The sequence below is a fragment of the Leopardus geoffroyi genome, chromosome B1, assembly GCF_018350155.1.
Source record: "Leopardus geoffroyi isolate Oge1 chromosome B1, O.geoffroyi_Oge1_pat1.0, whole genome shotgun sequence".
Taxonomy (NCBI): domain Eukaryota; kingdom Metazoa; phylum Chordata; class Mammalia; order Carnivora; family Felidae; genus Leopardus; species Leopardus geoffroyi.
Window position 1 is genome coordinate 15,102,562 of NC_059327.1, and position 241,437 is coordinate 15,343,998.

At 41.7% G+C, this 241,437-nt stretch overlaps 4 protein-coding genes and 3 long non-coding RNA genes across 21 annotated transcripts; 5 read left to right on the forward strand and 2 right to left on the reverse strand.

Moving 5' to 3' along the window:
* The first annotated feature begins 58,203 nt into the window (after positions 1-58,203).
* Positions 58,204-114,658, forward strand: LOC123585220. Its single transcript, XR_006705986.1, has 3 exons — positions 58,204-58,307; positions 97,274-97,400; positions 114,554-114,658. It is a non-coding gene; the product is annotated as an uncharacterized LOC123585220 (long non-coding RNA).
* On the reverse strand, positions 109,540-134,392 carry CASP3 (caspase 3). Of its 4 annotated transcripts, none has more exons than XM_045453121.1 (8): positions 134,263-134,349; positions 121,407-121,482; positions 120,480-120,544; positions 117,769-117,893; positions 114,609-114,737; positions 114,092-114,267; positions 112,968-113,088; positions 109,540-111,335 (listed from the first exon to the last, which is right to left on the reverse strand). In XM_045453121.1, the coding sequence occupies exons 2-8, from the start codon at positions 121,467-121,469 to the stop codon at positions 111,106-111,108; spliced, it is 909 nt and encodes a 302-aa protein (XP_045309077.1). In that variant the 5' UTR covers positions 121,470-121,482; positions 134,263-134,349; the 3' UTR covers positions 109,540-111,105. The 4 variants fall into 4 exon arrangements, with proteins under 4 accessions (XP_045309077.1, XP_045309073.1, XP_045309100.1 ...); XM_045453117.1 differs by having other exon boundaries at positions 117,769-117,896; XM_045453144.1 differs by lacking the exon at positions 121,407-121,482 and having other exon boundaries at positions 134,263-134,392.
* Positions 116,841-127,802, forward strand: LOC123585229. Its single transcript, XR_006705996.1, has 3 exons — positions 116,841-116,951; positions 119,702-119,705; positions 127,792-127,802. It is a non-coding gene; the product is annotated as an uncharacterized LOC123585229 (long non-coding RNA).
* Positions 134,393-134,495: 103 nt separating the features above from the next.
* Positions 134,496-192,226, forward strand: PRIMPOL (primase and DNA directed polymerase). 11 transcript variants are annotated; one of them, XM_045453089.1, is made up of 16 exons: positions 134,528-134,782; positions 134,928-135,031; positions 135,589-135,665; positions 138,800-138,940; positions 140,465-140,677; positions 146,930-147,027; positions 147,945-148,074; positions 156,481-156,628; positions 162,361-162,645; positions 179,267-179,429; positions 181,079-181,167; positions 183,901-183,987; positions 184,065-184,173; positions 188,906-188,988; positions 189,069-189,115; positions 191,867-192,226. In XM_045453089.1, the coding sequence occupies exons 5-16, from the start codon at positions 140,498-140,500 to the stop codon at positions 192,113-192,115; spliced, it is 1,668 nt and encodes a 555-aa protein (XP_045309045.1). In that variant the 5' UTR covers positions 134,528-134,782; positions 134,928-135,031; positions 135,589-135,665; positions 138,800-138,940; positions 140,465-140,497; the 3' UTR covers positions 192,116-192,226. The 11 variants fall into 11 exon arrangements, with proteins under 11 accessions (XP_045309062.1, XP_045309054.1, XP_045309045.1 ...); XM_045453058.1 differs by having other exon boundaries at positions 134,531-134,782; positions 134,896-135,031; positions 140,439-140,677; positions 183,898-183,987; XM_045453051.1 differs by having other exon boundaries at positions 134,531-134,782; positions 140,439-140,677; positions 183,898-183,987.
* LOC123585218 (protein kish-A-like) lies at positions 157,349-187,215 on the forward strand. The gene is made up of 5 exons (XM_045453159.1): positions 157,349-157,360; positions 162,928-162,933; positions 177,853-177,858; positions 178,432-178,443; positions 186,889-187,215. The coding sequence occupies exon 5, from the start codon at positions 186,917-186,919 to the stop codon at positions 187,103-187,105; it is 189 nt and encodes a 62-aa protein (XP_045309115.1). The 5' UTR covers positions 157,349-157,360; positions 162,928-162,933; positions 177,853-177,858; positions 178,432-178,443; positions 186,889-186,916; the 3' UTR covers positions 187,106-187,215.
* Positions 192,227-198,505: 6,279 nt separating the features above from the next.
* Positions 198,506-240,175, reverse strand: CENPU (centromere protein U). 2 transcript variants are annotated; one of them, XM_045453225.1, is made up of 13 exons: positions 239,865-240,161; positions 236,819-236,867; positions 235,364-235,481; positions 231,535-231,640; positions 223,263-223,323; positions 222,573-222,815; positions 216,022-216,088; positions 214,848-214,956; positions 203,740-203,818; positions 203,474-203,521; positions 202,041-202,102; positions 199,984-200,140; positions 198,506-198,722 (listed from the first exon to the last, which is right to left on the reverse strand). In XM_045453225.1, exons 1-13 carry the CDS (start codon positions 239,903-239,905, stop codon positions 198,609-198,611), a joined length of 1,254 nt encoding a protein of 417 aa, XP_045309181.1. In that variant the 5' UTR covers positions 239,906-240,161; the 3' UTR covers positions 198,506-198,608. The 2 variants fall into 2 exon arrangements, with proteins under 2 accessions (XP_045309181.1, XP_045309192.1); XM_045453236.1 differs by lacking the exon at positions 198,506-198,722 and having other exon boundaries at positions 200,023-201,011; positions 239,865-240,175.
* LOC123585285 lies at positions 238,273-239,944 on the forward strand. The gene is made up of 2 exons (XR_006706036.1): positions 238,273-238,377; positions 239,712-239,944. It is a non-coding gene; the product is annotated as an uncharacterized LOC123585285 (long non-coding RNA).
* Positions 240,176-241,437: the final 1,262 nt, after the last annotated feature.

Here is a 241,437-nt window from a genome sequence, read left to right on the forward strand (position 1 = left end):
TAACCACCCCAAAGATACCTTTATTAAATAAGACCAAACAGAACCACATCGAAACATTAACAGTGGTTGTCTCTGAGTGATGGAACTATGGCTAATTTTTTTCCTGTGGAAAAATTAACATTTTTAAGAATAGATTTTACTTTTCTTAAAGTAAAATTTTAAATAATATTTAATAGGCAATTTCAGAGAATTATTTCTTGATATATGATCTTTATATAAATAACTTGTAAGTTTTAGCTAGCATAGTACTTCAAAAAAGAAAGCACTGATTAATAGACCTTATATTTTACACTGCAGTCTTTTAAGAATTTTTAAACTATGTCTCTTTAAGTTACACGGAAGATGATTCTTCCTACAAATGTTATGTAGTTTCTCCTAATCTTTTATTTCATCAAAACATTCATTTTTAAAAACACATCTGTGTGGCCAACAGGCACATGAAAAGATGCTCAACGTCGCTCCTCATCAGGGAAATACAAATCAAAACCACACTCAGATATCACCTCACGCCAGTCAGGGTGGCCAAAATGAACAAATCAGGAGACTATAGATGCTGGCGAGGATGTGGAGAAACAGGAACCCTCTTGCACTGCTGGTGGGAATGCAAACTGGTGCAGCCGCTCTGGAAAACAGTGTGGAGGTTCCTCAAAAAATTAAAAATAGACCTACCCTGTGACCCAGCAATAGCACTGCTAGGAATTTACCCAAGGGATACAGGAGTGCTGATGCATAGGGGCACTTGTACCCCAATGTTTATAGCAGCACTCTCAACAATAGCCAACTTATGGAAAGAGCCTAAATGTCCATCAACTGATGAATGGATAAAGAAATTGTGGTTTATATACACAATGGAATACTACGTGGCAATGAGAAAGAATGAAATATGGCCTTTTGTAGCAACATAGATGGAACTGGAGAGTGTGATGCTAAGTGAAATAAGCCATACAGAGAAAGACAGATACCATATGGTTTCCCTCTTATGTGGATCCTAAGAAACTTAACAGAAACCCATAGGGGAAGGGAAGGAAAAAAAAAAAAAAGAGGTTAGAGTGGGAGAGAGCCAAAACATAAGAGACTGTTAAAAACTGAGAACAAACTGAGGGTTGATGGGTAGTGGGGGGGGGGGGGGGAGGGTGGGTGATGGGTATTGAGGAGGGCACCTTTTGGGATGAGCACTGGGTGTTGTATGGAAACCAATTTGACAATAAATTTCATATTTAAAAAAAAAAGAAATCTAAAAACACATCTGTGTTTTTATCTTAGTTCAAACATTGACTCTCTGAATGAACATGTAAAAACAAACTTATAAATCACTGTGTGTCCAGATCAATAGCTATTCATAAGTAATACATCTCATGATCATTAATATTTAAATAAACTTTGGCTTTGATTCACATTATGTTTTAAATATGCTATTTGAGAAAGAAAACGAATTAAGAGAAATCTATAACTAAAGTATCTTTTCTATAAGTTTTTATTTCACTTATATGCAGATTTCAGTTAGTATATTGTTAGCAATCAAATTCAAATTCTTAGATCTCAAATATGAATGGGGACTCTAAGAAAAATATCCAACTTTTATGTTAAATTTGTTCTTTTTGCATTTCGTCTTTCTGGCACTTTCGTATTTAGTCATCCTATTTCCTATTCTGCTTGCTCAGTTTCCACATACGACCAGATCAGCAGAAGGGGAGAGAAAACATCTCATTTGAGGGCAGTGAAGGAAAGAATCGCTGTTCCTTTTTCTTTCCCTCCCCCTGCCCACCACACACACACACACACACACACACACGCACACGCACACACAGTAGAGAAGGGTTCTCTGCATACAGATGCTCATTTGGAATTCAGAAATATTTTACCACAGAAAAAATAAGAAACTATAACAATGTAAGTATATCGTTTACCTTCATTCTGGGTTAAAATAAGAATTTGTGGGCTGGCCTGGGAATCCAGTCTTGTAACATCATACACATGGGAAATTTTCGTTCTGAAATCTAAATAGCTGTTTTCCAAGGAAATTGTTAGAGCACATTGGACTGGGTAGGTCTAGGACCACCTGCCCTCTGCAGGGCTGCGCTCTGCAATTTGGAAGAGACCAGGAGGAAAGAGGCGTGGTTCCTGATCTCAAGGCCTGTGCTGGCTACACTGGGAGACAGGGCCCACAATGAAACGATTATTTCAAGACAGAAATGCTATGTGGCTCTGCTCCCAGGTAACATTTTAATACATTTATTTACCTGTTTGTTCGGCAAACAGGTTCAGCGTGCCTCTTGACTCTAATTATCTCTCTCGTTTTTATATTTTACATGCTGTTTTCTAATATAAGTATTACATGATTATAGTAGAATATTTGAGCAATACAGACCTATCTGTGGTGACAAAACTGGAAAGGGCTTGACTATCGGTAACTAAATGATTGAATAGACCATAGTTGATCCATTCTATGGGATGTTATGCACAAATAAAAAAGAACACATTAAAACTTTCTGCAGACTGGAATGTGTTTTAAAGAATGAAAACCAGGGGCGCCTGGGTGGCGCAGTCGGTTAAGCGTCCGACTTCAGCCAGGTCACGATCTCGCGGTCCGTGAGTTCAAGCCCCGCATCGGGCTCTGGGCTGATGGCTGAGAGCCTGGAGCCTGCTTCCCATTCTGTGTCTCCCTCTCTCTCTCTGCCCCTGCCCCGTTCATGCTCTGTCTCTCTCTGTCCCAAAAATAAATAAACGTTGGAAAAAAAAAATTAAAAAAAAAAAAAAAGAATGAAAACCAGGATGCAAAGCAGTGTTCCTATTAGGATCTCAGTTTTGCAAAGACAACAGTGACCCTCTCGTCCCCCCCAAAAAATGTTTGAATTCAAAAGGATAAAGGTATATATACAAAGCTGTTGATACTGGTCACCTTGAGGACAAGAGGGTTACTAATTTTTTCTTAATCTTTGTATGGAGAAAAAAATGGTAATTTTAAAATGAAAATCTGGAAATACAGAGCAGTTTAAAGAGAAAAATTTAAATCACTTTGATTTCGGATTTCTATTTTGTTAAGGTAGCGTGTGTGTGTGTGTGTGTGTGTGTGTGTGAACTACCCTGGATAATTAATTATAAATAGATTTTCTCTTGACTGTCACTCCAAGGGCCTTCTGCCAAAAGGGCTTTAATCCAAAGCCACCAATAGACCCACACTGGAGACACTTTTAAGCAGGCAGTCACATCAGTTCCCTTTGGGATCTGCCTACTCTCCCTGTGGGAATGGCCCATCTTAGCCCTTTCTGTATGTCTCTCCTCCCTAAATGGAAAGGAAGCTACGTAAAAATGTGGGAATAAAGGGTGTTGTCCTCACTCCAGCATGAGCCCTACTCTCATTAAGGGTTCTCCGCTTTATACTGATGAACCCTCCAACATCATCTTAAAGAACCAGCATGGCTTCCCACCAGGCCGGCTGGAGGTACTCACAGGAAGGAAGCAAGCAAGTAATGGAGTCTGGCCCACTAAATACATTTTAAGAAAATGCTGTATTCGTTTCTGCTCAATACTACTTGTAAGTCCATGATACTAATTCAGTAGCCTCAGAAAAAGTGAATCGCTTAGTCCAGTTTTCTCTGTACTTCTGAAGGATTATTCACCAGGAGATAGGTGTCCATTGTATCAACATGATACTTTCATCAGCCCAAAAATGAACAATTCCAGATAGTAGACAACAAAGCATAGCCAAGACTACCAAAGGAAAGGCTCAAGACTTCCAGAGGTAGTAGGATTTGAGCTGTACCTTAAAGAATAGATTAAAAATAGAGTGATTAAAAGTATATTTGTGTGTGTGTGTGTGTGTGTGTGTGTGTGTGTGGTTAATAGCTGGCTTTAAAAAGCCTTGACAGAAGCTTTCAGACTTTAAAATGTCCTCTCATCCCACACCCATCTAACAAACTCATCTGGTCCTATAGTCCAAGCTAGCTTTGTGTTTAAACCAAAGGGATTGTATTGTATTACACATTAAATGTATTGGTAGAGTTAGGAAATTAGCCTTTTCCATCAAAAATTAGAGATGGGGGTGGGGAGGAAGACTCCTAGATCCAACATGTGGAAGAAACATGTGTGTTTACTAAGATCTCTAAGTCAGATCTTCAGCCTCTAAAACTGTAGATGGAAAACTGTTTTCTTGTGATACTTGAACTGATTCCTTAGAAATGAAAGAGAAAAGTTAAAGTCACTGATCAGTGCCCGGAGACGTGAATTTCTTGGATCCTCTTAGGGCACGCAGCAGGAGGGAGGCTGATACGATGATGGAGGTGAACCTATTCATCGTCATGTTCAGGACGTAGAGAAGAGTCCCCTCAACCTATTTGTCAACTCAGCATGCCACTCACAAGTCACTTTGATTATAAGTCTGTGTCTTCCGTGATACCAAACAGCTGGTAGAAACCAAAGAAGAAAATAGCTAATGTCCAGATGTTTAGCCTGTGCTCATGCAGGCAAACACCTGTGCACCAACCTAGTATTTCTATCCAGATGTGTGATGCTGTGTGCTCTGATCCTCCCACTATACGCTTCATTTCTTCCCATTAGCCAACATGAAGCCCAAATTAGATTAAAATTCAATTTACCTCCAAGTTTAGGCTTTAATTAAACAAAATAAAGGAATTCTAGGAATCCATAATATGGTGAGTCATGTTTTCTGTGATAAAAATGTGAAAGACTCCTAAGTTTAGAAGAGTAGAGTAAGGACATACCCACCCAACCACCTTCTGTCAAAATCCACCAAGAAATTTCAGGGAGAATAGGTAACAGAAATGTATATCCATCACTAGGAAACTAAGTGGTATCCATACCCACAACATATAAACAGATTTTGGAAAGAGAAGTAACAAAGAGCAAGGAGCAAAGTCCAAGCAAAGAGAAGGAACATTAGACCTTAACGCCTGCAAAGAGAGTTGGAGGGATCTCTATGGGAAGTGAGCTCATTTTCCATACAGAACCCAGAAAAGATACCGGAACAGGAAAAAACTGGGCAGGGGCAGCAGGATTAAATTAAAAGTCCAAATAAGGAGCAGTTAGATCCCTACAGTTATCCACCCTTATGTCACCAAACAGTGACATATAGACAGCCTCAGCAGAAAACCAACTGTTCCCCCGACAGTTTGCCTCAGTGAAGACCACCAGTGTATTAGCTCATGCCCAAAGAACTCCTGGTGGGGTCAGCGTTTTGGTACCTTAATCTTTTTTTTCAACATTTATTTTTGGGACAGAGAGAGACAGAGCATGAACGGGGGAGGGGCAGAGAGAGAGGGAGACACAGAATCCGAAACAGGCTCCAGGCTCTGAGCCATCAGCCCAGAGCCTGACGCGGGGCTCGAACTCACGGACCGCGAGATCGTGACCTGGCTGAAGTCGGACGCTTAACCGACTGTGCCACCCAGGCGCCCCATTGGTACCTTAATCTTAAGAGTGAACACTTTAGGGCGCCTGGGTGGCTCAGTGGGTCAAGCGTCTGACTTCAGCTCAGGTCATGATCTCACGGTTTGTGAGTTCGAGCCCCACGTCGGGCTCTGTGCTGACAGCTCGGAGCCTGGAGCTTGCTTCTCCTCTCTCTGCCCCTCCCCAACTTGTGCTCTGTCTCTCTATGTCTCTCAAAAACTAAATAAATGTAAAAAAAAAATTTTTTTTAATTAATAAAAGAGTGAACACTTTAACATAACCACAGTGAAAACAAACAGAATAATGAATTCCTGCAGCAAAGATGATGCAGGAAAGGAAACTTAAAAAAAAAAAAAAAAAACTTGCATTAACATCATTAAGGATATGAGAAAAGATATTGTCTGTATAAACTAGGAGCAATGATATGAAAAGGAACCATTAAAGAACCAGAAAATGTTCCCAGGAATTGAAAATAAGACAGAATTTTAAAAATTTTATAGAATAACTGGAAGATAAAGTCAAACAGATGTCACATAAAGTGTAATAAAATAAGAGAGAAATGGAAAATAGGAGAAAAAAACGAAAAATGGGTGTTCAATCAAAGAGATCCAATATCTAGTAGAAATTCCAGAAAATGAAAATTAAGATAACAGTGGACAGAAAATTAGTAAAAGCATAAGAATATCCCTCAGGACATTTTAAGGAACATGATTTTCCCAATTTAAAAAGCACCCCCACTGTCTAGCACAATATGTGAAGGAAGATATGTGCAGATCTGTATCAAGTTTATCATCACAATAAAGAACTAAAAAGACAGTTTGGTAATGAAAAAGTAACAAGGACTATACTTGACTTCCTACAGCCAGCAACCAGAAACCTGGACAAAACATGAAAAACAACTGTTTTCAGGCATTGAGGGTTACACAGGACTAGAACCCTTAAGGAAAAGGAAACAAAAAAGTGAGCACTGTGCTGTCTGTTGGAGGCAATTTCCACACCGCAGTTGCAGTGATGTAGGGGGTGGTGGGGGGGGGGGGGGGGGGGAGGAAGCAGGGAGTGGGGCAAACAGAACAGAACCAGGAAAAGGAGTAAGGAAACAAATAGGAGAGGTCAGAGAGGCTGAGGGGCTGGGAGTTGTGAGGCAGAGTTCTCAAAAAAGAGCTAGTTATATAGAAAAATGGTCCAGAAATTTGTATGGTCCCCTTTAGTGTTTGCCGAGTACTGAACCAAGCATGTGGAAACCAGTACTCCAAAATGCTAGACAAAGAATGACTGGCAAACTAAATATTCGCAGAGCTCACACAGACCTTGGCATTGACCAAATCTCCAACGGGCAGAACAGAGAAGTCTTACTGATCATCCAAGGCATTTATGCCTTTTAGGTAAGGCTAAACAATCCCTAGAGTAAAGGCTATTTTCTGTATGTCTTAGCAAAGCTTAAAAACAAGTCTTAAAGGGATAAAGCTGATATGCAAGTAAAACTGCTTGCTCAAGCAAAGCCAAAAACTTATTAAGGTAAGACAAAAAGCAAAATCCAGACATTCAACAACACAAAATACACAATGTCTACAATCTAATTAAAAATTACTAAACACGTCAAGATGTAAGAAAATATGACCCGTAATCAAAGGGAGAAAAAAACTAAGCAATAAGAACAGACACAAATAAAAGCCACAGATGATGGAACCAGCAGATAAGGATTTTTTGAAGCTGTTATAATTGTGAACACATACTTAAAGGAAAATATGAACCTAAAGAGGAAATACACGGGAGATATCAAGAAGAATCAAACGAAATTTCTAGGATAAAAAGAAAGTTCACCTAGATGAACCCAGACCCAGATCTTGGCATCCAAATCCATTCTCCAATAGAAGAAACCAGGGCTCCTTGTAAAAATGACAGGGTCTAGGGCTGAGGCAGGGAATATACAAGATGAGCCTGGTGCCAGAAGGTAAGGATGTCCTCAAAAAATAAAATGATGGAGATATGTCAAAGGGACACAGGAGCCAAATGAAAGCCCTATATCTGAACAATTTTAACAAAACAAAACAAAAAACGAAGAAATACTGGATTATAACAAAAGTATAAAATAAATATGAGTCCACACAGACACAAATCAATGATACATAAATTAATGCAAATAACTCATATAGAAGAATTTCAAATAATTTTATGTAGTTACTTCTCCCTCAGAGACGTAGGGGATAGCTCTTACCCCTTAAGCGTCTTCCTTCCAATGAGTACAGGATGGAAATAAGGGGGGAAAATAACTTTATAGTGGAAAAACCAGAAAAACACTACCTCAGTCAGGTGATCAAAATTACCATCAAGGGTGGTAAGTCATGTTGATAGCATATACTCTTAATACGATGCGATGAGAATGGCACTTTACCTCTGTGGTCTTCCTCTCCAAAACCCATAACTCCAATGTGGCAGGCAAAATAATGGCCCCCAAAATGTTCACCTTTCAAAGCCCAGAACCTGTGACTATATTACCTATGACTTTACAGATGAGATTAAGGATACAGACTTTAGATGGAGAGATTAGGGGCACCTAGGTGGCTCAGTCGGTTAAGCGGCCGACTTCAGCTCAGGTCATGATCTCGCGGTCTGTGAGTTCGAGCCCCGCGTCGGGCTCTGTGCTGACAGCTCAGAGCCTGGAGCCTGTTTCAGATTCTGTGTCTCCCTCTCTCTGACCCTCCCCCATTCATGCTCTGTCTCTCTCTGTCTCAAAAATAAATAAACGTTAAAAAAAAAATTTTAGACGGAGAGATTATCCTGGATTACCTGGCTATACCCAATCTAATTGTAGGAGTCCTTAAAAGTGGAGACCCTCTCCTGGCTCTGTAGTCAGGAGACAAAGAGAAAGATGTGACAGTGGAAAAAGAGTCAGAGGTATGGAAGGGTCAGAGAGCTGCTAGGTTTGTAGACGGAGGAAGAAACCACCAGCCAAGAAATTGTAGACGGCCTCCAGAAGCTGCAAAAGACAAGGACACAGAGTCTCCGAAGAGCTGCCAGGGAGGGTCACAGCCATGCTGACATCTTGATTTGGGTCCAGGGAGACCCATGTCAGACTTCTGACATCCAGAATTGTCAAGAAATACATTTGTGCTATTCGAACCACTAAATCTGGAGTAATCTGTTACCACCGCATTAAAGAACACATACATTAAGTCTAACCATGAGAAAAAAACATCAGACAATCCCAAACTGAGCAGCATTCCACAAAATACCTCATCAAAACTGTCGAGATCATCAAAAACAAAGAAAGTCTGAGAAACTATCACAGCCTAGATGAGGTTAGGGAGACATGATACATGTGATGATTTAACGTAATAGGACCTGTAATGTAGTATCCTAGATGGGAAAAAGGACACTGGATAAAAACTAAGGAAATGTGAATGAAGCATGGACTTCAGTTAATAGTAATGCATCAATGTTGGTTCACTATGTAACAAATGTACCACAGTAATAGAAAAGGATATTAACAAGAAGGGAAACTGCATAAGGAGTGTACAGGAACACTCTGTACTATCTTTGCAAATTTTTTGTAAATCCAAAAATCTTCTAAAATAAAAGTTCTTTTTAAAAATATTCACCGGGTAGGATTAGCAGCAGCAGTTTAGATACAGAAGACAAGGCAATATGAAATCATAGCAATAAAACCTATCCAAAATTAAGCACAGAGATTTAGAAAAATACAGAAAGAAGAAATAAACAGGGACCGAGTGATCCTTGGGAAAATGCAAAGCAATCTGACACATACACAACTGAAGCCGCAGAAAGAGGAGAAGGGAGGCCAGAAAAAAACTTTTGAAGAAATAATGACCCCCAACTTTCTAAGTTTGATGAAATCCACAGATGTAAGAGACTCAGCAAACCCTAAGGAAAACAAACAAACAAAAAAACACAGTAAAGCATATTATAATCAAGTTCTGAAAACACATGATAAAGAGAAAAATCTTAAGATTCATATTACATAGAAGAAAAATGTTATGTAGAGAAGAACAAAAATAAAGAAGAAAGCAGACTTCTCATTGGAATTTTGCAAGCCCAGAAGGCAACGGTACCAGTTAGTAATCAGATTGATGAATTCAATATAAAAAGCAGCAAAAGCATAATTAAACAATTGGAACTACAACTAAAAAGCTTCTGCACAGCAGGAAACCATCCAGAAAATGAAAAGGCAACCTACTGAATGGGAGAAAATAATCACAAATCATATCTGGTCAGAAGCTAATATCCAAACTATATAAAGAATTCCCATAACTCAATAGAAAAATAAAATCAAGCCCATTTAAAAATGGGCAGAAGATCTGAACATTTTCTTCCAAAGAAAATACACATATGGACAACAGACACATGAAAAAATGCTCTACATCAGTAATCATCAGGGAAATGCAAATCAAAACCACAATGAGATATCACCTCACACTCGTTAGGATGGCTAGTATTAAAAAGACAAGAGCTAATAAGTGTTGGCAAGGATGCGTAGAAAAGGGAACCCTGGTGCACTGCTGGTGGGAATACAAACTGGTGCAGCTGCTCTGGACAACAGTTCAGTGGTTCCTCAAAAAATTAAAAATACATGAGCACTGGGTGTCATACATAGGGGATGAATCACTGGAAACTACTTCCGAAGCCATTATAGCACTATATGCTAACTTGGATGTAAAATAAATACATACATACATACATACATACATACATAAAAATTAAAAAAACAAACATCCAAAAAAAATTAAAAATACAGGGGCATCTGGGTGGCTCAGTCCATTGGGCATCCAACTTTCGATTTCAGCTCAGGTCATGATCTCATGGTTCCTGGGTTCAGGCCCCACATCTGGCTCTGTGCTGACAGTGCGAAGCCTGCTTGGGATTTTCTCCCTCTCCCTCTCTGTCTGCCCCTCCCGTGTTCTCTCTCTCACTCTCGCTCTCAAAATAAATAAATAAATAAATAAATAAATAAATAAATAAATAAATAAAACTTATTTGAAAAATTCAAAATAGAACTACCATATGATCCAGGAATTCCACATCTGGGAATTTATCTGAAGAAAATTAAAACAAACTCAGAAAGATATGTAAACCCTCATGTTCATTGCAGCATTATTTACAATAGTCAAGATATGGAAACAACTTAAGTGTCTGTCAGTGAATGAATAGATGAGGAAATTATGGTATGTATACAATGGAATACTATTTATCCACTAAAGAGAATGAAATCCTGCCATTTGCAACTACACGGATGCACCTCGAGAGCATTATCGTAAGTGAAATAAGTCAGACAGAGAAGGAAAAATACTATATGATCTGTCTTATATGTGGAGTCTAAAATAAAACAAAAAGCAAGCTCATAGATACAGAGAACAAACTGGTGATTGACAGAGTATGGGAGTTGGAAGACATAGGTGAACTGTTCTTTGTTTGTTTGTTTGTTTGTTTGTTTAAATAAATAAAGTGACATTTTAAAAACCAGAAAATGGAAATCAAAAATTTTTAAATGATATTGTAAAACAATAAGAAGAAAATATCTTGGAATGGGTAAAATCAAAATCCTGGAAATCATCAAATAAAAAATTAATAAATTTAACTACATATAAGTATTTTTAAGTTCAACAGGAAAAAATATGAACAAAATAATAAGACAAATAGCAAACTGAAAACAAATATTTGCAACATATAAAACAAGGTCTTTATGAAATAGAAAATAAGTAAGATTTCTTCCAGTCTACTTAGAAAAAGATAAAAACTCCAATAGAAAATTGGCATATGCATAAACAGATATTTCAGAGAAAAAATGGGTACTTGATATGTAAAAACAGCTGCAGCTGCAGCTATAATTAAATAAATGATCATTAAAATAAGAATTTTTGATGAATGATCTTGGCAAAGATCAAAAGACCTGATAGGAAATAATTTTTTGCAAGTTCAAGGTAAACAGATGCTCCTACACACTGGTTGTAGGACAGAAAATTGGTTGCAACCCCTTTGGAGGGTGACTTGATGATGTATACCTTAACGTAAACTTCATGTACCCTTTAATCCAGCATCTCTGGATATGGATATTCATTGTATTACTATCTCGGTAGATATAAACTAGGGCATGTGGTACTCAAGGCAGTATTGTCATTAATATAAAAACACTAAACAATCTAAAACTTAAAAAATAAAAGCATGAACACAAAACTGGGGTGAACACAAAACTTAGAACTCAGTTAAAAAGACAGGATTTACTTACTAGAATCAATTAAGAAATAAGTCTAGGGCAATGTATCAACCTGCACGTTGCATGGAGGCCAATTATACTGCCGATCCCTTACAGTAACCTTTTGAAAGAGACAGAGTCCACTGTCATAATGGGTTAAATAGCGGCCCCCAAAAAGGCATGGTCATGTCCTAACACTCCAAACCTGTGACTATGATCTTATTAGAACCTGGGCCTTTGCAGACATGGTTAAGTTAAGGATCTTGAAATGAGATCACTTGGGATTACCCCGGTGGGCCTACATCCAAAGACAAGTGTCGTAATGGAAGACAGAAGAGGAGAAGACCCACGGACAGAGCAAAAAGTATTGTGAAGACAAAGACAGAGACTGCACCACTTGTGGTACAAAAGCCAAAGAATGCTGGGGGCACCAGAAACGGAAAGAGGCAAGAAGGGATTCTCCTGCAGGGCCTTTGGAGGCCAAGAACTATGGTCATTTTTATGCTTCCACCATATATATAATGTGACTAACCATGGATTAACCACCTCTGCCTTTCAAGGTACGCAAAATCAAAGAGATGTAGGAGCTTTCACCCTCAACTGTCTACATTATCTCGTTTAATACCCAGATTCTGGGTTGGTTAGAGTGTTATCGTGCTTCATCCCAACTTTATGGGCCTCCGTGGTCCCGTGTGGGGTTCTGGGTGATTTGTCCCCTTTCCAAGTTGACAAATTGTCAAATCAGACAAATTTCTGACTCTTTGGCATTTTTCATATCTTTATTTCTATTCAATGCCAGGAAAGATCAAGAGATTGGGAGAAAATGGAATGGCACACACAGATTAGTTTTTGCTTTGTTTTTTCTCTCTATGCCTACAGACAGTTTTTTAAATGTTTTTGATATATGAATACTTTTTGTTTTAATTTTTTTTTTTAACGTTTATTTATTTTTGAGACAGAGAGAGACAGAGCATGAACAGGGGAGGGTCAGAGAGAGGGAGACACAGAATCCGAAGCAGGCTCCAGGCTCTGAGCTGTCAGCACAGAGCCCGATGCGGGGCTCGAACTCACGGACCGTGAGATCATGACCCGAGCCAAAGTCGGACGCTTAACCAACCGAGCCACCCAGGCGCCCCTGATATATGAATACTTTTAATGAGGACAACTAAATAGATGACATGTGTTTTCAGGGCAACAATAAGGCCATCGATCTTGAGACCTTAATCAGCAAAAACATTTTAGCTGTTTCACGTGGCTCAACAAAAATATGAATACACACACGCCAACCACCCCCGTACCTACATATCCTATCACTGAGTCCTTAACAAAACATAAACGTTCACTTTCATGATATGATCAGATCGATTTTTCATAGAATGACCCATTTTTATGAGAGACTTAGGCCAAACCAATATTCCCAGCTTTTTGACCACCCAAGAAGGAAGGAAGTGTACCGAACTAGAATTTACTGAGTAAATACTACGTACCAGGCCCCTCTGCTAGATGCTGAAACACCCTATCATCCTGATAGGTCATTCCCTTTGAGGTTGAGGATCGAATTCCGTTTTGGTATTTTACCATCTCTGCCTGGTCTGCTGGAGAAGGTGCCTTCCTGTTATCTCTGCTTCTCCTTTGGTTTCCTGACAGTCCATTCTGGACTCAGATGCACCCGAGTGTTATTAAAATAGATCCTGTCACTTTCCTGCCTAATCCCCTCCAGGCATTTCCCATAGCAATTAGAATAAAATCCACCCTCCCTTCAATGGCCTACAAAACCTCTGCATGAGGTCTGGCCCCTCACCTACTTAGCTCTCTCTCACTTCATCTGGGACTACCCTCTCTCCCACTCACTCACTCACTGTGCCTTAGCGCAGGGGGTGGCAAACTTCCACTGGCAAACAGCTGACCACCTGCTTTTGTACATCCCCTGAGCTAAATACGGTTTTTACACATTTACAAGGTTGGGAAGAAATCAAAAGAAGAACAATGTTTGGTGACACGTGAAAATGATATGCAATTCCAATATCAGGGTCCATAAGTAAGGTTTTCTTGGAACAGAGCCATGCCTATTCGTGTATGTCTTATTCAGGGCGGCTTTCAAGCTACAAAGGGCTGAGTAGCTGTAATTAAGACTGAACAACTGGGGGTGCCTGGGTGGCTCAGTTCGCTAAACGTCTGACTGGCCTCAGGTCATGATCTCCTGGTTTGTGAGTTTGAGCCCCGCTTGGGGCTCTCTGCTGCCAGCACAGAATTCTCTTCGGATCCTCTGTCCCCCTCTCTCCCTGTCCCTCCCCCGCTGGTGCTTACTCTATCAAAATAAATAAACAAAAAGACTGAACAGCTCACCTATTATTTATGTACTAGGTGGTCCTTTGCAAGAAAAGTTTGCTGAACCCTGCTTTAGTCACACCTTTCTCTTTCTAAGACTTGCCCTGTTCATTCTTTCCTCAGGGCTTTCTATTTCCTGTTCCCTCCCCCTGGAATGTTCTCCAGCTCCTACATGGTTGGTTTGTTCTCATAAGTTCTCATTATCATGGACAAAACCCGCAGAAAGTCACGTACCATTAGATTGTATCTCTCACCTGGGAAAGGGCCAGTCTCCGATCCCTGGATAGAGAGCCTGGATTTCAGTTTTGTTGTTTGGTTTTTTTCCTATCTGGAAGCAGCAAGGAAACAGAATAAGCAGCTTTCTGGGGGCTCTGAGCTCCATCGACATGGTGATTCCCTCTGCAGTCAGTGTGAATGATGGCCTTCATCTGTCGCAGCCAGGATTCTAAGTAGCTGGGGGAGACCGTGTGTCCCATCTTCCAGCCTCGAGGGCCACACCTCCCTCCCAATATAGCGAGCAAAGCAGGTGCACAACCCAGAATTCTTGGTGTAATTTGTAGACGTGGAAATGCAAAGAAGGAGTTAAAATAATATCTTCACTAGGTTGCAAAGATATTACGGCACGCTGGTACACAGGAGACAGCAGCCCCCTGGATGACAGGTAAGTAACTTTAGTATGCGGTGTAGTCAAAGCGCACGGATCTTAGATCAAGGGACCCCCCCTCTCTTCGTATCAGTTGCAGGACAGGACAAGTCGTTGGCCCGCTCTGAGCCAGCTTCCCCTTCTGTAAAATATCAACTTGCCTAATCTTCCTTCAGGTTCGTAAGGATCAAAGGAGAAAACGTTTGTCACACTGCTTCGCCAACTAAATCTTACCGAATAGCAAGTATTTCACGAGCCCTCTCTGAACACCCTAGAACAAGACAGCATCTTCTGCCTCATAAATCCCACGGGGACAGCTCTCACCGTCTCGTGCGTATTTTAAGCCTTTTTAGTTAAATTGATATGTCCTTAAGTGTATCATGTTGTGCTTAAAATAGATAAAGCAAAGATACATAGGAGACTTGAGGACGAGTCGGGGCTGAAAGTGCAAATACGCTGTGTGAGATTCAGGGGGCAGTCTGCCTGAGGTGGAGATAAGGAAGGGAGATTCTGAAAAGGAAAGCCACAGAGATAACAGATCAAGGTCAAGTGGGGAGAGAAACGCACGATACCTTCTCTCACATTTATGTGGCAGTTTTAATTTAAACACAATATATTTCTCAAAGCACTTCGGCGAAGGGGGCGTGCCTCGGGAACCGTTTCAGTGTAACTGAGTTACCGAATGCCACGGGGAGCCTTCCCACGGAACCAAGGGAACCTTCGAATTGGCATTTAGAGGAAAATGCAATAAATCCATACACGGGGCGGGGGGCGGGGGGCAGTGCTGGGCCAAGAGCTGGTTTTAACACAAGCCCGTATGTCTGCCACAGCCTGTGTGAGGGCCCCGTCCCTGGAGTCGGGAGACGTGGGTCCGAGTGGACACTCCGGCCGTGTGAAGCTGCCCTCTGGGAGCCAGCTTTCTCAGCTGTGAAACTGGGACAACACATTCTATGGCTCAGGGTTGTGGGGAGGAGACAGAAGCACGTAAAGCTGTCGCTCCTTTCCAACGGGCCGGGTCGGTGTCTGTACAGATGTACGCCTCGTTAAAATCATACCTTCGCTAGGTTGCAAAGACACCAGCGTCAAAGCATAGCCAGGTACCAGAAGCCGACGAATCCCGTCTGAGGTCCTGGAGATTATTCGCGAGAGGAGCACTGCAAGAATAGACAGAATGGGGGCGCCTGGGTGGCGCAGTCGGTTAAGCGTCCGACTTCAGCCAGGTCACGATCTCGCGGTCTGTGAGTTCGAGCCCCGCGTCGGGCTCTGGGCTGATGGCTCAGAGCCTGGAGCCTGTTTCCGATTCTGTGTCTCCCTCTCTCTCTGCCCCTCCCCCGTTCATGCTCTGTCTCTCTCTGTCCCAAAAATAAATAAACATTGAAAAAAAAAATTTAAAAAAAAAGAATAGAATGATCTGCTTCTTCAGGTGCCAAGGGCGCAGTGGGGACCTTCGCTCGCCTGAGGAGCGAAGGGTCTGGAGTCTGCCTGAGACAATCCGCACGAAGGCCAGTGCCCCAGGAATTGTTCAGCACGGGGCCCCAGGCCTAGGGAAAGAGCCCCGATTGTGGTCAAGAAGGGAAGCCAAAGCCCGAGCTGAAAAAGCTGAGCCGAGCACCGGGCTGGAAAGGTAAGAGCAGGCCACCACCCAGGAGAGGCCTGAGCAGGTACACACAGAGATGGCCGAGGAGGGAGGGCAGCGCCAGGGTTCGGAAGGGGCCCGCCCTTCCACTGCCACTACAGACCCAGCCGACGGAGCAAGGTCAGTAACCCTTATCGCCCACCTGCACCCACACCCGCCCACACCTTCCCGGACGGACCCTTGCTCAGCTGTCTGTCACACCCCAGCGGCGTCCACAGCCCTGCTCTTTTCCTCACCTGGAAGGAACAAGAGAACAAAGTAGCGGCAGAGGTTGGGGCAGGTGAGAGGCTGCTCACCCTGCCGGCAGTGGTAAGTGAGCAAGGAAAAACTCCAGGCCCCCGGCAGCCCGGAAGGTCCGCCTGGTAGAGACGGAAGGGGCAAGTTCGTGCATCCAAAGCCAATCCTCTCACCCAGCTTCAAACCCCACTCCCTCGGCCCACATCTCTACAACTCACCAGGCATCTTTAAAGGCTTGGAGGTGGTGACAGACCAACTCCACAGACCTGGGGCCCAGCTCGGGCACCCGCAACCCCCCACCTCACCTTCCCCTCCTGAGCACCAGCACCAACCGGCAGATAAGATTAGCACGTGGCAGCTCGATATTACCAGCCGATGGAGAGAAGACAATTTTGGATTCCCAACAATGCATAAAACAATGGGGGGTGTAAATACTAGACATTTTTCAAGACGTTGTGTAATCTTTCATACAGACGTACTTTGCGAATTTCCAAGAAAATACAGCACGTGGCATTTCTCGAGCTTTCTTGTGCTAATCCAGAATGTCATCAGCTGAATCATGGCCCCTTCCAAAGGCATATGTTGAAGCCTGAACCTCTGGCACCTCAGAATGTAACTGTATTTGGAGATAGGGCCTTTATTTATTTATTTTTTTAAGTTTCCTTACCTATTTCGAGAGAGAAGGAGAAAGAGCATGAATTGGGGCAGGGGCAGAGAGAGGGAGAGAGAGATGATCCCAAGCAGGCTCCACACTGCCAGCACAGAGCCTGACATGGGGCTCGAACCCATGAATCCTGAGATCATGACCGGAGCCGAAATCAAGAGTCAGAGGCTTAACCAACTGAGCTACCTGGCACCCCTCGAGACAGGGCCTTTAAAGAGGCAATTAAGTTAAAGTGACTGATGTCTTTATAAAAAAAAGAGGGCATTAGAACACAGACAGAGAAAGATAACAGGTCCATGCACAGAGATGACCATCTGAACACAAAGCGAGAAGATAGTTAGTACAAGCCCAGGACGGAGGCCTCAGAAGACACCAACCTTGCCAACAGCTGGATCTCAGACTAAGCTGAGACTATAGCTAAGCTGGAACTAAGTTTCTCGGAGGAGGTTTGCAACCCCGGGAAGGCGGAAGTGACATGGCGGCCATGGTTGTGGCAGAAGGTCCGCGTAAGGTCCGCACTGGGGCAGCTCACACACAACAACGTGTGCATCTGCACGTTCGCCGCTTCTCCAGCTTCTCTGAATCCTGGTTAGGTTGTGAATAACTCCCTGACGACGTGCACCAGCTCTTCTGCAGGTGGGCTTCATCATGGAAGTTGACGGGAGCCATGAGAGACCAGGGTGGGACATATAGGTCCCCTCGATCTGTGCAGGCTCCGGTTGTACCTGCCCCCCCCCACCCCCGCCAGCCCCACTTCGCCTCCTTCTTCCGCTGGTGAAGCTTGCCCGTCCCGCTGACTTCAGACCCAAGTCTTGGACGCGGGGACCACAGATTGCAGACTGCTTAACCAGCTCCCATAATCATGTACATTCTGATCCCGACAATAAACTCCTTGTTTCGCTCAAAGTGGTTTTGCTTCTCCAATCAAACCTTAATTGATACAGATTTTGGAACCAGAGTGGGTGCTGCTGTAATAAAAGCCTAAAACATGTGCACTGGCTTTGGGACTGGCCTTGAAAAGTCTGTCAGCAAAGACTTAAATAAACATGAGGAAAGTATTATTGGAATCTGGAAGGAAGGAGACATTTTTATGTAGTGGTGTAGGGAAGTTTAGCCACATGGACACCCATGGTAACCTGGAAAATAGAAAATGGACCCATGAGCCGTGAGATCTGGCTGAGGAAATTTCCAGGCACAGGGTTGAAAGTGGCACCTGACCTCTTCAGCTGCCTGCGATAAACTGAGAGTTACAAAGATAAGCTAAAGAATAAACAGTTAAATACAAAGGTGACAGGACGTGGCTGAGTTTGAAAACAAAATGGCTCCTCATTCCCCGATGGCAAACCTAAAATTAAGAAATGGCTTCTGGGGGCGCCTGGGTGGCTCAGTTGGGTAAGCTTCCGAGTCTTGGTTTCAGCTCAGGTCATGATCTCATGGTTCCTGAGATCGAGCCCAGTGTGCTATCAGCAGAGAATTTTCTCCTTGGGATTCTCTCTCCCTCTCTCTCTGCCCCTCACCTGCTTTTTTTTTTTTTTTTAAATAGCTGGATTCATTCAAATTTATTAGTAAGGTTAATGAATTAATTATTACAAAGTCAATGCATAAAACCAACTTTCTATTGCAAACTTACAAATTAAAATGAACAAATACAATTTTTCCCGCCACAAACATTGTAACAAATGAATTTTCCCACAACATTCAACTCGGGCTTACAACCCAGTCCTTGAATTATTACAATAAAGTTTTCAACTATGTAGGAAATCTCTGGAAACAGACATAAATTCAACAAAACAAATTTGATTTAACTTCAGCATCATGGTAAATACTATGGAAGTGTTCACTTTTTAATGTGTTGTCAATGGAAACAAAATGTAATGCTTAATTGTGACCTTTAAATTGTCAAAAGTTCTCATGTTCATTGTTTTCTCCAGGTTCCTAGTACTGCAGATAATAGCCTCCAATCTCAACTTAATTTTTACTATTTTTATTAAATATTTAATAGATAGAAAGAAATAATTATACAACATTTGTAAAGCATAAAGAGGAACAACAGAGGAACTCATTTGTGTCCATGCATTCATCACGTTATTTAAGAAATAAAACACTTCTGGGGCACCGGGGTGGCTCAGTCCATTAAGCGTGCGACTCTTGGTTTCAGCTTAGATCATGATCTCACAGTTTGTGGGATCGAGCCCCGCATAAGGCTCTGTGCTAACAGCGTCATTCTCTCTCTCCTCTCTCTGCTCCTCCCCCGCTCATACATTCTCTCTCTCTCTCTTTCTCAAAATAAATAAACATTAAACAATAAACAACAAACATTAAAAAAAATAAAGTTGGGGTGCCTGGGTGGCTCTATCAATTTAGCGTCCATGCATCAGATGGGCACCAAGAGTCATTCACTGCTTATATTACTCACAGATAACTATTTGTTGATTTCTCCTCAGAATTTCTTATCTTAAATATATAAATAAGGAAATAAAATGTATTAACATTTTATTTAGCATCAGGAGACTCTAGAATAGCTTATATTAACAGCTGGTTATTTTTTAATATTCTCCCTTTCTTCCACAAGTTTCATGAGGAATGACCATGACTTTTCCATTACTGTATCCCAAAATGCCCGGCTCAGTGTCTGCCATATGAAGATGCTCATTAAATATTTGCTGACTAATGACAAATAAGGTAATCGGTTCAAGACATAGCTCCCAAGGGGCAATATACTTGATTTTTTTTTTTTTGCTTATTTTTTTTTATTATATGAAATTTATTGTCAAATTGGTTTCCATACAACACCCAGTGCTCATCCCAAAAGGTGCCCTCCTCAATACCCATCACCCACCCTCTCCTCCCTCCCACCCCCCATCAACCCTCAGTTTGTTCTCAGTTTTTAACAGTCTCTTAAGCTTTGGCTCTCTCCCACTCTAACCTCTTTTTTTTCTTTTTTCCTCCCCCTCCCCCATGGGTTCCTGCCAAGTTTCTCAGGATCCACATAAGAGTGAAACCATATGGTATCTGTCTTTCTCTGTACGGCTTATTTCACTTAGCATCACACTCTCCAGTTCCATCCACGTTGCTACAAAAGGCCATATTTCATTTTTTCTCATTGCCACGTAGTATTCCATTGTGTATATAAACCACAATTTCTTTATCCATTCATCAGTTGATGGACATTTAGGCTCTTTCCATAATTTGGCTATTGTTGAGAGTGCTGCTATGAACATTGGGGTACAAGTGCCCCTATGCATCAGTACTCCTGTATCCCTTGGATAAATTCCTAGCAGTGCTATTGCTGGGTCATAGGGTAGGTCTATTTTTAATTTTCTGAGGAACCTCCACACTGCTTTCCAGAGTGGCTGCACCAATTTGCATTCCCACCAACAGTGCAAGAGGGTTCCCGTTTCTCCACATCCTCTCCAGCATCTATAGTCTCCTGATTTGTTCATTTTGGCCACTCTGACTGGCGTGAGGTGATATCTGCGTGTGGTTTTGATTTGTATTTCCCTGATAAGGAGCGACGCTGAACATCTTTTCATGTGTCTGTTGGCCATCCGGATGTCTTCTTTAGAGAAGTGTCTATTCATGTTTTCTGCCCATTTCTTCACTGGGTTATTTGTTTTTCGGGTGTGGAGTTTGGTGAGCTCTTTATAGATTTTGGATACTAGCCCTTTGTCCGATATGTCATTTGCAAATATCTTTTCCCATTCCGTTGGTTGCCTTTTAGTTTTGTTGGTTGTTTCCTCTGCTGTGCAGAAGCTTTTTATCTTCATAAGGTCCCAGTAATTCACTTTTGCTTTTAATTCCCTTGCCTTTGGGGATGTGTCGAGTAAGAGATTGCTACGGCTGAGGTCAGAGAGGTCTTTTCCTGCTTTCTCCTCTAAGGTTTTGATGGTTTCCTGTCTCACATTCAGGTCCTTTATCCATTTCGAGTTTATTTTTGTGAATGGTGTGAGGAAGTGGTCTAGTTTCAACCTTCTGCATGTTGCTGTCCAGTTCTCCCAGCACCATTTGTTAAAGAGGCTGTCTTTTTTCCATTGGATGTTCTTTCCTGCTTTGTCAAAGATGAGTTGGCCATACGTTTGTGGGTCTAGTTCTGGGGTTTCTATTCTATTCCATTGGTCTATGTGTCTGTTTTTGTGCCATGCCCCTCACCTGCTTGAGCACATGCATGCTCTCTCTCTCAAAATAAATAAATAAATAAATAAATAAACTTTAAAAAAAAGAAGGAGAAGAAAAAGAAAAAAATGGTTTCTGGGTCTGGTTCCAGTAAAGATAGATTTAGCAGATTCCATAGTCTCCCTCCCACTGGTTACATCTAAAAACCCTAAACAGAATACATAAAGCAACTAAGGAGGACCCTGAAGGGAAATCACAGCAGGGGTGTCGGGGAGGGAAATAAACAACCCCAAGAAAGACCAACAGCCTGGTGTGTGTTTCCTTCCACATCTCGGGACAACCTGCAACTCAGAACAGCTTAAGTTGCACAGACAGAAAAAGATCCAAGAGACACCCTTTCTTTCTGATCAAAAGAATAGGGAGGGGAATCCCTGCATGAAAGAGAAGAGAGAGTCAGGAGGGAAAACCTCAGATTTTGTTTCCTTCCAACCTGTCCTGCTTCCATAAGGCACTGGGTTTGGGGGAGGGATGAGTGTATTTTGCTTGTGGGAGAAGTGTGGGTCATTGTGGCCAGCGCACAAACTGTGGCAGACCATATCACCAAAAGATGACCATAACAGTATTTCCCATCCCACCCGCTATTTTGACAGTGTGATCTTATCATCTCCCACTAAGAAGTGGGATCCATATCTCTTCTCCTTAAATCAAGCCCTATAATTGTGCGAGATAACTACTTTTTGTTGTTTTATGCCACTAAAGTTGGGGTGGTTTGTTACACGGCACTAGGTAACTGGAAGAGGGACCATAAAGCAACTGTCCGGGTTTCTTGTTCATCAGCTCTTGGACTTTCTTCAAGTCTATTGTCCTCTCTCCCACTTGGAACAACCAACCTGGCATACTGATGGGCAAATCTTTCCCACCCTGTTGTTTTCGCACCGGGGTTTACACTTATCATCTTGATCTTTAGTAGTTTAAACCTTCCTCATCGACTGGGACACTGACCTTAGGAATTGCCTCCAAGATCCACCCTCCAACTTCACCCTTCAGATGTGGGACCGGCAAAGCAGGAAGGAGGGTCTGTCATGACTTGGGGATACGAAGGCTAGACTGGTCAGAAGCTTAGCAGCCCCTTGTGAAAGTGCAAAAGAGTAATGAGCATAATCATTGCAATTATCACACTACAGAAATCTAAAGAAATGTTGTGGAAAATACAGAATAAACAATAAATGGAAGAAAGTCAGAAAAAGAGGGGCACCTGGGTGGCTCAGTCAGTTGAGCGTCCGACTTCAGCTCAGGTCATGATCTCGTGGTTCATGGGTTCGAGCTCCATGTCAGGCTCTGTGCTGACAGCTCAGAGCCTGGAGCCTGCTTCAGATTCTGTGTCTCCCTCTCTTTCTGCCCCTCCCCTGCTCATGCTCTGTCTCTCTCTGTCTCAAAAATAAATATAAACATTAAAAAGAAAGCCAGAAAAAGAGAAAGGAGGAAATAAAAGGGACATGCCAAGAGCATAGGAAAAATAGACCCAGGGTCAGAGAAATAGGGGGGGAAGAGATAAGGATCACGAGGTGAGAGATAGAAAATGAGGATGGAGACCAAGCACAACGTCTGATGCTTGACAGGTATGCTGAAAAGACCCGCTGAAGGCGTACAGACGTGTGCGGAGCCCCGAGACAGCCATGGTGTTGTGCAAAAAAATGTACTAGCACTTCACAGCGTGTAATCCTTACTTCCCCGAAAAAGTGAACAAAAGGAAAAAAAAAAAGTCCCAGCTGGACTAATGTCTACTGATCTTACATCTTTACTCTCAGAACAGTAACATTCAAGTAGGTTATTTTCTATCCAGAATACAAAACTATGAGCTTTGGGGAGGGGACGTAAAATCTTAAGCGTATTAGAGGGAGAGACTTTATAAGGATGACTCTGTTTTCTTTTTTTTATTTATTTTTTATTTTTTTATTTTACTTTTTATTTTTTTTTTTAATTTTTTTTTTCAACGTTTATTTATTTTTGGGACAGAGAGAGACAGAGCATGAACGGGGGAGGGGCAGAGAGAGAGGGAGACACAGAATCGGAAACAGGCTCCAGGCTCTGAGCCATCAGCCCAGAGCCCGACGCGGGGCTCAAACTCACGGACCGCGAGATCGTGACCTGGCTGAAGTCGGACGCTTAACCGACTGCGCCACCCAGGCGCCCCAGGATGACTCTGTTTTCAACGGCACAGACAAGATTGGTAGAACCTACTGAATGATGGAAGTTGGCTTCCTGACCTCTGTTAGGATGTTGATCATTTAAGGAATAAAGCATACCATACCATTAAATAAATCATGCTGAAAGAAGATGGAAGTCATAATAGAGGTAGCAAAAAATAACAAAGTAAGCAATATGGTAGAAACCAAAAGTCTATAGAATGAGGCCCCAATTTACAAAAAAGACACCAAACCAAAGACGCATGTTCTTTCCTCTCTATACCCCTTGAATGAGAGGGAATTATTCTGCTACTCTCAGATGGATCCCAAGAGAAGATAACATAATCTTGCTTTATTTCTGGTAGCCCCCTGGTTTGAGAGGGCTTTGGACCGAACATTCCCACCAGGGTGCTTGGGCAAATGGGTCACAGGTGAGCCGAAATATTGAGTCCCAGATCTCTTGGGGTGGCCAAGTGCAGCCCTATGCATTTATCCCAGCATGCAATATACAAATCTTTTCTATCATTATTTTCTATATGTGTCCAGTGAGGTGAAGAAAGTTGAGAGACAGGGTTGTAGTTGAGTCCATTATTTTATTGGTAAGGCCTTCTTGTAGGTAACTAGTATATGCATAATCTACCCCGATTCCAACCTAGTTAAGGAGAAGGGAAATCCTCCCAGTTAAGGAGAAGTAAATTCAAACTACTTTACTGTCCACTTGGAACCCTCCCTCCAGCCTGGGCTTTAGTCCCAAATTCACGTGGGGAGGAGCAGACTAAGGTCCGGGGGAAGGGTAATAGAGTAAAGGCCCATTGGTCACTGACCGGCTAAGTGACCTTGGGCAAATTACAAATATCATCTAATGAAATCCCTTCGCTGCATCATTGAGGAGACCTCGACTGGGGTTAAACAGCTCAAAATATCAAAGCTATGGCTAGTGCTAACACTGAGACTAGAACCCCCATTCTCTCCAATGCCCGTATGCGGCTGCTATTGCCCTTGAATCAGACTACTGCCCTACATACCACAAGTAAATCACCCATTCGAATGAAAGAAAAGAACACCATGCCCTCTGTCACTAAGAGGAATCAGCAGGGCTGCGGTCCAGGAAGACTGGCTGGCCACCAGGCGGGATGGGCAAAGTGGGCAAAGGGCCTTGGCACGCTCTTCACATTTAAAGATCAGAGTTCTGCTTTGCTGATTCAGAACCCCCAGAGGTGTTTGCATCATGGGAGGACAGACTCACACCAGCTATCCCCCACGGCCCGAAATATAAACCAGAACACCAACTTATTACTTTATAAGGAGGAATACGTCTTCCCAAAGACTATTTACTCCCCCTTCAGCAGCCCCTTCCAATCATCCAGGTCCTTTGGGGCTACCCAGTGAGCGTGAAATCAGAGCACCCCAGACTGAGTGCAACCTGAAGCATCCTGCCCACAATAGGGGATCTGTGACTGCCACTCCCTCTCTCCCCTCATCCCCACTGCCAGATTCCCCTGTCTAGCTCCTTGCTTGAGAGGGTGTCTTTCAGCCGGCTCTCTCCTATCGACACTCGTCCTTCCCCAGATGGAGCAAACACTAGTCTGACTTCACCCCCTATCTTTTGATACTTCCTCGCTTAGTCCCAGCGGTTAACTTTAATCCCCAAGTTGCGTCTTATTGTTGTCACCCCCATGTACCGGCTGCAGGATCTACTAAGAGCAATGCCTAGCACCCGGTTTGGGTGCCACCCAAAGAATTCTCATGGACCGTATTTTGGGAAATCACGAAGGTTAACACACGTTATAGTTGCTCGTGTGATATTTTCAGCCCTATGGCACAATGGGCCGATTTTGCTGCACTGAAACACTTTAGCATCATCTCCCCACTTGTTCTCCCCCCCCCTCCCTTAGTCCACTTTCCTTTTTTCTTCTTCTTCTTCTTTTTTATTCTTTTGGCCACTTTTCTCCTCCATATTTATCCATGGCACTCACGCACAACTATTAGCTATGCTGACAAGTGGCCTCCATTCCTTGTGGAGAGCAGCAGAAGAAATCCTTGCTTTTGCTGCAGAGCTCCATTGCCGGTTCTTGGCCATGAGACTTCTTGGAGCCTCAGTTTCCTCACCTGCAAAATGGTGACAGTCACTTTTGTCACCTGTCTTCTTCACAAGGTTGCTGTGAAATTCAAACAAGATAATATAGCTAAAAATACTGTGAAAGCCTTGGCAAGCCGCACAAACGGTAAGGAAAACAGGCAGTAATTTGCAACACAAATAATTAGGCATTCATGTTCATTCATGTAAATGTGGCTTTGTTCCCTTGTATCTAATTAAATCCAGAGAAATGTCAGGTGTAAAATTCTTAGGGGCCAGGATTATAGTTTTGCAGGGCCAGAGAAGTATGCCCTCAAATGCCTTGGAAATACAATTAATTTGGTTGCCTATGCTTTAGGATTAAAGCTTTATCTGGAATTCTTACGGCTTTTAATCTTTCCAACCATTTTGATGCTAATGGAGGAAAGTTCAGCAGGGATGAATATTCTAAATATATATTACTTTGTTTAATGAGTATCTTCATTAATAGTTATGGCTCGTCACGTGACCGGCTTTTTCGAAAGCAAGAGTAGGCGGATGGCAAGCAAACCCTGGTGCTTGCTTGGAGAAGAAAATTTGGAGACCCAAATAAGTACATTTAATTAGAGATTTCACATGGAATGATGGCGGGATGCAGGCAAATTTCACCCTGCCACAGCGGGGTGTGTGTGTGTGTGTGTGTGTGTGTGTGTGTGTGTGAGGGTTTTGTCCTGGGGTGTAACATTTCCAAGGCCCTCCTCGTTCACCGGAGCCCGTTTCGCCCCACTGCATAGATGCTTTTGCAGCTGCTGTAAGGTGTAGAGATTTCATTTTCAACACAGAATATTCTAGAGCTCCTCTAATAACCTGCAGCTGTTCGACCACTCGGGGCAAGAGGTTGAATGTTGTGCATTGTCCCTGGAGCTACTTCAAAACCAAAGCAAAATATTTTCCACTTCCAAGAATCAGTGAAGGGCCACAGATCAGTGGAATTTTAAATATTTCTCCAATGAAGCCCCAGACCTATAGGGTCAGTTCTGAAGGTGGGAAGGAAGGGACCACAAGTTAGTAGAATTACGCTTTAAAAAAAAAAAAAGCTGTTCTTGAGATGACAAAGCTCTCCGTTTAGAACAGCCTTCAGCCCTCTCTCTGAATCAGGAAACACCTGCGAGCAGGGGAGTACAAAGCCCCCATTCCCTCCAGGCAAAGTGAGGGGGAAAGGTTTGTGGATTTTTCTGTGCTGTTATCCAACCGTCAACATCTGGAAGCGAATGACTGCTGCTGAACGAGTGGCACACGTAGAGGACAGACGGTGAATTCTTAGCTGAATGAATGAATTGGTGAACACCATACATTTAATGACATTGTAACTTTAAGGAGGATTTCCTTTATAAAACTCCATCTGTCTGAGTGTGAGTTTTTCCTTCAAATCCTAAAAATACATGGGTGCAAGGTTGTCACATGTCTCAGGGAGGGGCCTCCATAGATGGGGGGGAGGGAGAGAGGGTGTACCTGCTTGGCAAGCCAGATTGGTTGAACCAAACATGACTTGACAAGCTAGATTAGTGGAACCAATGGGATGAGAGAGGTCCCACCAGATATCCCTGGTATCCTCTGTCCTTTTCTATCCACGCATTTTAGGAACAGCCATTAGACCCTGGATTACTGCTAGGCTAACATTTTTTTTTCTTTTCCAGTTGTTCAGGATTGACCACACTAGCGTTGGTTACATTCCAAATACATGCACCAGATACCTATAACACTAAGTGTAAAACAATGGTATTTAGTTATGTTCTGGAGGAATACTGGGGTGTGCTTGCTTCGGCAGCACATACCCTGAAATAGGAATATTGGGGTCATGGTTATAGATTCTAGAATTAGGAAAAGAAATAACGGGTATGGTTGCCATTGTCTTCTGGTATCTAGTCAACCCCTCTGTCTTGCTTTTGTTTCTGTCATAAAAATAGAATAGAAACAAAATACCAAGGTCTTGTTTTTGCCCCTGGAGAGTCGTATTTATCCATTTAATTTTTCTCCTCCCAGGTGAGACCCAGGTGGCAAGGGGCAACTTTCAGAAAAATACTTACTTTCCACGGAACCAAGATGTCCTTGACCGAGGTGACCCTTGGGGCCTCGGACGCCAGGTTACAAGAGAATATTTGGTGCACAGAAATGCTACAGCTGACTCCGCCTCTCTCCTCGTCCCAAAACCTCAGGCCCTTATTCAGAAGAAGAGACCCTGGGGTTTGTCATGTTGTAATGTTCACAGGAAACCAGATGTGGGTCTGATAAAGCCAACCTTGCTGGATTTTCTCAGCAAGAAAGTGAGTGCGGTGAGTGCTAGCTAGTGTATCTGTGTTCCCTCAGTGCCACCCAGCCTGCAGACACGGTGGCGGGAGAGCCTGCTGTGTCTCCCAGAGCTGGATACCGGGGTCCCGAGAGCAAATGTCTTATCTCAGAGCTGTGACGCAGAGGCAGGTGTAGAGGGTCTTCGTCTTGCTGCATTTGCCCAAGAGCTGAAGAGCCTTTTACGGTAGAGTCCTTCAACCATAAGAGGAGTGACAGTTGGGGATCCTTGCGAGGCACATTAAGTGGATACAGAAAAGAAGGGCAATGGAGCAGGGAAAAGGGCACATTCTTCCATCTACTCCCCTGCTCTGTACCTAACCTCATAGCCTCACCCAGATCACAGGCCACCACACTCCTTGATCTCCTGCTTAACGATCCCTTTGTTACGCTGAACGGTTGATCCAACCTGGAACTGCTTGCCTTTTCTTCTCTCTGCACCTCTGACGCCTCTGAGCTGCTTTCTCGTGTGATCACTATGGAACAGATGGAACCCAACCACGTTGCGGTGCCTCTCTTTTCAGCTTCTTTTCATTACAGACTTTTTCCTCCTAACACATTTGAGGGTGCGGTGCACAAACGTACATGTGAAATTCTTGTTGGTCGGAATCGAGAAGGAGGAAGCATCAAAAGATGTCCCAGTTTTGAATATGCGGCCATCAGCAGAGCCTGCAGGGGGCCTCGACCAGAAAAAGTGAGCCTCTGTGCCTTCCAGCCTGTGCATTCCATCACCTTCGTAGTCCCTTCTTCCGGTCACTCCTGTGAGCTCAGACTGATGACCAGTCCTTAAAGACCATCCTTGAGTGAAACTGAGATACTAAGGTATAGTTTTTAAGTGTGGACTTTCCTATTCAGGACCTCCCAAGTCATTCCTCTCCCACCCCACTCGGGGGAGTGCGGATAGATGCGCTTACTAAAACGGTGAGGCAAGTGCCCACAGCTGGCCGAGCTGAGCTGTTTCTGAAGCTCAGAGCAGCTATGACTCACACCTCCTACAGTCCGTTAACTTCTCACTCTGACTCCTACAAACCCACTTATTTTCAAATTTGCTCAATAACTGTGACATTCAAAGGCAACCTGCTCCATGCACAAGATACTGAGAAAACACACAGTGAGAGCTGAAGGTCCACAGGAGAAATGATGACCACGGAACGAGGACTGTTTTCTTGGACTGTGGGTGGTGCGATATAGCAGCTAATAAGATACAGCAGCAAGTTTTAGGACATGCGCCGTCCTGCCCAATTAAGGGAATGCAATCATCCTAACTGGTGATTTTCAGGAAGTCACTCCAGATTTTAATTGAATTTGCAGGCTCCTGCACGATGAGGAACGTAATACTCTGGTGTCCAAGGCAGACTGAGCGGGTAAGAATGAGCGAAAATGGTTTTGGGCCACAAAACAGTGACGTTCAAACATATTCTCCCTGTGACACTTCCAGGACCTGTTGCCAAAGTCACAAAAGGAAAGTTAAAAAAAAAAAATTCAGAGAAGGTTCTAGTCTTTCTGGCATGGCTCCAACTGCCAGGGCAATAAAAAATACAACGAATGCATAAAGCAGATTTGCAGCTGCCCCAAAGAGACGCTTTGGGGAAGAAATGACAAAAAGAAATCACCAGTTTCGTGCACAGTCACCAAGTAGTCACCGAGCTGCTTCAACTCCTCCCGTCCTTCCAGGTGATACCATGAATTTAAAGGGGTCTTAGTTATACATCCATTTCTGAGTTGCAACCTACACCTGCCTGTATGTAATCGGAGTCCAGGGACTGCAAAAACCTCTAATACTTTGCAAAAAGGAAATATTTAACAGATTCATTCAACAAGTATCTGTTGAGTGCCTACCATGTTTCAGCACAAAGACGGAAGGAGTTATGCTAACAATAGTTGGTGTGGGTACCAGCCCCATAGAATTAACCATTGAACGATTCGTGGGAACCCCAAAGATACATATTCAACACGAACCCACATTAAAATTGTAACTCATTGTCTACGTTGTGGATTTTTTTTTTATTTATGTCTTTGCATTAGAAGTTAGATCGACACGGACCACAGCCTTTCACTTCACGCTGAGGTCTGGGTGCCGACATGCAACTCTCACCAGAAGGAGCACGGGATGTCTGTCAGAGCAACTCCTTCACCTCATATTTAAACCTGACCTCATTGTCTTCCCTCCAAATCCGTATGGCAGCTGGTGGCAGTCCATCACCCAAATCCAAACCTGTGAATCACTCTTCACTCCCTCTGCTCCCTCACTTCCAAGCCCTGATCAGTTATTACATCACATTACTTCAACCTTTTAAGCAAGACTCAAAAGCCATACTTGATCTCTTCTGTAGACATCATACCAGGTATTCGTGGATGGGCACCATTATTACCACCCCGATTTATAGATGAACAAACAGAACTGAAGACGTTAAATAAGTTGTCCAAGGTCGCACCATAGTGCACGGCAAAGCCAATATTCAAGCTCAAGTCTCTCCCGTTCCGAAGACCAGGAGTCATAAGCCCCGTGTCTCTAATTTAGCAATCGCTGCCCTGGTTTCAGCTTCATCTCTTCTTCTGTCCTCTTTCTGTCTCTCTGCCTTCACTCTCTTCTTTCCCCAGTTCCTTTTTTACCTTCATTATATATTTTTTAATGTTTATTTATTTTTGACAGAGAGAGAGACAGAGACAGAGACAGAGACAGAGCATGAGTGGGGGGAGGGGCAGAGAGAAGGAGACACAGAATCTGAAGCAGGCGCCAGGCTCTGAGCCATCAGCACAGAGCCTGATGTGGGGCCCGAACTCACGGACCATGAGATCATGACCTGAGCCAAAGTCGGAAGCTTAACTGACTGAGCCACCCAGGCACCCCACCTTTATTATATTTTTTAACAGTCAAGTGTATAAAGGTATAATATGCAAAAATAAAATCAATCTACCCCTCTTCAGTACAGTGTTAACAATAAACCCAATTTCTTTAATAATAGAAGACTGTTCAGGTTATCTGTTTCTTCTTGAGTGAGCTTTAATAGTTTGTGGGTTTTTTTTTCCAATATATGCTTCCATTATATCTAGCTATCAGAGTTATTGGCATAAAGTTGAAGACAATACTTTTTTTTTTTTTTTAATTTTTTTTTTTAATGTTTATTTATTTTTGGGACAGAGAGAGACAGAGCATGAACGGGGGAGGGGCAGAGAGAGAGGGAGACACAGAATCGGAAGCAGGCTCCAGGCTCTGAGCCATCAGCCCAGAGCCTGACGCGGGGCTCGAACTCACGGACTGTGAGATTGTGACCTGGCTGAAGTCGGACGCTCAACCGACTGAGCCACTCAGGCGCCCCTCTTTTTTATCCTTTATCTGTAGTGATTTCCCCTTTCATTCCTAACATTGCTCCTTTGTATGTTTGTTGTATTTCTTCTTCTTCATCAGTCCAGCTAGAGGTTTTATCAATTTTATGGATTTTTTCAAAGAAACAGTTTTTTGTTTTATCTATTTTCTCTATTCCCCTCCCCCACCCTGTTTTCTAGTACATTGATTTTTGCTCTTATTTTTGTTGTTTCTTTTCTTCTGCTTGGTTTGGACATAATTTGTTCTTGTCTTTTAGGTTTTATCTTAGGGTGAAAGCTTAGGTTAATAATTTGAGAACTTCCTTCCCAAAATAAGCTTTTAGTGCCGTAAATTTCCCTGTAAGCCCTGCTTTCCCTGCATCATAGAAATTTGATATGTATGTCATATAAATCCATTCATATTATCATTTTGTTATGATTTTAATTGATTGACTGATTAAATTCCAATTTTTCCTCCTTTCCCTTGTGATTTCTTCTTTAACATAGGTTATTTAGACAGGTGTTGATTAATATTCTTTCTGTTATTGATTCATAGCTTAATTTTAGGTGATAAGAAAACTTACCTTGTAAGCATTTCTGCATTCCATGCTTTTCTCCTCAAAAGGACACTCTAGGGCGCCTGGGTGGCTCAGTCGGTTAAGTGTCTGACTTCGGCTCAGGTCATGATCTTATGGTTTGTGAGTTCGAGCCCTGAGTCGGGTTCTGTGTTGACAGCTCAGAGCCTAGAGCTGCTTTGGATTCTGTGTCTCCCTCTTTCTCTGCCCCTCCCCCAGTTACAATCAGTCTGTCTGTCTGTCTCTCTCAAAAATAAACATAAAAAAAAAGTACACTCTAAATGAAGAATATCTCTCCACGTTGCTGTGGAGTGATCCCCAGAATACAGTGTGAAAAAAAGCAAGGTAGAAATACAACTTTCTTTTTATCTTAATACCTTTATTTTACCTTAATACCTTTTACCTTAATACCTTTAAAAAAAAAAAAAAAAACATATACATCAGAGTGAGACACAGAATCTGAAAGCAGGCTCCAGGCTCCAAGTTGTCAGCACAGAGCCCAAAGTGGGGCTCAAACTCATGAACCGTGAGATCATGATCTCAGCCAAAGCCAGACGCTTAACTGACTGAGCCACCCAGCCATCCCCAACTTGTATATGTTTTTAAGTGGAAGGATAAACCACAAAATTAATAAACAAAATGATTCCCTATAGAATGGATTGAGGGAACCACTTAGACGTGAAGGGTAGAAATTAGAGTTCTTCAAATACGACTTGTTTTGTAGATTTTACTTTAGAAGCATGATTATAAAACAAGATTGAATTAGAGTAAGAGGAAAAAAAGAAAATTCTTAAAATAAAAAATAATATGATCACAAAATCATACGGACCTGCAAAATGGTTTTTCCACAATGCTTTGTATTTGCTTATAAAAAGAAACAAGGGCTCCCTTTAAACCTTCTTAAAAGAAGTATTGTGCCTCAACCTGATCAACTAGTTTTTGTCTAGGAGCCGGAGTATAAAAAGGGAAATATAAACCCTAAATCTTATATATATCTTGTGAATGTTTGTTTATATTTTTGAGAGAGAGAGAGAAAGAGAGAGAGAGCAAGTTGGGAGAAGGCAGAGAGACAGGGAGACACAGAATCCAAAGCAGGCTCCAGGCTCTGAGCTGTCAGCACAGAGCCCGACGCGGGCTTGAACTCACGAGCCGAAGTGTGAGATCATGACCTGAGCCAAAGTCAGATGCTCAACTGACTGAGCTACCCAGGTGCCCCTAAACCCTAAATCTTAAAGAAGACATTTTGTAATGAGAAATATCTATTCGCTTATCCTTCTCGAGTAAAAATTGTAAATTTTTATTTTTTGTAAAGAAAGGAAGTCTAACTATATCATTTCTCTACTAAGAACCCTCAAGGACTCCCCGCTGCTGACTTCAATAAGTGTGATACACATGCCCTTGGTGGTATATGAGATGACTAAGTCATCCGTGGATAAATATTTTCTAAATTTTTACCATGTATTGTAAAGTGTCCTAGAAAAATAAAACTAGCATGGCAAAACTGATTTCAGGGACATTACACTAAGCAAGATAAGGAAAAAGTGAGCTGATGTTAATAGTTAATAAATACTGTTACAGAGACAACATGGCTAAAAATTTGAAAAGGTTGGGGGAAAAAAGAAGACGTTTTGGAAATGGTGGTTAACAAGATGAAATTCAAGTTTTTCCACGTGGCACACGGGTGCTTATCTCCAACCTCATTTCTTGCCAGTTCTTGCCCAGCATTTTATGCCTCAGTAACAAACACCAAATATCAGTGGTTTTCCACTCCCCAAACTGTGTCTGGCCTTCCCATGCCTCCCCTTTTCTTCTCACCCGCCCTCCCAGATTAGCCTTTCAAACAGCTTTCAGGCAGATTGTACATCTATACTTCTGTTATAACTGCACCTACCCGCAGTGTGCGGTAATGAGGTCTTTGTATGTTTTTAACCCACAGGATTATGAGCTCCTGAGGGCAAGGATTGTTTTATTCACCTTTGTGTCCCCAGTGCCAGCACAGTGATTGTTAACTCAAAATTGTCTTGCATAAAACCTAGAGTCAGCGTGGAATATGCTTAGTCATAAAATGGCAGCGCTTTTATTGAATTTCTCCTACATGGAAGGCAGGGTAACAGACCATTGGGATCAAAGTAGAACAAAAATAAACCCCTTTAGGTGGCTTATAATGATCTCATTTAATCTTCACAATGCTTTTATGAGTCAGGAATTATTCTCTATCTTACAGATGGGAAATTTGAGGCTCAGAGTAGCAGCAATATAGCATGAAGGTTAGAAGAATAGGGTCCAAGGGGCACCTGGGGGGGCTCAGTTGGTTAACAATGACCTTTAAAAAGCCTACATACAGGGGCGCCTGGGTGGCGCAGTCGGTTAAGCGTCCGACTTCAGCCAGGTCACGATCTCGCGGTCCGTGAGTTCGAGCCCCGCGTCGGGCTCTGGGCTGATGGCTCGGAGCCTGGAGCCTGTTTCCGATTCTGTGTCTCCCTCTCTCTCTGCCCCTCCCCCGTTCATGCTTTGTCTCTCTCTGTCCCAAAAATAAATAAAAACGTTGAAAAAAAAAAATTTAAAAAGCCTACATACAGATCCATTCAATAGCTCTGAATGGGTTAGTCAGCCTCTCTAAACCTGGGTTTCCTCTACTGTGAAATGGAATAATAATAACAATATCTACCTCTCAGGGTTGTTTTCAGGGTTAAGTGAGATGGTGTTGATAAGGCAGCTTGCACAGTGTATATACACATATATTAAACTTATGTATATATATATATATATATATATATATATATATATATCACATTTCAAAATGTGTATCTATCTCTATATATCATAATAATTATGCCATAATATAAAAAAGACGTGTGGCTTGATGGTCTGCCTCAATAATAGAAGATGTAAATAAATTACATCCACAAATAATTTAAAAGCAACTTAAAATCTTTGTGTCACCTTTGAAAATGCCATAGAGGATTTCATCCATAGCACATAATAAAATGTCTGTAATATCCTCCACATCTAGCATGAATCTGCCCCAAACCCTACTGATCAAAGTGTGTAACTACCTCCAATCTTTGTCTCCCTACGTCTTAACCTTTCCCCCCTCCACCAGCCCCCCCCCCGCCAAAGAAAACAAAACAAAACTCTCTCTTCAAACACAGCCTGTGCTGGCTCTTTTTCTTCCCATCTCTCTCATTTCCCCTGCCAAATCCATTCTTCCCCCCAAGTAACTTGCTGCCCTTTCCACTGTAAATCAGTTTTGCTGTGAACCTAAAACGGTTCTAAAAAAAATCAAGTCTATATTTTTACAAAGTCCTCAGAACTTTCTCAGTTCTGAGTGGTCTGGCGTGGTCTGGGCAAAACTGGCTGTGTGGTTCAGTAGAGGAAGAAAATAATAACGGCTAGCCTTTTTTGGACCTCCCCCACCCCTTAATTTTACCCTGATCTGTCAGGTAGGGTCCAGTTACCAAGATGGCAAGGACAGGCTTTACCCTCATTGGGCAGGAGAGGAGACCCTATAAATATGTTACCTTTTCTTTCCATGTGTCATTAAGTTACCCTCCCCAAATCACATGCTTAGTAATGGAGGAGGTAGCGTTTCTCTGGGACTCCAAAGCCCACGGTCTTTGCAAACCCCACGAGGATAAGATACTAGATTATTAAAAGCAGAGTTGTCTCAAACAACAGCAATGGAGCACAGGCCAGTGGCTGAAATTTTGTTCAGTATCTTGATTGTGATAGTGGTTACATAAATGTATATGTGCTAAAATTCATTGAACGTATTCCCCCCAAAAAGTCCATTTCACTCTGAGATGATTGAAGAAGAGGAGGAGGAGGAGGAGGAGGAGGAGGAGAAGGACGGGGAGGAGGGGGAGGGGGAGGAGACAAGACAAAGTTGTTTCAACACTTAGATAATTTCTCCCAACCAACGTGAATAAAATTGAAACCCACCCCAAAATCAGAAAGTGAAAAGTCTAGGCTGTCTCTCCTCTCGAGGAGAGTCATTCGGAGGATCAAGTTGTGACAAACAAAGGCTCCTGTTACCTTCCACTGCCCTACTGAGATCTGCGCCCCTTGCCTGATCCTCCCCTGCAAGCCTGGGTGCAAGGCGCCCATGGGCTCACGCTGCCCTCCTCCCAAGCGCACAGGACCTGCTATGGGCAATGTCCAGACCCACCGCCTTGCGATTCCTGCCCTGGGCAGCTGTGCCCATTCTACAACTAGAGCCCCGATCCATTTATCAAAACTCATTTCCTGGACGTGAGGTTTTGCCTACAGCTCACTGCCATAGCAGGAAGATCTGCCGTACTCACCAAACGGACCCAAGAATGATGCGATGAGATAGAAGTTATCCGTCAGGGGTAGACGGATAATGGGGAGATTTGGGGCAGGGAGGCTTTCACAACATTCCACTCATGCCTTGTAGGTCCTGCCCATTCTGGCCTCAGAATATAAACAAGCCACCACAGAAAGATGTTGTTCCTTTTCTTAAAAGTCTTCAGAATAGTGAGGGAGGCTGTATGTGGGGGGCGTGTGTGTGTGGGGGGGGGGGGGAAGGTCTATGAGAACTCTCTGTATCTTCTGCTCAATTTTGCTGTGAACATGAAAATGCTCTAAAAAATAAAGCCTATAGGGGCACCTGGGTGGCTCAGTCGGTTAAGCGTCCGACTTCAGCTCAGGTCATGATCTCACGGTTCGTGGGTTCGAGCCCCACATCGGGCTCTGTGCTGACAGCTCGGAGCCCGCAGCCTGTTTCGGATTCTGTCCCCGGCTCTCTCTGCCCCTCCCCTGCCTGTGCTCTGTCTCTCTGTCTCTAAAATAAATAAACATGAAAAAAATAAATAAATAAAGCCTATAAAAAAAGAAGTCTTTAGAGCCTTCTCAGTATCTATGCTGTGTCGCAATTCTTCAGCCAGCCTGGGGAAAACTGACTTTATTATTCAGTAGAGTAATAATAAAACGGTAACAGCTAGGATTTTCAGAACTTTTATCGTATGACAAGCTCTGAGTGTTTCACATGTATTTTCTTGTTTGATTCTCTAACAATCCTAAGAGGTAGATACTATTTTTGTTAAACATCTATTCATGTTAAGAATGAATTTTGAGAGACAGAGAGAGACAGAGCATGGGTAGGGGAGGGGCAGAGAGAGAGAGGGAGACACAGAATCCGAAGCAGGCTCCAGGCTCCCAGCGGTCAGCATAGAGCCGGATGCAGGGCTTGAACCCACAGACCGTCAGAAGCCACGTGCTGTGGCAGATATGGAAATGTGCCACCCAGGCGCCTGGTGGTGTGGCTCACCCGTCGGGGGGGGGGGGGGGTTGGCGGGGAGAGCAGAGTAGTCAGCCTTCTGCTGTCACAGATGTAGGTCGGCCTGGCCATTTCAGCTCAGCGAAGGACACCGACAGTCCAGAGTTCCCTGCAGGGGTGGTGACCGGGGCTGCGTCAGACCCGCGTCCCATTCCTACCCCTTCCTCCACCCAGGCCTGCTTCTGCCGAGCTTTCATAAGTGCTGATCCTCAGTAAACATCCGTCGTTTCAAGAGGACTCAACTTACAACAGTGGCCAGAGGTCACGCGGCAGTTAAGTGACGCCGTGAGTCAAACCCTGACAGTCTGATGCTCTTAAGCACTGTGATGCGCTGCTTCTGAATGTGAAAACAAACAGAACGTCGATAGCAATGGTTGAAACCCTTACCTGGAATATCAGAAGCTTTGTTTTTAATTCTTTATAATGGCTTTATTGAGATATAATGCACATAACATACAATTCACCTTTTTCTAGTATACACAAAGTATTTTTAGTATATTCACAAAGCTGTGCAACCATTACCACCATCTAATTCCAAACATTTCATCACCCCAAAAAGAAACCCTGTACCCACGAGCAATCTCTCCCCATTTTCTTTATTTGGTTCCCCTAAACAAGAATTTATGTAGTTAACCTGTTTTTGTGGGTTGGATATCTGTTTACTATCATCAAAGGTACATACTTTCCTAATGTGACTCTCTCTTAAAGTATCAAAGCCATAAACGTGTTAAAATTTTGTTCTATAGTCTCACTCCTGGGAATTTATTATTTTAAAAAATTATAAAAGATGAGGGAGGGGAATCAAATGTTTTGCTGCAGTGTAGTTTATACAACAACAACAACAACAACAACAACAACAAACTGGAAACAACTTTGTCCATCATGGAGATTGGTGAACTAAATCGCGGCACTTTTAACAAAATGGAATATTATGTATCCACTGAAGACCGAACAGCAACAAGGAAAATGTCTAGTATAATACTAACCATAGAGGCAGAATGCAAAATTATTATCTACAACTATGTAAAATATGTACATATGGATAAAGATCAAAAGGAAATGGGGGAAAATGAAACAGTTGCTACAACAGGATGTTGGCACTGTGAATTATTTTTATTCTTCTGAGTTCCTTTATTATGTCAACATGTGGCCCCTACAATAAATTAGAGTTGGAGGGAAATATGCATGCATCCACTCTTGCCAGTGAAACTGTTCAGAGAGGGGGAGGTGGCTTAACATACAATTCTCATTAAGAGCAAAGACTTTGGAGTTGCACGACTTGGATTTTAATCCTGGCTCTGATACTTCTGAGATGTGACTTGAGACCCTGACCTAAGCTCCGCAAGCCTCATTGTCCACAACTGTTAACAGGGGCTAATACTATCTACTTCATAAGGCCATTGTGAGGTATCGGTGACTACTACTTAATAAATGGAAGATACTGCTAGTTTTTGCTCCATTAGTAATGGTGGGGAGACTGATGGTTGTGGGGCTGGCAAGGGAACAGGGAGTAGGGGGTAGAGGTTTTAGTTCACGAAAATACTACTAACACTGCAAACCTCGAATGGCAATATAACTCTACCCTGAATACATAGGCAGAGGACCTTCCATCATCCCTATCAGTTGATTACTCCAGACTAAGCTAAGTGAACGTGGCTTGAAGGGAGAGCTGGGGTTGCAGGCATCATTCTTTCTTAGCTGGGGACACCTAGAAATCTGTACCTATAAGATACTCATCAGTGTGCTGGTTGAAAACTTCATCAAAGAAAGTCAAGTACTGCTGAATTTGTGGGACTCATTTAACAATGACTACAAAGACCTCCCAACTATTCTCATTGTTGTATTTGTTGACATAAGCATCATCAATAACAAAGAGCCACTGTGGCATGTTAAGCAAGTCCTATCCTATCCGTCTTTGTCTGGTACGGAGGCCTGTGCCTCCCTTGTACACAGGACACAAGCCCAGCCTCTCCTGCCCACTCAAGGACTCAGTTCCTCTTTTTTATGCTTTCATGTGTCCTCTCCTCTCATCCACATATAAACCTGCTGTAGCATATCCCACCTTAATAAAAAACAAAAATCCAGGGCACCTGGGTGGCTCAGTGGGTTAAGCATCTGACTCTTGATTTCAGCTCAGGCCATGATCTCATGGTTCATGAGATCGAGCCCCAAATCGGGCTCTGTGCTGACAGTGTGGAGCTTGCTTGGGATTCCCTCTCCTCTCTCCCTCTCCTGCCTCTCCCCTGTTCTCCTTCTCAAAATGAAAAATAAAAATAAAATAAAAAAATAAAAACCCTCACTTTATCCCATAATCCCTTCTAGATAAGGCCCATTTCTCTGCTTCTCTTTACAGCAAAACTCCTAGAAAGAGAACAGAGGAATTCCTAAAATTACTAAAGCTGAGTGACAGGAATATGGTATGTTATTCTTGCCACTTTTTTTAACTAAAAAAGTGTGTTGAGCTACAATTGAAACACAGCAAATTGTATATTTATCATATGTACAGTTTAACAATGTGCAATTATTTCATAGTATACAACCATTATGCATTTATATGTGCAATTTAATAATAATATACGCGTTTACATGGATTGTTCATTGTTGTTATATACAAACAAAATTATTTTTTTATATATTGGTCTTGTAGCCTACAACCTTTAGAAATTTTTTGTAGATTCCAAGGGATTTTCTACATAGACCAAAGGTTGGGAAAGAATGGCCCCTGGGCCAAATGTGGTCTGATGCTTGATTTTTAGGTAAAGTTTTTCTGGAACACAGACACATTCATCGGCTATATATTGTCTATGGCTGGTTTTGCATTACAATGGCAAGGTTGAATGGTTACAACAAAGACCGGATAGATAAGCATATCATTTGCAAATAAAGACAGTTTTGTTTGTATACCTAACTTTTAGCACAGTGCTGAACAAAAGTGATGAAAACATTCTTGTCCTGTTCTCGATCTTAGAGGAAAAGCCTTTATTGTATCACTAGTAAGTATGATGTTAATATAGATTTTTTGTAAAGGTTCCTCTACTACTAGTTTCCTGAGAGTTTTTTTAACATGAATGGATGTGGGATTTTGTCAAATGCTTTTTCTATTTCTATTAAGACTGTCACAGTTTTAAAAAGTTGTTGGGTTTTGTTTTTTTTTAAATATAGTGAATTACCTCAATGAATTTCAAATGCTAAACCAATCTGGCATTCCTAATAAACCCCAGTTGGTCACGACGTCTTATTGTTTTGGATGCAATTTGCTGAAGTTTGAATTGGAATTTTTTCATTTACATTCACAAGGGATATTGATCTGGAGTTTTCTTTACCTATAATGTCTTTAGTTTGGGTGTCAGGGTAATGCTGGCTGAAAAACAATTCCACCTTTCCAACGTTCAGAAAGCATTTGTGTAGAGTAGTATTACCTCTTTCTTAAATGTTTGGTAAAACTCACTGATGAAGTCATGTGGACTCGAAGTTTTCTTCATGAAAAGGTTTCAGTCACAAATTAAATTCTTTAGTACAAAAAGAGCAATTAGGATATCTCTTTCTGATTGGGCTTTTGTAATTTGTTGTGTCTTTCAAAGAAGTGTCCCTTTCATCTAACTTGTTGGATTTACTGGCATAAAATGATGTTCCTCATCATACTTTTAATATCAGTAGAAAATGTAACGATGCTACCACTCTGTTCCTGATGTTGATAATTCACGTCATCTATTTTTTTTCCTGATCTTTCTAGCTAAAAATACATCAATTTTATTGGTGTTTTCATTGATTTCCTCTTTCTTTTTTTTCTATTTTATTGATTTGTGCTATAATTTTTTTTAAAATTTTTTTTTTTTTTTTCAACGTTTATTTATTTTTGGGACAGAGAGAGACAGAGCATGAACGGGGGAGGGGCAGAGAGAGAGGGAGACACAGAATCGGAAACAGGCTCCAGGCTCTGAGCCATCAGCCCAGAGCCCGACGCGGGGCTCGAACTCACGGACCGCGAGATCGTGACCTGGCTGAAGTCGGACGCCTAACCGACTGCGCCACCCAGGCGCCCCAGATTTGTGCTATAATTTTTTTTTAATTCAACTTACTTTGGTTTTAATTTGCTCTTCTTTTTCTAGTGTCTTAAAGTGGAAGCTGAGGTTAATAACTTAAGATCTTCCTTCTTTTCTTATATAAGTCATTTAATTCAATAAATTTCTTTTTACATATTATTTCAGGGTAATCCAATGCATTTTATATGATGCCTTTTTAGTTTTATTTCTTTAATTTTTAAAAAAAATTTTTTTTAAACGTTCATTCATTTTTGAGAGAGAGAGAGAGAGACGCAGACAGAATCCCAAGCAGGCTCCAGGCTTCAAGCTGTCAGCACAGAGCCCGACGTGGGGCTCGAACCCACAAGCCGTTAGAGCATGACCTGACCCAAAGTTGAACACTTAACAGACTGAGCCACCAAGCGCCCCTAGTTTTATTTCTTTTAAAATACTTTTTCACTTTCCTTTTGATTTATTCTTTAGCCATTTGTTATTTAGATTACAAATATTTGAGGATTTTCCAGTGATCTTTCTGTCATTGATTTCTAACTTAATTTTATGGTAGTCAGAGAACTACTTTGTATGAACTGAATCTTTTAGAATTTATTTGGAATTATTTAATGGACAAGAATATTGCCCATGTTGGTATATGTTCCATGTACATTTTAGAAGTATGTGTATTGTATCATATTTAGGTTAAATATTTTATGACTGTCAAGTAGGTTAATTTGATTGAGAGTGTTCAAATCACATATTATCTTAGTGCTTTGTCTTGATGAATGCCTTCCTGACAAATTATAAATTTATCATTATGGAATTACATTTTTATCTATGGTAACATCCTTTGCTCTGAAGTTTACTTTATCTGATATTAATATAGCCATGCTTTCTTTTGATTAGGATTAACATGGTAAATATTTTTTCATTATTTTATTGTTAATCCTTTTATATCTTTGCATTTGAAGTGTGATTCTTGTAGGTAGCATATAATTGAGTCCAAATTAGCATGCCCCCAAACAAATTCTACCTCATCCATTCTGAAAATCTCTATGTTAAATTTAGACCATTTACATTTAATTTGATTACTGATATGGTTATGTTCATATTTATCATTTTTCTGCGTTTTCAATTTGTCCCATCAGTTTTTCCCCTTTTTCTTTTATTTCAGCCTTCTTTTAATTTTATTATTTTCTATGATTTAATTTGATCTGCTTTGTTAGTTTATTAGATATAACTGTTTTATTATTTTTGTGGTTGCTTTAGACATCTGAACTTACCACAGTCTGTCTTCAAGTGATATTATACCATCTTATATATAAGAATCTAAAAATAACACACTTCCGGGCACCTGGGTGGCTAGTCAGTTAGGCAGCCAACTTCAACTCAGGTCATGATCTCATGGTCTGTGGGTTCGAGCCCTGTGTCCAGCTCTGTGTTGACAGCTCAGAGCCTGGAGCCTGCTTCTGATTCTGTGTCTCCCTCTCCCTCTGCCCCTTCCCTGCTTGCTCTCTGTCTCTTTCTCAAATAATCAACATTTAAAAAAATTTTTTTTAAATAACATACTTCCATTTCTCCCCTCCTAACCTTTCTGCTATAATTATCACATAGTTTAGTTTTATACATGTTGTAGCCCTATATTACAGTTATTTTTGTTAACAGTCAGCTATTTTTTAACAAGGTTTAAATACTTTTAAAAATCTTACATATTTACCCATGTAGTTCCCTTGTCTGGTGCTTTTCCTGGCTTTGCTTACATCCACCTTTCCAACTGGTATCATTCATCTTCCTTCTCTTCGAAGGGCTACCCCTACTATTTCTTGTGATGTGAGTCTGCTGGTGATGATTCTTTCAGCTTTTGTACATCCGAAAAAAACCTTTGTCACACTTTCATATTTCAAAGATAGATTTGCCAGGTACAGAATTCCAGGCAATCTTAAAAAAATTTTTTTTGCGGGGTTGGGGGGGGCACCTGGGTGGCTCAGTCGGTTAAGCATCTGACTTCACCTCAGGTCATGATCTTGCAGTTCGTGGGTTCAAGCCCCACGGCGGGCTCCGTGCTGACAGCTCGGAGCCCGGAGCCTGCTTCGGATTCTGTGTCTCCCTTTCTCTCTGCTCCTCCCCGCCCTCTCTCCCTCTCTCAAAAATCAATAAACATTAAAAAAAAATTTAATAAATAAATAAATAAAATTTTTTATTACCTTAAAAATGCTGCCCCACTGTTTTATTACTTGCATTATTTCTGGCAAGAAATATGCTGTCATCCTCATCTTTGTTCTACTGTGTGTAATATGTATATATTAGGGTTTTTAAGGGTCTGGGGAGAGTAGGGAGTGACTGCTAAGAGGTCTCTTTTGGGGGTCATGAAATGCTCTGAAGTGGTGACGTCTGCACAATCCTGTGAATATATTATATGAAAACAATGGAATTGTACACTTTTTAAAGGGTAAATTTTACAGTATATGAAATATATTGCAACAACAACAAAATAAAATATAAGCCACGTCTTGTTACTCTCTTGCACGAAACCCTACAATGATTTCCCATCACACTTAAAATAAAATGCAAAGTCTTAGCCAGCAAGACCCTGTGCGATCTGGCCCTTGGTTTCCTCTGCAATGTCTTTGCCCATTACTAGCATCATCTCTCATGTGTGCTAGCCACTCTGTCCAAACTGCTATTCCCTGGCCCTCCCTGCCCCAGGGCCTTTGGACTTACTATTTCCTTGTTTGAAATGTTCTTCTCCAAGAAGTGAATATGGCTCCCTTCCTCACTTTATTCTGGAACCTACTCACTATCTCTAAAAGACCTTCCCTTGCCATCCTGTCTAAACGAATAGTACTATCATTTCCTAGCTCTTTATCTGAGATTATTTTTCTTCCCAGAACCTACCATTGTCTGTCATTATATAATTTGTCTATTTGTTTCCTGTCTGTTTCTCACTCGTTACTAGAATGTGAACTGTATGAGGGAAGGGACTGTCTCGTTTTTCTTTGTTATATTCCCATACCTATTTTTGGTGTCTGGGACCTAACAGGTGTGCAGAATTTATTTAGTTAAAGTTATATTTATTTATAAATATATTTATTTATGTTTATATTTATTTACTTACATTTATTTATAAAGTTAAACAATGAAGAGAATAACGTGCATGGGGGGGTGAAGAATATTTGAAATAAAAAAATGACTTTAACTGCTTCTTCTTTCTATGGGAGCATGACATAATTTATATTAGTTAGAAAATAAGGCTCACATTCACTTAAAATAGAAAGGGAAGAAAAGACTCAAAATTTCAAAACCTTTGTCAGCGCTAAGGGGTGGATGACCTAATATAAGACCCTTGATTAGCAGGTCATATTAATACGATTTTGGATATGCAAAGGTGAAGTCCAAGGCTGAGATGGGAGTATAGAGCTAAATTGTTCTGTATGATAAAGAATAAAGGGGCTCCTGGGTGGCTCAGGCAGGTAAGTGTCCGACTCTTGATTTTGGGCCAGGTCATGATCTCACGGTTCATGGGTTCAAGCCCCGTGTGGAGCTCTCGTTGACAGTGTGGATCCTGCTTCGGATTCTCTCTCTCTCTCTCTCTCTCTCTCTCTCTCTCTCTCTCCCCCCCCCCCCCCTTCTTATACACACGCACACACATGCTTTTTCTCTCTCAAAATTAAAAAAAGAAAAAAAAGATTAAAAATGTCATTTCCTCGGAGAGTTCAAAGGAAAAGAGGCTCAAGAAATAAAAACTTAGGCTCCACACACTTGGAAAAGATAGGGGAGACATGTTACCTGGGAGCTGGAGAATAAGATGTCTGATAAGAATCTGGCAACATAAAGCACAGCGTCCCCCCACGGAGGCTGAGAGAGCAAGTTAGATGAGAACAAGAACTCCAAGCCAGGGTGTCCTTGGCAAGTGGCAGGAACCTTAGGAACTAGATCCCAATTTGACTCAAAAAGTGACTACAGCTGTCCTATCTCAAGAATGAAAAGAGCAATGTATAAATACAACCTCAATTATCTTCCTTTCCACCTTTTAAGAAACTGATGGAAACAAATAATCAAGGTCTCCTCTTTGGAAAAAAACACAATTTGGTGTGCATCATGCCCCCTGGGGTTGTGCAGTGAAGAGTGCGAGGTTGTGCAATAATGTTAAATAAATAATAGAAGATGAGGCTTCCAACTCTGCTAAGGGCTTTATTAGAGAGGATGCAGATTTGAGCATCTCACCACTAAAACAAAGTCAAGTGTTGGAGTCTTACTCACTCTTACCCTAGGCTATTCCTATTAGGAAAGGATTTATTAAGATATTCTATTGTTTTGGATAGGACATCAATTAGTCTTAATTTGACATTGAATTAAATTGACATTCAGTTACCCTTAATTTAAAAATAATACATTTAAAAGTACTGTTTTAATTCTTTTTCTAATTCCTAACTACTTAGGAACATGTATAAAACAAAATACACAGGAGAGCAAAGAGTAATTCTATTTAAATCCGTTTTTTTCCCCCACTTTGGAAACAGAGCACAGAACAGCGATCCTTTTATGACCCACCCCTAACATTTAGATACAAAATTATCTTGTAATCTTGAAGAAAGGTCGAGGTGACCACGCTGACCCACCTAAGTCCAGCCATCCTGAGTTGGATGACACTCCAGAAGCAATACTCCAAGTTTTACAGTCCTATCTACGTGAAGAAATAAATGGCCTTGGGCCAAAACAAGATTTGCTGAAAGCACCGATCATTCTGAAACATGGCTCGCTCTCCCATTGATTTCTTACAACAACAGAGCAAAGCAGAAATCAAGCAGCAAAAACAGCTCAAATACTGCAGCCAACTATTTTTTCACAATCTGCCCACCCCTGAAATAAACATGACACATTTAACTAGCTGCAGTCAGGTACTACAGGAAACAGCAAGGCCAAAAGAAAAACCTCAAACATCCGGCCTTCATCTTTCTTCTACGTGAAATCTACTTTGTTTCATGGCTATAATTGTTGCCTTACAAGAAGTTAAAAGCAGACATGATGTCATAGAATGACCAGGTCCACACTATCTTTTTCAAAATTAGTATTTCTCTGAAAAGCACACAACTCACAGACTGAAAAAAATTATGTTTTATCAGAGGAGACCAAAACTAAAAATTCCGTATCACTACGTAGGCAACAAGACATGTACAGGGTTCAAGATGAGCGTATATTCCTTTGGATGTTTTTTAAATGCCTGCTAGCTATGTGAGGTAATAATTATACAGGAGCTGGGGTAGGGTATTTATAATGCTTCTCTGGAACCTAACATCTCTTTTGTTGTCCAAAGCAACAAGCTCAGGAGAAAAGAAAACAATCCTGGCGAGCACAGCATCAGCAGCAAAGAGTGCACATTTTCTCTCATGTATCAGTAGAAAGCGAATGAATGGGGCCTCTGACCTGGAACCCACTAGCCCTGCACTTAAAGTGGCACCTTGGGGCAAACTGAAGGGTTTGGGGTAAGCTGTTTTCTGGGTTGCACAGGCTGAAAGATTTTCATTTTGTTTCGCAGCTACGTAAAAAGATCCTGAAACAAGCTCGCTGGGAAGTCTGCGTTCGTGTATTAACATCCATTCTGAGTTTAGCATCCCCGCCTCACAAGACTTATCTTTTCAATTCCAAGAATTTAACTTTTAGTCTAGGTCAATGATTCTTATTAATGTCCGCACTTTGGTACTGAATAAGGGCGATAGTGACAACAGCTACCTCTTAAGAAATGCTCACTACCTCCCAGGCCCTATGCTGAACCTATTCTATGCATCCACTTTTCGTGATTGGAACAACTCTGTGAACGAGGTATTATTATTCTCAGTTTACAGATGAAGAAATTGAGGCTCGGAGAGAGTAGAGAACCTGTCCAAAGCCACATAGCTAAGGAAGGCGGACATGGAATGCACACCCTCCTTCCAAGCTGTTTCTTTCACTATTTCCACCTGCTTACGTATCAAACTGAAATTCCTCCCTTCTTCCCTACAATCTGCTATCCTTCCACCCTCCCTGGCTCCTACTGAGACTGTTCAGGAATACCCCAGGTTGACGTATTCATTGTTCATTCCACAAATATTCACTGGGTGCTCATCTTAACACTTCATTCAGTCATTCACAGGTATTGAGAGGCTACTGCGTGCCGGGCACTGTTCTAGGTGCTGGGGATACATCTGTGAACCACAGACAAAAATCCCTGCCTTGTGGAGCTTACATTCCAGAAGGGGCAGAAAGACAATAAACAAGGGCAAGCCGAGAACCACCTGTGTGCCGGGCCTGCCTACAGCGAGGTGCAAAGAACCATCATCTCCTGGTTCAGAAAAGCAAAGTCTGTGCACACCATAAAACCAGACGCCCTTTTTGTGATAGAAAAAATAACGATAATAGTCAGCTACTTCCACAAGCCCCTCCCACCTTAAACTTTTCCCAGACTGGCCGAGCCACTGTTACCCGGGAAACGCCCGGGCAGGAAGTAGGGCTGCGCGGGTGGCGTCACGATGCATCCTGGGAGTTGTGGTCCACTCTCGGAATGCGCAGGCGCAGGAGTGGAGGCGGGGCACCTGGGAGCAGAGCCTCGCGGGGATTGCAGTTTTTCAGGAATTAACACGATTTAAGGGCTTAGGCAAATCAGGGGGGTTCCTTTGGAAAGCTTCTCACTTTGGGAGGCAAAGCTGCCCTCCGTGAACGCCTGTGGGACAGGGAGACTTGGTTTGGGAACGGTGTGTGTCGTCCTCCGGTCAGCTGTAGGTCTGAGATGGATTGCGATAGCCCCCAAGTGGAGAGTGTGGGGCGAAGGACAAGCCACATAATCTATTTGCACACAGGAGTATGCATCCAGCAGAAAATGCTGTAGAATCAAGGAAAGGAAGCCGGTCCAAAGACTCAAGGAACAGACCTCCGTATTCACTTCATGAATCCGAAGAACGTTTTCCAGAAATTTTGGCCTCTTCAAAAAGGATACAAAAAGTTGTGCATATGACATGCAGGCAAATGCAAGTATGGCACAGTCTGGAAAAATAAGCAGCAAAATGTTAAGATTATTTTTCTTTGGATGAGGGGTTACCTTTTTTTGACACTTTTATGTGTTCTCTGAGTTGTTTACAAGGGCTAGGTATTCCTTTCTGGTATAAGATACTTCGAGGATGAAAAAAAAGTATACAGAGCAATTTTTTAAACACCCTAGTATCCTTCCTTCCTCCTTCCCTTCTTTCCTCCTTCTTTCCTTCATTCTAAGAGAAAAAAGTCACAAGGAAAAAAAAAAAAACGTGCTGACAGCTCAGAGCCTGGAGCCTGCTTTGGATTCTCAATCTCTCTCTCTCTCTCTCTCTCTCTCTCTCTCTCTCTCTCCCCCTCCCCTGCTCATACTCGGTCTCTCTCTCAAAAATAAAACATCAAAAATTTTTTTAAAAGAGAATTTTTTCTCCTTTCTGCAAGAAACACATATTATTTATATGGTAGAATAACTTATTTTAGATTTAGATGGCACTTTGATAATGGTGTCTTTTTCTCTACATTCTAGAGATACATACTATTTTATGTTACCTGTATATTTTCATTACTTTAATTTTATTATGCTACTTCTCGATATCTTTCTTTATGTATGCCAAGGACTAAGTGACCTTTCCTTGATCATGTAGGAAACACTATTATTTCTAATGAGTTCTTCCTAAGGCTGCCTTAAGGTTTTAGCTGTTATGGCAACAAACAGTATTGTATATTCTGTATTCTGTACTCATAGTATGTGTACGTATTGAACCTGTAGGCCACAGAAAGCCCCCAGTCCTTCTCCTGAAAGGCTTCTCACCAGAAACTAGCTTTTCCTCTTTTTGTTTACTTTCAGCATTTCTAATGATTTAGCCTAGATCTTTGGGCTTTGCCCATTTACATCTAAAGCAGCTCATTCTTCCTTTTATTTTGTTTTTCAGGCATTGGCTCTGTATCTTGCTGTCTTACATAACATTTTTAGGAATCAGATGTATTCGGATAAAATTTGCAGATAGTAAAAGTCATCCTTTTTAGCATACTGTTCCGTAAGTTTTGACAAGCACAGGTAGTGATGTATCCACCACCGTACTCAAGATAAAGAACAGAGCCATCCTGCCCGAAATACTCTCCCATGCTCCTTTGTAAACAACTGATCCAACCTGAAGCCTTGGCAACCACTTATCAGTTTTCTGTTCCTATGGTTTCGCTTTTTTGAGGCTGTGACTATGTTAGTCTGCTCTGGTTGCTCTTAACAAATTATCATGAACTGGGTGGTTTAAACATTAGACATTTCTTTCTCATAGTTCTGAGGCTGGGAAGTCCAGAATCAAGGTGCCAGCAGATTTTGTTCCTGGCAAGAGCCTGCTCCCTGGCTTGCAGATGTCCACCTTCTCACTGTGTCCTCACGGGAAGGAGAGAGCGTTCTGGTCCCTCTTCCTTTTCTTGTAAAGACGCTAATCTCATCATGGGGACCCCACCTTTATGACCTCACTTAAACTGAATTCCTCTCAAAGGCCCCACCTCCAAATACCATTGCTTCTGGGGTTAGGGCTTCAACATACGAATCCGGGGGTGGGAGACACATTCAGTACAGCAGTGATATAAGTAAAATCATGTATTTTGTAGCCTTTTGAGACTCCGTAAAATGCATAGAAGATTCAACCATGTTGTTGTGTCAGTACATTTTTTTTTTTTTATTGCCAACTCGTATACCAGTATATAGATGTATGGCAACTCGTTCATGGATCCATCAGTTAAAGGAGATTTGAGTTGTTTCCAGTTTGGGGCAAATATAAATAAAGCTGCTATAACCATTTGCCTACAGGTTTTTGGGTGAAGGTTAGCTTTCATTTCTCTTAGGGAAATACAGAGTAGTGGGTCTGGTATGTCATATTTAAAAGTGTCTAACTTTATCAGAAATTGCCAAACTGTTTCCAAAGGGGTTGTACCACTCTGTATTCCCACTGTTGTGTTTGACAGCACTTGGTGGTGTCTTTTTTTCCCCACTCTAAGTGTTCCTTATCCTTTTAGTTGGCATTGCCCAGTGACTAAAGATGGCAAGCATTTTTTTCATGTGTTTATTTGCCATTCATAACCCTTCTTCAGTGAGGTGTCTCTTCAAATGTTTTGCCCATTTCTATGGATATCTATATCATGGAGTTATTTGGCTCCTTATTATTGAGTTTTGAGAGTTCTTTATAAATTCAATATAAGTCCTTTATCAGATAAGTGTTTTGCAAATAATCTCACAGCCTGTGTATCTCTTTTCATTTTCTTTAGAGTGTCTTTCAATTTTCTAAAAAATGCCTATTTATTTTTGAGTGACAGAAAGAGACAGAGCACGAGCAGGAAAAGGGCAGAGAGAGAGGGAGACCCAGAATCCGAAGCAGGCTCCAGGCTCTGAGCTGTCAGCACAGAGCCTGACGCAGGGCTCGAACTCACAGACCGTGAGATCATGACCCGAGCTGAAGTTGGACGCTTAACCAACTAAGCTACCCAAGCACCCACTTTAGAGTGCCTTTCAAGATGCAGAACTTTAAATTTTTGATAAAGTTCTATTTATTAATTTTTATTTCATGGACTAGTCTGTTAGTGTCCTATCTAAGAAATCGAATCAAGATCACAAGGCTTTTCTCATATCTCTTCTTCTGAAAGTTTTAGAGTTTTAAGTTTTACATTGAGGTCTGTGATCAATTTTGAGGATTATTTTTGTGTGCAGTATGGAGTACGGATCAAGGATTTCAGTTTTGTTTTTGTTTTTGCATATTGATATCCAAATGTTCCAGCACCATTTGTTAAAAAATCTATACTTTATCCACTGAATTGCCTTTGTTGATAGTCAACTGCCCATTTATGTTTGGGTCTATTCATGAACTTTGTTTTGTTCTATTGATCTACTTATCTATCTTTATGCCAATACCACCCAGTCATGATTAATGTAGCTCTATAATAAATCTTGAAATCAGACAGCGTAAGTTCTCCCGTGTTCTCCTCTTTTTCAAAATTGCTTTGACAATTCTTGCTCTTACACTTTCTATAAAAATTTTAGAAAATGTTGGTTTCTACAAAAAAATATTTTGCTGGGATTTTGATTGGGAATGTGTTGAATCTATAGATCAGTGTAGGACAATCGACTCTTAATGTTGGGTCTTCGAATTAACAAAAAAAGAAATTCTGCATATGGACAAGAGCTTTGGTCCACCATACCTTTTATTCTTTTTATTTACATACAAGTTAGTTAACAAGTTAGTGTAATGATGGTTTCAGGAATAGAATTTAGTGATTCATCGCTTACATACAACACTCAGTGCTCGTCCCAACAAGTGCCCTCCTCCATGCCCACCACCCATTTAGCCCAGCCCTCCTCCCCTGCCCTGCCTTTTAGTCCCAACCTGTGATCTTCCACCTTGACTGTCATCCCCCTGGGGTTGGCACTTGCTTAGCCAGCCCTCACGATTGCATAAACCGAATCTTTGTAATTCCTCTCTCTCCTCCTCCCTCTTTTCCTTCCTTATCCCTCTCCCTCTCCTTGAAATTATATATCTCACCATTTATTTAGGTTTTCTTTGCTTCATTCGTATGTTTTATAGTTTTCAGTATATGAATCTTACATGTTTTGTTAGATTCATACTTAAATATCTCATGTTTTGGTACTATTGTAAATGGCACTTAAAGAACTTTAATATTTAACTGTTTGTTGCGTGTATACAAAAATGTTACTGGTTTTGTGTGTTAACATTGCATCCTGTGAGTTTGGTTAACTCATTTATTATTTCCCGTAGATTTTTAAAAACTAAAAAAATTTTTTTACATGGAAAACCATGTCATCGGCTAATAGAAACAGTTTTATTTCTTATTTTCCAGCATATGTGCTTTACTCGTTTTTCTTGCCTTTTTGCAATAGCTGTATTGTTCAGTATAGTATATTGTTCAATAGAAGTGTCAGAGTGGATGTCCTTGGTCTGTTGCTATATTAGGGGAAAGCATTCAGTCTTTTACCATTAAATATAATGTTAACTATAGATTTTTTATAGATGCCCTTTATCAACTTGAGGATTTTCCTGTCTATGCATTTTCTCATAGTTTTTATCATAAACGAGAGTTGAATTTTGTCAAATGCTGTTTTGCATCTATTGAAACAGTCGTGTGGTTTTTCTTCTTCAGTTCTTGACATGGCGAATTACGTTGCCTGATTTTCAGATGCCAAACTGGCCTTGCATTCCCAGGATAAACTCTATTTGGTCACGATGTATTATCCCTTTTATTAATTGCTGGATTTGACTTGCTAATATTCTGTACAAGATAATTATGTCTGTATTTATGAGGGATATTGGTCTGTAGTTTTCTTTTTTGGTAAAGCCTTGTTCTATTTTTGGCATCAGAGTAATGTTATTCTTATAAAATGAGTTAGGTTGTCTTCTCTTCTACCTTCTTAAAGAAACTTTGTGTAGAATTAGCATTATTTTTCACCACTGAAGCCATCTCTTATGGTTAATTTTACGTATCTGATGATGGTACCCAGATACCTGGCCAAAGATTTTTCTAGATGTTTCTGCAAAGGTATTTTTTCAGATGAGAGTAACATTTAAATCAGTAGACTTTGAATAAAACAGATTACCCTCCATAATTTGTATGGGCCTTGTCTAATAAGTTGAAAGCCTTCATGGAAAAAAGACCAACCTCTCTAAAGAAAGAGGAAAATTCTGCCAACAGGTTACTTCTGGACCTGAGCTGCAACTCTTCCCTGGATCTCTAGCCTCCTGGCCCATCCTGCAGGTTTAGGGCTAGCCAGATTCTAAATGTACATTATTATAAATTGTTTCATCAATCGCTCACGAAAATAAGATAACCAATCATAACATGCATCCCCAAAAAACAAAAGCTGTTCTCAGTTTTATAACCTTTGGAAAACAAAGAAGAGAAGAAAATGTATTTGGTGCCACCATTTATACCTTAAGATAAAAATATTAGTTTTGCCTTTCATAAGCTGGTATGGTTTCTTACAAAAACATGTTTTGTGACTCCAGACAATTCTCTTTAGTTTAGAAGTTGAAGAGCACATTGCAGATGTGAACATCTTAATAAGTTTTGACAAGAAGGTCTTCATCTCTTGACATTAAATAGAAGGCTATCACAAGAGAGACGGCTTACTACTTAGATGACACAGTTAATTTAATCTTATTGGGACTGCGCTTTAACCTAATTAATAAGCTCCTGCCAGGGGGAGGGGAGGAATGGCTTCTGGTAAGATGACCATCTGGAAATTTGAACCTACAATCAAAGAATATACAGTTGGAGCTAAAGAATAAGGTTGTTAATCAGCGAAATTGGATAAAACCTAGGAAATTCAGAAGAGAAAGTTGGAATTTTTTTTGAAACTTAGATATAAACAAACAAGGACAGAGTCCCATGTAGAGCCTTCAATTATTTAATAATCATTAGTGGTATTGATGTTGTCTTTATAATTTGAATTAGTTGCATTATTATATGCGTTAGGAAAATGTGACATGGTAAATAGCTACTAAATACATAATACAGAGTTAACTCTCAATAGTCTGTATTAAGGAAGGGAAAGGCTGGGTTCAAATCACTGAGAACTATTTTTTTTTTCAATATTTATTTATTTTTGAGGGAGAAAGAGTGAGAGAGCATGAACAGGAGAGAGAGAGTCAGAGAGAGAGGGAGGCAGGGAATCTCAAGCAGGCTCCGCGCTGTCAGCCTAGAGTCCACTGCAGGGCTTGAACCCACGAACTGTAAGATCATGAGCTGAGCCAAAATCAAGAGTCAGATGCTCAACCGACTGAGCTATCTAGGTGCCCTAAATCATTGAGACCTATTAATCCCACCAGCTGGGCAGAAGCTGTGGTCATGTTTTCCAGACAGATTTTTAGAATAGAATATCCCATATGGATTAGAATGTGGAGAAATGGGTCCTCTTCTACACTGTCTGTAGAAAAGTATATTGGTATTGTTTTCAAGGAAAGTTGCATGATATTAAAATTTTAAATATTCTTCAACTCAGAAATTTTGCTTCTTGTTATTCATCTTAGAGAAACACTTGGACATTTGCACAAAGGGGCATGTATAAGGATTTTCATTGCTTCTTGGTTATAATCCTGAATGATTGAAAACAACCTAAAAATCGGCATTAGGAAAATAGTTAATTTATGGCACATCTATAGAGTAAAAATATATCGCAGCAATCAAACAGAACAAGTGAAATCTGAGAAATTCTCAAGAACAGAGGGGAGAAGTAAGCTGGGGGATAAAATACATAGCATGCTATGGTTTATGTTTACAAAAAAACCTGTATCACTCATATGAACAAAAAATGTATGCATAAAAATACTTTTTTAAAAGGTTTGGAAGAATCCACATAAGACTGATGACAGCGTCTGCCTCCAGAGAGGGGACTGGGATCTTGGGGGTGGCAGGCAAGACAGATTTTGCTTAATCTTATTGTGCGATTTTTACAACTGGGATGCTATCTTCAGGTATTATTATTCATACATTTTTTTTAATGTTCACGTATTTATTTTTGGAGTGGGGGGAAGGGGCAGGGAGAAAAAGAGAATCCCAAGCAGGCTCCAGGCTTTCAGCACAGAGCCCGACACTGAGCTCGATCTCATGAATGATGAGACCGTGACCGTGACCGTGAGCTAAAATCAAGAGTTGGGTGCTTCACCGACTGAGGTGGAACACACAGGTGCCCCTTACTTGTTCATCTTTAAAATTTATCAAATCAAAAGCATGAGGATCAGAGGACAAAGCATTCAAACAGGTCAGGCCCAAAAAGAGACATACAGATGACAAAAAAAGTTCCCAAAGTATTTTGAAAATGTATGAAGAATTAATGATAGGTCTTCTTGGAATGACTTCTTTTTAACTTCTCTTTCCACTCTTCTGTATTTTTCAATGTTTTTTAATAATGGAAATACATACAAGAATTTTTTTTTAATTTTTTAACATTTATTTATTTTTGAGACAGAGAGAGACAGAGCATGAACAGGGGAGGGTCAGAGAAAGGGAGACACAGAATCCACAACAGGCTCCAGGCTCCGAGCTGTCAGCACAGAGCCCGACGCGGGGCTCGAACTCACGGAGCGCGAGATCACCACCTGAGCCAAAGTCGGACGCTCAATGGGCTGAGCCACCCAGGCGCCCCCATACAAGAAATTTTTAAAGGGCTAATAAATGGCTGGCAAATCTCACCTAGCACGCTTCCAACTTTAATTCTTACTCTGTCAGGGAGGTGTAGTCTGTTTGGAGTATGAGGAAATTTTTGACGAAAACTCCCATGGAAAAGTGATATTTGAGGCCAGTGGCCCTCTCTTGATGCCATGTGACACGCTGATATGCTGGAAACCAACTCAAAAAAACCAAAAAACAAAAAGCCCTAATTTGTAGCATTGTCTGATTTCCATGGTGTTATGGGTTGAATTGCATCCCCCCCAAAATACATGTTTAAGTCCTAACCCTCAGTACTTCCCGATGTGACCTTATTTGGAAAATAGAGTCATTGTAGATGTCATTTGTTAAGATTAGGTCATACTAGAGTAGGGTGGAGGCTTCACCCAATATTACCGATGGCCTGATAAGAAGAGAAGAGACACAGAGAGACATACAGGGAGAATGCCAGGGCCCGCACAGGTGGAGACTGGAGGGATGTATCTGCAGGACTAGGAATTCCAAGGATCGATGGCCACTACCAGAAGCTACGAAGAGGCAAGGAAGATTCCATCCAGAATCTTAGGGGAAGCATGGCCCTGTTGGCACCTTGACTTCTGGCCTCCAGAACTGTAAGAGAACACGGAACATGTATATCACTGATACTATCTTTATGCTATCAATTACTTACAGCATTACAGTGGTTAAGAAAATAATGCTATAGGGGCGCCTGTGGCTCAGTTGGTTAAAGCATCCAACATCAGCTCAGGTCATGATCTCATGGTTCGTGAGTTCCAGCCCTGTGTCAGGCTTTGTGCTGACAGCTCAGAGCCTGGAGCCTGCTTCAGATTCTGTGTCTCCCTCTCTCTCTCTGCCCCTCCCCTGCTCACACTCTGTCTGTCTGTGTGTGTGTCTCTCTCTCTCAAAAAATAAACATCAAAAAAAAGAAAAAAGAAAAGAATGCTACATAATAACTAATAAACATATGACATAGTAATAGGTAACTCTCAATTTTGGTACTTTGTGGTACTTTGTTAAGGAAACCCTAGGAAACTAACACACACAGATAAATACCTCTGTCCTGGCCATTTGATAGGACTTCAGTGAATGTAGAGTTCCCAAGGGGTATACACAGCTCATTCTCATAAGCCAGTCTAAGCCAGTTCAACACACCCCTGAACAGCAGACTTCATGCTCCTCTGAGCCATAGAGAGTTCTAAGTTTGTTCAGAGAAGAATTTGACATAGACTTGACCAAGAACTTTCAATGCAGAAGTATCATCCATGGACATTGTCTTATTTTGTATGTACTCGACCTTTTTATTTTTTTATTTATTTTTTCAACGTTTATTTATTTTTTGGGGGACAGAGAGAGACAGAGCATGAACGGGGGAGGGGCAGAGAGAGAGGGAGACACAGAATTGGAAACAGGCTCCAGGCTCTGAGCCATCAGCCCAGAGCCCGATGCGGGGCTCGAACTCACGGACCGTGAGATCGTGACCTGGCTGAAGTCGGACGCTTAACCGACTGCGCCACCCAGGCGCCCCTGTACTCGACCTTTTTAAATCACCACGTTGGGTTCAAGAAGTACATTAACCTATTTCAGTTCTAGAGAAGCAAGTGCAATCACGATGTCAAAGTAGCTGATTATCATTCAAGTATCGATGGCGACATAAGGCAATGTAGGTCAAGTTACTGGGTTGAGACTCATTGCTATGTATATTCTGACTGGTTCAGTTAGGAGTTTTAAAACCATCAGCACTGATCTATCCTGGATCAAGAGAGACAAACACACTGATACTGGACACATATAGGAGTGTCAGGACCCTGGAGTCTTCCTGCAGAACCTCTCTTCTTGCTCCCATCCCTCCAGTGAGGACGTGGGGCTTTGGAGTCAGACCTGAGTTCAAATCCTAGTTCTGCCACTTACAGCCTATGTGACTTGGGAGAAACTTTAACTTCTACAAGCTTCGGTTTCCTTACCTCAAGTGGTGGTAATATTATAACTTAGTTCAAAGGTGACACTAGAACTTAATGCACAGGTGGATTATGAGGATTAACATTTATTGTAACACCTGGCATAGAAGAATAATAAGCAGTGAATAAATAATAATTAAATTATTGCTAGAGTTGCTAGAGTCCGGCCACAGAGGCTTGTTATCAGGTCTGATTGCAGCGTAGGAGGGAGTGAGGTGCCTGTACCCCACATGCTGTGCTGTGGGGTGCCTTCAACTGGGGGGACACCTGCCACCTCTTGGTTCCGTTCGAACCCCGTTTCATCCCAGGGATTTTGAGGCCTGAATCCACCCATGGCTTAGTCACTCCTGACCAAAGCAACTGTGTGATGTTGAGAGGAAGCAACAAACTTGAGATCAAGACAGAAAACAAGAGAGCATCTCTGTCTTGACAGGCTCTGGAAGCCAGGCTTTGCCGAGGTCGGGGCAAGCACAGAAGTCCCCCCTGTTCTATCGGGGCTACATTCTAAGACCTGGAGTGACTGCCTGAAACCATGCATAGTGCCGAACCTTACATACACTGTTTTTTCCTGTACGCACATACCTGTAATAAAGCTTAACTTATAAAATAGGCACAGCAGATTAACAACAATTAATAATAAAACACAACTATTACAACGATAGGCTACAATAAAAGCCATATGGGGGCGCCTGCGTGGTTCAGTCGGTTAAGCGCCCCACTTGGGCTCAGATCATGATCTTGCTCTTCGTGGGTTCGAGCCCGGAGTTGGGCTCTGTGCTGACAGCTCGGAGCCTGGAGCTGTTTCGGATTCTGGGTCTCCCTGTCTCTCTGCCCCTCCCCCACTCACAAATAAGCAAACATTTTAAAATAAATAAACAAATAAAATAAAACCTATATGACTTCAGTCTCTCTCTGTCTCAAAATACTCCTACTATTCCTCGTCCTTCTTGCGGTGACGTGAGCTAATAAAACGTCCACGGAGACGCGGCGAGGTGAGTGCGCATGCGTGTGACCTGCAGCCCATCCCGCGAGCTTGACCTTCTGGCGCCCCGACGCAGGAGGAGCTTCTGCCTTCCGGAAGGCTCTGCCAAGTCGGCGGGGACCTCCACGGAGCCCGTTCGCTTCTGGAGGAAAGAGCCAGACTTCTCAAAGGTCAGTCTGTTCGACAGGTGGGACCCCAGGGCCTTGTGCATGTTCAGCAAAGAGAGCTGCCCAAAACGTGACTGCATCCCCGTTCTGGGTTGTGATCCTCCCACACTTGTGACATTGTGGGCCTGAGCCACACGGGTAATGGGGCTACCTGCTTGACACATTGTGAGGGAACCCACACAAAAGCTGAGGTCCCTTGATCGTGAATGAATTCCATAATAAAGGCCTTTTTTCCACTGGCGTTCAATGTGGAAGGGTGCGAGGGCGCCTCCTCGTAGGGCTTCAGTGAGGACAGGCGTCTTGTCTTAGTGAATGTGACAGACGGGAAAATGACTTTCACTTAGGGACATTATGTGTGACAGAATTAAATGGCCACGAAGAAAATGAAACCCACGTGCCAGTAACTTAAGGTATTGCTGTCAATTTTAAAGAGGCGAGATTTACAGAGCCTCCATCTGAGATGCAGGCCGGGAGGAGGAGCTGCGCACTGCACAAGGTTTTCGGGGTAACGTCCACTCCTTTGAAAGGAGTGCCAGGCCCTGAACAACCAAGATCCAGCGCACGCATTTAGTCTCCCATCTGTAACCTCTCATCTCTTGTTTCCTGTCCTTCTCCCTCCAGCCCTGTGGAGTGCTATGCCATCCAGAAGGCAGTCTAATCCTTCACCTCTCTCATTGGTCCGGGCTGTTCCCCCTCTGTGGCCTGCTGTCCCTCCCCCATCCATTACTTACTCTCTGAGTCAGACTGAAGGCCCTGTCTCTTCGGCCAGGACTTCCTGACCCCCTCAGGAGGACCTTCTTCCCTATTCACCTTATACTTGGTCATTACTACCATTGTAACGTGAATCAATTTTTGTTATAATCATTTCTATTTCTCCCCTCCCAGAGAGATAAGCCTCTTAAACACAGAGGTGATTTTGATTTCCTTTTTTGTCTCCCCAGTGCTTGTAACATAGATGTTTAAATACTGTTTGGTGAAAAACAATTTATAAAGTGCTTGGCAGTTTACAAGGCTTTTTCAAGTGCATTATTTCTACTGATTCTGGAAGTGATTCCGTTTTCTTGTTGGCAATTATCATCATCCCACTGATTTTGCCCGTGAGGAAGTGTGGGTTCACAGAGGGTCAGGAACTTGGCTGGAGCTGTTCAGCTGGGAGGTGGTCAAGCTGGGGCTTCACAGTTTGGGTCTACTGACCAGGAAGCAGTGAGGCAGAGGGGCAGCAGAAGAATGGAAGCCTCAACAGACTTCACGTTCATCAGATCTTCTGACTTATAGCCCTGACCAGAGAGCCAGGAGGCTGAGTGTTTAGGGCCCACCACAGATATCAGATTTGAACCGTGTTCTCATGTGTAAAACAACAGGGTTATACTACATAAGGACTTCTCAGTTATCTTGTATTTTGTGGCCACTGATCTTTCTAATCCAGAGATTCCCAAATTTCCCTGATTCCTGCAGCCCTGCGGCCAAAAAAAAACAAAACAAAACAAAACAAAAAAAGAAAACATAACAAAACACCTTACAATTGTCTTTATTCACTACTTAGGTCTAAACGACATAGTTCATGTGGTGTCCAACTGACACCTGTGTCCCCAACACCTTAATAGCCCACAGTGCCTCTGGAGTTTGCCGTGTCATCCCGGGGGTGCTTTGGTTCACAATTTGGGAATCACATATCTTTTTTTTTAAATTGTTTTTTTAATGTTTGTTTATTTTTGAGAGACAGAGCGTGAGTGGGGGAGGGGCAGACAGAGAGGGAGACACAGAATCCCAAGGAGGCTCCAGGCTCTGAGCTGGCAACACAGAGCCCGACGTGGGGCTCGAACCCATGAACTAACTGCAAGATCATGACCTGAGTTGAAGTCGGAAGCTCAACCGACTAAACCACCCAGACGCCCCTGGGAATCACATTTCTAATCAAAGAAGGGCTCTATTCTGGTAGAAATTTAAACTTTACTTTGTAGAGAAAAATGTTTACATCATCATTATTTATACAAACTTCAAAGACCTGGACGCTATAATAGTTTATTGAGGGTATATTTTAATGCCATGGTTTTAAAACAGATAATTTTGTTAATAATCTGAAACATTGAAAAATACTGCTGAGAAGACAGTTTCCTGGCATCATTATAGAAATGGCACAAAATAAATTCTAATATTATCAGACCTGTAGCTCTTACATTTAAAAATAAAACTCATTCTGTTAGAAAGTAAATTATAGTGATACTATCAACAACCACTTTTATAATAATCATTATAAATTCAAAAATTAAAAAAAAAATCATCACCAGAAAACATTTAACAATTAGTGAACCTTGCTGTTGAGAAGGCTGCAGTTTCATTTTACTGAGTAACATCTCTGTTCTTGGGATAAAGTTTAAAACAGCAACTAGACGAGCAGCTTTAAGTAAAAAGTGATTTTATTTTCAGGGTATCGTCATATGAAAGCTATTCTCGCATAGCTAAACTGCTGGAAATAGTTCTGTGAAAGTTTTTCGTTAAGGGTTTCATGTTGTCCATGCTCACAACCCAAACACTTGCAAACTCTGCATGAACTGTTGTAATGCTGGTTCAGCACATAAATTAATAAAATCCCGTTTCTTTGAAATCCCCAGCCACAAAACGTTTGTTGCAATGCCACTGCGAATAAATGGATATGGACGGGCCACCCCAAGGCTCTCCTGTTCCGGGATCATCTGCAAAGAGCAAACGTCTATTGAATTGTGTTTCTTGCTTATCCGGGTCAGTAGTTAGCAATACCCACATGTCCAACTGCATAGAGATTGAGCCTAGAGCAGCAGGAGGTGGTGAATGAAAACACAGAGACCAGAGGACAGTGGGGGAGGGGCAGAGCAACACTTAATAACCGGCAGGTGTGGTCTGCGGGACGTAGGATGTAGCTGGTGGGCTAGAGGAGGAGAATTAGAAGAAATGATGCTCATCCAAGGTGATTTTGATGAGCCAGCCAAAAGGCCACAGATGGCTGCTCACAGTCAGTGGAATGACCAGAAGGAGCAGAAATTGTACACGTGGCACGTGGCTATGGGGACTGATGAATGAATTGTAGGTTTTAATTTTGATTTAGTTTTCATGAACTTTTCCTTTAATTTTTTAAAGCTTGTAAGTTTTCAGAGTCTTTGAGCTTTTCATCATGGTGAAACATAAATAACACGTGCCACTTTAACCATTCTTGAGTATACAGTTCGGGGGCATGAAGTACATTCACACACTGCCGTATAACCCACCGCCGTCATCCACCTCCGGAATTTTTTCGTCTTCCCGAACTGAAACTCTGTCCTTTCAGTTCCTTTGTGTGTATACTTAGCAGTGAAATTGCTGACTCATACAGTAATTCTGTTTCTTTCTTTCCTTTCTTCTTTCGAGGAACTGCCATGCCATTTTCCACAGCGGCTACGCCACTTCACGTGTCTCCCAGCCATGTGGTAGGTGCTCCAATGTCACCGCATCCTCTCCAATACTTGTTACATCGTTGTTTTTTATAACAGCCATCCTGATGGCTGTGAAGTCGTGTCTCATTATGGTTTTGATTCGCATTTCCCTAGTAGCTAGTGATGTTAAGCATCTCTTCATGTGCTTCTTGGCCATTTGCAGATCTTCTTTGGAGAAATACCTATTCAATCCTTTGCCCATTTGTAGTTGGTTTTTCGGTTGTCGTTGTTGAGTTGTACGAGTTCTTTATATATTCTGGATATTAATCCCTTATCAGATTGATGATTCGCAAATAATTTCTCAGATTCCATGGGTTTTCTTTTTCACTCTGTTGATAATGTCCTCTGATGCACAGAAGTTTTTTCTCTCTTTTTCTTTTATTGCCTGTGCTTTGGGTGTCAGAAAACTTTCAGTTTTTGATTTAAAAACATCATGCCTCAAGTTCCTGGGTAGCTCTATCGGTTAAGCGTCCAACTTCAGCTCAGGTCTTGATTTTGGGCTCTGTGCTGACAACTCAGAGCCTGGAGCCTGCTTCAGATTCGGTGTCTCCCTCTCTCTCTGCTCCTCCCCTGTTCGCACTGTGTCTCTCTTTCTCTCAAAAATAAACATTAAGAAAAGATTTTTAATGTGAACTTTAAGATGCTGTAGGCTCATTTTAGACTATTGGACACTTTGATCTCTGGATCACAACTGCCTTTATACCCCACTCTTCTAAGAAATTCATACCTATATTAAAGTTAGTTTCCCCTCTACCCACCCTCTGCTGATGAGGGCAAGTTGCTCTAGGTGTGAAAGTTTAAGGCAGAAGCTCACACCTTCCTACCATCCCCTCAGGAGATTTGACAGAAGTCTTACCCTGTGAGAGTCCCCGTCTAGAGAAAGGCCTCCTCTTTAGGCTGAATCAGCTGAATTTCCTCCTGGTCATATTCTTTGCCTTCCTTAAGACTTCAGCTCTGGATAGACAGCCAAAGACACGTCTCCCTTTAGGGTCTGCTTCCTTCATTCCTTATCTTCCAGGCATTTCTACTAAGAGCAAACTACCCCATCCCTGTGCTGCCTCTCGAGAATTAAAAGCTACTCCCAAGGTACATAGACCTTCTACTGCCTCACAAGCGCACCGCTTCACCTGGATAGGATGTGGCAGGAAAGTCAATAGTGATTATTGCTTGCCTCTGAAGGTCTCTCGATGGCTTGCAGCTCTCCCAGGCAGATGAGAAATATTTCCACTGAGGACAAGATAACCAGCCTGATGTGACCTACTTGCTAGTTAAGTCGCCAGCCTGATCAACAAGGCACTTCTGTTCAGACTCTCCCCCTGCTCGTCGGTAGGGCACAGACTTATGTCCGCTCAAGAAAGCCGGGAACCAGGAGAGAAGTGACTTCACCAGCGTGAGATGCCACGCTCTGTGTGATTATTAGACAGCAGTGATCCTGCCACATAAGCAGAAGTGGTGGCAATAGGAAACCTGGGGCAAGGAGGATGTGGGACCCTTGATCTGAAAGGTGTTCGTTGTGGTGTTTAGTGATACCAGGGAAGACTTATGATGGGAATTTACTAAAATAGATCTGTTATAGAACATCTATGATTTGTAGATTTATTTTATTCCGGCAAAGCTTCTATGTAGTTAGCATGATGGTGACTAGGGGAGTTGGCGCCTATGAGGTTGGGAAATTTTCCTGTACCCTACGAGGTTCTTCTGACTGGTCTAAGAAATTAAATTGACGGAGACAGATGAACGGGAGAAAATCAAATCTGATTATGTGTGTATGAGGAGTCCACGTAAACGTGAGAGATCCAAAGACAGTCAGGCAAAACAAGGCACATATATCATTCTGAACTAAGGAGAAGAGGGTAGGGGCCTGGGGCTTCAGGGGGAAGAGACGTCATTCACGGAAAGAATGGAAAGAGTAAATGTTTAGGAAGCATGTTTGTGGGGCCATCCAGAAACAATGGGACATAGAAAGGACTTTGATCAAATAGGCCTTGCTAGGTTCCTCCCAGTCTACCATACTTTCTTCATATTATACTGTAGTTGTCTGTGGTAGTGCCTGCCTTCCTGGAGCCAGCCAGCCCTCTATCTAAAAAAAGTTTTAGGTAGTTAGGGGGAAGGTCAAAGTTTCTTCTTGACTTTTTTGTTCTTAAAAATAATCAGCTTAGGGGAGCCTGGGTGGCTCAGTCAGTTAAGTGTCTGACTTCAGCTCAGGTCATGATCTTGCAGTCTGTGAGTTCAAGGCCCATGTCAGGCTCCATGCTGACAACTCAGAGCCTGGAGCCTGCTTTGGATTCTCTGTCTCCTTCTCTCTCTCACTTGTGCTCTGTCTCTCCCTCTCTCTCTCTCAAAAATAAATGAACAAAAAAATTTTTTTTAAATAATAATAATCAGATTAGGGGTGCCTGGGTGGCTCAGTTGGTTAAGCGTCCATTTCTTGGTTTCGGCTAAGTTCACGATCCCAGGGTCATGGATCTGTGTCCATGGATCCCTGTGTCGGGCTCTGTGCTGGGCATGGAGCCTTGTTGGGATTCTCTCTGTCTGTCTGTCTGTCTCTGCCCCTCTCCCCTGCTCACACACTCTCTCTAAAATAAAATAAAAAAATATTTAGCTTAAAATAATCCACATGCAAAGAGACACATTTTGGGCTGGCAGATTTTGCTTCTTTACATGCCAGCCTAGTGAACCATCCATATTTCTGGTTGGAAGTTGCAGCCAAAATTCCGTAAGTTAGCCATGCACATCTTTTATAAAGTATTACCTGCAAAATCTCTGCCCTCCTGTCTTTCCCCTGACTCTTACATCACCGTACCGTGTCTCTTCTGCCTGTGTCTTTCTTGCAGTTTGTCCAGGAACTCTATGAAAATTCAGTTCATGTCCCTTTTCACTTTAATGAGAGTCAAGTCCCCTGGAGGGAAGGCAGTAAGAAAAGCAGCCATTAGAAGTGTGGCACAGTGTGACGGTTAGCCTTGTGGTTACAACAAAGCAAAACAATAACAAATAAAAGAATTAATAATATTACATGCAAGTGAATCCACCAAGAGCTTTTGCTGCTTTTTACAGTATTTTTATTTTTTGTATTATTATTTTTTCCAACAGTTCGGCAAAGATCGTGTTATTATATCCGCTTTGCAGGTGGGGCTCAGAGAGGATAAATAAGATGATTCCACCGAACCTCTCCTGAACCCTCCCTTCCTTCCCACTCTCCACTGTTACCACCTGCCATGCGTGGTCACTGCTTCTGTGTTTTACATTTTATGTATTTACTTTTACTGAGGTGTTATTTACATGCAGTAAAACAATAAATCCTAAGTGTGCAGCGCAACATGTGTTTACATTTGTGTACACCTGGGTAACTGCCCCTCTGATGGAGATAAGAGAACAAATCCATCAGCACGGGAAGCTCCCCTCCATCTGTCTTCTGGTCTCCCACTGAACGTCACTTCTCCTCTGACTTTGGTTTCTGTGGGTTAGTTTCGCCTCTTCTAGGATGTGGGGAGACTGGGAGGACACACTGTGTACTTTCTTTGCATCTGGCTTCTTTTGTTCAACATCATGTTTTTGAAATTCATCATGTCTCTGCCTGAGTAGAATTCCGCTGTATGGGTGTACCACAATTATTTTCTTTCTTTCTTTCTTTCTTTCTTTCTTTCTTTCTTTCTTTCTTTCTTTCTCTCTCTCTTTCATAGCTTATTTTATTTTTTTAAATTTAATTTATTTTTTAAATTTACATCCATGTTAGCATCCAAGTGCAACAATGATTTCGGGAGTAGATTCCTTAATGCCCCTTACCCATTTAGCCCATCCCCCCCTCCCACACCCCTTCCAGTAACCCTCTGTTTGCTCTCCATATTTAAGAGTCTCTTCTGTTTTGTCCCCCTCCCTGTTTTTATATTATTTTTGCTTCCCTTCCTTTATGTTCATCTGTTTTGTATCTTGAAGTCCTTATATGAGTGAAGTCATGTGGTATTTGTCTTTCTCTGACTAATTTTGCTTAGCATAATACCCTGTAGTTCCATCCATGTAGTTGCAAATGGCCAGATTTCATTCTTTTTGATTGCCAAGTAATACTCCATTGTATATATATACACCACATCTTCTTCATCCATTCATCCATCAATGGACATTTGGGCTCTTTCCATACTTTGGAAAGCTATTGTCGATAGTGCTGCTATAAACATTGGGGTGCACGTGCCCCTTCGAAACAGCACACCTGTATCCCTTGGATAAATACCTAGTAGTGCAATTGCTGGGTCGTAGGGTAGTTCTATTTTTAATGTTTTGAGGAACCTCCATACTGTTTTCCAGAGTGGCTGCACCAGCTTGCATTCCCACCAACAATGCAAAAGAGATCCTCTTTCCCTGGATCCTCGCCAACATCTGTTGTTGCCTGAGTTGTTAACGTTAGCCATTCTGACAGGTGTGAGGTGGTATGTTATTGTGGTTTTGATTTGTATTTCCCTGATGATGAATGATGTTGAGCATTTTTTCATGTGTTGGTTGGCCATTTGGATGTCTTCTTTGGAGAAGTGTCTATTCATGTCTTTTGCCCATTTCTTCACTGGATTATTTGTTTCTTTGGGTTCTGAGTTTCATAATTTCTTTATAGATTTTGGATACTAATCCTTCATGTGATATGTCATTTACAAATATCTTCTCCCATTCCATTGGTTGCCTTTTAGTTTTGCTGATTGTTTCCTTTGCCGTGCAGAAGCTTTTTACTTTGATGAAGTCCCAAAAGTTCATTTTTGCTTTTTGTTTCCTGGATTCTCTATTCTGTTCCATTGATCTGAGTGTCTTGTTCTTGTACCAGTACATACTGTCTTGATGATTACAGCTTTGGCATACAGGTTGAAGTCCGGGATTGTGATGCCTCCTGCTTTGGTTTTCTTTTTCAAGATTTCTTTGGCTATTCGGGGTCTTTTCTGGTTCCATACAAATTTTACGATTGCTCTAGCTCTGTGAAGAATGCTGGTGTTATTTTGATAGGGACTGCAGTGAATATGTAGATTGTTTTGGATAGTATTGACATTTTAACAATATTTATTCTTCCTATCCAGCAACATGGAATATTTTTCCATTTTTTTGTGTCTTCTTCAATTTCTTTCATAAGCTTTCTATAGTTTTCAATGTAGAGATTTTTCACCTCTTTGGTTAGATTTATTCCTAGGTATTTTATGGGTTTTGGTGTAATTGTAAATGGGATTGATTCCTTGATTTCTCTTTCTGTTGCTCCATTGTTGGTGTATAGGAATGCAACCAATTTCTGTGCACTGATTTTATATCCTGTGACTTTGCTAAATTCATGGATCAGTTCTAGCAGTTTTTTGGTGGAAACTTTTGGGCTTTCCATATAGAGTATCACGTCATCTGTGAAGAGTGACCTCCTCCTGGCTGATTTGGATACCTTTTGTTTCTTTGTGTTGTCTGATTGCAGAGGCTAAGACTTCCAATACTATGTTGAATAACAGTGGCGAGAGTGGACATCCCTGTCTTGTTCCTGACCTTAGGGAGAAAGCTCATTTTTTTCCCCATTGAGGATGATATTAGTGTTGGGTCGTTTGTGTATGCCTTTTATGATCTTGAGGTATGCTCCTTCTATCCCTACTTTCTTGAGGGTTTTTTTTTTATCAAGAAAGGATGCTGTATTTTGTCAATGCTTTCTCTGCATCTATTGAGAGGATCATGTGGTTCGTGTCCTTTCTTTTATTGACGTGATGAATCACATTGATTGTTTTGCGGATATTGAACCAGCCCTGCATCCCAGGTATAAATCCCACTTGCTTGTGGTGAATAATTTTTTTTAATGTATTGTTAGATCTGGTTGGCTAATATCTTATTGAGGATTTTTATATCTATGTTCGTCAGGGAAATTGGTCTATAGTTCTCCTTTTTAGTGGGGTCTTTGTCTGGTTTTGGAATCAAGGTAATGCTGGCTTCGTAGAAAGAGTTTGGAAGTTTTCCTTCCATTTCTATTTTTTGGAACAACTTCAAGAGAATAGGTGTTAACTCTTCCCTAAATGTTTGGTAGAATTCCCCTGGAAAGCCATCTGGCCCTGGACTCTGTTTTTTGGTAGATTTTTGATTACTAATTTGATTTCTTTACTGCTTATGGGTCTGTTCACATTTTCTATTTCTTCCTGTTTCAGTTTTAGTAATTTGTATGTTTCTAGGAATTTGTCCATTTCTTCCAGATTGCCCATTTTATTGGTGTATAATTGCATAATTTTCTCGTATTATTGTTTTCATTTCTGCTGTGTTGGTTGTGATCTCTCCTCTTTCATTCTCGATTTTATTTATTTGGGTCCTTTCCTTTTTCTTTTTGATCAAACTGGCTGGTGGTTTTTCAATTTTGTTAATTCTTTCAAAGAACCAGCACCTGGTTTCATCAGTCTGTTCTACTGTTTGTTTGTTTGTTTTTGGTTTCCATAGCATTGATTTCTGCTCTAATCTTTATTATTTCCTGTCTTCTGCCGGTTTTGGGTTTTATTTGCTGTTATGTTTCCAGCTCTTTAAGGCGTAAGGTGAGGTTGTGTGTCTGAGACCTTTCTTCCTTCTTTAGGAAGGCCTGGATTGCTATATACTTCCCTCATATGACCACTTTGCTGTATCCCAGAGGTTTTGGGCTGTGGTGTTACCATTTTCATTGGCTTCCATGTACTTTTAAATTTCCCCTTTAACTTGTTGGTTAGCACATTCATGTTTTAGTAGAATTTTCTTTAGTCTCCAAGTACTTGTTACCTTTCCAAATTTTTCTCGTGGTTGATTTCGAGTTTCATAGCATTGTGGTCTGAAAATATGCAGGCGTGTATGCTCATGTGTGGGAGGGGTGAAAATGGCGTCACCCAGCTACCCAGTCTCTAGTATTGGAACTCTGTTCTCCCTGATCAGCAGTCACGCACCCACCCTTCATCTCCGGCTTCCATTCACTCCCTGGTTTTGCACTGCCCATGAACTACCTATCAGGTTGCCAGGCGGCACCTCCCTCCTGAGTTTTATCTCAGATGCGGCTGTGTTTCCTGACCCCTCACTTCTGAGGGACTGCGGCTGTGACCCGCTCGGATCCTCTGGGGGAGGGTCTCGCTGAGCAATGGCTGGCTGCCGGCTGCACCCAGGAATGGTCGCAGGATCGTGCTGGTGCCGATGCCCAAGACTGAGGCTGGGTGCCAGCTTGCCCCAGAAAAAGCTCACACAGTCGTGTAGCAGCAGCGTTTTGGGAATTATGGAAAATCGCAACACACATCTGGCACCAGGCTTCACCCTTAATGGCCTTGTTCCAGCACCTGAAAATCTGATTGTTCTCTGAAAGGGTCCGCTGGCACATTTGCCTGTGGGGTGGCCGCACAGCCTCTACTGAACGTCCTCCCAGCAGGGGAACCACCTCTCCCCATGTGACCTGAGGACCCCCCAGACTTCACCCTGCTCCTGGGGATTCGCCTTTCCCACCAGAGCACTGCCACATATGGAGCTGCGGAGTTTCAGGCTCTGCGGTCACCCTGTTTATAGAGTCTTAATGGAATTTAAACCCTCTCCATTCTCCTTTCTCCCTTTTTAGTTCAGTCCCTGCGGCTATTTCCGCTTTTCCACTTTCTCTCCGGCTGTTTGGGGAGGGGGGGGGGAATGGTGGTGCTTTTCCCGTACTCCTCCCCACTCCCATCTCTGTCCTCTCTCCCCACACAAAGCTCCCTGCCCTCTGTGACTTCTCTCTCCCCCAGTTCACCTCTCTGCGCTGTGTACCTGCTGAATTCTGTGTTTCAGGTTGTGCAGAGTGTTGTCTTAATCCTCCAATCAGTTTTCTAGGTGTGCAGGATGGTTTAGTGTGGGTCTGACCGTATTTCATGGACGCAAGACACACAAAAAAACTTCCATGCTGTTCCACCATCTTGGCTCCTCCTGCTTTTTACAGTATTTTTAGGAAAAGAAAACAAAATAAGTATGGTGCTATATGTATGTGTGTGTATATATATATATATATATGTGTGTGTGTGTGTGTGTGTGTATGTGTGTGTGTGTGTGTGTGTATATATATATATATATATATATATATATATATATATATATACACATACATATTTTTCCCCCCAAAGTCACACTCTTAAAAGCTAACTAAGCAGTTTGATCTTAGATATTTTTTGGAAGACTGTAGAGTAACAAAGAACAAAGTAACAAAGAAACTCTTCATAGAAGCAGTCTGCTGACTCCCAGATTCCATGCCCCTGAGTATACGATTACTTTTATAGATGCCTCAGTCTTCAAGTTAACATGTTGATACGGCTGGAGTTTGAACACACTGATTGCTGTGCCATGCTGTCTGCAGGTTTATGACCTACACATCTTTGAGAATTTTCTTTATTCAAGTCACTTGGTTTTCTTGAAACATTGTTTTGCTGCCTAATAGTAGATTAGCATCATCTTTTTTTTTCTTTTTTTCCTTCAAAAAATAGCAGAGGAAATGAAATTAGTATTTTAAGGTTGGTTTTATTTGCCCATACGTAAGCATATATGTTGTTTGATCAAAAAATGCATTACTTAAGGGACGCCTGGGTGGCTCAGTCAGTTAAGCGTCTGACTTCGGCTCAGGTCATGATCTCATGATTTGTGAGTTCAAGCCCTGCCTAGGGCTCTGTGCTGACAGCTCAGAGCCTGGAGCCTGCTTCAGATTCTGTGTCTCCCTCTCTCTCTGCCCGTCCTGTGCTCGCACTCTCTCTCTCTCTCAAAAATGAATAAACATTAAAAAATGAATTATTTAAGTAAAAACTATAGAGATCTGCTTCATCTTGTCTAGTTTTAAATTCAGAAGTAGCAACTCCATAGCAATTCAATTTATTTCTATTTTATGATACCATACTAGGTTAGTCTTTTTTTTTTTTTTTTTTTTTTTGGTAAAATTGACAATATCTGGGAGTTGCTTTAAAATTACATATCAGGTTAATCTTTTTTTTTAATATTTATTTATTTTGAGAGCAAGAGAAACAGAGCATGAGCAGGGGAGGGGCAGAGAGAGAGGGAGGCACAGAATCTGAAACAGGTTCCAGGCTCTGAGGTGTCAGCACAGAGCCCGACACGGGGCTTGAACTGGGAACAGCGAGATCATGACCTGAGCCAAAGTCAGACACATAACCAACAGAGCCACCCAGGCGTCCCACAGAGCAGGTTAATCTTAAAGAACCCAACAGCTTTCATTCAGTTTAGACCAGAATATCACAAATCTCTATGTAGTATAATGCCTGCTATTCAAATAAAAGCCAGTTGTTGTAATGTAATGACACCTACAAATACTAAAGGCATACCCATGGATGTTAAGTTGAAGTATAGAGACCAGTATTCCTACTTATTATTTTAGGGCAGAAATATCCCAGTTACATTGATTGCAAAATAAAATAAGGAACTTCATGGTGGAGTGGGATTTGGGAATCACACAGATTATAATTCCAGCCTTTAACCTATAAACTGCATGACTTTGGCTAGATTATGTATTCTCCCAGAGTTTGAATTTCCTTGTCTGTAAAATAGAGATTAACATCTATATATTATGGTTGATGTGGCGATCAAAGAGAATAAACACGAATGCCATGGGCAGTCCCTGGTCCTTACAGCAGGTGGCATTTAACAAATGTTAGGCCCCTTCCTGCCTTTCTGCCTTCCCTTTGCTTGCACTACACAATTGGAAATATGCAGCTATCAAGAGTAGTCTTGTGGGAATGCAAGCTGGTGCAGCCACTCTGGAAAACAGTGTGGAGGTTCCTCAAAAACTAAAAATAGAACTACCCTACGACCCAGCAATTGCACTACTAGGCATTTATCCAAGGGATACAGGTGTGCTGTTTCGAAGGGGCACATGCACCCCCATGTTTAGGGCAGCACTATCAACAATAGCCAAAGTATGGAAAGAGCCCAAATGTCCGTCGATGGATGAATGGATGAAGAAGATGTGGTCTATATATACAATGGAGTATTACTTGGCCATCAAAAAGAATGAAATCTTGCCATTTGCAACTACGTGGATGGAACTAGAGGGAATTATGCTAAGTGAAATTAGTCAGAGAAAGACAAAAATCATGACTTCACTCATATGAGGACTTTAAGAAACAAAACAGATGAACATAAGGGAAGGGAAACAAAAATAATATAAAAACAAGGGGACAAAACAGAAGAGACTCTTAAATATGGAGAACAAACTGAAGATTCCTGGAGGGGTTGTGGGAGGGGGGATGGGCTAAATGGGGAAGGGGCACTAAGGAATCTACTCCTGAAATCATTGTTGCACTATATGCCAACTAATTTGGATGTAAATTAAAAAAATAAATAAATAATTAAATTAAAAAAAAAAAAGAGTAGTCTTGGAAGAGACTGAATTGGAAACTTTTGTAAACAAGGAGATGGGAAGAATGCCTGGCTGGCTCAGTTGGTTAAGCATCTGACTTCGGCTCAGGTCGTGATCTCATGATTTGTGAGTTCAAGCCCCATGTTGGGCTCTGTGCGGACAGCTCAGAGCCTAGAATCTGCTTCAGATTCTGTGTCTTCCCCTCTCTCTGTCCTCCTCTGCTCGCACTCTGTCTCTCTTAAAAAAAAAAAAAGTAATAATAATAAAGGAGATGGGAAAGGTGTCAGTTTTGCATCATGAGGATTTATTGGCATATACTTGGGGTTTTATGCCCATGAGATATTTTTAGAACTTTAATAGCTTTAAGAGAACAGTTCAGATGCTATCTTATTCCTCTAGTATAGAACTTTATTTTCTTTTCTGAGATTTGTGAATGGTACCTTTTATAAAAATAATGGAATTTTTTCCCTAGAGTCTGGACTGTTCTAATAGTTACAAAATAATATTTGACCAACATGAGGATTATACACTGAACATTTTTCTGGGTTTATGTAATGGGCTTTTTTTTTTTTTTTTTTTTTTTTAGGAAGAGGGAGGAAGTACTTTAATATTCTATAAAATAGAATAGAAAATGGCGATTACTCACTGCGTATGCCTATCACATTATAATATATTTATATACATATCTGTTTCCTATTTTAGAGTGTAAGTTACTCAAGAACAGAGACTGTGTCGTATGTTCCCTGTATCCTTGGTGCCTAGCTAAGCAGAGAGCACACAGTAGGTGCTTAATAAATTATCTTTAAAAATGTACAAGAGTAAATCTTGCTAGATATAAAAATGTGTACGTGTACAATCTATTGATTGACAAGGCCAGGACCTCAAAATTCAGTCTCCAAATGTCAAAACCTTACCCATCTTTCAAGGCCTAGCCCAGGAGCAAAGTGACTTCTTCCTGGTAATGCCTTAATCCTTCCACAACCCAGAGAGATAAGCCTACTCACATTTGCATTCTGGTAGCACTTTGTAGCTCTTCTCTTTGAACATTTATCACTTTCTGCCTCATGTTATAAGCTGTTCAGTGATTTAGGGATGAATTAACTCCTGCCTATTCATGGTTGTATCATCCTTGAGTGTCTCACAGTGCTAACAACACACTTAGTGGGTCCTCATCAAATGCTGGTTGAATTCGTCCCTTATTTAACAGCTGAACTCTGAAATGTTTTTTAAATGGCTTCAAAACCCTTGTGGAAACAGGTATATTTGTAACAGAATGAACGTAGAAAAATACTGAATTTCATATAATAGAAGGAAACTACCTGCATTTGCATCCGCTCTGTTGATTATTTGCTGCTGCGCCATCGTCCAGTTACTTAGACTCTTTGTGCCTCCACTCCTTGATCTATAAAAAGGGGATAATAATACTACCTAACACTTACGGTTGGAGATAATATTTGTAAAGGTGTTTGAAGAAAGCTTATCACATAGTGAGCACTTGATAATTATCCACTCTAATAATAGTAGTAATAATAATATTAATAATGACAGACTGAAAGATTGCTACTTCATATCCAGCTTTTCAAAAGAATACCAGACATTGGAGATGTGAAAGGACATTGATACGATATTTAAAAGAAAATTCTGGGGGCGCCTGGGTGGCTCAGTCAGTTGGGCGGCCGACTTCGGCTGGGGTCATGATCTCGCGGTCCGTGAGTTCGAGCCCCGCGTCGGGCTCTGAGCTGATGGCTCAGAGCCTGGAGCCTGTTTCCGATTCTGTGTCTCCCTCTCTCTGACCCTCCCCCGTTCATGCTCTGTCTCTCTCTGTCTCAAAAATAAATAAACGTTGAAAAAAATTTAAAAAAAAATAAAAGAAAATTCTGTTATGGTAAGAACACTTAATGTGAGATCTACCCTCCTAACAGATTTTTTTTAAAGTTTTTATTTAGGGGCGCCTGGGTGGCGCAGTCGGTTAAGCGTCCGACGTCAGCCAGGTCGCGATCTCGCGGTCTGGGAGTTCGAGCCCCGCGTCGGGCTCTGGGCTGATGGCTCAGAGCCTGGAGCCTGTTTCCGATTCTGTGTCTCCCTCTCTCTCTGACCCTCCCCCGTTCATGCTCTGTCTCTCTCTGTCCCAAAAATAAATAAACGTTGAAAAAAAAAATTAAAAAAAAAAAGTTTTTATTTATATATTTTGACAGAGAGAGAGAGAGAGAGAGAGAGAGCGAGAGAGAGAGCATGTGAGCGGAGCAGGGACAGACAGAGAGGGAGACAGAGAATCCCAAGTAGGCTCCATGCTGTCAGCACAGAGCCCCATGCAGGGCTTGATCTCATGAACTGTGAGATCATGACCTAAGCCTAAATCAAGAGTCAGACACCTAACCAACAGCCACCCAGGTGCCCCTACCCTCCTAACAGATTTTTAAGTGTATTTTACAGTATTGCTATCTGTAGGCACAATGTTGTACAGCAGACCCCTAGAATTTGTTCACCGTGCATAAAAAACTTGATGCCTATTGATTAACAACTCCTCATTTTCCCCTCCCTCTAGGCCCTGGAAATCACCATTCTACTCTCCGCTTCTATGAGTTTGACTGATTTAAATACAGGTACTTCATGTAAGTGGAATCATGCAATATTTATCTTTTCGTGACTGGTTTATTTCACTTAGCATAACGTCTTCAAGGTTCATCCATGCTGTCACGTATTTTTTTTTCAAGATTTCCTTCTTTTTAAAGGCAGAATAATACTTCATTGTATGGATATGCAACATTTTCTTTATCCATTTATTTGTATTGAGTATTTAGGTTGTTTCCACATCTGGGCTATTGGGAATAGGAACACGGGAGTGCTAATATCTCTTTAAGATCCTGATTTTAATTCTTTGGGTAAGTTCCCAGGAGTGGGATTGCTGTGTCATATGGTAGTTTTATTTTTAATTTTTAAAGGAAACTTTATACTCTTTTCCGTAGCAGCTTCACCATTTTGTATTCCCACCAACAGTATACAAATGTTTCAATTTCTCAACATTCCCAGTGACACTTGCTATCTTTTCTTCTTTTTTCTTATAATCACTTCATCGTAGGTGTGAGATTGTATCTCATTGTGATTTTGAGTTGTATTGATGATTAGTGAAATTGAGCATCTTTTCATACACCTGTTGGCCATTTGTGTGTCTTTTTTGGAAGAATGTCTATTCAAGTCTTTAGCCCATTTAAAATTGGGTTCTTTGGGGGCACCTGGGTGGCTCCGTCGGTTAAGTGTCTGACTTCGGCTCAAGTCATGAGCTCATGGTTCAGGAATTTGAGCCCCGCATTGGGCTCTGTGCTGACAGCTCAGAGCCTGGAGCCTGCTTCGGATTCTGTGTTTCCTTCTCTCTCTGCCCCTACCCGACTCAGGCTGTCTCTCTCTCTCTCTCAAAAATAAATAAACATTAAAAAAAATAATAATAAAAATAAAATAGTGTTGTTTGGAGTTTTTTTGCTATTGAGCTGTATGAGTCCCTTTACTATTTTGGAAATTAACCCCTTCTCTGACACGTGGTTTGCAAATATTTTATCCCATTCTGTAGGCGGGCTTTTCACTCAGTTACTGTCTTCCTTGCCGTGCAGAAACTTTTTAGTTTGGTAGTTCCTGTTTGTCTATGTTTGCTTTTGTTGCCTATGCTTTGGAGTTGACATATCCAAAAAAATTATTGCCAAGATCAACGTCACGAAGATTTTCCCTTATGTTTTCTTCTGGGAGTTTTACACCTTCAGGTCTTACATTCACATTTTATCTATTCTGAGTTTATTTTTGTATATGGTGTAAGATACGGATCCAATTTCTGATATGTATTTTCACATTTCTCAGTTGGTTCTTTCTCTTTGCCACTCAGTTTCTGCCGTCCCCACTTCAACCACACAATCCACCTTTTTTTTTCTTCTAAAATTTCATCTTGCAAGATTCACCTTTGCCTAAAACAGAGCCCGTTTCTCTCCAGTTTGCTTCCCACATCCCTTACTGTTCCAGATACGCATCAGTCCCGGTGCTCTCCTGCCCCACCTGCAGCCAGCACTGAGTCAACAGGAAAAATTTCATATGTAATATTCTGAGAGTCAGCCCTCAGGTAATAATTCCCCTGCTTTTAGTCATTCATATCCTTAATTCACAGAAATGTTGAGTCTAGTGCCTTCTAGTTGCTGACCTAAATAAGATCCCCAGTTTTGTAAAGATAATATAAAGTTTATTTTAGTAACAACCATGAGTCATTACAGAAGCTAATGAACTTGGGAATTCTATGAAATCATCCAAGCATATAAAGCCTATTTTCCAAGGATCCTTTTTCTTAGTTCAAGGCCACAAAAATTGGAACGTGATGGAACTTGACTTCCAACCCACATTTGCCTTATGTCTAGATAATTATGAGTTAGAAATCAAGAAAACAAATTGTTAAATGAAACACACTCTATTCTCTAACATAACAAATATGCCACGGTAATGACCTATGAGGCCAAGGTTGAATTCATAATTTTCAGACTCCTTGGTGTTCTGTACAGGGCAGTGGTGACTGAGGGAAAGCTAGCCCCAGCCCTGGGCCAATCCCCTTTCATTTTACCCCAGCCCTGTTCCCCACATAGGGGGCCTTGCATCCCCTTGTGTGGACTCCCTAAGCCCCATTCAAGCTCCATCCACACATCCTCACTCTCTTCAGACAGCAGTACCTTGGGCATTCTTTGGACACGCAGTCTGTCTTTTGAAGATGGACCCAGGGAAGAGGCCCTGAAGGCTCAGGGCCATTTAGACAGGGTCCTAATTACCTAATGGTCTAGAACAGAGGGTACAAGCTCCAGGTAGGAAGGAGTGCAGTCAGGGGAAGACCAAAGAGGCACCTTCTAAAGCATGAGTCCAGGCAGGGGCCTTGTTACCTAAGTCAACTGCTCAACCCAACGCTGTGCCCTGCCCTCTCAGCCACTTCTCATTTCAGTCTCAGCTGCCCTGGACAGTTCCACGGAAACATAACTTTCCTTGTGCTGCCCGCATCCTACTTCAAGCTCGAGCTCAACTTTCTGCCCCATGGCCATCTCCAACACTGTAGGAGTTTGCCTTATACAAATGCAAACCAGACACATCGCTGAGTTAAGGGTCTTGGAGGAAGCCTCGACTAATACAGGACAGGAGCAGGTGGGCAAGGGCTTAAGCCTCCTGTTTCTTCAGGCAGACAAATCTGGACAGCTTTCCCGGCGCTACTTTTGAGATCCTGGTAGAAACGAGCCCACTGCTCACAGCAGCCACCTCAACAACACACCTTTATCTTGGCTTTTCCTTCTTCCCTGCCTCATTCACCTTGCTCTCTCACTCTTGGTTCCTGGAATCACTTCCCAGATAAATCCCCACACTCACATCCTTGCCTCAGGCTCTGCTGTTAGGGATTCTCAACAGAATAAGGAGACAAATCTAAGAAAAAAAGGGGACCAGCCCCTTCCAAGTACAACCAACCACATTACCAGCCCAATCTCACTGAGGTCCCTCACCAACAATTGTTTAAAAACTTGTCTGAAGGTAAAAAGTATTGTCCAACACGTTTATATTAGAACCTAAATTCCTATTAAAGAGGTTTTTGTTGTTTTTTTTTCCTTTTTTTTTTTTTTTTAATTTTTTTTTTTTTCAACGTTTATTTATTTTTGGGACAGAGAGAGACAGCATGAACGGGGGAGGGGCAGAGAGAGAGGGAGACACAGAATCGGAAACAGGCTCCAGGCTCTGAGCCGTCAGCCCAGAGCCCGACGCGGGGCTCGAACTCACGGACCGCGAGATCGTGACCTGGCTGAAGTCGGACGCTTAACCGACTGCGCCACCCAGGCACCCCTGTTTTTTTCCTTTGAGGGATGGTCCGGTCTTCCCTCTATTCAGATGTCTCAATTATGAACCCTCACTTCCACGGCTAGAATCTCCCAAATCGACCATAGCCTATTGGGAGGCAGGATGGAGGGAGTTGCTTATGGAAAATGAAGAAGGAACGGAAGCAGAAAGCTGTTCGTAATTTTGACGTCAAAGATTACAATGAACAAGATGAAGTGCAAATAGCCCCTTCATACAGTTGACCACTGAGCTGAGGATCGCATATGCCAGAATTTCCCGGACAGTCCCCACTTCAGATTTTTGACATGAGATTCAGAAACACATTCCTCTGGTCAGACTGTTGTCCAGATTTAAGATTCAGAAAATAGGGCCACAGGCCATCCAAAGCCATAGTCAGGCCAGGGACCACTGTCTGTTGCCTGGGTGCCTTGTCTAGAGCCAGAGCCTTACGACTGGCTTCCTACAGGGTACATAGTGCCCAACTCCTGGAAGGAGCTTTTTGACGAGACCAACAAACACGACTTCGTGCACAGCCTGCCCTGTATAGGGCACCCTGCTGCAGAAAGCTGGCCTCTGGAACTTCTTTGCTCTGCATCCGTTTTTACTACCAGACTCCAAGTAGAGACCGTGGTGCCCAGACTTTGGCCCCTGTGGAAAGGAGCCACTCATGACCTAAAGGTGAACCTGGCCATCTACTGTTTACCTCCCCAACTTAAAAACCCAAAGTGGGATGCATGGCAGAGAGAAGATCAACCATGGAAACCATCAATCTTAGAGCTGGAAGGACTAACCCCTCACTTAACAGATGAGACTCTGCCATAGGATTACAGCCTAAGGTAATATATTGGATTTTCTACAGATTTGGGAAAAATTAATCCTAAAACCTAAAATGATTGCATCTTGCAACCATTTGCTATTTAATAATGTTTTCAAGGGCTTATTTTATACTATAAACTGGTGTGGAGGGATCCTGCACTGTGTAAACTGATAGAGTTGATTTCACTATCTGTGCTGTCCCCCAGTGGTGGAGGTAAGAAGGCACACCCAGGAATGGGCACTGGTGTTAGTACGTCCAAGGAAACAGACATTTACAGATCTAAGAATAGACAGTTACCTGTCCTTATAATCAGTGCAACAATAACCTCGTAGATTTGGTCCTCCTCTTCAGAAATGAAAATGTCATTGCTATGGACACCTTTTATGTACAAGCACTGGAAAATCAAGATTTTGACCTCCAGATACAAAGCCATAGAAAAATGTTTTAAATATTCCAGGTATCATTAAGCAAACAGTTATTGAAATGAACCATGGGGCAAGCACTGTTCTAGGCCTTGGGATAGAAATATCAATAACACTGGGCCTTTGTCTACAGGAACTCACAGTTCTTTCCCTGGAATGAACAATCAACAAATCATTACATTCAGTGTGACATGTCCTATTGTAGACAGTATAATGATCTTTTATTTTTCATATTTTCCCCCTAGATGACAGTGGTTCAACAAAATGTAAATGGAGGAGGAGGAATATAGAGGTATTCTCTTCCCTCCCCAGACATCTAAAACAAACCTTTTGGGGCGCCTGGGTGGCGCAGTCGGTTAAGCGTCCGACTTCAGCCAGGTCACGATCTCGCGGTCTGTGAGTTCGAGCCCTGCGTCGGGCTCTGGGCTGATGGCTCAGAGCCTGGAGCCTGTTTCCGATTCTGTGTCTCCCTCTCTCTCTGCCCCTCCCCCGTTCATGCTCTGTCTCTCTCTGTACCAAAAATAAAACAAACCTTTTATAGCTGCCTCTCCAGTCTCCTGTTAAAAAAAAGTGTGTGTGTGTATATATATATATACACACACACACATATGTATGTATATATGTATGTATATATGTATGTATGTATATATGTACGTATGTATATATATATGTATATATATGTATGTATATATATATAGATAGATATAGTTATATATATCTATAAAATTATATATCTATAATTTTTTTGAGAGAGAGAGCAGGGGAGGGGCAGAGAGAGTGAGAGAGAGAGAATCCCAAGCAGGCTCCACACTGTCCATCCATACACATGTATGTATATATGTATGTATATATATATGTATGTATATATGTATGTATGTATGTATATGTATGTATATATGTATGTATATATATGTGTGTATATATATGTATATATATGTATGTATATATATAGATATAGTTATATATATCTATAAAATTATATATCTATACTTTTTTTTTTGAGAGAGAGCAGGGGAGGGGCAGAGAGAGTGAGAGAGAGAGAATCCCAAGCAGGCTCCACACTGTCAGCACAGAGCCCGACGCATGACAAACTCACGAACCGTGAGATGACCTGAGCCAAAATCAAGAGTCAGACACTTAACTGACTGAGCCCCTCTCCAGGCTTCTGTTTTAAAGATGCAAACACCCCAAGTAGGAAGATGTCTTTATCAGATCCACTGCCCATTACCTGAGGTCAGCCTGTGGTCATAGGATATAGCTTTCACCAGACAATTTGTCTCATCTTCCATAAACCTTTAAATCTAGTCTGGGAAAGTCCAAAACAAACAAACCACCACAACAAAACACTTTCCTACTATGCACATTAAAAAAAAAAAAAACACCTGTTAACTTCATCACTTTATGATTTTTGCAATATCAATGTAGAAGCAACCAACTGGCTTTTTATGCTAATATTATTAAGAGCATCAAACACCAGAGTTTTCAGGAAAGAGGGATAAAATAAATTGGTAACTATAGGGTTTTCATGATAAAACAACAGGGTAAACTTTTAAAATATGCCAAATTACAAATTAAAAAAGTAGTTGGAAGCATGGTAATGAAGGAAACAGCAAAAATCTTAGCAGGCGGTATCGGGAAAAGAAAATAAATACAGTGACCTGAGCTTTGGATGTCTTTGTCATGCAAGATACAAGATGGAAAAGAGGCAATATGCATTGATCTGAACATAGGAACAAATTTCAGTAAAAAGTAGACTGAAATATATCCATCCTTAACAGATGAACACAAGGAATAATGTTTAAGATTTGGGCAACCTTGGTTGACAGGATGGAAGCAATTTTGAGCCATTTAAAATGAAAGTAACTGAAATTATATTAGGCCAAATTTTAGGATTAATTTAACTAGGACTTAATTACATTTAATTAGTAATCTAGGGGTAAATGTTACCTGAATAAATGACAACGAAGGAATGATAGACACATTCTGAAGTATCAAAAATTAACAGTGTCTTGCTTTGGACACATATCACTGAGAAAGGACCAAAAATGGAAGTTTCTACTTTTTAAGAAAATGTTAGACTTTTGGGTAAAGACAATGGAATGCAGTTGGATCACAAGATCTACCTCCCTCAGTACCAAATGATATAAACTACCCAAAGGGCATGAGCAGAGTTGCCCTGGAGTAACAAAACATGATGTAATGTCAGGCTATAACCTTTAGAAGGAGATGCTAGCTAATGAAAGAGAAAGAAACTTTGGCAAGGCTCTGCCAGGTGTCAAGACCATTCTCAGGAACAAAATAAGTCCAGAGCTACTGGGCAGTGCAGGTGCAGAGTCTAGGACCACAAAACCACAACGACATCCGAGAATATTTGCTATTGTCTCAAAATGAAAAAAAATAATAATAATAAAAATTTCCATGCCATTTTATTTAAAAATTTTTAAATTTTTTTTTTTCAACGTTTATTTATTTTTGGGACAGAGAGAGACAGAGCATGAACGGGGGAGGGGCAGAGAGAGAGGGAGACACAGAATCGGAAACAGGCTCCAGGCTCTGAGCCATCAGCCCAGAGCCTGACGCGGGGCTCGAACTCACGGACCGCGAGATCGTGGCCTGGCTGAAGTCGGACGCTTAACCGACTGCGCCACCCAGGCGCCCCTATTTAATAATTTTTAAATATGTTATAGGAAAATTATTTTCCTCTGTGAAATATGTGATCATATGTCTGGTAGGACAAAAAACAAGAGTTACCTCCCAAATGAGTGATCATTTGGATAGTCCTGCTAATATGCCCCATATTGAAGAGAAGGGGACTGAGGAAATAGCTTATCTTGTCAGGGAGTAAAAAAAAATAATTTCTTTAAAGGTCAGCATTGATTTCACTTTTATTTCAGTTATCTATTTTTCTGTTAAATTCAAGAAAATACAACAACTAAAATAAAAAACTGGGTTGGATGAGCTCAACAGTACAGTGGAAATGACAAAAGATAAAAGCAGTGATTCACTTAAGAGCAGTGAATAAAAATTACTCAACGTGAACAACAGAAAATAGATGAGAAAAAAAATGAATAGGGCCTTATGGTCCTGTGGAACAACAAACGTTGTATTTGTATCATTGGAGTTCCAGAATGAGAGAAGAAAGAATAGGGAGCTGAAAAAACACTTGAAGAGATAATGACTGCAAATTTCCTCCCAAATTTGGTGAAATACACAAACTTACAGATTTATGAAACTAAACGAATCCCAAACCAAAGAAATCTGTGCCAAGACATGTCATAATCAAACTTTTGAAAAGTAATGGCAAAGAAAAAATATAAAAGCAATCAGAGAAAAATGTTGGAGATCTGAAATAGAAGACTTAAGCTCCAACTCAAATAACAGAAGATTACTCATCTGAAGCCATGGAGGTCAGCAGGAAGTGGCAGATTTTTCAAGTGCTGATAGAAGAGAATAGGAAACTGTGAATTGTGTCCAGAGAAACTACCCTTTGTGAAGGAAGGGAAAATAAAAACATCCTTAGATGAAAGAAAACTAAGAGACTTTGTCACTAGCAGACTACCCTTAAAAAATAGTAAAAGAAAACTCTGCAAATAGAAGGACAGTGATAACAGAGGGTTTGCAACTTCAGAAAGAAAAGAACAGTGAAATGGGTAAAAATAATGAACTGTCCTCATGAGTTTCTGAAATCCTATTCAATGGTTGAAGCCAAAATTACAACAGTACTTGTAGCGTGTTCAAAATATGTAGAAGAAATACTTGAAACAATTCTATTTTAAAATAAGGGAGGGTAAAAAGGTTTAAATGGAAGTAAGTTTTCAATACTTCACTTGAAGTAGTTAAACATTAATACCAATAGGCTGTAATAACTTACATATGTATATTGTAATACCTAGAGCAACCACTAAGAAAGCTATACAAAGCAATATACTCAAAAACAGTATAAATTAAACAAGAGGGAATCCTAAGAAGATGATTAAAGCATCCCATGGGAAAGCAAGAAAAGAGAAACAGAGGAAACAAAGAGAAAATAAATAATAGCAGACTTAAGCTCCAACATTTCAAGACTTACTTTAAGGATAAATGGTCTAAAAACACTAAGTAAAGGACAAAGATTAGCAGACTAAATTTAAAATAAAAAAAGAAAATATGTACATGCTGTGTACTAGAAATTCACTTCAAACACAACAGTATAGGTAGGTTGAAAGTTAAAGGGTAAAAAAAAAGATATATATGCTAATATTAAACTTGATAACAGATAAAAATAACAGGTAGACAGACTTAAGAGAAAAAATTAAAAGGGATATAAAAGCATATTATAGAATTGTTTTTATTTAAAAAAAAATTTTTTTTTTTACATTTATTCATTTTTGAGACAGAGACAGAGCATGAATGGGGGAAGGTCACAGAGAGAGAGGGAGACACAGAATCTGAAACAGGCTCCAGGCTCTGAGCTGTCAGCACAGAGCCCGACGTGGGGCTCGAACTCACGGACCACGAGATCATGACCTGAGCCGAAGTCGGACGCCCAACCGACTGAGCCACCCGGGCGCCCCTAGAATTGTTTTTAAAAATCCACCAAGAAGACATAGAGATATGAATTGTGTGTACCAAACAACAGAGCTTCAAAATTTAAATTAAAGGCAAATGTAAAATTTTGCATCAGAATTAGAATTATAGTGATCTCATTTATTCAGAGTTATTTTCGTCTATCCATCCTACCATCATTTATCTTTTTATCTTCCTATTTATCTGCATGTGTTCCCAGAGAGGTGGATGGTATGGTATTTTCCTGTATTAATGATGGTTATTTCTAGGTTGTGGGGTTGAGAATGGTCCTTTACCACCTTCTTTGTCTTTTGCTATATTAGTCTGCTATATATTTTTTAAGATGAGCATTTTTAAAAACAGTAAATTCATAAAAAGAAATAACTACATTAAAGTCAAATAATGTAGAAATTAATGAGTTCAGTGTTTGAAGTTTTTATTGGCATTCCTAATTAGGTTTAAATTAGATTTTGGAATAGTATCTCACAGAAAGCATATGTGCTTAACTTATGTTTTCCCTGCATTTGCTTGTGGTTCAGTTGAAGCAACTGGCTTTGTAAAGGGACATAAACGGAACCAGATTTTAAGTATACGTAAGTGCTTATTTGTTGATTCAATTAAAATGAGATAGAGTCAACTCTTCATTTGAATAAAGCAGAGCATTCTGATTTATGTTCTGGGGCACCATATGTTATAGGTGTGTGGAGATGACCGATGCTCTCAGCTATCAGGAAGGCTCAGTGAGGCCTGGAACACCCGAGACCCTGAGCCACTCACCTCAGGTCACAAGCACTGTGGTCCATTTATCCCCATCTGCTATAGGAATATTATTTTCTGTGAATGCTATGATGGAAAGAAAAAAAAGGAGCTGGAAGATTTGTTACTCATGCATAAGTCACCTTGGTAACTGAAGGTGAAGTTTCCTCTAGAGTAACTAAGAAACCTCACTGATATTGATGCCAATTTGCATATTATTAAACAAAGCAACGGATTATTAAGTAAGACAGCCAGCTAGAATGGCAGCATTGTAGGGGTTATAGGTTACATTTCATAGAATAGAGCAATAATCTTTTTTTTTTAATTTTTTTTAACTTTTATTTATTTTTGGGACAGAGAGAGACAGAGCATGAACGGGGGAGGGTCAGAGAGAGAGGGAGACACAGAATCGGAAGCAGGCTCCAGGCTCTGAGCCATCAGCCCAGAGCCCGACGCGGGGCTCAAACTCACAGACCGCGAGATCGTGACCTGAGTTGAAGTCGGATGCTTAACCGACTGAGCCACCCAGGTGCCCCTAGAGCAATAATCTTTTAAGTCTATGTATGTTGAGATTCCAAGTTAAGCAGAAATTCAATCAAGATTAATTAATATCACTGTGAATGCTTTCAATGTACTGATTTATCAGAACTAACTATATGATTCAGGAGATTTTCTGCTTTTCTGCAATAGAGAAGAGGGAATGTTTTATTTTTATATTCCTTAGATTATTATTGTTCACTAGCAGCATTTCCAGGGCTAAGTACGGTCGTTCTAAACAGTACCAAGATTAAAAAGCAGACTTGCGATCAGATCTTAAAATAGAAAAAAAGTGAAAAGAGCCAAGAACATCTAAGACACCATTATAGAAGAAAGAGGGATTTATCCTGCCAAATATCAGAACTTGTGTGAAGCTTCGACACTTAAGATAGTGTGGTGTTGCCACAAAGGTAAGCAAACTGACCAATGAAACTGGTTCATGAAACAGAATAGTCTCCAAACAGACCTCCACATATTTAATCTTTGATATGTAACATAGGTAGCATGGCAGGTCAGTAAGGAAAGGAGGGACTTTTCAATAGATAGGACTAGAAAAAAATGGTTGTTGATACAGGGAAAAAATGAAATTATATTCCTATCTCTAGCTATAAAAATTAATTCCAGATGGATCAAGGACTTAAATGTCAGAAGCAAAACTTTAAAATATTTAGTGGAAAATGTAGGAGAACGAGATGCAAAAAGATATGTAACCATAAAAGGAGAATGAAATTCTTGACTGTAGCAAAATTAAGAACTTTCATCAAAAAGCAAAAGACAGACTACAAATTGGAAGAAGCCTTTGCAATACATGAAACCTACAAAGTGTTAATATCATATCAACACAGTATAAGGAGCTCCTGTGAATTAATAACAAATGACAGTCCAGTAGAAAACTGGCAAAATACATTTATAGGGATTTCACAGGAGAGGAAACATGGCCAACAAACTCACAAACTTTTGCTCAACCTCGGTAATCAGGAAAACGAATGAGCCATTCTATTCTATTCAATCGGCAACTATTAAGAAGTTTGACAATACTAGGGTGCCTGGGTGGCTCAGTCAGTTAAGCGTCCGACTTCGGCGCAGGTCATGATCTCATGGTTCGTGAGTTCAAGCCCTGTTTGGGCTCTGTGCTGAGAGCTCAGGGCCTGGAGCCTGCTTCGGATTCTGCATCTCCCTCTCTGTGCCCTTCCCCTGCTCATGCTTTGTCTCTCTGTCTCTCAAAAAATAAGTGAACGTTAAAAAAATTTTTAAAGAAAGTTTGACAATACCAAATTTGGAGAGATTGTGGACCAAGAGATCACCTATTTATTATTGAGTGAGAGTTTGAATAAGAACCACTGCTTTGGAAAACAATTTGGATTATCTCATGAAGTTGAGCATTCTCTTATCTTATGGCAGAGTAATTACTATAAGCCACAGAGAAATTCTTGCCCATGTGCATCAGAAGGTATTAAAAATAATAATCATAATAATAAAAATAAAAAAGCTCAGTGCCATTCATAATAGCAAAAAAACAGAAATAAATCCAAATGTTGGGGGCACCTACGTGACCCAAGTTAGTTAAGTGTCTGACCCTTGATCTCAGCTCAGGTGTTGATCTCAGAATCGTGAGTTTAAGTCCTGCATTGAGCTCCACACTGGACATGAAGTCTACCTAAAAAAAAAAAAAAAAAAAAAATTAAATCCAGATGTTCATTGATAGGAGAATGGGTAAATTAACAGGAGAATGGATAAATAAGTTATACACTCAAAAACAATCTATAATTTAGGCAATCATATATATGTGATAAAACATTTATTTTATTTTTATTATTTTTAACTTTTTTAAAAGTTTATTTATTTTGAGAGAGAGGGAGAGAGAGCCCCAGCAGGGGAGTAGCAGAGAGAGAGGAGAGAGAGAATCCCAAACAGGCTCTGTGCCATCAGTGCAGAGTCTGATGTGGGACTTGAAGTCACAAACCATGAGATCATGACTTGAGCTGAAGTTAGGAGTGGGATGCCCAACTGACTGAGCCACTGAGGTGCCCCATAAAACATTATTTTTTTAAAGCAAGGGAATCATAAACGTAAATTTGGGATGGTGGTTGCCCCTGAGCTGGATGGTGTAAAGTGGGGAGAAGGATAAGGGAAGAGTAGTTTTCAGTAGATTTTAGGGTCAGAGTTCCAATTCTTGTGTTGTGTGTTGAGGTCTCAGGTGATCATTGTATTATTCAAATACACTCAAACATATTTACGTAGAGGCCCAAGCACAGTCCAGGATGAACTATGAACAAATGTGTCCTATGAATCAAGAATTTGATTAATCTCTTTTGTGTAATTAAAGTCATTTAAAAAAGAAAAGTAAAACCACAATTTTAAACAAATGCAATGTACAACTTCTTATTTTCTTATTCTACAATTCTCTTTGTTGCCCCTCCCCCTTTTTTTACTGTTTATTTATTTTTGAGAGAGAGAGACAGAGCATGAGCAGGGGAGGGGCAGAGAGAGAGGGAGACACAGAATCCGAAGCAGGCTCCAGCCTCCAGCTGTCAGCACAGAGCCCGATGAGGAGCTCGAACTCATGAATGCTAAGATCATGACCTGAGCAGAAGTCTGATGCTTAACTGACTGAGCCACCCAGGAGCCCCATATTGCTTTTTTTTTTTTTTTTAAGTTTATTTTGAGAGCGAGTGGGTGGGGGAATGGCAAAGAGAGAGAGGGAGAGAGAGAATCTCAAGCAGGCTCCATGCTGTCGCGTGCAGCCCGTTGTGGGGCTCAGTCTCACGAACCATGAGATCCATGACCTGAGCCAAAATCAAGGGACGGACACTCAACCGACTGAGCCACCCAGGTGCTTCTCTTTGTCGCCTCCTTTAGCAATGCTTTATTTTAAAATTTGATTCTTCATAAAATTTCTTACATTTGGTCCTTCAGATCTATTTTCCAAGTCTACTCTTAAATATGTAGTGTTCACTATTTGTTAGTACCCAGTTGAGAAAATTCAGAATACATTCTTTTCAGGGTTCAGCTTCTGCAACATGTTGTAAGTATTAATTTTTCATGTAAGCTGTTGTTTCCTTTCTAACTGGACCTGTCATCTAGAAACAAGGTGGCATTATACTCTACGAGTGTTTGGGCTGATTTTTTTTTTTTTAATTTTTTTTTTTTTTCCAACGTTTATTTATTTTTGGGACAGAGAGAGACAGAGCATGAACGGGGGAGGGTCAGAGAGAGGGAGACACAGAATCGGAAACAGGCTCCAGGCTCTGAGCCATCAGCCCAGAGCCTGACACGGGGCTCGAACTCACGGACCGCGAGATCGTGACCTGGCTGAAGTCGGACGCTTAACCGACTGCGCCACCCAGGCGCCCCTGGGCTGATTTTTATCGTGGCCTAGGATAGGATGAAATGCTGTCTTCTAACAACACAGATTCATCAACGTCCTGGCACACTGATCTATCAGTTGCTAGTTACCTTTGTATCTTCCCACTGAGTTGGAAAAGGAAAGTACAGTCTGTGAAGTTAGACTAGTTGTGTCACTCATAACGTTAAAGGAACTTTGTTTTTTTAAACTTTCACTGCCTGTCACGCTTCATATCTCATGTGAAAGGTACTCTTGTTATAGGGATTTTTCCCTTAGCGCCTTGTGGCACATGAGAGCTGACCCACCATTTAGAAGCATTTAAGTAGTTTGTGTATTAGTGTGATAATTAAAGGAACAAAATGTTATCGTGTCCTTTAGCTCCTGAATGCAAGACCCCAGTGACAGTAAACTAGGTCAAGGCAAGGTATCAGAGAGAGTCCATCTTGGTCTTTGAAAGTGAATCCCCTTTACCTCCCAGTCATGACTCATTGACCAAACCAGAAAGTTCAGATGGAGCAAAGCAGCAAAATAGCAAACATCATGGTGTGTGATCACTGTCGTGTGCTGCTGATACTCGCGATGGGCACTAGACCTGTCTTCTTGTTGACAACAGGTAGGTTGAAAAATGTCTCCTTGGAAATTTTCTTCAGTCTTCCCAGTTGTAATGGGATGGACTTAGTGTTCGGGAAGATTGTTGAACAACAGAGGAACACAGGTTGGAACGTGTTACTTGGCAGGCATAGGTTAGAGTAGCAGGTCTGTCTGTTGGTCTTGGAGCTTCAGGTCACCCTTGGGACACTTCATGGTGCCACTACTGATTTGGAACATAGTGGAGAGGAGGTCGCTAATGCCTGTGTCTAGGCAGAAAAAGAGACATTAAGAGCATAGATTTATATGTTGAAGGGGACTGGCGTCTGCTTATTGTGGGACGTAGGGGTTTAAGATAAAAGAACTTCGTATTTGGGGCGCCTGGGTGGCTCAGTCGGCTAAGCGTCCGACTTCAGCTCAGGTCACGATCTCGCGGTCCGTGAATTCGAACCCCGCGTCGGGCTCTGTGCTGACCACTCAGAGCCTGGAGCCTGTTTCGGATTCTGTGTCTCCCTCTCTCTCTGACCCTCCCCCGTTCATGCTCTGTCTCTCTCCGTCTCAAAAATAAATAAACGTTAAAAAAAAAAATTAAAAAAAAAAAAAAAAACTTCGTATTTGACAGCCATATGTGTTAGAGGGGCTTTATAAAACCCCTTCCAGTGAAAACTGATGAACCCCAATGTGAAAACATTGTTGCTGCATGATCAACTGGGTCGATCGTAGAGCCTCTCTTACCTGTGAGTGAAAAGTTGCATCCCATATGTGTTGTTAGAATTCAACACAGCACCATTTAGCTGATGTATATTCTGCCGGAAATGTTGGGAGGACCGAAAGTCCTACAAATTAATACTTCATATGAGGAGAGTGCCAGTCTTTTATAAGCAATAGATTTCCTGTTCATGCTGTGGGCAGGGCCATTTTTAATATATATTATGGCAAGTTTCTTTTCAAATACAGTTTTCTTATTTTTACTATTCCTGTTGGATCTGGATTATGTTGGTGGTTGGAGACACTGTTGGTGTTATAAAGCTTTACAAACTGTTTACAATGTCCTGTAAAATGCCCACTCACTCTGAATGGAGAAGGCATTTCCAACATTGGAATAAGGTCTTTTATATTAGCTGACAGATACTTGCTTGTGAGTTTTTTTCTGTCCATCCTGAAAATATACAAATACCAGAGCATACATTTATAAGGATAACATTTTATTTGTTAGGTCTGAATAAGTCTAAATATCCTTCAAGGAGAAGGATGAGTTGCCTTCTTTGTCTTCAGAGTTTTCCTCATACTGTGGGCCTGATAAATGGGGCAGTTCTTACAGTACTCTTGAGTTACACTGGCAAAATTGTGGAGCGTGTAACTCACATCTAATTATTCTTAGAATTCCTTCTTTGTTCATATGTGCCATGCCATTGGTTAAATCAGTGGGAAGTAGAAGTAAATACTTGGGCAACACCAAGTGGCCATCTAGGAAGTGCCAAAGATAATTTGGTTACAAAATCACCCTGACAGTTTGCTAAGCGTTTCTCCCCCTTGAATTTGGGGTTGTCAGAGAAGCCTGGCTATGTTTTGTACGTCAAAGTTCCAATCTGAGAATGATTGGAATCTAATATCTGTATTAGAAATCTGACGGTGTAATAGTCACAGAAAACAGTGATATAAGGACCATTTGGATATCTTAGCTCCTCCAAAAGTGAGGCACGCGTATGGTATTATAACCACCACTAACCATGAGTACTTTAAAGCATAGTCAGTGCCATTGAAAATGTTAACAGTTTTTGTTTCCTAGGTTGTTGTTGTTGTTGTTAGAAGAAATAATACTCCCCTAATGAAGAACATCAAGTTCTGCGCTTGGGGTACCTTTGTTGACCAGGTCAGGGGGCGGAGTGGGGGGCTTGGTTGTTTCCATGGTGTTTGGCTTGAGAAGGGTGGTTATTGTTTCAAGTTTTCTGTCTTGCTAGCCTTATGCTTTCCTGGTCCTTTGGCTAGAGAGAGCAGGCTCCTTTGGAGGCCTTTTTCTTCTTTTGGTGTGTACCCATTGGTGTTTATGAGTGGCTCGTTTCTTGGCATTTCACCCAAGATACATGAGACATAAAACTCAGGGAACTCACTGTCACATCATTCCCTGAGTTCTGAGGTTGCTCCCCAGACTTCCTTTTTCTGTCCACTTTCAAAGTCTTGTACTTGCTTTATTTTTACCTTTTTTAGAGAGAGAGGATGCAAGTGAGCAAGGGGCAGAGAGAGAGGGAGAGAATCCCATGAGGGTTGAGAGAGAGAGGGAGAGACAGAGAAACAGAGAAAGAGAAGCGGTGTTCACCCAAAGTGGGACTCAGACTTGCAAACTGTGAGATCATGACTTGAGCCAAAGTCAGATGGTCAACCGAGTGAGCCACCCAGGCACCCAGAGTCTTGTATTTGCTCGATAATGTCCAGGTTTTTAGCTATACTTAGCAGGAGGGGTAGGGAGAAGTGTATCTAGTCCATCTTGGTCCCTATAGTGTCTTTATATCAATTAAACAGAATTCCGTTGGACTTAAGAAACATAGCATGAATTTCAGATGTCTCTAGAGACACACAGAGTGATCTCTCTCGATCAGTCTTCGTCAGTGGAAACCCTGGGCCTGGATCATTTTTTAAAAAATGAACTTTGGTTTAATATTCATCCAGTAATGAGTATTTTTACATAGAATTGAATGTACTTATTTTAGGACTCCAGTTTGATGAATTTTGACAAATGTATACATCTGTGTAGCCATCACCACCATTAAGATATCAAATATTCTCATTACCCCCCAAATCTTCCTTCTGCCCCTTTGCAGTTGATAGAGTCCTAATCCCTGCCTTAGGCAAGTATTAATATGATTTCTCTCAATATAGCGTAGGTTTTGCCTGTTCTGATCCTTTATTTAAGTGGAATCATATAACATGTACTCTTTCACCTGGCTTCTTTTAGTCAGCAAGAGGCTTCTAAGGTTTATCTGTGTGTGTATTAGTAGTCTGTTTCTTTTTATTGGTGACTACTGTTCCACCGTGTAACCACACCTCAGTTTCTGTACCCGTTCACCTCTTCATGGGCATTTGTACCCTTCCCATTTTAGGCCATTATAAATAAAGGTGCTGGGAGCAGTCATGTGCAAGTCTTTGGGTGGGGGGGGACATATGTTTCCACTCCTGTTGAAAAAGCACCTAAGAGTGGAATGAGTGGCTCATACAATAAACGTATATTTAACTTCAGAAGAAACTGCCAAACTGATTTCACAAGTGGCTGTTCGATTTTGCATTACCAACAGCAGTACGTGAGAATTGCTCCCCCTCCTTGCCCTCCTTGGGCTCTGGCTCTCGTCCTTGCCACCAACACTGATGAGGATCCTTCCGAAGCCAGTGTGTTTTCAGTGCTAGGCTCAGCCAGAGGCACTTCTTGCTAAAACTAGCCCACGCTCCTACACCCTTGCACTGAAGGGTTGAGTCAGGTCAGACCCTGGGGTCTTCCCTCAACACACACCCACAACCACTCTCCCCATTTGACTTTCGGAGTCTGGATTTTGATCCAGCAAGTCTTTCTCAAGCCCGAGACCCCTTTTTGTCAGCACAGGGGAGCCTTCTTTAAGGGAGAACTAATAGTGCTGGGTATCATTAGGAAGCCTAGCCTGAAAGAGATAGTAAAACCAAAAATCATTCGGAGGGGCAAGCATGGCAGAGACCAGTAGATCCGTCAGCTATCAGTAATCTGGTAGGAGGCAAGGAACAAGATAATTTTGTAGCTCTTTTAATCCCAGTAGACCTTGGAAGGTTTGTAAGTTACTGACTTTTTTTTTTTTTTTTTTAATTTTTTTTTTCAACGTTTATTTATTTTTGGGACAGAGAGAGACAGAGCATGAACGGGGGAGGGACAGAGAGAGAGGGAGACACAGAATCGGAAACAGGCTCCAGGCTCTGAGCCATCAGCCCAGAGCCCGGCGCGGGGCTCGAACTCACGGACCGCGAGATCGTGACCTGGCTGAAGTCGGACGCTTAACCGACTGCGCCACCCAGGCGCCCCAGTTACTGACTTTCAAAATGTGCTTCATCTCATGAAGCCTGTGAATAGTAATACAAAGTCGTTTTTTTCATTGAAAAGGAGAAAATAAAAGGTTTCATGCAAAAGAAGTATTCCTTAATTAACGCCATGAATTCGATTTCAATTAATTTGAAAATAATTTCTACCTACCTCTTTTTCTTTACGGTAATAATAGTGCAGGAAATTAAACTTTGTTTGGAAAATCCCTCAACCCACCTGACACCGGCTAGTATTTTGTCAACTGTCACCTACTCCTTACACAACCTGCTAGGATCCTACTTAGCCGATACTTCCCTCCCTTGACAGCCAAGGCGGACCAGTCTGTGGGAATTTTGGTCAGGACATCACTGCAAGAGGCCCGGAGCGGGGGGCCAGGTGACTTTCCTCCTATCCGGGCCTTAGTTTCCCCATATTTAGATTGAGAGTATTTCTAAAATTAGATCCCAGGCCGCATAAGCTGCATTCCTCTGGATGCCCATTATTACCTTAAGATGTCTGCAGGACAGACAGAATGCAAAGTGTCTGAGATGGTGAGAGAGGCTTCCCCCAGGGCAACACATTTCCCAGCAGGACGGTATTCTTTCGGGGTGTGGCATCTGAAAAGGGTGATGTGATTCTGTAAACTATCTAGCAAGAAGAAAAATCACCTTGTGAGTTTCCAAGTGGATCAGTTGCTGACTCACAAGGTGTCTACTACGTGTCGTTTACCCTGTGCTAAGGCTTAGCCCTCAGCCCCCGCTTGGAGCTGGGTATGACTAAGCACGTATCATTGGCAGAATTCTTATATGTTCTTCCAGTTTCTGTCCCCTGGTGTCCGTGCCCCAGATGATTCTCTCCCTCTGAGTGTGAGTGAGATGTGGAAGCATGATGGCATTTCATCCTGTGATTGGGTTGGGTGACATGGCAAAGGGAAGGGATTCTGCAGATGTAACGAAGGTCTCTGATCAGTTGACTCTGAATTAATCAAAAGGGAGACGATTCTGGGTGAGACTGACCTGAGCGGCCACATCTCAAAAGGGGATCTGGGCCTTCTCTGAAGGGAAGAGATATTTGAAGGGAGACAAAGCCTCCCGCTGGCCTTGAAGAAGCAAACAGCGTGTTAGAAACTGCCTGTGGAGGGAGCCAAGTGGCGAGGACCCAAGGGTGGCTTGTAGTTAGAGAGTGGCTTCTGGTCAATAGCTAGGAAAACAGGGACTTTAGTTCTATAGCCATAGGGAATTGAGTTCCACCAACAACTCTGATGAGCTTGGAAATGGCTTCTTCCCTAGTAAACACCCAGAGAAGAACATAACCCAGCTGGCATCTTGGTTTCAGCCTCGTGGGTCCTTGGACGGAGAACTGCGCCTGGAGTCCAGACCCCAGAAACTGTGAGAACAAGTGTGTGCTGTTTGAAGATGCTGAGCTTGTAGGGGCGCCTGGGCGGCTCAGTTGGTGGAGTGTTGGCCTTCATCTCAGGTCATGATCTCACAGCTTGTGGGTTCAAGCCCCGTGTGGGGCTCTGTGCTGACAGCTCGGAGCCTGGAGCCTGGAGCCTGCTTCGGATTCTGTGTCTCCCTCTGTCTCTCTGCCCCTCCCCCACTCATGCTTTGTCTTTGTCTCTGTCGGAGATAGATAAACATTAAAAAAAATTTAAGATGCTAAGCTTATAGTAAGTGGCTGTCATCAGCAGAAAATGAGCGTGACAGGCACCATTCAGCACTCATCTTTGCCCAGCTTTCTGCAGTAGCTTGCACCTTCATTTCACAGCACTAGCACAGTGCTTTGCACATCGTAGGACAGAGAATGCAACCTTGAATTTATGAGGTCTAAGAATCTGATGGAAACCATGAGACATCCCTTAGGGGCAAGTACATGAGCTTTGATGCAGGACAGAACCGATTGCCTGTGACGCCCTAAGCTGTGTGCTCCACAACCGCTTTGCAAGGATGATATTATTTACTTTGGTCATTTTACGAATAAGAAGACTGATGCTCGTGGAGGTTAACCAAGATGCCCGAGGTCGCGTAGTTAACGTGCAGAGACGTCAGGCTTCGTGGCCAGGTCTTGAGGACTCCAGAGTCGGTGAGCTTTCCATTTTACAGGGCTGCTTCCTCTTCCTCATCTCCACTCTGTTTTTGAGTTCCTGAGGGCCACAGGATCACCCTGCCTCCCAGGTGCCCGACCCTGGCATGCCCAGGCGTCTGTTTCTTGCCTAGAGCAACACTTGTCGCCCAAACGCTCCTCGTTGGTCCTCTGGCTCATGGATGTTTGCTGCTACTCACACACGACGCCGTGGGCAGATGCTCCTAGCTGACATCCCCCAGCTACAGCACCTCCTGCTCCTTTGCTTTCTGGATCCTCCAGTCACGGGTGAGAGAAGGATAGAGTTGGATAGAAACTCAGGAAGAAAAGTTGAGAAGGAAACCTATGAATAGGTATCTGTCAATTTTCAACCCGCCCGAGTTGACTCCCCAACCCGGTAGCCTCCAACCCTGTCCTGGGACTTGTTCGCCTTCTTATTTTGGCTTCTTTAAGTGATGCCACGAGGTACGGCTCTTGGCCGCCTTGAGAGCAGGTTCTGGCAAATGAGGCTCTGCCATTTGTTCAGACTGTTTTTAAGGATTGGAGCTCATCTGTTCCTCCGCTCTTTCCTGCAGCCATCCTCAAGGAAGGGCCACGCTGTCGCCCAGTGCTTTCTGAGCTTCTGTCAGCTTGACTGATTCTCCTCCCACGAGCTGCTTCAGCATCTCAAAAGGCCAGAGCTCTGACAAGCACGTAGAAGGTGTTTCTGCGATCTGTTTTACAGATGCATGCTTTCTGCCAGATTCTAGTGCGTGCTTTAGCTTGTGTTCTTCACTGGGTTTCCTCTGGAGAAGTAAGTAGTAGAAAGAGCAAAGAATTGAGAGAAATACCTGGGTTCGTGTTCAGGCACTACCACCTATACAGGCTGTGTGACCTTAGGCAAGCTGTTTAAGCTCTGATTTTTCATTTCCTCAGTTATAACATTAGGAAAAGAATACCCACCTCATAAGTTCGTGTGGGAATTACAGGAAACGATGTTTGGAAAGCATCCGGCATGGAGAAGTCACGCAACCGGGCCAACTGCTATGATAAGCACCTGTGGCAAAATAATGTTAGGAAATATTAACTGATGCGTTCCCATCATCCACGTCCACACTTCCTTTGACTCTGTTACCCTCCCTATTCTCAAACTGTCCACTTAGCTGTTAGACATGAGGTCTTCATGGCCCCCAGGAGAACTGTTGGCAGCAGAAGTAAGAATGAGGGCATCATGTCTTGAGTTTGATGTCTAACAGCTGAAGCTGACACAGCATGAGTAACTGTTGTGCTTCCTCCGTCCCCTGCATCCCTGCTGGTAGGTCACAGTCCTCTGAGCTGAGAAAAGGAGGACATCTAATAAGGAGAGTGCCAAAGTGAGTCACTGGTGTGGGTCCCTGCCCATTTCCTGCTTGGAACCCTGAAAGACACACTCCCACAATACCCTTCCCTCCATCAGAGTAGCTGTAGGAAAAGCAGCCTCACAGACGGACACTGGGCCTGTCCCAGAAGGGCTCAGGAGACAGCTAACTAATCTTCCTGTGTGGTCTGAGGGGCAGTTAACTTTGAGGGGTGCAAAACACGCTCCCCCAAAATATGCCTCTTTGACGTAGGATTATTTTGAGTAACTGCAGACGCAGGCGAAGCTCCGAAAATGGAATAGAAGTTACTTTTTTTGCAAGAGAAATGGGCATTTATTTATATATTTCTGTTTTATTTGTTTTTGACAGAAAGAGAGGGCAAGTGGGCAAGGGGCGGGAGGAGTTGGGGGGGTGGGGAATGGGAGGGGACAGAGGATCCAAAGCGGGCTGTGCCCTGACAGCTGACAGGCAAGCCCGATGTGGGGCTCAGACTCACAAACCCTGAGGTCATGACCTGAGCCGAAGTCGGACACTCAACTGACTGAGCCACCCAGGCGCCCTGAGAAATGGGCATTTATATAAGGGAAGTCTCCACCTGAAAGCTTGTCTCCCTCTCTGGACCATGAAGGGAAGGATGACTCTTGATCATAAGAGGCTTAACTAGACCGTAACTAGACCACCTCACCTTTCGTTCTTTTGTCTTTACCCGAAGACGGCATTTAAGCCAGTGCCTAGGCCATCTCGGGAGGTTATAACCCACTTTTCCCTGGGGATCTTCCTTTCATACACGAGGTATACATGTTAGTAAACTTCTGGGTTTCTTTCTCTTGTTAATCTGACTTTTATGACAGGGGTCTCAGCCAAGAACCCAGAAAGTTACAGGAAAAATTCCCTTTCCTCCCTACAGGGGCCTCAGGGATTCGAGGACACAGAGTAGTAGCAGAGTAACCATAACAGCAGAGGCTCAATGGGAACGCAGATATCTCAGCGGATACCAGAGAGCACAAGTGATGGGGACAACCAAATGGGATGAGGTAAGTCTCAGCCGGACCCACGGGGCACCTGTGACAATGGAGAACCAGATACCTCCAGTCCTCCAACCTTCTCCTACCTCCATGACACGATGCTTTACCAACTCCAGGCAAGGAGAGAGCCCCAAGTTGGCTGGGTTAACTCTGAATGGATCCAGTTTGCCCCGAACTGATGAGTTTTCCAGTACCAAGTAGAACTGAGGTTCAGGTAACTTGATTTATCAACAGAGTGCTCAAGTACCCACCAAATGGGAGGCTGTCCCAGTGAACTGAACCTCTGAGCAAGTGTGTGTGTGTGTGTGTGTGTGTGTGTGTGTGTGTGTGCGCGCGTGGACACACACTCACCATCATGGGATCACTTCCTGCTGTGTTCTCCTCTGGTAGTGATCCCCTCTTTTGTCAGGAGCCCTGCCACCCTGTAGTTCCTCAAAGGACGTGATTCTTTTTTTTTTTTTTAATTTTTATCAAGTTCATTTATTTTGAGAGACAGAAGGTGGGGCAAGGGGCAGAAAGAGAGGGAGAGAGAATCCCAAGCAGGCTCCATGCTGTCCGCGTAGAGCCCAACACAGGGCTCAAGCTCTCCAACCATGAGATCACCATCTGAGCTGAAATCAAGAGCTTAACTGACTAAGCCACCCCGGCGCCCCTCAAAGGAAATGATTCTTATACTTGGGGTTAGAGGCGGTTTAAAGCAAACTCACAAGTTTATTGCAGCTTGGGTTTTTTTTAATGTACACAATTCTAGGACACAGCCATCTGAGAATTAGAAAGTACAGCTTTCTCTTTCACCTAGGATGTTTGCCTTTCTATCTAATCAGCTGCTAAGTTTAGCCAAAGGAGAAGTTAATTTTTAAGACTGCTATACGTTTCCTGCTTGGATCCCTGAAAGATACCCCTGAAAGATCCCTGAAAGACACTCCCACAATACCCTTCCCTCCATCAGAGTAGCTGCAGGGAAAGCAGCCTCACAGACATGCTGCCTGTCCCAGCTGGGCTCAGGAGACAGCTAACCCTTCTCTGTTGTCTGAGGTGCAGTTGACTTTAGGGGTGCAAACTTTGGCTCTCCTTACATGTGCATTAAAAAGATACCATTTGTACAGTAGCCTTGGTTGAAAGTCATCCAAAAGATCCTTGTTGACAAGCAACAATGCGATTCAGCTGAAGCTGATGTGAATTTATCAGGGTGGGAGGGGCAGAGGCAGAGAGAGAATCTTAAGCAGGCTCCATGCCCAGAGCTGGGGGGAAGGGGTGCGGTGGGCAATGGGGCTCAGTCTTGTGACCGTGAGATCACGAGCTGAACCGAAAATCAGGAGACGGATGTTCAACCTACTGAGCCACCTAGGTGCCCTTGCTAGGGTAAAGTTGCAAGATAAAGTGAGGCGTATTACATTTTTTAGAGTTTATATGAGTCGAAATGGATTTGCATCGGCAGCACTAAACCAGAAGTGGTTAGGAGCTCCATAGGAGCTAAGGGAAAGACTTCACAGAAAAGACGCAGAAGCAAAGTAAGGAAATGACTTGATTGGCTCTAGCTGGACAGAAGCCTTATTTGGAAAAGTCGGCTGTTTGTGATTGGTGGTCCTTAGGTTTTGACTTCCTAGCCCTGAGGCGTGACAGGCTTAGGTTTGGGTTTGCTTACATAGGCTGTCTGGGCAATAGAGTCACCTCAGTCCTAATACTTATTTTTCAATTCCAGTTGGAAAATATCCTTTTGTTTTAACCTCCTGCCTGGCAAGAGCTGAGCTGGAGAGAGCTGGAAGGCCGGGTATCGAGATGATCAATGACAAGCCAAAATGAGAGTAACAGTGCTGCCTTTAAATGCTTACTGTGAGGGTATGAGCAGGAGGCAGACTGAGGAAAGCACTGGCTCTCCCAGTGTTTTGTTCTTCCCCGGGGAACAGGGCGGGCACCAACAGGAAGCCCCAGACAAAAGACTCCTACCGTTTTGTGAAGAGGAGACAGGGGAGGGGGGGTGAGGGGTGGACTAGGAGTGAAAAAAGTGAATGCTGAGTCAGAGTGAAGGAAAGTGCCTTTCAGAGTCCCCTTCCCCCCAAGCCTAGAAGGTGGCCTCTGCAGAGGTGTCTGAAAAATGACTCAGCCATGGGCCTCCCAATAAGGAGGCCTCCAAATGGAGGCGAGAGGGCTAGGAATGCAGATATCTGTAAGAGCATCGCCGGCCAGGAGGGTCTGGGCATCCCTGCAGAGACTCAGTACCGTGCACACAGATACTGTGTGTGCAGGGAGGTCAGCTTTCCCCCACACGGTCTGCCAGGTAAAGCCTCTGTAATTCCTAACGTTGGGCCTGAGACATCACACATAGGGTTGCGACCTGGAGTCAGACTCCTCACTTCTCAGCAGGACTTTCGCATCCACAACCCAAGACCTAACTGGATGTCAGTGGAAAGAGACTTGTGACACCACACAAAGAGATTTCAAGTGCGCATATCTTAGAAGGTCTTCTGAGCATCAGTCTGTCTTCTAAACCCTCATTTGTTCATTGGCGATTTTTCCACATATACTTCCTGAGAATAGATATATAATGAACGTTGGCTGTATTATCTTGACCTTTGTTACTATTTTCCTTTAAAAACACAACAACGCAAAGAGGCACTGGTTTGTTAGAATGAGTATCAACGACCTGTTTCCCTTCATCTCGTATTCCAGCGTTGTGATATTCATTCCCCTCCACACCCACTCACCATGTAAAACCCGGTGAGGAAATCAGCATTCCCTCCAGAGCGCAGTGTGCCCCACATGGGGGTTAAGAGCCGTCCCTGAAAAGCCCACCGATTCTGACTTAGCGTGGCTTCCTCTCTTTGTGGTGTGGGGGAAGCTGGTTATACCAAGACCTATCAGTTGGCCTGCCCTGGGAGCGGCCAGAAGCAGCTGTATACTTTTTACACTGTTGAGTCATCAAGGTTTCCTTTGCTTTTGACAGATAAATAAGTAGAGATTAGGAGGCTGCCAGAGGCTACCTAGGATAAGGCAATTTAGAATTCACACACCCTGGAATTTTCTTGGACTCAGCTTATCCTTATTGACTTCAAAGGGAGGGAAAGAGCCTCTTACCAGGTGTTCCCTGTTTATTTCACCAACCATCTGACAGACTCCAGAAGGGCATGAAATGTGTCTTTCAGCTAGCACAATCCCTGGCAAAGAAATGATGAATACTCAATACAGATTTGTTCAGTAACAACTTGAGGGGTGGCCGGGTGGGTGGCTCCGTCGGTTGGGCGGCCAACTCTTGATTTTGGCTCGGGTCATGATCTCACAGTTCGTGCGTTCAAGCTCCAGGTGGGGCTCTGTGCTCATTGCACAGAGCCTGCTTCAGATCCTCTGTCTCCCTCTTTCTGGCCCTCTCCGACTCACGCTTTCTTTCTCTCTCTCTCTCTCTCTCAAAAATGAATACATGTTAAAAAAAAATAAGAAAACAAACAAAATAACTTTAAGTTCCCCAGAGATCCTCTGCACGCTCAGGACTGAACCTGCTAACGTGGCTGCCGAGGTCATACAGGACCTCCCTTGAGGTAGCTCGGCAATGTGGTTGAGTGGGTAGGCCCTATAGCTAGACTCCTGGGTTCAAATCCTGGCCCTGCTCCTTCCTTTCCTCGTGGCTTTGGTCCAGTTACTTCAGTTTCCTCCTTTGTAAACTGGGGCTGTCTCATAAGGTTGATAAGAACAGAATAGGAGTTAATATTTAAAACCACTTAGAATGGGGGCGGGCATCAAGTTGGGAAGTATATGTGCTGATAAGTAAAGAAAGCAGTTTTCCTAGTTCTCCGGACATTTCAATGACAGCAAACTGATGGCTATCTAAATAACCTGCCGTCGTTTTGTCTGCTTCAAATTCATCAGACAACTCCTCTGTCGACAAATTCTCATGTCACTCCTACAGGAAGAAAGATATTATTGCCCCCATTTTAGAGAAGGAGAGGCCGCAGTCCAGCCTGGGGAAGAGGCAGCTAGCTAGCTCAATACAACCGGCGCTCCCTCGCTTCACGAACCCCAACAGAGGAAGTGTAGCTGTGGGAGTTGGAGCAGAGACGGGGGAGTCTGCATTGAAATGAGTTGTGACAAATGTCCTGCGAAAAATATTTCTTAGTCATAGTTTACCTGTGAGTTTCCCAGGCTGAAAAATGGGTCGTTCGCAAACCGTAACACCTCTGGAGACAGCGGCACATGTTAACTCAGGATTTCCTGGAATGTAGTCGATGCCATTGGATATTATGCCACGCTCTCCACCTAAGGTAGTTCTTATCAACGTGGTGATCTGAAGGGACTTTTTACATAAGGGCTTCAACATAAAGTAGATAGCCTTAAGGCTCTCAGATGAACTTTCCTAAGAAGCTTCCATCCGGGACTTGAGTTTTAGGAAGACATTTGTGAAGAGAATCTATTACACAGAATTTAAAAGTTTTAGTGGTTAACTTTAAAGGATATGAATGTATGATAGTGGCTCTGAGTCGAGTCTGTCTTTCTTTTTATGTTCTCATTGGATAAACCAAACCACTGTTTTGGTTCAGCCATCTCAACCTTTCAATTCTGCTCCATGCTTGAGGGTGTATGAGGGGATGGGATGGGATAGGGAGACAGCAGGGTAAATGAGATCCTAATTTTGTATGACTATATACTAATAATAGAAATCTAAATGAAATTTAAGTGATATTTGACTCGTTTGACCACCAGATATATCTAGAAAGTTCATATTCCATTTCTCACGATAAGATTATTGAAGTTTTTTTTCAGGAGGCTAACAAGTTGATCGATTAGGGATAAAGTACCGAAAGTAAATGGAAGGATGGAGTCTGTCCACTAAAAGCAGACTTTAATATTTAAGTCATTAAATTTTGTATCAGCCTGGGTTGGGACAAGGGAGTGTTGAATCAGACCGTAGCTGATATGCACAAGCCAGACACATCTGATTTTTTTTTTTCCCTCATTCCAGAGTCTCAAGTTCATTGCAGGGGACAGAGAGCCATGAAGGGTGAATGGGGAGCAGGAGTCGGGGAAGGTGGGGTGAGACTGTGCAGGTGCAGAACAAGATTTCAGTAAACAGGCTGCCTCCACCCCTCACCCCAGCGGTAGTCCAACTCATTCTTACAGATTTTTAAATAGTAGAAACCCAACAGATACTACTTGAAAATTTTATTCTTCAATCATTTCCATCTGAATTTGCATCACCAACGATGCTTCTGGACACCAGCGTTCAAAATAGACACGGGGTAGTGTTGGCTGGAAACAGGGATCTACTATTTCTATATGGAGCTCTTGATTGCATTATTATTTTTTTTTTTTAGCTCGTAATGTTTATTTATTTTTGAGAGAGACAGAGCATGAGCATGGAGGGGCAAAGAAAGAGAGGGAGACAGAATACGAAGCAGGCTCCAGGCTCTGAGCTGTCAGCACAGAGCTGGATGCGGGCCTCAAATCCACAAACTGTGAGACCATGACCTGAGTCGAAGTTGGACGCTTAACTGACTGAGCCACCCAGGCACCCCGATTACATTGTATTCTGATTCAAAATTGGAAATAAACAACAAGCAAACACACACACACACACACACACACACACACACACACACTAAGGTTTTGAGCAGAATCAGGTTTTTTTTTAAGCTTTAAAAATGGGGAAGCATCTTGGAAAACTTGAAGGTCTAGAAATAAATGCCATAAATGAACAACAGGCTCTAGATATATTGTCATAAACTTACCTATTCGGGGGGCGCTGGGTAGCTTGGTCGGTTAAGCTTCTGACTCTTGATTTTGCTCAGGTCATGATCTCATAGTTCATGAGTTCGATTCCCACATGGAGCCCCATCCTGACAGCACACAGACTGCTTGGGATTCTCTCTCTGCCTCTTCCATGTGCACGCACACTCTCTCTCAAAATAAAAAAAACTTAAAAAAAAAAAGTTGTAATTTGGCCAAGATCACTCTACTATTAGTGGCCTAATACAGACTGACACCCAAATATCCTTGTTCCTAACACCCACATGCAGTTACTTTTGATTTTAACCTATTATTTCCTAATCATCTATGCAGTGGACTGACTCAGACCCTCCCACATCGACATTCACTTTTTTTCTCTTGCTCAGGATCAACTGAAAGTTAGATAAATACGGAAAGAAATGAAGACTTGGAATCTTTCTTTTATCTATGGAAAGTTCTGGCAAATCACTGATGATGACATACTAATGGTGTACAGGGAAAACTTTTGGTAAAAAGATTTCTGTAAAAGGCAATTCTATGCCATTCTAGTTACTCCTGCTTCTCGCTGCCCAAGTCTCATCAAGGAAGGAAATTTTTAAGAGTACAGATTTATTTCAGGTGGCAAGTGGAACTTTATTCTAATGGACTAGAGTAAGAGTAGCACTTCTCAAATGCTACATCAAAGATTCAGATTCTGATAGCAGCATGTGTAGGTTTTTCCCCCACACCATTAATCAATTCTTAGACACCAGCTAAGTAGATGTTTTTCACTGCAGCTTAATTCTGACACTGTCTACCTGGAGATAGTATCAGATGGCACAGGTTAAGGTCTCAGTCCTGCCAACTTCAAGTTTAGATTGTCACCTCTGCTTCTGATGGTGGGCTAGAAATCAGAGGTTCCACTGATCCCCTAATGGGTTCCCTTAGTGAGATCCCCTTCTAATGGGTTCCATTAATTAGCTAGAGTGGCTCACAGAACCCAGACCAACATTTTATTCACTAGATTGCCAATTTTTTGTAAAAGGCTAGAACTTAGAAACAGCCAGAGGGAAGAGATGGTTAGGACAAGGTTTAGGGAAGGGACGCAGACTGTCCATGCTCCCCGGCTGCACCATTCTCCCCACATCTCCATGTGTTCACCAACCCGGAAGCTCTCTGAACCCAGTCCTTTTGGGTTTTTATGGAGGCTTTATTACGTAGGCATAATTGGTTAAATCGTTGGCCATCGGTACATCCCCTTTTCTTGGGAAGTACTTTCCTTTAATCTGAGATGATGTCCTTCTTTATTTGGGGGCCGAGGGGTAAATGAGAAGGTGGCTTAAAATGTCTTTTTTTTTTTTAATGAATAATGGTGATAATAGATAGTGTTCCAAAAATGTTATTTGGCAAAACAAAAAACAAAAAACAAAAAAGATTTTTTTAAAATTCCATACAATCAAAGGTTTGTGAACACAACTAAATTTTGTCACATTATCCCGTTACTATACTCCCTCATATTGAATCTCATTTCAGCACATCAGGGCTTACATGGATGAAGCCACTCCCACCATCCTCACCTCTTAGGTCCATGACCTCATTTCCAACATGGTCTGCTTCCTGCTACCTGGTCCCTGTACTCAGTCACATCATTTTCATGATCAGATTTGCCCCACTTTCCACTCATTCTCTCACCACGGTCTCCCCTCATTTCGTCACATTGTTCCACTACTGGCCCTACAGTAGATCTTCAGATTCATCAGGACCACCAGGCTCTGGACCACTCTTCATATTCCCTGCATTTATACCCCTTCTGTTTCCCCTGCCCTCTCTAGCTGGTTCACATTCTATGGTTCATCAATTCAGTAACTCATTTTTCAGTATCCTGAAGTCTGTGGCTCCTCTGTATTTTTTTTTTTTTTCAAGTTTATTTATTTATTTTGCAAGAGAGGGAGGGGAGGGGCAGAGAGAGGGAGAGAGAAAATCCATGAACCATGATATCATGACCTGAGCCAAAGGCAGACGCTTAACCAACTGAGCCATCCAGGCACCCCCTCTGTAATTTTTTTTTTTTTTTTAAACAAATGTGGGCAAAGGTCCAAAGTTGGATAAAGCCAACACATGCCAATATCCAAGTTGGATAAAGCCAACGCATGCCAATATCCAAGCAGCTGAGTGCACCAGATAAAATCATGCCAACGGGGCGGCTGGAGCCACTGTGGATTCATAATGTCTGGTCTTGAGGAGGCCCTCAGCACTCCCCAGAGACCTTCCTGAGCTTCTCTGCCCAACTCCCTCTCCCGCTCTTGACAATGATTGTTGCAAACTCTTCTTACTCTTTCAACCTTTGATCCCACTGTCCCCTCCCTAACTTGGAGCAGAGTCCTTGCCTTCTACTTCACAGGAAATATAGAGGCTATTATAAAGGAACTTCCGGCCACAAAAACTGTAACCCTAGCTTCCTCAGCACCCCGCCTCACACTTTCCCCTGTTAAAAAAAAAAAGTCTCCCCTCCTCTTTCCCACAGTTGTTCAGGTTTACCCTTCCTCACTTCCTGCTCTAGCTACTCCCTTCTCTCTCTCCCGTCCTTCAAAGCCAATTTCTCAAGTTTCTTATACTTGTTCTTTCCGTTTCTTCATTTTCCACTAATGTATTGATCCACTCTTAGCTGGCTTCTGTCTCAATATTTGCAGAGTGCCCTTTGTCAGGCTCACTTATAACGTCCTGTCACAAATCCAGTGCCGTTAAAAAAATTTTTTTTTTCTCTGAATTGTTGGTAGTTTGTCACACTGGCCACTTCCTCTGGAACGTTTCTTCCTGTGGCTTTCTCAGCCTCTACTGTTTTCCCACCTTTGACTTTGGTGGTCCTTTGTCTCCTTTTCTGGGTGTTCAAATGTTGGTGCTTCCTCTTCCCACGCGTACTCTCCCTGGGTGGCATCTCTAGACAAAGCACCTCCAAGGCCTCTCTCTTGACCTTGTCTACTCTCCCCCTTGTTGACTATCCTCCTGCCACAGTGGCCCCATTAATGCTTCTTAAACCTGCCAGGCAGAAATGGGATTTTGGAAATTCTTTGGTAAAATCAGTGAATTAGCATTCAACATGCTGGCCAACCATGCTTCCCTCTAAGGCTGTCAGGTCTCCAAGCTTACATTTAAGTCACATAGGGGCGCCTGGGAGGCTGTGTCGGTTGAGAGTCTGACTTCAGCTCAAGGTCATGATTTCGAGGTCTGTGAGTTCGAGCCCCGCGTGGGCCTATGCTGCTGATGGCTCAGAGCCGGGAGCCTGCTTTGGATTCTGTGTCTCCCTCTCTCTTTGCTCCGCCCGTGTGCGTCACACACACACACACACACACACACACACACGCGCGCGCGCGCACACACACACACTCTCTCAAAAATAAACATTAAAAGTTAAAAAAAAAAGTCACATAAAAACAAAGCAGAAGGAGATCAGACAATGGATTCTTTTAACTCAGACATGCTCCTTAATAGCTTTTGTACCAAGTTTAAATTTGGTAAAACCATTTTCTTGAAAGGGAGATGTCTGCCTTTTCTGAATATTCCTAAATATCTCAGTTCCTCAGGTCTTTTCATTATCTTTTTTTTTTTTAATGTGTTTTATTTAGTTTTGAGAAAGAGTGTGCAAGTGGTGGAGGGGCAGAGAGGGGGAGGGCAGAAGATGCAGGCTCCTCGCCCTGTGCTGACAGCAGCCAGCCGGATGTGGGGCTCGAACTCACAAACCCTGAAATCATGACCTGAGCCCAAAGTTGTTTAACCAACTGAGCCACCCAGGTGCCCGCCCTCCGCCCCCCTGCTTTTTTTTTTTGATTTTACTTCCAGGATAGTTAACATACAGGATAGTATATTAGTTTCATGTGTACAATATAGTGATTCAACAAGTGTATACATTACTCTGTGCTCATCATGATAAGTGGACTCTGAATTCCCTATCACCTATTTCACCGCTTCTCCCACCCACCTCCTCTCTGGTAACCACGTTTGTTCTCTGTAGTTAAGAGTGTGTTTTTGGCTTGTCTTTTCCCCCCTTTCTTCATTTGTTTCTTAAATTCCACATATGAGTGAAATCATATATTTGCTAAGTCTTTTCATGACAAGTAGAAAATCGATCAAGAAACTAATATTCTAGTGTGTTCCTTCAACAACAACCAAAAAACTGAACTGAGAATTACTTTGGGGTCAAGTTCTAATATTAAGCATGTTATGATTTTGCAACTAATACCTACAAAGTTCGAGGCAAAAAAAGAAAGTTAACAAGCTAAACAGAATCCTGTAACATGGCTTTTGGGAATGTATGGTATCCTCCCCACCGCTCCCCTCTGTGCTGATTTGTGTTCTCATTACTGAAACAGTTTTGTGCCATTTCCACCCCCCTTGATTTAATTTCACTTTTGAAGGCAGGTATGAATGGTGCAATAAAAAGGAGTCATTTATGTCAAGGGGTTTTAAAATGGAGCTGGGAAGCCATCAAGGTGGCCCTTCTGCACACATCTCACTGGGCGGGACCATGAACTTTTGTACTGGGCCAAATAGCAAATATTCCAGGGAAAGGAATTCCAGGGAACACGACAGGTTGGTACCGTAATGAACCAACGAGTGACAGCCTTAACAACAACCGTGGTTAGCCAAGGTTAGTTTTCTGCTGTCAACACCAATCAACATTTTTTGCAAACATATGCAAGCCTTCCCTTTTTTTTTATGTTTATTTAGTTTTGAGAGAGAGACAGACAGAGCATGAGCAGGGGAGGGGCAGAGAGAGAGAGAGAGAGAGAGAGAGATACAGAATCCGAAGCAGGCTCCAGGCTCTGAGTTGTCAGCACAGAGCCCGACACGGGGCTCGAACTCATGAACTGTGAGATCATGACCTGGGCTGAAGTTGGATGCTTAACCAACTGAGCCACCCAGGCGCCCCCCTTTTGTCTTTAATAAATCCTGATTTGTGTTCCCTGGGGGGCCAAAATTTGGGTTGCCACCTAAATCTGTGCTCGCACGTTGCCATTCTGAGACCCAAAATAAATGTTTTTGTTTTATTTCAAGTTCTGCTTCTTTTCTCAGTTGACATAGGTAATACATTGACATGGTCCTCAACAGTCCAAATGATACAGAAAAGTGAACACGTGTGAAATCTCACTTCCGTCCTGTCTGCGTCCACCATTTACATTTTTGTTAGTTTCTTCTTCTTTTTTTTTTGTTTTTAAATCCTGCTGGTGTTTCTTTAGGCAAATGCATATTCTTATCTCCCTTCTCCCTTTTGACACAAAATGCAGCATATTATTTATAGTATTCTGTTTCATCCTTTTCTACTTAATCACCTATGTTGGAGATCTTTACCTATCAGTTGAGGATCTTCCTCATTCTTTCACAGCAAATCATGTTCCGTCTCGTGGTTGTATCATAGTGTATTTCACCTATCTTCTTGACGCTTGGGTCGCTGTCATTTTTTTACCCATGAAAACAGTGTTGTGATGAATAATCATGCCTATAACTTTGTACATATACAGATGTATGGGTAGTTTGAATCTTAAGAAATGAGATTGCTACCTTGTTGCCTCGCCCACAGAATGATGTCAAACTTTAGAACAGATGTTTGATTTTCTTATTATGATGGAGGTTAAGCTCTTTATGTGAGTGTTAGGGACATTTGGTCTTTCTTTTTCCCTGAACTGTGTCCACACCCTTGGTCCTTTTTTTCTTTTTAACATCTCAAGTTTCTTTGGATAGTAGGGAGATTAGAATGGGCGGGTTTTCTCAACCCATTACAGAACTATAGCTTTAAAGAGTCTTTAAAAAGTTATTCATGCCATCCTCTATTTCTTGGAAATAGGAATCCCCTATTCCCAGTTAGGATAATTTAATTTAGTTTTCTGACTTATAGTGTAATATGTGTATTACAGAAATACTGGAAGAAATTTAAAACTGCATGTTTGCCCTTTCTTTCTTTTCTTTTTTTAATTTTTTTAGTTTGTTTGAGACAGAGAGAAAGCACTAGCAGGGGAGAGGCAGAGAGAGAGGGAGAGAGAAAGAGAAACCCAAACAGGTTCTACACTGCCAGTGCACAGCCCAACGTAAGGCTCAAGGGGCTTAAATTCACAAGCCGTGAGATCATGACCTGAGCCGAAGTCCGACACTTCACTGACTGACTGAGCCACCCAGGTGCCGCCATTTTGTTTTGTTTTTTAATTTAAGTTTATTTATTTGAGAGAGAGAGAGAGAGAGAGAGAGAGAGAGAGGAGGGGAAGAGAGAGAATTCCAAGCAGGCTCTGCACTGTCAGCACAGAGCCAGACACGATCCCACCACCGTGGGGTCACAACCTGAGCTGAAACCAAGGGTCGGACGCCCAACCAACTGAGCCACCCAGGCGCTCCTTGGTTAAAAATGTTTTTAACTACGGTCAGTAGCACAGCATCAGAAACGACAACAAAAACTTGACCATGTTGGTAATTTTAAGTTAAAATTTATGTTTTGAAATAAAAAATCGTAACAAAAGTTTACAGAACAGTCACACAGATACCATTGCATGCTTCATTTATACAAAAAAGTTCCATAGTCAAAACAAAGAGCTGTCATTTATAAATGTGAGTTCCTTTCTTTGAGCAAGAGATAGCTTATGTGCAACGTGAGACGGAAAAACCAGGGAGACCTGGTGACGCGGCAGCGGCCCAGGGCCTGCCCGAGCGCCGCTTCCCCTGCGCCAGGGGAGGGGAGACTGGCTGGCGTCTCAGGTTCTGTGTGCGGTGGGCCTTTCATTTCAGAGAACAGGACATGATTATAACCGGACCATTTCCTGTGTAGACTTCAACAGAAAATAGCTTGCTTAAAAACTGTATTACAAAGCGTGCTATGCTTTCGGCTGTGACGCTCACCTTCTTTGGAAAATTTCCAATTCAGACGTTTCTGCTTTGGTTTGCTTTCTTGGAGATTCATCCTCCACACGCACCAGTCCATACGAAACAACTAACTGGCGGTGGTTTTTCTGAAGCCGGTCTGTGGCCCCGTCTCCATCACATCACACGGGCTGTGCCCGCCGTGTCTCTGCTCAGGTCAAACCATCTCCTAGTTATGGAGCACCCAGCTGATGGATTTATTGCTTCTTCGTTGCATGACACTGTTTACCGTGCCCGGTGTGTTTTATTCTATTCCTGTAGAATTTCGTCAATTCGCGCTGCTATCAGCACGATCCACAGTTTGAGGTTTTTACGTAACTGCTCTCCAGGTGCTCTCCTGGTGAGAGCTCAGCGGATGGGCCCGGGCGCAGACATCAGGACCGCGATGCTGGTGGATGAACTCTCTCTGGCACTTCGCACTTCTGACCCTGTCTCCCTCCACTGACGCCGCATCTAGCCTCACAAGAATCAACGGAATTTGCGCACACTGCCTCTCTGGCAAAATACTTAGTTTCTTTTTCAATAGTAAACGTGACTTTTTGCTGAAGACCTGCTCAGGACCAACATCACAAAACCATGCACTCAGACAAATGATCTAAAAGTACAGGGGCCTTATCTCCAAATACCGATTCTAAAATCAAGGTAGGTCTTTAAGACTTTGACCGTGTCCATGGGTCCCCACAATTCTAGGACACCTTATTCCACATCAGTAGGTCTATGGTGTGACAAAAACGAGAGTGCATACTCTTAAATGACAGCATACCAGGATCACTGAACTTCCTAACTACAATGTTTAACGTTTTCCGTATTTACTTAAGAATTCATACATAGCATGGCATCACTAAAACTTGCTAATTATGAGAGCAGTTAATTTACAAACATTTCCCCTCACAATGATTGTGCCACTATTCACTTTTATTTATCCCTAATTAAGTTTGATTTCAACTACCTGATTCTGAGTTTGAGGTAGCCTCATAATTCTGCTGCTATGAAAGTGCCATGTTCCAAAATACCACTTGAAGTATTAGATTAGATCTAAATGAGAGAGGAAAACAAAGCAGTTAAACCTTTTCCTCCCTTGGCATACAAACTAAAAAAAAAAAAAAAAAATCATCCATCTTTAGTGATAAAAATATAGTTCTTTTGTGAGCATAGACACAATACATGGAATCTGTTTCTTTCCATGAAAAGCAGAGTCAAGAGAAAAGGACTCAAATTCTAGAGCTACCTTTCGGTTAACCCGAGTAAGAATGTGCATGAACTCGAGCTTGTGAGCATACAGTCTGAGCATCGAGCAAAGTGACTGGATGAACCAGGATCCATCCTTGGAATTTCGCCAGGAGTAGTAACCTACAAGGCAAAATGTAACCAAAATGCCGTGAGTGTCTGATGTTATAAATTCGCACATAATTGTCAAGGAGAAAACAAGCATACACTTCCTCAAGCGGGGCCAGCCCTGAAAAAGAAAAGAAATGGTGCCTGTGGTGTCCGGGGAAAGGACACTAGAGGGGACAAAAGTGTGCTGTGTATATACCCCTGCTCGTGGCGAGGAAACGAAGAGTTGTGAACTACCTTCCCCGCTGAATTATGGGAAGCTCTCTTCTCTGGGTCCCCCTTCCCGCAGGGAGGGTAGAGGGTAATGTGCAGAAGGCACAGAGGCAAACGCGAGAAGCACCACTGGGGTAGCAGTGTTGCAGTCAGATTATTGACTCATCCAAGACAGAAGCTGCTCGTGTCTGCACACACATTCGAGTGTCCTAAATGCGTCTACGAGGCATCTGAATGAGGTATGATAAAGACATTACGGGGTATTCAAAAACTCCAAAAAAGGGTAAAAAATGTATGTATTGTACTTTTTTCAGATTAACTCTTGGATCGACTGCTTCTAATTTAGAAGCACTTTACCTGGAAACATGTCCCGAGGTCAAAAAGAAGTCATACTGAGCGTATTTAAAAATGTAACATCGTTTAAAAATGCATCTGTCCTCAGGGGCGCCTGGGGGGCTCAGTCGGTTAAGCGTCCGACTTCGGCTCAGGTCATGATCTCACACTGTGAGTCCGAGCCCCGCGTTGGGTTCTGTGTTGACAGCTCAGAGCCCGGAGCCTGCTTTGGATTCTGTGTCTCCCCCTCTCTCTGCCCCTCCTCAACTCACACTCTGTCTCTCAAAAATGAATAAACGTTGGGGCGCCTGGGTGGCGCAGTCGGTTAAGCGTCCGACTTCAGCCAGGTCACGATCTCACGGTCCGTGAGTTCGAGCCCCGCGTCGGGCTCTGGGCTGATGGCTCAGAGCCTGGAGCCTGTTTCTGATTCTGTGTCTCCCTCTCTCTCTGCCCCTCCCCCGTTCATGCTCTGTCTCTCTCTGTCCCAAAAATAAATAAACGTTGAAAAAAAAAAAAAAAATGAATAAACGTTAAAAAAAAAAAAAAATTAAAAAAAAAAATGCACCTGTCCTCCATTTCCAAACTTTGTGACACCCTGAGTTAGTCGCATAATAAATAAAGCACACAGTCAATCAATACTTATTTATATGCTGATGGGTTTAACACAAACCACATTTCTTTTCCCTTGTCATATACTATTAAGGTTTATCTTTTTTATCTCCCATCTCCCAAAGAATTCCTGGAAAACATACCTCTCTCCTATTCCAAGCAGTGGAGGAAGCTCTCACAATTACAATAACTGTGACAAAATGGTACATACTGTGTTCTACTACTAAATCACGATAGTGCTATTCTGCATTACCCTCTAGCCTCCTATCTGGCATTAAGTTCATGAATGGCACTGTCCAAGTATGCTTCCTTCTATCAGCAGATTTTCCAGCCAGACTTCACTGAAGACAACCTTCAGACACTTCTCTGTTGCTAAAGTTACCTGAAATACAGCCCCGCTAGCTGTTCATGAATATCAAAATCCTGACAGCCTTTGGAACAGTTTCTTTGTGTTTAAGATCTCCAGGTAACATTCACTGTTTGTACCCTTACCAGGGGCTGTGGAATACGCATATAAGAAGTCGGCTTCCACTGGTATTTTCTGACAGGCCATGTCATCCTCGGTACCACTGTCAGTCTCAATGCCGCAGTCCAGTTCCGTGCCTCGGCAGGCCTAGAGGTTAGAGAATAAACATTTACTAAAAAACTGTTATGTGTGGGGCACCTGGCTGGCTCAGTCGGTTAAGGGTCCAATTTTGATTTTGGCTCAGGTCATGATCTCACTTTTTGGGAGTTTGAGCCCCATGTTGGGCTCGGTGCTAACAGCGTGGAGCTTGCTTGGGACTCTCTCTCTCTGCCCCTCTCCCGCTCATGCCCACTCTCACTCACTCACTCTCTCTCTCTCTCTCTCAAAATAAACAATAAAAATAAAACACCATGTGTGTATATACATAACTGTGATTTCTTTTTTAACTTTTTTGTAACATTTATTTTATTTTTGAGAGAGAGAGAGAGAGAGAGAGAGAGAGAAAGAGACAGAGTGCAAGCAGGGGAAGGGCAGAGAGAGGGAGACACAGGATCTGAAGCAAGCTCCAGGCTGTAAGCTGTCAGCCTAGAGCCTGATGTATGGCTCGAACTCACAAACTGAAATCATGACCTGAGCTGAAGTTGGCGCTCAAGTGACTGAGCCACCCAGGTACCCCTACACACATAACTGATTCCTAAGAAATGTAAAGGCTGTGTAAAAATGGATGTTAACTATGAAGAATATTTTTTTTTTTTCAACGTTTATTTATTTTTGGGACAGAGAGAGACAAAGCATGAACGGGGGAGGGGCAGAGAGAGAGGGAGACACAGAATCGGAAACAGGCTCCAGGCTCTGAGCCATCAGCCCAGAGCCCGACGCGGGGCTCGAACTCACAGATCGCGAGATCGTGACCTGGCTGAAGTCGGACGCTCAACCGACTGCGCCACCCAGGCGCCCCAAGAATATTTTTGATAAAAGTCTAAAATGAACATTTATTCTAGATCTTGTAAGTGGTAGTTTAAATGAATAAAAAAGTTAACATTAGTTCAGTAGCTTCTGGGAGAAAAAAACAATCCATCGGCTAATCCACAAATGAGTAACTTAATCCCTGATTAATCCTCCATCACCAGGTTATTCAGTGAAAGATTACCTGAATAATGAAGAGTTTGGGTTTGCCGGTTAGACTTCTACAATAATCCCCTCTGAAGAAACCTGTCAATTTTTTCAGGTCAACAGGTCCGTTTGTTCCATAAATGATTCCTTCATCACCGTGGCTCAGAAGCACGCAAATAAAACTGCTCCTTTTGCTATGATCTTCTCTAGAAACTGGAAAAACATTTATAAGTAAGGAAAATAAGCAAAGAAAACCCAACACAACTTCACTCACTCATCTCCTAGGAGACCGCACAGGAGAAAGATGAAGGACTTGAAGATGGAACCGAGAGGTCACTGAAGCCCCACCTGTGCCAGACAGCACAGCTCAGACCATTTCGGCGGGGGGGGGGGGGGGGGGGGGGGGCGGGGCACGACTACTCTTATGTCATTTATATACAATGTAGGCTTATAAACAGTACGACGGCACCGTTTTCACGCTTTACGGTTGTAATTACAGCTACCGTCATATAAAGTTGGACCGTGAAGGCGGGTCACTCTTCATTATTTCTTACCACTGTCCAGCAACGCCACAATTTGTTCGCGTGTAAGATCGTTTTTATTCCTGACTTCGTATTTCAAGTTTGTGAATGTTTCTCGGAGGTTCGCCGCATCCACATCTGTACCAGACCGAGACGGCATTCCTGGAAAACAGAAAGGATTACTTAAATTGCATTAAAAAGAAAAAAAGAGTAATGGCTCTGAATGAATTATTCAGCGCAATAAATTCTTCTTTTCAGCTGTTAAGAAAATTCAGTTACTCTGATCGTCGGTAACACTAAGTCTCTTTAGTTTCTTGGCATATAAGACACTTCATAATACAAGCTGTATCAGTGTTATGGTCATAAGGAGATCTTTCACAGCTGTTTAGTAAAAAACACAACTGAAATGCTTAATGGGAGAACTTTGGTTAAATAAATTATGATTCATTTATATAATGGAATACTGTGTTGCCATTTCTGTAGACAAAATTTTACCATGGGAAATGGTCATTGTATAAAAAAACCCTATAAAACAATATAGGATACTACTTTTGTTTAGGAAAAATATGATATATATATATATATATATATATATATATACACACACATATATAACCATATACACATCTCATACACTCAGAGGAACTGGATTTTTTTAAGTTCCCAGCAATTTTAAGATACGTTACTACTTTAATAATATTTTTTCAGAAAAAAACCCCACAAACCCACTACCACATTAATATTTTTCACCAGGCATCCTGCCAGGAGTAATTTCCTCCAACCCTTTCCAGACACCACGAGACCATGATTATGACCAGCTTCTTTTGTACAGATGTGGGACAGGAGCACAGAGAGGTTCAGGTACTTGTTGAAAGTGACAAAGCTGGCGTTAGGCCTGTACCTGGGGGTCCTGGGCTTTCATCACTCCTTTACAGTACCCTCCACATCAATGTACAGATTGATTGCACAGTGCACCCAGATTGAAAAATACTAAAATGTTGGGGAGGACACACCTTAGAATTGAATAAGTTATTAACATGTATGAATAGAAAAAAAAAGACTCAATGTCTGTACCTCCAAAATATTGTTGTTAGAGTATCTCTGTGTAGTGTGACTATGAGTGATTTTAATGGTTTTTCTTTTATTAATCTGTAGTTTCTGGAATTTCTATTATGGCCATATGTAATTTTTTATAAAATTAAAATAAGCCTAGCAAAGTTTTGACTTTGGAGAGGCTGAGGGTACCATGCAGCTATGTGACAAGGTGAGTGAATTCTGGTCCTAGGTTGTGAGCCATTTAAAAATTTTTTAAATGTTTATTTATTTTTGAGAGAGAGAGAGAGAGAGAGAGCGAGCGTGACAGAGCGTGAGCAGGGGAGGGGGTGGGGCAGAGAGAGAGAGAGAGAGGGAGACACAGAACCCGAAGCAGGCTTTAGGCTCTGAGCCGTCAACACAGAGTCCAACGCGGGGCTCAAACCCACAAACCATGAGAGCATGACCTAAACCAAGAGTCAGACACTCAACTGACTGAGCCACCCAGGCACCCCTGTGAGCTATTTAATAGTAGAACCGAAAGTATGATACTGTCAAGAGATCACTGCAAGGCCCTGACCTTCAAATTTCAAAGCAGAAAAAGAGCTCACTCTAATGCTCTAAAGTCTGCTCTAAAGCCAGACTGCTGGTTTGTTGTTTGTTCTTATGGTTGTTAAAGAACATATTCAACAATGTAAAATCCTACAGGAAGTGGGCATCATAACTGGCAACGTGAGACAGAATGTCCGATGGTTCAAGGCGGCATCGCAACTCACAGCCGAAAGCAATACAAATGCTGCCATTCAGATTTAGACACCCATCCCCATTCACCGTGTCCTCATTCTTCATAACTAATCTAACACCAAGGCCCACTTATCTTTCCAGTGCCACCTGGCTTCTTTTGGCCATTTTCACCACCACTCTGGTAGACAGCTTCCTAAATTAGATCTGCTGCTTCTAGTTTCTTTAGTTAAAAATCAATTCTAATGTGATCGATATGCCAATTCAGAGAATGATCACAGCATCAATTTAAAAAAGAAGAAGTGGAAAAATAGCCCATTCAGATCGTAAATTATACAAATGGAGCAAATGGAATACTATATGATCATTAAAAGACAAAAATCTGAAGATTATATAGGAACACGAAAAATGTTTATAGTACGTTAAGAGGAATAAGGATACAATATTGCTTGCATATTATGAATACAATTAAGCTTTAAGAGAAACGGTCAGGAGAAAATATCAAGTAATACATCAAGATATTAATTAGCTTTTTAGGACTGTAGGGGATTTTATTTTTTATATTCTCTAAAAATAAGGTCTGCAATGTATTAGTAGATTCAAGTGGCACTCAGCATAGAGGCTGGGAAGGAGATTTGGTGATCAGGCCATGGTGAACCTAAGAGAACAGTTTCAGTGGAGAGGTAGTGGAGGAAGCAGACTCAAGAGGGATGGAAAGAAGTGAAAACAGCAAGCTTGAAGTACATGTTTTCAAAATTTAGGGGAGACAAAAATGAGATCAAAGCTTAAGAGGAAGCAGGGTAAAAGAAAGGTCTCTTTCGAATGGGGCTCTGTCTTTTTTGTAGGGGAAAAGGAAAAAAAAGTCAATAGAGCAAGTGAAGATACAAACAGGTGAAGGAGGTCAGGAGGTGGTTGAGAGCTCAGGCTGGGGGCGTGGTCGGGCACACCAAGGCCAAGTCCCAGCTCTGCTATTAAATGATCCGTGTGACTCTGTGCAAGAATTTTAACCTTTCAGCACCTAACCGTGGTTGCCTTTCAGGGTTGTTATGCAAATTAAGCAAGAGAATACCTACCAGGTGCCCTGTACGATTCCCGGAATGAAAAAATACTACTACCTATTATTTGTTGAATCCTTCCATTTGCCTTAAAGAGGGAACAGGGGGATAAAGAAACGAGGGCAGAAAAGCCAACACACAGATAGGAGGCCTGCTATAGGAAGAGGGAGAGATGATGATGGTGGATAGAAGATGGAGAGTTCATAATGCATTGCAGGACATGAAGGGTCCCGTTCCATCCTTACTTTGTGGTTATTCTGTGTTATCGTTTACTAACTAATAACATCAGTTCTACTTTTAAAACTATACCAAATGTAAATAGTACAATATTTGAAAAGGACTAAAAATTGGGTTGTGATACGTACCGGTACTTTCATGAAAGTTCTTATTATTAATTATTATACATAAACCCATTTCAGGGTAATCCATTTTGTAACTGTTGTCCATGTATATTCCAGAGTCCATTGATTTGCTTCCATGGAAGATCTTTCTGCTTGGAAATCAAACAGTTTACAAAGATAGAAAGGCCAATGCTGCTGTTCACATCAATACAACTTTTATAACCCAGACGAACAGTCCACATTTGTTGGGTGAATGTTAGGCTGTGTGCTGCGGGCCTTTCCTGATTTAAATTTCAAACGAAACCATTTTACGGATGAGGAAGTGACTGTTGGGAGGCTAAGTAATGTGCAGATGGTTATGCAGATAACGTGTCAGGACTGAGGCCAAGAGTACCTCACCTGTTGGACTTCAGAGTCCAGGCTTTTATTTTATTTTTTTTAATTTTTTTTCCAACGTTTATTTATTTTTGGGACAGAGAGAGACAGCATGAACAGGGGAGGGGCAGAGAGAGAGAGGGAGACACAGAATCGGAAACAGGCTCCAGGCTCTGAGCCATCAGCCCAGAGCCCGACGCGGGGCTCGAACTCACGGACCGCGAGATCGTGACCTGGCTGAAGTCGGACGCTTAACCGACTGCGCCACCCAGGCGCCCCCAGAGTCCAGGCTTTTAATCTCCACATTTGGTTTTCCTCTAAATTGTATAGAATTTCATCACATACATTTTATGCTTTAAACATTTTAAATTTCTTGTAATGCTGTGAGATATTTTACCTTTCAAGGTAAGAGCAACGTCTTAAAAATTACCCTGAAATGCTAGGAAAGCAACAAAATGCGTATATGACTTGAAGCACAATATTTACCACAATTCCTAAATTGTTCCTTAAATGCCGTGAGTTAAACAAATTAATAGTTAATACAGAAAATCACTGTTGTAAATAACTGGAAAATACTTGTCTGAAAGTCACTAAACCTCTGTTAATCCTAGATCAGGGTCAATAAACTTTTATTTTTTTTCCAAAAGGGCCAAATATCAAGTATTTGAGGCCTACAGGTCATACAGTGTTTTTCGTAGCTCCTCTGTTCTGCTGGTGAACATAGCCCAGGACAATATGTAAGTCAAAGTGTGTGGCTACATTCCAATAATACTTGACCAAAATAGACTGGAAGCCCAAACTCTGATCTAGCCCAAGAATCAGTAAATACCAGGTCTAGGAACAGCCAAACCTCAATACCTAAAGTGCATGTACTCATGCCTTTAACCGGAGAGTATTTCATTACATGCAATTACATGCAATTCTAAAAACATTGTTGGAAAAAGATGAAAATAGTACATGAAAGCAGTCAAGGTCAGAAAGGAACTATTATATTTAGCTAGAGGTGAAGATCCCCACATTTTACAGGTGAGAAAATCAACACTCTGAAAGCAGACTGACTTGTTGGAGACCATATAGATAATGGATCCCAGAGCAGTAATTCACCTCCTGCTGCCTCCTAGGAGGCAGTAGGATAGCCAGGCTGGGGGAGCTGGAGCGGGGGGGCGGGGGCTTCCTGATAAAGAGCAGAGACTCAAAAAACCAAGGGACGTGAGGATAATTTATCACAGGACAAAAATGACCTAAATCCGTTTTGGGCTCCCATGCAATTTGCTATTAAATTATATTCTAGGGGCACCTGGGTGGCTCAGTTGGTTAAGCGTCCTGACTTCGGCTCAGGTCATGATCTCGCAGTTCATGAGTTTGAGCCCCACGTTGGGCTCTGTGCTGACAGCTCAGAGTCTGGAGCCTGCCTCAGATTCTGTGTCTCCCTCTTTCTCTGCCCCTCCCCTGCTAATGCTCTCTGTCTCCCAAAAATGAATAAAAACGGTAAAAAAATTATATTCTATATGATATGAAAAGGTAGGAAAATGCATGTATCATTTAAAAAGGTTTTTAAAAAAATCCCCAAACCCTCTAAAAGGAGAGTGCATTTCAAAAGTTTAGTTTCTAGGAAATCTCCTTAGTGAAACAGACACCGCTAAATCTTTATTGGTAACCTGTTAATAGTTCTGTAATACTCTTATTTAGTACTAAAACTACTACTTCCCTGGGTGGTGCAAAATAGTAATATCAGGTCTCAGAAAGAAATTTTAGAACTCAAAGTTCTCCAAGAGATTGCAAATGGATAATGACATGAATTAAATTAATAGTGTTTTGAGTTTTATCTTTTTTCTTTCTCCAACATCTGGTTATGGGAAACATTAATATGTAAAATATTGCAAAAAGGAAGACAGAAAAACAAAGGGTACAAGATCATCTAAAACCAGGCAATTCTTCCCTAGACTCGGAATTGTCATTTCATTTTAGTCTTGTCACTCAGAGATAAACACAACGCCAAAAATCTCCCCCAAACACGGAAGCTCTCATCCTGCAGAAGGATTTAGGGAAGCACAGAAACATCCAGATCTGCAAGTTCTGCCCTTCCTGTGGCGTCCCGCTTCCAGGCCGGAGTCTCTGACTATGGGTCAGGCACTGTACCTCGTCTTTCCCCCCATCCTCCCCATAGTTTCGTGAAAGTTTGATTTTAACAAGATTCAGGGAGGCTAAGTAGACATGTGGAGCCACACAGCTGCTGAGGTAGGGAGCTGGCTGGGTGTCTCTGGTTTGAAAGGCCTTTCTGTTTCCTTGCTTCTCAAAGTTTCCTTTGTCACATACACGTGCCTTTCTCTGATTATAAAGACAGTATTAGAAATACTCACGTTTCGGAATTTTTAATGGATTTTGCATCCACTGAGTTTTCACTGTTCTCCATGGGTACTTCTAACTAGAATATAAAGATAGGAAGTAATCAAAATCTGTCCTTATAAGATCACTGCCTCCTCTTAATTATTCCAATGATGGTTTCTCCAAATTAATGCTTTATATGGACATTTTCACATTAGCGTTACCCCCCTCCCCAGCTTCACCTCCTCTGTTAAATGTTTCTGTGAGTCAAACCTGAAAACAATGATCCCTCCTACAAGTATGTGTAACGGAGCCCATTTCTTGGTCTCTTTCTTTCTTTTTTAAGCGAGCTATGAAGTCCACACAGTATACAGGGAAGAAGCACGCGGCTTGATCAATTTTTACATTTGTACACTCCCACCCGACCAAGGTACCAGTTGCAACTTATTGCAACAGAGCAGGTCATTCATGGATAAGAACTCAGTTTTCTAACTCAACACCATCAACACAAAACCCAGAAAGTCCCCATCACAACGGTATACCTCACATCGTACTATTCTACGATGCTTTAGATTCTTGAGAGATACAGCACCAAGAAGTCCCAGACCTCCATATAATCTTTATTCTGAAACTGGGCTTGAGAATCCCGACTTCTCGTTTAGGGTGGTGGGGTGGATGGCCTGGGAAACCAGGAAGTAAGAACTGAAGTCTCTGCTTTCATGCTTCCATCAGACAGTTCTAGCCCTACCTTATGCAGTGCGCAAGTCCTTAACAATCAAAGCACTTATTACACAGCAGACACTGTGCTGGGCATGTGACCTTTTCTCTTCCTGACACTCCTACAAGTCAGGAAACTCCACTTTTAGCGATTAAGTGACTTGGACCACAGTCACAGAGCTAAGTGACTGAGGCCCCTTCCTTCCCACTCTGCTCTGAGGCCTCCGAGGAAGCCAGGTCCTTACTACTTGTCTTCTGGAGTTCTCCCATGTCTTCTCTAGCCTTCCAGAAGTAAAGGTACTTCCCATGGCAATCTGCCTCCTTAAATAAAGAAGAGAGAAAAAACAAGGCCAAAATTTCTCAACTTTCTCCAGCCTCTAGAAGCCCTGGCTATCTCAGAAATTCTAACCAAGATACAGTTTTAACCTAACTCGTATGCTAAAATCAGGAATCTTAAAAGAATATACCAGCCCATCAACAGGACCTACTCAACCACAGAGCTTATATAGAAAGCCTTAGCCTCCCTTCCCACTTTTAAATTTAAAAAAGTGTGATAAAACATACATAAATTTACCATCTTAACTATTTTAAGTGTACAATTCAGTGACATTACGTATAGTTTCGTTATTGCATAACCATCATACCATCCATCTCTAGAACTTACTTTTTCATCTTCCCAAACTGAAAATCCCTACCAAAGCCCACCCCTTTCAAGGCCTCCTAAGAGCTAAGGAGACTTCTTTTGTTCTCCAAAGTTAAGTTCCTTCCTGCCTTCTCCCTAAATATTATATGCCCCTGTGGTGGGGAAAGATGGAGACAAGAATATGGAGGAAAGGAAGTGTCACCATTTCAATTCAACCACAGAGGAGGGTAGCATTTCACCTTCTCTCAAAGCCAGTCTTTACTTTGCATTTCTAACAAAGACTTTTTTGCTTTTCTACCATCTTGTTTCCTACAGGCTTTCTACAAAATCGTGGGAGGACAGTGATGAACCATCTTTTAGTAAGTAAGCAAATATTTAGTGAGCACATGCTTTGTGCTAGCTACCACTGTAGGTACTAGGACAGAGTGGAAGACAAGGCAAAGTTCTTACCTTCAAGAAAGTTTCATCCTAGAAAGGAAGAATAGTTCCAGATTGATAGTAAGATTTCTGACACTAATTGGAACTCTGAAGAAAATAAAATAGGGTAAAGTACTAGAGAGACTGGGAGTATGATCTACTTTAGCTAAGGTGGTTGGAGAAGCCATCTCCGAAGTGACATTTACATCGAGATCCAAATGACATTGAGGCTATCCTTGCCAGAGAAGGACCCCGAGTACAATGTCTCTGAAAAAGTTTGGTGTATTCATGGGACAGAAAGAAGACTAATTTCACTTAGTGCATGGTCAAGGGAGGGGAAGGGAGGGGAGGGAAGGGAAGAGAAATGGAGTAGGAAAGGTGAGATCACATGGGACCCTCAGGAGCTGAGAGCAGCTTGGGTTTTATTCTGGTTGCAAGGAGAAACCATTGGTGTGTTTTTAAGCAGAGGAGGGAAGGAATGCTTTCAAAAGATCACTGTCACTGCTGAGTGGAGAATTAACTGCAGAAGACTGGAGCACAAACACATAGGCCAATGGAAAGCCTTAAAGAATAGTTCTAGAAAGGGATGATGATGGCTTAGACTAGAGTTGAACAGTGGATGTAGGCAGTTAAGAGTCTGGAATCAGGGAGAGATCAGCGCTGGAGATACACTGGGGCACTCTGGTATTTAGAGAGCCAGTAGGAGACTAAGGTGACTGCAGCAGGGGGAGTATCAGAGGAATGTCAGGAAAAATTCTCTAACACTTGGAAATGGGCAAAAGAAATTACTGTATATCATTTCAGTGTGGTGCTGGCCATTGTCAAGAGGAATCTTGACTTTATAGGGTGTCTTTTGACTGACCTTGTACTGTGTAGGTTATTTTACAACTCTGTAGGAAGATAAGTCATGGAAAATGGATGGCCATGCAAATGATTCTTGTCTATAGCAACAAAAATGAACGTGTCTTTTTTTTTTTTTTTTTAATTTTTTTTTTTCAACGTTTATTTATTTTTGGGACAGAGAGAGACAGAGCATGAACGGGGGAGGGGCAGAGAGAGAGGGAGACACAGAATCGGAAACAGGCTCCAGGCTCTGAGCCATCAGCCCAGAGCCTGATGCGGGGCTCAAACTCACGGACCGCGAGATCGTGACCTGGCTGAAGTCGGACGCTTAACCGACTGTGCCACCCAGGCGCCCCTGAACGTGTCTTTTAATGATGCAGTTGGTTTTGAACCTGTAGAAAAGAGGACCCTTTCACATGATGTATTACCGCCCTATAGGATATTAACCAGTTTTGCTTCTATTAGCAAATTCATTTCATTATACCTAATTGTCTATGTTTGCTCTTCCAATTCTCCTTTGAACTGGTCTTAATATCTTACTGGTTCTGTTATTAATTAAAATATCTGGTGCGCCTGGGTGGCTTAGTCGGTTAAGCATCTGACTCTTGGTTTTGGCTCAGGTCATAATCTCACAGTCACGGAATCGATTCCTGCGTCTGGGCCTCCTTCGGATTCTCTCTCCTTCCTCTTTCTGCATCTCTCCAAATTGCACGTGTACGCTCTCTCTCTCTCTCCCTCAAAATAAACATTAAAAAAAAAATGCTTTAAAATATCTGACACATTTATTTTACATTTACCCAACAGCCACATCTTATGCTTTTCAAAAATCATAGTTTAAAAAAGGATCCATGTTGCCGCAGAGGGTTGGGGAGAAACTGGGAGAACGAAAATGAGTAAAGATAACAAAAGTGAGTAAACGGTTTTGCAGTGAAGGGGAAAGGAGAAATGGGATAATAGCTGGAGGGGGACAAGGGGGCAGAGATTTCTTAAGTTGTTTGGTGTTAAAGACAGGTTATAGAAGGCATGCTTTCATGTTGGTGAGACTGATCTGTGTAAAGTGAGAAATTAATAGGGCAAGAGGAGAGAAAGTTCCTGAAGGGATGAAAGGGTTTGTGGATGTAGCTCACATGTGGGGAGGTGTCAGTCTCAGCTAAGAACAGGAGAGGGTTCATCTGCCATGATGGGAAGGAGGACACCCCGTGTAAAGAGATGGTGAGTGTGATAGAGGGAGGATTAGGTACTTCCCTGGGATTGCTCCTATTTCCTCTATATTTAGATCAGCCATGAGACAAGAATCCCAAAATGTCCTAGCTGTATTTTTGTGCGGACTTACCCATGTATTTGAACCAAGTCATACCTAAAACCAATCACGCACAATATGAGGAGAGGTGTGTGAGATAGGCATTTTCATACACTACTGGAAAGGACATCAACTGGGATCATCTCTTGAGAATATCTTGATATGTCCTCCCACCCCTCAATAAATGCTTTGAAGTTTGGCCTGGTAAAATCATACTTCTAAGAATGCAGCCTAGGGGCGCCTGGGTGGCACAGTCGGTTAAGCGTCCGACTTCAGCCAGGTCACGATCTCGCGGTCCGGGAGTTCGAGCCCCGCGTCAGTCTCTGGGCTGATGGCTCAGAGCCTGGAGCCTGTTTCCGATTCTGTGTCTCCCTCTCTCTCTGCCCCTCCCCCGTTCATGCTCTGTCTCTCTCTGTGCCAAAAATAAATAAACGTTGAAAAAAAAAATTAAAAAAAAAAAAAAAAAGAATGCAGCCTAAAAAAATAGCCCCAGGGGTTGGTGGGGGTAGGGAGGGAAGGATACGCATTTTTCAATAAAATGTTGAGAATATCGAGAACTGAGAATAGTTAAGTTGTTGTATAGCCATACACTGGCTAATAGAGCTATAAAACTTAAAACAATGTTTTTTTTTTTTTTAATTTTGGAGAGAAAGTGCACACGGGAGAGGGGCAAGGGACAGAAAGACTCTTAAGCAGGCTACACTCAGCCCTGGTATAAAAGTTTTTTAAACAACTTAACAAGGGGCACGTGGGTGGCTCAGGTCATTACTCGCAGTCATGGGATCAAGCCCTGCATCAGGCTCTGCACTGAGTGTGGAGCCTGCTTGGGATTTTCTCTCCCATTCTCTCTACCTGTCTCTCCCCAGCCCTTTCTTAATCAAAATATATAAACAGTACAAAAAAGTACTTATCAATTATATAGCAAATGCTTATAATGTAAGGCTAAGTAGATATAGGTTACAGGGGTGCCTGGGTGGCTCAGTTGGTTGAGTGTCCAACTGTGGCTCAGGTTGTGATCTCACAGTTGAGTTCGAGACTTGCGTCGGGCTTGCTGCTGTCAGCACAGGGCCCGCTTAGGATCCTCTGTCCCTCCCTCTCTCTCTCTCTCTCTGTCTCTCTCTCTCTCTGCCCCTCCGCCACTCATGCTTTCTCTCTCAAAAATAAATAAAACATTTAAAAAATGCTTTTAAAGCTGTATAAAATAATCTCCATCAAAGCAAACACAAGAAAAAGACCCAAAGTAATTATCTAGCATCTTTACATATTAACCTGTTAACTGTGGCTATCTCTGGGGGATGGGATTATTGGCAACTTATTCATTCCTTAAAATTTTATTTTCTATTTTTTCTATGATATCTGTATTGTTTAAAAAAAATTTTTTTAATTATTTTATTTATTTTTGAAAGAGACAGAGCATAAGTGCGGGAGGGGCAGAGAGAGAGAGAGAGAGAGAGAGAGAGAGAGAGAGAGAGAGAATCCAAAGCAGGCTTCAGGCTCTGAGCTGTCAGCACAGAGCCCGATGTAGGGCTTGAACCCACGAACCATGAGATCATGACCTGAGCCAAAGTTGGATGCTTAACCGACTGAGCCACTCAGGGGCCCCTGTACTGTTCTTATTTATTTATTTATTTATTTATTTCTTTATTTATTTATTTTTAAATTTTTATTATATTTATTTATATTAATTTATCTTGTAAATCTTTGTTTAACTTAAATTTTAGTTAATTAACACACAGTGCAATATTGGTTTCAGGAGTAGAATTCAGTGATTAATCACTTTTTAAAAAAATTTTTTTTTTTAATGTTTATTTATTTTTGAGACAGAGAGAGACAGAGCATGAACAGGGGAAGGGCAGAGAGAGAGGGAGACAGAATCCGAAGCAGGCTCCAGGCTCTGAGCTGTCAGCACAGAGCCCGACACGGGGCTCGAACTCATGGACCGTGAGATCATGACCTGAGCCGAAGTCGGACGCTTAACTGATCAAGCCACCCAGGCACCCCAGTGATTCATCACTTACATACAACACCCAGTGATCATCACAGCAAGTGCCCTTTTTTTTTTAAATGGTGTATGTTTACTTTATTTTATTTTTTAAATTTACTTCCAAGTTAGTTATAATACAGTGCAACAGTGATTTCAGGGGTAGATTCCTTAATGCCCCTTACCCATTTAGCCCATCCCTCCTCCCACAACCCCTCTAGCAACCCTCTGTTTGTTCTCCATATTTATGAGTCTCTTATGTTTTGTCCCCCTCCCTGTTTTTATATTATTTTTGTTTCCCTTCCCTTATGTTCATCTGTTTTGTTCCTTAAAGCCCTCATATGAGTGAAGTCATATGATTTTTGTCTTTCTCTGACTAATTTCGTTTAGTATAATACCCTCCAGTTCCATCCACATAGTTGCAAATGGCAAGATTTCATTCTTTCTGACTGCCAAGTCATCGATGGACATTTGGGCTCTTTCCATACTTTGGTTATTGTCAATAGTGCTGATATAAACATTAGGGTGCACGTGCCCCTTCGAAACAGCACACATGTATGCCTTGGATAAATACCCAGTAGTGCAGTTACTGGGTCAGAGGGTAGTTCTATTTTTAATTTTTTGAGGACCCTCCGTACTGTTTCCCAGAGTGGCTGCACCAGCTTGCGTTCCCACCATCGGCGCAAAAGAGATCCTCTTTCTCTGTATCTTCGCCAACATCTGTTGTTGCCTGAGTTATTTTTGTGTATGGTGTAAGAAAGTGGTCCAGGTTCATTTTTCTGCATGTCGCTGTCCAGTTTTCTCAGCACCACTTGAAGACACTATCTTTATTCCATTGGATATTCTTTCCTACTTTGTCAAAGATTAGTTGGCCATACGTTTGTGGGTCCATTTCTGGGTTCTCTATTCTGTTCCATTGATCTGAGTGTCTGTTTTTGTGCCATGTATTATTTTTAAAGTTAGAAAATAGTAACAAAGATCATTTCTACTATGAAAGTAGCAATCCTTCCTTAACTGCTCTGTGCCATGTTCTAATCTCCCTCTTTTTCTTTCTCTTTCTCTTTCACACATTGAAAAAAACATGTATCAGGTACAGGAAACCTCAAATGTCCTTGAACCATAAATCTAGAGACCAAATTGCCCCATGCAGGCCAATTCTAAGTGGGCAGACTAGAACTCAAAATAACTATCCATCCATAATTTTTTGCTAAAATACAAAGTTGTGGTTAACTTGATGAATTGAGAGAATAGTTACAGAGTGGCTAACAATTCTGAAAACACAGGCAAATATATAATGATTTATTGTTGTATTACAATCCATACGAAAATAGTATTATATATGTTTCAAGACTTTATGGCCAGCCTGTAGTAAATCTGGACTGAAAACACAGTGGGAAAGAAGACTTAATAAAAATAGAAATTTCTTGGGGCGCCTGGGTGGCTCAGTCGGTAGAGCATCTGACTTTATTTTTTTTTTTATTTTTATTTTTTTAATATATGAAATTTATTGTCAAATTGGTTTCCATACAACACCCAGTGCTCATCCCAAAAGGTGCCCTCCTCAATACCCATCACCCACCCTCCCCTCCCTCCCACCCCCCATCAACCCTCAGAGCATCTGACTTTAGCTCAGGTCATGATCTCACACTCTGTGAGTTCAAGCCCCGTGTCGGGCTCTGTGCGGACAGCTCAGAGCCTGGAGCCCGCTTCAGATTCTGTGTCTCCCTCTCTCTCTGCCCTTCCCCTGCTCATGTTCTGTCTCTCTCTGTCTCAAAAATAAATAGAAACATTAAAAAAAAGAAAAAAGAAATTTCTTAAGCTGAACCCTGAGCTCCTGCCAGTGTCCTTTCTGGCCCCCAGGGTTTGTCTCAAATTGGCCCTGTGAATGGGTTTTCCAAATGTACGGTATGTGCTCAGGAACCCCTAAATGCTGGTAGGTTCCCGCATGGGACTGAAGTCCTTGAGAGATCCTGTCAAACACTTTGGCCAACAGTGCAGTGATTCTTAGACTGAAATACTAATTTCTAACAACCTTTTTGTCTTTTGCCATCAATAAGCTGTGGAATGAAACTATTCTATCCTTATAGAAAGTTTTAATTTAAATTTTTTTTTTTTCAACGTTTATTTATTTTTGGGACAGAGAGAGACAGAGCATGAACGGGGGAGGGGCAGAGAGAGAGGGAGACACAGAATCGGAAACAGGCTCCAGGCTCTGAGCCATCAGCACAGAGCCTGACGCGGGGCTCGAACTCACGGACCGCGAGATCGTGACCTGGCTGAAGTCGGACGCTCAACCGACTGTGCCACCCAGGCGCCCCTAGAAAGTTTTAATTTAAATAGTGACCAGCTTTCCAGAGTTTTAAAATATTTGGCTTCTTGGTTCATATCAGTGTTAAGATTTAATTTAAATAATAGGAGACTTTTACGTAGTTACTTCCTTTTCACTGAACTTTCTTTTTAATTTAACTTAATGTTTTTGGAGAGCGAGAGTACGCAGGTGCGGGAGAGGGGCAGAGGGTGAGAGAGAATCCCAAGCAGGCTCTACACCCAGTGCGGAGCCTGATGTTAAACTTGATCACGACCCTGGGATCATGACCTGAGCCAAAATCGAGTCAGATGCTCAACCGAGCCACCCGGGTGCCTCTACTGAACTTTCTCCGACCAAATCATTCTTAAAAGTTACAGTTTCATACAGATCAAGCTTAATACAAATAATTGTAATTTATTAATATCTGATATTAGGCATGAGATGTACGATCTTGTTGCAGTAAAGGCAGTTGGTGGCTGAAAGGAAAAATATGAATTCTTTAGAGTAGGATTATAGTATTTGATAAGGATTTCTCAGGAAAAAATACTGTAACATGCTTCATGGCTTTTGTTACCAGAATCTGAATACTATACATTGTGACAGTATCAGTTGACCTTCATATAGTATCATAAATTTATATAACGGTAAATAAAATCCTCACTGCCTCAGATTCGTGCACATTTATTCTCTCCTTGTCACCATCTGCTTTTTCCACTTGAAAGTAGCAAATCCACACTCTTGGGATCAGCGCTGTGATTCTCACAGAACTTACTAATGTGTCACATTTAGCATTACCTCACCTCCATTAGCTAATGCTTGGCTGAATATAAATTATTCTGAGGACGGTGATCTCATCTTGAAGGAAAAAAATGATCCCTCAAGGGAAACATCTAATGCTCTAAATGATAACAGAAGTCTATGTTCTTAGAACATTTTCATTTGACAAAACGTAAGTGGGAAGATAAGAAGGATTTAAAAAATATATCTTAGTGCAGCAATGAACTTAATACTAATTGTTTTTGCTGTACTGATGTATGTTATTTTTTTCCACCAATTCAGGATGCTGCTGCTCACAAAGTAGATTTCTGAATATATATTAGGTCCTAGAGAAAATTTAAGTGGACCAATTGGCATTAGATGGCAACTTGAATGTGGGTCTTAGGGTCACTTCTCAAGTTTCTAGACTCTTTTAGCATTTGCCACTGAAGATACAAACAGATCTTCAAGTTTAAAAACAGGTTTTCAGTATAAATTTGCTGTCACTCTGAAACAGATATTTAAACATTTCACACTGTGTTTTCCTAAACAAGTGAAGAGTTGTAATGTTTTCCTATTTATATTGTGGTTAGCTAACTAAAGGGACCATCATGTATTGCAATAATACAGTAAAGCAGAGAAAGTCATCTACAGTTAAGGTGCAGAATGGAAATTAATTTCTAAAATTGCAATTTCTATATGAAGTTATGAAGTGTTATGTAAAAGCCCACAAAACTCTGTTATTAAAAACGAATAGTTTGAAAGTGTGTCTACAGCAGAGATTTCTGAATAAGATTTTAAAATAGTATAAACAGTTTGCTAGATTCCTACTCAGCTAACCTGTCCCCCATCAGTAGGTTGTTCCTGGGGGCTACCCTACAAGGAAACTGAGGTAAGGGATAAAGCCTGGTCTCAAAGGGTTTGAAATCTCAAAATGAGACATCAGAATGAATACTGCTTACTTATGAATCAACTCCATGAATCTATCTAAAAAAAACACAAAACAACACACTGTATTTCTGATTAGTTCTTCCAATGATGGTCTGAGACGTCAAGATCCCCATTTTACAGTTCAGCTGACTGAGGCTCAGAGCAGTTAAGTAACTTAAGTGGCAGAGCCAGGACTCCCACACTTCTACGTGACTTACTACCCTATAGGACGCTATTCATAATTTTAAGACAGGAAACTAAAATCCATAACGTAGAAGCTCTAATTAAGAAGCAGCAAAGAGCATAAATAACATGACAGAAACTGACAGCAGAGACACAGAAATAGTATAAAGTGCCCTTACTCTAATTAATGAAGAAAATAAGGATGACAGTTATGGTGTTTCTGATGCCACTGGGTAATTTACTTCTAAAAGTCACATAACTGCTTTCATGTTAAGCTTTCAGTATGTTATTAAGACATATTTTCTGTATGCCTCTAAAGTAAAGGTGAAGCCTTCCCATTAGGACTTCTGGGAAGACTATGCTTTTGCCAAAGAACTTGAAAAACATCAGGGTTGTATTTATAACCGATTAGAGGACAAAGTCTGAAAAGCAGTCATGTATCCAAATTTAGTAAGTGAAACAGAAAAACGTACTTTTCAAATAGTTTGAATAAGAAAAGACTTCAGCTCTAATGTACTGGGGGTTTTATGGAAACTGTTTCCCATCTAGTCTCTGAGTTTCTTTGGGGAATTGTAAGACTCACTGAATTGGATGTTGTCATTGGACCGAGTAGTCATTCTTTTAATATTTATTTTGTAATTGAGGCGAAAACCCACTGAGCAGCAAGCAGAATTAAATACAGAGTAAACTAAGTTCAGTGGTGCCATAGAATCAAATAAAACCCTTCTTTCCTTTCTTCTGGAAGGGCCACAGGCCCAGGAAGACAGGCTGGAATTGCTCCCCCCTATTCAAAGCTAAGTTGTGTATAAAATAAATGTAGAATGAAGGATCCTGAATGCCTTTCATAAAAATTACAGCTAACCTACAAGACTTTCTCCTGCCCACTCAGAACCACTCCTCTCTACACGCAGATTCATGTTTACAATCACCTGACTTAAAAAATCCTCCCAGGGAGAGAAGGTTTGAAACTGGGAAAAGTCAGAGTGAGCACTATTTACGCATTTGTCATTTGTGCTATAATAATTACCTGAACAACTGCGTGCAGAGTACTGCGGTCAACCTGAGTGGATGCAGTGACGGCAGAGCCGTGGGTCCCATCCCTGTGTGGGACTCGCCTGTACCCCCCGGGGAATTCAGAGGTGGCTCCACAAGCCAGATGCCAGACAGTGCTCAGTAGGGATCACCTAACTTTGTCTTACTCGAACTCAGAATCTCTATAAGCAATTTGCAGGCAAAACCAAAATAGGCAGAGAAATAACATTACATAGTTAGAAAGCACCGTCAACAGACATCCATTTCATCCTTACAACCACCCTATGAGGTGTGTATATAATTTATGCCTAATCTACGAAACAGCTAGTAAGTGATGCCCTTGGGATTTGGCCTCGGGTCTTCTGACAACAGAGTGCCTATTCCCCTCCATTACATTTATATTTACTAAATGTGTACAGAACATTATCTAACAGTTGAAGAATTCCCACATCTCTTTGGGGGCCCAAACACCAGTGCTTCCTACCTTTGAGGCAGAGTTTAAAGATCTAATACTAGGCACCAAAACTGTTCTGAAAGCATACGTGAAAGGAAAGACTGCTTTTTAGCATTGAAGGAGGATGAAGCTGTAGGTTGTGTTAAATTAGGTTTGAAAGCAAACAGTAAAGAAATATTATAAATGTCTACATCAGACAACACGTTAGTCTCTTAAAATGGCAGGAAGAAAGGCCTTTTTTTTTTTTTTTTTAAGGAGAGCAAAAGCAAATCTGATTTAAATAGGTACCATGTTTCATTTCCTTTGTATTGTGAGCAGGTTTTATCACCACACTTTAATAAAGTGTTCCTTTATTAAAACACATTCTAACTTTCAAAGCCTTCTTTTGCAAAAAAGCAAAGCAAAACCAAAGCTCAAACATCAGGTGTGATAGGGATGATTTAAGCTTGGAGATCATGTAACTCTAACACATTCAAAGTGGCTGAGCACATTTTGATACTGGCTGGTCTAATCACTTTGCTCAGCACCTGTTACTATCTTGCATATTCACATTGTTACAGCGTCTCCATATTTCAGTTCTGCAGATCCTTTCTAATCCACATCTTTTAATTATAATTTGCCAAGTAATCCTAAAATAGGTTTACTTTTTCTAAATAGGGCTTAATTATTTAAAAAAAAAACATAATACTGTAGTCTGGGCATTAACATGTGCCAAGCCCTAGACATGGGGAAAGACAATAAGGAACAACAAGATAAACACAGTACTTCATGGAATTTGCTTACTAACTAGTAGGGGAGATAAACTAGCAATTGCAAAGGATATGCCATTTCCTTCTTAGGAAATGCAGGATGCAAAAGGAACACATGATGAGAAGACTTAAACCTTGAAATACTTAATGAGAACAGAAACCTAAGTAGAAGTTCCACAAGGAAATGTGATGTAAAGAAGGGAGAGAGCGAATGCAGAGTGTTCCACGCAGAGAATAGGTATTAAGATCAGCCTGGCTGTGCAGAAAGTGAAATGGTGCTATAATGAAAGATAAGGCAGGGGAGGAGACCAAGGACCCAACCCGTGCTTGGCTTTGTTAGCCTCCTTAAGGCACTGGGTTTGTCCTATGGGCAAAGGATAAGCCTTCTGGAATTCTATTTTGTAAAGATCACTCAGCCTGTGCTGTGAAGAATGGACTAGAAAGGGGGAAGGGGTCTGGAAGTACGGAGACCAAAGAGGCTGTTGTAGCCACGTGAGAGCCTGGGGTGGCTCTCAGGAATGCAGAGAAGTGGACAGATGTGGCGGATATTCAGGAGGTCCAGAGGCTTGATGGCTAACTGAGGAAAGAACAGGGCGCGGTAGCTGAGAAGGCTGGTTCCTGGTTTCTTGGCTTGGATGCCCTTTACTGAGCACAGGGAGAGAGGAAGCTTCTGCATGGCTTGAGAACAGACCACTCAAATCAAGAGTGACAAGTGTGAGAAGGGCGCAATTTTTCAGCATGGCCTGAGGGGGTTTCAAAGCAGCTCCTACGGGACTTTGGCAATGGATATTTAACCACAGGGAAGAGCTGCAAGGACTTATGGAAGCCCTCAGGTCTGAAAAGGAATTGGAATTCAATGCTTGAAGTTACGTTTCTGGAAAACTGAGTCACACAGTCTACCGGAGAAAATCTAGGCCCGAGACGGAACAAGCAGCAAAGACCGGTCGTCCGGTAACGGGAGGATCGGCCCCGAGGGCCGCGCCTCTCGGCACCACCAAGCCCGCCTTCGGCCCCCCAGGGGCACGGTTTCTGGGCGCCGAGCGTCCGCTCCTCTCTTCCCGATCCAAATCTTAGCCCAAGGCCGCCCTCCCTTCCCAGGCATACCGCTGCCTTCGGCTCTCGGCTCCTCCTCCTACTGCCGGGTTCGGCGCCCCCTCCCCCCACTCGTCCCCAGGCCCGGGGTCTAGTCTCCTGCAATCCGGCTTCGGTGCTCCGGCCCGGCCTGTCCATTCTCCCGTCCTCCGGGCTCGGCCCCTCCAGCTAGATCTCCGCTCCTCGGCCCGGTCTCCCCCACCCCTGCTCGGCTCTGTCGCCAAGCGGGCTTCGGTGCATGTTCTCACACCCATGTGGTGCCATAACAAAGGATCCACCGCACAGACCCTGCCCATCTCTTCCACTCCCCCCGGAGCAGCTGCAGGCCCGGCGGGCGCCGGGCTTTGGAGGATGGAGGGAGCGGGCCTAGGGCTGACGGGGCCGCGGCAGGAAGGGGCGATGGCAGCACTCACCGCACACACAGTCTCCACACAACGGCCACCGACTTGCTCCTCTCCGCACAGGCTCCGTTTCTCTAGCCCTCCGCCAGCTGCCCATTAAGGGTGAGTTCCAGAGCAGGCTCCGCCCCCGCTAGCCCCGCCCCGGGCCCGCCCCCTCGGCTCAGCCAGTCTCAGCGCTGACACGTCCCCCCAACCCCGGCACGCTCTCGTCCCCACCGCCTCAGGCCCCTTTCTCATAGGCCTGGTGCTCTCCTTTCTCCGGCCCCTCCGCACCTATGCCGCTCTCTCATTGGCCCGGCGCCCTCCTGCCGGCACGCCCCCTCACGCTCTGGCCTGGCCCTCGCGCGGGGTTTGAAGACGGACCCCGCCTGCTGCAGCGGGCCCACGGGTTTCCGCCGGTGGCGCGGGTTTCTGAAAGTAAAAGAACGGAGACGTGAAGGCCTCACGAGGCCCAAGGAGCAGAGAGAAGGGAGTCAAAGGCGGGCCCCGTCAGACCTCCGGGAGGAAAGGGAGCAGGCCGCGACCCGCGCTGGTAAATCTGTACTTCGCTTTCCTTAGCTCACTCCCCACTTCCTGTCCCTAAATCCGAATCCTTCCCTGCTCTACTGATTTCCCCGCCCGTTTTCGTTCACAATCTCCGTTCAGACCCTGATGCAAACAACATATCGTTTTCGCAGGGGAATATATCAACACAATCGAGCACGAAATTCACCAAATTTCAAGAGCTTCATGATATCCACGTTAAGAACTAGCCTGCTCCCCAACATTTTTGCCCATTCAGGTATAAATCCGGGGGCTGCGGTTTGTACATAAATATGCATCGTCTTGTATATATGGCACCCCTTTGTTGAGTGCTTAGTACATTTTCGCAGTGCACTTTCTCATTGTATCCTCTCTACAGCTCCAAGAGGTAGGAATTCCAATTACAGTCGCTACAGGTGTTGAAGACAGTTAAATCATTTGCTCTTGCTAAAAGAGTTATCGGGGTTAAACTCAGATCCTTTCTTTGAAATCCTTCCCAAATTGAGAGAGGACCAGTGTTTGGCAGTCCTTTCTCTGCTGCAGTGCAACTGAAGAATACGACCCCCTCCAAATGCTACCGGTGTCCAGCTCCTACTTCTAAGGAAGGAACTGGTACTGTTAATAAGTCCTGTTACCCTGAGATGCCCACGCCCCTTCCTGTGCCCAGGTATTTCTTACCAAAATGATGCTTGAGTTAAAGCAGCAGCAGATTTTGTTTTCCTGTAAATTATGCTAATTTGTCTAGTGAAACTTTAATTATAGTAGAACAGTTGGCTAGAGGAAATGTCTTCTGAGTCCAGTAATTTGTTTTGACAGAGTTGTCTCAGAGGTGGCAGAATTTGATCTGGGCCTTGAAGAGGAAGAATTCGGGAAAAGCAAGTGAGGCGTTCCAGGTGAGAGGAATCTAGCCAGAGGGTGCTTGTAATTGGCCAGGGACAGGAAGTGGTCCTTATGCATTTGGTGGTAAGAAATAAAATGATTAAGTGATTCTAGAGACTGTAAAGCGGTTTAGAATCTGGTCCAGATTCTGGAGAGAGTTTGGACTTCTTGAGGTGAATCAAAGTGTGAACTGAGTGATGCTCTGAACCATTAATGAGTGGCCCTATGGAAAGTTCTGAATCTGGTTTTAAAGGTGATTAGTCTGGCAGAGTTAGGCTGTTTGGATGGATGATCCACTGGGGGTGGTAGAAAGGGGAAGCTGGAGAAGAATAATATATCACTGTATGTTTTGTTATCCCTTACCAGAAATTTTTGGGAAATTTGATTTTTTTTTTTTTTTTAATGTTTATTTTTGAGACAGAAAGACAGAGTGTGAGCGGGCTTGGGTAGAGAGAGAGGGAGACACAGAATCCAAAACAGGCTCCAGACTCTGAGCTATCAGCATGGAGCCCAACGTAGGGCTGGAATGCACCGACTCGAGATCATGACCTGAACCGAAGTCTGATGCTTAATCGACTGAGCCAACCAGATGCCCTTAGGGAAATTTTAATATGACTTACTTTTGTTTAAGCATAGAGAGGCAAAGTGACCGGAGTGGGGGGTGGGGAGAAGATTCAATTAGTGTAGTTAATTTCTTCAGGTGTTACTCATCTGGGATATAATCTTCTATGACAATATTACTGTAAATGAATTTTAATCTCATACTTGGTTATGAATATTCTAGTAGCGGGAGAAGTAGTATAAATCTGTTCCAGGAGGCCAGCAAGGGGATTTTATTAAGAAAATATTGCCAAATACCAGAACATTACTAAACACTAGAACTGGAACATACATGCCAGGAAACACAAAATACTGGTGAATCTGTTCTCAGGGCACAGGGAGAGGCTGACTTGTGATTAGACAAAAGAAGAAAGAAGCTAGAAGTGCACCAGGGAGAACCATGGCAAGGCTTTAGCTCTCCCTAGAGGCCGGGAATCTGTATTCCAGCTGCTCCTGGGACTCCAGCCACCAAGTGTGCTAGCTGGGCAAGTCTGGGCATAAACCAGGGCTATTGAGGTTGGCTGCCTATGCCCTTTCTCTGCCCCCTTTCCTCTGCCTCTTCTTCCACTACGGTTCCTCAAAAATGACTCAGCCAGACTTTTTTCTAGCCTGACCACCTTTAGTTGTAAAATCAGTATTGAACATGGTTAATTGCAATGTTAAGAAAAAATCATTGTGGGATGTGGCGCCTGGGTGGCTTAGTCAGTTAAGCGGCCGACTTTGGCTCAGGTCATGATCTCTCAGTCCATGAGTTCGAGCCCCATATCCTGCTCTGTTCTGACAGCTCAGAGCCTGGAGCCTGCTTTGGATTCTGTGTCTCCCTCTCTGTCTCTGCTCCTTCCCTGCTCATGCTCTTTCTCTCTCAGAAATAAATAAACATTAAAAAAAAATTAAATAGCACTGTCGGGGGTGCCTGGCTGGCTGACTCTGTTCGTAGAGCTTGTGACTCTTGATCTTGAGGTCATGAGTTCAAGCCCCACATTGGGCATAGAGCTTACTTTAAAAAAAGAAGAGGAGAAAGAAGAAAGAACATTGCGGCACAGTATGAAGAAATAAATAATAGAGCTCTTAAGCCTACGATTTTAAAATACAACACATATTTTTCTTTGGAAGTTGGAAACTGTTACCAAAAATAGTTATGGTCCTGTGTGAAAAGAGGTTTTTGCTGCACAATTATGTAAAAGACCACAGTCCTTCCTCACCAGGAATTAAAAGCATTTCGAGGGGCACTTGGGTGGCTCCGTGGGTTAAGTGTCCAACTTCAGCCTAGGTCATGATCTTGCTGTTTTGGAGTTTGAACCCCGCACGGGCTCTATGCTGACAGCTCAGAGGCTGGAGCTGTTTCAGATTCTGTGTCTCCCTCTCTCTCTCTCTGCCCCTTCCCCACTCATGCTCTCTCTCAAAAATAAACATTAAAAAAAAAAAAAAAGCATTTCAAAATTGGTGACCTGTTTCTTCTCGTAGAGGGTAGAGATGAGGAAAATGATAGTCCAAAACCAGAATGCCAGATGCCTTCCTGTTCTCCATTTCCTTTGCTTTTGTCATTTAATCCTCCTGCTCCTACAGTGAGGCCCCCAGTTGTCTTCTAACCCTGAACCCAGCTGTTAAAATTTTTGAACTGTGCAAACAACATGAGGGAATAACATATTGAATTTCTCTTTGTTCTCTGTTGGCACTATGGTTTCCTCAGTTCAGTGAGTTGTCAAACCATACTCTCATGGTCATGCCAGCAATTTTTACAAAATCAAAAATTTTCCTGATGTCATGTCACTAAGTGTGAACACGTACATAGTTATTCTTCGTCAGTTACTGGTTAGATCCTAGAGCTACAGATCCTATCTAAATGCGTTCTGTGTTTCTTGTCTTTATTAAGTCATCAGTGGGCTTTATTAAAAGTTATATTTTATAGAAGAGAATCAGTTTCTCACTTAGGTTGTCTAAATGTTGAGGATTTTTATCTGTATGTGAAACAAATTAAAATAAAATTTGTACTCAGAATCTAGCATTACGGAGCCCCCGTATCACTTCGTATTGAAAAAGCCATTTCGTCAAAAGTTATCCTGTCTCTTCAATCCAGTGAAATTGTATTCCTTTCTGCGGCATACCTGTAATGAAATTTATGTTGATATCTTTAGAATTACGTTGGTTATAATTTATTTATTAAAATTTTTTTAATGTTTCTTAAAAATTTTTTTAATGTTTATTTTTGAGAGAGAGAGAGAGAGAGAGAGAGAGAGACAGATAGTGCATGTGCCAGCAGGGGAGGGACAGAGAGGGAGAGGGAGACGCAGAATCAGAAGCAGACTCCAGGCTCTGAGCTGTCAGCATAAGAGCTGGATGTATGGGGCTCAAACCGATCAACTGGGAGATCATGACCTGAGCTGAAGTTGGATGCTTAACCGACTAAGCCACCCAGGTGCCCCTCTTGGTTTGTAATTTATAATTTTCATCTGGATCAGGTGTAACTTTGAGAGAGCAATCTTTCTTAGGTCTGTTATGGTTGGAGTCAAATGTGAAATTTAACAGTCATGACGTTCTACCATCTCAGTCTTCTAGGATGAACCTATTTTTCCTTCCCGGGAACGTATCATTTGCCAGTGAGTTTGTGTTGTTGGAAGGTTTTCTGCTAAAATTCAAGAGAATATTTATCAACATGATAAGCACAAGTACTGGAAAGGCATCGCGAAAGGTGAATAGGAATTTTTCCCTCAAATGCTGTAGTTTATGTTGTTATTTCGGTTTATAAAATGAATGTATGTGTTTTATATATCAGTAAATTATGACATAGATGATATTGATGAAGAAGGAGACTATATCGGTTTTCTATTTCTGTGTAAAACATCATGCCAAAACTTCTAGGCTTAAACAAAAAGTAATATTTTCTTCCAGTTCTGTGGGTTGAACAGCTGCTTTGCAGATCTCACCTGAACTCACTCAGGCTTACTTACACATTGAATTCTGGTGGGTGCCTGATCCAAAATAGCTTAACTCAATATATCTGATAGTTGATGTTGGCTGTTACCTGGGGTAACTTGGGTTCTTCTCCAGATGGCTTTTTATCCTCTATGAGGCTAGAATTCTGGCATGACGGTCCCAGGGTGGGACTACAGCATAGCCAAATCCAGTGCAAAAGCACTTAACGCCACTAGTTTGCTTCACATTTGTTGATGTGACATTGACACATTGAGATTCACATTGTTGATGTGACCAAAGCAAGTCACATGACCAAACACAGAGTCAGTGTGAGAGTGGGCTCAGACAGCAGCTGTTGATGGGAGGAATGGCAAAAATTTTGTGGCCATTATCTACCTACGATACAAGCTTTTTTCCCCTTCTAAAAACTCATCTTTTTTTTTTTTTTCTAAGTAAAACATAATCAAAAGTTGAAAAAGTATTGCCTGCCTGGCCCCCTCACCTGGTTAAAATGGAAACGTATGCAAACAAAAACATATGATTAGATCAGTAAACAAGTGTTAAAAGACCATCATTTTACATTGATCGCAAAATTACAGTCATTAACAGACATAGATTAAAATTTATTTATTCCCGTCTTCAGTCATGCTTATGATGAACATAACATCCTAAACCAAAGTAGCCAATATTGCAGTTCCCATTTATACACGGTGTTGTCCTCCCAACTAACGGCTGTGTTGGGTGAAAAGAAAAGAAATGGATAGAAACATAGAAGGAAAGGGAACTAGGAGTTGCACAGTGGTGTCTGGAGATGAACTTTGCCCTGAGAAGTAGTAGCACAAGAGTCATGGCCAAAGCAGTAGGACAACTTGGGCAAGGTCAATAGTGCTTGATGCATTAAAGTGGTTCTAGTGAAAACGATAATGATACAGAAACCACTTGTATTTACCTGCGACTTTGTAATTTACAAAACGTTTTCTTAGGTCTTATCGCATGTATCCTGATAATTACATAAAGTATTCAGGATGACATTGATCCCCATTTTGCAGTTAAGGCTCAGCAAACTTCTAAAATCATAGCACTGTTAGAAGAACCAAGATTGAAAGATATCTGACAACTAGCCATGTTCTCATTTCACATTAAAACTTCATGTAAAATAAATAAGTAAATAAATAGGATAAGGAAATAGCCATTAGGAAATGGGTTTTGAAGTTTTACCAAAAAATATGTATATATATTCTAAACAAAGAAATTGATGTCCTTGTTTGTTTTAGTACTAATTGGTAGAAATCTTACACAGGATGGGATTTAGTTTCCTGTAACTTCTGAACCAATGGAGAGAAAATGGGAAGCAAAACTGAAGCAAATTGAAGAACGAGCAGCTTGTTATGAGAGGAAACCATTGTCCTCAGTATACAGACCGAGATTGTCCAAGCCAGAAGAACCACCTTCCATTTGGAAACTATTCCATCGGCAAACTGAAGCCTTTAATTTTGTTAAAAGCTGTAAAGAGGTAATTTTCTCATCTCCTGCCTTTATTTCTGGGGCTACTGTGACTTTAGATTTCTAAAAACAAACTAAAAATCGTTGTTTGTGTTTATTCCAGCCCACATGATCTACAAAAGAATCGTGATCTAAATATCACACTGTTTGCAAAACATATCCCTATGAATTATTGGCCATTTACTTTATATTAAGAATGAAGAGCAATGACCTATGTAGTGCCAATTGGTTTGAAAAATTTGTAATGACACTTAAAAAATTTGTTTCAAATAGAGTTGACATAGTAAGTATATTAGTTTCAGGTGAACAACATAGTGATTTGACAGTTCTATACATACAAAATACTCACCACAGTAAGTCTAGTTACCATCTATCACCGAAGTTACTCCAATATTATTGACTATATTCCCTATGCTGTCCTTTTCATCACCATGACTTATTTATTTTATAAGTGGAAGATTGTACTTTTTAATCCCCTTCCCCTATTTCTCTTGTCTCTCCATCTCCTCCCTGCCCCACTTTGGCAACCACCGGTTTATTCTCTGTTATTTATGAGTCTGTTTTAGGTTCGTTTTGTTTTTAGATTCCACATATAAATGAAATCATATGATCTTTGTTTTTCTCTAACTTATTTCACTTAGCATAATACCCTCTAGGTCCATCCATGTTGTGAACAGCAAGACTTCATTCTTTTTTTTTTTTTTTAGGGCTGAGTAATAATCCTTTGAGTACATATACTGTATCTTCTTTATCCATTCATCTGTCAGTGGACACTCGGTGTGTTCCATATGTTGGCTGTTATAAATAAATATGGGTACACATATTCTTCTGAATTAGTGCTTTCATTTTCTTCAGGTAAATACCGAATTACTGGAATTACTGGATTGTATGGTATTTCTATTTTAATTTTTTTGAGGAACCTCCATTCTGTTTTCCATAGCGGCTGCACCAACTTACGTTCCCACCAACAGTGCTGCATGAGTGTTCCCTTTTCTCCAAATCCTTACAAACATTGTTATTTCTGGTCTTTTTGATACTAGCCATTCTGATGGGTGCAAGGTGGTATCTCAGTGTGGTTTTGGTTTGCATTTCCGGGATGATTAGTGATGTTGAGCATTTCTTCATGTGTCTGTTGTCCATCTATAGGTCTTCTTTGGAAAAATGTCTATTCAAGTGTTCTGCACATTTTTAAAGTCAGATTTTTTTTGGTGTTGAGTTGTTAACAGTTCTTTATATTACTTTGGATATTAACCCCTTATCAGATATATCATTTGTAAATATCTTCTCCCATTCAGGAGGTTGCTTTTGCATTTTGTTGATGGTGTCTTTTGCTGTGCAAAAGCTTTTAGTTTGGTGTAGTCCCAATTGTTTATTTTTGCTTTTGTTTCCACTGCCTGGGGAGATAGATCCAGAAAAATATTGCTAAGGCTGATGTCCAAGAGTTTACTGCCTGTATTTTCTTTAAGGAGGTTTATGGTTTTAGGTCTTATATTTAGGTCTTTAATCTGTTTTGAGTTTATTTTTGTGTATGGTGCGAAAAAGTGGCCGAGTTTCATTTGTTTGCATTAGCTATCCAGTTTTCTCAGCACCATTTATTTAAAAAAAAATTTTTTTTTTCAACGTTTATTTATTTTTGGGACAGAGAGAGACAGAGCATGAACGGGGGAGGGGCAGAGAGAGAGGGAGACACAGAATCGGAAACAGGCTCCAGGCTCTGAGCCATCAGCCCAGAGCCTGACGCGGGGCTCGAACTCACGGACCGCGAGATCGTGACCTGGCTGAAGTCGGACGCTTAACCGACTGCGCCACCCAGGCGCCCCATCTCAGCACCATTTATTGAGGAGACTGTCTTTTCCTCATTGCATATTCTTGCCTCTTTTGTTATAGATTAATTGACCTTATAATTATGGATTTATTTCTGGGCTCTCTATCCTGTTCCATTGATTTGTGTGTGTACTTTTGTGCCAGTGCCATACTATTTTGATATCTATAGAATTGTAATCTACTTTGAAATCTGGGGTTGGAATACTTCCAGCTTAGTTCTTCTTGCTGAAGACTGCTTTGGCTATTTGTGATCTTCTTTGGTCCCCTACAAATTTTAGGACTATTTGTGCTATTTTTGTGAAAGATATTATTGGTATTTTGGTAGGGATTGCATTCGATGTATAGATTGCTTTGGATAATATGGACATTATAACAGTATTACTTCTTCAGATCCATGAGCATTGTATATCTTTCCATTTTTGTTGTCTTCAGTTCTTTAATCAGTGTCTCATGGTTTTCAGAGTACAGGTCTTTCACTTCGTTGATTAAATTTATTCCTAGATGTTTTATTCCTTTTGATGCAACTGTAAATGAGATTATTTTCTTAATTTCTTTCTGATAGCTCACTATTAGTATTTAAAAGTACACTTGATTTCTGTATGTTAATTTTGTATCCCGCAATTCTATTGAATTCATTTATTGTAATTATTTTTTGGTGGAGTCTTTAGGGTTTTCTATATGTAGTATCATGTCCTCTGCAAATAGTGACAGTTTTACTTCTTCCTTACCAGTTTGGATGCCTTTTTTCCCCTCCTTTTTCTTGTCTGATTGCTGTGGTTAGGACTTCTAGTACTGTGTTGCACAAAAGTGGGGAAAGTGGGCATCTTTATCTTTTCTTGATCTTAAAGGGAAAGCTTTCAACTTTTCATTGTTGAGGATGATGCTGGCTATGGGTCTGTCATATATGGTTTTTATTATGTTGAGATGTTCCCTCAATAGTCATTTTGTTGATAGTGTTATGATACGGAGTTTGGTCAAATGCTTTTTAAAGTGTTGTATTATGTTGATTGATTTGTGGGTATTGATCCATCCTTGCATCCCTGGAATAAACCCCACCTAATCATGGTGAATGATCTTTTTTTTTTAATTTTTTTTTATTAAAAAATTTTTTTTTTTAACATTCATTTATTTTTGAGAGACAGAGAGAGGCAGAGCATGAGCAGGGGAGGGGGAGAGAGAGATACAGAATCTGAAGCAGGCTCCAGGCTCTGACCTGTTAGCACAGAGCCGGACGCAGGGCTCGAACCCGCGAACTGCGAGACCATGACCTGAGCTGAAGTTGGACGCTCAATGACTGAGCCACCCAGGCGCCCTGGTGAATGATCCTTTTAATGTATTGTGCTAGGTTTGCTAATATTTTGTTGAAGATTTTAACATCTGTGCTCATCAGGGATAATAGTCTACTTTTTTTTTTTTTTTTTTTTTTAGTGTCTTTGGTTTAGTTTGAGGGTAATGCTGTTCTTTCAGAACAAATTCAGAAGTATTCCTTTAAAAAATAAGCATTCCTTCCTCTTACATATTTTGGAATAGTTTGAGAAGCATAGTTATTAACTCTTCTTAACAAGATGTCTGGTGAGGAGCACCTGGAGGACTCAGTCAGTTGAGCACCTGACCCTTGGTTTTGGCTCAGGTCATGATATTGGGGTTCGTGGATTCAAGCCCCACATCAAGTTCGTGCTGACAGTGCAGAGCCTGCTTGGGATTCTCTCTCTCCCTCTCTCTGCTCCTCTTCTGCTTGTGCTCGCTCGCTCTCTGTCTCTCTCAAAATAAATATATAAACTTTTTAAAAAATGAGTAAACGATGTTTGGTAAAATTCACCTGTGAAGCCATCTGGCCCTAGACTTTTGTTTTTTGGGGAGTTTTTGATTACCAATTGAATTTCATTACTAGTAATCCATTTTCTATTTCTGATTTAGTCTTGGAAAACTTTATGTTACTATGGATTTGTCCATTTCTTCTAAGTTGTCCAATTCGTTGGCATATACTTTCTTGTAGTAGTCCCTTTATTTTTTTCCACTTTTTATTTTTATTTTTTTAATCAAAATTTATGAAAAAAACAGTGCCAAATTCACATCCTAAAAACACAGAGATACGTATTTTAAAAGAAATATGTAGACTTTCAATTTCCAATCCATATAGGAGGCTTAAAAGTTGCCACTGTGTCCCAACAACACTAATTTTTTACCTAAGTAGTATAAAAAGCTGAACAAACTGAAAAATCAACAACTTTTCTTAGATCTGTAAGAGAAGTGAGAACACAGGTAAGCCACTGCTCCCCCAAATTGGAAAGATTGACAGACAAAAACAGAGAATCATAGCCTTCTGGAGAAAAGACCCATGAGCAGTAACCTCTGTTCTCTGGGAACGAGTGTCAAGTTAGGGAAACCTGAACTGTAACTGATAACTTGCTGGAGTCTCAGGGTGGACAAGTCTGAGAGAGAAAATCTCTAAGAAGACCCGTCATTGGGGGGGTGGGGAGTGGAAGAGGGAGAAGCAGAAATGGCCCCACACTTTTATGAAATTTTCCCCCTGGGGAGCTCTATCAGTTTCTCACAATGAACACCAGAGAAAAATCTCCTCATGCTTCCAGCAGGGAGAAGAAAAGAGGAACCAATTAGAAATACGTCAAAGCAGTCTGTTCTTTTTAACATGGTCTACACTGAGGAGACACTATTTAACCATGGTTTAAGCTGTCAGGGTTTTATCAGAGCTAAACTAAATAATAAAATACCTAATGAAATAGCTATCTCCAGCCCACTCTAATCATCCTGCCCTACCTAGTGGGTAGGCTGATAAGCCAGTATGAAGTTCATGGTCCAGGACAGGCTTATTAAAAGACCCAGACCTAATCAAAAGATGTAGTAGTCCCTTTAATCTTTTGTGTTTTTGTGGTGTCAGTTGTAACTTCTCTTTTCTTTTAAATTTTTTTAAATTTTTTTTTAATGTTTATTTATTTTTGAGAGACAGAGACAGAGTGTGAGCAGGGGAGGGACAGAGAGAGAGAGAAAGACACAGAATCTGAAGAGTCTCCAGGCTCTGAGCTGTCAGCACAGAGTCCGACGTGGGGCTTGAACTCACAAGCCATGAGATCATGACCTGAGCAGAAGTTGGATGCTTAACTGACTGAGCCACCCAGGCGCCCCTCTTTTATTTCTGATTTTATTTTTGAGTTGTCTTTTTTATTCTTGATGAGTCTGGTTATATCAATTTTGTTTATCTTTTCAAAGAACCAGTTCTTAATTCCATTGATATTTTCTATTGTCTTTTAGTCTTTATTTCCACTCTGATCTTTATTATTTTCTTCTTTCTAATTTTGGGCTTTTTTAATTCTTGTTTTGTTCCTTTAGGTGTAAGTTTAGATTGCTTCTTTGAGATTTTTCTTGTTTTTTGGAGTAGGCCTGTATTGCTATAAACTTGCCTCTAATAGAACTGCTTTTGCTGTGTCTCCCGTAAATTTGGAGCCATTGTGTTTCCATTTTCTCATGTGTCCAGGTATTTTTTGATTTCCCTTTGAGTTCTCCATTGGCCCATTGGTTTTTTTACTAGCACGTTTATTTCCAGTTGTTTTCTCGTATTGATTTCTGGTTTCATATTGTTATTGTTGGAAAAGATGCTTGATATGATTTCAGTCCTTTTAAATTTATTGAGACTTGTTTGGTGGCCTGACATATCCTGGAATGTTCCATGTGCACTTGGAAAGAATGTGTTTTCTGCCATTTGGGGATGAAATGTTCTGTATATATTTATTAAATCCATATGGTTTAGTGTGTCATTCAAAGCCAAAGTTACTTTATTGATTTTTTTTTTTTGTCTGGATGATCTATCCATTGATGTAAATGGGGTGTTAAAGTATGCTACTATTATTGTATTACTGTCATTTTCTCCCTCTTTGTCTGTTAGTACTTGCTTAATATATTTAGGTGCTCTTATGTTGGGTGCATAGACATTTACAATTGCCGTATCCTCTTGTTAGATTGATCCCTTTATCATCATGTCATGACCTTCTTTGTTTCCTGTTATAGTGTTTGTCTTAAATCTGTTTTGTTTGATAGAAGTATTGACACTCCAGCTTTTTTTTTTTTTCATTTCCATTTGTATGGAATATCTTTTTCTATCCCTTTTTCAGTTTATGTGTCTTTCAGTCTGAAGTGAGTCTCTGGTAGGCAGCATATAGATGGGTCTTGTGTTTTTTTATCCATTCAGTCAGTTACCCTTTGTCGTTTGACTGGAGGATTTAGTCCATTTACATTTAAAGCAAAGATTTTGATCGGTGTAGATGTACTGACTATTTTTCTTATTTTTAGTAATACAGAATGATGTTCAAATTCCAGTTTTTCAAAATTTGACAAAATTGTTCATAAGCATTGAGTAGCTACAGTGGGTTTTTGGATTTGTACTCTATTAATTTTTTGAATATTATTTTTGATTTCTATGAAGGATGTTCATGTATTTGCTTTGGAATACAAAGTGGGTAATGGACAACGTATTTACCTGGTAACAACCTACACTCAACTTTGGTTTTACTATAAATCCCGGTAAGTCTGTAAAGCACAGCATGTTAAAGTTACATTTCCTTCATCTAGTTATGTTTGTGAAATTGATTCTGGCTGAATTAACTGTTACAGTTCTCAATCACACAATAGTCCTTTACTGGTAGAATTGAATTCTGGAGCTTCCTTGTCATGGCAACACTGAATGATCTCACCAGGTGTTGGGAGAAGAGTACTGTGTAACCAACCGTGTGTGTGTGTGTGTGTGTGTGTGTGTGTGTGTGTGTGTGTGTTTTGAGTTCCTAAATAATCTGTGTCACATGATGACCCAATCCCCCCATCACTTTTCCGTGTTGAAATTACAAACCTTTTACTTACATAGGATGCCATCTGAACTTCACTTAGCACAAGTAATCATTTACTTATCAAGTCAGTATCTGTTCTTATTAACCCGTGTTAAAGTCCTATCTCCTGATCCACGTGGGAGCATTGAAAGCTCGTTGAAGTCAGGTGATTTAGAATATGTTTTTAGCCAATTTTGAAAAGACTGTTTTCCTAATGAAAATACAAATCTTAAAAATTCTCAAAAAATTTATCGAATCCCAAGAATATATGTGATCGTGGGATTCCAGTTTGAGAAAGTCCTTTTCTTAGACAGGATTTGCTTTATCATGTCACCAAAAAGCAAAGAATTGTCATACAATGTGAAAATTATCAGCACTTGAAAATATTTTCAAGTTAAATAATGTTACGAGTACAATTATTACATGTTGTGTGATGGGAGCTCTTAATAATATGATCCATAAACCTACTGTGAGCAGTTGTTTACTTTGTCATGCCTTCACTGTGCCATAGTTATGTCATTAAATCACAGTTAATACAGTATCTTGAAATATAAAAGCAGGTATTATGATTTAAAAGGTATAAGATGTAAACCTAATAATCTTGCATTATTCAATTAGAAAAAATCTCTTACACTGCTATGAAGTCATTCCTGAAAACGCTGTGTGCAAGCTTTATTTTGATTTGGAATTTAACAAACATGCGAATCCTGAAGCTGATGGGAAAAAGATGGTTGCGTTACTCATCGAGGTACATTAAAAACTTGGGTTTTTCTTCTTATATTTGTATATCTCTTCATTTATTCATTCATTAAGCGCATCCAACCTATGTAATATTTGGCTTCTGTGTTTCAGCTCCTTTTTTTTTTCCTCTTCGTTTTGACCTTCATTTCTTTAATGTGACTTTTCTGAGTAAAGTTCCAAAGAGACCGAAGGTTCAGTTCTGGTCCATATGTTTTGTGATATTAGCACATCTATAAAAAATAGCCTTGAGAAAGATGGCAGTTTGGACACTTTTTAAATTATATATTAATTCTCTTTATATTATAAATAGCTGACTCTGGTAAAAAGGCAAAGTAATTTTTACTGTAAAAATCAGGTAGTAAGATGAATTTCAAGAAAACTTTGATTAAAAATTGTGTCATAGGGGCGCCTGGGTGACTCAGCCAGTTAAGCATATGACTTTGATCTTGACTAAGGTCATGATCTTATGGTTCGTCAGATTGAGCCTCAAGTCAGGCTCTGTGCTGACAGCCTGGAGCCTGCTTGGGATAGTCTCTTTCTCTCTCTGTCTCTCTGTTTCTCTGTGTCTCTCTTTCTTTCTCTGTCCCTCCCCTGCTGGTTCTCTCTCTCTCTCTCAAAATAAATATAACTTAAAAAATAAAAAATAAAAAAATTTGTATCACAGGGGCACCTGGGCAGCTCGGTTGGTTGAGTGTCCATCTTGATTTTGGCTCAGGTCATGATCCCAGGGTCATGGGATCGAGCCCCACATCTGGCTCCATGCTGGGCTGCTTGAGATTCTCTCTCTCTCCCTTTGCCCCTCTCCTCTGCTTGCTTCTCTCTCTCTCTCTTTCTCAAATTAAAAAAATAAGGGGCACTTGGGTGGCTCAGTCGGTTAAGCGTCCGACTTTGGCTCAGGTCATGATCTCATGGTTCGTGGGTTCGAGCCCTGCATCAGGCTCTGTGCTGACAGCTCGGAGCCTGGAGCCTGTTTCAGATTCTGTGTCTCCCTATCTCTCTCTGCTTCTCCCCCCACTTGCACTCTGTCTCCCTCTGTCTCAAAAATAAATAAGCATTAAAAAAAAATTTAAAAAGGTATCATAATTTTTTTGCTCACAAGGATTTTGGAAATTATTGTGCCATCATAAATGAGGAAACTAAGGTCTAGAAAGACTTAATTCTTATTCCAGGTCTTATAGTATTGGCAAAACATGGTCTAGTAATTCAGTTAACGTTGTTTTTAAAGGAGAAAAGACTGTAATTCTAGTATGTTTTTGATTTAGCAGTGTCAACCAGGAAGTTACTAACAAAAGGGATAATATGGGCTTGTTCAACTGAACACTATTATGTATGTTTATAAAAACTTTTAATATTTTATTACATTAAATTATATTAAACTTATATTGGTTTTTATTTGGGCCCAAAGTAGGCATTAACATTTATTGATTAATTTTTTTCTTTTAGATGTTAATTGTAGATGACACATTTTATAACTTGAAATATATCTCAAGGGTGCCCAGGTGGCTTAGGGCTTGGGCTCAGGTCATGATCTCACAGTTCATAGGTTCGAGCTCCATTTCCAGCTCTGTGCTGACAGTGCAGAGTCTGCTTGGGATTCTCTCTCTTCCTCTCTCTGCCCCTCCCCCACTTGTATTTTTTCTCTCTCTCTCCCCAAATAAATAGATAAAACTTAAAATTAGAAAAAATATATCTCAAAATGTTTTTGGTAGAGAATATCTGCCCAATTATGTTGAATCACTATATGTTTTTAAAATTTTTTGTGAAAAATGTATGCAGATACTTTTTTTAAAAGTGTATTTATTTTGAGAGAGGAAAAAAAACATGAGCAGGGGAGGGGCAGAGAGAGAGGGGAGAGCAAGAATCCCAAGCATGCTCTGTACTGTTAGTGCAGAGCCCAATGGAGCCTCACGGAGCCCCATGCGAGGCTCAAACTCATGAACTGTGAGATCATGACCTGAGCCAAAGTTGGACGCTTAACTGACTGAACCCCCCAGGTGCCCCACCCCGCAAATAATTTAAAAAAAAACCCATATGTTAGCTTTCTTTTGGCTTTGCCTCCCCCCCCCACCTTACTTAGGTTTGTTTGTTTATTTATTAAATATAGTTGACATCTAATATTTTATTGGTTTCAGGGGTATAACACAGTGACTTGACATCTATATACATTATATAGGATCCATCAGGATGAGTCTAGTCACCGTATAAAGTTATTATAATATTAATGACTATGTATTCCTATGAGTCTATTTTGGTTAGTTTTGTTTGTCTTGTTTTTTAGATTCCACAGGTAAGTGAAACCATATGGAATTTGACTTTCCCTGTCTGACCTATTTCACTTAGCATAACACATGTGCTGGCAAATGGCAAAATTTTATTGTTTTTCATGGCTGAGTAATCATATTCTTTACGATTACATCTTCTTTATCCATTCATCTATCAGTGGACACTTAGATGTCTTCCATATCTTGGCTATTGTAAATAATGGTGCAGTAAATGTAGGAGTGTGTACATCTTTTTAAATCAGTGTTTTTGTTTTCTTTGGGTAAATCCCCAGGAATGGAATTGGTGGATCATACGGTAGTTCTGTTTTTTACTTTTTGAAAAATCTCATACTGTTTTCCAGAGAGGCTGCACCAATTTACGTTACCATCAACAGTGCAAAAGAGTTCCCTTTTCTCTACATCCTTGCCAATACTTTTTATTTCTTGTCTTTTTGATACTAGCCATTCTGACTTGTGTGAGGTAATATCTTATTGTGGTTTTGATTTGCATTTCCCTGATGAGTGATGTTGAGCATTTTTTAATGTGTCTGTTGGCCATCTGGACATCTTCTTTGGAAAAATGTCACTCAAGTCCTCTGCACGTTTTTAAAATCAGAGTTTTGGTTTTTGGTGTTGAGTTGTTAGGGGTTCTTTAGACATTTTGGCTATTAATTTCTTATTCGATACATCATTTATAAATATCTTCTCCCATTCAGGAGATTGTCTTTTTGTTTTGTTGATTGTTTCCTTCTCTGTGCAAAAACTTTTTGGTTTGATGTAGTCCTTGTTGTTTAATTTTGCTTTTGTTACCCTTACCTGAGGAAACAGATCCAAAAACTAATGCTCAAATATCCTAGAGTTTACTGCCTATAGTTTCTTTAAGGAGTTTTTTGGTTTCAGGCATTACATTTAGTTCTTTAATCCATTTCGAGTTTATTTTTGTATACGATGAAAGAAAGTGAATTCTTTTGTGTGTAGCTAGCTATTCAGTTTTCCCAGCACTATTTATTGAACACAGTGTCTTTTATCCATTGTATATTCTTTCCTTCTTTGTTGTAGAATGATCATTTAATTGTGGGTTTATTTCTGTGCTCTGTGTTCTGTTTCATTGATTTATGTGTGTACTTTTGTGCCGGTACCATACTACTTTGATTACTATAGCTTTGTAGTATAGTATGAAATCTGGCAGTGTGATACCTCCAGCTTTGTTCTTTTTTCGTAAGATTGATTTATTTATATGTGGTCTTTTGGTTCTATACGTCCTTATGACCGTTACTTGGAAGTCTTTATCAGGTAGATTGTTTAACTTTCTTTTGTTCGATGCCTTCTTTGAGTTTGGTTTTTTTTCCCCCTATTTGGAACATATTCTTTCTCATTTTTTCTGTGTTTATTTCTATGTATTTGGTAGTCTGCTCTGTTTCCTGGTCTTGAAGGTAGTATCCTTATGTAGAAGGCATCCTACTGGCCCCAGAAGCGAAATCTCTCCTGCTCACTAGAACCAGGTGCTCCAGGGGTGTCCCGTGTGTGGGTTGTATGTGCCCTTCTGTCGTGACAGGGCCCTGACTCCTGTCAGGGGCACTGGTGGGCAGGGCGGGTGGGAGGATCAACGGACCCAGTGGTGTGGCTACAGCTGCTGGGGACGTGCTTGTGGGTGGAGTTAGCCTCTGTTGTAGCTGGCTCTAGGGCTTGGCTGTGACTGCTGTGCATGTGCTGGTAGGTGGGGTTGACCCTTCCCCCTTCTCCTTGGGTAGGAGTTGCTTTACAGGGTTGTCAGTCCCGGCCTGGGCTTACCTGCTGGGTATAGCATGTGGGAAGCCACTTGGGAGGAGCACCTGATGGGGTGGGCAGGTTGGACGGGCTGAGTCCACAGGGTGATGCTGGGGCTCAATGAGTGGTACTAGCAAGGTGGAGAGAGAGTGTTTGGAAATTGTATCTGCCAGGGAACAAGAAAAATGATGCTTGCTAGTGCTTCCATTCCCAGAGAAAGTTCCTCTTCTCCTCTGATACACACACTAAGATTAATACATCTCCTCCTGTATGGACCAAGTGCTTTTTTTTTTTTTTTAGTGTTTGTTTGTTTTTGAGAGAGAGAGAGAGAGAGAGAGAGTGCATGCACACAATCGGGAGGGGCAGAGAGAGGCGGGGGAGACACAGAATCCAAAGCAGGCTCCAGGCCCTGAGCTGTCAGAGCCCTAGGTGGGGCTAGAACTCACAGACCACGAGGTCATGACCTGACCTGAAGTCAGAGGCTTAACCAACGAGCCACCCAGGTGCCCCTGGACCAAGTGCTTTTTAAATCTGTTATCTTTGTGCTGTGTCTTGGAGTAAGATTGCTCACAAGCCCTTTAAGAGTAGAGTCTTGGGGCACCTGGTGGCTCAGTTGGTTAAGTGACCGGCTCTTGATTTCAGCTCAGGTCTCGAGCTCATGGTTGGTGAGTTTGAGCCCCACCTTGAGCTCTGTGCTGATGGTTTGGAGCCTGCCTGGGATTCTCTCTCTCCCTCTCTCATTGCCCTTCCCTGCTCGCGTGAGCACTGTCTTTCTCTCTGTAAATAAACATTAAAAAAAAAAAAAAAAAAAAGAGTCGAGTCTTGGTTTCCTAACCCTCCAGCTCTCCAGTTCTCCTGGAGTTCTGCTCCTTTTCGAAGTCCTTCTCTGGTGGCTGGTCTTCCTGGTGCACATCTCCAGGGCAGGCAGGGCTGCTCGGTGTGGGCCTTGAACCCATGGCTACTCAGGGAAGACCTGTGCCTCGTGATGTCTCTTCCTCCTGTTGGTCACCGTGTTTAGGGCTTGGTTCCTGAGCCAACCTGGTCTTTGCCCCTCCTACCCTTATTTATGTGGCTTTTCCTTTATATCTTTAGCTCTGTTCTTCCAGGTCATCAGGCTGCTCTCAGAGGACCTGTTCTGTATTTAATTGCAGCCTTGGTGTATCTGTGGAAGGAGTGAACTCAGGATCCTCCTACTCCCATCATCCTTCTCTCCGAGCTTTGATGCAGAAGAAATGTACATTAGTCCCCCTTCCCCCAAAGAAACCAAACAAGAAGGATACTTTTCTTAAAATAACCATTAGACCCTTAAAAACAGATTCCAAAGTTTTATTTCATTGTATTTGGTAAATTATAACATGCGTAAGTATTTTGAATTTAATTTTATTTTAAAATAATTCATAGATCCTGATTTTTCTCTGATGTATGATGCACTTTTAAATTCTCAGGTAAGATTTATTACACAGCTATTGTATAGCTAAGAAGGAATTAAGACTCAGAGATTTTTACTGGCACTTTAATACGACATACCATTAAGAAGTAGCACGTTGTATTATAAACCAGAAATACCCCGAATTGAACCAACACTAGTGCAAATCCTGTTTGTAACATAGATTAATAAACACTGGTGTGGCTGAAATGGTGTAGGTATTTAAAATTTTTTCCTCCTAATTTTTTAAAATATTTATTTACATATTATTTTTTAATGTTTATGCTCGAGAGAGAGAGAAACAGAGTGTGAGTGGGGGAGGGGCTGAGAGAGAGGGAGACACAGAGTCTAAAGCAGGCCCCAGGCTCTGAGCTGTCAGCACTGAGCTGATGTGGACCTTGAACTCACAGACCGCGAGATCATGACCTGAGCCGAAGTTGAACTCCCAACCAACTGAGCCACCCAGGCGTCCCTCCTCCTAATTCTTTATATAATTTTATCCAACTTAGTCTTAAATAACTAATCTTCTACATCAGCAAAAGTTGGAAAAAATTGTTGAAATGTGAGCTTAGAATTATATAGCCTTTTTATTTAACATGTTTACTGTTTGGTAGAAAAGTTAGTAGGATTATTTTAGATAATATAACCTTCATTCATATTTACACTGAGATTAATTTCATTTATTGGTTACTTTGTATAATAACTGTGTATTCCAGTAAGTGCTTTTCCTCTTGAATCTCTGTGTGAAGAGGCATAAATTAGATTAGGTCCTGTCTTAACAGGTGGTTAAGAAATAACTGGCTAATGATAATTAGTGATAACCTATCACCCTTTGAGTCCATGACTTAAGTGAAAAATTTTAGTAAGCCCCTTTTGCCAAATGGTATGAGCCCTGGTGCTAATGCATTTTATAAAACTATGCTGACAGGTAACATTGTTCAAATCATATATTTTTAATTTGTGGATTTTGTAATTTTAATATTTAAATAAATATTGATTTAAAGTTTACCTTAGGAAAGTTAACTTTGATGATTAGGACTACTCTATTGTTGTTGTTTAACCCATGGAGTCATTCCATTTATTCTGTACAGCTCCAAAGTACATAACTAGATTTTATTCACTTATCAAAATCTTTTCAGCCTCTGCTGAGAGTCAGTGTGTCCAGGCACTAGGAATACAGTGGTTTAGCCCATAGGACATGGTTTCTGCCTTCTTAGAATTTATAGTCTAATGGAGGATAGCAAATTAGGATAGGTTTAGTTGCCATAATAAAAAAACTTAATGTGGCTTAGACGAGATAGAAATCTATTTCTCTCATGGAGTATCTGGATATGGCTCCATTGTTAAAGACTAGGCTTACTGCTTTTGCTATTTCCTGAGATGTTGCCTATTTTACCTTGTCCAGATGGCTCACTACCACTGTCTGCTTTCTAACCAGTAGAAAGGAGTGAAGGGATGGGCATGCCCCTTGCCTGTAAGAGTATAACTTAGAAGTCAGGTACCTTCCCTCTGTTCACATCCCATTGGCCTGAACTTAGTCATGTGGCCACACACCTTACTGCAAGGGAGTCTGGGAAATGTAGTCTTTATTCTGATGGCCTTGTATCTAGGTAATGAGTGTTCTATTTCTACAGAAGGAAGAGAGAACAGATAGTGAGGGATAGCCTCTGTAACAGAGGAAACTGAAGTCAAAGTAATCACACAAGTTAAAATTGTAGCTGTGTAAGTACTACAAATGGAGACAGAATATGAAGGGGGAATTGATGTAAATAGGAAACTGAGGAAGTCTCTGAGAAAGTGAGAATATTGAAGAATACTATCAAAGAGGGTGGGGGGGGTAGCTATAATAATGCTCAAATAACATTAATAAATAAAACTTATTGTATAACTATTAGGTGTCTAAGTGCTTGCCAGTTTACAAGCATTTTGCTAATGTCAGGATAACCATGCATGGTAGTTCTTAGTAACTTCATTTTGCAAATGAGGAGGCTGAGGTTTCAGGAGAAGTGACTCATTTTGTAGCTGCTTTTAAGCAGGTATATATGCCAGGCACTGTGCTAATTCTTTACTTTCATTTTGTCATTTACTCCTTACAACAATCCTCAAAGTTAGGTCTGATTATTATCCTATATTGCACTAGGAATGTAAGGTTTGGGCTTGACCAAAGTCACAGAGCTGGTAAGTGGCAAAGCCAGTACCCAAACCTAGATCTTTCCGATTCCAAATCTTGTGCGCCTATCCTGCTTCCTGCCTTCTTATAATGCTTAACTGCCTTCAATATGAGCAGCATCTGGGGGCATCTGGGTGGCTCAGTCGGTGAAGCATCCAACTTTGGCTCAGGTCATGATCTCATGGTTTGTAGGTTTGAGCCCCGCATTGGGACATGTGCTGACAGCTCAGAGCCTGCAGCCTGCTTGGAATTTTGTGTCTCCCTCTCTCTCTGCCCCTCCCCTGTGTGTGCGCGCTCTTTCTCTCTCTCTCTCTCTCACAAATAAACATTAAAAAAAATTTTTTTTTTAAATATCAGCAGCATCTAGCCCCAGAGGGCTATGTCCTTGGATGTAGATTTGGGCTCAATATGTGTGAGGAACTTCCTGAAAACTAAAACTATAAAAAAATAGAATTAGTGACTTTAAACTCATAGATGATATTTAAAGAGATGCTTAAAAAGAAATATTTTTACTGTGATTTTAGAGGAGATTAATATACAAGGTAAATTGTTCGAATTTTATGAGGTCTTTACTCCTGAGAGCCTATGATTCTTTGAACATAAGTGTGTCATAATTTAAATACTATGTATATTTCTATACATCAGTAATTTGATGAAATTATTACACAGTAAGTATACAGATAATAAAATAAAAAAGATGAGTTTGAGTTGTACCACAGTATTTGAACTTTGCTCATGGAAAAATTTTAAAACAATTTGAAACATGAATTATTTTACTTGTATTTTTAGCATGTTTGTAAGGCACTTCAAGAACTATATAGGGTTAACTGTTCAGCCGAAGATGTTTTCAACTTGGATTCTAGCACCGAGGAAAAATTTAGCCGCCATCTAATATTTCAGCTCCATGATGTGGCATTTAAAGATAACATTCATGTTGGTAAGTACACCATTTTTTAAAAAGTCAAGGAATTCTATTAAAATTTCATATTTTCCTTTACCTCTTAAAGTTTTGTAAATACTTGCCAGGTTTCAGGGTTCTTAACCTATCCTGAATAACGAAATGTGGCTTTTCACATCTTCAGGATCTCCTTTAGTTCTAGACCTACCTTCCTGTTCTAGACACATTTTAGACACATTAACCTCCTCAGGATATCCTTGGCATTAGTGCCTCTTGCTAGACATTTTGGGATGGCCGTCCGTTGCCTGGGACTGGTTTCTGCTACAACAGGAGTCCTTTCAGAACTTTTCTGGGTAATGCATTGGAGGCCTAATTCAGGTCTTATCTGTGATGCCTCAGATCTGTATCTGTCCTTCACTTCAGCCTTGCCTTAGTCTTCGTTTTCGGTACATGAGGACGAGGCTGGGGCTCCAGGCCACGTCCGAAGAGGCTTTTTTATTGGTTGCTGCTCCAGGCGGACCCTCAAGATCGGGAAGGTGTCTACGTATGGAAGCCTGAGAGTGCAAGGGGGGTGTGTGTCTGGGACTGGATGTTTAGAGACACAGGCCCAGGTATAAAATGAAGTCAGTCTATAGAGGAACAAATTAGGCAAGGGGAAACACTGAAAACCAAGGTCTGAATAGAAGCCCCAGTCCTGAGTGTTTATCAAAGCAGCAATAGAGCTAGTATTTTGAGGTCTAAATGGCAGATGATTGATTAACTGAAGTTCAGGTGATAGGTAATCTGTTCCAGAACTACAGGTGTCTGATAGTTTAGGGGCACCTAGAATAAAAGGCATGAGCATAGTCACTCGAGGACTGGCATAGAAGTCAGGAACCTAACTCAGATTAGATCAAAGCTAGGTCATGGTGACCTCGTTTGCTATGTATGAGGGGCTCCTATTATCTCCCTGTTTTCCGTTGCATAGTTGGACATTCCATCTCTTTCTTCCAGCCCTCTGGTATTAATAATTGTAGAATCTATCCTTGTCCCTCTGTTCACTCTGTCCGTAACCGTGGCGATCGTCTACTGTCATGGCTTTGATTACCATCTATGTGTTGATGACTTTTAAGTCTTCATCTTCAGCCAAGATTGTCCTCTTTGATGCCAGACCCTATAAAGCCAGCTGCCTATTAAACCTTCTCTTGTAGATATGTCACACCCATCATCCCTAAACCAGACTCCTCATTTTTCTCCTAAATTTGCCCTTTCTCCTGTGATCTATGTACCAGTGAGTAGTATCTACCATCTACCCAACTACCCAAGTGAAAATGTTGGTGTCATCTTTGAGCTCTGTTTTGTCTCAGCATACTTACTTAGCGAGCTGGAGTGATCTGATTCTACCACTTGGATGCTTCAGACCCTTCAAAGATTGCTCAATGCCATCAGGATGACTTCTAGATGTCTTCCTTTACACAGAGCCCCACTGTGCTCTAGCCTCCTCTCATACCACATGACCCTTGTAGTGTAAACCCTGACAGTGTTTGGTTTTGTTGTAATGCAACTGCCTGACTTAAGCTTTGACTCCTGAGGCTCCCATTTCAAAGAGGCATCCGTTTCAAAGACCGCTATCTCAATAGCACTCCCCAGACTGAGACGCTTTTGATTCAGAAATCTTGGTTGATTTCATTAACTGACATTTTGGGCCACTAGTTTTCTCTTCCTTGCTTTAAATTCCTGCTCTTTTATTTTTTACATTAAAAAAAAATGTTTATTTATTTATTTGAGAGAGAGCATGTGTGAGCAGGGGAGGTGCAGAGAGAGAAGGAGAGAGAGAATTCCTAAGCAGGCTCCGCGCTGTCAGTATGGAGCCTGACATGGGGCTTGGTCCCACAAACCCTGAGATCAAGAACTGAGCCGAAATCGAAGGTTGGACATTTAACTGATTGAGCCACCCAGGAGCCCCTGCTCTTATACTTTATATTCACTAACAAGGTGTGAGCCTGGGAAACCCTAGGCCTCTGCCCCCAAGCCCAGTAAAAGCAGAAACCCCTTGCCTGTGCATGCTTTCTCCACCTTGCCGTGTGGCCCCAGGTGTCGTGGGCAATTTTCAGATCTTGAAAGTAATAGACCTTTATTTTTTTTCAAAGTTTCTTGATAGTTGTTACCGAAAGGCGTCTTGCAGTCGTAACAAGAACCCCAAGCCCAGTCCAAGCACAACATTTGTTGTTGATGAAATGCTGAGACCGGCACAGAACAGCCCTTCTCACTCTGACCTTTACTTAGCTCCTGCGGGGGCCACATTTTCTCAAGTCCCTCCCTGTGCCTTTGCACATTTTGATGCTGCTGTCTGAAACGACATACTCCAATTATGTGGTCTCTTAAGACCCAGTGTAGATATCATCAGATGAGAAGCCATGCCTGTCACATCCTAAACGCTGAGATTCTGGGTTGTAGACAGCCCAGTGCTTATCACATTCACCACTTCCTCATGTAATTTTCTGTCGTCTTTATGTTTCACTGAATGTTTCCTTAGGGCAGGGACTGCTTGTTTTTTTCTTTTTCTTTTTTATAATTTATTTTGAGAGAGAGAGAGAGAGAGCGTGCACACGCATGCACACAAGTGGGGGAGGGGCAGAGGGAGAGAGAATCCCAAGCAGGCTCCAGCTGTCAGCTTGGGGCCCGATGTGGGGCTTGAACCCACGAACTGTGAGATCATGACCTGAGCAGAAACCAAGAGTTGGACACTTAACCTACTGAACCACCCAGGCGCCCCAAAGACTGCTTCTTATTCGCTGTTTATTTCCAGAGCTCGTACATAATCATATCTTTATCAATATTTGTAATCTAGTAGTAGCAGCCGCAGCAATAAAACAGAAGTAGGCATTTGATAAGTATTTGCCGAATGAAAAACTATTCAGTGGGCTCTACGGTCAGGGTGTGGGGGCAGAGCCTTCAGCAAGATATTTCCTTGATTCTATGGACTCCTCAGTCTGCTCTATGGTTCCCAGCCACCAGGCTAAAAGTGGAGATTGGTTGCTAGGGAAGAAGGGAGAGTAGAAATTTGTCAGGTAATTAGCAGTCACTGCTACAGATGTCTTCTGAAAGCAGATTGCCTTCAAGCTGGCTTTAAACCTGATTCCGTGGCATAAACTAAGTAAAAAGTGCTTTACTGTCAGAACAGCATACACAAAAGTGTGGAGGTACCTTGGGGGGCAGAGGGGGTCCGAAGCTCCTTTTCTCTAAAATTATGAACTGCCAGAACCAGAGATGCAGGGATGAAGAAATTAGTCCAAAGTTTGCCCTTCATTTCCCATCCCTCCATGGATGTTTTGGTGACATTTCTAGTTCCTATCGTTAGCCTTTCGGAAAGTAGAATTAGAGTGAGTGTAAAAGAGCATAGAACGTTCGCAAAATGTGTAAATTTGATCTGCCTAAACTACACCTCTGCCAGCCTGCCATAGGACCGGAAATTCCTATGATCGACACGTTCTTTTGAGTTATTCCCAGCCAGTAAAATTCCTGTCCCCATAGTAATGATGAGGGTGAGGGTGATAAGATTGGGGAAGGGAGGTAGAAAGCAGAGTAGTTGCTGGAAGCCTGTGTTGGAATTCATGCTGGTGATACTGTCCTTGTATCCTGGCCACGTTAGCTCCCTGCCAAAGGTTTTTAAAGGCCTACCTGGCCTGCTTAGTGCTCCCTTTGCAAGTTGTTCTAGAACCATGCTTTGCGTCAAGTAGATGTTATCTTACATTTCCAGGAACATTAACTTTATTAGTTTATGTTTGTACTGCTTTGTTGTTTTTTGATACATCGTGATTTCTTTTTACTCGGTGTTTACCCTTATTTGCCTCATTCCAGAGATAACCACATCTGTATATCATTGCAAGGATCACATGCTTTTGCTTTCATTTTGATGTATAGCATTTTATGAGATACTGGATTTGTTTCATTGAGTAGAGAGTAAATCATTAATTTGGGGAAAGAGAATTTTGAAGTCAGAGCATGTGTGTTACATGATTTAAGGGTAAATAAAGTGACAAACCCAGACAATACCAATATTAGAAATAAAATTTTTTTTCTTTCTTTTTTTTTTTCAACGTTTATTTATTTTTGGGACAGAGAGAGACAGAGCATGAACGGGGGAGGGGCAGAGAGAGAGGGAGACACAGAATCGGAAACAGGCTCCAGGCTCTGAGCCATCAGCCCAGAGCCCGACGCGGGGTTTGAACTCACAGACCTCGAGATCGTGACCTGGCTGAAGTTGGACGCTTAACCGACTGCGCCACCCAGGCGCCCCGAATTTGTTTTCTTAAAACACTGCCTTTCTCCAGTATTCATATACATGAAACACCTTAACCAAGTTATTGCTTGATTTTTATGGTATAAATAACATACAAGAGTTAAAGAAGTTCTAGATTTGCCATATCATCCTTTCTAGGTAGAGATAGGACCGCTAATGGTTAGAGCTCTTTGTGGCACCTGGGTGGCTCAGTCGGTTAAGCATCCGACTGTTGATTTCCGCTCAGGTCATGCTCTCCTGGTTCGTTGGATCAAGCCCCACGTTGGGCTCTGCGCTGATAGCACAGAGCCTTCTTGGGATATTCTTTCTCTCCCTCCTTCCTTCTCTCTCTCTCTCTCAAAAAAAAAAAAAAAAAAAAAAAAAAAACAACCTTAAAAAAATAGAGCCCTTAGAGTAAGTATTGAAATATATGTATTTAATTGCTTTCAATCTGGACTTTACTTATGATGCCACAGCCCGTCCAGTGACCGGTTATAGGGAGAAGCTGGAGGAGCAACGACTTTGGAACCGATGGCTGCAAATGTCACGATTCTTAGGGCATATCATGACAGGTAAAGGAGAGAGCGTGAGCTCCAGAGAAGTTTGCTGACATCCTGACTCAAGGAGAGTGCGGCAGAGGTTCTCATGGTATTTCTGGGCATTATCTTGGCAGCATTGTTTATGCATAAAAACCTTCCTTCCATTCTTTAATCCATCGACGGTCAAGATAAGTTCTACTCAATTTGTATTAGTAAAAGTGGTGCTGGGACACCTGGGTGGCTCAGTCAGTTAAGCGTCCGACTTTGGCTCAGATCAGGATCTCATGGTTGGTGGGTTTGAGTGGGGGTTGGTGGGGTTGGGCTCTGCGCTGACAGTTCAGAGACTGAATGAACATTAAAAAAAAGTTTTTTAAAAAAGTGGTGCTTTCGGGGCGCCTGGGTGGCGCAGTCGGTTAAGCGTCCGACTTCAGCCAGGTCACGATCTCGCGGTCCGTGAGTTCGAGCGTCGCGTCAGGCTCTGGGCTGATGGCTCGGAGCCTGGAGCCTGTTTCCGATTCTGTGTCTCCCTCTCTCTCTGCCCCTCCCCCGTTCATGCTCTGTCTCTCTCTGTCCCAAAATTAAATAAAAAACGTTGAAAAAAAAAATTAAAAAAAAAATAAATAAAAAAAAGTGGTGCTTTCTCGGTGATGGTATGTTAGGCTCAGGCTCATGCTAGCAACGTCAACACATCTTCTCAAACTGACCTTCCCTTCTTAGATGATCTGTTTATTGTAAGTGACCCCACGCTACCCTGTCGGTGGGAATCAAAAAAGTAGAAGATTGCATAAAGAGGAAGGAAGTAACAAGAGAAGCATGTTACAGTTGGTAATAACAACTCAGTTTTAAAACCAGAAGTAAAAAAAAAAGCCTTACTCTATAAAAGTGTCATGTGGAGATTTGTGCCTAGATCTTATACTTTGTGGAAAAGCGGAATTAGATTAATCATAATACTTTTTTTTTTTTTTTTTTAGGTAATTTTGTGAGAAAAATATTGCAGCCTGCTTTTCCCTTAATTGCCAGTGAAGACGATAGTATTTCAGAGAAAACGGGCCATGGGTTTTCCCATTTTTCTGAAACCCCAATTAAACAAGGAATTTCCTTTGGCAAAATGTCCCCAGATCCGGATGGAGGAGAGAGCTGGACGTTGAATTCAAAGGAACTGGAGAGGCTGGGGTCAGCTAAGCAAAGCAGTCTTGATCTTTCATTTTTAGTTGTGAGGAATAACACAGGAGAAAAGCAACTTTTTGTAGACCTGGGTAAGTAAAGCTGGCAGCTGTCCGTTGGACTGTCCCTTTGTACTCCTCTGAGAGACCAGTCGGTGCCCGCTTGTCACTCTGCTTGGGATTCTTGCTACTGCCACTGCTCCATGGTGACCGTAGAATCACCAGCAGACTATGATCAGTGAGCTAAGGTGCTGGAACTCTGCCTGGCTTCCATTCAGAGATCGTAGAGAGGCCCCGTGGGGCAAAAGCCCCGGACCGGCTTGAGTTCCAAAAAGAAAATGGTTGTGGTTGCCGCTACTTCTGAAATGTCTAGAGACTTGTGTCAGGAGAGTCTTAATAGGGGACAGTTGCCCCCGCACTCTCCAGCACCGGTGAGAAGTTTCATAAGATGAGATAAACGTTAGAGCGTCTGGGTGGCTCAGTCAGTTAAGCGTCTGACTGTTGGTTTTGACTCTGGTCATGATCTCGCAGTTTCGCGGGTTCGAGCCCTGCATCGGGCTCCACGCTGCCAGTGGGGAATCTGCTTGGGATTGTGTGTCTCCCTCTCTCTCTCTCTGTCCCTCCCCTACTTGCGCTGCCGTCTCTGTCTCTCTCAAAATAAGTAAATAAACTTAAAAAAAAAAAAAAGTTAAAAACAGACACAATATAAAAATGGTACTTTTATGTGGCAAAATGAGGCGGTTGTTTTCTCCACTGAAGAGCTTTGCCGTTAGTGGCAGCGGCCATTTCTTCAGCCGCCTCACTGTGGTCCAACTAGCAGCTGCTGTAACTGTGCTCTCTCCTACCCTACTTCTGGTCGGTGAACCTGAAGGTGTATGAAGCACGGGGAGAGACTGCAGTCTGTTTAGGTAACACATAGGCCGATCGGGACCCATTCAGCCAGCTCCAGTCTGGTGAAAGGAGCCTCATTTAAAAAAAAAAAAAAAAAAAATTAATGTTGATATATTTTTGAGAGACAGAGAAGGAGTGCAAGCAGGGGAGGGGCCAAGAGAAAGGGAGACACAGAATCCGAAGCAGGCTCCAGGCTCTGAGCTGTCAGCACGGAGCCCGACGGGGGGCCCAAACCCACCAGCCAGGGAGATCATGACCTGTGCCCAAGTCGGACACTTCGGTGACCGAGCCACCCAAGCCTCATTTTTCTATTGTGGCCTCCGCTTGCGATTTGAAAGCCGTGAAGAGCACGTTTATGCGTTGCGTGTCAGAGCAACCGAGAGAGCTGCAGTGTCCACGGGCTGAGGGAAGTTAGGTTTAACTTGTGGGCAGGATTATCAAGGCAGCCAGACCAAGAGGGGGGGCAGTGTCTTGATGCATTCCCTATCTCTCTGGCTACCCTGACAGCCGAGCGCCCAAATTTGGAAATACAGTCAGATAAGGGCAATGCCCTGGTTCGGGTGTGAACAAGCACGAGTTAGGAGTAGAGGGGCATTCTTCCAAATGACAAGTTTTGTCTTGTTAGCAGACTGTTCTCTCCAGGTCGTGCTAGCGTGCGGTAAAATAGGGGAGACCGCCGAACAGGAAGTGACTCGGGGCGGGGCTGGGGGGTGGGGGTGCGGCATAGCTGATCTTTGTGCTCCACCTCTACCCCAGTAAAAGACACAAACAGAATACCCCAGTTTGTGACAGCCTTAAAAGTTAGTTTCCTGAACTAGCAAGGAAATTTCTGTGATCTGCTTGAAAGAAATATTTCAGGCCTCTGCCTAGAATTATTGATGCAGCAAAGAGGACATTCCTTAAGGCATCTTTTGAAAGGTCAGAGATTTAATAGTAAGTTTTTGAGGAAACTTTTTTATCGAAGTATAACGTTCAGAGCCACGAGTGATTGGTGAGTGCCCAGGTCAATGGATTATCACAAAATGAACATACCCTTGTCACCACACCACCCTAGGCAAGAAATAGAAGGTTACTGGGATTCCAGAACCTCCTCTATGTTTCTTCTAGGAAGTACCCTTCCTCCTCCCCACAGGTAACCAGTAATCCATCCTCTAACACTGTAGATTAGTTTTGCCTATTTCCGAACTTCTTAAAAAGTGCTTATTTATTTTGAGGGCGAGAACACGCTCGATAGGGGAGGGGCAGAGAGAGAGGGGCAGGGAAAGAATCCTGTGAGTGGGGGCTCGAACTCACGAACTGTGAGATCATGACCCGAGCCAAAATCAAGAGTCAGATGCTTAACTGACTGAGCCGCCCAGGCACCCCTGAAATTCTTATTATTGGAATCATAGTACTTATGGCTTGCCTTTTCACTCTCTTATTGGTGTCTTTGATGAACAAAAGTACCTTTAAATAGTGGTAGTCTGATTTATCAAATGTTTTCCTCTTAGTGCTTCTTGTATCTTGTTAAATCTTTTGCTATCTCCACTTATGAAGATAATGCTCCTAGTTACCTTCTAGAAGACTTATATTTTTACCTTTTATACTTAGATCTACAATTCACTTGGAATGGATTTTTGCTTATCGTGTGAAGAGGAGTCAAGATTGTGTTTTTTCTTCCTGTATGAACATCTGTTTGTCTCAACACTATTTGTTGAAATAACTGTCCTTTACCTAAAAGGACATCTTTGTCATAAGTCAAGCGTCTATCTATGTCCGGTCTTCTTCTGGATTATGTTCTGCTCCATTGTTGTATTGATCTATTTTTGTGCCAGTACCACTACTATCTTAATGTTGCTTTTTTATTTTTTTTAATTAAAAACACTTTTTTATTAGAGAGTGTATGCTAGTGGAGGAGAGGAGGAGAGAATCTTAAGCAGGCTGCATGCTCAGCGCAGAGCCTGATGTGGAGCTCGATCCCACAACCCTGGGATCATGACGTGAGCCAAAATCAAAAGTCAGATGGATGCTCGACTGACTGAACCACCCAGGTGCCCCTTAATGTGCCTTCTTAAAAAGTCTTGCTATCCAGTAGAATAAGTCCACCATCTTTGTTCTTTGAAATTTCTTGGCTGTTCTTGACCGTTTGCACTTCCATTTAAATTTTAAAATCACTCTATCAGGTTACACACACACACACACAGCTAGAATTTTAATTTAGTTTGCATTGAGTCTATTGACCAACATTGACATTTTTACAATATTTAGTGTTCCGATTCATGAGCGTGGTTTGTCATTCCACTAACATCAATGTTCTCTAATTTCTCTCAGTGTTTTATAGTTTTCTGAATAGAGAACTTGTACATCTTAGATTTATTCTAGATATTTGATTTTTTTTTTTTTTTTTTTTTTGCTTAAACAACAAACATTTATTTCTCACAGTAGCAAGATTGGGGTACCAGTGTGGGTGGCTTCTGGTGAAGGTCCTGTTCCTGGTGTACAGATCCCTGTCTTCTCATTGTAGCCTTCCATAGCGGAGAGAGAGCACTGCTTGATTTTTGGATGTCTCCCTTCTTTGAGATTTTGGCACTAGAAAACCTCACTGCCTTAGCAGGTCTTCAGTAGTCTCAAACTTTTTTTCCTAATGGATTTCCCCAGGTTTTCTATTTATTTACAATAGGAGGGTTACCCACAAATTGAACAGAATTCGATTTCTGTTTCTGGATGTGGCATTCTTCCAGGCCAACTCTACTTTATTTTAATTTATACATTGATTTTATTTTGTTTACAGCTGGCAGAAAATAATTCTTATTCTCATTTTTATTTTTGTTTACATGAAGGTGATTTTTTTTCACCCTCATTTTTTAAATTGAGGTATAACTGACCTACCACATTTAATTAGTTCCAGGTGTATAATGTAATGATCTGATATTTGCACATATTGCAAACTGATTACCACAATAACTCTCATTAACCTCCATCACCATACATACAATAGAGTTGTTTTTCATATGATGGGAATTTCTAAGATGTACTCTCTTAGCAACTTTGAAATATGCAATATAGTGTTATTCACTATATTTGCCCTGCTGTACATTACATCCCCATGACTTATTTATAACTGAAGTTTGTGTCTTTAGACTCCCTTTATCCATTGGCCCACCCCTACCCCCCCACTTCAAGCAACCATCAGTCTGTTCTCTGTATTTATTAGCTTTTTTTTTTCTAACTTTTTAGATTCTGCATATAAGCAATATGGTATTTGTCCTTCCCTGTCTGACTTATTTCACTTAGCATAATGCCTTTGAGGTCCATCTGTGTTGTTGCAAATGGCAGGATTTTTATTTTTTTTTTTAATGGTTAAATAATCCGTTTTATAGATGTGCAGATTGTTTCCATATCTTGGCTATTGTAGATAATGCTGCAGTGAACATGGTGACCACATATCTTTTTGAATTAGTTTTGATTTTCTTCAGATAAATACCCAGAAGTGGAATTACTGGATCATACGGCAGTTCTATTTTTAATGTTTTGAGGAACTTCCATACTGTTTCCCACAGTGGCTGCACCAGTTTACATTCCCACCAACAGTGCTTGAAGGTTCCCTTTTCTCCACAGCCTCACCAACACTTGTTATTTCTTGTCTTTTTGAGACTAGCCATTTTGACAGGTGTGAGGCGATATCTCATTGTGGTTTTGATTTGCATTTCCCTGATATTAGGGATGTTGCACATCTGTTTATGTGGCCATCTGTGTGTCTTTTTATGGAGAAACGTGGATTCAAATTCTGCCCACTTTATTTTATTATTTATTTAATTTTTTAATTATTTAAAATATAATTTATTGTCAAATTGGCTTCCATACAACACCCAGTGCTCATCCCAATGGGTGCCCTCCTCAATGCCCACCACCCACTTTCCCTCTCCCCCATCCCCCTTCAACCCCCAGTTTATTCTCAGTTTTTAAGAGTCTCTTAGGGTTTGCCTCCCTCCCTCTCTGTAACTTTTTTTTTCCCCTTCCCTTCCCCCATGGTCTTCTGTTACATTTCTCAAGATCCACATATGAGTAAAAACACGAATCTGTCCTTCTCTGACTGACTTATTTCACTTAGCATAATGCCCTCCAGTTCCATCCACGTTGCTGCACATGGCCAGATTTCATTTTTTCCATTGCCAAGTAGTATTCCATTGTATATATAAGTCACATCTTTATCCAGTTGTCAGTTGATGGACATTTAGGCCCTTTCCATAATTTGGCTATTGTTGAAAGTGCTGCTGTAAACATTGGAGTACATGTGCCCCTATGCATCAGCACTCCTGTATCCCTTGGGTAAATTCCTAGCAGTGCTATTGCTGGGTCATAGGGTAGTTTTTTTGAGGAACCTCCACACTATTTTCCAGAGTGGCTGCACCAGTTTGCATTCCCACCAGCAGTGCAAGAGGATTCCCGTTTCTCCACATCCTCGCCAGCATCTATAGTCTCCTGATTTGTTCATTTTAGCCACTCTGAAGGGCGTGAGGTGGTATCTCATTGTGGTTTTGATTTGTATTTCCCTGAGGAGGAGTGACGTTGAGCATCTTTTCATGTGTCTGTTGGCCATCTGGATGTCTTCTTTGGAAAAGTGTCTATTCATGTCTTCTTCCCATTTCTTCACAGGATTATTTATTTTTCGGGTGTAGAGTTTGGTGAGTTCCTTATAGATTTTGGATACTAGCCCTTTATCTGATATGTCATTTGCAAATATCTTCATTTTTGCTTTTAATTCCCTTGCATTTGATTGTGATTGCATTGAATGTGTAGATTGCTTTGGGTAGTATTGACATCCTAACAATATTTATTCTTCCAATCCACGAGCATGGAATGTTTTTCCATTTCTTTGTGTCTTCTTCAGCTTCCTTCATAAGCTTTCTATAGTTTTCAGCATACAGATCTTTTACATCTTTGGTTAGGTTTATTCCTGGGTATTTTATGGTTCTTTGTGCTGTTGCGAATGGGATCAGTTTCTTTATTTCTCTTTCTGTTGCTTCATTATTGGTGTATAAAAATGCAACCGATTTCTGTACATTGATTTTGTGCCCTGTACCTGTACATTGATTTTGACTTTGCTGAATTCATGTATCAGTTTTAGCAGACCTTTTGTGGTCTGTCGGGTTTTCCATGTAGAGTATCATGTTGTCTGCAAAAAAGTGAAAGTTTAACTTCATCTTTGCCGATTTTGATGTCTTTTATTTCATTTTGTTGTCTGCTGATTCTAGGACTTCCAACACTATCTTAAACAACAGTGGTGACAGGACATCCCTGTCATGTTCCTGATCTCAGGGAGAAAGCCCTCTGTTTTTCCCCATTGAGGATGATGTTAGCTGTGGGCTTTTCATAAATTGCTTTTATGGTGTTTAAGTATGTTCCTTCTATCCTGACTTTCTTGAGGGTTTTTATTAAGAAAGGATGCTGTATTTTGTCAAATGCTTTTTCTCCATCTATTGACAGGATCATATGGTTCTTTTCTTTTGTTAATGTGATGTATTACATTGATTTGTGAATACTGAACCAGCCTTGCAGCCTGGGAATGAATCCCACTTGAACGTGGTGAATAATTCTTTTTATATGCTGTTGAATTAGATTTGCTAGTATCCTGTTGAGAATTTTTGCATTCATATTCATCAGGGATATTGGCCTGTAGTTCTCTCTTTTTGCTGGGTCTCTGGTTTGGGAATCAAAGTAATGCTGGCTTTATAGAATGGGTCCGGAAGTTTTCCTTCCATTTCTACTTTTTGGAACAGCTTGAGAAGGATAGGTATTAACTCTGCTTTAAATGTCTGGTAGAATTCCTCAGGGAAGCCATCTGGTCCAGGACTCGTACTTGTTGGGAGATTCTTGATAACTGTTTCAATATCTTCACTAGTTATGGGTCTGTTCAAATTTTCTGTTTCTTCTCATTTGAGTTTTGGTAGTGTGTGGGTGTTTAGGAATTTATCCATTTCTTCCAGGTTGTCCAGTTTGTTGGCATATACTTTTTCATAGTATTCCCTGATAATTGCTTGTATTTCTGAGGGACTGGTTGTAATAAATCCATTTTCATTTGTGATTTTATCTATTTGGGTCTTCTCTATTTTCTTTTCGAGAAGCCGGTCTGCCCACTTTGTAATTAGGTTTCCTTTTTCTCTTGAGTTGTAGGAATTCTTTATATATCTTGGCTAGTAACATCTAATCAGATCTATAATTTGCAAGTATTTTTTCCCATTCAGCATGTAACCTTACTTTCGTTGCTGGTTTTCTTCCTCTGCAGAAACTTTTTACTTTGATGTAGTCCTGCTTATTTGTTTTTGCTTTTGTTGCCTTTGCTGTTGGTGTCAAATTTAAAACACCATCGCTGGGGTGCCTGGGTGGGTGGCTCGGTCAGTTGAACGTCCGACTCTTGATTTTGGCTCAGGTCATGACGCCAGGGTTGTGGGATTGAGTCCCACGCTGGGCTCTGTGCTGAGCATACAGCCTGCTTAAGATACATTCTCTCGCTCTTTCTCTCTCTCCCCCTCTCTTTCTCTCTCTCCCCCTCTGCCCCTCTCTCCTGCTCGAGTTCTCTGTTTCTCTCTAAAAGAAAAAACAAAAGCAAACAAAAACAAACCACACCGTCGCCAAGATCCCAAACCACCGGTTTTCTAAGACTTTTACGGTTTCAGGTCTTATATTCAAGTCTGTAATTCATTTCAAGTTAATTTATGGATATGGTGTCAGAAAGCAGTACAGTTTTATTATTTTGCATGTGGCTTTCCAGTTGCCCGTCTCATTTTATTGGAGAGACTGTTCTTTCTCTGTTGTATATTCTTGGCTCCTTTGCTGTAAATTAAATGAACATGTACATACGTGGCTCTACTTTCTTGCTTTCTGTTGTGCTCCATTGATTTATGTGCCTGTTTTTATTGCTGATATCATACTGTTTTGATACGTATGGCAGTGTGATATACTTTGAAATCAGGAAACATGGTGCCTCCAGGTTTGTTCTCTGCCTGCGTTGCTTTGGCCATTCGGGATCTTTTGTAGTTCCATTCAAATTTCAGAATTCTGTGTTCAGGTCTGTGAAAAGTGTCACTGAGATTTTGATAGGGTCGGCACCAAATCGTAAATCGCCCCAGGTAGTATGGACATCTTAACAGTATTCTTCCAGTCTGTGAGCCTGGAATATCTTTCCATGTCTTTGTGTCATCTTCAACTGCTTTCATGAGTGTTTTATACTTTTCAGAGTACAAGTCTTTCACCTCCTTGGTTACATTTATTCCCGGGTATTTTACTCTTTCCAATGCAATTATAAATGGGGTTGTTTCTTTTTTTTCTTTTTTTAATGGGATTGTTTCTCAATTTCTTTTCCCGATAGTTTGTTAGTGGTTGTACAGAAATGCAGCAGATTGCTATACAGTTGATTTTGTGTCCTGCAACTTTACTGATAATAGTTGTAACAACTTTTTTGGTGGAGTCTTTGGAATATTCTACATAATATGTTTCTATACATACACATCTGCAAATAGTGACAGTTTCACTTCTTCCTTTCCAATTTGGATGCCTTTTATTCCTTTTCTTGCCTTCTTGCTCTGGCTAGGACATCTAATACCATGTTGGTAAAAGTGATGAGAGTGGGTGTTCTTATTCCTGATTTTAGAGGAAAAGCTTTCAGCTTTTCACCACTGAGTGGGATATTAACTATGGGTGTGTCATAAATAGACTTTATTATGTTTAAGTACGTTTCCTGTATACCCATTCTGTTGAGAGTTTTTATCATAGGTATAAAATACTTTGAGTATTTTATCATAAGTGATGTTGAATTTTGTCAGATGCTTTTTCTGTATCTATTGAGATTGTCATTTTTTTTTGTTTGTTTTGCTTGTTTGTTTTACAAGAGAAATCTACACCTTTTCCTATTTACTTTTCAGTAAGTTTAAATCCTTGAGGGGTAGAGCATCACATGTATTCTGTGGCCAATGACTTTAGCAGGAAGGTTGCTTTGGAATTTGCCACGAGCCATATGCCGCCGTGTGTGTCCATGAGCATGAGTTACTTTTCTCCAGATTACTCTGGTTTTGTTCAGTTTGCCACCAGGAGTCATCGTGTTGTTCTTTGCTTTGTACACAAAGCCTAGATAGAATTCATTTCATCTAGAGCATAAACACCTTCACTTTTAAGAAGAGCTGTGTTCCAGAGACCCTCTGGTTCCGGAGACCTCGCTTACAGACAGCAAAAATGGCCTTGGATCACAGCCTTCTAGACGTATTTGTCTTTTTAGGAGTCCTGTTCCCAGCCAGACTCCACAGGTTCCAAGGTGGCGGAAAGAGCAAGATGATCATTTGGTTTTTATGAAGCCACTCTGCTTTTATGAAAGACCCACATTAGTATGATGATAGCTTTTTCCATAAGAGTGGACATCCTCTTTGGAATCTTACAGGTAGTGAAAACAGGTAGTAATATAGGTCTTTCATAAGAGCAAAGTGTTATAATGTGAACTTTCAGAAAGTGGGGAGATACCTGTATTGTTGAATTTGGTTTGCTGTTACTTCGTTTTCTTATTGATCTAGTTATTTTCTTGATGACTTTTATATCTGTGTTCATCAGGGATATTGACCTGTAATTTTCTTTCTTGTGCCCCTGTTTAGTTTTGGTGTCATGGTAATGCTGGCTGTGTAAAGTGAGTTTGAAGTGTCTATTTTTGGGAATAATTTGAGAAGGGGAACATATTATTCTTTAAATGTTTGGTAGAATTTACCTTTAAATCAATCTATTCCTGGGCTTTTGTTTGTTGGGAGGTTTTTGTTTACTGATTCACTCTCCTTACTAGTCATCAGGCTATTTTCGATTCATGATTCATCCTTGGAAGGTTATATATTTTTTTTAAGTTTTTATTTTTTTAACGTTTATTTTTGAGAGAGAGAGAGAGCGAGCGAGCGAGTGAGCACGAACATGAGCTGGGGAAGGGCAGAGAGAGAAAGAGACACAGGATCTGACGCAGGCTCCAGACTCTAAGCTGTCAGCACAGAGCCTGACGCGGGGCTCAAACCCAGAAGCTAAGATCATGACCTGACCCAAAGTTGGACCCTTAACCGACTGAGCCACACAGGCGCCCTGGAAGGTTATGTTTCTGGGAAGTTGTGCATTTCTCCCAGGTTTCCCAATTTGTTGGAGTGTAATTTCTCATAGTAGTTTGTTATGATCCTTTGTATTTCTGCAGTATCACTTGTAATGTGTCCTCTTGCGTTTCTGATCTTGTTTTAGTCCTCTTTTTTTCCTTGGTGAGTCTAGCTAAAGGTTTGTCCATTTCATTTATCTTTTAAAACAACCACCTCTTGCTTTCATTGATTTTTTTTTCCTGTTGTTTTTTAAAGTCTCCATTTCATTTAGTTCTGCTTTGATCTTTATTATTTCCTTTCTTCTACTAACTTTGGGTTTATTTGCTGTTCCTTTACTAGTTTCTTGAAAAATAAAGATGTTTGAGATTTTTCTTTTTTCTTGATGTAGGTATTTGTCATTGTAAACTTCTCTGTCAGAATTGCTTTTTGCTGCATCTCATAGGTTTAGATTTGTTTTATTTTTATTTTTTTAATTTGGCTCAAGGTCTTTTGATTTCTTCTTTTTCAGTAGCATGTTGTTTACCCTCCATATGTTTGTAAATTTTCCAATTTTCTTCTTATAATTGATTTCTAATTTCACAGTATTGTGGTCAAAAAAGATGCTCAATGTGATTTCAATCTTAAATTTATTAGGACTTATTTTGTAGCCTATCATGTGATCTGTCCTGGAGAATGTTCCCTATGTACTTGAGAAGAATGTATTCTGTTGCTTTTGAATGGAATGTTCTATATATATTGTTATTCCCATCTGGTCTAACATATCATTGAAGGTTGATGTTTTCTTATTATTGATTTTCTGTCGGGATGATCTATCCATGGATATAAGTGGGGTACTAAAGTCCCCTGCTGTTACATTTCTATTTCTCCCTTTAGGTCTGTTAATCTTTGATTTATATTTTTTAGGTGCTTCTGCATTGGTGCCTAAATATTTGTAAATGTTATATCCTCTTTTTGCATTGACCCTTTTATCGTTACGTAATGCCTTTCTTTGTCTCTTATGCAGTCTTTGTATTGAAGTCTTTGTTTCTGTCTGACATAAGTATTGCTATCCCAGCTTCTGGCTTCCATTTGCATGCCACATCTTTTTCCATCCATTCCTTCCCTTTCAGTCTGTGTCCGTACGTCTGAAATGAGTCTCTTATAGGGACCCTATAGATGGCCGTTATTTTCTTTTGTCCTTTCAGATACTCTTGATTGGTAAATTTCATCCATTTAAAGTAATTATCGATAGGTACGTACTTATAGCCATTTTGTTCATTATTTTCTGGCTGTTTTTTAGTTCTTTTTCTTTCTACTTCTCTTGCTTTCTTCCTTTGTGGTTTGATGACATTTTTAGTAGTATGCTTCCTTTCTCGTTAGCTTTTGTGTATCTGCTAGAGGTGTTTGTTTTGTGGTTACCGTGAGGATTACATATAACAGCTTGTATTTATAATAATCTATTTCAAGTTTATAACAACTTAAGTGGGAACCCATTCTTTTTTTTTTTTTTTAGTTTTATTTATTTATTTTGAGGGAGAGAGAGCGTGTGTGTGTGTGTGTGTGTGTGTGTGTGGAGGAGGGGCAGAGAGAGAGGGAAAGGAAGAATCCTAAGCAGGCTCTACATTATCAGTACAGGGCTGTACTGGGGCTCCATCCCACAAACTGTGAGATCATGACCTGAGCTGAAATCAAGAGTTGACTGCTTCACTGACTGAGCCACCCAGGCGCCCCACGTGTGAATGCATTCCAAAGCTGAACATTTTTACTCTTGCCTCCCATGTTTTACGTTTTGCATGTCACGTGCACTTTTTTTATATATTATATGAAATTTATTGTCAAATTAGTTTCCATACAACACCCAGTGCTCATCCCAAAAGCTGCTCTCTTCGGTGCCCATCACCTCCCCTCCCCTCCCTCCCACCCCCCATCAACCCTCAGTTTGTTCTTAGTTTTTAAGAGTCTCTTATGCTTTGGCTCTCTCTCCCACTCTAACCTCTTTTTTTTCTTTTTTTTCCTTCCCCTCCCCCATGGGTTTCTGTTAAGTTTCTCAGGATCCACATAAGAGTGAAAACATATGGCATCTGTCTTTCTCTGTATGGCTTATTTCACTTAGCATCACACTCTCCAGTTCCATCCACGTTGCTACAAAGGGCCAGATTTCCTTCTTTCTCATTGCCACGTAGTACTCCATTGTGTATATAAACCACAATTTCTTTATCCATTCATCAGTTGATGGACATTTAGGCTTTTTCCACAATTTGGCTATTGTTGAGAGCGCTGCTATAAACATTGGGGTACAAGTGCCCCTATGCATCAGTACTCCTGTATCCCTTGGGTAAATTCCTAGCAGTGCTACTGCTGGGTCATAGGGTAGGTCTATTTTTAATTTTTTGAGGAACCTCCACACTGCTTTCCAGAGCGGCTGCACCAGTTTGCATTCCCACCAGCAGTGCAAGAGGGTTCCCGTTTCTTCACATCCTCTCCAGCATCTCTAGTCTCCTGATTTGTTCATTTTGGCCACTCTGACTGGCGTGAGGTGATATCTGAGTGTGGTTTTGATTTGTGTTTCCCTGATGAGGAGCGACGTTGAGCATCTTTTCATGTGCCTGTTGGCCATCCGGATGTCTTCTTTAGAGAAGTGTCTATTCATGTTTTCTGCCCATTTCTTCACTGGGTTATTTGTTTTTCGGGTGTGGAGTTTGGTGAGCTCTTTATAGATTTTGGATACTAGCCCTTTGTCTGATATGTCATTTGCAAATATCTTCTCCCATTCCGTTGGTTGCCTTTTAGTTTTGTTGATTGTTTCCTTTGCTGTGCAGAAGCTTTTTATCTTCATGAGGTCCCAATAGTTCATTTTTGCTTTTAATTCCCTTGCCTTTGGGGATGTTTCAAGTAAGAAATTGCTGCGGCTGAGGTCAGAGAGGTTTTTGCCTGCTTTCTCCTCTAGTGTTTTGATGGTTTCCTGTCTCACATTCAAGTCCTTTATCCATTTTGAGTTAATTTTTGTGAATGGTGTAAGAAAGTGGTCTAGTTTCATTCTTCTGCATGTTGCTGTCCAGTTCTCCCAGCACCATTTGTTAAAGAGACTGTCTTTTTTCCATTGGATATTCTTTCCTGGTTTGTCAAAGATGAGTTGGCCATACGTTTGTGGGTCTAGTTCTGGGGTTTCTATTCTATTCCATTGGTCTATGTGTCTGTTTTTATGCCAATACCATGCTGTCTTGATGATTACAGCTTTGTAGTAGAGGCTAAAGTCTGGGATTGTGATGCCTCCTGCTTTGGTCTTCTTCTTCAAAATTACTTTGGCTATTCGGGGCCTTTTGTGGTTCCATATGAATTTTAGGATTGCTTGTTCTAGCTTCGAGAAGAATGCTGGTGCAATTTTGATTGGGATTGCATTGAATGTGTAGATAGCTTTGGGTAGTATTGACATTTGAACAATATTCTTCCGACCCATGAGCATCACGTGCACTTTGAATATGTTCTTCTGGCCTGTAGCATTTCTGCTGAAAAATGTGCTCATAGTCACATGGGGTTTTCCTGGTATGTAACAAGGTTTTGTTTCGTTTTGTTTGTTTGTTTTTTCTTGTTGCCTTTAAGGTTCTCTCTCTCTTTTTTTTTTTTAACTTCTGACATTTTATAATGTGTTTTGGTGTGGGGTCTCTGCATTTATTTCATTTAGAACTCACTGTCCTTCCTGGATCTGTAGGTCTTTCCTTACCCAGGTTATTGGAGTTTTCAGTTACTATTTCTTCAAATAAGTTTTCTGGCCCTTTCTCCTTCTGGGATTCATTTAATGTGAATGTTGGCCTGCTTGGTGTTGTCTTCTAAGCCTCTTAAGCTGTCTTCACTTTATTTCATTCTTTTCTCTTTTTGCGGCTCTGCCGGGTGAGTTCCTCTATCCTGTCTTTGAATTCATTGATCCTGCTTCATCTAGTTAGCTAGGTTGAACCCCTACAGTGTATTTTTCACGTCAGTTTTTGCATTTTCAGCCCTGTGACTTCTGTTGGGTACTTTCTTATATTTTCTTTTTGTTGACGTTCTCACTGTGTTCTCCCGAATTTGGTGAACATCTTTATGACCATTAGTTTGAATTCTTTATCAGATAAATTCCTTATCTCCATTTCATAAAGGTTTTTAAAGAGTTTTAAATTGCTTTTTTGTTTGGAACTTGGTCCTTTGTTCTTCATTTTGCTTGACTCTGTTTGTTTCCCTGCATTAGGTGAACTAGCATCCCTAGTGGTCTTGAAGAGTTGGCCTGAGAAGGAGATGAAATCTATCCTTCAACCCTGTCCTAGCTCTTGGTTGTTTCTCAAACTTTTGTAATTTTGCAAGCAGCCTGTTTTATTTTTAATAGCTCCCAGTACTTCGGGGTATTCCAGGACCAGTTAATGTCCCAAAGGGGAGGATCTCATTTAACACCTAGATTCAGGCTGATTGGAAGCCAGACCCTCAGGCAACAGCTTGCTTGCTTGCTTGCTTTTTTTTTTTTTTTTTTTTTTTTTTAATGGTTATTTATTTATTTTGAGAGAGAATGCTTGAGTGGGGTAGGGGCAGAGAGAGGGAGACAGAGAGAATCCACACTGGTGGCTTGGAGCCTGACATGGAGCTGGAACTCATGAACCGTGAGACCATGACCTGAGCTGAAACCAAGAGTCAGATGCTTAACCTACTGAGCCACCCAGATGCCCCATGGCAGCAGCTTTTAAGGAATGGAAAGCATGTGCAGTTGTATTGGACTACAAGCGTAAGTCCCGCTGACCAGCACGGCCAGGTCATATGGAGGTGCCCACGGTGGCAGTTGTAAAAATCAGGACTTGTTGAGCATGTAACCTTCTTTCTGAGAGATCCTGGGGAGCGATTGTGAGGTAGAAGGAGAGTACACAGATAGCGCCTCTGGCTACGTTCCTTGCGAGCAGCTCTGTAGCTTCTAGATGTATGCCAAACTTGAAGACTGCCCCTCAGGCTGAAGCTCCGGGACCAGCAGTTAGGCGTCTTTCCCAGAGAGGCTGGGGGTGTTTCAATCCGCTGTGTTTGCGGTGCGCCGGTGGTGGTCGCCATCTCAGAACTGTCTCCCTGACCGTTACAGTCCCATGACCCCCAGGGCCGGGTGATCGAGGGTTAGGCCCTGGGAGGCGGCCACGAAAAGCAGGGTACCAGAGGTCAAAACTGGGGCACCAGACACATACAGAAGCTCCCCTCTGAGAGATGCTGGTGCCGTGAGACACAGCAAAAGCCAGGAGGAGAATGGTGCCCACCCTCCAAGGTCTCAGGAAAGGTTTCCAATTAGCCCCTGGATGTGTGTTCAGTTAGGCTCCTGTGAGGAGAAGCTAGCTGGCAGGCTCTTGTACAGAGGGACTGAGCTGACTGAGCTCCTGGGTCTGTTGCCTCACTGTGCCCTAGGGACGCCCGCTGTTTAAGAGCCCTTTCTCCATGGATGACAGTTCTGTAGGACCTGTGAGGGTAAGTCCCACCAGCCAGCAGAGCCAGGTGACAGAGAGGAGTCCCCAGGCTGCAACTGCGAAAATCAGGGCACCAAGCAAAGGGCATAAGCTCCTTTCTGGAAGATACCAGTGAGCTGGAGTGAGGCAGAGGGAGAGTGCAAAAATTAGGTCCCCTGGACTCCGTTCCCTGAGAGCCCTTCTGTAGGCCCCGGGGAGTGTGCCACAGCAGAAGCCTGCCCCTCGGGCACACGAAATCGGCCTGTCAGAAACTGGGGATGGGTTTCAGTCTGCTCTCAGTACCATGGCCTGGGACTGGTGGTCTACCGAGAACTGTGCCTCCGGTTGTTAGAGTCCTGTGGACCCAGGAACGCAAGCCTCCCGGGCCTTTAAAGCCAGGTGATCGAGGGGGTTACCTGGCAAACCGTTCGGCGGATGTAAAACTGCGGCACCAGATGCGAGTAGACGCTTTCCTCCAGCAGATACTGGTGGTCTGGAGCACGGCAGGCGGGGAGCCAAAGATTGTGTCCCCCGGCTGGAGGGGGGCAGAGGGGCTTGCAAAGATGGTACTCGCTGGAAAGGGGGGGAGAAAGGAGAAAAGATGGGCACCAGAAAAAAGATGGCGCCCGCCGGATTTAGCAAAGCAGAGAAGATGGCACCGGCCACCTCTGTCTCTGAAGAAGGTCTCTCAGTCCAACACTTGAAAGTTGGGAAATGAGCCTCTTTTACATAAACCCTGGGTGCTTTTCGGAGAGCTACTTCTGCACTCGGCCCTGGGGTGCGTGAGTCTGCACACAGGCCCTGAAGGAGTCTTTCTTCCCCAGTTCGCCACGGCCCGCAGGTCTCCTAGGCCCCAGCCCGGCTGGTCTTCCAAGCCGTATGTTCCTGGGGCTCATCTCCTAGGCTCAGGTCTTAAACGTTGCGCTGTGAGGTGTGTGAGGCATGACTCCTCTGCCTTTCAGGGAGAAGCTCCGGGTTTGAATTCCCTCCCAATGGTGGGCGTGGGGCTTGCGGTGAGGTTGTCTCAGCCTCTCCTATCTGCCTTGACGGGCTGTCCGACTCATCCTCCACGCAGAAGGAGTCAGTTGGCCGGCTTTTAGGCTGTTTTTCAGAGGAGATTGTTCCATATATAGCTACAGATTTGGGGTGTTCACCCGAGGAGGTGAATTCAGGCTCTTCCAATGTTGCCATGTTGGACTGGAAGCACTGGTTTCCCTAAGAACGCCATACCAAAGGAATCTAATGTTTGCTGACTATAAAACCAAATGGCTGAAAACGTGCGTTCGTAATTATTCTTATTAACTTTTGACATAGGAGTTTATACAAGAAATAGAAACTTTCGGCTGTATAAATCATCGAAGATAGGGAAGCACGTGGCTTTGGAGATTGCTGAAGATAACAAGTTTTTTCCTAAACATTCGGAGACTGTATCTGAAGAAAATCAATGTTTCCTGTCTTCTTTGGTCAGCAATGTCAGGTAGATAGTATATAGTACCAACATCAAACTGTTGCATATTCGTGAATGCTTATTAAGCAGTGAACAGCATTGGATAGTACTATAATATGAGTTGGGTAAATTCATTCTAACTTAAGGAAAAGGAAGTTCTCAAAATTCTAGGGTAACGTATTTTTATAAAGAAGAAAATTAAACCTGTTCCATGTGCAAATAGAGTTACTGTTAATATCTACTTTTCATATATGCATGTTCATACATACTTATATACGTCCTTCATTCAAAAAATAGTTGAGATCATTATTTATGTGGTTATATCTGTTGTTTTATCCACTCGACATTAAATCATGAATATCTTCCAAGTTAGTAATTTGCAACAGTTAGTTGTAATGAAAACTTAAAATTTGTTTTAATGTTTCTGTGTTCTTGAGAGAGAGACAGCACACAAACTGGAGGGGGGCAGAGAGAGAGAGGGAGACCCAGAATCCGAAGCAGGCTCCAGGCTTGGAGCTGACCGCCCAGAGCCCCACGCGGGGCTCGAACTCACAAGCTGTGAGATCCTGACCTGAGCTGAAGTCGGATGCTTAACCAACTGAGTTACATTTGTCAGAAGTAATGTCAGGGTCTTAGTTTCCTTACCTTTAAAATGGAAATAATATTAACACCTGTCTTAGGGAGTTGTGAAGATTAAATGAGGGAAGAGGTACACACAAAATTATAGCTGGGCCTGGCACGCGATGTCTGCTGGGTAAGTGTTAGTTGTTAGCAGCTGTTCCTGAGATTCTGGAAGTACAGTGGTAAGTGTAAGAATTGTATCACTGTGGTTGGCACAGGAGTGGCCTCTAATACAGCCTGAAGTCGTCTCCTGATTACCAAATCCTATTTCTTTTGTAGTTTCGGTATTAATTTCATACAAGTGGAGAGTTCTTCTCAATGGGGTTTCCTTAATTTTCTTTTGTGTAGCCAAGTAAATAAGTATTTCTCTTCCTGAAATAAAGGCTAAATTCTTTATGGCTATGAGTCTGTCAGTTAACTTTAATTCATTTTTTCCTTTGCTCTCATCCCTCCTTCCTTCTTTTTTTTTCCACACTTTTCAAATTATTTTTAGACTTATTCACTCTTTTCAAATCATTGTAACAAAAATGTCAAAGGCTCTGTATGTTTGGAGAATAGAATTGTACTTCATTCTATAGCTTTAGCAGTCCCGGAGTCCTCTGGTTCACTCTGTGGTTGAAGAAAGTATTTTAATTTTTAAAAATTTATTTTAGAGAGAGAGAGAGAGAGGGAGAGAGGTGGAGAGGGGCAGAGGGAGAGAGCGAGAATCCCAAGCAGGTTCCACGCTCAGTTGCTCAGCGCAGAGCCTGATGCAAGGCTTGATCCCACGACCTGGATCATGAACTGAGCCAAAATCAAGAGTCAAGAGTCAGATGCTCAATTGACTGAGCCACCCAGGCAGCCCAAAGAAAGTATTTTAAGTGATCACCAAACTACTCTTTTCTATATGGATAGGATTGGTGTTTTTGTAGGCAAATGTGGCTTGATTGTCCTAGAACAATTAGCTGTTGAACAAAGGATTTTAATGTGGAACTATTTGAAATTCAGTCTCCTTTCCGTAGCCATGTCTCTTTAATTCTTACGTAATGTTAACTGTTTCTTTCACCTGTTTTCTTCAGATTCTCAGACACTTTACGAATTCTGACATGTGACACATCTCAAAATAAAGAAAAACGAATTGAATATTTTAGCAGCACCAACACTAAAGGTAATTTTAAGAGAACAATTTCCTATGAAAATTTAAGGATACAAAGTCTGTTTTGCCTTGAAGATTTTAAATCTTCAGTATTCATATCTACTGATCATTTATTATTTTTTTTAGACTTTATTTATTTAGAGAGAGAGCTATTAGGGGAGGGGCAGAGAGAGGGGGAGAGAGAGAATCCCAGCAGGCTCTGCACCAACGAGGGGCTTGAACTCATGAGCCATGAGATCATATCCTGAGATGAAACCAAGAATCAGACAACCAACTGATTACAACCTGTAACCAACACAGGTGCCTCAGTATCTACTGATCCTTTAAAACAACTTAGTTTCTATCCAAAAGGGAAAAAGTGTAAAGAAAAGATATTTATATTTTTTATTTTTTGAATTTTTATTATTTTTTTTAAATTTTAATGTTTATTTTTTAAGAAAGCGTGAGCAGGGGAGGAATAGAGAGAGGGAGACACAGAATCTGAAGTAGGCTCCAGTTTCTAAGCTGTCAGCACAGAGCCTGACGTGGGGCTTGAATTCATGAACTGCGAGATCATGACCTGGGCAGAAGTTGGATGTTTAACTGACTGAGCCACCCAGGCTCCCCAAGAAAAGATAATTTTTAAAGTGTATTCACTAAGTTTCATCATATGATGGTTTGGGGGGCAGGAAATGGGAAAATAGAGTAGATTGTTGGTAGAAATAAACCATTATTAAAAGAAAAACCTAGGGGGGCCTGGGTGGCTCAGTCGGTTAAGCATATGACCTCAGCTCAGGTCATGATCTCACAGTCTGTGACCTTGAGTCCCATGTCAGGCTCTGTGCTGACAGCTCAGAGCCTGGAGCCTGCTTCAGGTTCTGTGTCTCCCTCTCACTGCCCTTCCTCTGCTCACACTGTCTCAAAAATAAAAAGAAAAACCTAAAAGTCCTCTTCCCTTCTGTCCACAACCAAAGATGGGTAGCCACCATCAGTTTCCATGGAACCCCGTGGAGATTTCCCTTGCATTTCCCTGTTCTTTTAATGGCTGCATGGTTTTCATGCGTGTCCTTCATTTTTATATTGAAACACATAAGATGTTTTTTTCTGGGATTTCGTGTATTCTCCCGTAAACAATTTTGTAAATGCATTTTGGATTATCATTATTTATAGCAGTGAAAAACTGGAAACAAATCTAAATGTAAAACAAAATGGCATTGGTTACATCCTATAACATACTCTATAACCAATTTATAGAATTTATAAAAACCAATATAACATGGGAAATGTCCATTTATAAGAGAAAAAGTAGCCTCTGAAATTGGGAGGTATGATTACAGCTTCATTAAAAACATGGGTAACATTTTCTTATGCTTATTTTCTTCTTGTTTAACAGTTATTTCTAGATACTGATTTGGAGTTTATTTCTCTCATTTCTGCTTTAATATATTTTCCAAAGTTTCTCCAATTATGTATATTATTTTTGTAAGTGAAATATAGGCATTGTTTGTTTGCACACTTTTTTTACAAAAGTGTATTTATTTTGAGAATGGGAGGGAGAGAGAGAGAGTGAACACCTGAGAGTCTGTCGCTTAACCGACTGAGCCACCCAGGTGCCCCTATTTATTTATTTAGAGACAGAGAACACAGTGGGGGAGAGTGGCAGAGGGAGAAAGGGAGAAAGTCTGTAATCAGCCTTCACTCTCAGAGCAGAGCCTGACTCAGGGCTTGATTCCACGACCCTGGGATCATGACCTGAGCCAACATCAAGAGTCAGACACTCAACCGACTGACCCACCCCGGCGCCCCAATACAGGCTTTATTTTAAGAAAAGTAGATAATTCTGTGTTTAAAGATGAAGTGAGAGTTTAAGTAAATGATTGTAAATTATTCCAGTAGATTCTTAGATACAAAATATAACCAAATTGTCAGAGCCCTATGGCTGAAGGTTCCGGGAGAGCACACCTGCAGTGAACCAGTGGCGTGTGTTATGTGTGGAAAACACGTACCACCGGGATCTGTGGGGGCAGCTCAGTAAAAGGGTGTTAGAAACGACTTCTAGGATTCAGGCTTGAGTTGGGTGTTTTGAGGAGTGTCCAAGGCAGCGTGGATTTGTTTTCAGCTGGGTACTGTCAGAGACAATTCTGCGCTTGACTATCTTCATCAAGTTTATCTAGAAGGAAGGCAGACTACAGTGGGACTAAAGCTAGAATTGGCAAAGCAGCCCCCGTTATGAATAAGATGGGTGGCGTTTAGTCATTTTTGTGGTTTGGAAATAGTTCATGTTTTGTTTGTGATTGCAGAGCGCTCTTATTTTTGTCTTGAATCATCTTGGCCACAGAGTGACCTTATGTGATGTTGAAATTCTGTGAAATGGTTACTCATCAGCAGGAAAATACAGGGCTGAGCCGTGTGTGCCCAGCCTGTTTGTCACAACACCAAGGCCGAGCTGATAGGAGTAGGCCAGCTCCGGGGTGTAAGGGGTTGCTTTTCTCTTTGTAAGAATGCAGAAAGCAATCAGAATGATTATAGGTGCTTCTTGTGAAAATTAGTTAACATTGGACTTAATTGAGAGGTTTGAATATTACTTACTTGTAGGATAAGCCAGAACCCATGACTGACTAAAAGACAAATGGAGAAATGGTGGGGCGGGGGGAGGGACCTGGAGAGTTCCCGAAACGTGTAATTGTACTAAAGAACATCTTAAAATTTAACTCTTCAGCTTTTATCCACTTTAATTATAATGAATTTTTCTCTCTGTTGCAGCAGAAAACATTGAGGGTTTTCATTGTTCGCCCTACCCTGAAATTGATCAATTTGTTCTTTCTTTGGTGAATAAAAATGGCATTCAAGGAGGTAAAGATAATCTTATTCCTTATTCACTGTAATATGATGGAGTTATAATAACTTCAGAAACATTATTTGCATTTTAGGAATTCGGCGTTGGAGCTACTTTTTCCCAGAAGAGTTACTGGTTTATGATATTTGTAAATATCGCTGGTGTGAAAACATCAGAAGAGCGCACAAGAGCAATAATATCATGTAGGTAATGTTGTTTATTGAGTTCCATGTATTTAACCAACATTACGTTTTAAATTTTTATAATTTTTACAGTTGAGAATATAAACATGATTTTGTTCTTATAATGAATGTAGTTACATCAGATACTGTATTTGGTTTATGCTTGAAAATATTTAATTTGACCAACTTAATTATCACCTTAGCACATGTCATTTTCATCTGTACTTTATTTGGTAAAATAATCCATTAGATAGTATAATCTTGAGAAGAGTAAGGTAGAATTGAGTGGGGCTAGAAAGAAATTAGAGGCAGTAGACAGGAGGAAGGAAGTATCTCTCCCTTGTCTGTTTCCATTGGTCCTTGACATGTTAGGGAGTAAATTGAATCAAGCAAACTTGGGTGAAAAGGAAACTCTTCGGTGCTAAGAGTTGGAATTAAGGTTAACATGTTCAAGACAAAGAATGATATTGAGAGGAACAAATATTTATTGAATGCTTGCTGTATGCACCAGGCCCTGTTTTAGGAGTTTTCTGTAAAATCCCCCTGGCAAAAGGAGAGGGAGTGAAGGATGAAGTGAAACCAGAAATAGAATTTTAGATAATACAGGGGCACCTGGGTGTCTGTTGGTTCAGCATCTGACTCAAGATTTCAGCTCAGGTCATGATCTTGCGGTTCGTTAGTTTGAGCCCCGCATTGGGCCCTACACTGACAATGAGGACCCTGCTTGGGATTCTCTGTCTCTCTTTGTTCCTCCCCCACTTGTGCATGCTCTCGGTCTCTCTCTGTCTCCGTCTCTCTCGCTCAAAGTAAATAAACTTAAAAAAAAAAAGAATTTTAGATAATACAAAGGTATGGTTAGAATAGGGATAAGACAGAAACCCAGCAGTTACTGGTTATGATATGGAAAGTTTTGCTATGTTTTATATTTAACACAAAGCTGAGACTTCTGTATATCAAGTGTAAATAGCACGTGTGCCAGACATGAGAAAAGACTGTGAAGTTCTGCTAGGAAGCTAGTGAATACATTGGGTAGCATGACTCAGTGCTATACTTACATATGTAGGTTAACCCAGTTAAAAAAAAATAACATTTCAAAAATTATATGCTCAATGCACAAAAGCTATCACGTAGAATAGCACAAAGAAAAGATTACCCATAGGCCCAGAACCAGTGATAACTGTGGTTGTAATTTTGGTATATCTTTCTAATTTTTTACTCTATGGATCTATGTTTACCAGTAAATCATTATCATAAGATGATCGTCTTTTTTTTGTTTTTTTAAAGAATTTTTTAATTTTAATTTTATTTTTTGTTTTAAAGTTTATCTTTTTGAGAGAGAGCATGCGAGTTGGGGAGGGGCAGACAGGGAGAGAGGGAATCCCAAGCAGGCTCCACACTGACAGCATGGAGCCCGACGTGGGGCTGGAACTCAAGAACCGCAAGATCAAGATCTGAGCTGAAATTAAGAGTCGGACGCTTAACTGACTGAGCCACCCATGTGCCTCCCCCTTTTTAAAAATTGTTTATTTACTTTGAGAGAGAAGGAGAGAGAGAATCCCAAGCAGGCTCTGTGCTGTCCTCACAGAGCCCGACGCATGGCTTAATCCCATGAACTATGAGATCATGACATGAGCCAAAATGAAGAGTCGAACACTCAACCAACACAGCCACCCAGGCGCCCCCCCTTTTGACTAATTCTCAAATACGGATACTTATTAATGGGATATATGTCGTACTGAGCATCACATAACCTCGTAAACCTTGGAATTAGTTTGGACACTGTCACCCCCACGGTTCTGTCTTATTCCGCATTGAGGTTAGTGGTCCTTTTTATCCCAGTCACCACCAAAAACCTCAGCTCTACACAGACAGGACAGGACCGAAAGGAATGAAGGCTGCTACAGTTCTGAGGCTGTGAACCGTAAGCAAGTAGTTTGCAGGGCGCATGACGGATGTCAAGTATCACAGTTGCCCTTAGGAACATGTAAATATTCTTCATGACCCTGGGACAGTTTGATGTGAAGTTTGGGAACTGCAGCATTAATGCGTTTATTAGGATTGTTCAGGTTCTTCATAACTTTTTAAGTTTGCTTAGTTGGGTGTCTTTTTATCTAGTACTTTGTCTATTTTACCAAAATGCTTAATGTTACTGTCAGAAATTGTTCATAATATTCTTAAATTTTTAGTATATTCTACATTTGTAGTTACAGCTGCACTAAATTTTGAATAACACTTATGTCTTTACCTTTTTTATTTTTTGATCAATCTGGCAAGAATTGTATTAGTCTTCTCATTGGCCTTGTTGATTCTTTTACATTTTGGCTTCTTGAGGCACCTCGGTGCCTCAGTCAACCGGTTAAGCATCCGATTCTTGATTTCAGCTCGGGTCATGATCTCATGGTTCGTGAGTTTGACCCATGGGTCTGGCTCTGTGCTGAGAGCGTGGAGCCTGCTCCAAAATAAACAGTGTGGAACTTGCTCTCAAAATAAACAAACATTTAAATTTTTGCTTACTTCCTGCCTTTTATTTTATTAGAGTTTATTCTATTGTTCATTTCCCAAGTTAGTTACTTATTGGTCTTCAGCTATTCTTTTATGTAAATAAGCTTTTTCTAAAGATCGTTTTAGCTCTATTTCACATATTTTAATACGTATTTTCAATTGCATTCAGTTCCATTTTCTAATTTCCATCATGATTTTTCCTTCAGTAATTGGTTATTTAGAAATGTTTTTCAGATGTGGCTGGGGCTTCACTAGCCTCACTATGTCTACCGTTTTCGGTTTCCAGAGTCTATTGACTGTAATCTTGCTGCTTATATGTACCTGTGCTTATATCCTATCCTTGGCACCCGGCCTCCTAGACAGAAATAAAACTGGATTGTTGGGTATATTTTGGAAGTGCGCCAGAATTGGTGAACGGAAGAGTCCTTACGTCGCAGTGTGCTGTACATGATGGCCTTCGGCATTTTCTTCATACAGTAGCTGGGAAAAATATCATAATTTAATTGCCAGCAGATTTCCATATGAGAAAAGGACTTATCTATAGAACATAATGGAATGAATACTGAATGAGATATATTTCCAGCTGCTGTTCTCTATTTTTGTTATTGGACCAATGTTCTATATAAACAGGATGTAACCATTTAATATTCTAAGTTTAATATGTCTAACAATCAATGTGAGTGGTGTCACTACAATATTACATTCTGCAAATGTTACTCTGTCAGATACCAGTTTTTAGTGAGGCATCTCTGAGACACAGAATAGAAAACAAAATTGGGAAATCACTTACTTCCCTTCACTGTGATTTGGAAATGATAAATCTTTGTGGAATAAGACACTTTTCTGGGCTAGCTTTTTTATTGAAAAAAAAAAAAGGTTCAATTTGTGTTGGTAAGGATTGCATTCATATTTAATAATGCTTGCTTTTCCTCTGGCCACACCAGAGCATTAACAGAGTGCCTCTAAGCAAACTCTATAGTGTATTACAGACGTTTCAACTATTTAAAACAAGCCTGTGCAGTTCTTAAGGAAGAAGGTAAATGAGCTATAACTTAAGAGCAGTATTGGGAAAATGTCCATATTTAACATAAAAGTTTAGAATAGCTGACTGGTCCAGTAGCCTCTGAAAACTCTAGATAAGTATGGATAAATATCTTACGAATAAATTGACCAGCTGTCATTCTCTGAGTAAGACTACCTTCTTAGAGTGAAAAGAACAAAATAGAACAATTCAGAATGATAAAAAAAAAAAAAAAGTTTTTCATTTCCAAGTTATGTGTTTCTATTAGCTATTTTTCTAATATTTATTTCTAAACAGTTTGCTTTGTGGTCAGAGATGTGTTGTATGAATACTTTTTTTAAATTCAGTGAAATTAACATGATACCTGGCACAGTCAGTTTTTATAATTGTTTTGTGTTTATTTATTTATTTAGAGAGAGAGCATGTGGGAGGGGCAGAGAGAGAGGGAGGGACAGAATCCCAAGCAGGCTCCACACTGGACTGCACAGAGCCCGACGTGGAGCTAGAACTCACAAACTGTGAGATCATGACCTGGGTCAAAACCAAGATTGGACGCTTAACCAACTGAGCCACCCAGATGCCCCTGTAATTGTTTTATATGTGAGTGTAAAGAACTTCCAACTATCTGAAACAATATTCATGTATGCCTATTACATCAAACTTGGTAATTGCTTTTTAATTTATGTCATTCAAATTTTCTATATCCTTTCTGGGTTTTTTTGTGCCTATTTGTATCAAATACTAAAAGAATGTTTTTTAAAATCTTGATTTATGGGAGATTTGTTTATCCTTGGAGTTCCATCAGTTTTCCTTATGCATTTTTGAAGCTTTTTTATTTGGTGGGTACAGGTTGAGAATTAGGTCTTCCTGGAAGAACTTTTGTCTATAGATATACGTATAGATATGCATATACATGTATATGTATATGTACATGTATATGTACATGTATACATGTATATACATATCTATACATATATCGTATATGTATCTATATGTATATAGATATACATATATTTTTCCCCTAAAGTCCATTTTGTGTGCTATCTTTGACAACCACAGTTTTCTTTTGGGTGGTGTATATTTATTTCAATGCTTCTACTTTCTACCTTGTCTGCATCTTTAAGTCTTAGGCACCTCTCTGGTAAGCAGCATGTAGATCAGTTTTGTTTTCCATCCAGTCTGGGAATCAAGTTGTAACTCTTTTTCCTTTCTATTTTTTTCAATATAAAGGATTTTGGTTGATCTGAAAAATGAAGTTTGGTATCAAAAATGTCATGACCCTGTATGTAAAGCAGAAAACTTCAAATCGGACTGTGAGTTGTTAATTTTTATATTTATACCAAGTGAAAATAGGAGGTCTATATAAAACAGTTTTACTCTTTTTCTTGTTCAGGTTTTCCATTACCTGCTGAAGTTGGTCTCCTGTTTCTGCTCAAGGAGGTAAGTGCAGGTTTTAGTTTCCTTCTCATTAGTAATCAGTTCTTGGTACAACAGTATCCGTGAGCTATTAGTAGTGTTCAGACGTGTCCACATAGCCTTTAAACACACTCTGCAGTACTTAGTTTTCACTTAGGAGCGTGCCGTAGTGATTGTGCCTCGTGAGCACGTACCTGGTAGGATGCACCTCACTGTCACTGCCGCGGAAGAAATTGTATAGATACCTAGCCAACCGCTCCCAGACAGTTAACAAGTTTCTCATGTTTTGTTTTACAAAGTGTACCAAAATACTCATCTTTGTGTTTCTTTAAACAACTCTTTCTGTAGGGAGAATTTCTGGAAGTAAATTATGTCAAAGAGTGTATACATTTTTAATTTTGGTAGATATTGCTAGATTGCCAAATTAACGTTTTCCTGTTAAAAACCTCTACTTACCCAAATAATTCACAGTCACTCTGAGAAAAAATTAGAAAATACATGAAAAGCCAAAGGGGAAAAACTCCTCCTCACATATAATTTGACCACTCAGAGATAACAGATGTAAGTGCTTTGGCGTAGATCTTCCAGAAATTTCTATTTATGGTGCTCCCGTGTATATTTTTAAAGTCATAGTATGCGTACTATGTTAGAGGCTTTTTTTTCCTACTTCAGCTATCACAAATGTTTTCAGTAGTATGTATTACCAGTTGGTACCAATAAAAATGATACAAAATTAGGCTTCACAATTTAAGAGAGCACCTGTTTACACCTTTGCCAACATTGTTTATTTTTACCTTTGACCTTTACCAACCTATTTGGCCAAAAGTGGTATTTCAGTTGTTTTTGTTTACATTTCTTACAGTCTTAAGGAAGTTGAACTTCTTTCAGATTTACTATTTGTATTTCTGTTACCGAGTGTTGGTAACTGTCCTATAGAAATGTTGTACAAGGACAACAAACTCTCTCTTCACCTAGAGTTGCCCTTTGTTAACACTGGTTACATTTGTGTTTCTCCCTCTACTGTACGCATACACATTTTTGATGAATTTTGTCTTAGTCATTTTAGGCTACTATAAAGAATACCACACGCTGGGTGGCTTTTTGTTGTTGTTGTTTAGTTTTTATTTATTTTTGAGAGAGAGTGCAAGTGGGGGAGGGGCAGAGAGAAAGAGAATCCCTAGCAGGCTCTGCGCTCTCAGCAGAGCCCGACGTGGGGCTCAAACTCACAAAACCGTGAGATCATGACCTGAGCTGAAAACAAGAGTTGGACACTTAACCAACTGAGCCACCCAGGTGCCCCTGACTGGATGGCTTATCAGCAACAGAAGTTTATTTCTCACAGTTCTGGAGGCCTGGAAGTCTAAGGTCAAGGCCCTGGCAGATTTGGTGTCTGGTTGGCTTCCTGGGTTATAGAGAGCCACCTTCTCGCTGAATCCTTGTGGGGGATAAGTTTAAAAATTCTCCGAGCTTGCACCAATAGTTAACAAGGCTTAGGGCGGAAAGCCGCTTCCACAGGACCAAAGCATAGGAGAACAAGTAGAGGTGGAAAGCTGCCACAGGGTGAAAGCACCCAGGGCTAATTATTGAGAAAAACACCTTGTTAACCCTGAGGTAGCATGCTCTGTCTTAGCCCCTAGAAAAGTTAAGATAAACAGATGTGGTGCCTGGTGCCTTTAGTAAACAGCTGTCTGCTCGGTGTCCAGATTTTGATTTGTCTTGACCCTAACCCCACACATCTTCAAAAACCCCTTTTCTCTCACACAGGAGTTAATGGTTACTGAATTATTGTTTGTTTCTGCATGTCTATCACATATGCGAGCCTTCTAATCCTAATAAATACGGAGCTAGGTCCCTTACTCGGGGCTCTTGTCTCCTCCTGGACATTAGCCTCTCTCGTATTCAATTCTTCATCTGCTCTCTTGCTGGACAAGAGAGAACTCCAGACTGAGAGTCTGCGACAAGTCCTCGCATGTCAGAGGAAGAAAGAGCTCTCTGGGGTCCCTTTTGTAAGGTTTCTAATCCCAGTCGTAAGGGCTGTACCCTCGTGCTTAATCACTTCCCAAAGGCCTCCCTCCTAATACCATGATATTGGGGGTTCGGGTTTCAACTTAAGAATTTGGGGTAACAGTCCACAACAGATCTCTTGAAGGGAAGTTGCAGCCATCAAAACCCTATATCTCTTCATTTAAGTATATTACTAGAGAATGAGGATACTCTTAAATATGGTAAAATTTTAAAACTCAGAAAATGTACATAACAATACTGTTATCTAATACACTAATCTGTATAGCCCTATCTTGACAATTGTCTCAACTATTTATAGCAGTTTTTTAAATTCATGTTCTTAATTCTTAAAATTCTTTATAAATAGGATAACAAGTCTTTTAAACCTTTTAAGATAGCAGGTGTATTTTCTAATTTGGCTTGAGCTGCACTGTCTGCTTTTTAAAAAACTCCATCTACGATTGTTCCAATCCCATCTGTGAATACTGAAAAGAATGTACCAGAGGAATTGTGGGCATTTCCAAATTTAGAGTGTTAAGTGTCTGAGTTACAGTGGCAACAACATTTGAATTAATGAACTCATTCCCATGGTGACTGTATTGAAGACCATATCATCCAGCATATTTATTTTAGTATCTGTTCAAGAACTGGTTTTGTACTTAGTACTTTAACATAGATCGACTGTTTAGTGAAATCATCACATATTCTCATTGAATCGCCTGTACTTTCTTCCTATCTCCCTCTCCCTTATTTTCCCCCTTTGAACTAAAGGAAGAAGAGTTCACAGTAACTGAAACAATGAACAGTGAAACCGAGAATCCTCATAAACCACCATCTAGTACGTTGTCAAAAGGTGTAGCTTCCGATGCTGACTGGGATAATGGCATTGATGATACTTATTTTTTGGAAGCTACCGAAGATGCTGAATTAGCAGAAGCTGCAGAGAATGGTCTTCTCAGTTATTATAGTGGAGTGGATGAAATTCCTGATGAACTAATTTTGCAAGTATTGCAAGAGTAATTAACTCTGGACTGGTATATAAATAGGCTGTAATTTTGCCTGAAGGTGGTTTAGTAACATAAATATATTAAGTTATAGTAACTTTTTATTAAAACCATCTATATCAACTAAGTTTTATCACTCTGCTTCTCAATTCTTGTTTTTTACTGAAGTAGGCCAGTTTTATTGAAAATTAGCTTTGAAATCGTAACTGACCAGAGTTGGTATATGTTCATATCAGATTAATTTTGCATGTTTATTTATAGGTTAAAACTCTTATTAAAAAATTTTTTTAAATTGAGGTATCATTGACATACAGTATATCTGGGTGTATATTGTAGTGACTTGATATCTTTATACATTACAAAATGATCCCCATGATAAGTCTAGTTACATCTGTTATCACACAAAGTTAGTACGATATTACTGATTATATTCTCTGTACTGCACATCACATCCTCATGACTTTTAAAAAATTTTTTTTTAATGTTTATTTTTGAGACAGAGACAGAGCATGAATGGGGGAGGGTCAGAGAGAGGGAGACACAGAATCCGAAACGGGCTCCAGGCTCTGAGCTGTCAGCACAGAGCCTGATGCGGGGCTCGAACTCACGGACCGCGAGATCATGACCTGAGCTGAAGTCGGCCGCTTAACCGACTGAGCCACCCAGGCGCCCCATCCTCATGACTTTTTAAGTTTATTTATTTTGAGAGAGAGTGAGTCAGTCTGGGAGGGGAAGAGAGAGAGAGAGAATCCCAAGCAGGCTCCATGCTGTCAGCACAGAGCCCAGTGTGGGACTCGATCCCATGAACCAGGAGGTCATGACCTGAGATGAAATTTCAAGGGTCAGATACTCAACCAACTGACCCAACCAAGCACCCCCCTCATGACTTATTTTTTAACTGGACGTTTGTAGCTCTTAGTCGTCTTCACCCCTCCTTCTGGTAACCAACAATTTCTTGTATCTATGCGTCTGTTCTGCTTTATTTTTAGATTCCACATGAAAGTGAAATCATATGGAATTTTGTCTGACTTATTTCACTTAGCATAATATACTCTAGTTCCATGCCTGTTGTTACAAATGGCAAGTTTTTATTCTTTTTTATGGCTGAATGATATTTCAGTGTGCATGTGTGTGTGTGTGTGTGTACATGTGTGTGTACCTCATTTTCTTCATTCATCTATCAGTGGACACTTAGGTTGCTTCCATGTCTTAGGTGTTATAAATAATGCTTCAATAAACGTAGGTACATACATTCTTTTGAATTAGTGTTTTCATTTTCTTAGGTAAATACCCAGAAGTGGAATGATTGTATCACATGCTATTTCTATTTTTAATTTTTTTGAGGAACCTCCGTACTGTTTTCCACAGTGGCTGCCCCAACTTACATTCCCACTAACAGCGCATGAGGGTTTCCTTTTCTCTGCATCCTCACCAACACTTGTTGTTTATCCTTTTTCATAATAGCAATCTGATGGGTCTGAAGTAATACCCGTTGTGGTTTTGATTTGCATTTCTCTAAGGACTAGTGTGCTATTGCGTCATCTTTTCATGTGTCTGTTGTCTATGTGCATATCTGCTTTGGAAAAATGTTTATTCATATTCCTTGCCCGTTCAAAAAAATTCTTTATATTAAGTTGTGTAAGTTTTTTTTTTTTTTTTATATGTTTTGGATATCAATCCCTTATTGCAAGATCTATGACTTGCAGATATTTTCTCCATTTCAGTAGGTTGCCTTTTCATTTTGTCGTTTGCTGTGTAGAAGCCTTTGAGTTTGATACAATCCTACTTGTTTATTTCAAAGCTTTTGTTGCCCTTGCCTAAAGAGACTAGTTCAAAAATATTCATAAGGCTGATGTCACAGGGCCAACTGCCAGGGTTTTCTTCTGGGAGTTTTATGATTTCACATCTTATGTTCAGGTCTTTAATCCATTTTGAATTTTTCTACATGGTGTAAGATAGTGGTCTAGCTTCATTCTCTTGCATGTAGCTGTCCAGTTTTCCCAGCACCATTTATTGAAGAGACCGTCTTTCTCCATTAGTATATTGTTGCCTCGTTTGTCATAGATTGATGGACCACATTAATTGAATAGCCTATATTTTCTTCCTATCTCACTCTCCCTTATTTTCCCCTTCTGAACTAAAGAAGAGGCCGCAGCAGCTGTGAATGGGTCTTTTTCTGAGCTATTTCATTGATCTATGTGTCTGCTTCTGTGCAATTACCATACTGTTTTGATTACTGCAGCTTTTATAGTACAGTTTGAAATCAGGGAGCACGACCCCTTCAGCTTTGTTCTTCCTTCTCAAGACTGCTTTGACTATTGAAGGTTTTTTATGGTTCCATACTAATTTTAGGATTCTTTATTTTAGTTCTGTGAAAATGCCATTGGCATGTTGATAGGGATTGTATTGAATATGTAGATGGCTTTGGGTAGTATGGCCATTTTAACAATATTACTTCTTCCAATCCATGATCAAGGGTATCCTTACATTTATTTGTGTCCTCTTCAATTTCTTTCATCAGTGTTTCATAGAGTCTTATAGGTCTTTCACCTTAAATTTATTTCCAGGTATTTTATTCTATTTGATGCAATTGTAAATGGGATTGTTTTCTTAATTTCTGATAGCTTAATATTAGTGCACAGAAACTGTTAATTTTGTATCCCGCAACTCTACTGAATTCATTTATTCAAATAGTTTTTTTGGTGGAGTCTTGAGGGTTTTCTTTATGTAGTGTTAGGTCATCTGCAAATAGTGACCGTTTTACTTCTTCCTTTCCAACTTGGATGCCTTGTATTTCTTTTTCATGCCTAACTGCTGTGGCTAGGATTCTAATACTATGTTGAGTAAAAGGTGAGAGTGGGCATCCTTGTGTTGTTCCTGATCTTAGAGGAAAAGCTTTTCGCATTTCACTCTTGAATATGATGTTTGCTGTGGGTTTGTTATATATAGCCTTTATTATGTTGAGATATGTTCCTTGAAGTATGTTGAGGATGTCAGATTTTGTCAAATGCTTTTTCTGCAGCCATTGAAATAATCATGTGATTTTTGTCTTTTGTTAACGTGGTGTATCATGTTGATCTGCAGATGTTGAACCATCCTTGCATCACTAGAATAAAACCCACTTGGTCATTAGTAAAGGTCCTTTTAATATATTATTACATTTGGCTTGATATTTTGTTGAAGACTTTTGTTATCTATGTTCATGAGGTAAATTGGCCTATAACTTTTTTTTTTTTTTTAATGGTGTCTTTCATTTTGGTCCTCAGTTTATGCTGGCCTCGTAAAATGAATTTGGAAGCATTCCTTCAAGTTTTTGGAATAATTTGAGAAGAACAGGTACTACTTCTTTAAATGTTTAGTAGAATTCACCTGTGAAGCCACTTGGTCTTGGGACTTTTTGGGGGGGAGGTGTTAAATTACTGATTGTTTCATTACTTGTAATTGATATTTTCAGATTTTCTATTTCTTAGTGATTCAGTCTTAGAAGATTGGGTGTTCTAGGAATTTATCCGCTTGTAGGTTGTCCAATTTGTTGGTGTGTAAGTATTCATAGTAATCTCACGAGCCTTTGAATTTCCATGATGTCAGTTGTACCCTCTCCTCTTCCATTTCTGACTTTATTCATTTGAGCCCTCTCTTTTTCTTAATGAGTCTGGCTAGAGATTTATTAATTTTTATCTTTAAAAAAAATTTTTTTTTCAACGTTTATTTATTTTCGGGACAGAGAGAGACAGAGCATGAACGGGGGAGGGTCAGAGAGAGGGAGACACAGAATCGGAAGCAGGCTCCAGGCTCTGAGCTGCCAGCACAGAGCCCGACGCCGGGCTCGAACTCACGGACCGCGAGATCGTGACCTGGCTGAAGTCAGACGCCTAACCGACTGCGCCACCCAGGCGCCCCTCTTTTAAAAGAACCAACTTCACTTTCACTGATCTTTTTTAACTGTTTTTGTTGTTGTTGTTGGTTTAGTCTCTATTTATTTTTCCCTCTGCTCTTTATACCTAAAGGAACTAGAAAAAGACCAAGCAAAGCCCAAAGTTAGCAGAAGGAAGGAAATAATAAAGTTCGATGACTTGGGAGTTTTGTTTCTTGAGGTAGGCCTGTATCCGTATGAAATTCCCTCTTAGAACTGCTTTTGTTGTGTCCCAGATTTTTCAGAAGTTTCCATTTTTATTGTCCCATGGTATTTTTTAATTTCCTTTGATTTCTTTATTGTTCAGTAGCATGCTGTTTATGCTCTGTGTTTGTATTTTTTCAAGTTTTCTTCTTGTAACTGGTTTCTAGTTTTATACTGTTGTAATCAGAATATATGGTTAATAGGATTTGTTTCCCTGATTTATTTCTTGGGGAATACTCCATGTGCACTTGAAAAGAATGTGTATTCTATAGTTTTGCAATGAAATGTTCTGTATGTATTAAGTCCATCTGGTTTAATGTGGTAAGGCCAATGTTTCCTTATTGGTTTTCTGTCTTTCTGTTCAATCCATTAGTTTTAAGTGGGGGTATTAAAGTCCCATACTACTACTATATTGTCAATTTCTCCCTTTGTTAACATTTGCTTTATGTGTTTAGGTGCTTCTGGGTTGGGTACATAGATGTTTATAAATGTTATATATCCTCTTCTTGTATTGACGGAGTCATAATGTAATGCCCTTATCTTTTTTTTTTAAAGTTTTTTTTTTTTTTTTCAACGTTTATTTATTTTTGGGACAGAGAGAGACAGAGCATGAACGGGGGAGGGGCAGAGAGAGAGGGAGACACAGAATCGGAAACAGGCTCCAGGCTCTGAGCCACCAGCCCAGAGCCCGACGCGGGGCTCGAACACACCGACCGCGAGATCGTGACCTGGCTGAAGTCGGACGCCCAACCGACTGCGCCACCCAGGCGCCCTCCTTATCTTTTGTTACAGTTTGTTTAAAGTCCATTTTAGTTAATAGAAGTATCACTTTTCATTCCCTTTGCATGGAATATCTTTTTCCATCCCTTCACTTTGTGTTTAGGTCTGAAGTATAGGCAGCACATACATGGGTCACTTCCTTGATCCATTTAGCTACACTGTGTCTTATGACTGGAGCATTAGTCCATTCACTTTTAATTATCAATAGGTATGTACTTACTGCCATTTTGTTAATTGTTTTCTGGTTGTTTTTGTGCTTCTCTGTACTTTCTCTTCGTCTCTTCCCTTGTGGTTTGATGGCTTTCTTTAGTGTTTAGGTTCTTTTCGCTGTCTTAGAGGTTTTTGGTTTGTGGTTATCGTGAGGTTTGTATGTATTGATCTACATATATAGCAGTCTATTTGAAAATTTTTTTAATGTTTATTTTTGTGAGAGGGAGTGCGAGCAGGGGAGGGGCAGAGAGGGAGGCAGACACGGGATCTGAAGCAGGCTCCGTGCTGACAGCTCAGATGCGATGCAGGTCATGATCTTGCGGCAGGGCTTGAACTCACGAACCACGAGATCATACCCTGAGCTGAAGTCTGGATGTTTAACCGACTGAGCCATGCAGGTGCCCCTACAGCAGTCTATTTCCAAACGCTAGTCACTTAGAGTTCTTGGCAGGATAGCTGAGGCTGGCCGGGCGGCCCTGGCAGGACTGCGGCAGTAGGCACAGGCCAGGGTGTCCGTGTTCTCCAGGGAGATGGCTGGGGCCGGAGTGGCCCCAGGCTGAGGGGGTCTGGTTGCACGTGGTACCGAGGCGGTGCCGGTGGGGTGGCTGGGGCAGGTGCAGGCCTGCACTGGAGCTGCTGTGGGCTGGAGGCCCCGGGCTCACTGGGCCAGTCCTCGGAAGAGTGGAGTGCCTGGGCCCGGCTCCTGTCTGGCCGTCAAGGTGAAAGGGAAAGTAAACAATGGTGCCCATCAGCCCTTCGGCCCCAGAGAGTTTTAGCAGTTCTTGAGCAGCTTAGTGGATGTGCTAAGCTTAATAAATGCGTTTCCTTTGCTTACAGTCCATTTGTCCTTTAAATTGATGTTTTGGGTTTCTTTTTTTTTTTTTTTGCTGTGCCCCAGCACTGGCGAGCGTGCATGCAGGCCTCAGTGCTATTCCTCCCTGCTGCCGGCCAGCACTTGAGGGTGAGGAAGGTGTCCCTCTAGCATCGTGCAGAAGCTGTTCCATCAGCCCTCGGTGGTGCAGGAGGAGCTGCTCTCTATGTAGGTGCAGATTCCGCGTGGCCAGCGGAGGAGGGGAGTTCAGGGTCTTTGGCGCCCGTCTTAGAACACCTCCCTGTGCTACTCAGGGCAGAGCTTTCTGTCCGCCTCTGATCAGGTGTCAACGTTTTAAATCTTGTTACTCAAGACATTAGCCAGAGAAGATAACTAATCACACTGTTGCCACTTAATGCGGTCAAATTAAAGGGCCATGAACAAAGTACTAAATTTTGGTGACAAACCAGCCCAAACAAGTAGACAAGTTAACTTTTCAGGGAGTTTTTATTTACAAAAGTATGGATCGGAAGACCACAGGCTGCAGCAGGGGACTCATCCTTCTATTCGGCATGTTTTAGTCGGCTGGCTTCATTTCCGGTCAAGGAGCTTCTCTAATTGATGGTTGATGTTTTGCAGATGGGTCTCAGCTCCTAAAAGGGTTCTTGCCCGAACTAACAGAGCTGGAAGGCTGGATGAATCATACTGTCGAAGGCAAATTATTTGGATTAAGTATAACAAACTTTTATAACCCTGTCTGTTATACAGCTCCATGCTGAATAGAGCTTTCCACTACTTTCATTTTTCAGACAAGGACCATTATGATCATTGGTTTAATCCTTTTCCTTAGGGCATAATTAGTACGGTTACAAGGGACCCCTCTCTAGAAAGTTTTAGGCTGATCTCATCCCAGAAAAAGTTCCAAGAACTGTGGCATCTAAATCATGTACAACAAAATCACTTCCTGGTACATATTAAGACTGGGTTTGGGCAAGTCTGCTTGATCTCATGCCGGTTTTAAATCCAGAAAACTATAAGGCAGATGGACTTTTCCTGGAAGAACTAATGGAATGAAAATAATGGAATGAAAACACCAGGCCCATAAAAGTTCATGAGGTAAAAATGAATCACGTAGAAAAACTGAAGACAAAATTAGACAACCCAACATAAAGTCGTGATTTTGAAATGACAAAGCCAGGCTCCATGTTGTAACTTGTATCTAAGGATGAGTGACTAAAGTCCTCTTCCAGTCTGTCATACTTATGACAGTTTGTTTAAAATCACGTTTTCAAGGGGTTTTTCTTAGTAATGAAAAGAGCAGCTTTGAGCAGAAAAGCCATCAGACGATTGCTACCACCCACCTAATAATGCAGTTGTTTCTAGACTATCACGTACCCTATTACTGGGGAATTCAATTTCACAGATATTTGAGAGCCTGCTGTGTTCAAGCTATGGGGCGCCTGCTCTCAGGGAGGCGAGAGAGGGAAGAACTAACATTTGGTGTTAGATTTCTGGTTTAGGAAAAGAAGTAGGACATAAACCCAAATACCTACTTTCCCTGAAGGAAGACAGATGCTGCAAGAGTACAGAAGGCCCGCGGGGCAAACACAGGACAGGTTGGTACACTCGTGTATTCCAAGCCAAGTACAGCTGCCACATCTGTTTTCAACAGTTATGCTCAAATTCAGTGCTCAGGATGTCTCCAAGTTAGTAACCAAATCCCCAACTCCAAGCAAGCTTTGGGCCAAGTGGGTGGGGGCACAGAGAACAGTAATTGAAAAGCATTCCATGTCCGTATCTAATACACAGACAAGCTTAAGGCTTTTAGATTGGGGTAAGAAAACTCAATTTAGAAGTGAAGTCTAATGCTGCTCTGCAGGCCGACTGTACTCCTCAGAGCTGCTAATCCTCAACAGGCAAATGCCCTCTCTTCTCAATCACAGTGAAAAATAAAAATCAATGTTACCGTTTCTTTTACATGTGGTTCTTTCTCTCGAGTATCTGAATAATCTCGATGAAGCTGTTTTAAGTTAGATAAGAAACACGCTGAATTCCTAAGGGAAGATCTTCTCTCCTCAAGCTCGACGTATTTTATTTGTAGTTGTTTCATCTGTGGCTCTAACCTACAACAAGAGAAAATATTTCCCCACGTATGAATGGCACATAATGAAGTGTAACAGCCCAGGGTGTAGGAGACTGAGGACGCAGGTAGACGGAGCGAGGTAAGACCGTGCTGTGAGGGGGGGCTAGATCTTTAAAGGTATCTTCAGTTCTGAAATTACGAATGTGGGACAGAGTCTAGATTTCAATTTGAAATACAATACACAGTGAAGAATTAGAAATGACATCCACAGACGAAGAGGTCTTCTAGATCCTAAAACCTGTCCAGTCATATTGTTGGGAACCACTGAATTAAGACACAGTTTGGTTAACAAGTCAGAGCCTCAGGTGGGAGGAGAGAGGCAGCGCAGGTCAACAGCAACGGCAGGGAAAAAGGCCTTTCCTTCGCCCCTTCCCGTCATCACAGCCTTGTCCATTTTCCAAGATCCAATAAAACCAGTGGAAAAATCATCCAAGTGCCTGGATGGAAAATGTATAGGTAAACCACTATATCTTTCAGTGTCTTCTTTCTTACCCTGGAAAGTAAAAACGGATAACTTGGATTTTATGGACAAATAAAGGCAGGGGAGGAGGCTGCCGATTTTTTATTCTCTCAAAGATAAAAGGATTTTTCTAAAAGGATATTAGAGTTACTTTTTCACAGTGGTGTCTGCTGAACAAATGCAGCACTGTGGGCAAGCTGGCTGGGGCAGGAGGGCGGGGTGTGGAAGCAGTCTGTACCCATGAGATCCTGGCCCCGACTTCCTGGGGGTGGGACTGGGGGTAGGTTACCTCCCTCGGCCTTGGGGTTTTCCACACGTGAAGTTAGAATAATGATACACTGCAGGTTTCTATGCCTTCTCAAGACATACTTTTCGACTTCTAGAATTGTATCTAGAAAAGGAACCAGAGGCGCTGGTCTGTAAGAGGTCTGATTCTCACTATCCTGCCATAATAACCCACCTCCCAGGACCACGATAAGGAGCTAATACATAAAGCATTTCAGACAGTGAGCGGCACACACAGGAAGCTTGTTTAAGTGCTATTTTCTTTGGGCCTGAGTGAGCAGACGCTCCGCCAAGGGCCAGCACCTGCCCACAGACTGGACTGGAGGACAGTGAGCTGGACACCCCATCCCACCCTCTCCTAGACTTCTGGCATTCTCTCCTTTAAAACTTAGTACTATAATTGTAGGCCATCTTTTCCAGTAGTACCACTTCCTCGCCCTATTTTAAAACGCCTACAAAGAGCAGAGAGGAGATCTGCTTCTCTGGCCACTGCTCTCCCACAGCCCTCAGCTCACACGACGGTCCCGTCGCACAGAAGACCACCGACAACTACGAGCTGGTTGACTGTCAGTGGCAGCAAACCCCAGGTTTCGTAACCACACATGAGGACAGCCCCGACTGTGTTCCCGGCCCCACACGTGGGGACGGGTTCACAGGAGGGCTACGCCAACAAGAACACGAACACAAGCCGTTAACACATAGCACTTACTGGATGCCGGCCACTGCGAGGCACATGGTGTATATTTATTCACTGAATTCTCTCAACACCCCGGGGGGGGGGCAGGTATTGTGCTCGTTTACCAAGGAGGCGCTGAGGCACCGGGCGGTTGCACAGCCAGTAAGTGGCCGACCCTGGATTCGAACCCAGGCAGTCTCGTGCAAAAGTCCAGGCGCTTCATCTGTAACTGGGCCACCTCTCAGGCTGGAGTTGAGACAGCTGATAGAGACAGATGAAGGCTGAACTCTTCTTTGCTAAAAGCTTCTACTCAGCCACATAACCTACCTTCACTGAGCTTCCGGGCACAAAGAAAACCTGGGATTTCAAGGTAATATGGCAGATTTTCACAGCCCCACGTGACGTACTGTGATTCAATCCTTGCAGCTAAGTTCTCAGAGGAGTCTGACATTATCTTACCGAAGCAGTTCATCCTGGAGTTCGAGCAAACGCTGCCTTTTCTTCTCAATATCTGAAATAATCTAAAGTGATACAACAATTTGTTAAAATAACTCCCTCAATGTTTGAGCACCGCTATGTACACTGTACCAGATTCTAGAAAAACAGTGGGAAAGAGACTGCATTCTCCCCCTCGCGGAGCTTTGGTCTAAGGGGAAGACAGACATTACATATGAACAGCAGGTAACTACAACCTGTCATGTGCTATGGAGAAAAAGAACAGGGAACTCTGGGAAATAGGGGATCTACCCCAGGACAACTCAGAGGAGGAAGTGGGGGCCAGATCTTTACTACCCTGTGAGCTACTGGGTAAGGAGTCTGGATTTTATCTGGGTACACTAGGAAAAGACTGAAGCAGGAGTGTCCTGATACAACCTGTATCTAAGAAAGAATACTTCCATAGAACAAATTTTATTATCTCAGCCATCACCTTTAGTGACTACCAGATCCACAGCTGGACCATTCCCAGGGGCTTGGAAGCCATGTGGAATTGACCAATAAGAAAATAAAACTGAGGGAAAAAAACCCAACAAAGGCTTGTAATCACTGAAATGAATATACATTTCAAGTCTATTTCTATTAGAAATGTAGAGGGGGGCTGCTCTTCAGTCCTGGATTCCTGCAGGCTTAGAGCTCAGAGGTCATCTGGTCCCAACACACACTGGTGTTCATGGGCTTGCTTCTCCTCACATACCTAGTGCTAGAGTTTGCAAGAGAGTGGTACAACGTCAATATAGCAGAGCCAGGATGAGAACTGAGGTCGCCTAACCCTTAATGCTGTATTCTTCCCAGGCTGTCCCTTTACGTGGGACATGGGACATGGGACAGTTCTTTATTCCATAAGGTTTTACTTCTTGGACAGCCACAAAAGCAATACATATCTATTACTTAATACTTAATAACTAGTAACAACTTAATACCTTGTAAGTGTCATTTTGGGCTTGATGGCCATTTTAGGCAAGTTAGGATCCCCATCCCTTCACATGCATTAGTAGGACCCAACCACAAGATCAACCAGAAGCAAGCCTGACTAAAAAAAAACATCTACAAACTGAAGATAATAAAATCGAAGGAGTCACGGCTTTTCTTAACCCTGCACATGCTAGAGTTCTATATGACCGTGTGCTTTTTTTTTTTTAATTTTTTTTTTTTTTTCCAACGTTTATTTATTTTTGGGACAGAGAGAGACAGAGCATGAACGGGGGAGGGGCAGAGAGAGAGGGAGACACAGAATCGGAAACAGGCTCCAGGCTCTGAGCCATCAGCCCAGAGCCCGACGCGGGGCTCGAACTCACGGACCGCGAGATCGTGACCTGGCTGAAGTCGGACGCTTAACCGACTGCGCCACCCAGGGGCCCCATGACCGTGTGCTTCTAATCACACGAGGGATATACCTTCGTGTTCTTCCTTTTCAGGGTTTTCGACGTCTGGATGTCTTTAAGCTGCACAAAAGAAAAAAAATACATATTTGTGTGTGTTTTCCAAAATTAAAATGTTTATTAACTTACCATATATCACATTTAAAGACCACATGTGAAACACGAATAGTTCGAGTGAGTTCTTTACCACACTGCAATCTTTTCTTAGATAACTAACTGTCTGCTGCCCCGTGACTAGCAAAAACAATTCAGACCGACAAATTTATGGTCTGTGAGCTTACCATTTTGAGGAGTTCTTCTTCCATATGAGCATGAAATTTTTTGATGGCTTCCTTACAGATTTTAGATTCTACTTTTTGTCTACAGCAGGAAAAAAAAAAAAAAAAAAAAAAGAAAGGATCACACTAGGTATCATACAAAGGATTTTGAAAGGTGTGTTTCATTTGCTTAGCACATCAACAAACCACGATTTGGCATCTACTGTTCCGAAGACGACGGCCTGGCTAGCGTGCAGCCTTTTCTCAGGCTAAAAAAAGAAAAAAAATACCGGACAGAGTCTCAACAAAAGAGAAAGAACAGCAAATATGTTCCCCTAAACCTTCAGGTATATGGTTACCTGAACTTCCTGATACGGGCCACACCCACAGGTGAAGGCGTGAGATGCAGGAAAGGCTCACGGTCCGTGTTCACCCTTTACTGTCCTGCCACTAGTATGGTCATCGGATGACCAGCAAGCCGGCCCCTCCCTGCCCGCTGACAACCAGAGGAATAATCGCGTCACACGTCCGGACTAGCCAACAGGAGGCGAGAAGCCAGCCGGACTGGTAGCCACAAGTGTGGTTCTTCAAACACTTATAAAGCTCACCCACACAAAGTGGTTCCGGTCCGTCATCAGGACAAAAGCCTCCGAGTCTCCCAGTTCGGCGCGCTCATGGCCGAACGGCAGAGCCACAGTGCTATGCGGCAGCGGGACAGCAGCTAAGCCCCGATGCTGCCTCGGCGCAGAAGGATACTAGAGTGTGAGTGTGTGCTTCCAGCCGGAAGTAATAAATACCTGGTATGAGTGACAGGTCGTTACAAAATGGTTTCTTTCTTGGGGGAAATCCATGAGGAGGCAAAGTCCCTCAGAAGAAGGGGACTGAGCTAAGCGCTACACAAGAGAAGGCCTGTACGTCTGAATATAGATCTCTGTAGTTCTCATCAAGACTGTTAAAAGGTATGTCTAGTAACATTGGCAAGATAGTGGAATAGGAAGCCCCCCACACCAGACTCCCCCACAGGGAAACCAACTTAATAACTATATATGGCCAAAAAAGCCTTGTGACAATTTCAGAAACCAACTGAGTCGCAGGCAAGTTCTAAGTCAAGAACCGTCATACTGAAACAGGTGAGAAAAGCTGTTTCCTATCAGCTTCAACAGCCCTTCTCCCAAGCCAGCACAGCTTGGTTGAGCCAAGAAGCTCGGTGCATGGTTTCTCCCTTGGGAAAGCAAGAGAAGAGTGCAACGTATGTCCAATGTCATGGCTTTTTGGGGGGCTGCCCAAGGGACACCTTTCCACCTCGCCTGATTTGGAACGCTAACGGAACGAGCATACTTCAGATGCCTGACTGCCGTGGAGAACAAAGTCCAATGGCTTTCTACAGCGACAGAACTGGCAATGCTGCGGACAGGGGATCAGGAAAAATGGCCCAGCTCATGCCTTCTCCCTTGGTTGTGGGGGGCAGGGGGGGGGAGAGAAGAGCAAGAACGTTATCCATCATTTGGAATGGTTTCTGTGTCACCTGAAGTATGACAATGGTGGGAACTGAAATAGTTTGGCTGCCTTTGGTCACAGAGACCAAAAAAGAGCTCAGCAGCCTATTGCAGAGAGCTCTAGTCTTCGGAGATTACAGATTCCTAAGAAAGAAAGAAGCAAACCTCTCCAGTTGGCAAATCACATGCACAAGCCCAAAGAAGATACATCTCTCAGGAAGGACTGAGGGACCACCAGAACTGAGGGACTGCCCAGGCTGACTGGTGAAGGTACAAAGCCTATACAAAGCCGGTATGTAAAGACCAGGAGAGGTGGCTGCTTTTTAAATGTATACAACACAGCAAAAAATAACAAGGCACTAGAAGAAACAAGAAAACATAACCCAAATAAGTGGGGGGAAAAAATCCCCAGAAACAGACCCTAAAGAAAGATATGGAGATCTATGAATTTGCTAACAAAGAACTAAAAAATGATCACCTTAGTGAAGTTCAATGTGCTACAAGAGAACACAGATGAATAAACTAAATCGGGAAAATGATGCATGAGAGTATCAACAAAGAGAGAGAACCTATAAAAAGAACCAAACAAGTTCCGGAACTGAATAAGATAACTGAATTGAAAAATTCACTAGGCGTGTTCACAGCAGATTTGATCAGGCTGAGGAAAGAAATGGGAAACTTGTGGATGAGTCATTTGAAATTATCAATCAGAAGAACAAAAAGAAAAAAGAATAAAATGGAAAAAAGCATGTGGGATTTACAGAAAACATTCAACACACCAAAATGTGCATTATGGGAAGCAGAGAACTTATTTGAATAATGGCCCCAAACTTACCAAATCTGAGGATGAAAATGGACACCCAAATTCAGGAAGCTCAAAAAGCCCCCACCTAAGAGGAACCCAAAGGGGCCCACACTGACACACATTACATTCAAACTGTCAAAATTCAAAGGCAAAAACAGAATCTTGAAAGTAGCAAGAGAAAAGCAACTTGTCATGTACAAGGGAGCTCCCACAACACCACCAATGGATTTCTCAGCAGAGACACTGAAGGACAGAAGGTGGCACGGTATCTACAAAGCACCGAAGGAAAAGTGCCAACCAATAATACCGTACCTGGCAGAACTGTACTTCAACAATTAAGGAGAAGTAAAGACTTTCCAGGTAAACAAAGGCTGAGTGGGCTCATCATCACTAGAACTGCCTTGTAAGAATTACTAAGGGGAACCTTTCAAGTTTAAACAAAAGGACACAATACGGTAACACAAAGGCATATGAAAATATAAAGGTCTGCTAAAGGTATATATACAGATGGATACAGAACCCCATAATACTGGATAGTGATGCATAAATCACTCTTCATACTGATAATAGATTTTAAAAGCTATAAGCATAAAAATAACATGAAACTGTGTCAATGGTTAAAAATATAAGAAGGTGAGGGGCACCTGGGTGGCTCAGTTGGTTAAGCGTCCAACTCTTGATTTCTGCTCAGGTCATAATCTCATGGTTTTGTGAGTTTGAGCCCCGTATCAGGCTCTGCACTGATAGTGTGGACCCTGCTTGGGATTCTCTCTCTCCCTCTCTCCCTGTCTCTTTTCCCCTCCCCTCCTTACACCGTCTCTGTCTCTTTCAAGATAAATACATAAAAACTTAAAAAAATATGTAAGAAGGTGAAACCTGCAACATCAGTAACAAAGTGTTATCCCCATATGGTGGGGGAGGGAGACATAAAGAAGTAGAGTTTTTTAGGTGACTGAGGTTAAGTTTTTGTTCTTTCTTTCTTTAACTAATTCATTTATTTTAAGTAGACTTCATGCTCAGTGCAGAGCCCAATGCAGGGCTTGAACTCACAACCACGAGATCAAGACCTGGGCTGAAATCAAGAGTCGGACACTTAACTGACTGAGCCACCCAGGCATACCTGAGTTGTTACCATTTTAAAGCAGACTGCTATAAGATGATTTATGTCATTCCCGTTTGTGTAAGTGCACGTGTGCACACGCGTGCACACACACACACACACATACAGACTCTACAGAAGCACAAAAGAAAATAGGAGAATCAAGGTACATCACTACAAAAAAGAAATCAACAAAACACAAAGGAAGGCTATAAGAGAGGAAAAGAGACAAAATAACTATAAGACTTAGAGAAAACAAAATTTAGTAGTAAAATAAGTCAATCACTACCAGGAGTCCCCCCAATCAAAAGCCACTGAGTGGCTGACTGGATTTTAAAAAAAGGATCCAACTATATGCTGTCTATAAAAGATTCTAGTTAGGTATAAGGAAATACACAGGCTGAATATGGAAAAGATATTCCATCCAATGATAACAAAAAGAGAACGGTGGTGACCATACTTACATTGGACAAATTATACTTTAAGTCAAAAAAAAGTCACAGAAGGAGATGATATAATGATAAAAGTGTCAATTCACCAGGAATATATAAAAGTTACAAATATATATGCACCCAACACTGGAGCACCCACATATATGAGTTAACAGAACTGAAAGGGAAAATAGGCAGTAACAGTAATATAATAGTAGGTGATTTCAATACCTCAATTTCAATAACAGATCAAACAGAAGCTCAATAAGGAAATGAGATTTGAACAACACTATAAACCAAATGGATCCAACAAACCTACATAGAACATTGCACCCAGTAAGAACAGAATATACATTCTTCTGATAGGCACACAGAATATTCTCCAAGACAGATCATGTTAGATGATGAAATAGACTCTGAAACAATTTAATATGATTGAAATCATACCAAGTATCTTCTCAGACCACTGTGGAATAAAACTAGAAATCAACAACAAAAGGAAAACTGGAAAACTCACAAATATATGGAAATTAAACAACATAGTCTTGAACAACGAATCAAACAAGAAATACAAGGGAAATTGGAAAATATCTTGGAACAAATGAAGACAAAAACATAATGCACCAACACTTATGGGATGCAGCCAAGGAAGTACTAAGAGAGAAGCTGACAGCAGTAAATACCTACATTAAAAAAGAAGAAATATCTCAAATCAACAACCTAACTTTACACCTCAAGGAACTAGAAAAGGAATATCAAACTAAACAACAGCGTAAGACAGAATAGTAAAGATTATAGCAAAAATAAATGAAATGAAAAATAGGAAAAAAATTAATGAAACTAAGAGTTTTTTGAAAAGATCAACAAAACTGACAAATCCTTAGACTAATACAAAAGGGAAAAGATGCAAAAAATGAAAGGGGAGGCATTACAACTGATGCTACAAAAATAAAAAGGATCATAAGAGACTACTATGAACAATTATAAGCCCACCAATTAGGTAACCATGAAGGAATGCATAAACTTCTAAGAACATAAAACCCACAAAGACTGAATCAAGTAGCAATAAAAAGTATGTTCAAACCTATAGCTAGTAAGGAGACTGAATCACTAATCAAAATCCTCCAATTTAAGGCCCACAAACCAGATGACTTCACTCAAGAATTCTACCAAATATTTGAAGAATGAACATTAATCTTTCTCAAACTCTTCCAAAAACTTTAAGAGGGGGGAAACACTTCCAAATTTATTTTATGAGGCTGGCATCACCTTGCTACCAAAATCAGACAAAGATACTACAAGAAAACTAGAGAGCAATATCCTTGATTATGGATGCAAAACTTCCCAACATAATACTAGTAAAGGGAATTCAATAACACACTTAAGTGATTATACATCACAAGAAAGTGGTATTTATGCCTGGAATGCAAGGATAGTTCAACAAACGAAATACAATCAACATAACACAATAACAGAATGAAGGACAAAAGCCTCATGCTCATCTCAATTGATACAGAAAAAGCATTTGACAAAATTCAACACCTTTCATGATAAAAACTTTCAGCAAACTAGGAATAGAAGGAAATCACATCAATGTAATAAAGGCCATATATTAAAAGCCTACAGCTAACATCATATTCAGTGGTGAAAAGTTAAAAGTTACTGCTCTCAGATCAGGAACAAAATGGAGATGCCTCTCTTGCCATTTCAACACAGGACTGAGAATGCTAGCCAAAGCAATTAGGTAAGAAGAAGAAATAAATGTATCCAAATTGGAAAGGAAGAAGTAAAATGATCTCTGTTCACAGAGGACATAATTTTATATGTAGAAAATCCTGAAGATTACACACACACACACACACACACACACACACACACACACACACACTGTTAGAATAAACAAATTCAGCAGGATTGCAGGATACAAAAATCAACAAAGAACAGTTGCATTTCTATGTATCAACAATGAACAATCCAAAAAGGTAATTAAGAAAACAATCCCATTCACAATAGCATCAAAAAGAATAAAATACTTAGAAATAAACTTAAGGAGGTAAGGTATTTATACACTAAAAACTATAAAACATTGTTAAAAGAAACTGGAGATACAAATAAAGAGAAAGACCTCCTATGTTCATGAACTGGAAGATTTAATTTGAATACTATTAAAATGTCCATACTACCCAAAACAAACTATAGACTCAATGCAATAATTACCAAATTCCCAATGGCATTTTTTTGCAGAAATAGAAAAAAAAAAATCCTAAACTTCATACATAATATCAAAGGACACCAAGCAGCCCAAACAATCTTGAGAAAGAAAACCAGTGAAGGCCTCACATTTCCTAAGTACAAAACATCACAAAGCTACTGTAATCTAAACATTACAGTACTGGCATAAAGACAGACATACAGACCAATGAAAGAGAAGAGAAAACTCAATGATAAACCCTCACATATATGGTCAAATAATTTTCAACAAGGATGCCCAGGCTACACAATGGGGAAAGAAAAATCTCTTCAACAAATGTGCTGGGAAAACTGGATATCCACATCCAAAAGAATGAAGATGGACCCTTACCTTGTACAAAAGTTAACTTAAGATGGATTAAAGACCTAAATGTAAGATTTGAAACTACAAAACAGCTGAGAAAACACAGGGGAAAAACTTTATGACATTAGCCTCGGATTTCTTGGATATGATACCAAAGCCACAGGCAACAAAAGCAAGAATAGACACAATGCGATGACATCAAACTTCAAACTTTCTATGTAGCAAAGGAAACAATCAACAGAGTATAAAGGTAACCCAAGGAATCACAAAAAATATTTTCAAACCATATGTCTGATAAGGGGTAATACCCAGAATATATAAAGAACTCCTACAACTCAACGCCAAAATAACTCAAATTTTAAAAAGGGCAGAGGATTTGAACACTTTTCAAAAAAAAAAAAAAAAAGTATATAAACGGCAAACAAGCATATACAAAGGTGCTCAATATCACTAATCATCGGGGAAATGCAAGTCAAAACCAGAGTGAGCCATCACCTCACATACATCAGAATGGCCACCACAAGTAAAAGAGATGACGCGTATTGGTGAGAAGGCAGAGAAACTGGAACACTGCACCGTGGGTGCGATTATAAAACAGTGCAGCTATGATGGTAAACAGGAAGGAGCTTCCTCAAAAAGTATAAACCCTACGGCCCAGCAATCCCACTACTGGGGACGGATCCAAAGGAACTGCAAACAGGATCTTAAAGAGATATTTGCACACCCATGTTCATTTCAGTATTATTCACAACAGTCAAGAGGCAGGTGGATGAATGGATAAAGAAAAGTGTGCTGTATTCATACAATAAAAGATTAGTCAGCCCTAAAAAAGGAAATCCTGTTATGTGCTACAATATGGATAAGCTTTGAGAACATGAGGCTACGTGAAATCAGCTGGTCACAAAAAGAAAAATACTGTGTGATTCCACTCATGTGAGGTATCGAATGTAGTTACACATAGAAACAGTAAGTAGGTTGCTAGGGGCTGCAGAGACGGGGAAATGGGAAACTGTTTAATGGGTATAGACTTTCAGTTTTGCAAGAGGAAAAAGCTCTGGATATTTGTTGCATGACAATATGAATATACTTAACACTACTGAATTATGCACTTAAAAATGGTTAAGATGATACATTTTATAATTAAACAAATACATCAGCTCCAGCTTTAAAAAAAGTATTTCTAATATAAATATGAAATCACGATTTTAGGATGTTAAAAACACAAAAAATTAGGAAAACCGGTTAGGTAGGCCTTTCTGCATATGGCTTATAATGTTGATAAATTGGTAGACTGTACCATTGAAAATGGTGGTGGTCTACATACAAGAGTCAGACACAGCTCTTTCAAATTCTAGTGCCTTAAAAATGTGGTCACTTCGCTACAAATAACTAACTGAATCAGTTATAGAATAGCCTAAGTTTGTAATGTTTGCATTTCATGGCATACTTCCCTAGGTATATGTACATTGGCAAACTGCTTACAATCAATCAGTAAGTCTTTTAACAAACTATTCATGTGTGAGTTCCAGACGAGTATTAAAAATAGAAGACCCTCAAATAGTTAACTTGATTCTGAGAAAACACAACTTTTCACGTGGTCGAGAATACTTTATATCAGGAAAATAAAACAAGATCAGTGATTCTACCAGAATCACTGGGTATGACAGAAACACAAGGGTATTTTATAATTTTAAAAGTCTATGGGGGTGCCTAGCTGGCTCAGCTGGTGGAGCATCTGACTCTTGATCTCAGAGTCATGAGTTCAAGCCCATGTTGGGCATGGAGCCTATTTAAAGAAAAAAAAAAAGTCTAACAAAAATACTATACCTCTTCTAAATTTTTTTTTCTTTTGAGTGGGGTGGGGAGGGGCAGAGGGAGAGAGAGAGAATCTTGGCAGGCTCCAAGTTCAGCATGGAGCCCAATGCTGGGCTCGATCCCATGACCCTGAGATCACGACCTGAGCCGACATCAAGAATCGGATGCTCAACTGACTGAGCCACCCAGGCACCCCTAAATCATTTTTTTTTAAGTTCAGTTTTTGAGGTGGAGAGAAAAAACAAGCAGGAGGGGGGAGGGAGGTGGGCAGAGAGAGAGGGAGACCAAGGATCTGAAGGGGCTCCATGCTGACAGCAGAGAACCCGGTGTGGGGCTTGAACTCACAAACTATGAGATCATGACCTGAGTCGAAGTCAGAAGCTTAACCCGCTGAGCCACCCAGGCACCCCCCTAAATCATTAATTACATCAAAAATATATTATGCTAAAATTCAAGATACTGCCATTTTGCCACAACATCAGAAATCTATAGTAAGTCTCTTCTTCCTTTAGAAGAGATGTATGAATGGGAAAAGGGTAACACAGTCAAGATGGTCTTGGGTATGGTAAGAGACCTTCTGTACCAATTTTAACAGCAAACTGGCTTTAACACATACAGTAAGTACAGAAGAGTAAAACAGATAATTCCTACAATGATAACGATGAGTTAGCATGACAGGCTGGCTCCTTTCCCTGAGATCAACCCCATAAGAACCCCAGAGCGAAAATCCCCTCTCAAAATGGGTTGAGCTGTGAAAATCCCCGAGGGGAGAGGAAGAGGTGTTTAGAATGTGTGGTGGCTGTGACCCAGGGCAGGAAAGGAGCTGTCAAGGTTGGCTCCTGCTTCTTCCCCCACATGATTCTCACAAGCCGCGCTTCCCTAACTGCTGCAGCCAATCAGACCTCTGTCTGCGTCTTGCAAGAGTCAAACCTGGGCTGTGCTTGTGGGGCCTGGAGAGAAACAAAGAGACTAAGTGGGCAGCTGCCTCCTCCGCCTTCCCCCACCAAACCCCCAGGGCTGGAAAATGATCGTGTAAGGAGCGTTATCTGCTCTTAACACTACTTATGTCTGGAGGGCAAGGCTAAGTCCTGATCTGACAGGTTACTTTGTGGGATAAGTGACGAGGCTTCCCACCTAGGCCTCATCTACCCCCATCCCTTGCACTCCCAGGAACCCAGGGATCAAGACTCGGTCTTCCCTTATACACACTGTCTGACAAGGAAGCTGACTGGCGCAGGGGTAACTAAGCTCATAGACTGGGGAATAACACACTGGAGGAACACGACTGTGTCAGAGAAAACAAACTATCAGATCAGAAATTGTAACAGAAGCAGGTATTTCATAAGAGATGACTCAGTAATTTGACTTTAGCCTAATAAATATTCTAAAGAGGACAGCAGCAACATAAGACATAAAAGAGAACCAAATAGAAATGTTAGTTAAAAACTCACGGCTAAATTTAAGAACTCAGTAGCTGGGATAAATAGCATAATGGATATATCACAGAAATAAGTTAGCAAATTTCTAGTTTCAGGATTGAGGAAATCTAGAAAAAGCAAAGGGCAGGATAGAATAAAGGACAAAAATATATTTTAGAATTAAAAAAAGAAGGACCTTAGATCCAAAAGGTCAGGCCCCATATAGTGAAATTTAAGAATATCAAAGACCAAATATTCTAAAAGCTTATAGAGAGAAAGAACACAGCACATATAAATAAGACTTCGACAAACACCAAATTTTCCAAACCAACACTAGAAGACGAAGGAATAGTACTCCAGAGTATTTAAGGAAATTATTTAGAACCTAGAATAGTATATCCAGCTAAACGGTCTTTCAAGTTCAAAGTCACGACCAAAATAATCAGAAGGATTTAGAAATTTTACAACATAAAGAGCCACACCTACAAGTGCTGGATGAAGCACTTAACTAAGAGACATATCCAGAGGTTGTTACAAGAAATGTATGAAATAAAGGTGATCAGATAAATACCTTAATAAAGTTTATTATCTTAAAAACGGAAAGAGAAAACATTTGTATATCTTACCCCAGAATTAAAAATCTCTAGGTATTAAAATATGATGGATTTTTGGGTAGGGGAAGGGAGAGGTGAAAGTTTTTATTAGTGAGGAGTTAAAAATTCTATTTTTAACAAAAGTTAGAATTAAAAACCTCAAAAAGGAGAAAAAAATCTAAGAAATCAAAATAATATATCAACACATTCTTCTAAATGTATTGATAATTATAATACATGTAAATGGATTGAAGTCAACGAAGACAGACACACTGGATTTAAAGCTTAATATTTCTTATTAAAATTTTTTTAAGGTCAAAGGCTATGTAAATTCTGGCAAATGCCAGCAAAAGAAATCCAGTGACACAATAGTAGTATCAGATAAACTAGATTTTAAGCCAAAAAAAAAAAACAAAAAAAAAAAAACATTTTTAGGAATGGAGAGGGTACTAGAGAAGTATAAAATGTTTCATCTATGAGACAGAGCAATTTTAAACACGATGTCCTAACAAAACAGTCTCTAAGTATATACAGCATAAATTGATTAAAAGAATCAAGAAAAATATTCATTCTACACAGATCCAATAATTACAGAGTCTACATAAACCCATGAATTAGAGTCCCCAGATTTTGTGCTAGGCCATGAAGAAAGCCTCAAAATTACAAAAAATATCACCAATCAAATTTTCCCACAACATATTTAAGATGTAAGATAAATACAAAGAAGTCACATATTTGGGCGTATAAAAACATACTACTAAATAATTCACAGGATTAAAGAAAAAATTATAACGGAAATGTAAATATATGTAAAACTACACGATGATGAAAATACGAGGTGTCAAAAGCCATGGGATGAGCACAAGTCGTGCTTTAAGGACAATGTATGAGGTGCATGTATCACAACATCAGAAGACTTACTTATACTCTAGGATGGTTTTCTCAAATGCAGACAAAACAACATCTAATTCCATGAGATCACTGGCTTTCTTTCCTTTTAGACACCAAATATGAACACAGTCGGACGTATCTAGAATATTAAGATAAGTCAATTTAATATACTGATTATCAATCTTTTGGCTCTAGGTCCAGGGTTCTGAAAGCCCCCAACAAAAAAAACTGTCCTACCAAATTGCCAAAAATAGCTTCAGCTGAAGAGGCACATAAGGGGAGGCATGACTCACTTCCTATCCTGGTGCAGAGTCTCACAGATCCTGTCTACACTGTCACTCTACCTGCTGTCTCCTTGTTTCTACTGAAAGAGTCTGAAGTACTGCTGACTCTTAACTACCTCGTTGTACCTTTTATGTAACAGTCTGTTGTTACCCAACACTACTGGTAATAGAGCTCTTTTTGGTTACCTGTGATTCCTTAATTTTAATCTACCTAATAGGCCACTTCTAGCATACGTAACGATTACTCGATGTGATTTAGTCTCAGTGTGTATTGTAAGTACATCTGTGGATGAAAGGTCATGCGTTCGTTAAGATGGAATTGTAGAATACTTAAACATATGATCCCATTTCGGGTGAGAAAGTGTGATAAAAGGCTTGAACAGTAGAGAGCAAACAAAAAGCATGGCGGCTCTTTTTGGGTTATGGGTGATTTTTATCTTCCTTTCCATACTTTCCAAATTTTCTAAACATAAAGGACTTCTCCTTTAAAGAACTGTAGGAGAGGGACAAAATGGTTTTCCACCCATTTTTCAATAAACTTTTATTTGTATCGATAAAAAAGTACAGAGTCAATCTCAAAAAAGTTATGCTGACTAGAAAAAGCCTATACAGAAGAGTATATGCTACATGATGTATCAAAAGAATATAGACTGTGTGATGAAAAATTAAGGGGATGAAAGGAGGTATAACAGTAAAATCTAGGTGTATAAATACATACTGTAAGATTCTTTCACCTTTGCTGTAGGTTCAAAATTTTCATGATAGATGTTGGAAAAAATCAGTTACTACAAAGTCTCATATTTTCAGCTTTTTAAAGTAGCAATTTTACTGACTTACAATTTACTATTTTAACAACAAAAAGTAGGTTTTTAAAATGAAATTCTTGAATGACTGACAAAGTATAAAACACTATTCTGTACCTGAGTCTATGGCTTCACTTCTTGATTTCTTCCTTTTGCCGGGAAACATCTTCTTTTTCTGAGTTTTCTACAATAAAAAAAAAAAAAGCAAAGATTTTTATTTAAAAATTTTCCTTCTCTTAAAACATCAGTATTATAACAACAGTATCAAACACTCTCCATTCTAGCTATTACTCTCATTTAGTTCTAAGTGGTTCATTATGTATACTGGCTAAATTAACATAAAGAGACCCTGGAAAAATTAAACTGTCTCAACAGAAAAAGTAAATAAAGCTCTTCATTGGCTTTTAACAACGCTCGTCTTGGAGGTAGCTGAACTTTTCTTACTGATGGTAATGTACTGCGTGGAGGCCGGCTGATTTCTCTCCAAGCCAGGATGAAGTACCGGCTTCCGAACTAGCTCTCTTGCCACAACCAACCACGGAGTCGGGGTGGGGATGAGGAGACTTGATTCAGGTGCTGGAGAGCGGGCGCCCAGGACTGGGAGACCGGGGACCCTGTGAACTCCCACTCCCCCGCCCCGCCCGCGCCAGGGGGCAATTTCGACAGCAGCACAACAAGCTAAATTCAAACAGAGCACGCAGTCCCACTCTGCTGAGGCAGCAGAGACCAGACTGGAGCAGGTGGAGCACTTGGAACCGGAGCGCAGAGGGAGCACAGGAACTCCAGGTGCGTGTTCCCTGCGGTCCCGGAGTCCTCCGCATGCGCAGAATGAGACTACGTCAAGCTTACGAGAAAGCAGCCGGCGTGGGATTCAGAACACAACAGGTAATAGGGGACAAGCCACTGGGGGGAAATTACATGCAGACAATGCAGAGATCTCATTAAACCTCATTAAAACCTATCTATCCAGTTGAGCTAGGAGGAAGACTGCAACTTGGGGCCACAAGGATACTCTAGAGCGTGCAATCCTCAACAGGGCGATAGTTTTCCTAAGGAGCAAAAATGGGATTCTTCAGGAGAGGATGCAGAAACAATTCTGAGGTATTAAAATGGTCTGTGACTCTCCAAAGGGTCCCAGTTCATAAAGAGTAATACAGTATATTTTGGTATTAAAATTTAATTGGGGGAGGGAATGGTTAGGAGAGAAAGTGTCTAAAAGGCTTTTTAGTCAGGACAATAATGAAAAGGATTGAGAAACACTACCCTAGAGGAAGGCCTACTCTGGACCCACCCTCACAAACCCTAAACCAATGTCTGACAAGATTCACTAGAAAGACACAGTGTAGGCTCTCAGCAGAATTGGAAGATGATCCTCAATGATCTGGGTAACTCCTTCCTCTTGAATGTGGGGGACACCTGCAGACAGGATGGGATAGTGGCTCCCTCGATGAGGTCACCTTACAGAAGACTCCACTGTAGCTGACTGGAGAAAATCCTCTGGCTCTGAAGATGCTTGCCGCCATACTGTGAGAGACTAAGGACATGCTTGCCGCATGACTAAGACCTAAGGAGGACTCCCAGCTTCCCCCATGGAGAAGCCAAGAACCTCAGGTCTACAAAGGCAAGGACTCAAATTCTACCAACAATCTGAACGATCCTAGATGAGAACTAGGTGACTCAGATCAGATTTCTGTCCTGGAGAGCACCTTGATTTCAGCCTCGTGGGACCCTGCGTAGAGAATCTGGCTAAGGCTGGCCTAGACCAGACCTATAGAAACTGTGAGATGTAAATAATACGTGAAGTCACTGAGTTTGTGGGAGGTAATTTATTACGCAGCAACTGAACACTAATACAGAGGTTGAGTCCCAGTGAGTTAGAGCTGCTTGAAAAATCCCTTAGGCTTTTTGCAAATTGACCCTAACCAAAGATAAAACAAAGCTTTCAGAAGCTAAAGATGATCAGCCAATAAACAGGCTACCAATGAGAATAAAAACTCAACATTCGTAAGAGAATTCAGAGTCTCAACAGCCTGTCAACAATTTCCAATACACAATTTAAAAGTACTAAAATACAAATGTCACACAAAAAAATGTGACCCATAGAAAAAACAAAAAAAACATACTCAAGAGAAACCGACCCCAAGTTAGCCCAGAACAAAGACTTTAAAGCAGCTATCATAAATATGTCTCAAACGGGGCTCCTGGGTTAAGGATCCGACTCTTGATTTCGGCTCAGATCACGATCTCTTGGTTCGTGAGTTTGAGCCCTGAGTCGGGCTCTGTGACAATGTGGAGCCTGCTTGGGATTCTCTCTCTCTCTGCCCCTCCTCTGCTTGCACTCTCTTGCTCTTGCTCTCTCTCTCTAAATAAATAAACTTAAAAAAAAAAAAAGTCCCCAAAAGTAAAGAAAATGATGGCTTAATGATAGCAGAAAAAGAGAAACTACATTAAAAACAAAAATAAGCTAAATGGAAATTCTAGAACCAAAGAGCACAAAACTAAGAAGTCATTGAATCGTGTTTTAGTTTTCTGTAGCTGTTGTAATAAATTGCTACAACTTGATGCCTTAAAACAGAAATGTATTCTCTAACGGTTCTGGGGGACAGAAGTCCGAAATCAGTTTCAATGGGCCAAAATCAAGGTGTTGGTAAGACAGCATTCCCTCCAGGGACCTGGCGGGGGGTGGGGGTGGGGGTAAATCTATTCTTTCTTTCTTCCAGCTTTCTGTGGCTCTGGCATTTCTCAGCTTGCAGTCACATCACTTCAATCACCTTCTCCGTCTTCACATCATCTTCTCCTGTGTGTGTAATCTCCCTCTGCCTCTAAGGATACTTGTGATGACACTCGTGGGCCCGCACATGGACACATCTGTAGGGGGCACCATTCACTACATGGGGGCTAACTGCAGGTTTTAGGTGGCAAAAGACTGGTCAGTAAAATTGAAAACAAAGTGATAAAAATTTACCGAATTTGCAAATCAGAGAGAAAAAGTCTGGAAAAAAAAAAAAAAATCAGAGCATCTCAGGAACCTGTGGGACAATACTAAAATATACATAATAAGAGTTCCAAAAGAAGAGTCAGAACGGGATAGAAAAATTAAATTTTGAGAAAAAAAAAATGACTGGAATTTTCCAACTTCTAGATCCAAGAAGCTCAGTAAACCCTAAAGCAAGATAAAACCATACTTAAGCACATCATAGTCAAAATGCCAAGAAACAAAAAAGATAAGCAGGAAAATCTTGACAGCAGCCAGAGGAAAGGGACAGAGTCAATATACAAATAAACATGGGAACAATGACCCATGTCACTGCCTTCTCACAGAAACAAGAGACACCACAGAACAACACAGACACCTAATTAAAGAGTGGAGGGAAAAAAATGTCAACCCAGAATTCTGCATCCAGTGAATCCATCCTTTAAAAACAGGGGTGAGGGCGCCTGGGTGGCTCAGTGGGTTAAGCGGCCGACTTCAGCTCAGGTCATGATCTCGCTGTCCGTGAGTTTGAGCCCCGCGTCGGGCTCTGTGCTGACAGCTCAGAGCCTGGAGCCTATTTCAGATTCTGTGTCTCCCTCTCTCTGACCCTCCCCCGTTCATGCTCTGTCTCTCTCGGTCTCAAAAATAAATAAACGTTAAAAAAAAAAAAAAAAAGTAGACATTTAAAAAAATAAAAAAAAGTAAAAAAAAAAATAAAAACGGGGTGAATAAAGACACTTTCAGATCAAGAAAATGAGAGAAAATGTTGCCAGCAGACCTGCACTAAAGGGTTGCTACAGGATGTTCTTTAGGCTGAAGAGAAAAGGTATTAGAAGGAAACGCAGATCTATAGGAAAGACAAAAGACAACTGGAAAAGAAAAATCAGTGGGTAACCATAAAAACTAGGTATTTTTTCCTTTTCATAATTTCCTTAAGAAATAGCCGTTTCAAGCAAAAGTGACAATATCGTAAGATTAGGTTTACAACGTATGTAGAAGTAAAACATGTGACAAAAACAGCACAGAGGATGACGGATGGATAAATGGAATAATATTGTTATGTAATTAGATTCATGTAGTGGGAAATGGTGAAGTAGGAATCAGGAAGTAGGATGTATGGTAGGAAGTGGTAACATACTGATTCTAAGTGGACTTTGCCAATTGAAGGATGCAAAGTTTTTAGTTTTATGTTTATCAATTTTTGAGAGACAGAGTGTAAGCAGAGGAGGGGCAGAGAGAGTGGGACACAGAATCCGAAGCAGGCACCAGGCTCTGAGCTGTCAGCACAGAGCTCGATGTGGGGTTCGAACTCACGAACCTCGAGATCATGACCTGGGCCGAAGTCAGAGGCTCAACCCACGGAGCCACCCAGGTGCCCCAGACGGATACAAATTTTTAAACCCAGACGCAACCACTTAAAAAAAAAAAATACTCTTAAAAAAATTAAGAGGCATAGGGCGCCTGGGTGGCTCAACTGGTTAAGCATCTGACTTCGGCTCAGGTCATGACCTCACAGCTCGTGAGTTGCAGCCCCCGCATCGGGCTCTGTGCTGACAACGTGGAGCCTACTTCAGATCCTCTGTTTCCCTCTCTCCCTGCCTCTCCCTCCCCGTCTCTCTCAAAAATAAATAAACATTACTAAACAAAAATTAAGAGGATAACTGAGAAGTCAATAGAGGAGAGAAAATGGAATACCAAAATATATTCAGTTAATCCAAAATTAGCAACAGAAAGAAAAAAACGAAGGGAAAATGGAAAACAGTAATAAGATGGTAGACTTGAACTTGATTATACTTAAAAATTACATCAAAAGTAAATGGGCTTGGGGTGGCCATTTACTGGGTGGCTCAGTCGGGTGAGTGACTCCTGATTTTGGACTCCCTCTGCCCCTCCTCCACTTGTCTGTACACATGCCCGAGCTTTCTCTCAAAAAAAGCTGAACTCAGACACAGACAGAAATGGTGGTTACTAGGGGCTGGGGGAAATGGGGAGGTGTTGGCCCAAAGATCCAACTATAAGACGAATAAGTTCTGGGAATGGAATGTCCAACAGAGTGATTATAGTTAACGATACTGTATTATATACTTGAAAGCTGCCAACAGAATAGATCTTAAATGTTCTTCACTTCCAAAAAGAAATGATAATTATGTGAAGTGATAGGGATATTAACTAATACCACTGTGGTTAATTTTGCAATATATACTTGTATCAAACCAACACCTTAAACTTACACAATGTTATATATCTATTATATCTCAACAAAACTAGAAAAAATAAACAGGTTGTAAACAAATGGGCGAAAAGAGATATACCGTGCAAAGTGAGCATAAGAAAGCTGCTGGGTTTTATGAATATCGAACACTATGTATTTCAAGACAAAAAAATATTATAAGAAATTACAAGGAGACATTTCCTAATGGTAACAGAACATAACGATAACAGCCACTCATCAAGAACATAGAACGTTAAGTAAGCATGCAATTAAAAACACAGCTTCTGTACTTGAGATAACAGTATCATGTCAAGGTTAATTTCCTGGTTTTAATCACTGCACTTTGGTTATACAAAATGTAAGAATTAGATTAAGATGGGGAAAAAATGTGTGGGAACTTCCTGAACTATCTGTGCAACTATAAGTCTAAAATTGACAAAACAAAGAACAAAGCTACAAAATTCACAATGCAAAACTTCAGAGAACTAAAGAGAATCTGCAAAACTGGGATATTAACAAACACCTAAAACATCTGCTTTGTAATCAAGTAGACTATCCCCGCACCATAAAAAGACTCTACGGAGACATAATATCTGAACGCATGTCCATCAACTTGACCTGAGAGGACATTCACAGAAAACCTCCAACAACTGCCAACTCAAGTTCACGTGGGATATTCACCAGACAGACCAGAAAGAGGCAGATAACATGAATACGCTTCTGTTTGCGTAGAAAGGGGACAGTAAGAGAAAATAGATCCCTCTTTGTTTATTTTAGCAGAAGGAAACTCAGGAAGAGAACACAGAAACCAGCCGAAATGTTACCTGTTCAGTGGGGGAGGAAGACAGAAAGGGGAGAATGAGGCAGCAGGAACACAATATACTTAGAATTCTTTTTGAACATGAATGAGAATTATTCAAAGCATTAAGCCAAATGGATAAAATGACATATTAAGAGCTTGTCCCAAAGATAACATATGCCACGAATTTAAAACAGAGTGTTTAGGACCCGGAAATCTTATCTTAGCAATGTTTTTCTACGGATATGATCAAGGGTGTACACAAAGATTTAGCTAGGAAGAAATTCATGAATGAAAGCACCTAAAAATTTTTGATTGCAACCATTCATTCGTAAGAGGTTAAACTGTGGCACATTCATGAAGGAAATGTCGTGCACTTGTGAAAATGGCATCCCAGAACACCAAGTGACCAGGCCGGTCCACTCAGGGTGAGGAAAAAGCTCCGTTAAGGGACTGAGGCGCACAGATCAAAGAGCACGCATCTTTTACGGGGATGGGATCGTGGGTGATCTCATCCTCCTTTCTACACCTTCTGAATTTCCTAAAATAAACATTTTTATAACAAAAATATATATTAGCTTTTTAAAGAATCAAAGGAAAGAGAGGAAATGCTTTATTTTCCTCCTCAACATTTTTCAGTCAACTTTTTTTCTCCCCAACGGAGATGACAGACACGTTCTTACCGACCGACTTTCTGTCGCCAGGTTCGCTTTTTCAACACCAGACGTGGCGCTAAGGGGTCCTACTCTTTTAGGAGTGGTGGACTCAGCTGGTTTCTCTGGAAGTTCCGAAGATATACGCGGTGTATCTGGAACAGGTTCACATTGTTCTGTACTCATTTTGTCCGCTGGTTTAACTTTCCTTCTTATATCACCTTCTTCGGGGCTTTCAGATTCATTGCTAATGGGCTTGACTTTTCTTGCTGGCTATGCCAAGAAATCAGCATTACTGGTTTAGAAAACACAAATGCTTACCATCCTTCCTGTAATAGTAGACAGCCTTAAAATCCACATTTCTCATTTCCCACCCTCAAGCCTGAACATAATAGGAAGATGGCAACAGAATTAGTGGGTAAGTGGGGAAACCCAGATTTCAAGGCTCCATGTGAACACTCCAAGTTCACTCTGCCTCTGTAGATCCCGAACTAAACACAGGAATGCTGTGAAAACTGACAGGGTACATGCGGGTTTGAGACCTATGTAATGAAAAGCACTTAAGACATAAAAACACATTTCCCTTTTTACTCTAAAAGTATCTTCTGAAACGTAATATTCTTCCTCTGTGTAAAATGTGCACATTTTCTCTGCTTGCCTCCAATTGAGATAGGATATGAAATATGTTGCAAAAGACAGAAGAGAACATTCCTAACACACCTTTTTTGCACTCATTTCTACAGACGTGTCTTCACTTGCTTCGATTTCGTAAGTGTCTGACCTGTGCGAAAGAATAAACCATCAACATCTTACACTTCCTTCATTTTTATTCACATGCTGCATAGAGGTTGCTCATCCAGTATGAAAACAAGCTCAATTTAGTGAGTTTTCTCACGTGTCCCGGATTTATGGGTCATCTCCCACTTCTTCCGACGCCCAGGGCAGCCAAGCGTCCTGTTACTGCACCACACGACATGTGGTCATGTCTAAGAAATGCCCTTTCCCTGGTGTTCCCACTCCCAGATACATGGGCCATCATTTGAACTAAAAGCTAATCCACAGACGCTAGACCTATCATTAGGAGATATAAAAAGGAATACCCTTTTTTTCTTTGAAACGGAAAAAAAAAAAAATAATCCTAAACTTCTGATGAGAGATGAGAGTTCATTTTTTCATTCAATTCAACATTCATTTAATACCAACTTCAAAATGCAAAGCGCAGTGAATAAAATTACTTTAAAAATGAGAGACTTCAGGAGCGCCTGGGTGGCTCAGTCGGTTAAGCATGCGACTTTGGCTGAGATCATGATCTCGTGGTTCATGGGTTCGTGCCCCGCGTCCGGCTCTGTGCTGACAGCTCAGAGCTTGGAACCTGCTTTGGATTCTGTGTCTCCTTCTCTCTCTGCACCTCCCCCTCTTGCACTCTCTCTCTCTCAAAAATAAATAAACATTTAAAAAAATTAAAAATGAGAACCTTAAGTCCACTCTCTGGTAGGAAGGCCAAAGACAGTACCAGGCCTGGCCATTTCTGCCCACTACAGGGCTCCATGAACAAGCAGTCCCTCGGCCAGTGTTCCCTCCGTGAGTTGGCCAGAACCCCAAGGGCTGCCCTACAGTCTGAATCCATCTCTGCCCGGTCCCCATTCTTCTACCTTTAAGTTTCACAGAAAGGTCTACTAATAAACCTCTTCCGTTCTAATTCTGCCTCAGTGTACTTACCTGGCCTGGCACAGCGGCCTTCTACGCCGTGCATACAGGCCACAGAGAGCCCCTCAAGGGTGCGAGGCATGCCAGCGAGAGAAGGCTGGCATTTCAGAAGGATGGCGCTGGAAGCCGTATGGTGGGCGGGCCAGAGGGAGAGAGCAATCCCGGAGCCAAGGACAGCAGGCCGGGCTTTGCTGGGGGAGGGCTGGCGAGATCAGCAAGGGCTTATGCTGTGGCAGGGCAGGGAGAGGAAAACGAAGGCCCTCTGGGTCATCACAGGCCACGCAAACAGGACTGGTCAGAGATAAAAGACACTGGGGATGACACTCAGGTGACAGCAAGGCCGTTAACCTAGAGAATACGGAAGGAGCCTGTTGACACCGGGTGAGAGAGGAAAGGACTGAGCTCGGTTTTGCCTTTGTGGAATCCAAGGTGCCTATGGGCATCTAGGGGTACCCGGCGGAGCCAGGATATGGCGTGCCCTGGAGAAAGGTGGGGCCAGACAGACAGACGAGAGGAGCAGAGGCACGACAGTAATGTTGGGGGCAGTGGAGAGAAGAGAGCTGAGGGCAGCATCACCTGTGCACACAGCGGCGAGGGAGCAAGGAGATCAAGGAACAAAGAACTGAACACATCCCTGGTAAGAGACAGCAGGTGCTGATGCCTCCGCAAGTCCTGGGAAATGCCGCTCTCTCTCCAGTGCCTCCCTGCTGCCTTGACTCCCCTCTGTGTCCACACACAGACCCTAACTTACCAAATAGTTTATTTTTGGGGAGCTTACCTCACGATCAAAACCGAGATTACCAAGGACATCCATATGGTTAAATACAATGCACGCGTTCAGTCCTTGCGTGACTTGTTTCTCAATTGCACTCGGGCCACCTGACCACCCAACACACACTCCCTCTGCTACTCCTGTGAACAAGCACTGCCCTGGTTTTCTTCTTTTGCCTCCAGATGCTTTTCTTCTCTCCTTCACAAGCTCCTTCCTCTCTTCGGGACGGCAGGTGGGCTTTCAAGAGGGGGGCCCCGTCCTCGCCTGCTCTCGGGCAGCCTCCCCCCGCGAGGCCCCACTCGCCCACAGCTCCACACCCCCACCACCAAGAGGCCAACAACTTCAGCCACAAGTCCAGCTTGGCCCTCTCCTCTGAGCGCCAGACCCAAGTACATAGCTTTGCCATGTCTACACCAATTCATGATGGCCTCAGGATGAAGTTACTGCATCTTGTAGGATTAAGCGCTAGTCACGGGCACTGTCATCGACCCACGTGTACAAACCAGAAAGCCAGTAGTCTGCCAGTAACTCTTACCCACCCTCCTAGAGCCAACCCACCACCAAGCCCGCTGGTTGACTTTCTATTGCTTAAGCCCAGTCACTTTTTCCCTCTGTTGTAACTGCCCTAGTCCTGTCGGCCCTGGGCTACTAAAACACTTCCAGACTGGTGTCTCCAGTGTACTCCTGCCTCTCTCAAATCCATTTTCCACACAGCAGCCAGAGGGACAGTTTTTACATGCAGTTTTTACCTGGCCATGCCACGCTTTCTTAAAATTCCTTAACGGGGCGCCTGGGTGGCGCAGTCGGTTGGGCGTCCGACTTCAGCCAGGTCACGATCTCGCGGTCCGTGAGTTCGAGCCCCGCGTCGGGCTCTGGGCTGATGGCTCAGAGCCTGGAGCCTGTTTCCGATCCTGTGTCTCCCTCTCTCTCTGCCCCTCCCCCGTTCATGCTCTGTCTCTCTCTGTCCCAAAAATAAATAAACGTTGAAAAAAAAAATTAAAAAAAAAAAAAAAAAAAAATTCCTTAACTGCTGAGCTTAAGGACAAAACTCCTTACCAACTACATACGATGGGGTTAGGTGTGGCTGCAATGCTAGAAAATACACCCCCAAAATGGTTTACACGAGACACTTTATTTGCCTCTTAATAAAACTCGAGATCATTCATGGAAATTTGGACAATCCCACCGTGATCAGAGACCCGTACTCCGTCCACTTCACGGCTCTACGTTCTCTGCCCACAGCGCCCGCTCAAGCTTCAGCTGCCACATCCACTTCCACCATAAGGAAGAAGGAAGGAGCAAAGAAGGGCATAATCCTCCCTATAAAGACACTTATGGAAGCTGCAAAAATTCAGTCACGAAGACACCTTAGGGGCAAGAGAAGCTAGGAGATCCACTCTTCATTCTGACAGCCACACGCTCGGCTAACATCAAATGTGCTGTCACTGAAGAAGGAGGGGAAGACACTGGGGCAGACAACCAGCACGCTTTACCATCCGTGACAAAGTAATTACCATCTTGCAGTGTGCTCCCCTCTTCAGTCTCTATACCCCGAGTCACCCCAGCTCTTCTCGGTCCCACAGACTCCCTCTGCTCCCTGCCACCACGGGGCCTTTGTGCCTACCATTTCACCTCCATGGAACATTCACTCCTCCCCCACCCCACCAACCCAATTCCCATCACAGGGTCACCCGCTTCCCTGTGAGGTTCATCAGGGATCTGTCAGTGATATCTACTGTTCCATAAGCTCCAGGACAACAAGGATTATGTCCACTATGAGTTATTACTGTAAACCGAGAGCCTCACACAGGGCCAGGCATGTGGGCGGTGCTCAATGAATGCTGAGAAAATACAAACAATAATAGCTCATATTTGAAAGTTCACTATGTACCAACCAGTTTTAAGAGCTTAAGAGGATAGATTCATCTTAAACAATCCATGACGTAGATTGTACTACTACTTTACTTTCCAGATGAAGGAATTAGGAAGTTAAAGGTCTGGCCCAAGGCCCAATGCCTTAGAAGTGGCCTAACGAGGACCTGAACCAGCACAAGAGGTTGAGGGCCCGTTGCCTTAACCAGGGCACTGCACTTACACCTCACGAACAAAGGGATTCAAATATTCGCTGAATGCCTACTGCGTGCCAGGTGGTGTTCTAGGCACCCGAGGAACAGCAGGGAACAGAACAAAGTTCTGCTTTTTAAGCTATTCCTATTGGGGAGAGACAATGAACAAATTAAAAAATGAACATAGGGGCGCCTGCGTGGCTCAGTCAGTTAAGCGTCCAACTTCAGCTCATGATCTCACAGTTCGTGAGTTCAATCCCTGCATCGGGCTCTGTGGTGACAGCTTGGAGCCTGGAGCCTGGAGCCTGCTTCGGATTCTGTGTCTCCCTCTCTCTCTGCCCTTCCCCCACTCAACGCTCTCTCTCTCGCTCTCAAAAATAAACAAACATTACAAAAAAATTAAAAAATGAACATAAAATATTGGCTTGGTAGAGGTGAATGCTATGACAAAAAGATCAGAGTAAAGAAAATATACTGATGGAGAAAGGTGATATTTTCTATGAGGCAGCAGAGTGGATTGCTATGATATGGTGACATCTGAAATCTAAAAGGAAGCATAGGAGCAAGCCTTACAGAAGGCCTACAGAAGAGCAATCTGGGCACCTGAGATGGTACATGCAAAGGCCCTGAGGTGGTACCTATTTAAGAACTTGATATTAAAATGATGCTGAGGGAAATAAGCCAGTTACAGAGGGACAAATAAATACTGTATTATTCCACCTATATGAGGTATCTAAAACAGGCCAATGCATAGAATTGTTTTCTTTTATGGGGCGCCTGGGTGGCTCAATCGGTTAAGCGTCTGACTTCAGCTCAGGTCATGATCTCACGGTTCTTGGGTTCAAGCCCCACATTGGGCTCTGTGCTGACAGCTCAGAGCCTGGAGCCTGTTTCAGATTCTGTGTCTCCCTCTCTCTCTCTGCCCCTCCCCCACTCGTGCTCTATCTCTGTCTCAAAAATAAACATTAAAAAAAATTAAAAACAAAAAAAGAATTGTTTTCTTTTTAAACTATTCCAAAAAACAGAAAAGGAAGGAAAACTTCCAAATCCATTCTATGAGGCCAGCATTATCCTGATACCAAAACCAGATAAAGACACCACAAAAAAAGAGAACTACAGGCCAATATCTCTGATGAACACAGATGCAAAATCCTCAACAAAATACTAGCAAACTGAATCCAACAACACGTTAAAAAAAATCGTTCACCACAATCAAGTGGGATTTATCAAGTGGGCTGTAAGGGTGGTTTAATATTCACAAATAAATGTGACACATCAATAAAAGGATAAGAACCATAAGGTTATTTCAATAGAAGCAGAAAAAGCATTTGACAAAGTACAACATCCATTCATGATAAAAACCCTCAACAAGGGGCGCCTGGGTGGCGCAGTCGGTTAAGCGTCCGACTTCAGCCAGGTCACGATCTCGCGGTCCGTGAGTTCGAGCCCCGCGTCGGGCTCTGGGCTGACGGCTCAGAGCCTGGAGCCTGTTTCCGATTCTGTGTCTCCCTCTCTCTCTGCCCCTCCCCCGTTCATGCTCTGTCTCTCTCTGTCCCAAAAATAAATAAACGTTGGAAAAAAAAAAAAAAAAACCCTCAACAAAGTAGGTTTACAGGGAACTTATCATAATAAAGGGCATATATGAAAAACCCACAGCTAACATACTCGATGGTAAAAAAATTCAGCTATTCCCCTAGGATCAGGAACAAGACAGGGATGTTCCCTCTCACCACTTTTATTCAACATAGTACTAGAAGTCCTAGCCACAGCAATCAGACAACAAAAAGAAAGAAATCCTCATAAGGAAGAAGCGACTCTTTACAGACAAGATACTCTATGTAGAAAACCCAAAAGGCTCCATCAAAACACGGCTAGAACTGATAAATGAATTCAGTGAAGTTGCAAGATACAAAATTAATGCACAGAAATCTGTTGCATCTCTATACACCAATGATGAAGCAGAAGAAAGAGAAATGAAGGAATAAATCCTATTTACAACTGCACCCAAAACAATAAGACACCTAAGAATAAATCTAATCACTGGCGTAAAAGACCTGTACTCTGAAAACTATAAAACACTGATGAAAGACATTGAAGACGACACAAAGAAATGGAAAAACGTTCCGTGTTCATGGACTGGAAGAACAAATATTGTTAAAATGTCTACACTACCCAAAGCAATCTATACATTCAATGCAATCCCTATCAAAATACCAACAGCATTTTTTTAAATGTTTATTTATTTACTTAGAGAGAATACAAGCAGCAGATGGGCAGAGAGAGAGGGAGAGAGAGAATCTCAAGCAGGCTCCACGATGTCAGTGCAGAGCCCAATGCAGGGCTTGATCCCATGAACTGTGAGATCATTGCCTGAGCTGAAATCAAGAGTTAGATGCTTGACTGAGCCACCCAGCTGCCCCAACAGTATTTTTCACAGAACTAGAACAAACAATCCTAAAGCGTGTATGTAACCACAAAAGACCCCAAATAGCCAAAGCAACCTTGAAAAGCAAAAGCAAAGCTTGGAGTCATCACAACTCTGGACTTTAAGTTATATTACAAAGCTGTAATATGTAATATGCCACTATGGGACTGCACAAAAATAGACACACAGATCAACAGAATAGAAAACCCAGAAACAAACCCACAACTCTATGGTCAATAAATCTTTGACAAAGCAGGAAAGAATATCCAATGGGAAAAGGATAGTCTCTTCAGCAAATGGTGCTGGGACAACTGGACCACTTTCTTGCACCATACACAAAAATAAACTCAAAATTGCTGAAAGACCTAACTGTGAGACCTGAAACCATAAAAATCCTAGAAGACAGCACAGGGAGTAACATTTGGCATTAGCCATAGCAACTTTTTTTTAGACCGGTCTCCTGAGGCAAGGGAACCAAAAGCAAAAATAAACTGATGGGGCTTCATTATAACAAAAAGGTTCTGCAGAGCAAAGGAAAAAGTCAACAAAACGAAAAGGCCACCTACAGAATGGGAGAATTTTGCAAATAACATATCTGAAAAAGGGTTAGCATCCAAGATGTATAAAGCATTTACAAAACTCAGCACCTAAAAAAACCCCAAATAATCCAATTATACACTGGGCAGAAGACATGAACAGATATTTCTCCAAAAAGGCATCCAGACGGCAACAGACACATGAAAAGACGACCATCACTTATCCTCAGGGAAATGCAAATCAAAACCTCGCACCTGTCAGAATGGCCAAAATCAACAACCCAAAAACAACGGGTGTTGGTGAAGATGTGGAGAGAAAGTAACCATCACGTGCTGTTGGTGGGGATGCAAACTGGTGCAGCCACTGTGGAAGACAGTACAGAGGTTCCTCAAAAAGTTCAAAACAGAACTACCCTATGATCCAGGAAGTGCACTACTGAGTTTTTACACAAAGAATGCAAAAACCCTAATTCCAAGGGTACGTGCACCCCTATGTTTATAGCAACATTAGTTACACTAGCCAAATCATGGAAGCGGCCCAAGTGTTCATCAATTTGTGAACGGATAAAGCGGTGGTACATATATAGAGTGGAATATTACTCAGCCACTAAAAAAGAATGAAATATTGCTATTTGTAATGACATGGATGGAGCTGGAGACTATTATGCTAAGCAAAGTAAGTCAGTCAGAGAAAGACAAATCCCATATGATATATACAGAAACAAAACAAAGGAGCAAAGGGTTTAAGAGAGAGAGAGAGAGAGAGAGAGAGAGAGAGAGAGGCAAACCAAGAAGCAGAATCTTAGCTTTGAAGAACTGATGGTTACCAGAGAGGAGGTGGGGGGGAAATAGGTAATGGGATGAAGGAGGGCACCTGTGATGAGAACCAGGTGATTCGAATTAAAATAAAAACTTGAAAAATCCTTTCCCTCCCTCCTTGTCTTAACCTTAAAGCTAAACTAGCTTCACGAGCATGTTTTCTAGAATAATCAGTTAAATGTCAATTGTAATGACTTTTTTTTAATTAAACTGGATTTTTTATAAGTGAGGTATAACGGACATATGTTAGTTTCAGGTGTACGACATAACGATTGGATACTTGTATATACTGAAAAATGATCTCCACAATTAGTTTAGTTAACGTCTGTCACTAAACAGAGCTACAAATTTTCTTCTTCTTGTGACAACTGTCCAGATCTACTCTCTTAGCAGCTTTCAAACATACAACACAGTATCACCTCTATCACCATGCTGTAATTACATCCCCCCCGTGACTGTTTTCTTTGATGGGAAAGTTGTACCTATAATTAATTATAAGTAATGTTAATTTTTGAAAATAAGTTTTTATGTACCGGTTCTCTTGAGGAAAAACTAAGTTGGCTCCAAAGACCTTTAAAGAGCTTTAGTTTCATAAGCCTCTACCTGAGAGAGCGTCTCGGAAATCCTACTAACCCCAAATAAACAACTGCTTAAAGTAGAAGCTTACCTTTTCTCCACTTCTTTTCCTTCAGGAGTTGAAGGGATGGGTGAACCACAGTGTGTGGAGAATTCTTCTTCATCAGCATATATAGCAGTGCTGTGTAAAGGAGGGTCTACAAAAGACGTTTTTTTAAAGTACAACTTTCAAAGTCTGGCAGCTTGGGCAGCGTTTAAGTTTGTTCTCTTACAACGGCGACCTCAGTTTTAATGGCTGCCAATTACACAGGCTACTTCCTTCCCGAATGTTCTTGCGCTCACACCTCAACAATGAGAAATTTAAACCATTTCATTCATAAATACATGGGCATTTGTCAGTGGTAAACTGTATTGCTGTATTTACATGCTATCTGGAAATTTTTTAAGGATATAAAAGAAATTTATTTTTATTTATTTATTTATTTATTTTTTTTCAACGTTTATTTATTTTTGGGACAGCGAGAGACAGAGCATGAACGGGGGAGGGGCAGAGAGAGAGGGAGACACAAAATCGGAAACAGGCTCCAGGCTCTGAGCCATCAGCCCAGAGCCCGACGCGGGGCTCGAACTCCTGGACCGCGAGATCGTGACCTGGCTGAAGTCAGACGCTTAACCGACTGCGCCACCCAGGCGCCCCTAGGATATAAAAGAAATTTAAAGAAGCCTGACGTTCTCAGTCCTCACCTGACAGAGCATCATGGCCCTACTTGAGAGATCACTACACTCGTGATCAGCTCCGAGGCTTACAGGGCTTGGCCCATGGGACTCTAGAACCTCATCAAGTTCCTAGCTGGGAGGAGGGGGCCCTCTGGGGGAAGGATTCCAGTCTTCTCCCTCCTCCTCTTCCCCTGCACCATTTGAGCCTTTCACTAGCACAAGGAGCTAACTTCAGAGAGCAAGATGAAAGGGAGGGCGATCAAATGGCCTTGGTGGAAAGGCACAGAAGAGGACCCTGGGGGGAACAGAACACTCCTACCTACTCAGGTAAAAAGAGAGACCTCAACACACTGGGCTGGGGCTGGGCTGGTGGCAGGAGGGGAGAGCTTGGGGGAGGGTGGGAGGCGGCCAGGAATGGGAGAGTTGAATTGCTGCAAGTGGGGGTTGCGGGGGGGGGGGGGGTGCCTGGTAAGAGCCAAGCTACCACTTGTGTTTGAATTTTAGCAATTTTAGCCCGGCAGTGGCAGTGTAAGCACCATGGTGTGGATTAAACGGCATGGGTTCAGACAGACAGTTGCTTAAGCAGTGAACACGTCCATGCACAATTTTAACATCAGTAATATACTCTGTGTTGCCCTCAACTAGGCAAAGGGATTTATTCACTACTGCCCATCGCAAAGAGTAAAAGAGAAACCAATCCTGAATCTCTGTGTGTAACCAGTCATACAAACTGGACCCTCACACCTCAACACACAGAGACACCCCAATTTTAACAAGATGAATACTCCAATTTAAAAATGGATAAATGATTTGAATAGACAGCTCCAGATACACAAATGGGCCAACAGACACATAGAAAGATGTCAGCATCATTAGTCACTAGGGAAATAAAACTCGAAGCCACAATGAGATACTACTCCACATCCATTTGGATGGCTACAATCAAAAAACAAAACAAAACAAAACAACCCCAAGTGAGGATGTGGAGAAACTGTATTACTAGTGCAAATGTAAAATGAATGTTGTGGCCTCAAAAAAGCGAACACAATTACCTTATATCCAGCAACTCTACTTCCGCGTAGGTGCTCCCAAGAAGTGAAAGCAGGGACTCCCACGGATGTTTGAACACCCGTGTGTATGGCAGCATTATTCACCATAGTCACAAGGTAAAAGCAACCCCAGCGTTCACTGCCAGATGATTGGACATACACACAGGATGGAATATTACTCAGTTTCAAAAGGAAATTCGGACACAGGCTACAACACGGGGGGGACTCTGAAGACATAATTAAGTGGAAAAAAAGAGGAAAAATATTGTCCGATTCCTCTCAAAGGAGGCACCTAGAACAGTCAAATTTATAGAAACAGAAAGTTGGGCTGGGAGGTGTGGGGAATGAGGAGGTGTGGCTTAATGGGCACAGACTTTCAGTTAGGGGCAAGGGGAGGTTCCGGGGGGGGGGGATGGGGAGGATAGCTGCAGGACAACGGGAGCGTGGTGATGCCACAGAAATGTACTTTTAAAAATGGTTAGGGGCGCCTGGGTGGCTCCGTCGGTTAAGCGGCCGACTTCAGCTCAGGTCACGATCTCGCGGTTTGTGAGTTTGAGCCCCGCGTCGGGCTCTGTGCTGACGGCTCAGAGCCTGGAGCCTGTTTCCGATTCTGTGTCTCCCTCTCTCTCTGACCCTCCCCCGTTCATGCTCTGTCTCTCCCTGTCTCAAAAATAAATAAAACGTTAAAAAAAAAAAAATTAAAAAAACAAACAAACAAACAACGGATTACGGAGCTAAAACATTTTTTAGGAATGCAGTATGACGCCTGCTACAGCACAGAGGAAGCGTGAAAAGACTCTGCTAAATGCAAAAAGCCGGTCACAAATGAACACGGAGTAGGACTCCATTTGTATGAAGAGGCACAAACAGGGAGGAGGTGTATGGCTGGCAGGGACTCGGGGGGAAGCACGGGTGGGGACTGAATGCCAACAGGCACAGAGTTTCTCGCCGGGGTGATTAGGATGTTCTGGAACAGACAATGGTGACGGTTGTGCAATTTGGGGGCCACACTAATGTACCACTGAAAAGGAGGTATTTTCTTTAAAACTTTTTTAAATCTATTTATTTTAGAGAGAGAGAGACAGAGAGAGAGTGCGCGCACAGCGGAGTAGAGAGAGAGGGAGACACAGAATCCGAAGCAGGCTCCAGGCTCTGAGCTGTCAGCACACAGCCGGATGCGGGCTCGAACTCAGAGACCACAAGATTCGTGACCTGAGCCGAAGTCGGCCGCTTAACCGACTGAGCCAGGTGCCCACGTTCTGCTCATTTCTGACCTCTGAAGTGGCCAGTGACGTAAACAGAAGCAGGCCCACCTGGACCAGGTGCCAGCCCTGCTTTCCTCACACTCCAAGAAACACAGATGGAGCTCTCCCCCTGGCTTTCCCGAAGCATCCTCTGCCTCTGTGTATTTCCGCAAAGGGAAAATTATCCCTCTTCTAAGTAAAACCCCTTACTGAATCACTCTATGGTGTGAGTGGTCATATGGAGTGAGAAGTGTAGTTCATATTCCTCTTTCTACAGAGTACTATAATAGGTGTCCTATTAGGACTGGCTTGTGGACAAATGCTCCTAGAAGAGTTCCGCTTTGATAAATGTTTAATAGACTTCTTAATGGGGTGCCTGGGTGGCTCAGTCTGTTAAGTGTCCAACTTTGGATCAGGTCATGATCTCATGGTTCGTGGGTTTGAGCCTGAAGCCTGCTTCAGATCCTGTGTCTCCCTCTCTCTCTGCCCCTCGCCTATTCGTGCTCTGTTTCTCTCTCTCTCTCTCAAAATAATGAAACATAAAGAAAAAAAAATTAAAAAAAAAAGTTCTTACTTCTAATGTACTTAAAAGTGAGAAAAATTAACTCAAAATATTAAGTACTCCCTAGAACACTATAGTTGTATGCAGACAGCTGATTTTTAAAATCTGAAAAGATTTCCATATTAAAAAAAAATTTTTTTTAACTAATGTTTATTTTTGATAGAAAAAGAGAGAGAGGGAGAGCGCGGGGGAGGGGTGGAGGGAGAGAGGGAGACATAGAATCTGAAGCAGGCTCCAGGCTCCGAGCTGTCAGCACAGAGCCCGATGCATATTTTTATTAGTAACTAGCCCAAAGTTTTTAGGATAAACTACGTTAAAGTTCTTAAGATGAAGATTTAAAATACTAACCGAAGATTTCATAAGGTTCTTCATCTTTCTCATGTTCACCCAGTCTGCTGATGCTGGAGATACCAGAATTATCGGGAAAATCAAATACATTAGTAGGCTTCTGCTCTGGGCCAGCTTTCTAAAAGTGAATAAAGTCAAAGTCATTGAATTAGTTGTAACAACCGGGAACATTACAAAGTTGATTTATTTAGAAAGGATAATCCTGCTATCGTTGCTGCCTAAAGAAATGATCCTTAACACTTTTTGAGGGGGGAGTTGGGGGAAACAGACCCCTTTGAAAAACCAAGACAGGGGCTGGCTAAATTCTATCAAGGACCAGAGACTCAATATAGTAGGCTTTGCATCTGTTGCAACTGCTCAACTCAGCCACTGCAGTCTGAAAGCAGACAGTGACCTTGCAGAAAGAATTAAGCATGGCTGTGTCGCAATAAAACTTTATTTATGAATACTGAAATTTGAATTTCGTATCATTCTCACCTATCACGAGACAGTTGTCTTTTGATTTTATTCCAACCAATTAGAAAGGTAAAAATCTTTCTCAGCTCACAGGGTTGTACAAAAACAGGGAGCAGGCCAGATTTGGCCCATGGGCCATAGTTTGGCAACTGCTGATCTAGGGGAAGCTATGGGCCCTCTCCCCCACGCACCTGAAAGTTCATAAGGATACACATGGGTAAAAACTCCCAAAGAAGAGACAAGCCTTTATGGTTCAATATACTAACAGGTCCCATGACATTTACTACCCCAAATCTTCATGAAAGACCAAAACATACAGAAAATGAGAAAAAAAAATCCATCACAGCTCTGGGAAATGGGGAAGGATGCCATTTACAGAAAAGAAAACATGAGGAAATTCTAGAAGATATAAAGGAGATGGTGTAAAATGGACCAAACAAAAACTTTCCCACTTACAGACCCTCACTATAAAATCTGTCAAGGAGTACTTGGGGGTGGGATGCCAGAGAAGGGGAGCTGACAGGCCTTCCCATCCTCTGAGATGCAAATCAGCCTCCAGCTTCCAGCTGCCTTCCAAGAAAAGAAAGAAGTCAGGAAGGCTAAGAAATACATCTCAGGCACTTTGGACTTCCAGCGGAGGCAGGCTGGGAGCAGAGCTTTAAAACTTGAAGAATTCCGTGCCAGGTATGCTGGACTTTAGCCAAATGGCTAAGTGAAAAGAGCAAAATACAGAAAGCTGTACAAATTTTTACAGGATATCAATTATCCAAATGAAAATAAAACCAACCTAGGCCCAGAAAAAAAGATTCAAAATGTTAACAGGGATCATTTTTTCTAATATACTGGCAAAGATGGGAGGCAAAGGAATACACTTTTCACTACAATAGAACACTGAGCTCACCGAGTGAAGTCTACGCGACTCGAAGGTTCCCACAAAACGTTCATCATTTCGTATTGTCAGTTATGAGATAATTATATTAAAGTGAGACGATAACTTACATCTTTCGTGGAATGTGTTTTTCCTATAGAGTTCTTTGAAGATCTCACACTATCGAACAGCAAAAACACACAAAAAGGAAATATTTAAAATAACTGGGGAAACACCGTAACTTGCAACCCTTTCGAAGCATTTTTTCCCCCAGATTATTGTCATCAGTTGCACAGAGAGTGAGCACCCAGAGAAAGTCAGGTTATGGCAAAATCCTTCGGGAAAACAGAACCTGTATCTCACACACATTTTTTTTTTTTTTTTACGGGCCAAATCATATCACCGGTGTATAAAATAGCACACCTCTCTCCCTCAGGGACACAGAAACTCTTCATCCTGCAATTTCCTTTTCCCTGAGGACAAGTCAATAGCAGCGACTGACAGTTTCTGCAGAATAGAGCAAAAGGGAAGTAGGCTGGCATTTACTAGGCACCTGACACCCATTCTAGCCTGTGCCTGGCTCTTGCATGTATATTTCCTCATTTAGCTCCAACGGTCCTATAAAGTAGAAGTGAACCCCATCTGCAGAGTAAATTTGCCCAAAGCGGCACACAGCCAAGAAGCCGCCCGCGTCAAAATTTCCAGCAGTTCAAATCCACAGCTTTCCCCTTCCCGCCGCTAATGCCTCTCCCTTGGGCACTGGGATAAAAGGACAAAGTTGTAGATCTTCAACAAGCGTAAACAAGATGTAACAACAGTGACGAAAATACAGACTGGAAATAGGAGTGGGGGAGAAACAGCATTTCCAGTGAACATGTACCGTGTATCCTCCGTGCACCAGGCAATGCAGGACGGCACTGGGGGTACTTCGGTACGATACCATTACTCAGTCTCTGACTCTACAACTTACTGTGCAGGCACCATTCGTGGAAAGCAAAATCAGTCCGGTGTGTCGGAATCAATATTCCTTTGAGCAATGATTTATTGGATAGAATTTCAAGAACATGCTGCATATTCTCTACCCACGTTCACCTACTGTTCACATGTGGTCTCATACGCCCTCTGTGTGTGTAGACTAGAGACAGCGTGCACCTTTACCCCTAAATAATTCAGTGTGCCTTTCCTAAGAGAGCATTATCACGCATTGCCACAGTACAATTTCCAAATTAAGAAAATGAACACTGATAGGATCATATAATCTACTGTCCATATTCAAATTCTACCCACGTCCCCAGAATTTCCCTCAACATCTTCTTCTGTATTTTCAAAAAGGAAATACAAAAGAATAGAAAATGTAAGATTGCATTGAACGTTTGATTTTCATAAACCTTTTTTTGTTGTCCTAGAAGTGTTTAGTGCACACATATTAATTGGGATGTAAAACATCATTACTGTGAGTCACAGTAAACAAAACTGTGGAACTCTTTAGAGCGGTGGTTCTCAAACTTAAGACATCAGAATCACCTGGAAGGCTTCCAACAGACTGCTTGGCCCCACCCCAGAGATTCTGATTCCATCCACCTGGGATGGGATCTGAGCTGCTGCGTTTCTAACAAATGCACATTTCTAAAAACACTTTAAGGACCGCTGCTTTATTTGATTCTCCGTTCCAAAGAAGAAGGTAGACCAGGTATTCATTTTACAGCATTTATGATTCCAGGGTTCGGGAAAAAGAAGTTACGGGACTTATCAAAGGTCACACAGCCAAGTAACAGAAAGAGGACTAGAAACCAGATTGCAGAACTTCTTATCCTCCGCCGACCCCTGGCTCTTGCCTCCTCTGTGCTTAAAAAAAGGTCAAGTTTCCACCTTACCTAAGGGTAGGAGCAAGGTGCTGTTTCCAAAGATGGAAACCTCTGCGATACCGTATGTAAAAGTTTTGGTAGATGGGCACCAGTGAGTTTGGGGGAGAGGGATGAACAGATTTCAAGAGTCTCAAAGGCAAAAATGTTGTATGTATACACACACATGGAGAGAGTGGGACTTTCCATCGGGAGAGCCTTTGGTTCTCTCCCACCATCAAGAGTCCCCACAGGAGTCTAGTCTGAGTTCATTCCACCTCCCTGCTCTGTCCTGCTCCAGGCTTTCCCCTAAGCTCTGCCTGGCTTGCATTCTGATGTCATCCTGCATCCACAAACGCCACCTCCTACAGGGAGTCTTCCCACAGCCCAGGAGGAACTCCTGGACATGTGTATGTATGACCTTGCGTCCCCACCATAGCAGGCCAAGACCCCTTTAGCTAGGACCACACCAGGCCTTCGGGTGCGCTCAAGACACTGCCAGCAGGGCAACTGTCAACGAATCCATTAAAAATAACATTCTGGGGGCGGCTGGGTGGCTCAGTCGGTTAAGCGACCGACTTCGGCTCAGGTCATGATCTCACAGTCCGTGAGTTCGAGCCCCGCGTCGGGGTCTGTGCTGACAGCGCAGAGCCTGGAGCCTGCTTCGGATTCTGTGTCTCCCTCTCTCTCTGCCCCTCCCCTGCTCGTGCTCTGTCTCTGTCTCAAAAATAAATAAAGACATTAAAAAATTAAAAAAAAAATGACATTCTGGAGAGCAGTTTGGCAGCCTATATTTAAATGCATGCCCTTTTTGATTAAGACAAAACTGCGTGACCCATCCTGGACCCCTTTTTAAGAATAACAAGCGACAGCTTGGAGCACCGGCTGGAGATTTGGTTCAGCTTTAACGTTCGTGTTACAAACACGGCAGGGTCTTGAAAATAAGAATCCTGACGGCCAGCCAGAGGGCAAACTTTCTAGAATGTAAAGTCTGGCAAGCAGGAGGCGGCTCAATGAGTTATTTGTTGGATATTTTGTTTCAAAACACTTCCAGCCTACTTTAGCCTACACTCGCGCACACAAAGCTAACCTTCTCTTCCACCCGCCAGGCCGCTTTCAGCTGTAACTGCTTTAAATCTCGCGGCCACCCTATGCACTTGGGGCTAATATTCCCATTTTATAGGTGGAAGACGAGACCCTGAGCGAGTTCCGCAGGGGCAGAGCCAGGGAGCCTCGCTACGCAGCACGAACAGCTCCGAGAGGCACAAAACGCGGCAGGAAGCGAAAGAGGTAACGCCGGTGCCCGGGCTGCGTCCGCACGAACCGAAGTACTTACCCGCCGCGCCCCGGGCCCCGCACCCGCCGCGACGGAGCCATCCGAGTCCAAGGCTCAGCGGGTAAATGGAGCCAGAAAAATCCCGCCAAACCGCGCGCAAGCCCCGAGCGGTCAATCTGGACCGAGCCTGCGCGCACGCCCCGCCCCGCCCCGGACCGTTTAATCCCGCGGGTCCTCCCGGTCCTGGAGCGCCTGAGAAATCCCGGCTGGGATTATAGGAAAGCGGATCTGGAGTCAGCGCCTTCCAACCAATTGCTGATGGTCCCTGAGACGTCAATAGTTAGCCGGGCTTTTCCCCGCGCCCGCGCCCGCGCCCGTTTTCCTAAACTCGGCAGTTCCGGAGCCGTAGGGGCCCGCCCAGGGGGCGGGGAAGGGGAGGACCCGGAGCTGAAACGAGGCAGCGCGGTGTTTCTGTGGGTACCCGGTCCAAACCCGGGTGGGAGCTCCCGGCGCTTAGGCTCCTGGGCAGTGAGAACGATGCATTGCCAACAAGGCAGGATTGGACTCTGCTGCTGCCCTTTAGCCAGCTGTGTGAGCTCGGCCTGTTATTTTCACCTCTATTCTAGTTTCCTCATTGTAAATGGGAAGGGTCCCTTCTGGAGCTAGTATTCTCTGATTCTTTCTGTTTACAAATTTATTCTGCGAAAGAATGTTGGGCCTTTACCACACCATAAAGAAAAATGAACTTAAAATGGGTCAAAGACCTAAACTTAAAAAGGAAAATGATGCAACTTTAAGGAGAAAACAGAGCAAAGATACTTAATGACCTTGAGTTTGGCAATGATTTCGTGGCTGTGATGCCAAAAGCACAGTTTGGGATCACGGAAAAGTTCTGGAGATGGATAGTAGTGGATGGTTGTGTAACAACGTGCCTGTACCTAAGTGCATGCCTCTAAAGTGTACAGTTGAAAATGGTTAAAAAGCTAAAGTTTATGTTATGTAGAGTTTATCACAATAAAAAGAACATATTTCATGCATACAAAAGAATATAACATGTATAATGTAAAGACAAGCAGAATCACCCATGTACTCACCACTGCATTAGAAAATAAATTGTGATCATGCCACCAGCCTTGGTAAATCCCTAAAGAATGTATTAATTACTGTGTATTTCTCAACTTTATATAAATGATATTTAGTATGTACTTTGCAAGTGCTCTTAATCAAAGCTTTGATTTTTAGATTTAGCCACATCGATTCATGTAGCTGTAGTTCATTCATTTTCATTGTCTTTGGAATGCTTTGAGTAAAGACTCCACATTTCATTTATCCGTCCCCCTGTGTATGGTTGTTTCCGTCTTTTTGCTCTGATCAACAATGCAGTGCCCAACATTCTTGTGTTTCATATGACACATATCTGAGAGGTTCTCTAGAGATAGAGCTGGTAGAAATATTATTGCCTCAGAATAAAGGCATTTTAAGCTTTACGTGATAATGCCAATTTTTATACCTTGTTTTGTAGATTACAGTTTACATCCCCCATCGGCAGTATATAAAAGTCCCCTTAGCTCTATATACATGTCAACACTTAGAGTTTTTAAGACTTTTACATTTTTACCCAACTAGTGAGTTG

What these genes read in the sequence shown, in the direction of transcription:
- CASP3 (XM_045453117.1), bottom strand. Translation starts at nt 121,469, where the DNA reads ATGGGAAGTACCTTTACTTCTGGAAGGCTAGAGAAGACATGGGAGAAC. An exon ending in TCCATTAAAAATTCCGAAAC is followed by an intron (nt 117,897 to 120,479) that starts GTGAGTATTTCT and finishes TTGATTTCCAAG; the next exon opens with CAGAAAGATCTTCCATGGAA. An exon ending in TGCGTATTCCACAGCCCCTG is followed by an intron (nt 111,336 to 112,967) that starts GTAAGGGTACAA and finishes TTTGCCTTGTAG; the next exon opens with GTTACTACTCCTGGCGAAAT.
- PRIMPOL (XM_045453058.1), top strand. Translation starts at nt 140,498, where the DNA reads ATGGAGAGAAAATGGGAAGCAAAACTGAAGCAAATTGAAGAACGAGCA. An exon ending in TGGTTGCGTTACTCATCGAG is followed by an intron (nt 148,075 to 156,480) that starts GTACATTAAAAA and finishes TTGTATTTTTAG; the next exon opens with CATGTTTGTAAGGCACTTCA. An exon ending in GCAACTTTTTGTAGACCTGG is followed by an intron (nt 162,646 to 179,266) that starts GTAAGTAAAGCT and finishes CTTTTGACATAG; the next exon opens with GAGTTTATACAAGAAATAGA.
- LOC123585218 (XM_045453159.1), top strand. Translation starts at nt 186,917, where the DNA reads ATGTCTACCGTTTTCGGTTTCCAGAGTCTATTGACTGTAATCTTGCTG.
- CENPU (XM_045453225.1), bottom strand. Translation starts at nt 239,905, where the DNA reads ATGGCTCCGTCGCGGCGGGTGCGGGGCCCGGGGCGCGGCGG. An exon ending in AAACACATTCCACGAAAGAT is followed by an intron (nt 235,482 to 236,818) that starts GTAAGTTATCGT and finishes ATTCACTTTTAG; the next exon opens with AAAGCTGGCCCAGAGCAGAA. An exon ending in CTCCAGGATGAACTGCTTCG is followed by an intron (nt 200,141 to 202,040) that starts GTAAGATAATGT and finishes CTCTTGTTGTAG; the next exon opens with GTTAGAGCCACAGATGAAAC.